Source organism: Odocoileus virginianus, chromosome 17 (assembly GCF_023699985.2).
Source record: "Odocoileus virginianus isolate 20LAN1187 ecotype Illinois chromosome 17, Ovbor_1.2, whole genome shotgun sequence".
NCBI classification, from domain to species: Eukaryota; Metazoa; Chordata; class Mammalia; order Artiodactyla; family Cervidae; genus Odocoileus; species Odocoileus virginianus.
Genome location: NC_069690.1, coordinates 43,758,874 through 43,997,744, shown reverse-complemented (window position 1 = coordinate 43,997,744; position 238,871 = coordinate 43,758,874). Strand labels below are relative to the sequence as shown.

At 43.4% G+C, this 238,871-nt stretch overlaps 2 protein-coding genes and 1 non-coding gene across 4 annotated transcripts; 1 reads left to right on the top strand and 2 right to left on the bottom strand.

Annotated features, from left to right (window-relative positions):
• The first annotated feature begins 25,592 nt into the window (after nucleotides 1–25,592).
• On the top strand, nucleotides 25,593–83,919 carry WNT3 (Wnt family member 3). The gene is made up of 5 exons (XM_020873479.2): nucleotides 25,593–25,840; nucleotides 67,737–67,978; nucleotides 71,748–72,013; nucleotides 72,598–73,085; nucleotides 76,930–83,919. The coding sequence occupies exons 1-4, from the start codon at nucleotides 25,761–25,763 to the stop codon at nucleotides 73,075–73,077; spliced, it is 1,068 nt and encodes a 355-aa protein (XP_020729138.1). The 5' UTR covers nucleotides 25,593–25,760; the 3' UTR covers nucleotides 73,078–73,085; nucleotides 76,930–83,919.
• On the bottom strand, nucleotides 46,852–46,924 carry TRNAW-CCA (transfer RNA tryptophan (anticodon CCA)). The gene has a single exon. It is a non-coding gene; the product is annotated as a tRNA-Trp (tRNA).
• On the bottom strand, nucleotides 82,310–231,105 carry NSF (N-ethylmaleimide sensitive factor, vesicle fusing ATPase). Of its 2 annotated transcripts, XM_020873383.2 has the most exons (22): nucleotides 230,998–231,105; nucleotides 212,409–212,494; nucleotides 210,351–210,450; nucleotides 207,748–207,787; nucleotides 199,616–199,782; nucleotides 196,380–196,487; nucleotides 195,983–196,058; nucleotides 193,352–193,507; nucleotides 158,616–158,815; nucleotides 139,850–140,015; nucleotides 138,776–138,850; nucleotides 138,402–138,589; nucleotides 130,864–130,959; nucleotides 123,851–124,007; nucleotides 120,526–120,659; nucleotides 109,248–109,314; nucleotides 107,176–107,255; nucleotides 88,795–88,929; nucleotides 87,647–87,760; nucleotides 84,421–84,476; nucleotides 84,159–84,258; nucleotides 82,310–83,961 (listed from the first exon to the last, which is right to left on the bottom strand). In XM_020873383.2, the coding sequence occupies exons 1-22, from the start codon at nucleotides 231,007–231,009 to the stop codon at nucleotides 83,959–83,961; spliced, it is 2,316 nt and encodes a 771-aa protein (XP_020729042.1). In that variant the 5' UTR covers nucleotides 231,010–231,105; the 3' UTR covers nucleotides 82,310–83,958. The 2 variants fall into 2 exon arrangements, with proteins under 2 accessions (XP_020729042.1, XP_020729043.1); XM_020873384.2 differs by lacking the exon at nucleotides 84,159–84,258.
• Between the last annotated feature and the right edge of the window lie 7,766 nt (nucleotides 231,106–238,871).

The window sequence follows — 238,871 nt, the reverse complement described above, 5'->3', positions numbered from 1 at the left end:
CCAAGGACATCAGTGACTGGATGCTGAGATACACATGGAAAATCCAGAAAGAAGTTCTCCCTTTTTAGAAAATGTTTTATTGAAGTATAGTTGATTTACAATGTTGTATTAATTTCAACTGCACAGCAAAGTAATTCAGTTCTAGATACATGTACATTCTTTTTCATATTCTTTCCATGATGGTTTGTCACAGAATATAGTTCCCTGTACTATACATGCATGCTAAGTCACTTCAGTCGTGTCTGATTCTTTGCAACCCTATGGACTGTAGACTGCCAGGCTCCTCTGTCCATGAGAGTCTCCAGGCAAGAATATTGGAGTGGGTTGCCATTTCCTTCTCCAAGGGATCTTCCCAACTCAGGGATCAAAACCAAGTCTCCTGTCTCCTGCATTGGCAGGTGAGTCCTTTACTCCTAGTGCCATCTGGGAAGCCCATCTGCACTAGTCAGTAGGGCCTTGTTTATCCATTCTGTATGTAACAGTTTGCATCTGCTAATTCCAGACTCAGAAGAAAGTTCTTGAGCCTCCACCAGTCAGTGCTTAGGATGCCATCCTTGGGCCTAGCACATGTGTCACTGAAGTCTCAGGCCTCCTGTGAGGTTAGTGAGCCATCACTATACCCATTGCACAGATGAGTTAACTGAGGCCCAGGAAACTTAAGTAGCTGGTGCATGTGACCCAGCTGTAAGTAGTGGAAACAAGAGTTAAGCCCAGCCTAGTGGGACTGTCGCACTGGTTGAGGCTCATGATTGGTCACGGCTGGCTTAGGGCCACCCAGGCACCCCGACTCACAGGGGCCTTGTCATAATTCATCCTTATAGAGTATTACAGGACTTAGTCTGGAGGAGGAGATGGCAGTGAAAACAGATCTTCTCCGCAGTTGGGATATTGTGGGAAGGACAATATCCTTCCTCTGAGGAAGGACACAAGGGGCAGCCCTCGGGACTTAGACCCTTGACCATAATGATCTGTTCCTCCCACCTCACCCTCTGCCCTGGGAGCTCCTCAAGGTAGGGGGCAGGTGGAGGCTCTGAGTTTTATTGCCTTCTATATCTCCAGGGCCTGGCACAGGGCCCAGCACATAGTAGGTGCTCAGGTAATACGTGTTGCTGCCAGCTTGTAACTCGGGTCTGTTGGTCTTTTTATGGGACTGCAGAGATAGAAATAAGAGATTGTGTTATTCTGACACAATGCATGTTCACAGACACACTCCTTCCCATAGCCAGACACATGCCCCATCACACACGCACATACCCCTTGACACTCTACAACTCAAGTCCAGGCATTCAGTGACATACAGACTCCCCCACACCTCCCCCATGGCTGTCTAAATTCCTAGGCAGACCCACAGCTGCTCCCGGACCTGCATGTTCACACAGGTAGGCAAGAGGAGCATTCTTAGACATCCACGTGCAGCTACCTGTCTCCATGAGCCAGCCCAAGGCAGCCACAGCTTAGGGATGCAGTTCTCCTGCCCCCCCTCCCCTGCCCCGCCCTGCACACACACGCACACATGCTCACACACTGTGGCGATCACAAATGAGTGATACAAACGACTTGCAGAGGCTGTATCCAATCCAGCTCCACATCTCTTCATCCTCCCCCCGAAACCTGCCCCCAGACCAGGCCATCCTGCCTGAAGCAAATCCCCAGGACTCATTCACCCTTGTCTGGCCCCAGGTCCCTAGGGTTCCCAAGTCAAGCCCAGGGCCCCAGGCAGAGGCCAGCACTCACACAATCCTCTGAGTTCACCATCTGGCTGTGAGCAAGTGGAAATGAGGAATTCCAGGCTGGCTATCTCCCTCTGATCACCCTCAGGGCTGCACTGGAAATGGACTCGACCCAACAGGAAGTGGGGCAGGTGATGCCCGGGGGCTCCAAGGGAAGGCACCTGTGCCCAGGTGGAGCCCAAGGCATGAGGCATGGCTGCTCAGGAGAGCTGGTCCCAGGGAGGACCCAACAGGACTGGTGTGGGAGTGCTCCCTTGTCCCTCTGCCTGGGCTCCCCCACTCCCCGTGACCCAGACTTCTTGGCTATGGTCTCACTGTAAATAGTTCTGTTCTGACCACTCCCATCCGTCCTATCCATGCTCTTCTGAACTGGCCTTAACTCTCATTTTCTCTCTGATTTGGCTCCAGGGTGTCGTAAGTTATCACATTGGGCATCACTGTCCCCACTCCACAGGAAGGACACTGAAGTTTAGACAGGTAGGTAATTTCCTCAACATCATGGAATTCACTGGTACTTGGTGGCATATACTTGACCTTTTCAGAGCGTCAGACCGAACTAGGACTGAAACTAACTGGGGACAGTGGGTCACAGAATCTCACACGGGGAGACTTATAGCTATGCGTGAAAACAAGAGAAAAGATGGGAGAGAAACATATCAAAATATGTATTAAAAAGTGAGTGCTTTGCAGGCTTCTCTGGTGGCTCAGTGGTAAAGAATTCGCCTGCCAATGCAGGAAATGTGGGTTCAATACTTGGTCCAAGAAGAGCCCACGTGCCGTGGAACAACTAAGTCTGTGCACCGCAACTGCTGAGCCTATGCTCTAGAGTCCAGGGACCTCAACTACTGAGTCCACGTGCCACAACTACTGAGGCCTGTGTGCCCTAAAACCCAGCTCCACAACAAGAGAAGCCACCACGTCGAGAAGGCTGCTGCAACTAGACAGTAGCCCCCACTGGCAGCAACGAGAGAAAAGCCCGTGCAGCAGTGAAGACCCAGCACAATCAAAAAGAAGAAGTGGGTGCCTTGGACCATTCCGTCCAAAATAAAGGTCATGATTATTATTTTAAAAAGTGAGTGCTTTGGAGGTTGTGAGGGTGTGTTAAAATGTTTTTATCTTCTTTGCATCTTCTAACTTAACATTTATAATGAAAAAATTTTTTTCTTCAAAGGGAGAGGCAACAAGGACACAAGAAAAAATCTCTAATAGTAAAACTTTAAGCCTTGGCAGGAAAGATATTTGGGAAAGAATGAGGGATGTATTCCTGGACATCTCCTATGTCATCCATCCACCTATAGGAAGGACTCGGGTCCTCTATGGGGAGCTCCCCCTATAGCTGGCAGGGCACACCCATCCATGACAATTCCAGTTCGAAACCGTCTTGTCTCTGTTCCTCCCTCCCTTTCTTGCCTTCTCTGCTCCAGAACAATGCTCTGGGTGGAGGCTGTGCTGTGCGGAAGGTGATATGATGCTTCCTTAGCCCTTGCCCACGTCAGGCCCTTCTCCAGCCCAAAGGTGTTTGACCTTTGAACAGAAAAGTGTTCCTGACAAGCCACAACTACTAGTACAGTTCAGAAGAAAGAAGACAAACAAGGAAGAGTAGAAGAAAGGCAAGAAGAATAACTTTCTTAGGAAATAGAAAAATCATCCAGAATTGACTATCAATAACATTCTAAAGATTGGATTCTGAACAGAGGCACACTTCACGTATTCTTGTTAGCATGTTTCCATCTGAGTAACTTCTTGCTTCAGAAAGTGAAGGGTAAGAGGAAAGGGTCCCCATTTTGAAGTGCAGAATATTCAGCCGGTGCCTGGAGGAATGCAGTCTCTTGCACAGTTATAGATGGTGCCCACTTCCTCCTGGTCACATTTGCACAATCATAGGCACAGGTAGGAAGTGCTCATTAACAAAGTCTTGACTAGGAGATAACTGGACCATAGAATGTTTTCCTGAAGTTGATATGTAGTTCAGTGGCCCAGAAAGATGTCTTTCCTTAAACTAGGGAGAGACTCAAATCTTAGTTTATGTATGGGAAATAGTAAGTTCAGGCTTAACTATACACACACACACACACACACACACACACACACAATGACTAATTCAATTTTACTACAAAATTTTCTTTTCATAAAAGCATGATTATATACTATTCAACTTAACAAACTTTGAGCATCTGGGAGTAAGAGATGATGAACTAGGTCCTGTCCCTGAGAAGCACAGTTTGTTGGGAAAGACATGTACATAAATACATATAACATTTTGACATTTCTATATAAGTATAAACTTGATATTGAGTACTTACTACATGCCAAGCATTGTTCTAAGTCCTAGAGGCATATTAGCTCAATTCATCTTCACATCATTTTATAGATGAAGAAATGGAGGCACAGAGAGGATAAGTAACTGCTCAGCTAGTAAACTTGGGATTAGAACCCAAGGAGTGAGTATGTGTTTCATCACTGAGCTGCAGTAAAGAGAAGAAAGTGCTGGGAATTTTCTAATTGTCCAGGTGTTAAGACTCTGTGATTTCACTGCTGAGAGCCTGGGTTCAATAACTGGTCAGGGAACTAAGATCCACATGACAGGACAATCCGTTCACTGTTCCAGGGAAGGTGTGTCTGGGGCAATACTGAGATGCAGTGATATTTGAGCTGGATTTTGCAGAGTGACTCTTTTCAATCCATCTTTTCATATTACCAAATGGCACAATTCATCCTAATTTACCACAGAAATGTTTGAGAAGGAATCAAGTGTTACCACCATTTGTTGGTATAATTAATTCTAACAGATGAGCCCATGGAGCATCCCTTTGCTATACGGAGGTCACCTTTGGAGTGAGAAGTAGTGTTGGGTACTTTAGAATAAGAAATGCTTTGAGACTTGCTGATCCTTGCTGTTTTATGTTATTGACTCTGGAATCTCATTTTTAGCCTCCAGCTCTGATGTAATGGTCTATCTCCACCTCTCCCTCTTGGATTTCGCACCCAGGTTGTGCATGCATTTCTCCTCTTGATCAGACTTTGTTGTCTACTTGGACTTGCATGTAATACCATGTGTCTCCAACAGGGGGTTGCTGACAGCAAAGGGATGGGACAACTGTAATTGAATGGAGAGATCCTTGGGTCCTAAATTAACCTTGCCTTTGGTTTCCTCTGTGACCTTGATTTCCTCACCCATAAAATAAATATACCACTTCCTGTCCATCTTCCTCACACTACAATGGTCAGAAATGTGAGGATGAAGATGAATATGGCAGAACAGGCAGTTCCTGTCACTTTCTCACAGCTCTTGTCTGTTGTTTAGTCACTAAGTCATGTCTGACTCTTTACAACCCCATGGACTGCAGCATGCCAGGCTTCCCTGTTCTTCACCATCTCCCAGAGTTTGCTCAGACTCATGTCCGTCAAGTCGATGATGCCATCCAACCATCTGCATCCTCTTCTCCTTCTGCCCCCTTCTCCTCCTGCCATCAATCTTTCCCAGCATTAGGGTCTTTTCTGATAAGTTGGCTCTTTGCATCAGGTGGCCAAAGTATTGGAGCTTCAGCTTCAGCATCAGTCTTTCCAGTGAATATTCAGGATTGATTTCCTTTACATTGACTGGTTTGATCTCCTTGCTGTCCAAGGGACTCTCAACAATCTTCTCCAGCACCACAGTTCAAAAGCTTCAGTTCTTCAGCACTCAGCCTTCTTTATCGTCCCACTCTTACACCCGTACATGACTACCAGAAAGACCCATAGCGCCTGTCTAGATGATTTCAAAACCCCAATCATTCCACAACTACCTGTCAAGCATCACTCATTGTGCCGGGCACCATACAGCACCCAGAAGTCATTTCTACCTTTGTACAAAAGGACTTTGAGTAAAAGTTTGAAGCAAAGTGTAACCCCGAAGGTGAGCAAGGAGGCGCTGGCTCTCCCTGGTGGGCAGTAAAAGCCGCATCCCCTGTCCTGGGAAAGATACAGGGTGTGAAATGGCAGGACTCATCCTGTACACCTAACTATGGCTGGAAACCTCTCCCACCCAGTAATTCATCTCTTCCTCACATAACCCGGAAAAAGGAGGCACAGAGAAGGGAAGTGGCCTGCCCCCAAATCTGGATTCCAGGAACCTCCTCCACCAGCTCATCCCAGAAAGTGGGGTGGGAAAGGGCAGTGCAGGAAAAGGAGTGACCGGAGCTGACTTGGAAGGACAGAGAAGGAAGGCCAGGCGGACGGGCCAGAGGACGGACGGCCGCGGCGGCCAGCCTTCTGCAGGAGCGCCCCCTGCTGGTCACCGGTGCCGCCGGCCGCGGAGGCTGCGGGTGCAAGAGGCCGCTCAGCTCTGGAGGGGCTGTTTTCTCTCCCCGGAGTAGAGCAGGGAGGGCCCGGGGAGTCGCCCCCACCTCCTCACTTAACACATGGCAAATGCAAAGCTCAGAGGAGAAGTGACTTGCTTAAGGGCTCTCAGCGAGCCAGCAGGACGCGGGTCTCTTAGACGGCCCGCCTGACACCGCAGACACGTCCACCTCCCCTCCCCTCCTGCTCCGCCTTCCTGAGCCCAGCGGGCCCCTTCTTCGATGCACTGCGCCTGGCCAGCCCCTATTCCTCTTCTCTAGTCCCTACTCGTTCCACAAGTCCATCTCCACCAGGAACCCTCCCGGACTGCAACCCCAGAGATCTCTCTTCGCCAAAGCCGTGTTATCTCCAGAATCGCGAGTTTAAATGACTTTCAATTCGGAGACGTGGCTTTGTCAGCCCATGGGAACCACAGATGAGGCTCCCTTGCTTCGGAATTCTCCACTCACCCACCCAGCCGCTCCCCACCCAGAGGTGCCTGGTGTAGGGCTCACCTCGCTGAGTGATGGATATTGGTTTTTTGTTTTTTTTTTTTTCTTCTTTCCACTGCAAAGCAGCCCAGCAGTGTCTGTGGCCCTAGACAGCCAGGATGTCTGTGTCCATATTGGAGCTCTCCTTCTGGGCCGGTGACCTTGGGCAGGTCACTTAAAATCTCTCAGAGCTCTCATTTTCCCAACTGTAAAATCAGTGATAAAGTTATTCTTCTGGCTGGATGCGAGGATTAAATGAGATAACATGTAAATTGTGCCTGGAACATTCTACGTGCTCAATAATTGGCGAGGTCGATTAGTCAGACTTCCAGGGAGCCTTTGGCTGGTCTCTCTGACCTCATCTTTCTATCGAGCACCCTCTTTCCCAGATGAGAACCTTCCAAGACCAAACCTCCCCACCACCCTCACTATGGAAGGAACACAGGAAAGGAGGATGCTGCTGGAAGACAGAAAAGGCTCAGTAATGAAGGCTAATCAAATCACACCGCCAGGCTGATGCTCTCAGGTACTGGGGTCTGCCTCTCTCACTCCCCTCTTTGTGCTGGCTTCCTCCCCCTGCACACTTTCCAGACAGGTCTTTCTGCTTCTATTAACTCCTGGTTCCTGCTTCTCTCAGAAGGTATAGCCTGCATGAGGCCCATCATGGCTGTCGTGACACCCTCATGGTGCCACAGCCGTTCAGCTCTGGGGCCCAGTGGCATCTGCTGTGTATCCTAACATGAGTCTGAGGGGGAAAAGGGGACCCCACACTGGCACTTCTGGGACCCGTCAAAGGCTGTGGCCAGTTGTGAACTGACTGCCCAAGGGTCAGGTAGCCATACCTGGTCTAACTAGCTGTGGTCAGAGGGACAGGGTATCTGCTACAAGCATGGCCACAAACATAGTTCCGTGTCTAATAGAATAAATATTCAATAAACACTGGTATTATTAATAATAACTACAATAGAAACTGAGGAAAATTCATTTGAAATTCATTATAAAGGGAACAACCGCTTGTGAGCTGTTCTGTGTGGTGGATAACCCCCTATACTGCACAGACCTCCTGACAAATCATCTGTCTTGCATGCCCAGATTTTTATGGACTGCATCAGCCTGAAGCTCGATATACTCATTTGCTTGTTATAGCAAATACTGCTCTAGGAAACTGCTCCAGGTTCCCCAAACTTGACTGAGGCTATTGAGAGAAGGACTTTCCCCTTTCCTGAATGACCTTTGATGTTATTTTAAAAATGAATTTATGATGTGGAGAAAAAAAAAAAAGACAGCTCCTGCTCTGTATCTTTCCTTCAGCTCACCCATGGAACTCCAGGCTCTCTCTCTCCTCTTCCTCCTTAGATCTCCTCCTCCTCCCCCCAGTTAGAGGTCCTGCCCCAGCAAAGAGAGCAAAAGCCTGAGCCTTTAGCCAGGGACCTTTGAGAGGAAACAGGAGGACAGGGGGACTGTGAAGGCTTTGCTCCCTGTTGCCCCTCTGATGGCTGCTGGGAGAAATGAGATGGGGCAGGAAATGCTCCTCCACTCTCAATCCCTGCTCACTCCCTTGGGTGGAGGTCTCAAGGAAGATGACGCAAATACATGTGGAAAAGGCTGGCAGGGCACTGCCTACCCACTATGAAGCCCCTCTGAACGATTTAAAAACAATTATCTCCTCCTCTAGGCATTTCACTTCTAACTGTCAGAAAACATGCAGATATGCCTGTGATGCAGATGGGTCCCTCCTAGGTCGGGGGCGGGAGGAGAGAGTAACCTTTTGCAGTGCACAACCTGAGCAGCTGTACATGGCGGTCCTAATGGTGTATACCCAGGCATCCTCCACTCTGTGAGTGCTAAACTGAGTCTTGCTGACCACTAGCTATCTATCCCCCCACCAAAATCTTCCTCTGTGTCCATTCCCAGTGGAGACACCACCACCTTTCCATGTACCCAACTCCAGCACTTTGGGGTTACCCCTCACTCCCTGGCTTCAGAGTGAGGTGAGCCTGGATGTACATCCCAGTTCCCACATTTACTACGACTGTGTCCCTGTGAAGTGAGAGCGGTGCCAGCTCTCATGCAGGGCTTTATTGAGGATTAGATGGGAAAGTAAATGAAACCCACCAAGACCAGGATCTGGCCTGCTGAGCCCCCAACATCAGTCCCATCCTCCCAATTTTCCCATTGGGAAATCCCAATTTATACTCCAAACTCTGCCTAAGGAAGGAACATCAGCCCCTAGCTACATGGGTAGGTTTTCTCTGTAGCCCCATCATCGCCAGTGGAGTCTGATTATCCAAGTTAAGGGGTGTAAGGATAAAACAGACAATATGTGAAATACTTGCAAGAGCCCTTGACTGGGTTCTTTCTGAAGTGAAGGGTTATTTTGCAAACTGAAATCCTTACCCCTGGATTTCTTTTTATTTCTTTATTATTTATTTTATTAATTTACTTTTGGCTTCATTGGATCTTCTGGGTCTTCGTTGCTGCGGGAGGGCCTTCTCTAGTTGCAGAGCATGGGGCTACTCTCTAATTGTGGTGCACAGGCTTCTTATTGCAGTGGCTTCTCTTGTTGCAGAGCATGGGCTCTAGGCACATGGGCTTCAGTGGTTGTAGCACGCGGGCTCAGTAGTTGTGACTTGCTGGCTCTAGGGTCTGCAGACTCAGTAGTTGCAATGCACAGCCTTAGTTGCTCTGAGGCATGTGGGATCTTCCCAGACCAAGGATCAAACCCATGTTTTCTGCATTGGCAGGCAGATTCTCATCCACTGAGAAATCCACCCTTGGATTTCTTTATTTGCATATGTGGCTTTTCATTTATTTGGAGGAAGTAACTGAGCCCTGTGCATTAGGAGGCAGGTCAGTGGAGGGCTACCAACCAAGACATCGCCCTGTGCCCTGGGTACCTCTGCATCCTTCCAGCCTGGCTCACCAAGGAGGCTGATGACCCTCCACTGTGGGTTTCCTTTTATCAAGGAATCGCCCTAACATATTGAGTGTTTATCAGGTGTCAGGCACTGTGCTAATTCATTTCACTATATTATTTATTCCTCCCAGTTTCTTCAGAAATTGACATTACAGTGATCACCTGGACTGTTTTTATTCACTGACACTGGCAGTATTACATACTTTTCTTCCTCTTATGGAGGCCACACAACATAGAAATGTTACAAGGCATGTCCTTGTTCTTTGCCCTTAAAACTCCATTCCACAGAGAAATGCAAAGAACAATCTCAGACTTCCTCCAGTTTCTTCCCTAGAAACCAGACTCTGAATGAAGTTCAAAAAATACCACGCGTTAGAGAAATACAGCTCATGTCCCCAGGAGCCCTAGGTGGAATTCCAATGGCCCCGTTGCTTGTGAATCTTCTTGTGCTTCATTCCTGCAAAGGAGATGAGGGTTTAACAATCTGAGGCTAATTTCAAGGCCTGCAGTGAGATGTTACTAATTGCCCTAAACCACCCCACCCTCCACCAACATTCATTGTCTGCGATTCCCCAGGTGCTGTTCCTAGAAACCCCAGCAGGTGTCACTGTGACCCTGACCATCCTCACAGGCCCCTGTCCTGGGTCCAAGTGCACAGAACACGTTTGTGGCCCGAAGGCTCTCAGAAGTGGGACCTCACCTCTAAGGAGTCCCACAAGGAGGGTCTTGTCCCAGACAGAAGGACCTTGTCTCTGCCTCGGTCTCTCCCAGGACCATTTTAGGGAAGGACTGTGGTTCAGTGAAGGTTCAACCTCATGGTCAAGGGGCTGGGGGTGCAGACCGTGGAGAGTGAAGGGAAACCGAGGGAATCTAGACCCTCCTCCCTTCCTTCCAACCCAGCTGGACTTCTTCTTCCATTGTATTAGTAGAGTGTCCCCGACCCCCACTCCCACTCTCTTTCAACCCACCTGACCTGAGCTTTGGGCACAAATCTTTATGGCTGCTGAGGGCCACTCAGGGTCAGGAATCACTACATTGATGAGGAGCCACGAGGCACAAAGAGGGCTGTAAGTCAGGGAGGCTTCCTGGAGGAGGTGAGGGTGCACCCACTCATTCATGGTTCTGCCCTACATTGAGAACAAGAAGGCCGAGGGGCCAATCTAGCGGCTTCAGTACTGTCTGTGCTGATGTGAGTTCATCAGTGACCATTTGGGGAGATGTTTCTGGGGTCAGGGTGGGCTTCCCTGGTGGCTCAGATGGTAAAGCGTCTGCCTACAATGCGGGAGACCTGGGTTCGATCCCTGGGTCTGGAAGATCTCCTGGAGAAGGAAAAGGCAACCCACTCTAGTACTCTTGCCCGGAAAATCCTACGGACAGAGGAGCCTGGTGGGCTACAGTCCATGCGGTCACAAAGAGTCGGACACAACTGAGCGACTTCACTTTCTGAGGTCAGGGTGGGCTTCCAGGGATTCTCCCCCAAGTCAAAGAAGCAGGAGCCACAGAGTAAGAGAGTGTGAGGGGATGGGAGGAGCTGGCCAGGAGTTGTAAGGGCAAAACAGCATGCCTGGTTGTGAAAGGGGAGAGGGAGACTTTCCTTCCAGGCTAAAAGTTGGGTCCTCTGAATGAGGGAGGGGTGTGACAGCCTGGGTCGGCGGGAGGCAGGACTAAACCTGTGCCCAGCCTTGAGAACAATGCTGCCACCAGGCGTGTCTGCTTCCTTGAGCCTTGGCCTTCCCTGGGATGGAAAGTCAATGACAAGCCATAGAGATGGACTTTTTTTATGAACAACCCTCAATACTTCCTACTGTAAAACCAAAACCAGGGGACTTCCCTGGTCGTCCAGTGGCTAAGGCTCCAAGCTCCCAATGCAGGGGGCCCCTGGGTTCAATCCCTGGTCAGGGGACTAGATCCCACATGCCACCGCTAAGAGTTAATGTGCTGCAGCTAAATATCCCAGATCCAGTGTGCCCCAACTAAAAAGACCTGGCACAGCCAAATAAATAGATGAGTATTTAAAACCAAAACAAAAAACCCCAAAAGACCTCTGGGGGCCTGGCAGAACTTTCCAGTTCCCTAACAGCCCAGCTCTCCACCTCTAACAGAGCCATGCTGCCTCCCTGCCCAGCCAGCCTGCCCTCCCCCAGAGGCCCTCAGGCAACCACCCACCCCTCCAGCCACTGTCCAGGACACCCCCACCCCCTACTCACACCCACACCTCATTCCCCTCCCTGAGCGTTGGCAAGTTTGCCCTTTTGGTTATCACTTCGTGGGGATTTGGCCCTTCTGGAAGCAAGTCTTGACCCCTGGGGTGGGGCCTGGCCTCAGATGGATGGGGCCAGGAAAGAATAGGACTAGCAGGACTTCCTTGGTGATCCAATGGTTAAGACTTCTCACTTCCAAGGCAGGAGTTTGATCCCTGATTGGGGATCTAAGATCTCACATGCCAAAAAAACTTTTTTAAAAAGAAGAAAAGCCAGAACTAGTTAAAACATATCCTTCAGCAGAAACAAGATGCAAAAGAAGTTTGAGGAAAAGCAAGCCTTCCCAACAGGAGCCCTGGACAGACAGCCTGCTTCCTCCAGGAGTCCTGTTTTCCCGGACACCAGCTTGCATGGAAAACATCTCAGTGCACACATGTATGCAGAGTGAGAGATTTCTTAGAAGATGCAATGACTTCTCCATTTTGTCCAGAAATGGCCTCTGCTGAGCTATTTCACTCCCTCTTTCACTCCCCAGGCCAGGTTTCCCTGGTAGCTCAGTCAGTAAAGAGTCTGCTGCAATACAGAAGACCTGGGTTAGATCCCTGGATCAGGAAGATCCTCTGGAGAAGGGAATGGCAACCCACTCCAATATTCTTGCCTGGAGAATCCCATGCACAGAGGAGCCTGGCTGTCTGCAGTCCATGGGATCACCAAGAGTCGGACACAACTGAGCAACTAAGGCCAGCCCGGGGTGGGGGCAGTAGGGATGCAGGTCACTCACTGCCCGGGACAGAAAACAGGTGTCTGAGCCCAGGGGAACCTTCAGCAGTGCCCCTGAAGTTCAAACAGAACTTCCCGGATGAAACTGGGTTGAGCTGGCTGGCTGCATCTTTCCAGCACTAACACTTTGAAGCTTTGAAGCAGGTTGGAAATGCTCGCAGGACTAGAACTCAGATCTTAAATGCTGTCTCTAATCTGACTGCTACATAAAACAACAGATGTGGCAGCCTGTTTTCAGTGGGTCAGAAGAACACAATGTTGAAGGAGCCCTTATCCCAAGGAGCTCACACTCAGGTCCAATAGGAGTGTTCAGAGCTCCAGCCCAGCTGCCCAGCACACCTGGCAGAGGACGCCCTGGTCTCCTTTACTGACAGCCCCTCCGCCGAGTGCACCCTGCACAACCCGCACGGCTGACATCCGTCTATTGACAGCCGGGGCCAAGGACACAGGAGTCCTTGCATTACCAAAATCCCTCACCTTCCATCTATCCCCGTGGCCGTGTGGCGGACTCCTCATTGAAATAGAGACAGTCACTGACTGACCAGGCTGCAAGGACACTGTCCCCAAGTACCAAGGCACAGCCCGCTGGTTTTGTTCATTCGCTAAGTCATGTCCAACTCTTTGGGACCCCATGAACTGTAGCCTGCCAGTCTCCTCTGCCTTCCACTATCTCCCGGAGTTTGCTCAGGTTCATGTCCATTGAGTCAGTGATGCCATCCAACCATCTCATCCTTCTAGAACAGCTGTTCCCACCACGGGACAGGGACTAGGGGCGCAGAGTGAAGGATGGGGGAGGTGTCAGCCCCCTACCGCCCCCCTTCTAAATCCTCTGTTGAGGTTTCCTAGACACCTGGACACTTCCAGGCACTGCTTGGCCCACCCTGAGCCAACAGAACACTATGACCTGCCTTGTTAGATTCCCCCAGCCTCCCCCACCCCAACCCTGCCGGCTCTGATAACTTCCTGGGGCCCCAGCTGGTGAGTTTCACCCCAGAGGTGGCTGCGGCATTTTGGTGGCCAGGGCCACGGCCTTCCCGAAACCTTTTCCATTGCTCTGTAGCCCAGTCCCGTTCATCCATAACCCTCAGGAGCGGGGGGCAGGGCTGGGGGCGAGAGGGGCTCTCTCCAGGCAGCGGCGGGGGCGGGGCTGGGGGGCTCCCCTAACTGCAGAGGCTAGCCTTACACACCCAGCAACACATGTCCCCCTTTATGGACAGGGCTTTCTCTCCTTGCTTAAAGGCAACTGTGAAAAGAGCAGGGCTGATTCTGGCTGCCTAGCCGTCTCCTGGCAACAGGCCTAGCAGGAGGTCTTTCTTTCTCCACCCCCCCACCTCCCTTCTCTCCTCCACCACCCCCCTCTTTCTTTCCCCCCTGTGTCTTGTGTTGTGTATCATTAAAACTTCCCTCCCAGCCACTTCGCAGCCAACAACTGGGCCCTTCTGGGGCCAGTTCCCTTGGGGCGGCTCAGCCGGCCGGCCCTGGGGGTGGGGGCTCTGAGGGGTCAAGCCCCCAGAGATGAGGCTTTGTGTTCTGGAACCAAGGCTTAAACTCAATTTGGCAACCTTCGGCATGTTCATGAGGGCAGCCACTAGGACCGCCCCCACCCAGGCACCTCTTCCTCCTCTCATCCCCTCCTCTCTCCCTCCTTCCCTCCTCCCTCCCAGGTCCCCATCTCTTCTATTAGCGCCTTAAGCCTGCCAACACCGCCACTGGGCACTGCCCAAAACTACCAGAGCCTCACCGGGCTGGACACCAGTGGCCCCTCACCTAGAAGAACAGCCCCAGCCATGAGCCTGCAGGCAGCTCTGGCTATTGTCCCGGTCTGCCCTGAAAGGGACAGGAACACAGAGTGGTGGTCACAAGGGTCCTGGGAGGTGGACCAGCCAATCTATGATGTCGGGAGTAGAAGGGCTCCTCACTTGGCCACTGTAACCTAGAGGGACACTGAGACCCAGAGAGGGTAAGCACCTTGCCAGGGACACACAGCCAGTTGGGAGAAAGCTGAGGCTGAAGCCCCAGTTTCTGGTCTCCCTCTTCTGCGGCTCTTCACACTCCTTACAGGAGGGAAACAGTTGGCTCTCCAAAGCCAACACACCTTCTGGGCCTTGTCCTACCTCCTCCATGCCTCTGCCTCTCCTGTGTCAGGCCTAGACCAGAAACTCAGCCCCTCTGGGCAACTGGGACACATTCAGCTTCCTCCTCCACCCCTTCCCCGGGCCTTCCCTGGTGGCTGAGCGGTAAAGAATCCTGCCAATGCAGGAGACATGGGTTCCCTCCCTTGGCGAAGGAAATGGCAGCTCACTCCAGCACTCTTGCCTGGGAAATCCCATGGACAGAGGAGCCTGGCGAGCTACAGTCCACGGGGTCACAGAGTCAGACACGACTTAGTGAGTAGACAACAGTAGCAACCACCACCCCACCCCCAGTAGGAGTATCTGGGTCACCGAGGCCTCGTGCTAGGCCACCTTGCCATCCAACACAGCACTAAGGCTGGATGACCGGCCTTAAGTCTCCTGTCTGGTACCTTAAGGCAGAAATGATGCTGGGGTGATTCCCAGCTCATGGCCGGGGTGACTGCCTGTTACAACCCCAGTGCCCTTCCATGCTGCCAGCTTCTGGAGCAAGGTCACCCCGGGGCCCTGGCCAACCAGCAGGTGCCCATTACTAAGGTGCCCTGGCCACGCAGTGGAACGTGAGGGCGCCCTGACTGCAAGGATTCAGCTCTGTTATCCGCACGATCCAGTGTTTTCCAGACCTCAGGCATCTCCATGTCACCTTCACGCCATAGGTGTTCTGCTATTTTCTTAACACTTTTCTTTACATTGATTTGCTTTCCTTTTAATAACTTCAACTACAAAGGAAACTTCATTTATTTTTGGCCACGCTGGGTCTTCATTGCTGTGCACGGGCTTTCTCTAGTTGCAGGGAGCTGCAGTCATAGTTGCAGGGAATTGGCTTCTCATTTCAGTGGCTCCTCCTGTTGCAGAGCATGGGCTGTAGATTCTCTGGTAGTTGTGGCACACAGGTAGCTGTTCTGCGGCACGGCATGTGGAATTTTCTCCAAGCGGGAATTGAACCCATGTCCATGCATTGGCAAGTGGAATCCCATCCACTGTGCCACCAGAGAAGTCCAATTACAAAGGAAACTGTAGATTACTATCATTTTCAACAACGTCTTTCTAACCAGATACTATGCCCCTCCAAAGGCTGGATGCGTGTGACCTTCTCTCTTTATCACAAAGGAATCTTAGGAAGTGTTGTATTAGCATCAAACAGACTTTCTCCTCCCTCGACAATACTCAGGAAGAGTGAAGGAAAACAGGATAGAACATATGAATAAATGAGCTTTCTCACACGTGACTCCACGTGATTTAACACCACACTTCATATCGTGGGGCATCCACGGTCCTCTCCAGCCTCTGAGAGGTATTACCATTAGTCACAGAAAGGCTCTTGAAACTATAACTTTTAGCCAAACTATACATCAGACTTTCTTAAATTCTGGAGCAGGAAAGAAAAAAAAAAAAGATAAAAGAAAGTTAAAGAAAAATACTTTGGCTATGCCACATTCTCTGATGTGGGTTTCAGAAAACGATTTCTCCTCTTAGCATTACCCTCGTAAATGTGTACAACAAAAGGCAGAGGGGACCTGGGAGGGTCAAGGTCAGGGTAGGTGAGGAGAAGGAGGGGAAGGTAAACTTTTGGGCCAGACAAAGCAGAAAAGCTGGGAACATCATCATGGTCACCACTGATCTTCAATCATGAGACAGTCTGGTCAAGGTTTTGCCATTTGTTTGGTCACAAGTTAATACGTCTTGGGGAACCAGCATTTATTGTCAACTACTGGGCTTCCCTGGTGTCTCAGACAGTAAAGAATCCACCTGCAATGTAGAAGACCTGGATTTGATCCCTGGGTTGGGAAGATCCCCTGGAGAAGGGAATGGCTACCCATTCCAGTATTCTTGCCTGGAGAATTCCGTGCACAGAGAATTCCATGCCTGGTAGGCTATAGTCCATGGGGTTGCAAAGAGTTGGACACGACTGAGTGACTAACATTTTCACTATATGCTCCAGGTCTTCAGGGTAAGTTATGCCATTTGCCCTGTGAGCTGTGGCATTAGTACATGTACCTATTTGCTAGATAAAGAAACAATCACATGGAAGTCTAAATAAATTGCCCAAAGTCGCAGCTAAGCACTGGAGCCAAGGTTGGAAATTGCCCTGTCGGATCACAGAGCCCGTGTGCCCCCACAGTATCATTCTGACACCCTTCCCCAACCTGAGGCAATCTGGCCAGTAGAGACAGGAGATCCTGGCTCCTCAGATAAAAGGGTGAGGTGGATGCACAGAGGCCTGAACACGGTGGATGGAAAGCGGAACTCACCCTCTGTCCCGAGATGGGCCTTCCTCCAGCCCCTCTGAGCAGCAGCCTCAGAAAGTGTTAGAGTGGGGAGCCTGAGGAGGCCAGTGACTGCAGGGCTAGGATCACAGGTGGAGGAGAGAGTGTGGAAGAAAGGCAGGTGAATTGCCACAGCTTGTTTTTCTGTTTTTAAAATCATGAAGATATAATTCACGTACCATGAAATTCACCATTTTATAGTGTACCACTGACTTTTGCTGCATTCAGTAAGTTGTGTAGGCAACACCATTATCTAACTCCAAAACCTTTCATCATCTCTAGAAGATACTCTATACTCATTAGTAGTCAAGCTGTAGTTGTTTAAGGAAAAAGCCATACCAAATGGAACTCTATTCTGGATTAACTTTGAGCTCCACCTCAACCCTACACCTCCCTTTTGTTAATTTCCTTCTTCCCCGAAACTGGGTCAGAGTGAGTCTCCCAGCTCCAGGCTCCAGTTGCAACCTCATTCTCAAACTAAAGCCCCCAAAGCCAAGAAAAAGAAAAGTGACCAACCTTTAAAGCAAGTCAACTTGTAAATCAACCAGTAACACTTTATCTAACTGCCCTATCCCAGGCAGGAGAATACAGAATTCAGTTAGGAGGGCTTTGGCTGAAAGTAACAGACTAAAGTAGCCTAAACAACAAGGAAACTGTATCATTTCATATAACAAGAATTTCCAAGGCAGGACTCCCCTGCGGTCTGCTAATATCTTAGCAGTGGTATCAGAGACCCAGTTTCTCTCTCTATTTTAGTTCTATTCTTCCTCTATAAGTCAGCCTCATCCTCAGGCAGCTTCCCTCATGGCACAGAATGGCTGCTGCTGCTCCAGGCATCACATTCAGATATAATAATGTCCAAAAGCAGGAAAAATCAATGTGTATAGTATCATTTTCAGTTCAGTTCAGTTCAGTCACTCAGTCATGTCCGACTCTTTGTGACCCCATGGACTGCAGCACGCCAGGCTTCCCTGTCCGTCACCAACTCCAGGAGCTTACTCAAACTCATGTTCATTGAGTCAGTGATGCCATCCAACCATCTCATCCTCTGTCGTCTCCTTCTCCTCCTGCCTTCAATCTTCCCAGCATCAGGGTCTTTTCAAATGGTTCCAAGTTCTTCACATCAGGTGGCCAAAGTATTGGAGCTTCAGCTTCAGCATCAGTCCTACCAGTGAATATTCAGGACTGATTTCCTTTAGGATGGACTGGTTGAATCTCCTTGCAGTCTGAGGAACTCTCAAGAGTCTTCTCCAACACCACAGTCCAAAAGCATCAACTCTTTTTTTATAGTCCAACTCTCACATCCATACATGACTACCAGAAAAACCATAGCTTTGACTAGATGGACCTTTGTTGGCAAAGTAATGTCTCCGGTTTTTAATATGTTGTCTGGGTTGGTCACAGCTTTTCTTCCAAGTAGCGTCTTTTAATTTCATGGCTGAAATCACCATCTGCAGTGATTTTGGATCCCCCAAAAATAAAGTCTGTCACTGTTTCCATTGTTTCTCCATCTATCTGCCATGAAGTGATGGGGATAGTATCATTTTAAGAGCTCCAAAAAAGCTTTTGGCAGAAAAGTTTTGTACCCTCCAGCAGAACTCCCTTCATGTCTCACTAGCCTAAACTGGATCCTATACCTATCCTTAAATGAAACCCAAGCAAGGGGAATGGGTTTCCATGACTGACTTAGACCAATCAGAATTTCTCTGAGTCAGGTGGGGGAGCCGGAACAAACTGGTGAAGAAAGAGGCCACCATCAGTGTGAGCTACACTACAACCTAAACAGAAGACTCTGCCATCCAGACAGATCAGCTAACTATCATAAACGAATGGAAGGGGCACTTAACAGGTGCATCATGTTCCAGGTGCCATTTCTGACACTGTAGAAATCACTCCAGTGAACAAGCAACAGCTTTTTGAAGCAGGTGTTATTACACCCATTTTGCAGATGAGGAAACGGGCCCAGAGAGTAGGTGATGTGCCCAGTATCACACAGGAAGAGGCAGCACTGGGATTCACTGGGGTTGGGGTGCTGGCATGAGATCTGGGCTCTAAGACAACCACTCAGACAGAGGGTCTCTCCAGCCAGACATATGAAACCCCATTCAGGCCTCACCTGGAACCCAAGGCAAATGGACAGAGGAGACGGGCTATGCCAGATGTGGGACAAGGCCAGACAGGTGCCTCTGGCCTGCACAAGGACTCATTGCACCTGTGCCAGCCACAGCCACCTGCTCCTGGATGCCTCGTGAGGCAACTCTCACCCTGTTGCTAGCTCACTGGGCACACATCGATGTGACCAGGCTCCCTGGACCCAGAGCCAATGCTTGGGCCCATGTGAGTTTCCAGCAATGACTGCTGCTGGCTGCACTGGTTTGTGGGCAGCATAATTAGCTGGCGGAACTCAGGAGAGTACAAACCAGGATTTGATCAGTGATTTCTATATCACCTCCAAGAATAATCTCTGGCTTGTTCTATCCTATCTCCTTAATGTGCTCCCACAAAAGTCTTCCCCCTCAAGATCTCTGGGATGAAAAGAACAGTCACAGCTCCTATCCTGGTATAAAGGAAACACTTATCTGATCATCTCTCAGATGACTGTCTCTCCCATAGATGGCAAGGCCAATACCAGGACAGTTTTTGTTCATTAATGTTCATCCTTCATCGTTTAGTTGCTAAGTCAAGTCCGACTCTTTGCAACTCCATGGACTGCAGCACGCCAGGCTTCCCTGTCCTTCATTACCTCGCTGAGTTTGCTCAAACTCATGTCCATTGTGTTGGTGATGCCATCCAACCATCTCATCCTCTGTCGTCCCCTTCTCCTCCTGCCCTCAATCTTTCCCAGCATCAGGGTCTTTCCCAATGAGTCAGTTCTTCCCATCAGGTGGCCAAAGTATTGGAGCTTCAGCTTCAGCATCAGTCCTTCCAATGAATATCTGTGCTCTATGAAAATGTGTTGAATGAATGGAGTCACCCCCTGACCCAGTGCACACAGAGCACCTCCTGTGCTCCTGGGGTCCTCTTGAGGATGGAGCCCCAGAGCTCAGCCCCAGGCTTTGCCCACAGCAGGCACAAAATACACGTTTGTGGGAGATGGGAAAAACAGAAACACTTTCCTGCCCGGGAGCCCAGGTGAAAGGGGGCCTCAGTTTGGCTGAGGTTGGAGACAGGAGAAAGCAGAGATGGCTCTTGGGTTGCATCCGGGCCTCCCCTTCTTGGTTATGTCCCACCCATCGGGGAGTAGAAGGAAAACTGGGAGCAGCAGTCCTGACCACGAGAAACCACACCAGCCACAGCCAGCCAGCCGGAGGTCTGACTCTACTTGCCCAGAGAAGGAGCACTTCCCTGGGCAGGAACTGACCTGGGGCTCAAGCCCCAGGGCCTCGCTCGGGCGGGCCAGTCACGGTGGGAGCTCAGGGCCCCGAGGCAAAGGCAGAATCAAGAAGGATGAAAAAAGACTGAAGGGTTGGAAGAAAAGGGAAAGTGAGGGAGGGAAAGAGGGGCAGAGAGCGGGTCTGGCAGCACAAGGCCCATCAAGCCTCTAGTGTCCTGGGTGGTGGCAACTTCTCGACAGCCAGCCAAGCCCTGATCTCAGCCCCCCTGGAACAGTACAGGTGTCATCTGGGCACGAGACAGGAGCCAAAACACAGAGTGGGGTAGCTAGGGTGGGTGGGGAATTCTCGATGCCAGGATCTACTCAAGATGGGAACCCCAGAAGGCCATAAGGATCTCAGACAATGGTCCCCTCATCTGGGGCCTCAACCTCTGCCTCCTCCCTTGCTCCCCCAACCAGTCATTAGCAATAAATAGAAGGGGCCTGCTCTGTCCAGGATCCTGCTCTGGGTGTTGGGGCTTCGGCAGAATTTAATTTTAAAATAGAGAATAGACAATGTTAAGTGGGCAATTTGACAGACACATTAGACATGGAATATATGGCATATAAGGTCAATGTTTAGGGCTGTGTAGAAAAATAAGGTGGAATAAGAGGCCCAGAGGGACAAGAAGGGGAGCAGCTAAGAGTTTGGGGGGGAGGGTCTCTCTGCAGAGGAGACGGTGAGGTAGGTCTCAAGTTAGGAGGTCAGACAAGATTTTCCTGGATAAATCCATCTGGAGGAGGCTCCTGGGCATCTGAGGAGCTGCTCAGCTGAGGCTGACAGGAGCAGGAGCAATCCAAGACAGCCGCTGCTTCCTTAGCCCCTAAGAGGAGAAGAAAGAAACCCAATATTTATTATTCACCATCCGCGGTTTGGCGTTCTGTCAGCACGGTTCTCATTTAACGCTGACAACTCCCTATGAGATACAAAGCATTACCCACCTGGATGGAAGAGAGGAGGCTCAGAGATGACAAGCAGCAGGCCAGGGGTGCCCCCTCGCCCCAATTTTTGGTAGCTCCCTCTCTTCTAAAGGACTTTGACCCCAAATCACTTTCCAAATGCCCTCGGGGAACTAGAGAGGACTAAGATAGGAGGGACAGGAAAACCTCTTATGGTCCCACAGGTGACACCCGTGATCTAGGGGTGCCAGTGGCTGGCCCAGGCCAGGAAGGACTCGGTGACATCACCCGGCTGTCTGCGGCCTCCCACAGCTCGACATAAGGTTGAGACAGCCATGCGGCCACCGCCTGTTGGTGCCCAGGAGTGGAAGCCCGGGGCATCACACCGGCCAGTCCGCGTCCTGCATCTTGGGGCGCGGCCCGCTCTCCCAAGGGAGCCACTTGGGTGGGGAGGAGAGGGGAGCCTAAAGCCACGCACACCTGATCCCTAGCTAAGCTCGGGGATTGCGAAGTAGATTAAAGGCATTCACTCACGAGGATGCCTACTTAACCGGGATCCCCAAAGATCCGGGCTGCTCACCAACAAAGACTTCGGCTTCCAGCCCGCGGGTGCGCGCGCGGGGCGGGGCGGGGCCACCTTCCTCGGCCACAGCCTTCCTGCCTTATTATCAGCACCGCCGCCAGGGGGCGCGCCGGGGCTGGGCGACAGAGAGTCCGGCTTCCGTAGGCGTTTGTTACTCATCTATGTGCTTACCCAGTGCAGGCTTCCGGCATTTCCAAGATGGTACCTCTTACTGGGCAGTCGAAAGAAATCTTGTTCGATTAAGTCCTGCACCCATCATTCACGCTAGGAACCACCTGCCACCAGGCTGCCCTCTCTGGTTGTCTAAGCTTTCCAGAGGCCTCCAAGGAGAACCTCGCTTGAAACTGTTCTTTAGAGAGACTCCTGTAGCTCTTGGTAGTAAAGTTCAAAGCCCCACACCATCCCTGAGCTCCCTCTGGGACAGAGCCCCCACGCGCTCTCTTCGTGCGGTTCCCTGCAAGAGTCGCGAGGTTGCAGGCCACGGGCACTTGCTGCATCTCGCCCCGCCCCGCCCCGCCCCGCAGCGGCTTTGCCCTCTCTCCCTTCATCTTCCCCAGACTGGTCCGGGCTCCCGGCTCCTGGGCCCCAGTGGCCTTCGAGCATGTTCCCAGCACAAGTGAAGCACAGAAGGCTGAATCGACGATGTCTTTCTCCCTCCCCGCGATAGACGGGTAGCCCCCGGCGGGCGGGCGGGCGGGCGCCGGGCCGCCCTGTCCTTTGTCTCGGCGGTGGCTCCGCAGGGAGCCGGGTCGAGCGGCGCTGGATACACACCGGCCGACGGCACGCCCCCGGGAAGCGCACGTCGAAGTGAACCTCTGGGCAGCTAGAGCGGTGGGGGTGGGACGGGAACGGGCAGTCACTCCCGACGTCCTCACACAACCCAGAGTGCTTCCCACGTGCCAGCCCTCAGCCCCTAGCCCGCTTTCAAGAGGCCACCTTACCACGCAGGCGGAGGCCTCGGGGGTCCAACACGGACGCCTCCTCCGCGCCCCCCCCCCCCCCGACCCCTACCCCACCCCGCCCCGGCTGGCCTTGGAGTGAATTTAACCCTTTCCCTATCGAGTGCGGTTCGGGTGCCCAAGAGACAGAGCGAGTTTCCGTTTGTGACACGTGGCTCGGGGGTGCCCTCCCCCTCCCGGGCAGGGACCATTCTTGCGTTCCCACCGGCAGCGTTGGGCCGGCGGGAGGAAGGAAATTAAGCCTGTGTTGAAGGAAGGACACCTGGCAGGGGAGGGAAAAGGGCTCAGGAATCCCCTCTTCTGGGGCGCTTTCAAGTGGGGGGAAATCCCCACACAGCTTCCATCCTCCAGGGCGCCTGTGCTGCGCCACCGGCAGGTTCCCACACCGCCTCTCCAGGGCTCTCCTTCCTTCCTTCCTCGGGCTGTGAGGCCAGCCCAAGTCCAGGATTCCACCCTACCGCCCACTTGTGACCCTGTCTCAGCTTCCATTCTCTTCCCCAGGCTCTTGCCCCGGGTCTCCCGGTGCTCCCGGTCTGCCTGGAGGAGGCATCAGGATACATGTGTCCCTTCAGGGAATGGCCAGGCTTGCCTGCTCAACCTGGGGTCACTGGCTGGGCAAGTCAACCCCCACCCCACCCTTCCCACAGCCTTCGGGATCTCCTGCCCCCACCTCCCAGGCTGGCACCTATGGAATCTTGGGACCCAGACATGACCCCAAAGAAGCCACCTAATCCTTCTTCCCCCTCATACCCCCCCACACCCCGTTCTGGCCACACTGCATCCACAGTGGTGTCTTGTTGGCCAGGGAAAGGCAGTCCTGTTCAGCTCTAATAAAGATGATTGTGGGGTTCCGGAGCCTCCCAAACTATCAGGCAGGATTGGAGTTCGAGCAGACAGAAAAACCATCAGAGAACACCCTGTTGGGGAAGGCAGAGCTCAAGGTAGAACTTAGCAGGCCAGGAAGGGTGTGTGCGGAGGGCTTTCTGCCCCCTAGAGTCAGGGCCCTGAGGTTCCAAGGGAAAATGGCAGATCCCCCGCAACCCACTTTCCAGGTGAATCAGGAATCAGCCTGCCACGGAGCCATCTCTTAAGGTCCCCATCCGCAGTCTCCAGCCCCATCCACTGTCCTGGGCAGGTTGGGGCTTTCTCTTCTTTCTCATCCTTCCCCATCTCTGCCTTTCCCTTCCGTTTCTTCCCCTTCTTTCTCTGCGGGGTCCCTCTGCTAGTCTCCCCTCGCTCTCCTCTCTCCCGCTCTTTCTCTCTCACCCTCACTGATGCGCTGTCTATTTTCACTACTCTGCCTTTCCCTATTCTCCCCTTTCCTCCCCTCCTCTCTTTCATCTCCAACCAGCACACCGCCCCCCCTCACCCCCCGCCCTCCAGTCGAGCACCGGGCTAGGAACGCGCCAGAAGCCGTGACAAGCCCAGGCGGCTCTCCCGACCCTTGATGCCCCCGGGCCAGTTTTCCAAGCTCCCCGCGCCCATCACAGCCTTGTGCGCTGAGGGCTCTCAGGATGGGCAGGGGCAGTGGGTTCAAGCTATAGGCATGGGTGGCCCAGATCAAAGGCCAGGAATGTCTGGCCCCCTGGCACAGACTTCCACCAGCCAAGCCCCCACCCGGTGAAGACTCTGCCATTCCCGGCCTCCCAGCGCTGGGGGTCGGCCTCCTGATGCAGTTCCGGGAGTCACTGTCCTCAACCCCTCTTATTGGCCTCACAGTCTTTGCCCCAGGCCCAGGGATGCTCCAGCCCCGCTCCTGCCCCCACCCAGAGTGCCCGTGGGGGCCTTGAGTGGCCTGCGAGCAGGGTTAGGGGGCAGGCGCCCAGGTGATAGGGGTCAAGGGCCCCCAAATCTGGCTTCAATCTCAGCACTGCTCAAGGCAGACCTAATTCCTTGACTCTGGGGAAGGAGAGAAGAGAAAGAACCCAGAGAGGCCTTGGAAAGACTTTTTTCTCATGGCCAGGGGTGGGGTATTTAGATACCTTTAGATACAGGGCAAGGGGGCATTATCACCAAGTCCCAGGCTGGAGCTGAGAGCCTCAGGCAGGAGAGGTGGGCAGGGCAGGGGATCTCTTGGCAGCAAGGTCCCCTGAGGACCCCAGCGGCTTCCCTGGGGGGCTACTGCGTTTCACGCGTGGCAAACGGTTCATCCAGAAGATTCAAATGGGACTGTGGGTGTCCTTCTGACCTGAGCTTGAGGCCAGGCCTGAACCCCTCAAGGAGGAGAAAGTGACACGGCTCTGCGCGCAGGAAATGCAACTGGCCGCTGGTGTCAGTTGCAGGAAATGCAAAGGCAGCAGGAGGTCCCGATACCGATCTGATCCCTGACAAAAGACTCAAATGACACTCGGCTCGGTCCCCCGGCGCCGCCCGCAGCCAGACCTGTGAGCCTCCGCGGACCTTTCCGCTCGCCTCTCGAAGACCGTGGAAGCCACCTCCCGCGGCCGGCTCGAGGGGCCCGGCCCGATCGCGGGCTCGGGAGGCTGGGAGGGGTAGCATTTCCCAACCCCCTCTGAGACCCTCGGATCCTGTCCTGCCCGAGCGAAGCTTCTGGAAACATCCTTGTGCTTTCTACTCTCGATTCCTCACGGGCCCAAGTCCCAGGAGGTCACGGTCTCCGGAGAGAAAAGGAGCCACCCGTCAATACCCACGCCGACCCGGCACCACGTGAACACCCCAGTCACAGCCCCGGCTCCCTCAACCTGGCTGGCGGGGGGCCGCGGCGGTTCCGGGCCAGCGGAGGGTCCGAGGTGCCGGGTCCCCCCTCAAGTTCCCACTGGGTCCGGGGCGCGGGCTTTGCCCAAGTTTGCTGGGCGATGCCCTTCCCCGAGCCAGACTCGTGGGCCGGGCGGGAGGGGCGCGTGATTGACAGGCTGAACTACAGACTCATCTCTTACCTTAGGCCGCGGGCTCTGATTGGCTGCTCGCTGACATCCTCAAACCCGGCTGCTCCGCGCTGGGCTCGGGAGGGGGGCAGCTGCGGGTGGAGGTGCGCTTCTGACAAGCCCGAAAGTCATTTCCAATCTCAAGTGGACTTTGTTCCAACTATTGGGGGCGTCGCTCCCCCTCTTCATGGTCGCGGGCAAACTTCCTCCTCGGCGCCGCTTCTAATGGAGCCCCACCTGCTCCGGCTGCTCCTCGGCCTCCTGCTCTGTGGCACCAGGGTCCTCGCCGGCTACCCAATTTGGTGGTAAGACTCGCCTCTTATCTGCCCGCGGCCCGATTTCTCCGCGGAGCCCCAGGGAGGTGGGGGGCGCCAGCTGGGGGTGGGCTGCGGCAGGGCTGGGGCTCCTTTCTTCTTACCTCCCTCCAGCTCCCCACTCGCCCACCGCCCCCCACCCCCCTGGATTTTCTGCTGGTGTCGCCTTTAGAATCCAACTCCTGGCTTCTCTGATAAGCACCATTTTCCTTGCTAGTCGCTGCAGAGGCTTGAGGACTTTGCCCATCTCAGAAGGTCTCTTATTCTTAGATCCTAACCCTCAACCTGTCCCAATCTGGGGGCCCCCTGAAGACCCTCCATTTGCTTGCAGTTGGGTTTCTGGAAATCCAGCGAGGTCCCTGGGGCGCAGCCACTCCTTTTCTCCATTTTGGGGTCTTCATGGGCAAAATCATCCTGTTCCTTCGTTGCCACCCCCATCTCCTCCAGCGCCTCCATCAAGAGATTTCCCCACAATAACCCCCCCTGTGCCTTCATATTTTAGACCCCAATGGCTTCAGGGATCCCCGGGGCAGGGTAATGGTGGGGGGTAGATTTCATCAGATTCTCCCCACTCTGCTCTAGATTAATCTTGAGCCTCAGAAGTGAATATGGTATGTGCTGATCCGAGATGCCATTGAATTCGGATTTAATTCATTTCTTGCTTGTCCATCCTGGCAAAAGCGGGGCTCCTTGAAAATATAGTTGTTTGGGAAGGGGATGGGTTTGTTCTTTGACCAAAAATGCAATTCTCCATGTCAAATTCGTTCCTTTTGGAAAAACCAAGGACCGAAGAGAAAGGGAGAGAGGGAGAGGAGGATTCAGTCCCTGAGAAATGCGGATACAAAAGACATTTTTAGTAAATAAGGCTGGGAAACCAGGCGCGGTGTTTTGGGGTGGGGGTTGTGCCTGTATGGGGGAACTGGCCATGGAATAAACAGCCCTTTGGGAGCCCCAGTTGCAGGGAGTCCCCTTGTTTTCCAAGCGGCCTCATCGCTACCCGGCAGGTCCCAGAGGCCAGAGGGGAAAGACACTGAAACCAGCTCTCTAAATTACACCCCGCCTCTCCTCAGTCTCCAGCCCCCTGCATTCCGGAAAACTTTAATTAAAGAATCTTCCCCTCCTGGATGTAGGAGAGCCTCGGCCGGGGGTGGGGGGGTGGGGTGGGGTGGAAGGTGAGGAGGAAGAATTTGGGATCTGTGAGTAAGCAGAGGGTCTGTGGCCCCGGGATGAAAGTCAGAGAGGCGTGCCACCTGCATGTCCCCTTTTCCCTTCTTAACCACCCCCTGCCCAGCCCAGGATAGGAGGAGCAGAGCCAGGAGATTTGGGGGTCATACCCCGAGCCTGTCTCCAGCTGTTTGAGGGTGGCAGCATTTGTGTCTGAGTGTTTGGGAGGGCAGGATGGGAGTAGGAGCAGGGCATGGCCAAGGGGCTTCATAGAGAGGGTGCTGAGAGTTGCTCCCAGGACAGACACCCAAGGGGAAGTCTTTCTTCTGCCCAGCCATTCCTTCCCATCTTGGTGGGCTGGCCCGAGGCCTCCTGGACATAAAGAAGTCCCCAGGGTGGCAGGGGCAGCCAGGAATTCCAGGTTGGGGGCTTTGCTGGTTGGGGGGAAGGCTGCTGCAGAAACCAGTCTTGCCTCACTGGCCCTTCCCGACCCTTTTCCCATCCTCTGGCCAAGGGGATGCTATTCTCTGCTTTCCCAGGGACCTCGGGGTGGGTGGGGAGGGTGGAAAGAGAAGGCTTGGAGACCGATAGGCTGCAGGATCCAAGGGGGAAAGACTGGGTTCCCCTCTCCTATGAGCTGGACAAGAGTACTTTTGGGGGGCAGTGCTGGTAGGGAGGGGTGGGGGTCTGCTGTGTAGTGGGGTATTGGGGATCATTCAGATAGGGACCACCCAATAGGAAGATGCTGGAAAAACCTGGAAAGCCAGGACATTGGCCCTAACATAATTGCTGGACACATGGCTTATTTGGGATTGGGGAGGGGGACAGAGATGTTGCTTTGTCTGGGCAGAGAGGTGTGTGTGTGTGTGTGTGTGTGTGTGTGTGTGTGTGAGTATGTGTGTTTAGGTCTATGACTCTAAGGAGTGTCATCTGTACACTAGCGTCCCTCCATGTGAAGGAGCATCCATGCCTGCAAATGGGAGACTGTGGATGTGAACTTGTGTGAAAGGTGCCTGGGGGAATCCATAGCCCAGGGTGTACTATGTCTCTGCATACAAGTGTTGGCAAGCGGCTGATTCTGTGATGTGTGTGTGTGCGACAGAGAAAGTCTAGAAGTATCTGTGCCCGTGTAGAGGTCAGCACCTGTGTCTGCTGATGACACTGCATGACTGTATTCATGACTGGGCATGTGAGTGTTGTGTGTGTGTGTTCATGTGTGTGCGCATGTGTGCACATGCCTTCATGACCGTATAAGGGGAAAGCTCCACAGATGTCTTTGTGCATGGATATCAGTGCTCATGGCCATGACCTGATTGTGAGTATGAGTGTGAGGGCTGTGTCGGGGTCTGCCTGTGACCCTGTCCTCAGGTGGCAGTGACCGTGGTTGGGCCCGTGACTATGGATAGGTTTGCAGGCGTGTGACCTGTAAGTGGCTGTGGATATGTTTGCAGTCATATGATCCGTAAGTGTGAATGACATTCTAAGCTTGGGGGCTTGGTGGGCATCCATGGTTCTGCAGGGATAGTCCAGCAGGAGACAAGGGTTTAAAGAAGAAGCTGAAAGGGGCTCAGGGACTTGGGATCTGGGGCTGGACAGCATGGGCAAGGGGAGGTGCAGAGCCTTGCTTGGCACAAGCTCATCCTGTCTGCCCGAGGACTATGTCACCAGCCCTCCCTTCTAATGCTGTTTGTCTTTGGTCTTGGAGCTAGGGCAGAGGGTGTCATGTTCTCAGGGCCAGAGCAGGGGGCCGAGGCTGGGACAGGGACAGTAGAGTAGACAGGCCTCAGATTCCTGTTTCTACTCTGCCCCCAGGGCAGCCAGATTCCAATTCTCTAGCCCATCACAGCCTGCCCTCTTCGGCCCACCCAGCTCACACATTCCCTAGGAGGTACTTTAAAGGGAAACTGTTCAGCTGGGATTTCTGTCTGTGCCACCCATCAAGGAGAGCACCCCACCTGCAGTGTTCCACACTGCTCAGGCCCAAGCCTCCAGAAGGTAGACCAGAAGGCCGAGTGACAAGGAGGGGCATCAGACAGAGGCTCATGGAAGGAAGAGATGTTCCAGGGCCTTGCAGCCAGGTAGTGGAAGAGTTAGGACAGGAAGCAGTAGCAGCGGCACTGATTTCTATAATTCTTCTTGTCAGTCCCAGTTAGCGCCTGGTGGAGGAACTTGTCTTTCTTCTCCTTCTCGGGGGGGTGGTGGTGGGGGAATGAACAGTCTTATTAGAGCCCAGCCTAGTGCCTGCTGCATTCCAGAGGCAGAGGCCCTGATGGAAGGGGCCTGTGCTGGGGGTTAGGAGCCACCTCTGTGGGACACAACCCTCTGGGCCTCTGTTTCCTCCCGCAGGAATCACTAGCCTACCTCTGCTTGCCAGCTTGGGCAAAACTGCTCAGCAGAAGTCGAGGGCAGAGATCTGGAAAATAAGAGCAGCTGAGCTCTCTCCACCATCCTAGGAGCCATTTCCCCCTTCGAGCACTTGCCCTAAGCCCTACCTCAGTTTCCCCATCTGTCAGATGTGGTGCTGCCTCTCCCACCCACTCCCACCTCCACCCGCCTTTCAGAGGCTTGAGAACATGTTCAGTCAAACCCTGTGGGGGTCAGTGGGCTGGGCTCGGAGAGGCACCTGGAGACTGCGGGGGAGGAAGGCCCCAGGCCAGGTGTTAACACTTGTAACAGGCAGGAATTACAGCTGGCTGGGGCTGGGGCTGGCGAGGAGCTGAGCTGGCTGGAGGCTGTTGATCCCACAGACAGACACACAGACAGACAGATGGGCAGATACCAGATCGGATGGCCAGGCTTTAACCGGGTGGTCTCCCTTCCAGGGCAGGCCTTACCCTGGGGGGAGGCGGTGGGAAATTAATCCAGTCTTTTGGAAGTGAGTTCACCACCCTCCTGCCCACCCCACCCCCACTATGGGCGGGGCCTGCTGTCCAAGGGGAGCAAAAGTGGCTGTTGATCTGTTTGTCTTCTGATGGGACCACATTTTGCTTGAAAAAAATAAAGAAAAAAGGCCAACAACCATCGAAACAGCAACAAGAGCAAAACCCAGGTCAAATATTATTATAATGCTGAAGTAGGAAATGGCAACCCACCACAGGATTCTCGCCTGGAAAATTCCATGGACAGAGGAGACTGGTGGGCTTCAGTCCATGGGGTTGCAAAGGGTCGGCCACGACTGAGCACCGTACTGCACAGACAGGAGAATGAAGCTGAGTTATGTTCTCCGAAGAACCTTTTTTAACACATGGGGGGAAGGCACGGGGGAGGGGGTAGCAGCCAGGGAAAGTTCTTCCAGAATTTCAGAGTATTTTGTCAACATCTCTGGGGCCAAGAGGTGAGTGATAGGTGCATCTGGGCCCTGAACATCACCCTCACCCCAGGTAATCTGAGGGCCTCTCATCTTGGAAAGATCTGGAACACTTGCCTGGTGAGAAGAACTTTGGATGGAGGTCAAAAGAGGCAGGAGCTGGACTGGGGTGCCAAGTTCTCTAGTGGGCATGCTCCCTCCCTCCCTGCAGCTTTCCCAGTGGCAAACCCAGCTAGAATCTGCCACCACTCACACTGTCTGGCTTCGGGGTGCTTGCTCAATCGCTGGTTTAGACACTGAGGTGGACAGCGAGGGCTGTAGGTCGAAATCCCCAAAGAACAGGCTCGGCCAAGCAAGCATCTCCCATCCTGCCCACTGCAGAACTTAATGCTAATAAACATGGGTGGTGCTCAGGCAGAGGTAGGATGGAGATGTTATGGAAGCGAGGTAGGGGAAGGGAGCTCTGACCTGGAGGTTCTCTCTAGACTCTGAATAGATCTCTCCTGGGTCTGGGCAGGAGACAAGGAGCCTGGGGTCGGGGCAGGAGAGGCAGCTCTTCTCAGAGGAGGCTATAGCTAACAGACCCTTCCAGGGAGCATGAGGGAAAAGGAAGACTTCTCTGGTCTCAGAATGTGGTCAGCCCAGAGGTTGAGGGGCATCTGGCCTTCTAGCCTTTTCCATTATCCTGCCATGAGCCACAGAACCCTTGTAAAACCACCAGGGAGGGAAAGGACATTCTCTACTCCCTATTCCTAATTAAGGAAGCAGGTGAGCCTCACCCCTTCCTCAAAGCTTCAGTACCACCCTGATGCTCCACCTACCTATTCACATTACTGTGATCTGGAAGCGGGCAGAGCTTGAGTGCACAGGCTGAGTCTGAGGGCGGAGTTTACCGCTGACAGGCTGTGTGACCTAGGACGAGTCCCTTTCCTTCTCTGTGCCTCCCTCTAGGCTTCATTTTTCTTAGGCAGCCTGAGGGATCTCTTCTGCCTCTTGGAGTCTGCAGGGCTATGACAGGGACCTGATTCACGTCTGTGAAGCAGGGAGCTCCGGGTGGCCCCAGTGCCACTCCCCCAGGAGCCTGCCTCCCCCACCCCTCCGGGCCACCCGTGCAGACAGAGCCTCCCTTAGGCAGCCCAGCCCTTTCGTTCTGCAGCCCCATCTGCCCTAACTCCCAAAGCCGCCAAGTCCACCTGCTTACATCTCCAAACCTCATTTCCCCCGAACACTCACGTTCCTCTTGGAGCCCGCCTGCCTGCATTCACATTCCTGTAGCAGGGAGTAACCTACAGCAAGCTCACCTCTCTGAGCCTCAGTTTCCCCATCTGTAAAATGAGAACAGTGACTGTTTCTACCTCGCAGGGTTGTTGTGAAGATTCAATAAGTGAATACAGGTAAAGCTCTCTGAATCATGCCTAGCATACTGGAAGTATTATATACATGTTAGTTTTACCCCTGTCTGCAAGCTATTTTGATTCCTTGAAGTTCTAGATCTAAACTTGCCTCTCCCAAGAAGTTCTCCCAGGTTGACCCTTCCTGTCTGTGTATGTGTGTCTTAGTCACTCATTCGTCTCCAGCTCTTTGTGACCCCATGGACTGCAGCCCTCCAGGCTCCTCTGTCCCTGGAATTCTTCAGGCAAGAATACTGGAGTGGGTTGCCATTCCCTTCTCCAGGGGATCTTCCCAGCCCAGGGATCGAACCCTGGGTCTCCCTCGTTGCGGGCAGATTCTTTACCATCTGAGCTTGTTTTCTCCTTATCCTCAGAGCCAGCTTGCCCCTTTAACTTGGTACTGGAGACCAGGAGCCTGAGACTCTATGCTTAACCTGAGGAAGCTGGGCTAGGCTAACCTAAGCTCTGCTGTTTGCCCAGGAAAGAGGGAGCAGAGAGGGCAGTGTGTTCTCCCCTGACCCTCCTCCTCCCGTCCCACAGTTTGCTGGACTCCTGAGCCCCTGCCACTTCCAGCTGCGGCCTGGAGCCACCTTGGGCTGGACCAGGGAGGGGTGGGGGAGCAGGTTCCCGGGGTGGTGAGGGTGGGTGGGGGGGAGCGGCACTGGGGCCGCCTGGAGCAGCCTGAGGAGAAGTTACTCCTCCAGGAGCTGAGAGATGATTCAGAAGGTGATTTATAGACGGAAGGCAGAAAGCTTGGCTCCTGGCTGAGGCCTGCCGCTTAATTACATTCTTTGGGGGGTGGAGGTACGAGTGGGGCAGCAGCCGGGGAGCGCCTCCCACCCCCTCCTTCTCCAGGTCTTGTCCCCGGAGCCGCCCCAACTCCAGGCCAGTCCCTGGGTCTCCTGTTGCTGGAGAGGGAGTTCCCTGCTCTCAGTGGGAGATTAAGACAGGAAGCAGGAAGGGTTCCTGGGAGAGAGGGGGTGGAGGAAAAGGGAAGAGTCCCATCTCCCAGGACCCCTGCAGGGGAGTCTGGGATGCAGAGGGGTCTGGGAAGTGTTACTGCCTCGGGAAGATCACTTGGTCTCCTCTTGGCTCCTGGGCAGCTGAATATAGCTAACCCATCTGGGCAGAGGGTTTCTAGAATCTTCTTGAGGGTGCAACCCCATCCTTTCCCTCCAGGGGCCTATCCTACGGCTGCTTCTGGGTTCTTCCTTCACCTGAACTCCTTTTCTGTTGCTTGACTGTCAGTGGGCCGTGGGCTGGGAAGCTGGGGACCTGGCTCGATGCTCAGAGGTTGGGACCCACTTCTTCGGTATCAGGCAACCTGTGGTATGTGGCACAGCGGTTGCCTTAGATCCAGAAGGTTCTCCAGGCCAGGTCAGCCTTGCCTTGGAGGGAGAGAAGCTTTCCTATCCTCACATTAAACTGATATCTTCGGGAGTCACTACAATTCAACTTGTCGTTGTTGTTCAGTCACTCCGTCGTGTCCGACTCTTTGCGACCCCATGGGCCACAGCACGCCAGGCTTCGCTATCCTTCACGATCTCCCGGAGTTTGCTCAAATAATTCAACTGCTAAAGTTAAAATCACTTCGGTGCTGTAACAAGCAGCCTCTCGTCCGGTCGGTTACTGGCGGTGGTGACGTCTGGACTCTTTCTATGAACGCTGACCCATGCGGCAACCGGTCCAACATCTCTCCACTGCTTCTTAATTCCCATGCAGCCTTCTTCACAGCTTCGAAGCCCCAAACTCCGCCTCTCATTCTTAAGGCAAGCGAGGTGTGTCGGGGCAGGGGGTAGGGAAGCACAGGCTGATGGACTCTGTTTATCTGTTTGCAGCTTGGCGTACACAGCCGGGAGGAGTTGGCAGGGGTCAGGATGGGGACACTAGACAGCTCTCTGGTTCCCCCTGAGGCGGACCTTCTCAAAATGGCCTCATTATGTGTGTGGAGTAAATTCCAGCAATGTCAGGCACACCCATACATCTAGGGGAAGTATGTTGGGAGACAAGATGGGGCAGTGTGGGGTGGTGGGAGGTTTCTGGGTAGGGAGTTAGGGGACCTGAGACCTGATTCTGCCACTGGTTGCGATGTGACATTACACAAATCCCTCCACTGTTCTGGGCCCCAGCTGGACATGCTGCTGGCCTTGGGCTGCTAGCTATTTGGACTATCTGTATCTGGTTGGGCGGGTGGTGTTATTGAGAGGTAACCTCAGGGCAGGGTGGGGAGTGTTGAGCATAAAACTTTACACTCAAACAGCTGTGAGATTGTGCATGCATGAGTCTCTAACCTCCCCCAGGCCTTGGTTTTCTCATCTGCAAAATGGGCGATGGTAAGGAGGATGTTTGCCCTGCCCACCTGCAGGGCTGTTAAGAGCTTCAGAAAGATTTTTATAAAAGTCCTTGAGAAGCATCAAATTCTTTCCAGAAAACCCCTCTATCATTGCTAGTCCTACCGGAGAAGAGGAATATGATACAGTCCCTGGCCAAAGAGTGCTGATGATGGACCCGCCAGGAGTCTCTGAGTCTTTGGGTTTAGAGATTTGGTATTTCCAGCAGAGGAGGAAGGAATGGAACCCAGACAGGGAGGTTCTCAGCCCTTTCTTGGGGTGGTCTTAAGATTCTATAGGGAGCACCTCGAGGAGGGAGCAGACGTTGGAGGTCAAGTGGCCACAGAGCATGCCCAGGTTCACCCGAACTAGTGCAGAAAAACAGGAAGGACCGTGTGTGTGTGTGTGTGTGTGTGTGTGTGTGTGTGTGTGTGGTGAGGGGGATGGGAGCAACAGGACCAAGCGTGTGTGTGTGTGTGTGTGTGTGTGTGGATGGTGAGGGGGATGGGAGCAACAGGACCAAGCGCCCTGCCCCTGGGCACAGAGTCCCACTTATCTGCCAGAGCCAGCTGGGCCAGCGAGGAAAGCCAATCTCCACGCAGGGCCCATTAGGAATGCAAATAGGGACTATGGCGGCGGGAGCGAGCCAGCCTCTCACATCCTGTCCAGCTCATCACTACGTATCTTCCTAACCTGGCTGTCTTTCTTTCTTTCTTTGGCTGCACCACGCAACACGTGAAATCCTAGTTCCCCGACCAGGGATCAAACCCGTGTCCTCTGCATAGGAAGATGGATTCTTAATCATTGGACCACGAGGGAAGTCCCCCTAACCTGGCTTTCTGAGGCTCTCTCTCCCCTGCTCTAAAACCTGCCATGTCTCTGCACTTCTTGTGGGCACAAAGGCACCACCACGTCAGGTGTAGCTTTTGTAAGCCCCCAGGAGTCCCTCTGTGTGTATTCATGGAAACACTTTGCTATCTCCTCTCTCCTCTCCCCACACTCAACTGCGCAAATTCCATTTTGCCTTTGAGTGCATGCTTGCTAAGTCAATTCAGTCATGTCTGACTCTTTGCAACCCCGATGGACTATAGCCCGTCAGGCTCCACTGTCTATTAGATTCTCCAGGCAAGAATACCGGAGTGGGTTGCCATTTCCTTCACCAGGGGATATTCCCAGCCCAGGGATCGAACCTGCGTTTCCTACATTGACAGGCGGGTTCTTTACCACTAGCGCCATTGAGACCCAGATCAAAATCCTCTCTCTCTCTGAGTCTGAGATTCCAGATCCCCTGTCCAGAGACTATGTTATCCCTCCCTTGTCTTCCCATCGACTCCCTAGGACAGCCATGCCCTATATTCCTAGCGCCCTCTCTCATGGGCCATGGGCATCTTCTGCTTCTACACTGGACTACACATGTGTTATTATATATTTATTTATTTGGATGTGCTAGGTCTTATTTGTGGCATGAGAAATCGTTAGTTGCAGAGGGAACTCTTAGTTGCGGCATGTGGGATCTAGTTCCCCGACCAGGGATTGAACCCAGGCCCCCTGCATTGGGAGCTCACGGTCTCAGCCACTAGACCACCAGAGAAGTCTCACACATGAGTTCTCGTCACCTTGTGCTGGCCTCCCCCAGTGCCGAACATATGATGGGGGTCAGTAAACAAAAACAGAACTCCGTGCTGTGTGTAATACACTCGGTAAAGGTATGTGGGCAGCAGGTTCCTAAGAGTGCCGGTTGTGCATGTGAATCATGACAGTGTCATGAGCAGACCTAAGGAGCAGAATGAATTAAAACCTCATCCCTGGGTGTGACCCATGGCTCTGGGCACATTGTTCTGCTGACTTTGAAAGGTAGCCGAACCTGGGTCCCGTCGCTCAGCTTAGGCCCCAAGTGGCTAACAGCTCCGAGTTTCAAAGGGCACCCAAGAGGATGCAGCCCCCGATCTGAGCAGGCCACCATCCCAGTGGCTGAAGTGAGCCTTGTCTCCATGGTCTCAGTTCCCCAGGGAATTTTTTCCATCCCCACTCCATTTGCAAATATTTCCTATTACTGTTCTGTTTCTCCTCAACAGCTCATATGATGCTTACGTGTCTGAGTCTTAGTTTTAAAATATTTGGCATGACTTGTTTCCCCATCAAGGAGCACGTCAGTATGTTTGGTAATGCTGTGTATATGCCGGTGTCTATATCATGAGTTAGAATGAAACTCTGTCCATTTTATAGATGAGGACTCAGGTCTTAAAGCCTGGGCTCTGAACTCATGCCCTGTTGGGGCCAGAGCTTTTCCCTTTCACTGCCATTCAGACACAGAAGTGAAGTTCTGCATTTACTACATGGAGCAAGGATTTACTTATTCGTATTCTAGCTTGGTCCTCAAAGGATGACTTTCAGTCAAGATTACATTTGACCTTCAACTTGAAAGCTGCTGCCTTGGGTTTGTTAATACTATTTCTGAACCTCTGGGAGTTTTCTTTTTTATTTTATTTATTTTTGGCTGCACTGGGTCTTCGTTGTTGAGTCTGGGCTTTCTCTAGCTTTAGCTAGTGGGGGCTACTCTCTAATTGCGGTGCACGGGCTTCGCATTGAGGTGGCTTCTCTTGTGGTGCACGGACTTAGTTGCCTGACACACATGGGATATTCCCAGACCAGGGATGGAACCCATGTCCCCTGCGTTAGCAGGTGGATTCTTAACTACTGAACCACCAGGGAAGTCCCTGGGAGGTTTCTTATTTGGGCACTTGTGCAAGTCACTGGCAAGCTTTCTACATATACGAAGCTGGCAGTAGTGGCCCTGTGACCATTTTGGTAGGGTGGAAGGAGGTGGCCTTGGGCAAGTCACTGCTTCCTGGGCCTCTGTTTTCTCACCTATGAAACTGGAAGGAGGTGGAGTCATGACCTCTCACCTCTCACATTACTTTCAACTGTAAGAGTTCTGATTCTTCTTAATCCCTTATGCTCCTTTGCATCCAGTCCCATCACACATACTAGAAAATAATCAGAATCTTCTTTCTTACCCAAACCAATTCTTATGTTCATGTTTCTGATACAGATGATTTTTTACTTGACTTTTACAAATCAGTATTCACCTAGAGTTCTCCCTGAGGAGCTAGTATGATTTCTCCTTGTTGTTAAAGTATGTTTCCCTTTAAGTCGTGACTGTTAGAAAACTCAAACGTGAACTCAGTCCTTGCACCTGCATTGACCTGTATTTGTCGTCTTCACTTTGATCCTGATTTTCTCTTTTCATTTTGTTATTCAATCCATGTGTTCCGTGTTACAAACTCTGTGAGGGCAGGCTCCGTCTCTCACATCACAGCCTTCTCTAGGCTGGGCAAGTTCATAGTAGATGCTCAATAAATATTTGTTGTAGTTAGAATGAATATTTGCTGTCAGGCAATTCAAATCCTGCTGGAGGGGCTTCCCTGGCATCCCAGTGGTTAGGACTCCATGTTTCCCCTGCAGGAGGCATGGGTTCAATGCTTGGTTGAAGGGAACAAAGACTCTTCGTGCCAAAAAACAAAAACAGAAGAACAAATCCTTCTGGAAAGGGGTAAGGCATACATAAATTTAAAAAAATCTTTCTATATCCTGGAGTTGGCCCTGACCAGATATTAATAGTTTTGGATTGCAAGAACTCTGATTAGTTTCTGTTTCTATATTATCAGAATTTCCCCCCAAGTCTACAAAAGCCTTGTCTTTGGGGAAGTCACCATCTATTCATTTCTGCAAGATCTGCTTCATTCTAAACTTGAAGTTGGTACATACTTTTTCTCTTCGGAAGCTCTTGTTTCTGGCCAACGATCATGCTTTCGTCTTTCCCTGGCTCCTTTCACACCTGGTTTCTCCCAGCTTCCCTTTCCGTCAAGTCAGCCAGTGCTCCTGTGGCCATTCTGCAGGTGACAGGGTACCCTGGTAGCATCCTCCCTGCCTCTCCAGCTGGCCTGCTTCCAACCCCCACCCCCAGCCATCACGAGAACCGCTGTCGCTGTGGGCACAGGTGGGAAGGAAGAGGGAGGCTGGCCAAATGAACATCACGCATGACAAACACCAGATCCCTTGCTGCCAGCCAGGCCCTTCCCAATAGCAAAGCCCTAGAGGGGCACTGGCTTGACCTGGGAAATGCCAAGCCCTCGTCCGAAGGATGGAACCTCAAGGAGGGACAGAGAATGGCTGGCGAGAGATGTCAAGCTGGCCTGACCCACCCGCCAGCAAGGTGTTCTCTCAGCCTCTCACCTCCTCTCTGCTTCTGCATCTCTAGAGACCACCCTCCTCAGCCCCTGGACTTCAGGAAGGAGAATGTGTAACCACAGGCGTGGTGGTCCTCCTTCTTAACTGAAGCTTCTGCAGGAGAAACTCTGGAGCCTTCCTCAGCTATCAGAAAGGATGGAGTCTGAAACCTTGACACTGTCCTTGAAGCTAAAAAGCCCCATGAGATTGGCATCTTCACCTCCACTTTGAAAACATTTTAAAATATTTTGTTATTTACTTGGCTGCACTGGGTCTCAGTTGCACGTGGCTCTTTGATCTTCATCACAGTGTGCGGAATCCTTAGTTGCAACATATGAACTGTTAGTTGTGGCAGATGAATTCTTAGTTGCAGCATGTGATATTTAGTTCCCTGACCGGGGATCAAACCCAGGTCCCCTGCTTTGGGAGTGTGGCGTCTTAGCCACTGGACCACCAGTGGGTCCCTTCATCCCCATTTTATCTGTGAGAAAACTGAGGCTCACAGAGCCCATGCAAGGAGCTGGGAAGCCAATGGGGGAGGCAAGATTTACCAGCCAGCTAAGGAAACATGCCACACACATGACTGCGTCCTTACAACAGCCTCAGGAGGCAGATACTTTTATTATCCCCATTCTACAGATGAGGAAACTGAGGCCCCGAAGAAGCCACTCCATTACCCAAGGCTCCACAGCTGGCCAAGCCCAGAGCTGCAGCCATGACACAGACTGCCTGAATCCAGGCTTTACAGTCGGTAACACCACATCTTGACAGCCAGGAACGTCCTCCTCAGGTCTGACTGCAGTCTTTCCTGACTTAGTCCAAGACCAGGTTCTCTCCTTTAGTTTTCTAGGGTCATGAGCATCATGGTAACTTCAGCCTGCACTCAAGGATGCCGGTGCATTGCTCAGTGAGCCTTCCCTCCCAGATGCCCCAGTCTCCTGCATACCTTTAACCATCTTGTTCTCCTGATCTCTCTGACTTCTCTACATCTTCTCGCAAGTGCTGTGACCCACAGCACTGTATTAGGCCAGGCCCTTCAGATTAGGGGGCTTCACTCTCGTGTCTTAAGGCTACACCCCTTCCTGCAGGGCCAGGCACCTGGGGTTCAAGGGGTTATACCCACAACACGTCAACCTTAGCCGTGCTCCTGGTACTCAGAAATATACCCAAGGCACCCAGAAGTGCCTAGTTCCATTGTCTATGAAGCTACTTCTGGGCTGGGCAGAACTCTGCCTGGGGTTTGTCCCATCAGGGCAGCCATGCTGATGGGTGGGTGTGCCCTTAGAAATGAGAGGTGGTCAATGGGAGGCCATTTGCAGGGCCTGTGGATGGAGCTTGGAGGTTCAGTCAGGGTGTCCAGTGTGGGTGGAGCAGGAATGAGCAAGTTGCTGGCTCTGGGCTGGGGACTGGCTTTCTCCATGTCACTTTCTTTTTTTTCTGTTTCCTTTTTAAAAATAATTAATTCATTTTTATTGGAGGATAATTGCTTATAGTACTGTGTTTGTTTCTGCCATGCATCAACATGAATCAGCCATAGGTATACACATGTCCCCTCCCTCCTGAACTCCACCCCCCAACCCCATCCCACCCTCTAGGTTGTCACAGAGCCCCGGGTTTGAGCTTCCGTGTCACTTTCTAGCTCAGAATGCCATGGAGAAGCTAGCCTTCCAAGTGGTGAGTAAGGTATTTTACCAAGATAAGATGATAGACTTTTTTTAGCTTATTATTGAAGTATATCTACCCAAAAGTACATGAATTGTAAGTGTACAACACACTGAGTGGATAGAATATATTTTTTATTGAATTATAATTAATTTACAGTGTTGTATTGGTTTCAAGTGTATAGCAAAGTGATTCAGTCGTACATACATATATATTCTTTTTCAGACTCTTTTCTATTATAGGTTATCACAAGGTATTGAGTATAATTCTCTGTGCTTTACAGTAGAACCTTGTAGTTTACCTGTTTCATATACAGAAAATATATTTTGTTTAACAGTGTGTTAACCTGACATGAATCTTTAAATATAGGGCACCTGGTAGATGAGACTTCATTTAGGACTCTCATCCCAGACCCTGTCAGTGTTCCAACCAGGCCTGGGGACTTGGACAGGAAATGGAGTTCCGCAGGGTGTGACCAGCACAGAATCTGGAAAAACCCTGCTCTGTCCATCTTTGCATCATCTGCTGTTCCTGACTTGGTGGGCTGACATCCTTCTACTGGGTTGGCCAAAAAGTTTGCTCAGGTTTTTCCATACCATCTTACAGAAAAACCCAAACAAACTTTTTGGCCAGTCCAATACATTGGAAGCACTTCTAGCTGCCTCACTATGTGTGGTCACCTCTTACCTTCAAGTCCCTTTTGTTTGACTGGAACCTTGTCTCACCCACTCTTGGCTTCAAAGGCTTTTCCTTCATATTTGGTTGGTTTTGTCTTTTTTTTTTTTTCTTTTTTAAAAAAAAATTTATTTTTAATTGATTGGTGATTGGTGTACAATATTGGTTTGATTTCTGTCATACATCAACATGAATTAACCAAGGTATACATATGTCCCCTCCCTCTTGAATCTTCCTCCCACCTCTCACCCCTTCCCACACCTCTAGGTTATTACAGAGCTTCAGTCTGAGTTCCCTGAATCCTACAGCAAATTCCCATTGGCTCCCTATTTACATATGTTAGTGAGGTTTTGTCATTTTAAATGGCCCAACGGAAGAGCATTCAGCCAGCAGCTCTGACTGATGTTCTACTCTCCTTTTTTAATTATATTTATTTATTTTTTTTTACCTCTTTAAACCTTTTTATTTTTCAAAAAATGTTTTTTGAAATATAGTTGTTTTTCAATGTTGTATTTGTTTCAGGTGGTTTTCTGCCCTCTCTAGTATGGCTTGTAAAATCCAGAATGATTTAGCCTCTTTCTGATTCTCCACCCTAACTCACCTCCCACCCAAACATTTTCACCCTATGACCTCCTTTCAGCTGCACAGGTAAGAGTGTGAACTTTGGGTGATACGGTCCTGGACTCTGGATGGTTCTGCCTTTAATATCTGGGTGACCTGAACCTGTATGAACCTTAGCTTTTTCTCTGCAAAACAAAAAGGATACAACATGTGAGAGATTTCGAGGTGTCCACGCTTTACCATCAGTTGGTATTGTTTCATTGTTTGGGCTGTTCTTACATGACCTTGCATTCCTGGCCTGTGCTCTTTCCCCACCTTCTTTGGAATGACTTCTGTGAACTCCTGTTCATTCATCAAAGCACAGTTCAGACACCACCTTCTCTCTGCTGCCTTCTTTCACACTCAGCCCGAGCTCAGCCCCTTCCAGGCGCATCCATTTCATTGATTAGACTGTGAGTGTCTTGCAGGCAGGACCGGGTCTCCATCACCTTTTTGCCCACATCACAAGGATAGCTCAGGGTACATATGTTATCCTTTAAGATTGGTTGTAGGATGAAGGGATACCACTGAGAGTCACCTGCCAGTCACAGGCTCAGTCTGCTAGACTAGATTCCCATCGCTTCTGCAAGGCCATCCCAGGACAAGAGCCCCTAGTTACCTTTTTCCAAGCATGTGTCTTGTCCTCCCAACTGGAGAGTCAGCCCCTCTGACAGAGGGCAGGACTCTGCTCTGTGCGGCCCCACACGTGATCCTGAATGTGGCCGGAGCCCAGCTGGTAGCGGTGATGGCTGGTTGGCTGACACGCTGAACTCCTTCTAAGCAAGCTCGCAGCTGGGCTCAGCTCGTTCCCACTCTCTGGGACAGCTTTTCCCCTCACTCTGCGATTTCCTAGAGAGCCCATCTCTGAGCTTCTAGCCTCTGTGCACAAAGGCAGCATGGTGCTTCAGAAAGAGGGGTCAAACCAGCCTTGGTGTGAATCTCAGTTCTACTTAAAAGTTGTCTATGCTGTTAAAAAAAAAAAAATCTCTGACTCTCAATTTATTCATCTGTAAAATGGGGGTAAAAACTACTATCTCAGGGCAGTTGTGAGGATAAAATGAAATAATACTCAAGAACCAACTTAAAGATGAAGAAGAATTGAAAAAATTAAGGATGTTCTGAAGGTCATTCTTAAGCAACAAAGGTCATAAAATATTTTATCCCAGACCAGGCTTCTTTGGAATAGAAAGATCTGAATTCCTTCCAATACAGGAAAGGCCATACTCAGGGAAAGCCATTTGCTTTATGTTGGTTTGTCCCAACTAATTAACCTGTTTGAAGAAAACAGTGGGGAAATTCCCTGGCAGTCCAGTGGTTAGGACTCCAGCTTTCACTGCCAAGGGCCTGAATTTGATCCCTGGTCGAGGAGCTAAGATCCCATAGGCTGCGTGGTGAGGCCAATAAATAAATAAATAATAAGATAAAAAAGTAAGAAGTTGGCGGTAAGAGTCCCCTGGTGGCCTGGTGGTTAGGATTCCATGGCTTCCACTTCTGTGGCCTGGGTTCAATTCCCAGTCAGGGAACTAAGACCCTAAAAGCTGTGTAGAAAAAAGAAGTGGGTGATGGTGTGTGGCAGAAGTCTGCGACTAGGTGGGGCCAGGGCAATGTGGACTCCAGTCTGACCTTGTGTTCTGGTGTCCTGTTCAGGCAATATACTTGCAAAGGCCTCCAGTTCTCAGGAAGTGAAGCGTCAATCAAAGGTGGTGACTGCTGGAGTGTTTTAGGGGGTTCCAAGGACTGGTCTTGGTAGGTGTAATATGGCTCTAGTTAACAGCTCAGCACTGGCCATTTCATCCCTGCGAAGCGCAGTGAGGAAGTTTGGTTGGGGTACCAGGTGGCCTGGGGTTGGATGCAGGCTGACCCAGGGATGGCACTCACTGTGGCCTCCCATCCTCCAGAGGAGAAGAGCCTGCTGGACCACAGGAAGGAAGGTGAGGAAACTGAGGCACAGAGGCCATGTAATGTTTTCTGTTCTTATAAATATTTTTGATTGCAGACTGATACAAAATATTTTTTATTATGTGATACTTGATGCATACAAGAGAGTAAACATACCATGCATGCATGCTAGGTCGATTCACTCGTGTCCTAGTATTTTGTGATCCCATGGACTATAGCCCTCCAGTCTCCCCTGCCCATGGGGATTCTCCAGGCTGAAGAATACTAGAGTGGGTTGCCATGCAACCCACATTTCCAGGGGATCTTCCCCATCTAGAGATTGAACCTGTGTTTCTAATGTTTCCTGCATTGGCAGATGGGTTCTTTACCACTAGCACCACCTGGAAAGCCCCAAATATGCCATAAATACAGGATATAATAACAAGATGAAAACCAGGGCCTGGCCACACCCCCAAAGAACCAGAATATCAAGGTCATTACATCTATCTGTGGTCTACTCCCCGTCCTACCCTTCTGTGTCCCTCCAGGCAGGATCACATCCTGAATTTTGTGTATTTATTCTATCATTTAATTATTTATTTATGTCGGTCATGCTGTGCTGGCTTGAGGGATCTTAGTTTCCCAACCAGGGACTGAACTCAAGTCATAGCAATGAAAGTGCCAAATCCTAACCAGTGAACCACCAAGGAATTCCCCATTCCATCACTTTAAAATAATAGTTTTCCCAGCTAGAAATGCCTAGACAATATACATATATATATATATATGTTTATTTTTATTATTTTATTAAAACCTTAAAAAATTGAAGTAGAGTTGATTTACAATATTGTGTTACTTTCAGGTTACAGTGAAATTATTTAGTGAACTATATATACAGATTCTTTTCTAGATTCTTTTCCATATAGTTTATCACAAAATACTGAGTTTTAGTTCCTTGCTCTATATAGTAAGTCCTTGTTGTGTAGCTATTTTATATATATGAATAGTAGTGTGTATGTGTTACTCCCAAATTCCTTTTTAAGAATTAATTTTCTTGCTGTGCTAGGCCTTCTTTGCTGCATGCAGGCTTCCTCTGGTTGCAATGAGCAGGGGCTACTCTCCAGCCGTGGTGCACAGGCTTCTCGTTGCGGTGGTTTCTGTTATTGTGGAGCATGGGCTCTAGGACATCCGGGCTTGGTAGTCGTGGTGCACAGGCTTAGTTACCGTGCCGAATGTGGACTCTTCCTGCACCAGGGATCAAACCCATGGCCCCTGCATTAGTAGGTGGATTCTTCACCACTGGACTACTAGGCAAGTCTGCAAATTACTAAGTCCCCTCACTAAAGTGAGGGAGTGAGTCCCTCCTCCCTCGCGTTTTGTTTATTTTTAAGCATTATAAAATAGTGTCACACTGTGTACCTTCTCTTCTGTGATTTAATGCTCCCCCAGCCCCACCGGAGCCAGGGCACACTTCCCTCCTGGCTCCCTCCCTGCCCTTCTGTCCCAGTGGACCACCTGCCTGAGTCACAGCAATAACATCTTTCAGGTGCCACTTCAGGGAAGACCAGAGGTGACTTCTTCCCCTGAGCCTTTATCCAAACTGCTGGGACTCCCTCCTTCTGAGAGAAAAGCCGTGAGCTCCTCAGCGCACATCAGAGACCAGGTGTGGCTGCCATCACCTGCTGGCATCTCTGTCCTCCCTGCGTGGTCCTTACTCATCCTCTCTTCCTGCCCGGGAGCAAAATTCTACTTCCTTGTGCTTGGCCACTCAGTTGTGTCCACTCTTTGCGACCCCGTGGACTGTAACCCGCCAGGCTCCTCTGTCCATGGGGATTCTCCAGGCAAGAATACTGGAGTGGGTTGCCATGCCCTCCTCCAGGGGATCTTCCCATCCCAGGGATTGAACCCGGGTCTCCTGCATTCCAGGCAGATTCTTTACCATCTGAGCCGCTAGGGAATCCCTCCTTTATAAAGATAAAGTGGTCTTAGGGTCCCTTTCCTGACCAAAAAACTCATTTCTATCACTCCTCCAACTGGCCATGACCTTCCTGGAATTTTCCAAAACTCCATTCAGAGCTGTCATCTTCCTGGAAGCTTCCCAGTCTAACTTCTACCCTCTCCCTCAGCATTTCTGCACACCTTTTTTATGTCACAGCAGGAAGTTGCAAACTGTGCTTCTTACACCAGTCCCACAGAATCCTGCTGAGAAGGGCTTTGGGGGTCAAATAAGTTTGGGAAGTGCCACCTGCTACTTCCAGCCTCTTGGTGTTTATGGTGCTCATTAGCATATTAGTATCTTCTCAGCATGTTGGCAACACAGAGAGGCTTGCAGGGATGATCCTTGCTTAGTTTGTTTTCCAAAAATATTTACTGTCTCAAGTAAAAACTTATTACATGTTTGGAAGATGTGATCTAGAAGGTTCTCCAGCCCCTTTCACATGTCAGCTTGTCCTTGTGATCTTATTCTTCTCAGCAACTGGACTGCAATTCCTCTGACTTTTAAAAATCATCCTTTGTGAACTAGTTTAGTCCAGAGCACCATCCCAGAGGGTCTTGAGTTGAATGAACGAATGAAGCCATCAGCTAATCAATTGGTCAACTTAGGTGAATCCTCTTTCCTGTAAGGCTGGCAGAAACCAGACACAGCTGCTCATTGTAGCCTGGGGACATGAGTGTCTCTGGCCAGTGCTAGACCTTTCCATGGTATTTCTACAAAGCCTAATTCCATCACCCCTGGTAGACTGCATCTCTTGCATTAGGCTTCCTGTAATTTTCTTTTTAGGCATCTGTCTCCCTGTGAGTCTGGGAGCCTCTGCAGGGCAAGGACCATGTCACACTCACCTCTCTGGGTTCTCGTAAGCGGGGGGACTGAACACCGAATAATGAACCTCTCCACCAGCTGCACCCAGAGAGCTGGTGGTTAAGACCACAGGCTCTGGAGCTAGACTGGATGAGCCCCCAAACTACCTGGGTAACCTTGGGCAAATTACGTAATCTCTATACTTCAATTTCCCCACCCTAATGAGGGTGATGATAGCAGTACCTTCCTTACAGGGTCTTTGGGAGGGTTAAATGAGTTAATACGTGTAAAGTATGTGAAACAATACCTGGTGTGGGGAATGGCTTTGGTGTTAGCACTTATAACAGCAACTACTGTCTATTATACCAGGGATTATGATAACGTCTTTACCTACCTCCTTTCAGTGACGCCTCCCTCTAGTCTCTGTAAAGTAAATGATGTTTGGGAATTCCCTGGCTGTCCAGTGATTAGGACTCTGGGCTTCCACTGCAGGGGACACGAGTTCCATCCCTGGTCAGGGAACTAAGATCCCCACATGCTGCAGGGCGGGGCCAAAAAATTTAGTAGGTGATGTTTACATTTTTTGGGTTAGGAAGCTAAGTCCTCCCAAGAGGACACGAAGTGGCAGCAACAATGGGACCAGGACTCAGGTCAGATAGATCAGCCTGTGGTAGGCGGTGCTGCTCACCACTCAGGGATGGGGCAGCTCTTCTACCCCTTGTCACCTATAATTACCCCCCAGTGAGAACCTGGTTTATCCCCTACCCTTCCCAAAGAGATGGAAATCCATGGCAGGGTTGGGTTCTAGGTATGCGCGTGTACATAATAGAGAGCGTATGTGAAGTTGCTCAGTCGTGTCTGACTCTTTGCAACACTGTGGACGGTAGCCTACCAGGCTCCTCCGTCCATGGGATTCTCCAGGCAAGAATACTGGAATGGGTTACCATTTCCTTCTCCAGGGGATCTTCCCAACCCGGGGATCGAACCCGGGTCTCCCGCATTGGAGGCAGACGCTTTAACCTCTGAGCCAACCAGGGAAGCACAGAGAGCATATACACATGCTCATAACGGAGCCCGCCTAAGCGAGCCCAAACTCAGGACAGGTTGCCAGCACCTTCGTGGTAGACCCAGAAAGACCAAGATATTAAGGCAGGACTTTGAGAATATACAGCAGAACAATCACCCGTGAGTCAGCAATGCTTCCAAACAGCCAGAGAGATCCTGGAATTGCTTGGTATCACTGCCCTCAGGACCTTGCCCGGATCCCTGTGTGAGCTGGGAAATGTTTGCAGGCAGGACACCTGTGATCGCTTTTAGCCAGGTAGGTTATCCGGTGAAAGAAAGAGTCCTGAGGTTAGCAGGCGAAGACTAGGTAGGGTTATAAGGGGCCCCCAGATTTGGGGGGAGGGGGCGCATCCCTGATTTCTGATCCCGACAAGTCCGCTGGCCTTCACACACCCCCGAGACTGACTCTATTCTGTTCCCGGAAGCCACGGGCTTAACTGTCTTCTTCCCTGGCCAGGGCTTTATTCTAGCACCTTCCTGGGTCTGGCCACACAAGAGAAGTGCAATGTGGGGGCCTTGGGAGAGGGGCCGAAGGTGCTGATGTGAACATAGGAGGTTTATGATGCCCAATCGGAGGCTGTTTCTCTTGGAGCAGAGAAGGTTGGGGTCTTCCTTCCAGGCAAGTGAGGGGCTGCTCCCTCAGCATCTGAGCACAGGTCCCTAGGCCCTACACAGCGGCCGGAGGGCTGGAGTGAATGGGGAGGGTCTCCCATCAGGTGTCACTAGGCAGAGGCACCCACAAGTGGAAGCAGCCGGTGAATCTGGCAGTTGGGGCGGGGGGTGGGTAGGGAAGCGGGAGGATGCTGAGGTCTTCCCGTCCTGGAAGGAGGAGGGAATGCCCAGGAATCAGCTGACTGACTGGGCTACGAATGTGGCATCAACTTTTAGACTTTAATCCTCTCCTTGCAGTGTGTTCTGTGAACAGAGGAGGGTCTGAATGCCTTAAAGACCTGGAAGCACCACTCCTCACCCCCCCGCCCCAGCTGATTTCTCTGGTCCCTCAGCCCCCAGGATCCTGCGTGAGACATCCCTCCCCCGCCCCGCCCCATTCCCGGGTCGTGGAACCTCCTGTGAGCTTTCTGGGTTTTGTGCCAGCTGACCCCCCTGCAGTGTTCCTTCCAGCTCTGAAGGGTTCCTTTGTTGGGGGGGGGGGCGGCCCTGTGTAGGCCCCAAGCTGGTCCCCACTTCACCGCCTGTGGGATCTAAATGCATCGGCTAGGACCTCAAGCCCTGGCCGCCTCCCTCTTTGCTCCTTGAGTTTTGGTGTTTTGAGTCAGATTTCTGTCCCGGAAGTGCCCTTCCTCTTCCTTTGTCTCATAAATATCCCCCCCAGAGCTGTGGGTCATCTGAGCCCACCCTGAGCTGTGTCTTCCTTCACTTGGTCTTCCCGCCTCCACCAGGATGGTCTATAAGCTGGCTGGTCCTCTCTGCCTATGCATGCGGCCTGCGCATTCCATTATACCGTCCTCCAGGTTAGACATGTGATACTGTTCTGTGCCCAGTTCCATGCGGAGCACACAGTGGGTGCTGAATAAACACATTAAAAAGCATATATATACATATATGTATGGCTGATAATAATAATATAAATGTATTGTTTATTTGGCTGTGCCAGGTCTTAGTTGCAACACGTGGGATCTTTGATCTTTGTTGCGGCATGTGGGATCGAGTTCCCTGACCAGGGATGGAACCTGAGCCCCAAGCATTAGGAGCTCAGAGTCTTAGCCACTGGACCACTCGGAAAGTCCCATGAAGAAACACATTCTGCTCAAATGAACTGGTTATCATCCGTGGGTGGGATTTAGACAGTAGAGCAAAATAGCACCAATGCAGGATTTGGAGTCAGACAGACGAGGGTCAAACCCCCCACCCCACCACCACTTACTGGCTTATGGGCCCCCTGTCTGAGCCTCAGTTTCCTCATCTGTAAAGAGACAGGATTTACTTCCCAGGCTGTTATGAGGATTCACTGAGATGCTGCTGAGGCTTCGCAAACTGGAAGGTGCTAGAAAGTGTGTCTTCCACCCTGACCCTTCTTGGAGGAGGGCCTCAGCTCATGCACCCTGGCTCACACGCAGATCCCTCCAGCCCTCACATGGAGGTCTCCTCCCCCCAGGGAGGCCTTGAGTGTGGTCTGACCTTGTCTGAGATGCAGAGTGTGGAAGATCCATGACAGCCTTCATGGATCAATAGGCAGGGGCCCCGGTACTTGAATTTACAGGTCTGTGAACCCGGAGAGCAGCCTGAGGAGCAGGCTGAGTATCCCCTCTCCCCATCAGCGCTCCACCAACAACTTCCGTACAGACCTTGTACTAGTAAATGTCTCACCTCATTGCTTTACTGGCTACCTCAGCGCCACCCTTTCCTAGCTATGTGACCCCAGACAAGTTACTTAGCCTCTCTGAACTCATGTCAGATGGGGTTAATAATACCCTCATAGGGTTCTGTGACAAATTAAAAGATATGTTCCATGTAAAGTGCTTTACATGGCTCTTGGCACTCAGTTCAGTTCAGTTGCTCAGTCGTGTCTGACTCTTTGCGACCCCATGGACTGCAGCACTCCAGGCCTCCTTGTCCACCACCAACTCCCAGCACTTACTCAAACTCATGTCCGTTGAGTCGGTGATGCCATCCAACCACCTCATCCTCTGCTGTCCCCTTCTTGGCGCTAGTCAGGGCTCAATAACTGTTAGCTATCATTCGTAATAATAATAACCGTTCTGAGTGTCCCAGTAAATTGGTCCCCGCATTACCCTATGCAGTTCAGTAAATTATTTCCTCATGACCTTGTTAACCACTCTCTAACCAAATAAATGCATTCACATTATCTTATGCACCCTGGGTGTGTGCCACAAAAACCTTCCCGTTTATTTCATTGACAGCCCTGTGTGTCCCCGTTATATCTTCCCCTGTGTTTTGTGGGCACCGTCTCCAGTCTGTGGTATTCGGGCCTTAGGTGATTTATGAAGGAGCCATAACTGGAGCTAATATGCTGACTTTTTGCCCCTCATGGTGAATACACATCCTGTTAGTGGAGAGGTTAGTAATTCATTTTTTTTTTAACTTTAAATGTTTGCTGTGTATGTATGTGAGTGTGTCTGTGGGAAAGAGCAGTGTTGATTTTATCTTTTCTGTCTAAAGTGTTTTTCCCCTGGAAGAAACACTTTTGTAAGAAATGTAACTGGAACACGGGACTGAAAACATGGCAGTTGCCTGTGGCCCCGGCACTCGTGTGGGGGTACAGCTAGTCCGGTGAGACGTTGGTATATGCAGTGAGGGAGCGGGAAGTGAGGCCAGACCGAGGGGAGGTGGGTGGACAGGAGGGCTCCACCAGGGACGTGTGGAAAGAAAGCATTTCTGGTGAGAGACAAGTAGCGAATTTGAAATCCCAGACACAAAGTAACTGTGGGCCAGGACCTAGAAAGATGGGGAAGAAAGGAGAAAGGCCTCAGTACCTTGAACCCCAAGAGCGTTTGGTGGCAGCCTGCATTTCTGTAGAGAGAATTTCCACTTAACAAACATGTACCCCCCCACTGCAAGTCTAAGTAAGCTGGAAATCAGGAAGAGGGGGAATGAGGAGCCAGAAAAACCAGAGGACACAGGACTGGAGGTTTGGGTGGCAGTGGGGAGGGTGTCATCAGATTAGACTGTAGGAGGAAATGATTTCTTTTGAAATATACTTTCTATCTTGTCTTTTCCTGTGCACGTTAGCCTGTGTTTTGTAACGTACCTAAAACGAGAACACGGTGGCTGGCTGGCTTGTGATTTAGACCTAAGTGTATGGAGATAGAGGGGCATGCCTGAACACTTTTTACTGATGCGTTGCTGGATCAAAAACATTTTGCTTCTGTTCCTGTAAAGACGGAGACTTGTTGCAAGGCCAGGAGAGAGCCGATGAGGGAGAGGAGAGCTACTTCATGAAATGACGTGGACAAAACCGTGGCTGGAAAGGATGGGCTGGTGCCGGGAGCCAGAGGGGGTGGGGCCCCTGGGGATGGATGACAGAAGGCTGAGGGGGTTCAGTGACCCGCCGCGTGACCATGGGCAGGTTCTTCTCTGTGACCCAGGACAGTGTTTCTCCACGCTGCCTTCTCCTCTTATAATGGAGGAAGGGAGGCCACCACGGAGAGGAGGGGGCACCCGGAGAAGTTAAATCCATTTCTCTGGGATGGGGCCCCAGCATGGATAGTTTCAAGCTCCCCTGGGGCCATGTGACAGGGTAGGCAAAGCTGAGCCAGGGACCCACGGCTCTGCGTGCTGGAGCGTTGAGAGGGCTCAAGAGTCGCGTCCCACTCTTTTGAGACCCCGTGGACTGTAGCCCACCAGGCTCCTCCGTCCATGTAATTTTCCAGGCAAGAATACTGGAATGGGTTGCCATTTCCTTCTCCAGGGCCTCTTCCTGACCCAGCGATCTAACAGGGGTTCTCTGCATTAGCAGGCAGATTTTTTACTACTGAGCCACCTGGGACGCCCCATCCACGTTGAGAAGATGCTGGCAAAACCAGGCGCCTGTGGCGAGGGGGCCCTCGAGAGAAAGGACAGGGAGAGCGAATGCAGAGACCCAGCAGACGAATGGGCGGCGGGACACCGGGACTGATGAATTTGGAGGGGCGCAGAGGAAGATGTTGAGGCTCGCTCAGGCAGCCTCGCCTGCGGATGGGGATGGGGCCGGGAGGAGGGGCAGCCGCCGCTTTGAACTTGCGTGGAGCCTCCTCAACAGAGAAGGGGGGCAAGTCCAGGTGCCGGGCAGGGCTGTCTTCACCTGCGCGTGCTCAGCGCCGTGGGGGGACGGGGCGCGCGGAAGCGCTCCGGGAATGTGGTGGAAATACCCGCCTTGAAAGGGGGGAGCAGACGGCGGCCTAAGCGCCCCGCGATTGCGCAGCGCCGCCCACCTCGGCTCCCGCCCCGCCGGACGCACCTGCAGCTGCCTGGCCCCCGCGGCCACTGCGGGTAGGAGACTCGGCCGCCCCGCGTGCTCGCGCGAGCGAGCGCGGGGTGTATCCACAAGGCCTCACGAGTTGGTTGGGCTTCTTATGTTCCTTCTAAGTTTTATTATGAACATTGTTCATCAGGAAAGCAGAGAAAACAATTCAAGGAGCACGCGTGGCCACACCACCTAGCGCAAGTGTTTCGCATTTTGCATAATTGCTCCCCTCCCGCTCCTCCCAACACCGCCCCCCAGCCCCGGCCCTCGCCCCAGCTACACAGTGGTTTGTCCTGACTCTTCACCCCCTGAGTTTCAAGATGTAAGGCTGACCCCTATGACCACATACCGTTATCCCTCTTAACAAAGCTATTGATTCCTAACGATTCAGGTTTCTCCAGTTATCCCCCAAATGACTTCATGACTAGGATCTTCAAACCGGTTTCTAATTATATGATTATGTCTCATAGGTTTGCGTGCGTGCGTGGTCGGTGAGTCGTGTCTGACTCTTTGCGACCCTATGGTCTGTAGCCTGCCAGAATCCTCTGTCCATGGGATTTCTCAGGCAAGAATACTGGGGTGGGTTGCTATTTCCTCCTCTAGGGTATCTTCTTGACCCAGGGATTGAACCCTCGTCTCTTGTGTCTCCTGCATTGCAGATGGATTCTTTACCCACTGAAACACCCCTCCACTGATTTTCCTGAACACATACACCACACACTATTTAAAAGTCACTTGGACTTTTGGAGAGTTCAGGCCTGCAGCTTTGTGAGTTTGTCTGGTTGCTTCCCCATAGTGTCATTTGGTTTGTTCCCCTATTCCTCGTGTTTCCTGACAGCTGAAAGTTACTTCTAAAGGCAGAGATTCAGGTTAAACATCTTGGGCCAAAGGACTTTCTAGGGTATGCTGGGCACTTCGTATTGCACCATCTTATATTGTGCTATTGTCATACTCTGGGAAGGTTTTTATGATCCAGTTTCCTGGACTCCTCCCTAGAGAGTCTGATTCAGCAAGGCTGGCTTTGGAGCCCAGCTGTCTGTATTTTTCAAAACCACCCCAAGTGAGCTGAGTGCCCTAGTGCTGTGGCCTGCATCCCTGAATAGCAGCCAGCTGGTAAAGTCACGTTCTTGGCTGTCCAAAAGGCAGGGTGTAAGAGAGTGGGCGGGATGGTGGAGGTAGGTGAAGTCCTTGTGGCCCAGCCCTGACCAGGGCAGGTGGTCACTGCTGCCTGGGTGTGAGGTGGGGGTTGGGCATCCCATCCCTTGTCAGGGAGGAGCTTGGGCTACCTGGGGCATCTCCCAGGCTCAGGTGGGACTTGTTGCAACACCAGAGGTGCCCCCATGAACCTCTTGGTGCTCCCAGGGCCCAGCGCGGGGCCATGTCTACCATGATGTGTGCTGAGTGGAAGACACGGCTTCCAGAGGAGCCCTGGGGAGCTGCTGCTAGAGTGAACTCCCAGCCCAGCAGCTCTTCTTTCCATGTTCCCTCCTGGTCTTCTTCCTAAGGCTCAAATAAAGGATTTCCAGCCTGTGGAAGCCGCAGCTGTGTGATAAGGCCCAGAGAACCAGTGGGGCCCTTAGCTTGTGGTGGGGGCAGCCTGTGGGGTCAGGGGAGGTGAGAATGATTGCGGTAACCAGGTGGAGTCGTTCAGTGCGGCAGGAGAGGCAGGTGTGCTGGGCCTCTTGGTGAACCAGGCACTCTGCCCAGTGTACAAAAATGAGAGAAGTGGTTCCTGCCCTCAAAAACAGTTTTGGAGGAAAAAGAGTCAATAGATAAGTCAATGAAACAGTGTTTCCCCCTGAGGTGTGTGTAAAAACTGGGAAATACCCAGAGGGAACAGTCTAAACTGGACACATTTAGAGGAGCTTTTAGGTTTATTTATTTTTATTTGTGCTGGGTCTTCGTTGCTGCCCAGGCTTTTCTCTAGCTGCAGCGAGGGGAGCTACTCTTCCTTGTGGTGCATGGACTTCTCATTGCAGTAGTTCCTCTTGTCGCAGAGCGCAGGCCCCAGAGCACAGGCCCAATAGTTGCGGTGCACGGGCTTCGTTGCTCTGTGGCATGTGGGATCTTCCCGGATGAGGGGTCAAAACTGTGTCTCTTGCATTCGTAGGTGGATTCTTTACCACTGAGCCACCAGGGGGGCCCAGAGGGGATTTTAAAATTGGACCCTAATGGATGACTAGGAACCCCAAATGAGTAAGATGGCTGGGTAGGCTATGTCTTGTCTTTTACCAGAACTGGGCTTGACCAGTAAAGCAGTCTAGGAGCCCAGCAAAATCCCAGTTTGGGAACCAGCAGACTTGCCTTCTTAGAACAAGCAAGTTAACCTTGTCAGGGCTTCATTTTTCCATCTGTAAAATGGGAAAGTAACCCCAGTTTTATATAACTTAGGGGCTGGAGGAGCTGGTCAGGGGAGAAAGTTATACAACTAAAATGAGCTAAAGATGCAGATGTGGTTTAGGAAAAGATTAGATCAGAATTCTTATTGGTGGAGGTGGAGGTGAAGAAAAATGGCAGAGGTCCAGGTGTAAAAGATGTCCAAGCTGAACTCACCTTCAAGGCCCTGCTCAAAGCTTGCCTCTTCCACCCTCCTCTTTTCAGTCTCCCTCCCTCCCCTCCCTCAGTGTCCACTGCCGAGTGAGATGGGATTTCTCACACTCTGCTACTGACCATGGTCACCTGCAGGAATATCTCTCAGGTACTAGGGTGGGGCATGCTGAGTTGGGGGGTGGTGGTGGAGGCTGTCTTTATACACACCAGGCAGGTGATGCACGTGTATTGAATGAAGCCTCAGTCCTCGAACTGGAGCCTTTGAGAAGGAGCTACGTGGTGGAAAGGAGGCAGAGTTGTGGCTGGTGGGGTCATAAGGTCTGGGTTACACTCCCCACAACCGTGGAGGCAACGTGGGCAAGTCTGGGCTTCAGCCCAGAGCTGGACTAAATAATAGCCAAGGTCCCAAGACTTGGACATTGTGTGGCCTGACACTATGATAGAATGGCTAAGGCTTGTGGCCATCCACAGAAGGCTTATGTCAAGTCCCTCCAGGTCATCTTGTCTCACTGCTCCCACCTCCCCACTCCCAACTAGCAAGAGACTGGAGGGGGAACCTTCTCAGGCTGACACTTCCATTCCCCAGGCTTTTATTAAGCATCTACCTTTGTACCCAGTGAGCACCCCAAAGACTCCTGGTCCCACCGTGGTTTTTAGAATGCTCAGCATCTCTCAGGGGCTTCCCAGGTGGCACTGTTGGTAAAGAACTCACCTGTCAATGAAGGAGACATGAGAGACCCAGGTTTAATCCCTGGGTGTGGAAGATTCCCTGGAGGAGGGCATGGCCAGCCACTCCAGTATTCTTGCCTGGAGAATCCCATCGACAGAGGAGCCTGGTGGGCTACAGTCCATAGGGTTACAGAGTCAAACACAACTGAAGCAACTTTAGCCTGCATGCATGCACACAGCATCTCTCAAGTTGATAAGATTGGACTCCTGGAGAGAACCCATTTGGCGGAGTATCATAAACCCCCAAGCCAGTCACTTAGCAGCTTCAGGCTCTAGTTGCCTCATCCGTGAATCGGTGTAACCACCCTGTGTGGGTCTGGAGGCAGAGGCTGGTTCGCAGCTTCTAGCTCTGAAGGGTCAGGACTCGACGGACCAAGGGTGACGTGGTGTGCAGGGCTCACCTGGGAGTTCCAAAGTGCTCAGAAAAGCCAGCGCACTTGGGAGCCTGTCCCCCTGTGGTCACTGGGACACCTTGTCCAGCTGGGGTCCTGGTGCCCCTCAGGAGACCCTCCGGATGTCTGAGGAGGAGGCCTTGGGCCTGCCTCCTTTCTTCTCAGGGACACCCCCTGGCTCAGGCCCAGTCTTCCTGGGCTCACACCTGTCTCAAGGAAGATGCCCAGAGCTCGTGTGTCCTCTGGGTCCTGAGGGGGGACACAGCCCTGAGGACCCAAGCTGGAGCCGCTGACAGGCCGAGAGGCAGGAGCCCCTCCCTTCCTCCCTCCCGCGGCCTCCTCCCCCTCCCCGCTTCTCCAAGGCCTCTGGTCTCCCTGCTTCCTCCCAGTTCTCACCCTCTTTTCCTCCCCCTTAGCTCTGACCATCCTGCTCTGTGCTCCCCCCGCCCCCCTCTTCGATTTGCCTGAAGGGGACAACCCCTCTCTCCTACTCCCTCCCCTTCTCCACTCCGATCACCTCCACTTTCCTATGAAATTGAGAAGGAGAAAAAAAAAAAAAAAAAAAACCCTCATGCTCACAACGCAGCAAAAAACAGGTTTCAACATTTTACAGGTTTCAACATTTTTCAGGCCGCCTTGTCACATCTTATCAGATCAGCCAGGAGCCTCAGGCCAGGCACTCTGGGAGCTGCTTTGGAGAACAGAAGCTGTAACATTCCAGCCTCGGCCCTGCCCCACCCTCCACACCCCTTGCCTGCCTCCCCTCCCTCCTCTTCCCAAAGCAACAGCCCACGGGGCTCCCCCCTCCCTCTACTGGTAACTCTGCGAGACCCTTGGCTTTGCATGTCCCCCCCACAACCATCACCTTCTCTCCCCCGCAGCAGCTGCCCAGAGCTGTGGTCCCTCTGGGCTCTCTGGGTCTGAGGTGCCCACTTGGCCCTGAAAGGTGGCTTCTAGAAGTTAGGGAGCCGAGGGAGTCATCAGAGGCACTCACAGAATGTCCAGAGGGCCATTTGGCTGGTAGAGCCCTGAGTGGTGTTTCGGGACGCTCAGAGTTTAGGGAGGGAGAGGGAGATGCAGAGATACACCCAAACCATCCTCAGCGGCTGCTGGAGCAGGAGGGAATAGCTTTTTACTTTGGTTCCATTTTTAGGGAGATGTGTGGGTCTCCTTGGGCTTCCCTGGCGGCTCAGACAGTAAAGAATCTGCCTGCAATGCCGGAGACCCGGGTCTTATCACCCATGGCAATGGGGACCATTGACCTGGAAAAACCCCTCTCTCTCTCTCACTTTCATACTAGGCCACCACCTTCTTGTTTCTGCCACACTTGTGGTGACCTTGTTCACACAGTACAGAGTGACAGATCCAGACAGGGCTGACCAAAGTCCAAAGGCCCAGATTTCAGCCAAGACCACCTGAAGGAGAGACCCAGATTGTGGGTTCCAGGGCGAGAGAGACAAGCTCCCAGGTGGGGGTCAGGCTGGGAAGTCCCACTGTGGGTGCAGAGAGGGACCGCCTCCTACCCATCCACCCACACACACACCCAGGAGGACACAGCTCTGGACTGGAGGCTTAGGATGCATCCGTGTGCTCATCCAGGGAGGAGGGTGGGAACAAAAGTGGCCTGGGGAAGGAGCAGAGGAAAGAAGGAAGGGAAGGGTGACTCACTCTGTCCAAGTCTACTGGCTTCGCATCTCCTCTCTCCTGATCAGGAAAGCAGGAAGCAAAGCAGACCCAGGCGCTCGGTGCCAACGTTGGCTGAGCCTAGCCCGACCCACCTGCCTCCGGCTGGTTTCCAGAAGGCCGTCCCCACCTCTTGGCCTGAAGTTCTAGCATCCCAGGAGTGAGGTCCCCGCCCCCATCCTCGTGCCCTTACTCCCTTGCTCGCGGCATCCAACGCCCCTACGATGAGGTTCCCCCACTGTCTCACCCTTTTTCCTGATGCCCCCTGGAGGAGGCGAGGCCTTAGCCATCTTTAGCTATAGGACGGAGTCCCCAGATCTGAACATCTAGTCTCCTTCTTTCTCTTGGGCTCAGCTCTGCTTCTCTGACACTGTCTGGACCAGGGAGCGTGCAGGTCTCACCAGTCCCACAAACTTCCTCTGTCTTTTCTCCCAAACTGCTTAACCTCTTACATTTCTTTTCTTGGTTGACTGCATCTCCATCTTTCTAATCATCTTGGCTCAAAATCTTGGTCATCCTTTCCTCCTTCCTGTTGTCTCCATGTGACCCATCTTTGCTCACTGCTTCCTCTTTGCTCCTAAAGCCACTGTCCAGAGACCCACAGCCACAGGCCCCACTAACCTAGATGGGAAGTGCTCGGGGTCCAGCTCAAATACGCTTACCCCAGACCCATGAAACCTGTTCCAGGGTTCAGTTCAGTTCGGTTGCTCAGTTGTGTCTGACTCTTTGTGACCCCTTGGACTGCAGCACGCCAGGCTTCCCTGCCCATCACCAACTCCTGGAGTTTGCTCAATGTCCCTCAAGTTGGTGATGCCATCCAACCATCTCACCTTCTGTCATCCCCTTCTCCTCCTGCCTTCAATCTTTCCCAGCATCAGGGTCTTTTCCAATGAGTCAGCTCTTCACATCAGGTGGCTTCAACTTCAATATCAGTCCTTCCAATGAATATTCAAGACTAATTTCCTTTAGGACTGACTGGTTTGACCTCCTTGCAGTCCAAGGGACTCTCAAGAGTCTTCTCCAACACCACAGTTCAAAAGCATCAATTCTTCGGTGCTCAGCTTTCTTTATAGTCCAACTCTCACATCCTTATATGACTACTGGAAAAACCATAGCTTTGACTAGATGGACCTTTGTCAGCAAAGTAATGTCTCTGCTTTTTAATATGCTATCTAGGTTGGTCATAGCTTTTCTTCCAAGGAGCAAGCATTTTTTAATTACATGACTGCAGTCATCATTTGCAGTGATTTTGGAGCCCAAGAAAATAAAGTCTGTCACTGTTTCCATTGTTTCCCCATCTATTCACCATGAAATGATGGGACCGGATACCATGTTCCAAGGGGTTCAGTCATAATGCACAGACAGGCCTGAGACTCTCCTTAGCATAAACTGTCCCCCCAGTCCCTTCCCCATTCCTTTCCCAGGCTTTGGTCTCTTGGTACCCTCCCCCAAGCCTCATTCTGCAGCTTGATGATGTCTATGCTTAGTCACTCAGTCTTGTCTGACTCTTGGCGACCCCCTGGACTGTAGCCCACCAGGCTCCTCTGTCCATGGGGTTCTCCAGGCAAGAATACTGGAGTGGGTTGCTGTTCCTTTCTCCAGATGATGTCTAACAGATTAACATTCCAAAGCCCAGCTCAGGAACCTTCAATGGCTGCACAGGTCCCCGGAGTAAAACTTGGCACTCAGGGCCCCCTTCCCCTCTTCTGCTCCTTTGTAAGGTCCCTGGACTCTGGCTGGGGTGGACCCACTGCTGTTCTGTCTCCCACCTCTTGTCTGGGGCTCTTGCCTGGCACCCCAGCACCACCACCCCCCCAAGGGAGCCCAGCCATCCTTCACTAATTCAGTGCCTGCTCCTTCATTGGGCCTTCCTGGTCACCACTCCTTGGGACCTGCTTCCTCTCTTGCAGGATGCCCCTGCTTTTACCATGTGCTCTCTGGCATGAGGGTTACTTGGGTGGTAAGCTGCAGGTGCCTGGGGACCCTCTGTCACTTGTTCATGACACACACGGCACCCAGACCTAATAGGTGCTGCAGAAATGCTTGTTGGTCTGTAATTGACAGGTGCCTCCTGGTCTGGGTGCCCCGAGGTTTGTGGCTCAGTTCATCTCCCTGTTTCCAGTGCTTGGCACTTTCCCCAGTTCAATCATCACTTAAACGTGTTTTGAGTGAACAGGCGGGAAGTGAATTTGTTTACCGAGGGAAGACTTTAACCTCCTTTCCTTAAGGGCAGGCACCTCAGTGCACTCCGCGTGTTTATTACTGCGGGGCTCCAGGCTGGATGGCTGGGGCTGAATCAAGACGGGAAACTAGCAGGAGGCCTGGGCCTCCCAGCTGCCCAGGCTCTTGCAGTTGCTTCTTTACTGATTCCTCTCTGGACCCTGGGTCCCAGCTCAATGTGTGGACCCTTTCTACCCTCACCTTTCCCTTCCTGTGTATAAATAAGGGTGGTCCTGAAGCCACCCAAATCCACTTCTGGTGAGAACCAGAGGACCCGTTCAGGCCTACTGAGCGAATGAACCAGCTGCTGATGGGCAAGGTCCAGGTAGATTGTGATGAAAGGCGACCACTGGGGTATCTAGCTCTGCTCTCTGGATCATGTGAGCCCCTTGGACTCTGAAGCAACTCCCTCTCCTTGACTCACCCTGAGATGTGTTCGGGGTTGGGTTGGGAGAGCGTAGAGCTGTGCTCAGCACCCATGCAGCTCAAGGGTGCTTAGGGAGGTTGAGTGGATGGGTGGAAAAAAGTGGTAGCTTGTGACTCTTGACCTAGGTCCCTCCTCTCACTTTGTCACGAGCTCCGTGCAAAAGCACCAGGGTAAGTGGCCCCCGCTACTGGTGTTTAAGCTCTTTGGAAGTTCCAGGAGTTGGGTGCATCTGGGCCTACTGGGCTCCATGCCCCTGCCCTGCCCACCCACAGGGTACTTGTGCCCCTGAGTTTGTCAGGCTCCCCTCGTGATGTCCGCCAGCCCTGAGTGCCCTCTTGAGCTAAGTAGAAAGGTAGTGGCCTTGAGTTCCAAGGCCAATGCCTGACTCTTTTCTTTCTGCCCATTTTCAAGACTTTCCTTCCCCTTCTGTAAGTTTCCACATTGCCCCAGGCCAGAGTTGGGCCCCTCCCGACCCAGGAACAAGAAGGGCATCTGTCCTGGAGCCAGCAGGTGGAGCACCAAGCTCTGGGCCATGGTAGGGTTACCAGAAACATGGAGAGAGAGGCAGAGCAAAGGACCACAAAGGAGGTGGTTCTGGCTCCTCCCTTGTTCCACCTCCCCATCCCTTCCTCCCAGAACCCCTGCCAGTCAGCTTAAGAGGCACTGATTCTTTGGGTCAGAATCTTAGGGTGCCCTATCTGGAGCTAGCAGAGACAGTTGGTCCTTGCCATTGAAAAAGCTGAGGGCAAGCGGACCATGATTCCAAGAAAGGCATGACTCCAGGAGACTTGGCTGTGGAGCTCACCCTGACACTGGAGTGCCTAGGCAGGGACCCTGGGTCCTTTTCCTGGGTGCACCCTTGGACCTGCCTTCCACAGCCCTGCCCATGTGTGGCTATGTGACCTCTCCCTGGGTCTCATTCTTCGCATCTAGAGAAGGGATTAGACGAGACCGGTGGTTCTCAGTTTGCATCCTGCAGAATGGTCATAGATGGGGAGTGAGGGGAAGGTGGAGGGGTGGGCCTCTGGGTCCCTCCCCCCCACTTTTTTTTTCAATTTAATCATTTTCAGTGTACAATTCAGTGGCATCAAGTTATGTTTGCCATATTGTCCAACCGTCACTGTTGTTTCTAAAACTTTTCATCATCTCAAACAGAAACTACCCTCGGTGAGCTGTGACTCCCCCTCCCAGCCCCCAGCTACCTCTAATCTACTTTTGGTTGCTATGAAATTGCTTATTCTCAGTACCTCATGTAAGTGGAATTGCACGGTATCTGTCTGTCTGTGTCTGGCTTATTTCACTTGGTATATTATTGGCAGGGTTCATGTGTGTTGTGGCATGTCTCAGAGTGTCTTTCCTTTCTGCGGCTGAATAATATTCCACTGTATGGATTTACCACGTTTTGTTATCCATTCATCTGCTGATGGACACTGGGTTGTTTTTGGCTGTTGTGAATAGTGCTGCCATGAACACTGGTAAACACGTATCCACTTGAATCCCTGCTTTCAGTTCACCTGGGTGTATACCTTTTCATACTGTTCATGGAGTTCTCAAAGAAAGAATACTGAAGTGGTTTGCCATTCCCTTCTCCAGTGGACCACGTTTTATCAGAACTCTCCGCTGTGACCCATCTGTCTTGGGTGGCCCTCCCTTGGAGTGGAATTGCCGGGTCATATGAGCTTCCCAGGTGAGTTCGATCCCCGGATCGGGAAGATTCCCTGGAGAAGGAAATGGTAACCCACTCCAATATTCTTGTCTGGAGAATCTCATGGACAGAGGAGCCTGGCGAGTTATAGTCCATGGGGTCACAAAGAGTTGGACATGACTGAGCACGCATGGATGATGATTCTACCTTTAGCTCTTGGAGGGACAGTCCCTCTTTTTATCTGTTTAGTGTGCTGGGGATGTATATTTGGGAAAAAAAAATAGCTAACAAAAAACACCCTAAGCTAGATTACCCCTGGGGCCCCTTTAATCTCTCAAATACTATGATGTTGGAAGGGTCTCAGGTCAAAAATGTAGGTAAATTTGAGTGCAAGGGAGGCCATCTGGTTGGGTGAGGGGCCCCAACCCACATGGCCCATTAAGGGAAGCAGGGTGGGGGACAGCATGGTGCGCCCCCACCTCACCATGGCATGTGGTCCCTGCAGGGCAGGGCAGTGCTGGGTGGACCACAGAGTCTGTGGGTCCACAGTGGCACCGTCACAGGCCTTTGGGGGCCTCACACTGTATGCCGTCCACCTCAGCTGGGTCAGCATTGGGCAGCCCTTTGCTCACCAGGCAGACCCACCTCCAGCTTCTGGAGACAGAGGTGTCGCGCGTTAGTGAATGGCTTGGTGGGGGTGGCAGTCTGATGAGACCATGCATGGCACTGAAGCCTGGCCGGTTTGGAAAAGGTCTTTCATCCTGAGAGTTCAACCCCAAGGCCTCAGGAGCCGCCTGTCGCCTGCTGGCACCTGCCACCCCCTCCGCCTGGCTGCATGTGTCTGTCCTCAGACCAGCTGGGCGGTGGGTGGTTGGGGTGGAGGGTGAGCTGTCTTTAGGGGAGGGTGGCAGGGCCCTAGGGCCGGGCCGGGCAGGAGCTGGTATAAATAGCCCTGCCCAGCTGGGAAGGCCTGGCAGGGCGCTCTGCCCTCCCCCTCACCAGCTGCCGGTGCCAGGCGGGTCCCCACCTCTCTTGGGAGCCCAGCCATCGTCTCAGGTCCTAAATGGAGGAACTTCCTCAGCGGCACCGAGGAGCCTTGTCCTGTGTGTAGGTGGCAGCTCCGGATGCTTGGAGGCTTGGGGAGGTGGGCCGAGGGGCTACAGAATGCAATAGGGGACCAGGCCCTTCGGGAAGGAGTTCTTTAATTCCTCCCCTGGAGAATCAGCGAGTGCTTGTCATGGGCCCAGCTGGGCCTTTCATAGGCCAAGTGTGCTTGCGTTCGTGTGTGCATGTGTTTGGGGTACGGTGGGAGAATGAGAGGAGGCGCAATCTCTGTCCTCAGGGAACTCACAGCAGCACAGCCGTGGAATTGGAAACACATCATTTCAGCACGTTGAGATAAGAAGGGCTGAGTAAGGTAGAGAGAAAACACGGAGGGAGGAGAGGTTACTTCTGTCTGGGAGCCCATGAGAGGCAACCTAGGAATCGGAGGTTGGAGGCTGGGTGAGATGCTTGCCGGGGCCTTGGGCAGTGGAGAGGTGCTTAGGGTGGGTGGCTGATAGACACATCCGCTTAAGGCCACTTGCACTTTGGCACGAAGAATGGCGATTGAGGCTCACTGTGTGACCTCCACCCGTGGAACATGCACTTCACTGATGGGGACAAGGAGCTGTGAGTCAATGCAAGTTAATGCACCTGTGGTGGGTGGAATCTCAGACATGAGCATGTGTGGGCAGGAGGCTTGGGCCGGGTGTCAAGGCGTGTTTGGGGGAGGGCAACCATCCTGTAGATCAGTCCCACGGCCAGCCTCGTTGGCCCCAGCGCCAGCCCATAGAACTAAAACCCCATCCCCAGAGGCCCTGGCTCATTACTGGCAGGATGTCCATTTCTGAGCTGAAATCCCTGAGTGGAGCGTCCTGGAAAGGTCCCTCTGCCCTTGCCCTTTGGGTTCCCTTTCATACTCAGCCAGATCACAGATGTCTGTTTGGCCACCCTGGTGAGCACTGAGCTGCCCGGAGAGGGGCCAGCTTTGCTCTGGCCCAAAGCATCCTTCCCAGTGATAGATGGGAAGGGGCTCTGGAAATTCTGGTGTGTTCTGTCAAGTCAGGAATGGGAGGGCTCAGGAATGAGGTTGATGACATACCAGGGGACAAAGTGCTGGGGACGCCCCTAAACACACAGTAACCACCACAGCCACCACGACTAGAGGGCTTCGTACATGCCAGGAGCTTTATGTCCTTCATCCTTCCTATCACGTGTATCTTCTAGATGAAGAAAGTGAGGCACGAGGGGTTAATAAAACACTTGAGATCAGCAGCTTGGGAACAGCAGAGCTGGGTTTGAATGCAGGCAGCCTGGCTCCAGATATACGGTTGGACATGGAAAGCAGAAAGGAGATAGGGTTTGGTGGGAGGAAGGGAAAGGACTCATATCTCTGAGGCTGGGTCTTGTTCTCTGAGGCCATCACTCCTGGAGTCAGACAAAATCTACGATTGCCCAACTTCTCTGCCTCAGCTTCCTCATCTGTAAAACCGAGATGACAGCAGCCACGTCACAGAGCTGATGCTGAGGATTAAGCGACATAGTAACTGTGAAGTGCCTGGCATATAAAATAAGTGATTGTCAGTGCTGCACATGACTGCAGGGGAAAGAGGAAGTCTGCTTCCTGGAGGGGAGATGGCAGCAGTCCAGGAGGAAGGATTCACAAGCAAGGGCAGGTGCCCCCAGCAGAGCACAGGGCACCACACCATGGCATCCCCTCCTGGGAGATGTTTGGGGGGCAGCTCTGGCTTTTGCAGCCAGCTAAGCCCTGCCAGGGCATGGGGCTCGGGCATGCTGCTGGGCTGGGCAGGCCTGCTGGGGACCCACAGGGGTGGGGGAGATTGGTGCAGTCAGGGAGCAGGGAGCCCCTCAGAATGCTGGGATGACGAGCAGCCTCACCAAGTGGAAATGAGCCAGCAGGGCTTCCCCACACCCTGGCGCCCTTCCCTGCAGTGCAGCCAGCCTCACCTGGCTTCGTGGGTCCAGCTTTGCCTTGGACAAGCCACTTCTCTCTGTGGGCCTCTGTTTTCTCATCTGTATAATGGGCTTTGTGGTCTCTAAAGGCACCTCTTATAGGTTCTCATTTTGAACCAGCTTAGCTTGAGGGTGTGCTGGCCTGTGGAAGTGCCAAGAGGTGTGAGAAGAGGATGAGAAAGGAGGCGAGGAATGGGGGGTGGAGGAGGGGTGAAGGAAGGGTCCTTGAGTGCCCTCGGGTCCTCCCTTCATTCCTCTGGGCAAAGGGAGGCTGCAGCCTTGGGGCCCTGGTGTGAGAAGACCAGTAAATGGGGGGGGGGGGCGACATGGGACAGAGCTCCCCGGTGCCAGAGGTGGTCGTGACACAGGCCTGCCCAGGTTGCAGGTTGCAGTGGGGCCAGCAGGCCAGGCTGAAGGACAGCATAATGTCCACAAGGTCAGTCCATCTTCCAGGGACAGGCATGGATGGAGGCGCCTGCGGTGGGAGACTGGGGAGGGCTCTGGCCAAAGGAAGGGACATGGAGGTTGGGCAGTGGGTACCAGGTCTCTCTCCCCGTGATGCTCTGGGACAGTCAGGGACCAGACCAGGGTATGAGGAGGGAGCAAAAAATCACCATATTCCTTTAGAGGGTCTGTCGTCGCCTGCTAAGGCAGCATATGCAGGTTTGATTCCTGGGTTGGGAAGATCCCCTGGAAAAGGGAATGGCTACCCACTCCAGTATTCTTGGCTGGGAAATCCCATGGACAGAGGAGCCTGGCAGGCTACAATCCATGGGGTTGCAAAAAGTCGGACATGACTGAACACTCAATATATATTGATTATCATTATTGTCACAATAACCAGTTTCCAACTGTAAATGGCAGGGGTAGGGAGAGTGACCCAGCAGATGCTGTGTGTATCCTGGTGCTCATCATGGGGCTCTGGGCTGACCCACCCTATCACCTGGGTTCAGTCTGGAGGCCCAGGGTGCAGACGGGCCAGGCCTGCAGCCGCTCCCAGCCTGCAGGACCCAGGCAGGCACTGCCCAGAGGAGGGTGGTACATGCCCCATGTGCTCTGGGGTCAGGTGAACAGGTTCCAGTGAGCCATCCCTTAGGAGCTCCATGGTCTGGGTTGGTTACTGTCAGGCTAAGCCATGGGAAACGAGCTGCTGTAACAACCCTCCTAGGTCCTAGGGTTGTTACAAGGGTTAAATGAGGCAAATCCAAGGAAGAGGCTTGGCCTGTGTGGGGCACAGAATAATTCTCTAATTAGTTAACCTCAGGGGAAAGTCAGGCTTGCAGCATACCCCTCCTCCTTGAAAGGGTTTGGCATTCAAATCTGGAAATTTCTCATAAATATTGCCATCCAGACTCCCAGACCTGGGTCCCCCATCCCTCCCCAACAGGAAAATGAGGGCCTGCCTGTGTCTCTGATAATGGAGCCCAGAGCCAGCTCCAGGTGGAGGGCACCATGCCTCTCCAGGGTGCCCATCACGAGCGCATGACAAGAACTGTTAAATGGCAGACATTTGGCTCATCCCTGTGTCTAGTCCAGAAAACTCTTGTGTGCTTTTCCCTGATCTGCCTCTTGGGTCTTCTGCACCTTCCTCCCAAGGCTTCATCTTCATTTCGTCCTGGGGACTTGACTGAGGCAACTGCCAGACCAGAGCCTTGGTCAGTGCTGTATACAGGGAGAGAGGAGGTGGGTTCTGATGCCTACCCTGTTCCAGCTCATGCTGGCCATGATCACAGACAGGGCTGATTGAAATTGGCCTTGGAGTCTACTGAGACCCACGGATCGTTTTCTCAGCTTCTCTCACAAAATGTCATTCCTTCGTTCTGTGCTGGGGAGGGGAGTGGAGGAGGAACACCTTGGTTTTCCAGTATTTTAATCTCTTGTTCCTCCTCCTCCTCCAGCTCCCACAAGACCTTTTCCCCCATTCACTCTTTTTTTCTTCTTCTTATTTTATATTTTGTCTTTCTTTTCTTCCCTTTTTTCCCTTTCCCCCTGTTCACTCTTTATAAAACCCAAGAGGTTGATAGACTATTGGTTGTAGAATGTTGGATATTAGAGGGATACGATTTAATCAAGGTTATTTGTGTCAGATTGGGGGGGGGGGGGGGGTATGATCCTAGGTCTTCTCCCTCCTCACCCTGAGCTAAACTTTCATGAAACAAAGCCAAGCTTCAGTCTCTGGTCAGAGAAGAGACAGAGCTCTGGAAACTTCTAGGGAGCTGCAAAGATGGTCACAGAGGCCCTGGGGAGAGATGCTGGGAGGCTCTGGGCTAGGTGAGCATCATCCTCAGAAGAGGCTGAGAAGCATGGCCATGGGTGGCACGTGTGTATGTGTGCGTGTGTGCCTGTATGTGTGCATTTGTGTATGTATGCATGTGTGTGTGTGTGTGTGTGTGTGTGTGCGTATGTGTGCGCACAAGCTCCCTGCTGGGACTGATGCTTCTCTACTTTTTGCTTTCTCTGGAATGTGATGGGGGTCAAGCCAGCTCCTGCCATCTTCCTTTTTGTAGATTTTGTTTCCTTCCCATGGATCACTGGTAATCTCCCATGTGGCCCTAGAAACCAAAACTCCCAACCTAACCCCTCCCTATCAGGGTAATTGGCCCAGAGCCTGGGAGGGACTTGACCTGGGCCCCTAATACCATCTTTCCATTCAGGGTATTTTTTATAGCATTGCACTGCCCGCTGGTGTCCCTGAAAGCTGGAAATGCCCACAGCAGAGGGCTGACTGCCTTAGATCAGTGCTCTGTGCTTCAAGGGACAGTGCACAGCTAAGGTCAAAGGCAGTGCATTCATTCATTCGTTTATTTTTATTTATTTGGCTGTGTTGGGTCTTGGTTGTGGCGCACAGGCTCCAGCATGTGTGGACTGTATAGTTTGCCACGTGTGGGTTCTCTAGTTGAGGCACACGGGCTCAGGAGTTGCAGTGAGTGGGCTTAGCTGCTCCTCGGCATGTGGGATCTTAGTTCCCCGACCAGGGATTGAACCCACGTGCCCTGCACTGGAAGGCAGATTCTTAGCCACTGACCAGCCAGGCAAGTCCCAAAGGCAGCGCATTCAGACACCAGGCCTCTCAGGACTAGGGTTCAGGCTCACGGCCCTCAGCGGCTCCACCTTCCCCGAGTGCGCACAAGGAGAAATGATGCCCACAGTGGATCATGTGCTTGGCGCCCACAGTGCCACTGCCCTCTGTCTGCTCACAGGTCTCTGGCACTGGGCCAGCAGTACACATCCCTGGGCTCGCAGCCCCTACTCTGCGGCTCCATCCCAGGCCTGGTCCCCAAGCAGCTGCGCTTCTGCCGCAATTACATCGAAATCATGCCCAGCGTGGCTGAGGGCGTGAAGCTGGGCATCCAGGAGTGCCAGCACCAGTTCCGGGGCCGCCGCTGGAACTGCACCACCATCGACGACAGCCTGGCCATCTTTGGGCCCGTCCTCGACAAAGGTACTGTCTCTGGGCAGGATAGGAGGTTGGGGGTGGGGGGGTGGCTCAGGACACAGGAGAACCACATCAGGGTGCCTCAGCTCTGAGCTCAGGGTCCCCAGGGGAGGACAGAAAGGCTGGTCACCTCCACACAAAGTGGGCCAGGTCCCTCTCTGGCCTGACCCAGGCTGTCACTGTGGCTGCCACACCTTCCCAGGTGCTTCTGGGTGTGCTGAGCAGCCTAGAGATCCTGAGATCCTAGGGCTGGCGAGGAGGCTGTGGGTGTCCTTCCCTCCTGGCTGGCACAGGGGAGGGCCCCAGGCTTTGATGTGGACTTCTGTGACGTTTTCCCAGTGCTGTGTTAAGTGCTATGCAAATCTAGCTTTAGGGTGAGATGAAAGCACCTCCAGCCCAAGGTCTCTCCTACACAGAAAATTCTGGAGCCGGGGAAGCTGCCTGGTGCTGGGGGCATTGCATGGCATCCTGTGAGTAGTTTCTGCTGGTCGCCGTGCCCCCAGCAGGCTGGCTGTGCCTGTGGACTGTGGTGGGGCTCCAAAACCTGCTGGCCTCTGGGCAACTTTCCAGCCATCATGGAGACCACAGGTTGTGTCTCAAATGAATGGGATTCACATAACTTGACTTTGAACAGGAAGGCTCTGGGAGAAAGGGATAAGGTGGGCGACGGGTCCCAAGAAGGAGACTTTGGGGCTGATGAGTTCTGGGCTGAAGATGGGCAACTCTTTGAGCAATTGCAGTGTCTAGGAATGCAGTGATCCCTGCTGCCCTCCCGGGAGCTACCATTTCTTTGCAGCAACTTGAAGCCTCTCAGCCACCACCAGGCTTTGGCACCCCAACCGATGAACCTGGCCTTCCCTCCGTTTAGAAGAGCTGCATTTACAGCCAGAAAGAAAAGGGACCCGAGAACCAGCTGGACCTGGGGAAGGGTTGGTGGGGGGAATGGCAGGGAATGAGTGCGGGAAGCCGATCCCCCATTTGGGAGTGCAGTCCCCGTTTACCTGCGCCTCTGGTGCGCCTTTTAAGTCCGACCTACAGGCTATTGTCACGGCACAGAAGGGCAATTAGCGAATCAATGGATGATGATTCTGTTTACGCTTCTATTACCAAAGCTAATTATTCCCTGTTTACATAAAAGGTTTGGCCTCTAATTGGGGCCAAGTGGCGGCGGTTTGCATTTCAAACCTGATCTTGCCGGCGTGTCAGTCTCACCGCCTTCCGGTGCCCCACCTCGGGCCAAGGTAGCGCTTAATCAAACAGCCTGGCGTCTAGACGCGCTCCCTAAAGCAAGACTCACCTTCTGATTGCTCTTCCCCGCGCGGGACGTGAAAACCAGGTCTCTGAGCTTATTATCCCTTCAAGTCTGTGTATAACGTTTTAAATCCCCGTTGTAGGTTCTAGGACTTACCCACATCTCGAAATTGCAGGAGGGCAGTTTTGTGATGGGGAGGCGTGGGTAGGATGTCAGAGAAAGGAACGTGAGGGGAGCTCAGGTTCCCAAGTCAGAGAAAGGGGAACTCAGCGGTCTGCGGGAGGAGGCGCCCTAACCCCGCGCCCGCACGCGCTCCCCAGCGCCCGGAGCCCGGCGTGAACGGGTTCGAACCCCGCTCTAGGCTCCACGCTCGCGCCCCGCCTCTGGCGAGCCCCCCACCCGCGCCGGGCTGCCGGCCAGGGTAGGACTCTGCCCCCGGCTTTGAGACCCAGGGTGGCAGGGAGGCGGTCTGTTCCGGGGCGCGCGCATCTTCCGCTGCCGCCGGGGACCGACTCCCCGGGGCCGGCGCGCCCGGAGCGGCGACAGGGGGCGCCGGGGTCGGCGGCCGGAAGGCGCGAGGCGGCGAAGGCGGGGTGCGGGCGGCCGGGGATCGCGGTCCCCGGGCGGGGGCGGGCGGCCCGGAGGGGCTTAGGCGGCTTGAAAGGGGCCCGAGCGGCGCCCCCCACCGCGCGGCCCGGCCCCGCGCCCGCTGCGGCCGCCGCGCCATTCACACGCCCTCTGGCCATTCGGCGCGGCGCGGGGGCGGGGGGCGCCGCTTCAATGGGGATTTCGCGGGCCGGCGCCGGGGCCGGGGGCGCGGCCCGGCCGCGGGAGCCGCCCGTTGCTACGCGGTGGCGGCCGGCCCGGCGGCCCGGACCCGGCGGCCGCATTATCCGGGTAATGCGGTGTGACACCGCGCGAACAAAGGCGGATTGAGCGGCCCAGCGGGCCCCGCCGGACGGGGACCGGCACAGCGGGGCTGTCAGCGCCGCTCCCAGGCTAATCCCCGCCCCGCCCCCGCCGCCCCCGCGTCCCCGGGGCTGGGAACCGAGCGCGGCCCGGGGCCCGGGCGCCGCCGCCGCCGCGAGAGGCCGCGGGCCGGCCGGAAGCGAGGCGCTCGCCCTCGGCGCCCCCCGGCTCCCGGGGCGCTGAGGGGTGGGCAGCCCGGGGCCGGGGTCGGAGCCGGGGCTCCGTGCCTCAGGCTTCGGCCGCCCCCGTGGCAATCGGCCCGGGCTGAGCGGGTCCAGTGCCCCGGCGGCCGCCCCCACTCCCCGCCAGCCTGCCCGCGAAGGGGGCGCGTCCTCCTTTCCCGGTGGTCCACGAGGGAGCCCCGGGGCCTCTACAGAGGCGGCAGTGGCCACGAGCGGGTACCGGGCTTCCTGGTACGCCGAGACCAGAGCCACAGCCCAGGAAAGGAGACATGCAGGCCAGCAGCCTGCAGGTCGGTTTCCGGTTCTCGGGGTCCTCACCAGTAAGGAGAGATGGTTGGACTGCAGGTCTCCAGGCCTTTGCCTCCCTAGTCGTCACTGTTTGTATCTGCAGAATGGGCCTATAAGAAGGCTTTCTTCCTTATAGGGTAAGAGGATTAAATGGGATAAAGCATATTAAGGGTAAAATCTGTTGAATACCCACCTCTCAAGGTGGTTATCATTATAACAAAGTTGCAGGAGCACCCTGAGAATCTTCTCTTTCCCTTTTCTGGATCCTGGGACAGAGGCAGGGAGCGTGCCCTGTGTCCCTCCATCCTCCTGGGAAGCGCTTGACCTCCTTAGACCAAAACCTTGGCTTTGTCTTGGGTAGAGGACAGGAAAATGGAAGGGGGAGGCTGAGATGCCAACCACTGTTCTCTTGGTCAGGAACTTTGGTGGCAGAGGGAAATTGTACCCATTTTACAAAAATGGTAACTGAGGCTCAGAAAAGGAAGGGGTCAGGACTTCCCTGGTGGTCCAGTGGTTTAGACTCCACACTCCCAGCACGGGGGGCAGAGGTTCTGTCCCTGGTAGGGACACTGGGATCCCACATGCCATATGGCGCTGGCAAAAAAAAAAAAAAAGAGGAGGAAAGCATCTGCCCATGTGTATCCAGGTAGGGAATGGGGGGACTTGGGCAGGTTTAGGCTGTTGGTTCCCAGGCCTCACTCCCCACAGACCTCAGGCTCTCTCAGGAATGGGAGGGCCCAGGCCTGTGCTGGATCTCCACTTTGGATAGGTAGAGGGTAGGGCGACCTGGGACCCGGACAGATCAAGGGCACCTTATCTCTTCAGCAACCTGCCAGAGCTGTCTTTCCACCCATTTCTAACAGGCTCCACTCTGCCAGTTAGTGACTCTGGGCCTCAGTTTGCTAATCTGTAAAGTGGGGATACCCACTAGGGGCTGGGCCAACCAAAGAGGGAATGGCATCTGGATTCCTTCCTTTCCATTGGGGCTGGTGAGCCCCCTTTCGCAACTGGGGAAGTCGGGTTGGCGGGGGCAGCCTGTCTCAGGACCCAGTCTGAGCAATGCCTCCCTGCGCCCTCCCTGCAGCCACCCGGGAATCGGCCTTTGTGCACGCCATCGCCTCAGCCGGTGTGGCCTTCGCCGTCACACGCTCCTGTGCGGAGGGCACCTCCACCATCTGTGGCTGTGACTCGCATCATAAGGGGCCGCCTGGCGAGGGCTGGAAATGGGGCGGCTGCAGCGAGGATGCTGACTTCGGGGTGCTTGTGTCCCGAGAGTTCGCAGATGCACGTGAGAACAGGCCAGACGCGCGCTCGGCCATGAACAAGCACAACAACGAGGCTGGCCGCACGGTGAGCCCCGGCCACCCTCCCACAGGCCTGCCCTAGACCCCTTCCGGGACCGGTCCCTGCCCCTCCCTGTGGCCCATGTGCATGCTGGGCTCCCTGCTTGCCTTCCTCCTGCTTTCTCCTTGGACTGTTCCCCAGCCCCCAGCTTACTCCGGCCCTGAGGATGTTGTCAGCCCACGAGTGTGGCAGTCCCAGGGAGCGGGTACCAAACAGCCCATCCTGGGCACTGTAGCTGCCTGTGTAGCTGTGAGACCCGTGGGCCTGGCTTTAAATTCAGCCTCCATCCTTTCCTAGGTTACTTGACTTAAGGCGAGTCCCTTAAATTCCCAGCCTCAGTTTCCCCATCTGTTAAACGGGGGTCACAGTCCTTACTTCCCAGGGCTTTGAGAGATTAATGTGATTTCTGCCAATACCGAGGTGTGAAGGGGAGGGAAGCAGGGAAGCGGTGGTCACCATTTTTAGGTCTGAGCCTCAATCCCCAGTCCATTCTCATCCTGGCATAGGGGAGGAATAGAGGAGGTTTCGCGATGGGGGTGGGAGGGCCTGGTGGGGTCAGTCTGGGGACCAGCTGCGGCTCCTCTTCCCAGACCATCCTGGATCACATGCATCTCAAGTGCAAGTGCCACGGGCTGTCAGGCAGCTGCGAGGTCAAGACCTGCTGGTGGGCCCAGCCCGACTTCCGTGCCATTGGCGACTTCCTCAAGGACAAGTACGACAGCGCCTCGGAGATGGTGGTGGAGAAGCACCGGGAGTCCCGCGGCTGGGTGGAGACCCTCCGCGCCAAGTACGCGCTCTTCAAGCCGCCCACCGAGAGGGACCTGGTCTACTACGAGAACTCGCCCAACTTTTGCGAGCCCAACCCCGAGACGGGCTCCTTCGGTACCAGGGACCGGACTTGCAATGTCACCTCCCACGGCATCGACGGCTGTGACCTGCTCTGCTGCGGCCGCGGCCACAACACAAGGACGGAGAAGCGGAAGGAGAAATGTCACTGCATCTTCCACTGGTGCTGCTACGTGAGCTGCCAGGAGTGTATCCGCATCTATGACGTGCACACCTGCAAGTAGGGAGCCAGGTAGGGTGGCTGGGTGGGGAGGCTGGGGGGCGGGGCCTTGGTGCAAGGTCCTGGGCTTGCCTGTCTTCTCTTCATGACGACCCCATTCCACTTCTGAGCGATCCAGGACACGTATGTTTCCACCGCCACAGTAGAAAAGCAGGATTTCCCGGGCTTCAGTGGGAATGGTCCTTGGGCAGTGTCTTGGATTACACAAAGCACAGATAATAACCAAGTGTGTGCACATGAGGCTCCAAGCAGTTGATTCAGTGCATGTACCAGTTAATAAATTATGAACCAGGCCACTTCACACAGCCACTAGCTGTCGTGATTGAGCATCCGTGGAGCCAGAGCCGGGGGGATTGTGGGATTGGAAGCTGGGCCCCCTGACTTTTGGTCTTGACTTGGCTCCTGACTTCCTGTTCTTTTCACTCCTCTGGGCCTCAGGTTTCTTACTGTCAAGTGAGGGGGTTAAAATACTTGGACTAGCAGGCCCCAAAGTCTCTTGTACCCCTGGGGCAGAGTCATTTTGCATCCACCTTGAACTTAGAAGGCAGGATTTTGCACAAGCATAACTCTTACTACCCTCAGGAGGTGGGTGGGGGGAAGCGGTGTGTAAGCCTGTATCCTGGCACATCTGAGGCTTGGGTGGAGTGGGGCGCACTCTCACCGCGTTTATGGCCGGTGATGGGGAGGAGGAAGGAGTCAAGTTCAGAGTGATGGTGGTGAGTAATCGAGGGATCAAAGACTGCTGGAGTATGTTCCCAAGCTTCCCAGAGGTGGCCTGCGTGGGAGACACTGTTGCCCGGCCCTGGGGTGCATAGGTCCCCAGGACAGGTCAAGGTTGGTGTGTGGTGGCCCTGTTCTTGGGACTGTTTCTGTATCCTGAGAAAGGGCCTGGTCCATAGGGTCTGAGGCCCAGTCCGGCTGCCACCACTTGCCAACCGTGTGACCCCAGCAAGACTGTCTCTTCCTCTGTCGCCCTCCCCGGAGCTGCTGTGAGGAACAGAGTGAAGGACACTGGGGACAGTGCTCGGCTCATTGAGGAGGACTCACCCGCCTGGGCCGTCGCTGCCAGGGGCTGTGTTGGCAAGGGCACCCCACTGGGCAATGTGGTTGGGAGGGGTCGGGCTTCTCTGTGACAGGGAGGGACCGCACGAGCAGGGGAGAGCTCTGATTGAGGGGTGACTGACTCAGCCCATCTGGGAAGTCCCTCTGTGTCGCTGAGGTTCCATCCTGGCAGGGACGGAGTCCAGAGAGACAGCAGGAGGCACCACTTCTCTTGGTGTCTGAATAAGAGCAGCGTGGGCAGTGGAAAGCGTGCACAGGTGGTTCCAGCCCCACCGCTTCCCAGCTGCAGCCCAGCTCCCTCACTTGCACGTAGTGGTGATGATGGGAGCCTGGCAGGATTTTTATGAGGTTCAAGCAAGCTGGCAGATATGAATGCTGGTCTGAATGTAGTGTGAACACAAAGTGATAAATGCCGTCAGAGCCGTGACACAAGGGCAGTCATCCTGCGAGAAATGGTGTCATCACTTGGGCAGTTACGTTTAACTGCTTTTCAGAATGATGGGAGAAAAATCAGTGAATAGGCGAGAACTCCCAGGCTCACTCTGCATGTCAGGAAAGTCTGAAAACTGCAATGCCTCCTTCCTCTGACGTCTACTCTGTCAAGCAGGACACAGCTCTGGCCGTTATAAGAAGCCTTCGGGGAAACCAGGCTTCTGGTTTGGGCACAAACCAGAGTGTGGAGTGGGCACAGGGGGCCATCTGTCTAGCCTGCCCATTGCACAGACGGGAATGCTGAGCCCAGGCCCCTGCCTCCAGAAAGCCCCGATCTGTGGGTTCTGCAGAGGCCACTCTGGCAGCAGCCCAGGCCCTGGCAGTGGCTCCAGGATGTCACAGCTCCGTTCCAGCTCCTCTCCTCCCTTCCCCTCTGAAAGCAGCTGAGCGAAGCCAAGCCATCTCCTGAGTGGAAAGGAGGTGTGCTGGGTGGGCCCTCAGTGTCCAGAAAAATCCCCCACCTGTTATCTGATACTGATCCTAAGAGTCAACATTCCCCGTTTCTGAAATGGAATGGCACTTCCCCCTGTGGAACATACGACATGGACGTAGTAGATGGTGCCCCTGGGCCTCTCATATATGGAGCCCTTGCTCTGGGACATGTGGATTCTTGTCTCTCCATGTGGTGCCCTTTTGACGAACAGTTTTTGTTGAGCGACTTGGGGCAAGTGGTTTTGCCTCTCTGAGCCCCGGTTTCCTCATCTGTGAACTGAGAGATAAGAACCACGACCCTCGCAGGCTTGTTGTGTGGATGAGAGCCCTGTGCACATGAAGAGCCCTGACACAGGGTCCAAGGAGGAGGGACCATCCCGAAGCCTGGCCTCCAGGAGCAGCTCCCCTCCAGCCTGCTGCTGGTTGGGAGCCACAGGCCGAGACCACTGCTACCCTCCTGTGCTTTCATCCACCGACGCAGGCAGGATGGGAACTTCCGAGACGGGCTGGCGCAGGTGGGCAAGGGCAGGGCGCCCCCGGGCAGGATGCGTGCCCTCCACACTCTCAGGAGGAGCTCGAGCCTTTCCCTTATAGGAGGGCCTTCCTTACGGAGAAAACCTCTGCACTGCTTGTCGACTGTGTTCGCTGTCTCAGGAGAACCTCCGATTTCCCACCTCCCGAAGACCAGTTTTGCGCCTTTGTCATCCTGATGCTGTGAGTGCAGCAAGCTAGAAAGGGCTCTGCACAAGAGGCAGGTGGCCTGGCAACCCCAAGTCCTGGCTCTGTCACCGAGTCGTTGCGAGACTTTGGACATGTCTTTGGAATCTCGCTGAGTCTGTTTCTCCTCTCATAAAAGTCTCCTACTGGCCAAGGAGTTCGGGGTTGATGGGGAACACCCATCAGAGCCCTTTGGGCTTCAAATCTTTTGTGACATGTAAATACATATCTGAGCACACACACACATCTTGAAATACATACACAAATGAAGAGAAGGTACGCATTGGTGCTCCCATGAGGAGGAATTTTTCATAATGCAATAGACTTTCTTCTGCGTGGACAGCATGATACAGAAACAGTGGACAGGAGTCTACAAAGTTGGCAATCGGGCCCTAGATCTGCAGGGTTTCTCCTAGTCTCTACGCAAGACAGGTTCCTCTATCAGGCGAGTTACCTAGACTGGGCTTCCTGTTGCCCCAGCCCCAGCTAGAAGGTTGTTGTTCAGTTGCTCAGTTGTGTCTGACTCTGTGACCCCATGGACTGCAGCAGCCGGGCTTCCCTGTCCATCACCATCTCCCGGAGTTTGTTCAAATTCATGTCCATTGAGTTGGTGACGGCATCCAACCATCTCATCCTCTGTTGTCCCCTTCTCCTCCTGCCTTCCCTCTTTCCCAGCATCAGGGTCTTTTCCACTGAGTCAGCTCTTTGCATCAGGTGGCCAAAGTATTGGAGCTTCAGCTTCAGCATCTGTCCTTCCAATGAATATTTGGGGTTAATTTCCTTTAGGATTGACTGGTTTGATCTCTTTGCTGTTCAAGGGACTCTCAAAAGAGTCTTCGAAAAGCAGTTCAAAAGCATCAATTCTTTGGCACTCAGCCTTTTTTATTGTCTGGCTAGAAGGTGGAAAGGCAGGATTTGGATCCCAGTGTATAGATGCTGATGCCCTACTGTAGCTCACACGCCCTTCCTCAGTGGTTTACCCCAGGGAGAGTAAGGAGCACGGGACAGCCACTTGAGTCCCCCCTGTTACCTCCCAGTTCAAGAGACATGCTGAGTGAGACGTTGAACCAACAGCCTCTGAGCTTTGCATCCTGTGGGTGGTCCCTCCAGGGAAACAACCATGTTCCTAATTCTTCCTCTTTGCTTCCCAAAGGGCACTGGGAACGGGTGAAGTGTGTGGCTGGGCAGATTCACTGAAGTCCTACAGGAAGCAGGACCCAGAGCTGGGCTCGGCCCTCAGCATCAGACAGCATGGAATCAGGACTCTTGCCAGACGCACGTGTGGTAAATGACCTGGACCCAACCCGCCGCTGCCTGGGGGGCCTCCCTCCCTCTCTCTCATCTTAAGTTTCTCACCTTACTCTGGATGGTGTGTGGTTTTTAAAGAAGGGGCTTTCTTTTTCAGTTCTCTAGGGTCTGATAGGGACAGACCCGAGGCTTATCTTTGCACATGTTAAAGAAAATAAAAATGGAAAAAGAAAACAAAAACCAACTTCTACTCCAACAGAACAGGCTGGGCTTAGGTGAGCTGCTCTGCCTGGTGGTAAAGACATCGACGTGGGCAACATTCTGTTTCCCGATGGCTTCTCCTGGTGACATTCCAAGATGCCTGTGAGGTGGGAGTTAGGAAGTAGGACAAAGCCCCGCAGTCTCTTTTTCTCTGTCTACTGCCATTCGAATCTGATAGACTTTCACATTCTGATAAAAGCCATAAGTTTAGCTGGGATCAAGTGGTAGGGAGGCCACAGCCATCGTTAGAGTCAGGTTTTGAGTTTGAAGAACCGGGAGTTCCGGGCGTTTGAAGAGCAGCTGTATGTTCTTCTCAGTCCCCTTTTCTCTGTAACCCTGTTCTGCACGAGAGGCTCTTGTGAACTGCAGTCAGATCTCAAAAATCTTTTTCTACCATTCTGCGGTTTCCACCATTAACGCAGTACTTTTTTTTTCTTTTTGTAGTGAACGTTGTAAATAGGTTATGTGTAGGGGGCAAGACTTCTCCAGCTTAGATGGCTTCCTGAAGAAAGTGGTGTCTTTAAAGGGGCCATTCTGCCCCTCCCAGCCCTGCTCACCTGCAGATTCTCCATACAAACTCCAGGTTGAGCAGTTGGACTGTAGGTCACCTGAGTATAAACGAGACAGAGGGTCAGAGGGAGAGTGGCCGTCTGTTCCTCAAGTTCCGATCTGACCAGATGGGGAGGATACACATGATTCCTTCCTTTGCTGTCCTCTGAGGACACGTTGTCCTGCATCCTTTTCTTCCTTTGGTCTGTGTGAGGAGCCAGAAATGCAGAGTTCCTTCACACAGGTCTTCCGGCCTCACCTGTGCGCCTGCACAGTCCTGCAGTCTGCATCAGTCTGCAGACTGATCAGTCCATGCAGCCTCTGAGGATCAGGATTAGGTGTTCGAAGTGGGGCAGGCCGTCACTTGCTCCCTGGGGTAGAGCATCTCACAGCTGAGTTCTCCTTGATGCATGCGGGTCCTCTGGAGGGTCTTAGGGGAAGTGAGCACGGTGGAGGCAAATGGCTCTGCCTTAAGGAGAATCAGAAAGAAGAGATGCAGTAGGGGCCTAGGTTAGAACAAGTGACTTCTTCCTTTTCCCCTTCTCTCTCTGGTCTGCCTAACACTGACCTAAGAAACCGGGTTAAGCCATCTTCCTACGTGCTCAGGCAGGTTCGCCCAAGACGATCGTCTAGAAGCCGTGCCTGCACACCCGAATCTGCTGGCATCGAGCCCTGCTCAAGATCCACATGCCACCCCCTCTAGAGAGTCTGAAATGCCCCTCCCCATCTCATCTCTTAAGACTGAAAAAGTTTTAAATCATGTCAACCAGATAATGCTTGCTTTATGTGAGAATTCTTTTGGCAGAATGGATACCAATTTTCACAACAGTCTTTTCCTATCTATGTATTCTATATTAAAAGTGATAAAGTCATGTTTCTGGGGCGTATTCAAGTAGCTGACAAGTAATTATTTAATAATAGTACATTGAGTGCACTGTAATTATTCTCGCCGTAGTCAGGTCATAGTATCCAACAGAAATTTCCTACCAACCTGCTGTATCCAAAGTTTTGTAAAAAGTTGTAGAAGTTGTTGATCTTTTTGATTTTATATTCAAAAAGTCTCTTTTTATAAATATTATTTATTATACAATGTATATACCTTTGAGTTAACTAAGATTATATATTATATAAATATATATATATTTGGAGAAAATATATTTCATCATGCAGTTTTTTTCTGTTAAGTCATTAAAGAGAAGGTAAACAAACTGAAAACGGATACATTGTACAATGTGTGGAGTCTCCAGATTCATGCTCAGGAGGTCCAGAATATCAGGTTCTAAATGTAGGAGCCTCCACTCTGAAATGAGGGGCCCAACTTAAGTTCACTTCCTCTGTTTTCTCAGCAAGATCACCTGAGATGTCATGGATAATAGGTCTGATCTACTCAAGGGCTTTCTCACAGGCTCTCTTTGTTCTAAGTCAGCTTCTAAAAGAATTTCGACTTTTAGACATGAGTGACTTGGGCAATAAGTCCTCTCATAGACTTCCAATGCACAAATTAATGTCACAGACACTCAAGATACGGCTCAAGGCTAACGGACCATGGGCTATGGACCAAGGCTAATGGCCACCAACTTAATCCCTTTCAAACCCATGTTTTCGACTCTATTTTGGGAAAATAGAATTTGCCCTCCTGAAAATGAACTTTGAGTGGAAATGGCCCTCCCCCACTAGCTCCACTCCAACCTTTGGGGTAGCTTGGTGGGAAGGAAGAAATGGTGTGCCCTGGGCTCTAGAATGGGTGTCACTGGAAGGGTTAGACTTATTTGGGCCAGAACAGACCCACCAGTGGGCATGCTCTAGGGAGGGCATGCTTTCCTTGGACAGTGGCTTCAAAAGGACTCACCCGAAGCTTACAGGTAACGCCTTTTCAACAACCAGATGCTGTAACTCAGTTTTATGACCACAGACAATCCTTTGGTCTTCAGGCCTGCCCATAAAATGTCACCTTCGGTTTATCTGGCACAGCAAAAAGGTTTTCTCTCCCTTTATTTACCTTTATTAGGAATTAAGTACATTCATCTCACTTCACAGAAGAAATAACAGGAAAACAGAAGAATCTGCCTTCTGTGGTGGAGGTGGGCTGCCTGTGCTGTAACCTCAGATGAGTGAGGGCTCCTAGAAGTCCATGAATTTTCTTGTGCCCATGACGTGTCTTTATTTAGTACCTGAAAGGCTGAATCCACAGAAATGGTTCATGTGTGCAGTGAATGGGACGTGGAAAGGACACAGATCTTCCTGTCTCATGGGCTGCTTGTCTCTGTGCTTCACTTTTCCATAAAGCTAATAATACTCATCGACCCCAGTATTTTGGGTACTTGTTTTTAACCTATAAAATTGCTAAATGTTCAAATGGTCCCTAGTCACACTCACCAAGCCCATTTGTAATCCTATGATTAATTATGTTCTATGATTAAAGAGAACACAGTTTATAGCAGTGCTTGAACATTTAGTTTCTCCAGAAGCATAAATACTATTAAACATCTAAAAACAAGAGGAAGATCCAAAAAAAAAAAAAGCCCCAAAGAAAAAAAGAAGATAATGTAATGAGTTTAGCATTATTATTTTTCAAACAGTGTTACTTTATGAAGGAAGAAGGGAAGTCTGTGAGACAGTTCAAGGGTGAGATACAAATAAAGGAGGAAGAAGCAGAGAGCGGGGAACGATGATGGTGCCATTATTCTAGGTGCGTTCGAGGATAGTGCGCTAATGTGCGAGGCTGATCTACACACACACACATATCAGTGAAGTTGTTGGTATTTCATCAAAATTATGGTTGCTATAGTGTCATCATTCCTCCTAGCTCAACAGAGAACTTGCTAGGAGGCAAAACATTATCTCCGCATTCATCTTATACTCCCAAAAATAGAGTGAGAGAGTCAGCTGTGTGGCGACCGTACGTTGGGAAAATTTCAAAGCCAAGTCCTCCTTGCAAACTGTCTCCACTCCTTGGGATTCCTGCCGATCGCAGGCGCCATCTCCTGCATCTTAATGCCACGGTGTCCACACAGCACACGCCCTCCATGGGCCCGGCTCCAGTCTCGGCACCGCTTGCCAAGCTGAAGAGAAACTTCGGGTCATTTTGCAATAACTTCTGAAATTTACATGCTTTTCTGAACTCTCATACACACCTTTCCCAGTCACTTCTCTGAAGAGGCTGATGGATCAAGTTGTCAGGCAAGGAAAATGAAATCTTTACCTTCTGTGTTTGGGCTGGGTTGGTTATTTATAGCTGACTCAGTGCTTCGACAAGTCTGTTTACCAGGATTTGATTATCAGACACACTTGAATCTACTTTAAGACTTGTTGCTGAAACTTAGGCTGTTCACTGTAATTTTTAGGATATGAAAGTGAAAGCTGCTCAGCTGTGTTTGACTTTTTACAACCCCATGGACTGCAACAGTCCATGGAATTTTCTAGGCCAGAATACTGGAGTGGGTAGCCTTTCCCGTCTCCAGGGGACCCTCCCAACCCAGAGATCGAACCCAGGTCTCCCACATTGAAGGTGGATTCTTTACCAGCTAAGCCACAAGGGAAACCCTTAGGATATGAAAAGGCAGTCTTAAAACACATTTCAGGTTTAACTACCATTATCCAGTTTTTCTGTGTTACACTAAAAAAAAAAAAAGTGTTTCAGTAAAGTTGTAAAACTTTAGGAAGGAAAAAATAACCCCCTTTTTTGAGGCTTCAATTACATCTTCTGACAAAAAGTAGCCTGTCAACTGTTCATCTGCAGAAGAAATTAAGGCAGCGGCCAGAGGCATCACCATCGCTTTATCACCAGGCTGTGCTATATACATGCTCTGCCTAGCATCAGCTCTGAAGAGTTCTGAAAAGGCTGAAGCTCTCCAATCCCAAGGTTTCCTAGGGACCAGGGAGATCCTCAGATGCCTCCACGCAGGAGGGTGTGGACAGCTCCCAGGGGTCTGACTCTGCAGTCAGAGAAGCTCTAAGGCTGACCTCTCCCCACAAGTATTGCTGGTTTTCTGGGTGGCTGTTAGTCCTACCCTGAGCCGCCTCTAAGCATCAGGGTTTAGGCTAAAAGACGTCAAAGCTCAGAAACATGCCAAATGGATGAAGGATACCAAAATGAACCATGTGAAGGAATCTCACATCTTTCAGTTTGTTATGTGTCACGGGAAGGACTAATTCTACTTGGAAAACAATTTTCCTTTCTGGTTTATTGCTAACCTGCTTAATGGCTTTGGTACACTTCAGTTTTTTAATAAGAGGAAATAAGTAAAGGGGGTATAAAGATTCTTCTTGTGTGCCAACTTTATATAAAACTGGCTATCGAACTGTATTTGTTAAATTAATTATATTTTCTAAATAATTAAAGCCAGAGATTTTAAAATAAAAATCATCATCTCCTTACACTAGTTATAACAAGGAGGGGCTTTTCTGAGCCCCTTCATATACTCTGGTCAGTTATGCATGTTGTCTTGTACAAAACATTGGTCTGTTACAGGATGTTTTTAAGTATATGTACTCTTTATTGCATTCCTTCATTTGCATTAAACAATATAATATTTATATTTCTTCAATATAGTTCTGGACAAAACACAAAGACATTAATCTTATTTAACAAGAGACATAAGTTAATACAATGTATGCTGCTTTCACGGGAAGAGAAAAAAGAGGCAAGATCTAAAACAGATAAGGGGATCCAGGATACTGGCCACCAGGAACCACAGAATTTTTACAATACAATCCACTTTTTTTTTTAAGCCACAAAATAAGCTAGAGATGAAAACCCAAAAGAAAGCAGATGCAACATATAAATCTACCAAAAATATACAGAGAGAAAGATCTGGAGATAATTTATCTTCTACCACAGGGACAGAGGAGAGAGCTGCACCGCGGACCACTTGGTGACACCCAAGTACCACCTGGTGCCAAGCCTCACGTTAAGTACCTCCAGGTGGCTCCTGTCCTCGGAGCCGAAGCTGCAGCAGCAGTGGGGGAGGGACGCGTGTTCCATGAGTCTTCTCACCAAACATGACGACCTGATCACATTTCTTCCAACTCAGAACTACTGTTCTCCTTCCCTTTGGAAGAAGCGTGCAGAGGGGGAAGGAGACGTCTTCAGTGTACTGGAATGGATGTTAAATGACTGAGGGGAGAGCGCTAGAAAGTGGTTTCTTTTTTTTCTGGAAAAGAGTGTTTTATTTAGATGCTAGGGAGTACAGATAATTTAAAATAAAGGAAGGACACATCCTAAGTAAGTCATTAAGCTAGGGACAAAAGAAAAGTGGTGATCTAAAGAAGCCTTTAGTATTATTGGCCCACTTAGACCTGGGCACTAATGAGTGCTGAGAGGGTTGTTACTTGAGTTGACACCTTTCTGTTTTGGGGTGTATGCTTTTACCATACACATCTCTCACAGGTTGTAACAACATCTACCGAGTAGTAATGACCAGCGTTATCTCTTACCACTGAGCACATCACTTGCATTAAAGGGATGGCACAGCCAACATGGTAATAATCTGACTTCCTATAAAGAAAGATCTCCTGATTGCAACCTAGAAACATCTCTGAAAATGATCGAGAACAGCATCTTAGAAATTCATAGCCCTGTTTCTTCAGGCAAAGATAACCAGCCTTCTGGGAGAAACTTGAACCAACTATCCAATGACCTGTAGTGTTAGCACAGGGAAGATATGAGAGAATCCCTTTGAACCCAGTACCTCTAGTCACGGCTCCTAGTTTACATGTGGAAAGCCTTCCTTCTACTAGGCCAACTGCTGTTTTGCAACATCAGTATGTTTATTGAGAGTTTTTGGGTGGTGGTGGTAGGGAGCTTAGAACGTGTAGTGTTCATAAGTACAGTATGTTTTCCACGTTTAAAATTGAGCAAGAAGGAATCAGCTTACACGGAGAGGTGAGCACAGGATTCTAAAGCGAGTTTACACCTTCCACAAGAGGGAGTATCTCAGTAAGCACAGGGAAGGGAGTTTCATTGCACTCGTCATGCAGTGTGAGCACGTGTCGAAGGCAGGGGACATTTCACTGTGTTCAGCATCTTGAGGAGGTCAAGTGACGATCCCAGGCCATCTTCACCTTGGTCACTCTGCTTGGTCACTTTGCATTTGAAAATATTTCATGGTCATAGTCGAGGGGGCTACTGAAAAAGAAATAACCAAAACACACACGAAAAACAGATGAAGGGTCTGCAGAAAGCCCTTCATCACAAAACCACACTAAAAGCTTCTTAGTGGTTTCTCTACATTTTTCACTATGCATTTGCCATTAGAAGAGCATTTCACAAAAGAAAATGTTTACACTCCATGCATTTAAAAGCAGGTTCCAATAAATATGTACCATCGTGCTTTTTCCTGCCTTGTGACAAGGAAGTTTTGCGAAGCAGGACAGGGAGAGCAAACCAACAGTACAACCCACTTCCTTGCTGGGTCTCCTAGACCTACAACACAGTGGAGAATTCTAATAAATGGAAACAAAGTTGTCCAAGAGAGGTTGAGAATTCAAATTCACAGGCACTGTATAGCACTCTTAGAACAGGCACACAGGGGTTTACAAGACCAGGGAGTCTGGCTGGCGGTCTCAAGTTGTCATATGTACTTACGCTCCTTCTTCTCTTAAGAGGGCCAAGAATTTTCTCACACGGTATTCAGGATCCATCTAAATACATCAGAAGGAATAAAGAAGATGGGTTAGTGGTGCCCTCTAACAACGATGCACTTACTTCATGCCAAGAAAATGATTGGTTTAATACTTTCTCAGGGCTTTGGTGAGCCACGGAAATGTGTTACCTGCTCCTTAACCAGGAGTCTGCTACAGAGCAAAGTGGACTATGTCACTCAAGGGAAGTGAGGAAGGATTTTGGAGCACAGAGAATCGATATGCATGAGGTCATCCATAGGCACCTTAGCCCAGCGCCCCCTTAGCTGGTGCTGGGTGAGGAGGTGGCCCTGAGAAGCACGTGTGAGAGCAGGGCTGGCCATTCATGGGGGTGCGAATGGCATCCAATTCATAGGGCTCATCCAAGGCATGAAAGTGGGACCAAAATGGAAGAAGCCAATTGATGCTGATTAAACAGTGAAAAAATAGCCTATTAACTCTGTATGAGTGATTCTTTAGCTTTTCTTAGTCTTGGTGTGCCTGGCATAGTTTTTTCTTCATAATTAACAATAACGGTTGCGTTGAAACTAAAAAAGAAAATCAGTGGGGCTGATTCCTCTGACATGCTCTCTGGATAATCCAGGTCTCCTGGGACTGAGAACAGCATTGTGAGTCTAAGAAAAGATGGGGGGCTCAGTTCTCGCTCAGGTTGTAGGGTCTGGGTTGCTATTATTAATTATCCCTATTCATTTTCATTTCATATTTCTTTAAAAAATTTTTCACTATATATCTTTTCTCTTTCTTTTTGATTTTATTTATTTATTTGTTTAGGCTGCACCAGGTCTTAGGTGAGGTATGTGGGATTTAGTTCCCTGACCAGGGATCGAATCTGGACCCCCTGCTTTGGGAGTATGGAGTCCTATCCACTGGACCACTAAGGAAGTTCCTCATATTCATATTTCTATGAATTTGCTTAATTTTTTTTTATTCTCACTGGTCTACCAGAGATGTGAAGTTGTCAAAAAAAAAATGATCATTAAAAACAGCTTTAATTCCTGAAGATGAATTTTTATTGTAAGAAACACACCTAACTTTGAAAAAATGTTCCAGGGCAAGAGTCTGTTCCCCAAGAGGGAACTCCCTGCCCTCCAGGAATAGCTTTCAAATGCTCGGCGCAGCTGTGGGTAAATGTGCAATTGGATTCCCCCCTCTAACCACTTTTTTTTTTTTTAAAGATTTCTTCTCTTCTATCCCCCCAAAAATCCAAGTTTCGAATGTATCAAAGTTAAGAGGTCAGACTACAAAGGACTAAGAAAAAGTGTGAATAGTTAACAAGAGCAACATTTTTCCTCTTTGGGAATAGAATTACATATGAATCAATTGTCAAGTTCTTTTTCAAAAAAAAAGGAACTGGCTGGAGCTCTGCTGTAGTCAGTACTTGCAGGTCTTTGCCCATTAAACATATTTAATATGTGTGAGCAACGACTTACTGACTTGCCTGTAGCTATGGAATTAAAAGTCAAGGGAAAGGGAGGAAAAAAGTAATCTAGATAAATGACTTTATTCCCTCAGGTGACATCCAGTCAGAGCAGATCCTCAGCACTGTGCAAGTTTTAACAGAATTGTGTATGGTGAACAGAGAGGTAACATGACTTATATTCGGCTAAACTACATGCCTCTTCACTGAGACTCGGTCTCTCTAAGGCAGATCTAAAGAGAATTCACTCAGCTGCACGAAATCCATTTGACGTGAAGGGGTTCAAACTCAGAGGCCTATGAAGTGTCAGTCGCTTAAGATTAGGTCTGAGTGCCCCACTCTCACTTTCCACCCCACAAACAGAGGAGGCATTAACTTGATCACTGACCTGCGGGCATCAAAGGAAGAGAGGAAGGGGTAGGGATTGGGGAGAAAAACCCACATAGTTTCTTCTATGCAATTATTGAAAAAAAGTTGTGCTGAAACTTAAAGAAATGAAGCACAGAGCTGACTGTATGACAGCTTTATTTCTTCCAAGGAAAGAGCCAATACAAATGTATGTGCACCTTTACCAAGAATAATCCTCAGCAAAGTGATTAGTCTGGAACTTTACTACTCATAAGGAAAAACAGAAATAAACTGGCTTAAAAATAGTCCAGCTGAAGGTTTCTGAAAGCCACAATTTTAAAATAAATTGAACAGCAAAGATTAAAAAAGCGTTCACTTTGTGATTGCAATCTGTTATTGGTCGAAGAGCCTATTTCAGCAGTAAATTAAATAAATTTCACCCCTGCCACCCACAGCCCATATTGTTGGAACAACAGGACTGAGCATTAATGCATGATGCTCAGAATGCAGCCATTCTGTCCACTGAGGACCCAGGAGAGATTCATTCAACAGAAATTGACTGAGGGCCTGACTATGCGTCTAGCTCTGTTCCAGGAGCTGTGGACTTAGTAGTGAGTGAGAGGCAAGATCCCTGAACTCAAACAACTTGGAAGCGACACATTTAGTATCTAACTAGTATGTCAGATACGGACAAGAAGACACAGGATGGGCACAGGTGGGGGGTGGGGGGTGGAGTTACAAAAAGAAGAAAGGTAAGGTGCCAGTAGCCGTGAGAAGGTCTCAAAGAAGTTTCATCTGTTTTTGCCCAGGCAATAGCCTGGGGCTTAGTTTTCTATGTGATCCTGGATGCTTCAACCCTATAGTAGTTTGCATGAAAATTCTAGGAGTCCTGCCAGGAGAGAATATATACAGCCTCTGTCTAATCTCTACAGTCAATCACCGTGTCCCTTGAAACAGTCTCCCAGGCCCGCTCTGGTGTCTGTGCATTGCTTCCTGACTTCTGATGGACAGTGCCAGGTCCTTCCACCTCCACCCTGTTAGACCACTAGCTGCGACCTTGGTTAACTCAGTGACAACTGGTGGGACTCTCAGGATCCTCACTTCTAAAATGAGGGGGCGGCAGAAATTGTTCTTTCAAGTCCTTTCTAACTGTAAAACCTAGTGACTCCATAAATTAAAATTTAATTTTATCATCATTTCTCCTATTTTTGAATTTTAAGTAGGAAAGAAAGTACCAATAAGTTGTTGTTGGATCTCAGAAACAGGTTACTAACACCAACTTGACTCTGGAAATAATATAGGAGACTTTCAACTTAAAACCTTAGTGAGAGAGAACGATAACACCTGTTGGGATAATATTGTGAACCTTCTGTGTCTGAACTACATGGAGAAGGAAGCATCTTACCTGTAGGGACATCTCAATCAACATTAGTAACTTCTTGATTCCTATCCAGACCTTCTTCCCTTTGACTTGCTGTGTAATTGTGGTGCGTTCTTCATCCTTGAAGTTGCCCAATAGCTACGAAAACAATAAAAGTAAGGAAAGCATTATATAAGGACATCAACAACATTAATTTCCACATTTACCCTTAAAAGAATAGTGATAAGAACTTCCTGACTGGTTCAAGCTGACAGAATTCTCTCATATTTTAAAATCCAACCTGACTTTTCTGAATCCATTAAGTGCAATTATGAAAATGAAAACTGGAATCTTAAACCCTATTTTCTTATGGACCTTCAGTATAATTTAGAGATATGTTTGCTGGGGGAAAAATAGCTCCAATCCATAATAAATATCAGTTAAAATTTTTAACATTCCATGCTAAGAATAATCTGTATATGTCAAAGCAGACTAAATTTAATTCTCTCACTCAACCTCGGCACAAAAACTGCTCAAACAGGTAAGCTGGAAACATTTATCATACAGCTTCTATTTTGTTGGGAATATGCCCAATTGTACAGGTCTTGAGGATTTTAAGAAGCCTTCCTGACTCTATCGCTGCTGACAAATAACTAAATAATCTTTCTTAACACTTCATCAAGTCATTTGTGAACACTAATATTAATCAAAAATTTAATAAAGGATATACATTTTTTTAAAAATTAAAGACTATGTCATCCTCAAAAAAGAAAATATTTCCATATTATGAACTTGTTAATAAAAAGGTTCCTTTAAGGCTTTAATTATTGCTCAAATTGATTAACTGCAAGTAAATGGATTGAATGCTACTATGAAGAACTGAATTTTCTATATATTGATTATTCTACTTCCCTCCCCCTACCCAAAGCTTCTGGTCCATGTAATCTATGCATTAGTCATGCTGGGCACAGAGTAATTCATTCCTGGCAGTCTGCATGCCGCTTCCACTGAGGAATGAAGAATTACTTCACTCTGACTTGTATTTCTCTTTTTCCTCTAATTCCTGAAAGTGACTGGAGGTGTATCCTGGGTTCCATGTTCCGTGTTAACAGACACTGAACAGCGGGTGCGGTGCCTGGGGCAGCCGCAGCTCCTTCCGTCGGGCAGTGAGCACTCCACTCCCTCATGCTCACCTCCAGAGCCTCCAGCAGCTGCTCCCCTGTGGCGATGTTGGGCACGTGGATGGTGGTGCTGAAGGCGTTAAGCATTTCCATCTCCTGAAGCACATCTTTGCGGCTCGTGGTCCCGATGATAAGAAGCTTGCGACCCTGATCAGAGGGAGAAAAGGTGTTAAAATACAAAGGGAAGAACTTGTTAGGAAACTAGACTAAGCCTGAACAACACTCATTTATTTAATTGCAGAAATGCAAATGCTTAGACAAAATAGAAGGAAAAAATTCAGAACTATCCTCTTGAAAATCTTCTTTTTGGCCACATCACACAGCGTGTGGGATCTTAAGTTTCCTGTCCTGCAATGGAAGTGGGGAATCTTAATCGCTGGACTGCTAGGGAAGTCTCTTGAAAAATCATTTTAAAAATGTTATCAACAACATGATTCGGAAAAAAGCAACACTTTCTTCAGCACGTGGTTCAGAAAGAAGCAACTGCTCTTTCTCCTCATCCACATCAGTAACATCCCGGGTCAGTAAATCAGGAAAATACACAAACCAAACAGAAAGATACTTTACTGTATGTCTGCAATTCATCTCCACAGCCAATATACACATATTTCAATATATGTATGGTTGAGGGGGGGAAAAAATGAATGAAAGTCCTTGCCACCCACTTAGCAAGACTTTATTAATGCTTTTTAGGAGAGGTCTTCGGGTAATAATAATTGTTTACATTTATGCAGCAGTGAAAGGCATGGTGCTATATTTTTCACATAACTGTCTCATTTAATGTTTTTAACTTCATTTTAATTTTTAGCCCCCTAATGTAACAAGGAATGTTTAAAAACTGTATCAGGCTTAGGCCACCATTCCTGATTCCCACAGTCCAGAAGCAACCATTTTCTACTCTCTGGGTTTTTCTTCTTGTATTTACTTTCTTATCTTTAAATAAAAATAGCACTCTCTTATTTTTAGATCTTTCTTTTCGGCTTTAAATATTATTTCCTGAATTCCTATTACGGAAGATGGAGATTTAATACTAATTTTGCACTAACCCCGCACCTCCAATATGTCCCTTTTCTCATCCTTCCAATATAATTATTTCACAATCTCTCGTTAAATCTATACTCAGTATTTATTATGATTATATAAATATGATTTATGGTTAAGCCATGTAGTATCTTTTCTTGGGCAACATTTTGCTCTTGTTAAGAGTTAATAATTAAAAAAAAAAGAGTTAATAATTGCCATTTTCCCCCTTTGCTTAGTTCATCAGGTACTTATCACAAGTTCATCCCCAAACAAATATAGCCACAAATATCATGCCAATATGTCCAGACATGTTAGGGAATTTTAAAGTTTTGGGTGTATTTTTAAAAATTTTATTTCTTTATTTTATTTATTTTGGCTGTGCTGGGCCCTCACTGCTCCATGAGGGCTTTTGCTCCAGCTGCAGGGAGCAAGGGCTGCTCTCTCGCCATGGTGCATGGGTTCCAAGCTTCTCTTGTCTCAGAGCACGGGTTCCAGGCACAAGCTCGACAGCCACGGTGCACAGGCTCAGCTGCCCTGTTGCATGTAGGATGTTCCCAGATCAGGGATTGAACCCGTGTCTACTGCATTGGCAGGCAGATTCTTTACCACTGAGCCATCAGAGAAACCCCTTGGGTGTTTTTTCTTGAAGGCATTCCCCTCGTGGAGTCCTCTGTTCTCAGAGCTCAATCTGAACCGACTGTTCTCTATGCTGGCTGCACAAGTTATAGCTATAGAACCTTCTTCTCTCCGAGATTCCATGTCTCCTAGTCCTCCTTTTTTTCCCCCCGTTTATTCCCTCTCTTCCATGGTACACAGACTTCAAAAGCTTCCTGAGGAAAAGTGTATAAGAGGTAAAAACTTTAAGACCTGGAAATGCCTTTATTCCATCATTAATATTGTACACTTCATACTTGATAGTATGGCTAGGTATAGACAATAAGGCTAGAAGTAATTTTCCCCTCAGTATTATCAAGTCATTGTTCTATTGTCTTTTAATTTTCAGTGCTGCTGACTAGAAGACTGATGCCATTTTGATTTTCTGACTTATTGCTTCTAACTTTTAAAAAACCTTTTCTTTATCTCTATATCCTATAAGTTATAAACCTTCAGGTAAGTCACTCTTTATTTCCTGACTGTTTCTTTTTTTATAACAATCACATGCTGTTATATTTCACGGATACTACCCTATTTTAGATCTCTGTGAATACTGCAAATTTTAAAAATGTTTTCTTATTTCCTCTGCTCTGTCTTTGTTTCCTCTGAGTTCCTTTTTTCCCTCCTTATTCGTTCATTGGTGGTTTTCTTCAAGGGCCTGGAGATTGTTGGATGACTATTCATATTTAAGAATTAAACTAATAACTGGAAGCTCTGAGTCTGAGGGTTTCACGATAGGATGGTAAGACTTGGCTGATTACTGGGGGTCCCTCAAAGGTCAGGATGTGTACATTTTCCCCAGAGAATCTTTCAGTCTCCTTCCTGAGGGCTACACAGCCTACTTTCCAACATATTTTGCGGGAATCGATGAGGGGAGGGGTTGGGTATCTCACCACTCAGGATGAAGATGCCCACTCACTCCTGTCTGCAGCACAGTGCCCTTTAGATCCCTCTCATTCAATGTCCATTGTGCTCCCAAGAATTAAGTAGCAGTATTATCTCTACTTTACTGTGGAAGCTATTAAGTCTTATAGATTTGACTAATCTGTTCAAGGTCCAATAACTAACAAATGATAGAACCAAGAATGGAAACCAAATCCAGAATCCAAAATTGTATACTGCCTTTTTTTCATGAAGAAAAACACATTTTAAAAATGTTTACTTGGAAAATGGAAGAAGAATGGACTTTAAACTATGTCACTAGATTTATGATACACACTCATTACACAGATAAAACTTTAATTCAATCATTCAACCTATTCTCAGACCTCAGAAACTCAGGGCGTTAAAATAAATGAGGGAATAAAAAAATTATTATGTGAAAATTAAAGATTTTAAGAAACTGAAGCTGCTGCTGCTGCTAAGTCACTTCAGTCGTGTCCGACTCTGTGCGACCCTATAAATGGCAGCCCACCAGGCTCCTCTATCCCTGAGATTCTCCAGGCATAATACTGGAGTGGATTGCCATTTCCTTCTCCAGTGCATGAAAGTGAAAAGTGACAGTGAAGTCGGTCAGTCGTGTCTGACTCTTAGCGACCCCATGGACTGTAGCTTACCAGGCTCCTCCATCCATGGGATTGTCCAGGCAAGAGTACTGGAGTGGGTTGCCATTTCCTTCTCCAAAGAAACTGAAGATCAGATACCAAAACAATTACACTTTGGGTTTTGTCAATATTAAACCACTATTGCTAATAAGGCATGCTAGCTTTTCTCAGTCTTAACTGATTGTTTTTGTCCATCTATTGTGACAAGAATAGATATCATAAGAACATAAACAACGGCCTATCAAAGAAACAAAGCTGAGGCTTTCTGGTATAAGCAGTAACTGGCATATCAAGTGCCTGTGCAAAGACTATGAGGGAGAAATATACCTATGAAGTATAGAGATTAAAGGGTAATCATTGTTATTATTCCAGAAATCAATTTGCTAAAAATCAAACACATTGTCAACAGACCCTTACCAAGCTTCTGGATGAATATGGAATAGACCTTACATATACAGAGAGGCAGATACAAAAGAGATCGTTAGAATACAACATGGAGAGGCAGAGGTAAAGGTACAGGATGTCATGTGAGAGAGAAGAAACGTGCGGCAGAGAAACATCTCCTTTTCCCCTGGAGGAGACAACATCTGAACTGTCTTAACAAGTGAGTGGGTTGACTTGGAGATGAAGGGGAAGGACATTCCAAGTCTGAAGGAGCAGAAACAGATAAATCCAAAGGCAAAATAACAAAAACTGAGATGTCGGGGGTAATTAAGAACACAGAAAGACACCGAAGGGGCTTCCTGGTGGCTCAGATGGTAAAGCATCTGCCTGCAATGCAGGCGACACAGGCTTGATCCCTGGTTTGGGAAGATCCTCTAGAGAAGGGAATGGCAACCCACTCCAGTATTCTTGCCTGGAGAATCCCATTAACAGAGGAGCCTGGTGGGCTACAGTCTATGGGGTCGCAAAGAGTCAGACACGACTGAGTGACTAACACTAACTAAAGACATATAAATTTCTACTATGTAACAGTAAAGTGGTGCTTTTTACATTCAAGCTATTTTTCAACGTTAAATTCTGAAAATTTGGGAACATATCTCAAAACCACATAGGCTGGTACATCTTCATTATAATTAAAGATAACTGCTGGGACTTCCCTGGTGGTCCAGTGGCTAACACTCCATACTCCCAATGCAGAGGGCTCAGGTTTGATCCCTGGTCAGGGAACTAGATCCCACATGCTGCAACTAAGACCTGGCACAGCCAAATAAATATTTTTAAAAAGAACAAAATTTTAAAAAAAAAGTAGTTACTTTGCTTTTTTTTCTTTAGGTTTTCAATGTTCCTAAGTCGCTAATTCAGGCTCCCTCATTTTGCTCCTCTCATACAGAAGACAACACTGGCCCTCGAAGAATGGCTTGCTAACCATTCTAAAAGCTGAATGGCCATTTTCCTAGTGAAACTCTGTCTTATATTACCAGTGACTATGTGCTTCAGAGTGTTGAAAGACTGGGAAATGTGGAGCAACTTATAATGGAGACGCTAATTTATGTTTTGCTTTTCTTCTTGTTTAACAAGACTGCAAACACTGCAGAGAGGTCATGACCCAGGCAAGTTCGGGCCTTGACTTGTAAGCATCATCTTCAAGAAAACACCGAAAAACATTACCAAATAATTAAATTGTGCTGGATCATTTTGTATATTAATTAGTGGTAGTACTCACGAGGCAGCTTTATCATGAAAAACCAGCTCTGAATATATTTAATATCCTAAATCACACTGGAGAACATTCTGGAGAAAAAGTTGCCAGCAGCATGAGGTGGGAAGGCCAACTTTAAAAACAGAAGTAGAACTCAACCCAGAAAGAGAAATCCAACTTGTTAATGTGTGGCTACCAGTCTGAATCTATAGTGCCAAAACATGCCCCTTGATGGGAAGAAAAGAGGCAGAGAGATAACTTAACTTGGGAAAAAACTGTTCCCAGAATACTCTTGCCTGAGATTTTCCAGTTCTGATGCAATAAAGAAAAGGCCTAAATAAAATGACTATCTGCCAATCGGATTATGATAAACATTGTTCCAAGGTTAAATAAGTATTAGTTAACTAATTCTTACTACTATAAGAAGCAACTCAGGTGAAAACATTACCATGAAAAAGGCAGGGCTCAGTCAGGTGTTGATCCTTCAAAAAAACACTTCTTTACATGATGAAGAATGAGCCAAGTACTAAGCAGTATCTAAGCCTTTTGCCACACAAAGGACTAACCAGATAATCCACACCCTTTCATAGGTCCTGCCCATTGATTGGCCCCAATAAACTGATTTGTAACAAAAGTTCATGTGGAAGAAAGCTCTTTTTTTCCCTCTCCCTTAAATAAAAATGCCACCAATGTAATACTGCAGTGAAATGGAAGGGCTGATTTTAACCTGCTAACAAAAGTAAAGTCAGTTATGGAGTAAAGAAAGGCCAATTCTTTCCGTATCATTCAGCGCTGAGCAAGGGCAATACACCCTGGGTGAGAAGAATGAACTGGGAACAATTGGAAACCCTGAAATGGATTAAGAAGTGAGTGTGTCGGGAGCCTTAAACTTTATTTTCTCGTTGTTAGAATTTGAAGCTTTTGTAAATAAAAGTGAAGGTTCTCTGAATTTGGAATTTATAAGCCCAGGAAGTAAAAGATAAAATAGATTAGCTGATCAGATCATGAACACGAATTGACTCTGTTCAAGTATGTATAGAATTATGAGATTAGGTTTGTGCCTCCAAAGTGAGTACGATCCAGCTGGGGAGAGTGAGTAAATATTCAGAGACCAAGGAACACACCATCACACACGGATGAGTAAAGGCACAGGGTCTTCTGGGAAGATTCCTGTAGCATCACAGAGACGCTGGTGAAGAGGAGGCCCTGGAGGAGAAGGAATGAGTCTCCTAATTCCCCCGTGGGTGGTGGAAGCAGCTGAGCTAGAGCACTAAGGGCTCAAAACAGAGGCTTCTTAGAGCAGAGGGGAGTAGGTAGCCAAAAAAAAGGGGAATACTCCAAATACTAAACTAAGGAAGGAAGTTTAGTATAAAAAGCAACAAGAAACTAAAGAAGGTGCTGGAGGAAGAAGAACTGTGATGAAGAGAAAGATGATCCTAGTAGTCTCATGCCGGGCGGTCCAGAGGCCTGAGGGGGCTGCTATAAGAAGGGCAACTCTGAAATAAGGTCTCAGAGCATGTGCGCCCAGGGAGCACCTGCATCTTTTCATCAGTGATGCACACACATGCCTCCCTTTTAAATGCAAGCCCAGGGTGGGCTGAAAGCAAGGGAGGAGAGGCAAGTTCCCTGACAGATAGGGGCTTGGTGCCACAAATACAGGCTCCGTCATTCACACCTGGGTGATGTGGGTTAGATTACTGAACTTCTCAGCATCTGTCTCCTCTTCAACCATAAAAATGGGATTAAAAATCCTATTTCTACCTGTCAGAGAAGAGCAGGAGGTGAGGATACTTGGGGGATGGGGACCTCTGCCATCACTGTCAGGGGAGGCAGGAAGGAAAGGAAGTGAGATGGTCTTGAGAGGAACCTGAAAAGCCATACTCTGCCTGGGATTGGGATGTCAGGAATCTGTGACCTCAGGTCAGGCGGATGAGCACTGGGCACCTGAGAATTCCTCTTTCTAACAAGACAGGCAGGGCACTGGCCTCAAAAGATGCTGAGAGAGCACACTCTTCCAGAGGGCCAAGATGCACTCTGTTCAGGGGAGATGAGTGCTCCAATCTTCAGCTTAGCTAGGGTGACAGCGAGGCCCAGACGAGGCCTACAGCTAAAGATCAAATACCCCTCAGAAGTAGCTGTGGCAGCGGGCAAGAGTGAGGCGCCTTGATGAGGCAGTGACTCCGAGGAGAAATCAGCTCAGGGCAGAGGCTTCGAAGCTTTCCTGATAAGAGGTGCTTCAGTTCATCCCATATACTAGTTTCCTTCTTGAAATGGGAGTAACAACTCATATTTTAATTTAGTTCAATGTAGATTAAAAGAAAAAAATTCTACTTACCATAGAGCTTGTACAACTTTACCACTACATTTATTTGCAAGCCTGAATCTTGTTTCTAGCCTGTCGACTCCTTGGGGGCAGGGCCATGCTTGATTCACCTCCGTCCTTGCGGTTCAGAGCACAGCACGCCTAGTGCACGAAAGACACTCCCATGTTCCCTCTGCTTAGAATGCTTTTCCCTGATACAGCCACGTGGTTCTCTGCCTCAGAGTCAGAGCTCTGTTTGAGTGTCACCTTTCCCATAAGGCCCACTTTTCCCATAAGGCCCTCTTTCATCTCCCTTTATCAGGCTCTATTTGCCTCCCCCAACAGTAGGGATCACCTTTTAACATACTATATACTTAACTCATTTATTCTACTTATTTCTGGTCTTCCCTTGTGAGGACAGGACTTGTGTCTGTCTGGTTTTATTGATGGGTCCAGGGCTAGCATAGCGCCTTGAACGTGGTGACCCATTAAATACACTTGTGTTGAATGAATGAATGGTGATCTCAGTGTAGGTGTCAAGGGCCACAGATCACTCCTCCACTTCTCTGTTACATTTTCTCTTCTGGTCCTGGAATAACACACACTATACTGGAATGTTCAACAGGAAAATAAGTACCTACAGTTACAGTGTCTGTATCTCTGATTCCCAAGTGTTGAATACTGTATCAACAAGTTCTAAAGAAAACAATCTAGAATGAATGGCATGTATGCTTCATTTACAATGTAAGCAGATGCAAAGGATGTCAGACCACTTTCTTTTAGCTAATCAATTGACAGTCAAAAGTTAAGCTGTAACTATTCATTAATACAGACTACTCTCACAGAGAAAAGACTCATTAGAAGCCATTACTTTAAGCTGGCAAGATAAGTATTGTCACGCATCTCCTACAGCTCTTGGTTTCCCCAAATCCAGGGGAAAATCTGACTACTATTAAAAACAACCAAGAGTCTGGACAGTGAAATGAGAGCAATGGGGCCTCTTTGCATATCCTGCATGTATTTGATTTCTCGATGCTCAAACGTCTGTAACTTTTTTTGGTAGTTAAATGTTTCAGTTGAATACCAAAGGAAGGATGTTTCAAATAAATCATGCTACAACAAGGCAGACAACTACACTTAAACTCTCCATTAGATTCTACCCTGAAGCAAATTCTTGGTCTGCTGGCTTCGTAGCCATCCTCCCGGTGCCGCCAGGAGGAAAGAGGTCAGCAGGGAGGGGAGTTCACGGAGCGCACTGACTATGGAACATGCAGCTTCACCCCAGACAATCTAAAACAATACTGAGGGCAAGAGCAGACCACTCTGAGATATTAAAGAGCATCTCAGTGCCAGTTTGTGCAAAAGACATGGAATCATGAGACTATCCTCAGAGCAGCTCTGAAAGCTTACCTAAGTTCCCTCCTTCCCTGTCTCCTCTCCTGGCTATTTTGTAGGTGAGAAACCGGGGTAAGCTTTAACATCCAGGGAGGGAGCTGCAACTAGAGTTCAGGCCTCATGGATATTCCCACTATGCTTTGGCATCCATTTTTATTTGTGTAATCTTGAAATTCTATCAGCAGTGGCTGATTTCTTAATGATGATTTAGATAGAAATCATCACCTAGAAATTATGAATGATGACCTCTGAGGAGAAAAGGTTAAATAAATTTAAGAAAATAAAGACATATGACCATGCCACAGTATTCTCAGTTTTGTAGGTGGTCTCATTAGAAACTTAACTAAAATGATCACTGATTCATCAGCGAATCCAGACTCCTTCGCCTGGCATCTGTAGTAGCCTTTCCCTCCCTTCCTCCCTCTGCTTTTACCTTAAGATGCCCTAAAATGTCCCCTGTGCTCTAATCAGGTCCCTTTTCCTCTTCTTTCTCATTTAATTTCTACCTCTGTGGTTTTTTTTCAGCTGTGCTGGGTCTTTATTGCTGCCTGGGCTTTTCTGTAGTTGCAGAGAGTGGAGGTTACTCTCTAGCTGTGGTGTGTGGACTTTTCATTGCTGCAGCTTCTCCTGTTGCAAAGCACGGGCTCCAGAGCACAGGCTCAGTAGCTGGGGCGCACAGGCTGAGTTGCTCCTCGGTATGCAGGACCTTTCGGAGTCGGAATTGAACCCATGTCTCCGTCATTGTCAGGTGGGATCCTTTACCACCGAGCCACCAGGGCAGCCCTGTGACTTTTGCTTGTTTCAGAATTCATTAGTAATTTATTATATTTTTTAAAGCTTTACCAATAATTAATACTAAAAGAATGTCAAGTCAAAGAAAAAGGTGGACATTAAGGGATAAACTGATTTAATAAATGTCGTAAGGCTTTATTATCTGTAGAGATGACATTTGCCAGTAGAACTTATACATCAGGAGAAAATTTAATTTTAAAGTCATTTGACTTAAAAGTCATTTGACTTTTTTAACTTCTTATTTTGTATTGGGGTATAGCCAGTTAACAAAAATGTTATGATAGTTTCAGGTGAATAGGGAAGAGACTCAGCCATACATATCAGTTCACTTGCTCAGTCGTGTCCGACTCTGTTACTGTTAGTCAAGCAGCAAATTAATTCCAAAGGACTGGAACTTTGATAGTTATATTGTTGAGTTAAAAGTGAATACAACTGTATACACATTAAGTTTTTCTTTTTCCTGATTATAAAGTAATAAATGCTTACTGTAGAAAATGTATAAAATACAAGAAATAATAAAGCAGAAAAACCCACCCATAATCTACCATCTAAGATAAGAACAGTTATCTTTAAGACAGAGAAACAGAACTTACTTTTATTTTTGCTTTTCATTTCACTCTTTAAAAAAATTATTTTGTGCATTTTAATATGAACATCAATTAAAGAATAATAAATGCATTAAAATATTGGGAGGCTGAGCGCAAACTTTTCTTTCAAAAAGTTTGGTGGCTGTAGATATAAAGACAATCGCAGAAAACAAATCTGGCATATTCCCTCCAGCCCTTTTTCCTTTACAGCTGAAATCACACCTAGAGAATAACTGAGGATTGAGTGGAAAGTGATCTGATAGTTAGGCAGGCAGTTTCTGACACTGGCCCAGTTTATAAAGATACTGGGGGGTCACTAGCAGACAGCCACCCAGCTTCTCATCTCCCTGCTCTGGATGGTGTTTCTCCCTGTCCTCCCTCCCCATGATTACTCCTTTCTCAGGGAACCGGCACCCTCTTCCACTTGCTCCAGGGCCGGCCCTGGCAGGGTCTGTGAGAGCATGATGGCTGGCAGGTAGAGGCCAAGGAAGGTGTCGTTCCTGTTGATGTGTCTACAGGGCTGGCTTCTGGCTATCTGGAGCCTACCTCCTTTGATATGGATTAGTTACTCTGTTGGTTTTATATATTTTTGTGTGTGAGGAAAGACAAGAGTCAGAGTTTTCTTTAAAGTGAATACTAAACTGAGTTGTGATTTGTAGTTTACAAAGAAAGTTGTGATTTGTAGTTTACAAAGAATTATAATCAACATTTACTTTATTTAATTCTTATGACTGTTCCCAATTTACAGTGAGAAAATTGAGGCTCAGAAATTAAGTGACTGGATTCAAACTCAAGCTTTCTAACTCCTGAGCTCTCATTTACACTGCCAATGCCAGTTCTATTAATACATGTAGTTAAGACCCACCAGCTTCAAGATGTCCATTCGACAAATAGTATTATTTATATAGCCTAAATAGGACTGGAAAGAGAGAGAAGAGAGGAAGGAAAGGAGAGAGGGCGGGAGGAAGGGAAAGAGGAAGGGTGGGTCCACACAGATTGTCTGGAGCTTTCCCTGTGAAAAGCACTCTTGCCATATTCCCCAGTGTGAGAGATAGGCAGGACTGTCAAGATGAAAAATGGTTACAGACCAAGTTGTGACTTAAAAAGATCAAGGCCTTGCTCCACCTATATTCTCGTAACTATCAGGAATATTGACAGACCTTTGTAAGGTCCTCCTTACCCAACAGTTGTTATGCCATAACAGTATAAACCCCCAGGAATCTCCAAAGGCCTGTATATTTGCTTTGGGGACAGGAAAGTAGGAGAGAAGCTGTGAAACGCTACTCTGTTCCACTTGGATTAGAAGGAAAAAAGGGAGTGGGGGGCAGTCCTTGGAGGCCTGTGTAATGGGCAGTGTCCTTAGGACCCCACAATCCACCAGAAGCCCTGACCCTCTCTCTACTCCTCATGCTGCTGAACTCTGAAATTCCTATTTCTACTTCATTCTCCCTTTTATAATAGGGATCTCCAATCCCCAGACCAAGGTATTTGTCTTAGGACTCCAGAAGCTTCTGAATTTCAGCGAATGGGAGATGGGGAAGTAGAGTGTTTCTATTTCTTTTGCCAGTATTGCTAGGGAAGGAATTTGAACCTGGGCATTCCAACTTGGAACGCAGAACTCACTTTCCATGGAAATGTGCTATATACAGCCGTTACACTCTATTTTTCCTAACTTACATGCTAAAAAGGTTCTGTGGACTATCTAAAGGCACCTCTCTTCTTGAAACAACTGGGAGATATATTTCCAGTTCTATACAATAGCCTTAATAAAATACTAATCCTCTAAGAACTTTAAAACAGTAAGAAAACAGGAAGAAACAGAATCTTAGATGTCAACCCTTGGCTCCAAGCAATGGGAACATTCAAATCACTCAAGAGAAACATTGACCATTTTTTAAGAATAAGATTCTTTACAAATGACATTCTTTGTGGACAACACTATACTCCGACTTCTCAGTAACTCTGTGCTTTTCACAATAAGGCATTAATACCTTATGTCTGTGCAGCCCACAGGTTTATACAGAACTTACACTATGTTCACTGGCCATCCATGGGGTGGGTAAGGAGGAATCATCACCATTTTACAGATGAAGAAATAGACACAAAGATGTTAAGGGGCTAGTTGAAGACTATAAGGCCAGATGTCTGTGCTAAGACTCAAACTCAGGTTTTCTGACTCCAAGTCCAATACAATGAGTAAGCTGTGCAGAGAGTACACTCATAACTAGATTCATGGCCTCATGGAACACTAGGATGGTAGAATCAACACTTCTCTGATAAATGCTGATGTCATGTCACAATAATATATCAACATTTAAGGCAATGAGAACTATGGTGTTGGATAAGACTCTTGAGAGTCCCTTGGACTGCAAGGAGATCCAACCAGTCCATCCTAAAGGAGATCAGTCCTGGGTGTTCATTGGAAGGACTGATGCTGAAGCTGAAACTCCAGTACTTTGGCCACCTCATGCAAAGAGTTGACTCACTGGAAAAGACCCTGATGCTGGGACGGATTGGGGGAAGGAGGAGAAGGGCACAACAGAGGATAAGATGGTTGGATGGCATCACCAACTCGATGGACATGGGTTTGAGTAAACTCCGGGAGTTGGTGATGGACAGGGAGGCCTGGCGTGCTGCGATTCATGGGGTCGCGAAGAGTCAGACACGGCTGAGTGACTGAACTGACTGACTGAACTGACTGAAGGCAATGAGAAGATATTTTGTCTCAACAACATTAGCATTCCTCTATGATTAAGATATAGAGATTGAATTCTGAGATACCTATAAATGGTGCGTGTGTATGTATATATCTAGCTTATAATTTTTGTATTTAATTAATATGTATTATAGATGTGCTCTACTGAAAAACAAAACAAAAACTCTATTTAGAAAACATGGTTTTACTGTGGCTGATTCATGTCAATGTATGGCAAAAATCACCACAATATTGTAAAGTAACTAGCCTCCAATTAAAATAAATAAACTAATTTAAAAAATAAAATATAAAATAAAAGAAAACATGGTTTTATTTAGCAGATATTTGTAGCAATGTTTTATAAAAGGACTCACCAAATTTCTTTCACTGATTTTGATGAACTTAAAACCGTTCTATACACACACACACGTGTGTGTGTATATATATATATTTTCAACTTACACAGAACTTTCTGAGATAATCTACTAAGCGAAGTATACTTTTAGAGAATTTATTTATAAACTGTAGTAGCCATCTAATATCACTGACTTAACAAATGGGAAAACTGGGCTACTAAACTGTCAATCATCACCCAGATTTTTTTCAATAAAGAAGTCTAATGCAAAAGTCACCACATCAGTGATTACAATTAATGTGTCTGGCAAAATGACTAAACCTCTTTCCTAAAGTGGTTATATATCTTATTGAGTCATATTATAGTCATTAGCCCGAGTTAATTTTGAACAGATAGACAGAGAGATATTCGTGTTTAGGCCTGCATGATTTGGAGTCTCTTCCATTATTTGCTTATTTCGCTAAAGCAACCCAAAGCCTGAGGAGTTGCTTAATATCACCAAGACTTCCTAATAATATATCTGAAGTAAGACTGCACTGAGATATCACATAAGGATTACAGGAAAAGCAATCTTGTCTAGAGATCTGTGACCTTAAATGAAACCCATGGAGAAACAAACATGTCTGCCTGAATTCCCATCAGGAATTTACTAACAGTCTTATTGGTTCACACATTACACCCTTCCCAGCTCTAAGCCCTACTTCTTTCTTCTCAGGTTAATATTCCTAAGTGCCAGAGCAGTGAGGAAGGAATTTTTCTCAACAACTTTATTTTTTAGCTAAAAGTCTTAACAACCGTGAGGTCTTTTGAGGTCTACTTCAGTAATATTGCTATTAATTTGGAGCGGTCTTCTTTTGTAAAAGTCCACAGTTTCCAAAGATTTTGCCAGCTGGAATGTTGTGAATAAATTATAAATGCTCTATGGTATCAATACTATTCAGCCCTTGGGAAGGGGGTTGGCACCTGGTGGGGCTGCACCTCTGGCCAGCTGTGACTGGCCTCATTCACTTACCCAACTATATCATTAGATGTTATTATTTTCTATATGCCGTGATATGAAAAAGGCTGGGAAGCACTGAAGTAAAAAGGCTGTGGTTCTCTGTAAGTTACAAGGTTACTCTGGTACAGATGGATGAGGTCTTCCAAACTGATTTGCAAAAACTGTCAGGTAAACATTAAGGCAGTCGGGTTAATGGGCTTAACTGCTCTCACACTTGTTGAGGAAACTAGGAAGTCATGTCATTTCACAGCTGAGGAGTTCCTTTTCAGGCACTTTGTCTCCCGGAAGGAAAAAAAAAAGAAGGTGCCAGAAGAGATCTAGGAGGAAAATAACAAAGCTGTTCGTGTTACAGTTTGCAAGAAGGTTTACCTGGCCTTACTGCCTTACTACTGCCTCTTTCTTGACGGGAAGAGACTAAGGCTTTCATCCTCCCGATCCTGAAAAGCACATTCCCCTCGACTTCCATAAATCTGCAAAACTTGAAAAGAGCCCCAGTGTCATCGAGCAAAAGAGCCGGCTTTAGGAATCTCACTGGAAGGAGGGGTGTCTTCGAGCCTCTCACTGCTAAGCCGGACATTTCCTAACACTGGATAAATTGTACATCCAGCTCAGGGAGGGTGAACTGCAGTGGTCTTTTACCCTCCAAGCCAATTGTTAGCTTTTCACAGGAATCAGCAGGGAAGCACATGTGAAACCTCTGTGGTGATGGTGAGCACCCCCATGCCTTGTGTGACTCTGCATGTAGATGAAGCAGGCTGGGAGCTTTCTTAGCTACTGCTGCTGAGTTCTCAGAGCAGCCCTTTTCTCCAGCGTGGCTCCCTGCTGGGACAGCCCTTTTCAATTTTTCTATCCCCCCTCGATCTCTTCTCCTGCAGAACACAGGGAAACTTGATTGAAATAAAGACCTCGGGAACATGTTTTATTTTCTCCTGTTCAATCCATTTTAGAAAAGCTTTTAATTGGTTTTAAAAAGATGCTAAACAAAATGTGATGATGTTTTTCAGTCTTCATGAACTACAGATACCACTTTTTATACTTTCAAAGGGCTAATAAATCAATCATGAAATTAACTCTCCAGCTAAATTGAAAGCAAATCCACTGAATACCAGGTTCATTAAAAATCTATGCATTTACTTAGAAAAATTTAAAATTCAAAGAAAATTATCCTAGTAACTGAAATCTGACTTGAATTTTTAGTCCTACACTGAAAATCCAAGACCAAAGCAATCACAAAGGAAAAAAGGAGGGCTTGTGAACCAGTTTTAATAAAGCCAATTTACAACGAAGGAGGGGAGGTGGGGGATGGGGAGAAGCAGCAAAGAGAATATCCTGATCCATGACAACATAGTGCCCCTGAAAGGATCCTTTTATTTCAGCATGTGCACACATGCACACACAGGTTTTCTATGTGAAAGCTGAATTACAACAAATGCAAAATGAAAGGTTCTGTGACTGTAATGATCATTGTACTGTATGCATGTACAGTTCCTCTTTTTAAAGAAAAATGCCTACAACTTTTCTGTTTCCTTGACAGTGATAAAATAATAGCTTTCTACTAAAAGTCTACGCATCCCTACAACATTGGGATTCATACACTTTAATATTTAACTGCAAACAGCTGAAAAGCCTACACGATAATGCTTTGGCAAAGTGAAGGCTTCTACTTCAGAATGACAAAGTCTTGACACTGGATCACCTTGAAAAATTCTCCCTTATTTTCTTCAGAGGATACAAACTAATTTAAAAAGTAAGATGGTACAGAGAAACCACATTTTTATTTTGTTAAATATATGCCAACTAGAAATATCTTAAGCATTCATTTCTTCTGCCACTGATTCTCTTACACAGCAGGTCATCTAGCAGTCCAGCTCAGAGACACCCAATTCTGATTAAGGACAGGCTGGTATTTTATCAGAATCCCCGCCACTTCCGATCACTAAGGCAACCAGATCTGCCTTTTACTTCTTAATGTTCCTATATTCTTCCTTTCCAATCCTTAAGAGAAATTCGTTCCACATCCCTTTCTAATGATCCAACTCCTGTTCCAAAGATCTCTCCCAAGCTGGGTCATGTACGCTTACTCCTTACATTCAGCTCTTCATAGAATCCTCCTTTCTCCATTTAAGCTTCTGAAACTATCTATTATAACCATTTTATTAAGGCGTAACTCCTATTAACACAAAGTTCACTGACTTAAAGTGTACAGTTCAATGGTTGTTAGTAGATTGTGCAGACATATGCAACTACCACTGGACTCAGTTTTAGAACATATTCATCATGCCCCAAAGAAACCCAGTATCCACCAGCAGTCACCTCTCATTCTCCTTACCCACTCCTCCAGTCTCAGGCAACCACTGATCTGGTTTCTGTCTCTATAGACTTGCCAATTCTAGGTATTTCACATAAATGGAATCACACAATATGTAGTCTTTTGTGACTGGCTTCTTCTGCTTAGCATGTTTTCAAGGTTCATTCATGTTATAGCAAGTACTCAGCATTTTTTTAAAATGCCGAATAATACTCCATTATATGTATATACATTTATTTTATTTGATGAACATTTGGGTTGTTTCCACTTTTTGGCTATTATGAATAATGCGTCTATGAACATTCATGTACAACTTCTTGTGTGGATATATATTTTCATTTCTGCATGTTATATACCTAGAAATAGAATTGCTAGGGCACGTGGAAACCCTATCTTTAAGCTTTTGAGTGCTAGACTGTTTTCCAAAGTTTGGACAGTTTACCTATTCCCACCAGCAGTGTATAAGGATCCAATTTCTCCATCTGCATGCCAACACTTGTTATTGACTTTTTTTCCTTGGCCATGCCACATGGCTTGTGGGATTTTTTTTTTTTTTTTTTTTTAGTTCCCTGACCAAGGGTTGAATGGTACAGTGAGAGACCAGAGTCCTAACCACTGTACATCCAGGGAATTCCCCTGACTTTTTAATTATGGTAATAAGATAATGTTCCTTTCCTCAAAGGTCTTACAATTATTTTTATAAAACAGAAACAGTTATTCCTAGGTCTTTATTCAAGATTTTGGAAGTCATTTGTTAATATGTTCTATTTATTTCTAAAAACACTCACTTCTCTATTTTCAGCTTTAATATAACCTAAAACTTCAACTATTGGGAGTAACAGTTTACAGGAAAAATGATGTAAAAAATCCTTCACAGTGCAAATATACAGTAAGTTTTCAAGATTGTTGTAGGTTATATTTCTTTTCACTAATCTAAGAAAAAAAATAAACCCTAGAAAATCAAGACAAGTCCTCTACCTTTAGGTCTAACACATACACACATACAGTTTTAACTGTTAACTTAAATATCAGATTCACCAGCTTAACATTAAATATTTTCCATACAACTTGATTTATGTCTCTAACTTCAAATATGGAATTTCCATACAGTTTTTTAAGTTAGTACATCACCCCTTTGTATCTGCCTTTGGTTGGCATTTCTTCAAGGTTACAACATGCAGAATCAACCAAGAGAATTCATGTCTTGTGTCATAGCCAAACATGCTCTGGCAGCCTCTCCATAATTAACATATTTAACCAACCTTCATAGGTCAGTTTAAATGTGTTAAGCTATCAAAATCACCAGTCTCCAACAGCCACATCAGTAAAAATGGAACCAGGGGAACCAAGATCCTGGCTATAAACTCACTCTTCAAAAGTGCCACATGACATGAGAAAAATTCAAACTCATCTGTAAAAACTAAAAACAAAACAAAACTCCCTGCAGGACATAAATTTCCCCAAATAAAAATTCTTAGAAAAAATCTACAAGTGCTCGGGCCTGGTGCACTGGGAAGACCCAGAGGGATCGGGTGGAGAGGGAGGTGGGAGGGGGGACTGGGATGGTGAGTACATGTAAATCCATGGCTAATTCATATCAATGTATAACAAAAACTACTGTAATGATGTAAAGTAATTAGCCTCCAACTAATAAAAATTAAAAAAAAAAAAAAAAAAAGAAAGTCTAGGCTGGCAAAAAAAAGAAAAAAAAAGAAAAAGTCTATGAAAGATGGAACAAATGGGAACATGTATTTAATCACTTCTACATTAATATCATGTATTAATATCACTCATGGGAGAAGGGGTGGAAAGGGATGTGCAATATGGTGGTGAATTTATAAAGGAACAAAACAGAATACTAACTGAAACTGGAATTTTGAGATTTTCAGAAAAAAATTGAAAACTTCTCTGATTCAGAGAAGTGATTAAGAAAATTATTTACCTTAAGACAGAAAGAAGGCCAGATTGGATGACCCTGAAAAATCCCTTCAACAAGATAATTTTACAAGTTTTTGATAATCTGCTTATTTAGAGAGTGCACCATTGTATAATTTACTGGAACAACTCTGTGAAAATGTTCCTTATATTATTTTTACCTGCGGAGGCGCCTTTTTCAGTAACACAAGAAGAGCCTGTAGTACCAGATTAGAAAATCGAGGGCCAATAGGGACATAATCTGGAAGAGAAACATTGCTGTGTTTAGGGATTTGATATACATATGCACATATTCCAACATACAGATTTTTCTGCATCAAGAGTAAAAACAGTCCTAAATAAAAGTCATGTAACAAATGAGAACAAGAAAAAAGCTTCTAAATATCCATTTTGTGCTTGTGTAGACATCTTTGTCTGATATTCAGAGACAGTTTTTTTAAAAGGGGAAAAAAAGTTTCCCAGGTCTAATGACTAAACATTTCCAAGAAGTTACTGTAAACCTTGGCAAATACAGGTGAGTACAAGGCAACAAAACAAGATACTAGAAAATGGATAGAAGGGGAAGTAACAAGTAGTAATAATGGAAGTAAGGTACTTTGACATAAGTGAAATGATGGTAAAGCCGTGAAGATTGGCCCACAGATGGTGAAGAACAGTGAATTTCTCAAAGAACTTTCTATCTGTCAAGCTCCTACTCATCCTTCAAGATTCGGCACAAATGTCACACCCTCTGCTTTTTCTGTGTACCGCGTGTGCACCCTCGCCCTGTGCTTTCAGCTGCCTTCCAGCAGCAGCCCTCTGAAATCAAAAGTGATCTTCCCTTTTCTGAATGCCCAGAACACACGGCACGTTCTACTTTAATTTTTGCTGATGTATGTCATAATGACAGCATCTTACTACTTATTTTTCTGAAGCCCTAATGATTCTAGCCCAGTGGTAAGGGCTCAGCAAATACTTACCAAATAAATGAACCAACATGAACAGATAATAACTATTCATACAAGTGAAAATATACTCGGAGGGCAAACATTCCTGACACAGTACTGTTGCTATGACCACACATCTCAATTGTGTTTAGGTAAAGGAATTTAGGCAGAGCTATGAGTATGTGCCTAAATGCTTTTAAAGAAATAATCCCAGAAACTGAGATGAACTGTATCAAAAAATAGCAGATCCAAAACCCAGGTCACCAGATAAAACTAACTATTTAAGAAGACCTCCTACGTATACCTACTTTGTTTTATAACAAACACTACCTTAGGAAACAGGAAAATAGATCATAGAGGACATAAAATAAGTCTCAAAATCATAGGGGAAATGTAGTTAAGAACAGTTAATAAGAAATCATTACTACACCATTATACACCCCTTAAGGAAGAAGGGGGTTAGTTAACCAGGCATTGGTAGTATTTTCAGATATTTATTAAGTTACCAGGTGGGATCAACTTCAATCAATTTTGTTACAGCATCCTGAGCCACTGTTATAATGAATTTATCCCAGATTTATCTAGTTTGTGTGAAGAAATAAAATATAAGAGTAACAGCACTGTTTTGGCATTTATTTGTGGAATACACCTTATGAGCTGAGTACAGGGACTGTTTTATTTATCTTTGTATTCTATAGGCATGCACTTAAACACAGGAGATGTTTAATAGGTATTTTAAAAACTTACTTTAGAGGACTTGTAACTTTCAGAATGTTTTTAACTTTCACAACATTATCTCACTTCTGTCTTTACATTTACTCTGTGGGATAACTAAGGAAGAGAATACAGTCTGTGCTTCATCTGAATGGAAACTGAGACAGAGCTAACAACTTCTGCCCCAAGTGTTACTGCTAACTTGTAGATTTCACTCCAGCCCTAAGCTCTTTTTCTTTCCTTAGTTCTGACCCAGTTAGCAAATGGAACCTCTGAGCTACAGGCAGCTCTGAGACAGAATACAGCAAATATATCCATCAATGAAAATCACTAATCATTTATTATGGTCAAGGAACTTTGTGGAAGATACAAAATACGAGACATGGACCCTTATAAAGTTATGGTCATAAGGCATATTTACCACCGACACCACTGTTGACTTCAGATATAAGAGAAGTTATATTTCTTTATTAGATAAAGAAAGCTATTTCTATTGCCCCATGGATTATAAACACCTGTATTTTCTCTTGTAATTTGTGAGACATTAGCTGTAATGTGGCAAGGATAGTACAATGGCAGAAGGGATGACTCACCAAGCAGTCTCTCAATGTCATCCACAACCACACAACTGAGCTGGGATTTATATGCATCATCAAAGATCTAGAAGAAAACAAAAACCATGGATTATCTCACTGCCCTCAAAAATTACAAGAATTTCCAAGAAGATAAAATTTAGCTAATTCTTGACCAATGCCCCCCGCATCCCAAAACACAGTAAAACACCCAATATTTCTATTCTTTTAAAAAAAGTTTTACTTATTTATGGCTGCACTGGGTTTTTGTTGCTTTGTGAGGGCTTTCTCTAGCTGCAGCGAGAGGGGATGGGTGGTGGACAGGCTTCAGCAGTTGCAGCATGCGGGCTTAGCAGTTGTGGCAAAGGGGCTTAACTGCTCCGTGGCATGTGGAGTCTTCCCAGACTAGGGGACTGAATCCTTGTGACCTGCACTGGCAGGTGGATTCTTAACCACTGTGCCACCAGGGAAGTCCCACCCAATATTTCTGACTACACAAAATTAGACTTTAGCAGATAATAGGACTTTAGAAATTCAAGAGTTCTTACAAATTCACAAGTGAGGAAATGGAGGCCCGAAGCAGCTAACTGACTTGCCCAGGACATCACAGCTGGATCACAGCTGATCACAGGGTGGGTAAGGCTACTTTCAGCTCCGAGGGCTGGACGCGTCACACTGGGGCGTGCTCAGGAAAAACTGAATTTATCAACTGACAAATCCATCAAGTTTATCACAATGGTTTCTCCTCCCTCTGTCAGGGGCATGACTTCAGTTCTGTGACTCAAGGGCTAAACAGAGCCACAGGAATGTGCAGGGTAAAACTGAATGTCATTTTATTAGTGTAGGAACTGTGGCCCTGTCAAACAGGAATAACGTTGAAAGCAGAGAATTCTGTCAGCCCAAATAAGAGTGTAACAGCCAAAGTGTCTACAAAAGAATTAAAGTTAAGTATAAAATATCAGATAGAGGCATCGTTAGAACTAGACAAAAGATGACAGTACATTATTTTAAGATAGCCAAATAAATGGAAATTAAGCAAGCACTGAAGGAGGTTGTTATATCCTGGCAAGGAAGTAGCAATCTCAAGCCAGATAGAAGAATTAATTCTTTTTTAGTTGAATATAAGTGCTCAAAGTCTTGAGACCAGCATTTTTGTAAATGTTGGCGGTTCCTATTCCAGTGCTCAGTGTAGCCCACCGGTTTCATTTCTAAGAATTAATCCCTGCATTCCACTTCAATCTGACTGATGAGTAACCTCAATGTGCCAAGATGGTAACCACCACTCTCCTGATTTTGCTTGGTAGTAGCATGATATTCCTTACTGGGTACCTTTTAACTATAGAAGATAAAGAATTAGGTATAGGAATAAAGTAAATTAAACCTACAATATTAATCTTTTTCATATTATGTTTAAAGACAACCTGTGAATATGTGGTCTTTAAAGCATTTGTGACAATTAAGAAAATTTACTACGTTAGATTAATAGATTAGCCTTGCTAGTTCAATTTAAAACATGCAGTTGACTAATTAATTTTGATAAACTTTAATGCTGGAAGGTGAAATATAACTTTAATAGCCTTGCAAATAGTAACCTGAGATTCACCATAATTATATTATTGTGTGTGTGTGTGTGTGTGTGTGTGTGTGTGTGTGTGTGTGCGCACGCTCAGTCACGTCTGACTATTTGCTACTGCATGGACTGTAGCCTGCCAGGTTCCTCTGTCCTTGATTCCATGGACAAGATTTCCAGGCAAGAATACTGGAGCAGGTTGCCATTTCCTACTTCAGGGGATCTTCCCAACCCAGATACTGAACCAATGTCTCTAGCTTCTCCTGCACTTGCAGGCAGATTCTTTACCACTATGCCACCATAGTGTTAATTTATTAAATAAATGTAATGACAGATTTACTTTGAAACTTAGAATGTTTTGCTTGTTAAACAGCTGAAGTACTTCAAAGAGAAAATAAAAACATTTTAAATGTCTAAGTACAGTTAAAAATATTTAAAGAAATTGAAGTTGTAAAAATCTCTTTTTAAGCTACCCTTTACTTGGCTTATAAAAAGAATAAAATAAGTGGATTTTTTTTAAAGTTTAAGTTTTCTTTTGTGTTGAAAACCTAGATTTTAAATTATATAATTTTAATATGTTGAATTTTAATTTTTTAAAAATTCTAACTAGCTACACATGGTCTTTTCTATGCTCAAAAAGTCACTCTCAAAGATGCAAAAATAAATAAATAACCCCCAAAAAACTCATCAACAAAAATAAACCCAAAAGCAAAATGTCACCTCACGTGACAATCTACATGGTAAGTTCCTCCCTAACACACTGTATATTCTTTAAGGTAGGAACTGTCTTCCTTGGCATTATGTCTTCAGGGTCTGATGCTTCACTGGTGCCTAATAAACATCTGCTGCATACATGTGGGAAAGAATGCCTCTGCTGCTTTCCTTTGCACCATCCCCTGTACCCGTCAGTCATCTACCCTTTCATCCTGAGCCTTCTGTCTCCTCATTGGATTGTGAGGTGGATAAAACCTTTATTCATGTTACCCCCCTGTACCCAGCACAGAAGAGTATTTTCTGCTCAATGGATTCAATGGTTGAAACAATACAAAGTTTTAATTTCATCCTGTCACAAGTTACTTGCCTCTCTTTTCCTTCGGTATAGCATTTTGTACTGTGTATATATTACAGATTCATAGTATTCTTCCCTATATTACACCAGATTGCTAGCTCTTTGAAGGCAAGTACTGTTGTATTTCTCTCTGTATCCATGTCACTTAATATGATGCCTTATCAGAAAGTGATCAATAAACCCTTATTGAAGGAATACACTGAAATATATGCATTAAAGTCAAGTAGACATACAGGGCAGTAGTTGGAGATGCATGACTGAAGTCAGAGTATGGACATCTCATTCAGGGCAGTGAATGCTGAAACCATGAGAGGGAAGAAATCTTCAAGGAGCAAAGGTAGAAGTAGAAGAATAAAGGGCCGAGGATTGAATCTTGGAGCGTTGTTCTGTTAACTCATTTAACAAATATTTTTGAATTCATATCATGTGTCAAGCACTATGAAGGCAATGGAGAGAGTAATAGCTAAGGTCACTTGTAACTATGATGAAGCACAGCATGATGAGGTTAGAGGAGACACAAGAGGATGTGGTGGCGCACAGCCCAGGAGCTGTGGGAGTCTGGGGTGACGCCACGCACATCCTAGTGCTCTTTCTGGCACGTGGTCAGACTGCACTTTCCCAACCCCTCTTGAGTCAGGGATGGTTATGGGGTTTGCGTTGGGAGTGGGAGTGGAGTATTTCACTTTCTGAAAGGAGCTTTGAGAGCCATGGCTTGGTTCACTGTGCTTTCTTTCTCCTGGCTTGGCTATCGTGGAATCACACGTGCGATGGAACCACTATTACCTAGTAACGTGAGTCTCTCGGAAGCTGCAGCAGAGCCTCCTCTCTGAGTTACGGTGGACATGTAGTGTGAACAGAAATAAACTCTGTAGTGTTCAGCCCCTGAGATTCTGGGGGCTATTCATTATCACAGCATAATTTAGCCTATTGTGACTGATATAAAAGCTTATGAAATCGATGATGTTCTAAATTCAGGAAGTGACATTTAAGCTGAGAACTGAAGGATAAACCATTCACTAGGAAAGAGGGGAGAAAGTGATCTAAGCGGAGCATATCAATCATAAGGAGGCACAGAGAAAATCCAGGAGCACTGCAGGAACTAACACGTCAGTAAGAACTAGAAGGAAGAGGGGTCAGCATCTGCGCTGTGTGCATGGGGTGTGGTGGGTGAGAGATGAAACAGAAGAGAAACAGAGAGACAATGGAAACATTTAGACGCTGTTCCACTGCAGTTCTTTGCTCTTTTTTGAAGACTGGACTAACAGCAGCCAGTGTGGCAAACTCGGGTGATTTCTAGAAGTCATTAAAAATAATGCTTGGCTCTTTTAAAACATTTGCTCAGAATTCTATTGATATGAAGGGCTTTGATGCGAGCATATCATTCTGTCTGAGAGACTGCAATATCGTGGAGTTGAGTCACAGGGGCCCAGGACATTGTGGAGGGGCTACTGCAGTAGTTCTACACTTTCTCTGAATCAGCCTTTCTTCCGGCTCAAAGCTTATAGAGTTTACAAACATTACTCAGGACAGTGCTGGGGTCTGAACTAATGATAAATGTTCACCAATTTATCTCAGATACTGTGATTCACAAAGCATTTCAAATCATTTCACAGCTGACTGCATGGGCTACCTCTAACATCTTAGAAGAAGATACCTCCAGCCTTTAATGTAGTCTGTTTTGTTTTTGCTTTTTTACAGACAGTTCTTAATGTACTAATTACCACCATGGGGGAGGAGTACTTGCAGCTACCTCCCTTAACAACACACCAACCATGACAAAGGCTGTGCAGTTCCAGTTGTAACTTGACCAGTTTCAGTTGCCTCTGCTTTAATTTACATACACACACATCTCTCACTTCTCTCACACACATTCTTTCCCATAGGTAGTCACAAGTGTAAGATAAGGTCACCACTACTCTCCTGAATCCACGTTTCTGCCTAGTTGCCTCAGCCTCTTCATTCTTGGCTTCCTGGCCCCATGCTACCCGGACTCCACTGGCAAGTATATGCAATTAGCTGCCAGACTAAAGTCTGAGATATTTACATACTGAGTGGGGAAGTTCTACGATGACTGCAGACAGATAAACCCCCAAAGGAGAAGAGGTACTAGAAGGAGAGATGCAGAAAAAGAAAAACTGTACAAACTGCCTCAGCTCAGACACAACAACTGAAGTGCTGAACTTGCCATCAGTAATAGCACCCAGTGAATACACAGTGCCTTCTCCAGACCAAAAGCCAAAACAACATTTAGCCAGGTGGCCTGAAGCTGGGGCTACTGGTGGTATCTTACAGACTCTTTAAAAAATTAACTTAAATTCTGATCCTTTCATGTAGTAAGATGAAAGTACGATGCTCAAGTTTTTCTTGCTGGAGAGGTTATCAGTAGGGGATCACAGAAGTTATCATGCAAAGTAGAACACTTGAAAGAGGGGAGCTGTTAATAATCCTGCTAGAAAAACAGGTAAAAACCATGACTGCACACAGCAAACTGGAAGATATGGTCTTCCCAGCTCTATCAGGGAGTTTCCTAGAGCATGTAAACTTATCAGAATATATGTATCCTGAGAGTTAGGTGAGAAGTCTGAAAAAGAAGGCTGAAGAAAAGAATGGGGAGAATGAAAGAAAGAAAAAAAGTGTGGAGAAGAGTGACAACAGTCAACAGGGCAAAAATGAGAGGTCTACTCTAGAAGATGAAGACTCTAGAAAACACAAAAACCCATAGTCTACTTAGCTGTGGACATAAGGAGACTGTCAGCATGAACCTCTTTGGTGCCTCCTCTCTTGTGTGCAAAGGCAGGCTGTGGGTCATGAGAGACGACCTAAAACGTGGGGAGCCTGGGCCTGTGGCAGGAGCATGCTGGATACACTGTGAAAGGAGGTATGGAGCTCCTGTTGCCGAGGGCTTGGGGGCAGGTTTGGTCATGGGCCTTGAGGGCGCCGAGAGCTCTCAAGGCACTGAGCCCACTCCTGGAATCTTCACATGAGCTGGGAACCACCTGTGTATAGGGGGTGGGCAGCAGCTGCAGCCTCTGGAGTCTATATGAATGCAAATGGGAACATGCCAGCATTAGCTCCACGTTAATCCCAGCCTTTTAGAATCACAAACCCCAGCAAAGCGTACTCCAAGTAGAGTCTGTCCTCCATTTTCTAGAACCTCTTTAGGGCTCTGAGGTAAGTGAAGCCAAATTCTCTGGTTCTTTCAGGGCTGAAAGAGTTCACCTCAATTCAGAAGTGGTTGGCATGAAGTACCGAGTGAGTAGGAATCTGTTGACAGTAGGAATTTGATACTTAGAAAATCCCCAATGTAGTAAATCTGTCAGCAATTAGTTGAAAGCATACTCTAATCATATTTGGTAGCACATAAAAATGTAAGTGAGCAAATTCAAATCGGTGCTATCAGTAATAATCTCTCATTTCTAAAAATAACTTGGGAGTAGACCAAGCAAACATCAGCTGTCTTCTATGAAACTGACTCAGCAAGTGGACCTATACTTTTGGCAAAGTGCTCAAGCTTCCTGGAAATGACCTCAAATTCCCTTATTTGTTCTCTCTGCTTTTCAGGAAAAATTCTTACATTTTCACAAAACATGAGAGACAGACTGGGATATCTTTAATAACATAAGAAGTCACAAGGTCTGAAAGTTAAGTTCTACTGAAGAGCTGCACAATCCTCTTTGGCGTGCCAGACAGATACAACCATCAGAAGACAAAGTATATTAAACAAAAAGAACAAGTGCTTGCCCCCCGCCCCCCACACCAGTACAGGGACCTGTGGTCACTTACAGGGTGTCCACTTGTCAGTTACTGCAAGCACAATCTCCAACAAATCAGCTACACGATATATTAGGATGTTAACCAAAAACATCCAAATTCTGTTGCTTAGTAACTGCTGTCAAAAGATCCAATTTCCAGCTCCGCTCTTTGTATGGACAAAACCATGAAAAGAGGAGGATTAGGCACCATGATTCTGTTCTGTGCAGACTACAATTTGCAGTGGGATTTACAGGAGGATATTCAAAGAAGATTATTTCTTTCTTGCAAAGCTAGTGGAAAGGAAAATGTCTTCCATTAATTTTCCGTCCTTTTAAAAACAAGACTATATGACCTTACTAATGGGTATAGTTTTAGAAATCACAATTTTTTTACTCAATTTTGTTCAAACAATGTAATCACATCAGATTGTCCTATGTCATCTCTGTACTGACTGTATACTCAGAAAGCATACTAGTTAAAATCAAGATCTACTGCATTGTTATTTTTTTCATTTAATGCCATTAACAGAACTAGCAAATAGGTTTTTTCTTTTCTTAAAGTATAGATGCAGAAATGGATAAAGGAATTAAAATTTCTAAACAGAATAATGTTGGGGAAACAAAACCAAAATAAGGGAGAAGAAAAAGATACGTAAATACTTCAGCTACCTTAAGGGAACACACAGTGTCTCCTCCCCAACAGAATGTGAGAATAATACCTCACACAGAGTTTGCGACTATTGAGGAGTTTATCTACACAGAGGAAGGATTTATTAAGCAAATTAAGAAGTAGAACTGAATCGAGTATAAACTACTTTCACATATTTTAGCACCAGAATCTGTATGTGAATAAGAAGTAATAGCTTAATTGCAATTAATGGTCTGAAAGTTAAGTATCTTAATCTTAGATACTCATTAAAGCAAGCCTAATGGCCCTCTCCACTAACAAAAACTCTTGGTTTAAGTAACAAAACCAAGCAGTAAAATGATATATAAAGATATTATGGGCAAGAGTCCAAGGAAACTGATATTCTTATATGATGGGGTTGCGAGTGTAAATTGAAACAACTTTCTTAAGAAGTAGGTTTTATAAACATTAATATTTTTACAAAAGTTTTAATAGCAACATTTATCATAAATTTACACCCATTAATATTTTTACCTTAGCAATCTCAGCTGTGAGAATTCATCCTAAGGAAATAATCAGAAATGTATGTGCAATAATAGTAATAAGAATAACCACTATACTTTATTGAGCACATATTACATCCCAAGGCACTGTATGATACAGCACAAAAATCACTATCTCATTTAATTCTCATAACAATCCCTGCTGCTAAGTCGCTTCAGTCGTGTCTGACTCCATAGACGGAGTGTGAGACCATGTGAGACCCCATAGATGGCAGCCCACCAGGCTCCCCCATCCCTGGGATTCTCCAGGCAAGAACACTGGAGTGGGTTGCCATTTCCTTCTCCAATGCATGAAAGTGAAAAGTGAAAATGAAGTCGCTCAGTCGTGTCCGACTCTTAGCGACCCCATGGGCTGCAGCCCACCAGGCTTTTCCATCCATGGGATTTTCCAGGCAGGAGGACTGGAGTGGGGTGCCATTGCCTTCTCCGAACAATCCTATGAGGCACTTATTAATATTATCCTCATTTTGTAGATGAGAAAATAGAGGTTTACAGGTTAAGTGACTATAAGAGCTGGTAAGTGCAGTGGAGCTGGGATTCAAATTCAGGTCTATTAGAAACCTAAGCCCAAATTCTCAGCCAGTAAATTTTGATGCTACTCTCAGAAAAATGTAATAGGAAAATGGGGGCAGTCACTGGAAGTTCTAAAGAAGAACTCACTCCAGCACTCTTGACTGGAAAATCCCATGACAGAGGAGCCTGGTGGGCAACAGAACATGGGGCTGCAAAGGAGTCGGACACGACTGAGCGACTAAACAGCCACAAGTGAGAGTGCTACAGAATACTGTTTATAATCGTGAAAAGACTTGGAAACAACCTAACTTTTCAGGGGAAAAAAAAAGGAAACAACCTAAATGTTAAATAAAAAAGGAATGTTTAAATGGACATTACACAGCTACTAATTTAACATAATATTGGGATAAATTTTAATGACAATGAAAAAATTTTATAGTAAGTGGAAAAAAAAAAACAAGTATGTCCAATGTGATCACCAATACATAATACGTTGTGTGTATGTGTGTCTGAGAAGAAGATGGAAGAACAAATATGGACTTTATTTTCTTCTGTGTTCTTTTCTGCATTTTCTAAATTAGTTTTGAAATTGGGAAAAGCTATATTTTGGGAGTGGGAAGGATGTACCTAAAAGGAAAGAACTGTCTTCTCCAGAATGACAAAAAATTATAAATTATTTGTGTTTTGGGGGAAAAAAAGACACCGTCTTTCTATTTTCACACTAAAAACAAAACAAAACAAAAAATGAAGGCAAGAGAACAATGGTGGGAGGTAGACTAGAACGTTTAAAGAATGGCATTTATATTTCATTTTCAAAAGCAAACTGGAAGACTGAGCACCTTTAGATGGGTCCGAGCCCTCAGGCTTTTGTCAAGCTATCATTAGGCAACAATGTGAAAACTATTTGCAGGGAAAGATTCTGCAGTATCTCTAATAAATTTCTAAGACACCTCTGCTTCATTCTTTTCTCCATTCTGTTCTTTAGTCACAGAGAATAATATTTTTCTACAAGGGAACCCAAAAAGTCTCAATATGAATTTACTATACTGCTGAAGCAGAAATATTTTTTGCAACTTTAAGAGTATACAGCTGATCCAGACAGTGAATCATGAATCCAAGGGATTTTAAGTAAGCTGGTATAGACACATTTTTATACTCCTTGGCCTTCCACTCAACTGAAACCTTACCTTGAAAGGCTGCAACAATTTAAAGATTAAATCATAAGTTATTAAGTCATTAATTTAACCATTTAAGCCTCTAAAATCAGCACATATTACCTTCCCCCCTCAAGTCAATTTGCAAGAGATTGAAATAATAAAAATGATAATATCTCACACTGACAAAGCTGCTTTGATGTGCAGGAGCCTAAAATACTTTTAAAAAAACTTTATAGAAAAGACTAGGACCATCCACCCACATGTCAGAGTACATCTGAGGTAGAACCTGGCAGCTGGTGAAAAGCAATGGAGTAAATTACCATCTGCACAGAAGACTACTTTTAGACAAGTATAAGAGATAGACGGAGTTAGGAAAATACAAACAGAATCAGCTGCTCAATTAAATGGGAAGTTCAGTGGCTATGGAGTCCAAGAGCTGTTGAAATTTTCACCAAAAGAAATGGTTTAAGGGTTCCCTTTAGAGGGAAACATTGTAAAAATTAAAAAAAAACAAACAAAAAGAACAGCAACCCCATCTACATGAGGGAGGAGTTCCTGGTCCTAGAGATTCTGTCCAGGTCTTCCCAGGAATGATAGATACTACTGGTTTCATCTCAAGACACCAGTAGTGTGTCTTACGATATTTAAGTTCTTTTTGTGTCAGGCAACATTTCCCTCACTTTCACACTCAATTTTAACGACCTTGTGCAGAATATTTATCTCGACGATTCAGTGTGCAGAGCTGGAATCCTGCTCCAAGCTCTGCCTCCTTCATCCATTCAAGCAGTCTACACAAATGATTTTCTGCTGCCTGCACAAACATGAGACTAACTTCTCAAACTTACATTTTTTGGGAGTCTGCTTTTGAAAAAATATATTTTCCTCTTCAATCTCCTCCCTAAAGAAACACTTAGGTAATTCTATCCTACACCTTTATAAAGTGAGGGCCTAGGAAGGAAGTAACAGCACACCGGAGCTGTCTTTACTGGGTAGCAGTCCCATTCTCAAGATTCTTTTCCCTTACTCTGGCAGGCAGATTCTTTTACCAGCTGAGCTACCAGGGAAGACCCCTGACTTTCTCACATCTCTTTTAACTTGTAACTTACAGCCAGCTCTTATCTATAAAGAAATCAAGCATGAAGAAAAAAAGAGTTTAAGTAAAAGAAATACTTCAACTAGATATGTAAAAACTAAACTTTCTTCAGTCTGGGAGTATGCAAAATCAGAATATCAATGAAAACCAAGTAAGGTGAAACAGCATGAAGAGTGTTCAGCACTGATTTTTGTTGTTTTTGTTTTTAATGAGCACACACCTACTATCCTAGATGCCTGACACGTACTTGCTTGAATGTGACAGCAATGAACCAGATGATCTGAGAGGCCTTTCAGCGCTAGGATCCTGTTCTATGTTGCTGTAACTTTCACTGGTGGCTCAAAGCAGCCATGCTAAGAAGGTGACAAATGGTACTCGGAGAAACACAGAGAGACGAGGACCACCTGCCCTAGGTCTGCCAAGCAGACGCTGATTATTATCTAAGACATCACTATCTTTCTGTAGGGGTTTTGAGAATATCTTTCCAATGATATAACTTTGTTCTTTCCCAAACAATATAGTCAACTTAACTGACCCCAGTCTGATTTTGCAGACTGACGAGAGAACTTAAAAAATCCTAAATGAATTTGCTCCACTCTACTCAAACACGCTTAAGTCAGACCTTTCAGTTGATACAAATTTAAGAAATGAAAAATAATCCTAATTACATACTAAGCAAAGCATAATCTGGAAGATAAAGGTACTCTAATAAAAATACATTACAAAGTTAAATACTATATCTAAAATAGTCACTGTTTCCCTCCCCCCTAATTCTGCTGATAATTTCACTTGAGAAGAACATAACTGTTATGGCTTATATATATATACATATGTGTGTGTGTGTCTATGTATATACATGTGCAAAGATAAATGTATATGTACATGTGTATGTATACACACACACATGTACATCTAAAAGGTAGGAAGTCAAAATGAAAGTAAAAATCTCGATACCTTCTTCATGGCCTGACACTTGGCTGTCTCAGAAAAGCCAATCATCTTATCAGGAGAACAGATCTTGATGAAGGGGAAGTTGGATTCCTCTGCAATCCTAGCAGCTAAAGCTGTCTTCCCACTGTGAGGAGGGCCTGCATAACGACAGGAGCAAGTCAGGGGAAAAAAGCCAACCTAAGCAAAGGAGAACCAAACAAGTTTAAACTTTTATCCACAAAGTACCGAGGCCTCAACCAGCTGCTCATTAACATTTCCCGACACAATTTCGTGGCAGACATGTTTTCTCTTATTAGCAGCTAAACAAACTGATTAGCATTTCTCAAAAGTATGATGAAATATATTCCTTCTTTCTTTGTGACATAACCTTAATCTTTCAGGCTTCTGGCTAAATATACAAAATGCAAGGGTTTTGCTTCTTTAAAAAAAAAAAGAGAGAGAGAATGCATTCAAATGCATATCAATACTTATTAGTTCTATGAAATCATTTGTCTGACAAAAAAAAATACAATCTTCCTAGGAGATATTAAGGGCAGGGAAAATTGCCCCTGCTCCGTTGCTTCAGTCGTGTCCGACTCTTTGCGATCCTATGAACTGAATTCTGCCAAGCTCCACTGTCCATGGGATTCTCCAGGCAAAAATAATGGAGTGGGTTGTCATGCCCTTCTCCAAGGCCTCTTCCCCACCCAGGGATCAAACCCAGGTCTCCTGCATCTTCTGCATTGCAGGCAGATTCTTTATTGCTGAGCCACCAGGCTAGAAAACTAAAGACTCAGGTCTTCTCATGAAGGCAACCAAATCTACAAACTCACCTGTATTTAGACAATTCCTCCTTCCCTTCTGTGTAATAAAAAATGTGCCCCTCTCCCACCCATAAACCGACCAATCATTCTTTCCCATTTTCTCAGGAATCTGACATTATCAACTGAACCCTCTCCCCAATATGTTTCACCTCTCCCTCTTCCCTGGAGCCTTTCCAACAGCATTTAAACATGCTCTAGTCTACTGACAGTTTAATAAAAAAGCCTCCTTTTTGACTTCACTACTATCAACACTACTCTGCCTTGTCCCTTCAAAATGGAACCTCCCTAAACAATCATCTACTCCAGCTGCCTTCACTCACCTTCCAACCATCCTCAAACCAACCCCATGGCTTCCATTCCCATTACATGGCACAGGCTCCCATCAGGGCCACCAATGACCTCGATCTCACCAAATCCAACACTGTAATCTGTTGGCGTCTTAGGAGTACTTGATACAACTGACAGCTCTCTTCTTTCTTTAAATACCTTTCTTGGTTTCTGTGACAGCACGTTCTCTTTTCCCTCTCTTAACTCTCTGGTTATTCTTGCTCAACCTCCTTTGTCAACTCTTCCTGCTTTACTTAGTCCTTCAACATTGACATACCTCAGCGATCAGTCCCAGAGCCCTCTTCCTTCTCAAACCTTCCCTTTCTCTAAGTGACTTCATCCACTCCCATTGATTGAACCATAGTCTACACACTGACAACTCATGAATGTACACTGCTAGCTAGACTCGTCTTCTGAGCATCTGCATATCCAATGGGCTACTCAACATTTTCCATTCAATTATCCCATAGAATAGAACTGATTCAGTGAGTTTAAGGAATATGTTTGTTGTTTAGTCGCTAAGTCATGTCCAAACCTTTTGCGACCCCATGGGCTGTAGCCTGCCAGGCTCCTCTGTCTACGGGATTTCCCAGGCAAAAATACTGGAGTGGGTTGCCATTTCCTTCTCCAGGGGATCTTCCTGACAAAGGAACTGAATCCATGTCTCCTGCACTGCAGATGGAGTCTTTACTGTTGAGCCACCAGAGAAGCCCAATCATCCTATAGGAACCTTGAACTTCCGTGTCTAGAAATGAACTCGAGATCTTTGTTTCTGAAATGAACTTCTCTACTAGAGACCCCACTCTTAGTAAACAACATCACTCACCAGCCCTGAATAACAGAAACCTGGGGATCATGTTTGATACCTCTCTCCATATTCAATCTAGCTACTATTTCTGAGCTTCAGCTTTCTCATCTACAAAATAACAGATACAGCAGCATCTACCCTTGCAGGACTGAAGTGAGGTTTAAATGAGAAGATATGGGTAAAGTGCTAGCAGAGTGACTGGCAAACAGTTAAGAGTTCAAAGAATGTTAGCTTCATTATGTTTAATAATTAATCAATAATTATTATAAAATCTCTATTATTCTACCTCCTAAATATTCCTCAAAATAGTCTACACAACTCCATTTCTCCTACTACTATGTAGCTTCAAACCATAATCAGCTCTCATTAAGACTACTGCAACCACTTCTCACCACTGGTCTTTCCTGTATATTAATATTTTCGCCATTCCAATCCAATCTCTATCACAAAGTGGTCATGATGTTTTGAAAATACAAACCTGATCATGTCACTTCAGTGCTAAAAACCCTACAAATGGCTCCTTGTTGCCCCTCAGATAAGAGTCTAAATCATTAACGTGGTCTACTAGGCTTTGCACGAACTGGCTCCTGTCTACTTCTTCAGTCTCATGTCTTAGCCAGTCTCCCTTTCTGTTTCAGTCTCTTGCCAGCACTGGGCTTTTTCATACACTGGTTGCCGTGCTTAGAACACTGTCCCCAGTTACTCTGCCTAACCAGCTTCTCCTCATCCTTCAGATCTTGGTTTAATGTGTTTCTCAGGGAGCCCTCACCCTCAGACCTTTGGAAAGAGCTAGATTCCGTTGTCATGTGGACTCAATGAGTTTTTCTGTTGTTCTACTAATAACTATAAAAAATAATTGGTGAATAGAATATTCTTCCTTTTTTGTCTACTTGGTAAAATCCTCACTCATCCTTCAAAGTCTATACTGAACAGTTTCTTTGACCACTTCTGGGCAAGATGACTTGCATTCATACACCCTTACACACAAACATGGTAGTTAGGCCTTTTTCATGACCAAACTGATTTCTGTGAATGTCTTTGTGTCTCCCACAACCAATTCAACACCTGAAACACAGTAAGTACTCAGTGAATATTTATTTAACTGAATTGAGTACTATGTTGTATTATAAGAGTCTATTAAGTAACACAGAAATTTAGATACAGTCCTATAAGAAAACTAGTTGCTATCAATCATCAGTAACATTCTATTCCAAGAAAATTTAAATTTGTGCACAATATTGGAACACAGAATGGACTGCTATTTTCAGATCATGAACAAGCTTAGAACTGAAAATTCAGTTTTCTGCAATGTGCTAAATGGTTTTGTGTAAGTGCTTTTAAAAAAACAACAACAAAAAACTTTTGATGCCATCTCATCACTTCTTCTCACCTTCCAAGAGGACGCTGACCAATGGTGTGCGGTCACTGTTTTTAGTCTGTTGAACCAGAAGTTCCCCATCTTCTAGAACTCGAGTAACTGGATCACCCCATTTGATGATACCATTCATAATGTAACTTGCATAATCCTCTTGGTTTGTGCCAAATGCCTATGAAGGAAAAGGACAGTTTAATGCATTTCCAGCTTTAGTATTAAAAATTAAATATTTAAAGGTATAAAGGATGAGTAATAATTCCTACATGCTAGTGCTGTAACAATACCCCATATTAATATAAAAACCATGAAAATAAAAAAAATTGTTTTATAATTTCTCACTTAACTTTTTACCCAATTAGGGGAAAAAACTGCTTTTACATCAGTTAATGGAATAATAGATTCTAGGATCAGATTCTATGAGAGTCCAAGCCCTCTCAATCTCTGAGATAGGGTATGTTCCAACATGCTTGTTTTTGTAAGGAAGACATGGGCTGTTTCTGTTCTGTTAAGAACAAAGAGAAAAAGGGAGAATATGGATTTAGAAAATGAAAATGGTTGACTCAGCACACAGAGATACTACCCTAACACCAACTGTAGGTGTCAAGGATTAAAATGGAAATATGAAATTGCACTGGGGCTCTGTGATGACCTAGATGGGTGGGATGGAGGGAGTGGGTGTGAGGGGGGGCTCCAAGAGGGAGGAGATTTAAGTACATACATAGATGATTCTTGTCTAACTTGATGAAACTATGAGCCATGCCATGTAGGGCCACCCAAAACAGATGGGTCATGATGGAGAGTTCTGACAAAATGTGGTCCACTAGAGATGGGAATGGCAAACCACTTCAGTGTTCTTTCCTTGAGAATCCCATGAACAGTATGAGAAGGCAAAAAGACAGGACACTGAAAGATGAACTCCTCAGATCGGTAGGTGCCCAATATGCTACTGGAGATCAGTGGAGACATAACTTCATAAAGACTGAAGAGACAGAGTCAAAGCAAAAACAACATCCAGCTGTGGATGTGACTGATGATGGAAGCAAAGCCTGATGCTGTAAAGAGCAACACTGCAGAGGAACTGGAACGTTAGGTCCATGAATCAAGGCAAACTGGAAGTGGTCAAACAGGAGATGACAAGAGTGAATGTCAACATTTTAGGAATCAGCGAACTAATATGGACTGGAATGGGTGAATTTAACTCAGATGACCATTATATCTACTACTATAGGCAGGAATCCCTTAGAAGAAATGGAGTAGCCATCACAGTCCACAAAAGAGTCTGAAATGCAGTACTGGGATGCAATCTCAAAAATGACAGAATGATCTCTGTTCATTCCCAAGGCAAACCATTCAGTATCACAGGTCTATGTCCTGACCAATAATGCTGAAGAAGCTGAAGCTGAACAGTTCTATGAAGACCTACAAGACCTCCTAGAACTAACACCCCAAAAAGATGTCCTTTTCACTATAGGGGACTGGAATGCAAAAGTAGGAAGTCAAGAGATACCTGAAGTAACAGGCAAATTTGGCCTTGGAGTACAGAATGAAGCAGGGCAAGGCTAATAGAGTTCTGCCAAGAGAACACACTGGTCATAGCAAACACCTTCTTCCAACAACACAAGAGAAGACTCTACACATGGATGTCACCAGACTGCCAACACTGAAATCAGACTGATTATATTCTTTGCAGCCAAAGATGGAGAAGTTCTATACAGTCAGCAAAAACAAGATTGGAAGCTGACTGTGGCTCAGATCATGAACTCCTTACTGCCAAATTCAGACTTAAATTGAAGAAAGTAGGGAAAACCACTAGACCATTCAGGTATGACCTAAATCAAATCCCTTACGATTATACAATGGAAGTGACAAACAGATTCAAGGGATTAGATCTGATAGAGTACCTGAAGAACTATGGATGGAGGTTCATGACACTGTACAGGATCAAGACCATCCCCAAGAGAAAGAAATGCAAAAAGGCAAAATGGTTGTGTGAGGAGGCCTTACAAACAGCTGTGAAAAGAAAAGAAGAGAAGCGAAAGGCAAAGGAGAAAAGGAAAGATATACCCATTTGAGTGCAGAGTTCCAAAGAATAGCAAGGAGAGATAAGAAAGCCTTCCTCAGTGATCAATGCAAAGAAATAGAGGAAAACAATAGAATGGAAAAGACTAGAGATCTCTTCAAGAAACTTAAGAAGTACCAAGGGAACATTTCATGCACAGATGGGCACAATAAAGGACAGAAATGGTATGGACCTAACAGAAGCAGAAGCTATTAAGAAGAGGTGGCAAGAATACACAGAACTGTACAAAAAAGATCTTCATGATCCAGATAATCACAATGGTGTGATCACTCACCTAGAGCCAGACATCCTGGAATGTGAAGCCAAGTGGGCCTTAGAAAGCATCACTACAAAGCTAGTGGAGGTGATGGAATTCCAGTTGAGCTATTTCAAATCTTAAAAGACGATGCTGTGAAAGTGCTGCACTCACCAGCAAATTTGGAAAACTCAGCAGTGGCCACAGGACTGGAAAAGGTCAGTTTTCATTCCGATCCCAAAGAAAGGCAATGCCAAAGAATGCTCAAAATACCACACAACTGCACTCATCTCACATGCTAGTAAAGTAATGTTCAAAATTCTCCAAGCCAGGCTTCAACAGTACGTGAACTGTGAACTTTCAGATGTTCAAGCTGGATTTAGAAAAGGCAGAGGAACCAGAGATCAAATTGCCAACATCCGTTGGATCACTGAAAAAGAGAGCTCCAGAAAAACATCTATTTCTGCTTTATTGACTATGCCAAAGCCTTTGACTATGTGGATCACAATAAACTGTGGAAAATTCTAAAACAGATGGGAATACCAGACCACCGGACCTGCCTCTTGAGAAGTCTGTATGCAGGTCGGGAAGCAACAGTTAGAACTGGACATGGAACAACAGACTGGTTCCAAATAGGGAAAGGAGTACGTCAAGGCTATACATTGTCACCCTGCTTATTTAACTTATATGCAGAGTACATCGTGAGAAACGCTGGGCTGGATGAAGCACAAGCTGGAATCAAGATTGCCGGAATAACCTCAGATATGCAGATGACACCACCCTTATGGCAGAAAGTGAAGAAGAACTACAGAGTCTCTTGATGAAAGTGAAAGAGAGTGAAAAAGTTGGCTTAAAGCTTAACATTCAGAAAACTAAGATCATGGCATCTGGTCCTATCACTTCATGGCAAATAGATGGGCAAAGAGTGGAAACAGTGACAGATTTTATTTTGGGGGGCCCCAAAATCACTGCAGATGGTGACTGCAGCCATGAAATTAAAAGATACTTTCTCCTTGAAAGAGAAGTTATGACCAACCTAGACAGCTTATTAAAAAGCAGAGACATTACTTTGCCAACAAAGGTCAGTCTAGTCAAAGCTATGATTTTCCAGTACTCATGTATGAATATGAGAGTTGGACTATAAAGAAACCTGAGCACTGAAGAATTGATGCTTTTGAACTGTGGTGTTGGAGAAGACTCTGAGAGTCCCTTAGACAGAAAGGAGATCCAACCAGTTCACCCTAAAGGAAATCAGTCCTGGGTGTTCACTGGAAGGACTGATGCTGAAGCTGAAACTCCAATACTTTGGCCACCTGATGTGAATAATTGACTCATTTTGAAAAGACCCCCATGTTGGGAAAGACTGAAGGCAGGGGGAGAAGGGGATGACAGAGGATGAGATGGTTGGATGGCATCACCAACTCAAAAGACATGAGTTTGGGTAAACTCCAGGAGTTGGTGATGGACAGGGAGGCCTGACGTGCTGCAGTCCACGGGGTCACAAAGAGTCAGACATGACTGAGCGACTGAACTGAACTTGATAGCTGATTCACCTCATTGTACAGGAGAAACACAACACTGTAAGGGAATTATAGTCCAATAAAAAGTAATAAATAAAAATAAAATTTTAAAAAAGTATGAAGTGGTAATGAGGAGATCCTGTCCACATAAGTCTGGTGGTAGAGGACATAAGTCAAATTTCACCAAGGTAAGTGTGTATATAAATGTACGATTTAGCAAGAGGTAGAAATGAGCAAGGTAATGAAAGATTGAAGGGTAAGGAAAGGAAAGTGATTGCTATACATTATAACTTTATTTGCACTACATATTGGGGCTTAAATCACATCCCTCTTTATTTTCAGCTTCTAATCTCAAATTGCAACTCCCATCAAACCCACTGCCAAAAGCAGTTTAAAACTTTAGTAGCTATTTACTTAACTGAATAGCATTTCCATAAGGTTAGGAGAAGAAATGAGTAGGAAAATAAAACCCAGTGTAATGTAAAAGTCATATACCTTGAGAATTTTGAATTGAAAAAAATGATCACAACCCTCAAGTTAATTTTTCATTCCCCAATTATGGAAAAATCTTAACAGTTCTTTAGAACATGCTCCTCACAGAAAGTCATCCTTTGCAATAGTGTCTCTAACCAGTATACAGTGGTCTCATCCCTCGATCACCTTGCTACCAAATCATCCTTCAGACTACTATTTGGTCTCTTCATATACTAGTGCTTTGATTCCTGAGTACTCCCTGTTCTGGATATGGTAAATTCAATGGCCCTAAAAAGTTACAAAGGAAGAGCCTAATAAATACTGACCAGAAGGCTGTTGTAGGAAATATGTAGATTGGCTGGTTTTTAATTACCCCAGATATATACTCCCAAGCCTCATAGCAGTGTTAAGATACCTGAACCAGAAAACAGTGACCCTCTTAAACTACTACATAACATATATAGTCATCCTTACTCATCCTGTCATTCATTTTATCCCCCAGACTCCTGGAATAAATAAAAGTAAGTTACTGCTTACTTAACTAAGTTGTCATAATTGCCTCTTCCTTATAGCCAAATTACGTGCTTTAAAAAATTTTAAGATAGTTTGATTATGCTGGGCTCTAATATTTTTGGTAATTATTATGAATAACAACAGCAAATATGAAACCATTTCCACTGCTGAAAGTTTTTTATATTTAAAAGTCACAACAGTCATTAAAAAAAAGCAGACTGGGCTAAAACAAGCTAATTTCTGTCTTTAAAGGAGGTAAGTTCAACAATTATTGTCAAGAGTATATAAAGAATTTATACAAATCAAATAAAAACAAACAACAGAAAAATAGGCAAAAGACATGAATGGCATATCATAGAAGATTCTCATATGGCTGACAAACATATGAAGAAATAATTATTCATAGGTAACCAGTGAAATCCAAATTAAGACAAAAATCAGATCCTATTTTTATATCTAGAAAGAATAGTGAAAGTGAAAGTGAAGTCGCTCAGTTGTGTCCAACTCTTCGACCCCATGAAATGTAGCTCCTCCATCCATGGGATTTTCCAGGCAAGAATACTGCAGTGCGTTGCCATTTCCTTCTCCAATTTTTACATCTAACTGAATGGCAAAAATTCAGTCTGACAATACCAACTGCTGTACAGGATGTAGAGAACAGGATCTCTTTTGCATTATTGGGGGCTTCCCTTGTGACTCAGCTGGTAAAGAATTAGCACGCAATGGTAGGAGACCTGAGTTCGATCCCTGGGTTGGGAAGATCCCTGGAGAAGGGAAAGGCTAACCACTCCAGTATTCTTGCCTGGAGAATTCCATGGACTGTATAGTTCATGGGGTCCCAAAGAGTCAGACACAACTGAGCAACTTTCACTTTTCTTTACATTATTGGACGAAGTGTTTATTGGTTTGACCACTAGGAAAACATTTTGAACTAGTTCAAGGTTGGACATTCATATTCCCAGCAACCCAGCAATTTTATTGCTAAATATATATATCTAGGAGAAACTCACTCAAGGATGCCTTAGCAGCACCTGTTTGTAATAACAAAAAACTGGTAATATTTCAACTGTCCATTGACAGGAAAACAGACAAACTATGGCAGTCGCACAATGCAATGTTATTCAGCAATGAAAATAAATGAGGTATGGCACAGAAAATCATACAGATGACTCCTCATAATAAAATATGTAACAAAACAAAGTCTCAGAAAATTAATATATACTACATTTTATTTTATACACTGTAGACTAATGACTGTATGTCATCAATTAAAGATTAAGAAGCATCCAATTCCGTGCACCCACGGTCCATTTAAGAAAGAAAAAAGCACACACACCTTTTTAAGAGCCCTTTCTACAATTTATTTTTGTACTAATATAGTTACTCAAACATGAGTGGTTGTTTTACAGGAAACAGGCTGATGTACCTCATAATATATGCTAAAACTCCAACTATGACTATTGAGTTTTAAGTATATTTTAAGAAAATTGACCTTTTTTAAAAAGGGCACGGAGCATAATTGAAAGTTTCAGAAATGAGAGTAGTGAGAGGAACTAGAGATGTTGAGCAAGAGAAAGGAATGCCCTGGAAGAGGTTGGGGAAAGGTAGAAAAGAGATGAGAGGTAATTTTAAATGTCAGTCTGTATATGAAGGATGGATGAATTAGGATGAATTTAGGTTTCTGTAGCTTCAGACATATAAAGAACCAATGAGAAAACTAGTTGAAAGCAATTTAAGAACTGTTAGAAAGTCTCAAAATTGAATGGCCTGCCTTACAGGATGGTGAGTTCCCTATCATGAGAAATATTTCAGTAAGTCTTGGCTTCCCTGGTGGCTCAGAGGGTAAAAAATCCGCCTGTAATGTGGGAGACCTGGGTTCGATCTCTGGGTTGGGAAGATCCCCTAGAGGAGGGCATGGCAACCCACTCCAGTATTCTTGCCTGGAGAATCCCCATGGACCGAGTAGCCTGGCGGGCTACAGTCCATGGGTTCATGGGTTACAAAGAGTCAGACACGACTGAGCAACACAGCACAGCACAGAGTTATTGAACAGATATTTCTTATGCTGGACACTTACACTACTGAGATTTTATGTTTTTTAAAAAACTACACATGATATAATCTTCCAAAATACAGGGTAAAACGGCACTTATTTTTCTCCTGATTTGTTTTTTTGACTTATGCATCACTTGATATTTGCACTCACTGGTTTGATATCATTCTCCAAAGAAGCGAGGAAGTCTCCTCTTGTCACCTGCAGGCTCTCTGCTTTCTCCATGTCCACTTCCACTTTAGTACTGGCCTAATGAGAAATGAAAACACAATGTAAAGGACTTCCAAGATTAAAGAATATTTTCAGCTAAGAATATAACACCTGAGGATTTAAAAGGCCTATTTCCACAGAATAAAAAACATAAAAAACAAATTCACAAATATATATACGTCCTTCGCCTGAACGATTCCACTTGTAGGTGTTTATCCCATGAATATATTCACAAATGTGCACAAAGTTGTATGCACCAGGAGATCTATTATAGCAATCTCTAAGAGCAAAAGACAGAGTACATTAAAAGTCCACGGAAAGGGTACCAGTTAAGTGAATTATAACACATCTATATCAAAGAGCATTAGAGAGCCATTTCCCCCCTCAAAATGAGGCACAAAGAGAAGAAAATATAAAGAGGGGGGTCTCTCAGAAGGTGGTTCTCATTCTTGGCTGCCTATCAGAATGATACACACACACACAAACACACACACACACACACACACACACACACACACGTGCCCAGTTCAAACCTGTAGGATTTTGACTTAACAGGCCCAGGAGAGGGTACAGGAATTCATATTTTTATAAAGTGCACAGGTGGTTCTGGAGCTCAACCAGGTTTGTGAACCATTATCTTAGGAGACCAAGGACCTATGACTTTGATTTTTACTCATACTTTGTGCTCACGACCCAGTGTGCCAGCTCCAAATACTCTGCTCATTGCACCTGGAGCTCCTACATAGAAGAGACATCTGGAGAAGCATCAAGGCCTTTATCAGCACTTGGAGCTGCCTGCACCTGATGAGTGACTGAGATACCAACACACTTTTTAATGTGACTGGGCTCACTCCCAATAGCACAAGGCAAGTGAGTCTGATTTTTAAAATGGTACTATGGGTTTTTGTTTTTGTTTTTTTAAAAAAACCTATCTTCATAAAACCTGACTATAAAACCAAACTATGTTAAGCAATATCAATCTTCTAAAGATGATTATAAAATATGAGTCATGTCCCTTACAAACTGACTGCTGAGACAAATAAAATGACAGACATTTTATAAAATCTCAGCCTGATGGGATAAAAAGAACTGTCAGAAAACTGGAACAAGACGGCAAACCAGATACACTTATTTATCTCCCTTCCTGCCCCAAATCCCATGAATCACAGAAAGTGAGAGAGAAAGGTTCAAAAGCAGGGAACATGAATCTGGAAGTTTTTAACTTCCTAATCTAAGACAAGTCTCAGAGGAAGGAGAGAAGAGAAAGAATGAGAGAGAAAAAAACAATAAAACAAGAAAAAAATTTCCCTAGCTGAAGAAAGGTGTATCTTTGCAGTTTAAAGGTTTCAATGAGTAATCGGGGTAAACATGAAGAAACTTATACCTGTCTAGACACACTACTGTAAGCTATCAGAGCACCAAAGGTGAAGAGAAATTTCTAGACCCTTTCTGAGAGACAAAAACAGTTCACCTGTAAAAGGAATTGAAATAAAGACTAGAAACTAGGAGACAATGTAACCATGTCTTCAAAAATCTACCGGGTTATCATTACCCCAGAAAATTATTCTCATGTGTACACAGGGAGGCATGGGCAAGTGTTTTCATAACAGTGTTATGAAATACTATTATGATTTCCTCTTAGAGTGAACCTGCATTCAAATGACAGAAACATATAGCAATATGAAAGGAAAATCTTGTCTATCTTTTGGCATTTGCTGAAAAATATGAGAGATTCTAGGACTGCAACAAGTGTGAAACTCGTATTTTTACTATTAAGAAAGGACTCACTCAATGAATTAAGGTGAATTAAGATGGTTTTCCAGTGGTCATGTATGGGTGTGAGAGTTGGACTATAAAGAAAGCTGAGAGCCGAAGAATTGATGCTTTTGAACTGTGGTGTTGGAGAAGACTCTTGACAGTCCCTTGGACTGCAAGGAGATCCAACCAGTCCATCCTAAAGGAGATCAGTCCTGGGTGTTCATTGGAAGGACTGATGCTGAAGCTGAAACTCCAATACTTCGAACACCTGATGCGAAGAGCTGACTCATCTGAAAAGACTCTGATGCTGAGAAAAATTGAGGGCAGGAGGAGAAGGGGACGACAGAGGATGAGATGGTTGGATGGCATCACCGACTCAATGGACACGAGTTTGAGTAAACTCCGGGAGTTGGTGATGGACAGGGAGGCCTGGCGTGCTGCAGTTCACAGGGTCGCAAAGAGTCGGACACGACTGAGACTGAACTGAACTGAACTGAAGATGGTTGAGGGACAGTTATTTTAGAACAGGTTGTTTTCAGGCCTCCGTGAATTTTATAAGTTACCTAATCGTAAGTAAGCAATACTACAGTTATAAACTTTTTCTACCTATTCATTAAAATAAGTTTCTTAAAGACTTCTCTTGGTTAACTTTTACGATTTTTTCAAAAATTTAAAAATTAAAAAAAATCTACAATTCTGAATTTTTATTCATTCAGAAAAACTTTTCTCACTTGTCTGAATTAGATCGATTTTTTTTCTCTGCATTTTATTTATAACAGCTAATCAATATAGAAGAGGCAACATCTTTCAGCTTATACCTGCAGAAACTAATAAACTTGTATTTCAACACTAGCAAATATCCAGTGGTCACCCTTAAATTTAATAACCTTTTAAATCTGACCTTTCAAAGTTCTTATCATTCCTCTTAAATTAAGGGTGGAATTACCTTAATCAATCAAAATTCTACAGAAAATAAAAAATAATTTTATTGAAATTCTATAAACACAAATCAGCTTTGATTCCCTTATAAAGTGCATGTGTGTCCTGCATTTATTTCCTTATAACAGATTAGCACAGAAGAAATTTAGGTTATGAATCTTCTCTACCTGAAGCAGAAATTCCTTTCAGCTAAAAACAATCAAATGTCACATGAATTTTAGTTGACCACAAACATGGATCTAAGTATAAATGACATGAACATCAGGCGTTTGTGACTGGATCTTCCACTTGTTTCAGAAAATCTGAGAAAAACAGGTTAACAGGGAAGACTTGTTTAGTTTATTCCATCTGACTTTGTCAAGTCTAATTATTTTGAAAAAGCAGCAAAACAACACAAGTAATGGCTTTATTTATTTATTTATTTGGCCACGCCATGCAATTAACAGGATCTTAGTTCCCCAACTAGGGACTGAACCCAGGCCCTGGCAGTGAAGGTGCTGAGTCCTAACCAACTGGATTGCCAGGAAATTCTCAGTGGCTTTTTATAATACAAAGGAAGAACGTCATAATAAACAGACGAATGCTGTGCATAAGTTCTACACCAACTGTAAGTCATTAACTTTCAAATTATATACTTACTCATCAATTATCACTAATAAAGTTCTGAATATATACAGCAATGAGAATACTAAAACCGTGTGCTTTTTGCTCAACTGAGGAAGAGTCCTGCTGGGAAAACAATGTTTAAAGACCTTGGCAGTGCAGATTTTTTTTTTTAATGCAAAAAAGAGAGCAAATAGTACTCTTTCTTTTCTGAGGTTAGTGTCTTACACATCTCTCTTTTTCCTGAGGTACCTATGAAGTCCTTTGCATTGGCTATTCCACAGATACTCAAAAAAATTCAAAAGCTGTTTGGTACAAAAAGTGTTGGTCACAAGGCTATATGCATTACCTAAGTTTAAAGATAATTTAACCACATGGAAAAAGTGAGGGAAATAATGTCCACTATTTGTACTACTTCTTACTTGCAAATCTAAAGGATAATATATTCTGTACAGTGGTGGTTAAACATTTTACCTTTAAATTAGAAATATTATAACTGCAAATAGTTAACAAAAATTTTAAAAAACTCACATATGGAAATGGATATTTACAGTACCTTCTCAAATTAGCAATAATAACAAAAATGGAAATAACAACAAACATTTATATAGTTTGTAAGGCACTTTTACAAACAGTATTTGATTTTATTTTCACAAAAACTTGATGAAATAGGTAGTTATTTCCTCTTGACAAACCAGAAACAAAGAAGTAGAAAGAACTGTAACACATAACCACACCTTCTGACTACAAAACCTGTCACCATTCCACCATTCCTCATTGTCTTGGGTGTAAATAAATCCAATACATGCTGGAAGAAAGCACATTTCTTAAGAACGGCTTCAGAGCCATTTGGGGATAAGGTTATTGTGATAAAAATGACAAATGACTAAATAAGATAAAAATCCAGTAGCTAATGCATATGAAAAATCTGATAACTAATAAACTAGTAATTGTGGATTATAGTATCAAGAAGCACTGATGGTGGACTGAGGTGAAAGATCAGAACAGTGGGGAGCAGTTTCCACAACATTTATATAATTTCTCTTGAAGTCACCACCACTTTATCACTTTTCCTAAGACATTTCTTACAGCAAGGAGGAAGAATGGATGAATGAAATGAGCAGATCCACCTATAAAGGCTCTAGCACTTATTTCCCACACTATTCAGTCCTTTGGCATTCTTGGGGGTCTTTTGTTTTGTTTTTTAAAGCAGTAGTACTACTATCCTCCTCACCACAGGGTCTCCAGTATTTTAAAGACATTTAACACCTTGTCTAAAGTGGCCTCTTCCATTATGGCAGTCGTCCCCAACCTTTTTGGCACCAGGGACTGCTTTTGTAGAAGACAATTTTTCCACAAATCGGGGAGGGTTCAGGTGGTAATGTGAGCGACAGGGAATGACAGATGAAGCTTCGCTCCCTTGACCACCTCCTGCTCTGTGGTCCAGTTCCTAATAGACCATGAACTGGTACCAGTCCCTGGCCCAGGGGGTTGAGGACCCTTGCATTATGGCATTCTTGAGCGAGAACAAAGTCAATTACGCAAGGGAATTAATTATGACTTATAGATAAGAGTTTGATTCAGAATACACATTTACTAATTTAAAAAATATTTACTAAGCAGCTACCATATTCTCAGTATCAAGACCTAGATACTATGAGAGATCAGAAATAAATAAGACAAGGACTTCAAGTCTAGAACAAGGGTTGACAAACTTTTTCCATGAAGGGCTAGACAGTAAATATTTTAGGCTTTGTGAGCCACGTAGTTTCTGTTGCAGATACTGATTCTGCCATTTCAGCATGAAAGCAGCTACAGAAAACACATAAACAAACAGGTGGGTCCCAAAAACTTTATTTCTAAAAACTGACAGTTGGCCGGATATGGCCTGTGGACCATAGTTTACCAACCCCTGGTTTAAAGCAATTGCTAGGGTATACCCAAACAAAACATACTCAACCTGTTAGGCTTTTATTATTTCCTGCGTGAATTGTTACACAAGTTCCCCTCTCTTGTCTCATGTTGCCAACTTCACTCCCCTAAATACTCCACTCAACACATCTGCCAGAGTGAGCTTATGTTTTTAACACTATACCACTGCTATTCTTAAAACTCTTCAGTGACTTAGCACACTCACAGAAAAGGCGTCCGTACTTCTGAGCACAATATAAAAGGCTCTTTGTGCTCCATCCCCTGCGTTAGCCTCCCGACTCATCCCCCACCACGTCTCTACTCCCCTTCCCTACCTTTTATGCTGAAGCAATACTGAATTATCCTTAACACACCATGCTATTGTGTGTCTCTGTTCCTTTGCATATGTTGTTCTTTCTGCCTAAAATGCCTGACCCCACAAGGAAGCATGTTCACCCAGAAATTCCTCTGTGAAAGCTCCTCTCACTTGATAAGCTGACCACACCTGACACCTTTTCACTTTCTTACCTTGCATGTACTTTCTATTACTGTATGTGGAGGATTAGACTGTGAGCTGCTCAAGGTAAGGAAATGGGAGCATTAACCCTTAGCACTGTGTCTGGCATACAGTAGGCTAAATAAATCCATTGACTGAAAGTCAACAGAAGGTATTATAAGTGATACATTACTATATTTTCTTTCTTTTTTTTGGCCATGCCATGGGGCTTACTGAATCTCAGCTCTCCAACCAGGGACTGAACCTGGGCCATGGCAGTAAAAGTACCAAGTCCTAATCACTGGACCACCAGGGAATTCCTGATACATTACTAGTTCAAGAAGGAAGAGAACACATCATTCTTGAAAGGGAGAAGCAGAAAATTTTTTGAAGAAAGTGGTGGTACATGAGTCAGGTATCAAAAAGATAAGCAGGGACTTCCCTGGCAGTCCAGTGGTTAAGACTGTGCTTCCAATGCAGGGGGTGTGGGTTCAATTTCTGGTCAGGGAACTAAGATTCCATATGCTTTGTGGCACAGCCAAAAAAACAAAGAAAGAAAAGATAAGCAACATAGAGGGTAAAGATTCTCAGTAAAGCATAAAAAAAAAAAAAAAGCAACATCAGAAAAGTAGTAAAATACATTAATATCTGATGATTGGTAAATATTTCAGCTTAGCTGAAGTGTATGAAGAATAACTGAGAACACATCAAGAAGGGCCAATTTAAGGTCATGTCTAAAAGGACCTTAAAGACCAGGCTAAGACATCTGTTCTTTGTTCTGTAGATCATGGTTAGCCACTGAAAGGTTCTGAAGAGTAGAATGCTATGAAACAGGAAGATTAATCAAACAGAAGATCAGTAGTGCAATGAGATCTGAAAGATACTGTCAAGATAGAACAGACAAAATCTGGCAAATAAATTGAGGTAGGACACAGTAGAGTGGTAGAAATCAAAGATAATCTTGGATTTTTAAGCCTAGGAAATTGGGATAAATAGGGAAGTAGGAGCAGGAAGGAAAGTAGTAAAAAAAAAAAAAAGTGAATTTGGTTTTGGAATATTAAATCTGAGACCTGATAAAACATCCAGGTATAAAACGGAAAGTCAGAGAAATATACTTTTAAAAGATGAGACATAAATCTGGGAGTCATCAAACTATAGGTGATAAGTAAAACCTGAAGAGAAGGGATAAAAAAGGATCAAATGCACTTTATCAAGCTTTATTTACCAAAATAAAAGTGTCTTTTGTATGTATTTCTCTTAAAGCATCAATAACATTACTGTATTAATTTGCAAACACATCCATTTCCCTGACCGTCTATTCTTTGTGGGAAGAGATTGTGCTTCATTACCTTTGTGTCTCCAGCTTAATACTTTGAAAACAGCAAGCAGGTATTTAATATGTTGACTTAATGAAGCAGCCCCCAAAATTCTAGCATGTAGGACATCCAACTTCCTATGACATGTTACAAGTCAACACAGCACAAATTTCTAAACAATTCTTCAAAATCACCATCTTCACATACCTGCATCAAATGGGGGCAACCCAAGTTAAATGGGTCAGTAGTTTCCACGGGGCAGATGCTACCATTATCTTTTTTCCAACTACTCTGAAGACGTAGCAGTTGACAATTAATTAATACCTTTCATCATGTCTGTTCTCCATCAAAAGTTAGTATTAGTCTAGCCCTTGGAATGCTTGAAAGACAAGGGGAAGAACACTAGTGCAGGACTTACAGGGCTGCAGACTCCTAACCTGGCAGTTGACTTTACTGACCTTTATGTGTCTGTTCATAGCAGTGGACTGTGCTGCTCGCACCAGACCCTCCAGTTCAGCGCCGCTGAAGTTCTTGGTCTCTACGGCCAGTTCTTTAATGTCTACGTCAGCAGAGAGTAACTGATGCCCTCTCATCCTTGCTGTGTGGATGTGAAGGATCTGCAATCGGCCCTTCTCATCTGGTAAGCCTGATAACATTGGAAATCAAATAGATAATTATAATCCTAATGTTCTTCTTATAGCCACGCAAGTGTATAAATATCTGCTTTTCATGATATACGACTTTTCTAACAAATATTAAGGTATATGACTTTGCTCCTGCTAATGAACTCTAATTACAACCCCCTACCCCAATCAGTGACAGAGATATTTACCTATCTCCATTTTAACTTCCAGTCTTCCAGGTCGAAGGAGAGCCTCATCGATCAAATCTGGTCTGTTGGTCATTCCTGAGCACAGGTGTTAAAAGAATACACAAATGATCAGAATTCAAAAATAAGATAAAATACCCTTTTAGCATATGCAAGAATAGTTGCAAGAATTTCCCTGACAAGCTAAGAGGACAATTTTATAAAAGTCAAATAGAAAAGCAATGATTTTCAAAAATATCATTTGTTCTTAACCTAAGGAAAATATCTGGGGACTTTGCCTTAGTATTTCACTACTGTACACACCAGTGGAATATAAATGTAATGAAAGCATCAAATATTTAAAAAGAAAACTTTAGGTTCAAACGGGTAGATAAGCTGTCAAAGTGAGAGAGGGGCAATGTGAACATCTATCTGACCTCAAGATCTCTTTTTTGTAGGTGAAAGGTTTTCAACCTTCATAAATAGCATAATTTGTGTTTTGTTTTCAAAGTCATCTTAAGAAGAACTTCAGTACATAGGCAGTTAATAATAAGTTATAATAGGGATGCATGATCTGCCCTGGCCTGCACAGAACCTGAAGAACCTCTGAGGACCCTTGGAGGCCTACAGAAACCAATGTGAAAGCCACCACTTACACAGTGCTGCCTTTTTCATCTGTTAACTACAGGTTTAAAGCCATGAGTCACAAGAACTCATCTTTCATTTGTGACTTGTTTGTTGTTATCGTTCAGTTGCTAAGCTCCGTCCGACTCTTTATGACCCCACATGCTGCATCACACCAGGTTTCTCTGTCCCTCACTATCTTTGCCCAAGTTTGCCTAGAGTTTGCCCAGAGTTTGTTTACTGTGGCTAGACATTAAAACAATGAAATTCTTCAACATCACTTGATTCTAATTTGGCAACATTGGCCAAAATGTTTGTATAAAATTGCATATAAATTTTATATGTAATTACATATAAAAATTACACTCAAAAATTACATATAAAATTACAAGCTACACAAATCTGAATTTGGAACCCGCATATTTAACATTTTTGAAATCACAGTACTTTGTTTTTTTAATCAAGCAAACATACCAATGACCAAGATGTTGTTCAGTTGCTCTACGCCATCAATTTTGGACAGCAGCTGGTTGACAACAGTGTCATGAACCCCTGTGCTACCCGCCATGCTCCCTCTCTGCTTGCAGATGGCATCAATTTCATCAAAGATGATGATGTGCAAACCACTGTTAGCACCAAGCTAGGAAGGAAAGAAATTACGTTAAAGGTCATAACTTGAATATATTATTAAACAAGGTAATCAAGAAAGCAGAATGAAGCTTTCACTCCATTTGACTAATAAATATAGCAAGTATAATCATGGCTGCTGCCCTCTCAAAGTTGGAACTGCAGTCTAAGAATTCTGCAAAATGAAAAGGCATTCCAGACCTCATATTTAACAGAAATAAAATGAAAACATACACTATATACTGATAAAAGTGAATACCCATCATATCTATTCATTCACACACATTTCTTACCTCATTCTTTGAGAGAACTCTCAAACATTTCTTAATTCCATGAATTCCAATTCCTTCCCATTTTCCCTGAGTTTTGGCGAGAGGATAGCCTCCAAAGTAGTAGGTTTAATGTTTACCATAGTATATAGCTAAAGAGGAACTCCACTCAGAGGTGGACTGGAAATTGGACAAACGGGAGAAGGTACTGAACTTGATTCATACTCAGTTATACCACATGAAAACAGACTGCTTCTTCTGAACAGTAAAGTGAGAAAAGCGACACAATTTATCAAAAGAACATAATCAAGCAGGTGCTGTTTCCTCTACATAGTGATTTCTGTTTTATTTTGTTGGATATAGAGTCATAATGAAAAACAAATCGGTTTATATATTTTGAACTTCTAATAGATGCAGATACTTTTAAATGCCAACAGTGATTAGGTTAAGTTATCACGAACTTTCCAGCAATTTATATTTAAGTAATTAAGTCTCTTTTCAGGAACCAAAGGCAGAAGTGCATTGTAGAGACTTTTTTTAAGAAAAACCATTAGGTATTAGTAAAACAAAACAGGTGAAAATAAACATAACCTAAATATAACAACACATGGACAAAGTCAATGACGCCCACAACGAGATTCAAGATTAGATATGACTGGTATTCACTAAACCTCTAGTAAGGATATCATTTTTTTTAATAGACAAAGTTTTGATTATGAAAATATCAGATGTTAACTGAACAAACTGGACTGAGCAAAAGTTATTAAACAAATAGAAATAAGTTAAAAATAAATTATCAATATATCACTTAAAGACAAAAGCTGTTAACATTCTTTAGATTTGTTTTAAATTTATCTTAATTAAAATATTGGAAACTCATTACATCTTTCATTTGCTTGAACATTAACTGTTTCTTTTTTAAAAATCTAAATTTATTGTTTTTGGTTCTAATTGCAAAATACATTATCACTATAAAAACTTGGAAAACTACCAAAAAATGTAAAGAAATCACAATCATCCAAAATCAACTAGCAAGAAATAACTGATATTAATTTGGTACTATGTAAAAGTTTGCATTCCTTTTTTCAGTTCAGATATCAGTATTTTAAGCTCTTTCCCACACCTATAAGCATACATTATAATTTTTATATTACAATGTATACAGCTATACATTACAATTTTTAATGCCCCCATAATATTTCATCATATGATTGGTTTCATAATTTAATTCCTCTATTCCACATTAATTCTTTACTGTCACAGACTTAGTAATTTCTAAGTTTTTAGTATTATAAAGCTGTTGCAATGAACATTTTTATACTGAAATCTTTGACAATACTTCATGAAGGCAAATTGTTAAAAGGTGTGTTGAGTATTTTAATGCTCTTGAAATAGGCTTTCAAATCTTTTCCAGAGAGGTTTTATCATTTTATAATAATCCTACCACAGTACATAACACTGCCTATCTTGATATATCCCCACAAGTAAAAAGCAGTTCCCAAATTGATAGATGAATAATGGTATTTTTCAATCATTTTTAATTGGCACTTGTCTAATTATTGACAAGGTTGGTACTTTTTAAAATCATATATTTTTTTTTACCAGTGTCAATTTTTCTCTTACTACTCGTTCATGTCCTCTGTACATTTTTCTATTGGGATTTAATGATTTTTATCAATTTATAAAAATTCTTTATACAGTAAGGGTACTATTGTATTTGTTATACATATTTTATCCCAATTTGCCATTTGGCTTTTAATTTTACTTATGGTATATTTTGGCTTCCCTGATAGCTCAGTTGGTAAAGAATCCACATGCAATGCAGGAGACTCTGGTTCGATTCCTGGGTCAGGAAGATCCCCTGGAGAAGGGAAAGACCACCCACTCCAGTATTCTGGCCTAGAGAATTCCATGGACTGTATAGTCCATGGGGCAGCAAAGACTTGGACATGACTGAATGACTTTCACTCAAGGTATATTTTTAGTAAGTGGAAGGGTTTTTTAAAATGTATTTTTACTATTTAAGCAGCCAACATTATCAATTTTTATTTTTATGATGTTTTCTGTTACTTTTATCTTTAAAATCTTCCCCTATTACAGACACTGGTAGTCACCTACATTTTATTCTCTTGTAAATTTTTACTTTACGTACAATTCTTTAATCTATCTGAAGTTTAATTTTTATATATGATACAAACCAGGTGGTTTAGTGGTGAAGAATCTGCCCTCCAATGCAAGAGATGCAGGTTCGATCCCTGGGTTGGGAAGATTCCCTGGAGAAGGACATGGCAACCCACTCCAATGTTCTCGTCTGGAAAATCCCATGGACAGCAGAGCCTGGTGGGCCACAGTCCATGGAGTCACAAGAGTTGCACACGACTTAGTGACTGAGCGCACATACACAAGGAAGAATCCAAGTAATTCTTCAAATATTTAGCTGATCCAAAATTGTTGACTCAATAATCCTTTCTTCACTGAGACACTATTTCTATCAGGCTTTATATTTTTATATATGATAGGTATTTTCAGCCTATACTATGGACAGTAGCAGCTGGGGCAAGCTCTTTCTCTCCATACCTTTTTCTTCTTTATTGTAACTGTCTTGGTTACTTTCAACCATGTTTGCTGCCCCATGATTATTAGAATCCTTCTACTAGAGTAAAAATACGTTCTCCAATTAAAAACAAACAGAAAAGCCAAGTTTTGACTGAAACTGGATCTAATCTCTAAATTAGTTTAGGAAGTACTGACATCTTTATTCAGTTCTTAATATATCTCTCCAACAATTTAAGTCTTTTACATCTCCCAATAAAATTTTGTACTTTTTGTCATATAAATTTCTTCTTAAAGATTCCTAACTATTCATGGTTTTTGGTTACAATCATGAATGGGATTTCACATTATATTTCAGAAACAGTATATATGTAGAAATGATAATAATTTTTTGTATTTATTTTACATCTGACTACTTTACTCTCTTATTTATGCTTGTTTGATTTTTTTGAATGTTTTATATAGGCAATCATATTATCTACAAGTGCAACTTTGTGCCCTCCTACATAACAGGTATTCTTGTTGTGGGGTATGAGAAATTATTCCTGAACAAAGGCAAATAGAAGGAGAAAGAGAGGAACAAACAGATAAGAGTTCAGATGCATGTAGGGCCACTTGAGCAGAAGGCTAAGGGGACAATCCAGGCCCTATAAAGGGGATAATAAAATTTACCTAACATGAGAAACAATAGTTACAGTACTATCACAATAGGGACTAAAATCCAGAAACAGGCCTTTCTAATGAAACAAAGATCAAACACACACACACACACACACACATACAGTTGCAAAAGTAGAATGTTCTTTATACAAGATGATTTTAATCCTGACTTTAGGATGGAAAAGGAGAAATACACAGTTGGAAGGTCAGCAAGAAACACTGGCACGTAAATGAGGTGAAAAGACTCTTCAACAGACTTTTGGTGACAGGAGTAGTGATGACTAAAAAACAAAAGTCCTAGGTTTGGTTACTGCCTGCAACTGGAAAGGGGAAGTAACAACAAACATAATAAATTACCTGTGATTATGATAAGAAAGTTTCAGAAGGGAAAAGATGGAAGGGAAAAAAATGTTTAAGTTTCTACGATGAGAAGACTGAAGCGTTAAGAGGACATCTAATCCTCCAGATAACAAATGTCCTCCAGATAACAAGATATAAACTGAACAAAAGAGGATAGAAAGATAGATGTGAAAGTCATCTACAAATGGCAGAGTATAGCTGCAAACGAGATTCTGTAAGGAGATGAATCATATAATTAAGCTGGAGAAATATAAAAGCCAGACAGATTCTGGGCTACAGTACCAAAAGATGATTCCAATAAAGTCAACCCAAAGAAAACAGGATCAAGAAAACACGACAAAGATGAAAGATGAAATGCTGTATCAGAAGTAGGAAGAAAAAAAGAAGTAGGTTCTAAAAATGACCTGAAGGAAACTGGAAAGGATCTAAAACACACCTGAATATATACTTAAAAAAAATAAAAACCAGATAAAACACAGTATGATCAAGCAATTCCACTCCTTGGTTTACAGTAGCTCTGCTCGTAACTGCCCCAAACTAGAATCAACCCAAATGCCCTCTAGTGGGTGAGTGGATAAACAAACTATGGTACATCCATATGATGAAATATTACTCAAGAGTATAAAAGGATGTTTGATACATGTGACAACTAGGATGAAAGCTCAAAGGTAATATGCTGAGTGAAAGAAGCCATCCTCAGAAGGTTACATACTATAGTCCCATTTATCTGACAAAAAGACAAAACTCAAAGAGACAAAAGTATAGGGATAGACAACAGATCAGTAGTTACCAAGAGTTATAAGCAAAGGGACAGAACAGGCGAATTCTGTGAGGTGATGTAAATGTTCTGCATCTAGATTTTGATGACTGTTACATGAAACTATACACATGTCAAAATTCATAAAAGGGTACAAGTTAAAATTCATAAAACTCAGAAAAGTTAGTTTTAATTCATAATAATAAATAAAAAATATAACATCTTATCACACATTCTAGTATTCATTACTTGGAATACTGTTCATTCTTTAATGCATTCTTATGCAAGATGACAGTCATGTGTTCATCAAGGTTTTCAAAATTTAACTAAGCTTCATTATATTTTTTTTCCTGAATATAACTTACAAATTGTTCTCCTTCCACAATGTTTTAAAACTAAAGTCTGAAAATTTTACTTAATTTCTCAATTATTGCCATATTTACTGAACAGATATCTAAAGATAAACGATAGCTTGTTGCTTAAAAAACCTTCAACACCAAAACCTATTCACTTTTCTATCTGTAGAGAAGGTAGAGAATGAAGAATTAGAACTACAATCTTAGCTTTGCCAAAAAATTCTAGACAGTACAGTATTAATTCTTGCTGTCTTCAATAAAACACAAGGACACTCCTGTCTGTGACTGAAAAGCTGTAAGATTTTATGCTATTTTTTTTAAAGACACCTTTATTCAAGGTTGTCTGTCAATACAGCATAAAACAAAAAGCTGTTATAATGTATGAATTTTGCTGTCAATGTGCCTTATGTTACCACTGGAATCATGACTTCCTTCTCAGTCCAACCTCAAAAATCATCTGTATGGAAGGGAAGCCAGAGACAATAAGAACACTGTGCTTGATTTAATGATCACAGGAGCAATCTTCCCTAAACATAATTCAGTACAATTCTGACCTTTTCAGAACCTTGCTAATCTTGAGACTTGTCATCAGGTCCCTTCCCCCAACTTAGGGAGTACAATAACATCAATTTCTACAGGTGCATTATTTAAATAAAGGCAAGTTCTTATTGTAATAAATTAGGAATTGGGTTAGGAAGATGTCGAGATTAATGTTCACAGATTAATATAGCTTAATCATCAATAAACCCTTTACCAAAAAGTTTAAAGCTCCATAATGCAATCCTCTTCAATTCACTGACTTCTAGCTCTATGCTTATCTGCAAACTCTTCCCCCACAGAAACACAGCTGATGCCATTGAGCCCCTGGCAACAGCCTTGGAAAATGGCTGTTCTATATTTAGCCAGTTTGACCTATATGCAAGTGTTCGTCTTTGTCAGCCTGGACGGTCCAGAATCACAGAGGTGATGCTTTTCTTTATTATGTAACACATATATACTCTCCATGGGGTCATTAGCTGAATACACCAAGCCATTTCTGGGTGTAAGAATTGAGAAAAGTATATCAGAAAAACCTGGCTATGATTAATACCTACCTAGAAATTCCTTGCCAACTCAGTTTTATTATTAAGTGTCATATTTAAACTGTCTGCAAGTTTCAAAACAGCACCAAAGATACCTACACAGCCATGTAGAAACTATCACAACAGATTTTATAAAATGCTTCTCACCTGCACCTGATGTTTAATCCTCAGTATACCATTAGGGTCCATTAGAAACACAATTTTGGTTTTTAATTTTCTTTGTTAAGCAGTATTAATATTTATAAAAATTGATATCACATGACTTTTTTCCCCTAGAAGTCTGCTACAGGAATAAAAAGGGGGCAAAATTTTTTTTGGCTATGACCCATGGCATGTAGAATCTTAGTTCTCCAACGAGGAATTGAACCTGTACCCCATGCTCTGGAAGTACAGAGGCTTAACCACTGGACCACCACAGAAGTTTCAGAAAATATGTTTTTTAAAAAATAGAACTCATTCTGGGAACTCCCTGGTGGTCCAGCGATTGGGATTCTGCACTTTCAAAGCCGGACCCAGGTGAGATCCCTGGAAAGGCGACCTAGGATCCCACAAGCTATGCAGCACAGACAAAATAAAATAAAATTAAATTCATTCTATCTTGCAATTACTGTATGGGTCCATTGGATCTTTTTATAAATCTAAGATATACTATGCTATTTCAACATTCTAGAAATTATGTCATCATTACTCACCAATTAGTCCTAACTATGCTAAAAAAGGGGAACTTCCCTGGTGGCGCAGAGGTTAAAGCATCTGCCTGCAATGCGGGAGACCCGGGTTCGACCCCTGGGTCGGGAAGATCCCCTGAAGAAGGAAATGGCAACACACTCCAGTATTCTTGCCTGGAGAATCCCATGGACGGAGGAGCCTGGTAGGCTACAGTCCACAGGGTCACAAAGAGTTGGACACGACTGAGCAACTTAAAAAAAAAAAATGCTAAAAAAAGATTAAAATAATAAAAAAAATGATGGTATTTCTCTGAAGGATGATGCAATAGTAAAATAAATATCGTATGACATCAACTTTCAGCATTTTTACTGTGTTGCCCAAAGTATTATATCTGCTCTCAAAAAGGTATAAAAGAAGTCTAGACACCATCCACTATCTAACAAAGATATCAGGCAACAAGCCTGATTTTAGCTTTAACTGAATACAGTTCAGATTTTTTTATTCTATGGCCGTAATGGCAAAGAAAAGAAAATCAACAGAGGAAAACATTCTGCAATTATTGGATGAATCTAAAGATGAATGCAAAGACTGAGATAGTAGCACCTGAGATACTAATGAAGATGATGAAATGGATCACTCTAAGTAAAATCTCAGACTATGTGCCTTCAGATGATGGTATCCTAACAGACTGTCTCAAACTCAAGGATGAATAAGACAACAGATGCTGAAGGCAGGTATTACAAAATAACAAGAAGAAATAGATGATGTAGACTTTAAAAAATTAAACTGGCCATTAAAAAGCTGTATACAAACCTAAAAATAAAAATATTTTGCAATTATAGAATGTCTGATGGCCATCCTATTTTCAACAAAATTATAAGCCAAATTTAAAAAAATTTTTCAAGTATTGTCTTGATGACATAAGAAGAAGAACCAGAAGTAATGATAAACTACAATCTATGAGCGATGTCATTTGAAATTTACAATCAGTGTACAAGTTCATGCATGACAACTGATGAACAGTTAGTTACATTCAGAGGCTCCTGCCCATTTTGGATATATATTAGTATCTATTGATCAGTCAATAGATGTCTTCAAAATCAAGAAAATATATGGGATAAAAATTTGGTTTTCTCTATTTAAGCTCTTATTAAATAGTTTAATAGTCTCTGCTTCCCTTTATTTTTATGTTTGTAAATGACCTGTAAATCAACTTACAAGTAGTTTTTAAAAAGGAATTCTTTCAATCCAGATAGTAAATGGTAATGACTATTTTTCTTGGTATTCGGAGCTGTACAAAGATATTTGAAGCAAAAAATATTGTAGTATTAGGGATGAAATCCCTCATGGCTCAGATGGTAAAGAATCTGAATGCAATGTGGGAGACCCGGGTTCGATCCCTGGGTAAGGAAGATCCCCTGGAGAAGGCCATGGCAACCCATTCGAGTATTCTTGTCTGGAGAACTCCATGGACAGAGGAGCCTGGTGGGCTACGGTCCACGGGGTCGCAGAGAGTCAGACACGACTGAGCAACTGACACAAGGACACAAGGGATGAATGTAAAACTGAATTGGCTCTGGGACTGTCTGAAGAGTTGAGATCAGTTATTAGACTTGCAGTAATATACTAGGACCCAATGCAGCTAAGACAGCTACAGACCTGAATATGAACAAGAACTTGTTGGAATGCAGGGGAGAAAACCACCTTGGGTAAAACTGAAATGAGTAAGCACCCAATAAGTAGATTTTAAGCAGTAGAAGGGCTGTTATAAAGGCAATGTTTAAAACGTATTTTTACCACCAACAAAAATTTTAAAAGTAGAAAATGACAGGGTTTAATAGAACTTAATAGATTTTAAAAATTGATGTTTCTGGTATTATTCATATTGATCCACGTACATCTGTTATTTTAGTGTCTAAGATGATATTCTACTTCCTACTGGGAAGAATCAAGATGTTTCTACTTGTCCCCCAACTGCATACAGTACAACAACCAACATTCTGATACATGTCATTTTGTGCGTAAGTGCAAGAGTATTTCTCTAGGGTAGCTGTCTTGAAGTAGAGCACTCATGGGTCATGGGGTTTGTGCATCTTCATTGTTGTAAGATGCTGTCAAATTAATCTACAAGCTATTACCCACTGTATATCTAATTTATACTATGACTAGTAATGTATATGAAGTCCTGTTTCTCTACAACCTCATCAACTTTTGGCATTATTAGCCATTGTAAATTTTATCAGATTGTTAATAAGGTGATTTTTCTTTAATTATGCTCTTTTCTGAGCATTGTTTCATTTCCTTATCTTCAGTTGTGTTCTTCCTCTGAGAAATTGCCATTTCATATCCTCTGCCAGTTTTTTAAATTGTGGTGTTTGTCTTTTTCTTACTTCTTACATAGGAGTTATTACAGAGAATTCATCATAGAAGATGCCAATTCTTTGTGGATTATATGGACTTTAAATATCTTCTCTAAGAACCAAATCAACAAAATTAGAAATGAAAATGGAGAGATCACAACAGACAACACTGAAATACAAAGGATCATAAGAGACTACTACCAGCAGCTCTATGCCAATAAAATGGACAACTTGGAAGAAATGGACAAGTTCTTAGAGAAGTATAACTTTCCAAAACTGAACCAGGAAGAAATAGAAGATCTTAACAAAACCATCACAACAAGCAAGGAAATAGAAACTGTAACCAGAAATCTTCCAGCAAACAAAAGCCCAGGACCAGATGGCTTCACAGCTGAATTCTACCAAAAATTTAGAGAAGAGCTAACACCTATCTTACTCAAACTCTTCCAGAAAATTGCAGAAGAAGGTAAACTTCCAAACTCATTCTATGAGGCCACCATCACCCTAATTCCAAAACCAGACAAAGATGCCACAAAAAAAGAAAACTACAGGCCAATATCACTGATGAACATAGATGCAAAAATCCTGAACAAAATTCTAGCAAACAGAATTCAACAATATATTAAAAAAATCATACATCATGACCAAGTGTGCTTTATCCCAGGAATGCAAGGATTCTTTAATATCCGCAAATCAATCAATGTAATACACCACATTAACAAATTGAAAGATAAAAACCATATGATTATCTCAATAGATGCAGAAAAAGCCTTTGACAAAATTCAACATCCATTTATGATTAAAACTCTCCAGAAAGCAGGAATAGAAGGAACATACCTCAACATAATAAAAGCTATATATGACAAACCCACAGCAAGCATCAGCCTCAATGGTGAAAAATTGAAAGCATTTCCCCTGAAATCAGGAACAAGACAAGGGTGCCCACTCTCACCACTACTATTCAACATAGTTTTGGAAGTTTTGGCCACAGCAATCAGGGCAGAAAAAGAAGTAAAAGGAATCCAGATAGGAAAAGAAGAAGTGAAACTCTCGCTGTTTGCAGATGACATGATCCTCTACACAGAAAACCCTAAAGACTCTACCAGAAAATTACTAGAGCTAATCAATGAATACAGTAAAGTTGCAGGATATAAAATTAACACACAGAAATCTCTTGCATTCCTATACACTAACAATGAGAAAACAGAAAGAGAAATTAAGGAAACAATACCATTCACCACTGCAACAAAAAGAATAAAATACTTAGGAGTATATCTACCTAAAGAAACAAAAGACCTATACATAGAAAACTATAAAACACTGATGAAAGAAATCAAAGAGGACACAAACAGATGGAGAAATATACCGTGTTCATGGATTGGAAGAATCAATAGTGTCAAAATGGCTATACTACCCAAAGCAATCTATAGATTCAATGCAATCCCTATCAAACTACCAACGGTATTTTTCACAGAACTAGAACAAATAATTTCACAATTTGTATGGAAATACAAAAAACCTCGAATAGCCAAAGTAATCCTGAGAAAGAAGAATCGAACTGGAGGAATCAATCTGCCTGACTTCAGACTATACTACAAAGCCACAGTCATCAAGACAGTATGGCACTGGCACAAAGACAGAAATATAGATCAATGGAACAGAATAGAAAGCCCAGAGATAAATCCACGAATCTATGGTCACCTTATCTTCGATAAAGGAGGCAAGGATATACAATGGAAAAAAGACAACCTCTTTAACAAGTGGTGCTGGGAAAACTGGTCAACCACCTGTAAAAGAATGAAACTAGAACACTTTCTAACACCATACACAAAAATAAACTCAAAATGGATTAAAGATCTAAATGTAAGACCAGAAACTATAAAACTCCTAGAGGAGAACATAGGCAAAATACTCTCTGACATAAATCACAGCAGGATCCTCTATGACCCACATCCCAGAATTTTAGAAATAAAAGCAAAAATAAACAAATGGGACCTAATGAAACTTAAAAGCTTTTGCACAACAAAGGAAACTATAAGCAAGGTGAAAAGACAGCCCTCAGATTGGGAGAAAATAATAGCAAACGAAGCAACAGACAAAGGATTAATCTCAAAAATATACAAGCAACTCCTCCAGCTCAACTCCACAAAAATAAATGACCCAATCAAAAAATGGGCCAAAGAACTCAACAGACATTTCTCCAAGGAAGACATACAGATGGCTAACAAACACATGAAAAGATGCTCAACATCACTCATTATCAGAGAAATGCAAATCAAAACCACAATGAGGTACCATTATACACCAGTCAGGATGGCTGCTATCCAAAAGTCTACGAGCAATAAATGCTGGAGAGGGTGTGGAGAAAAGGGAACCCTCTTACACTGTTGGTGGGAATGCAAATTAGTACAGCCACTATGGAAAACAGTGTGGAGATTTCTTAAAAAGCTGGAAATAGAACTGCCATATGACCCAGCAATCCCACTTCTGGGCATACACACCAAGGAAACCAGATCTGAAAGAGACACGTGCACCCCAATGTTCATCGCAGCACTGTTTATAATAGCCAGGACATGGAAGCAACCCAGATGCCAATCAGCAGACGAATGGATGAGGAAGCTGTGGTACATATACACCATGGAATATTACTCAGCCATTAAAAAGAATTCATTTGAATCAGTTCTAATGAGATGGATGAAACTGGAGCCCATTATACAGAGTGAAGTAAGCCAGAAAGATAAAGACCATTACAGTATACTAACACATATATATGGAATTTAGAAAGATGGTAACGATAACCCTATATGCAAAACAGAAAAAGAGACTCAGATGTATAGAACAGACTTGTGGACTCTGGGAGAAGGCGAGGGTGGGATGTTTCAAGAGAACAGCATTGAAACATGTATATTATCTAGGGTGAAACAGATCACCAGCCCAGGCTGGGTGCATGAGACAAGTGCTCGGGCCTGGTGCACTGGGAAGACCCAGAGGGATCGGGTGGAGGGGGAGGTGGGAGGGGGGACCGGGATGGGGAATACATGTAAATCCATGGCTAACTCATTTCAATGTATGACAAAAACTACTGCAATGATGTAATTAGCCTCCAACTAATAAAAATAAATGGAAAAAAAAAATAAATATCTTCTCTAGTTTGAGACATTTGTATTTAGTGTAATTTGACAAGGAATTTTCTTTATATTAATGTAACCAAATTAACATTTTTCCTATGTCTTTGATTTCTCTGTATTAAAGAAATTCATTCCTAGTCTCAATTCCTAGAGCTTTTCCCTATTTTTGTTCTAAAACTTTTCTTTTGAAAGCTTTGTTTTTTGCAAATCCATTTTGTAATTTTGTATGAAGTGAGATAAGGACTACACTTTATCTTTTTCCAGAAAGACAATGATCTCAGTCCCATTTATGGAACAGTATATTATTTCCCCTCTGATTTGTATTGCCACTTTTCACATAATAAGTTCCTCCTATGTTCCTCAGTTTCTTTGGTCTGTTTTTACATGCACATATAAAACTGTTTCAATTACTGGGCTTCCCTGGTGGCTCAGTGGTAAAGAATCTGCCTGTCAATGCAGGATACACGGTTCAATCTCTGGTCCAGGAAGATCCCACATGCTGTGGAGGAACTAAGCCTGTGCATCACAACTACTGAGTCCGTGCTCGAGGGCCCAGGAATCGCAACTACTGAAGCCCACAGGCCTAGAGCCTGTGCTCCACAACTAGAGAAGCCACTGCAATGAGAGGCCCGTGCACTGCAACTAGAGTAGCCCCAGATCACTGCAACTAGACAAAAGCCTTCGAAGCAACGAAGACCCAGCATGGCCCTCCCGCAAAAGAAAAATGTAGGAAAAAAAAAATGGGTTGAATTACTACAGTTTTCCAGTAAGTTCTGATACCTGAATAAGTAAGTTTTCATTATTCTTCAAAATTTCCATGACACTTCAAGCATCCAAATAAAAAAGTTATTAAATTCCAAAAAATTCATGTTACACTTGATTGGAAAAGCACTAAACTTACAGATTAATATGGGCAGAACTGTCATTTTTATGATAATGTTAGGATTCCCATATGAACATGTTCTATCTTACCATTTATTAGCTCTGGAAAATTCAAAACTGCTTATAATTTTCTCCTTTATTTTTCCTGTTAAGATTTAATCCATTCTGACTGCTGTTGTAAGTTAAATCTTTTTTTAAAGTTACGTTTTCAGTGTCTTCACACTTTGAGTCATGTTATTCCCTTCCTGCTTGTAAAGTATTTGAGTTTTATTTATTCCTTCCTCAGCTCCCCCTCATGCCTTGAAAAGCTTGATAACTATATACAACTTTCACATAAACATATGACTTAAGTTTTATGTTAATTAACATTAGCATCTTCTTCCCAAATAATACAAAGATCTTATATGAATTCAACCTACTTACCACATGGTTTGTTCTGCATTTTAGTTCTACCCTTAAAATATGTATGTACTAATCATCATTATCATTTTGTACAGTGAAAGCTTATTAAATTTACCTCTTTTAAACCTTTTTATTATGAAATAAGGCATACCCAGAGTGAAAGTTTCCCAAACGTGTATGTATGTCTGAAGGAATTGTCACAAAATGAGCAGCCATTAAACTTAACAGGAACTAGAATAGCGCCAGCGTCCTGGCAGAGTCTCCTTACCACCATTCCCCAACACCCCTCACCCATCACGCCTCAAAGGCACCACAATCTGATTTTTATGCTAACTATTTCTTTCCTTTATAGTTTTACCAACTAAGGAACATGTATAACTAAACATTGTACTTTAGTGTAGCTTTATATAAATGAAATCATACAGCACAGACGATCCTTTCTTGTCTGGTTTCTTTTGCTCAACATTCATTTGTGAGATCTACAAATATGAATAGCTATGTGTACAGCCAGGCTTCCCTGGTAGCTCAGTTGGTAAAGAATCTGCCTGCAAAGCAGGAGACCCTGGTTCGATTCCTGGGTTAGGAAGATCCACTGGAAAAGGGACAGGCTACCCACTCCAGCATTCTTGGGTCTCCCTGGTTGGCCAGCTGGTAAAGAATCTGCAATGCGGGAGACCTGGGATTGATCTCTGGATTGAGAAGATACATGGAAAAGGGAATGGCTATACCCACTCCAGTATTCTGGCCTGGAGAATTCCATGGACTATATAGTCCATAGGTTGCCATAGTCTGTTTACTTTTATTATAATACAGTAATTTATTGTATATTTATATGACTGTGAATTCTAGGTTGACAAGTTACTCTCTTAAATAAAGGCATTTAACTGAATTCTGATTTTCATCGTTTCTGTTGAGAAGACAAAGTGTGAAAGTGAAAGTCACTCAGACATGTTCGACTCTTTGCAATCCCGTGGACTATACAGTCCATGGAATTCTCCAGGCCAGAAGACTGCAATGATAGCCATTCTCCAGGGGATTGTCCCAACCCAGGAATGGAACCCAGGTCTCCTGCACTGCAGGCAGGTTCTTTACCAGCTAAGTCACTGAGACGACAAACTGCCAACTACTTGTGCGTATTGAAAATTCACTTTTTTCCTCTAGCTGCTTTTAAGATTTCTCTTTTTTTTTTCAGCTGTTTAATAATGATCATCTATACATGCAGAATTCTTTGGTATTTCTCTTGCTTGAGGTTCATATTACTTCTGGAATCCATGGACTGATGTTCTTCATCAGTTTTAGAAAATTCTAAACCTCTTTTTCTTCAAATACTGCTTTTGCCCTATTCTCTTTCTCCTGACTTTTTGGAAATTTAAATATGTGCACTAGACCTTCTCATGGTTTTATCTCTATTGCCTTTCATCCTTTGTTTCTGGTTATTTTTGTTTAACATCTTTCAGTTCACTAATTCTCTCTTTGGATGTGTCTAATCTGTTGCTTCAATGTGAGTTAATTTACTGACTTTCTCATTCCCAGAATTTCCACTTGATTTTTTTTTAACATTTTCCAATGCTCTGCCAAAATTTTCAATCTTTTTTCTCTCTGAACATGATAAGTATACTTATTTTAAAATACTATATCTGAGAATTCCAATATCTGGAGGCCCAATTTCTATCATCTTTTGTTTTTCTTTGTGTGTGTTTATGTCTTTGTGTATCTGACTCCTTTTGATTATAAGCCAGGCACTGCATTTGCAAACTACAGAAGCAGTTTATGACCTTGCATGACACTATCTTCCTCCAGGAGGGATGTACAATTCTGCCAAATGCCGGGGTCACTAGTGGTTCAGGAACCCTCAGCCTAGTTTTAGAGAATGACACAATTCAAAGCTTATCTGTAGCCTCTATAAGAACATGTCTACTTCTGGTTAACATCTGCTACTAGCCTTTCATGGTCCCAACTCAAAAGTGAGCAGGTTCATCAGGAGTCCCCTCTTTGTGGGCCATGGGCTCTAATCTCTTTCCCCCTTACATTCACTCACTAGCAAGTCAAAAGGGTTACAGAGCTGTTTAGCAGCTCTCTCCAGAAATGGCTAATTTCTCCAGAGGAACAGTGACCCCATACACTGGGACCTTTCCCCCCTGGGCCCCCATTCTCCCCATAGATCTTGTAAGCTCTTGATGCCTCCAAGCAAAAAAATAAATAAAACTTTTCATTGAGCCTTTCTGGTAGTCTTCAGTGGCAGGCACAATTTAAATTACCTAATCTACAACTACTAGAAGTTAAAGTTCCAAATTTTATCTACATTTTCACCAATTTCATTGCTCACCATTGTTTCTAGTACCCAATCCACTCCTTCTGGGTTCAATATTCTTCAATCTCAAGTACATCCTGCTTCACATTCTTCCAACAAGCTTCTGTGACTTGCTGGAAGCTTCTAATAGTTAATTCTATTAAACTTTATATGAAAAAATACTTTCATTTTATCTTACTCCTGAATGAGAATTAAGCTGGGTATAAAATTTTAAGTTGACAGTTATTTTCATTTAGCTCTGTGAAGGTATCTTTCCACTGTTTTCTGATCTCTCTTGCTATTGTTAAAAACTTTACTGTCAACATAATGGATATCTCTTTGGATGTCATCATCATTTCTTCATTGCTAATACTAAGACATCTCTCTTTTTTCTTTGGCATTCTCCAGTTTCACCACAATGCATCTACATATAAGTTAATTTTTACTTACCCCATTTGAACTCATGGTGCTACATGAATCTAAGTATTTATAAATCTAAGTTTTAAAAAATCAATTCTAGAACATTTTCAGCGATTCTATTTTTTAATATTGCCTCTATACTATTGAATTTGGGTTTCTTATTTTAATTCTGTTATCTCAATTTCTCTTTCATACTTTCCATCTCTGTATCTCTCTGTGCCACATTCTGGGTGATAAAATGGCGACCCTCTCCAGTACTCTTGCCTGGAAAATCCCATGGATGGAGAAGCATGGTAGGCTACAGTCCATGGGGTTGCAAAGAGTCGGACACGACTAAACGACTTCACTTCACTTCATTCTTCTGTTTATCACTTCTCTCTTCAGCTGAAGCTACTGTTTATGCTGAACCTAATTGCTGAGTTTTAAATTTTGATGATGATGTTTCTATTTATTGGAGATATTTTAGCTTCCCCTGTGAGAAGCTCCTGTGGCCTGGGTTTAGTGGAGGACCCTTTGGGGTGTTCTTTTATCTAACAACTCTATGTGGAATCATTAATCCAGGATTCATTTTAAAATTAACTTCCTAATTTGGGGACCTCAAAGTACATTGGTAGCGTGCATGTGTGTATCTTTTCCCCCCAACTCCTAAGCATGAGCCAAAGACCCATGGTTTAGAATTGCCATGTGAGATTCCTTAATTTCCACTCTAGAACCCAGGCAAAGAGTTGAACAATTCTGTCATTTCTCTGTGTTGGCAGGGAAATAATTTCTAGTTATTTTTCTTCACTGATGATATAGTCACTTTGGAGGTTCCAGTTCCTAGTTCACATCTTAAGTAAGTTCAAGGGCTCATTTTATGCCCCCTTGTTTTCAGTCTCCCATTCATGTGTAACTCTTTGCAACCCATGAACTGCAGCATATCAGGCCTCACTGTCCTTCACCATCTCCCAAAGTTTGCCCAAGTTCATGTCCAATGCACCAGTGATGCCATCCAACCATTTCATCCTCTGACACCCTCATCTTCTGCCTTCAATATTTTCCAGCGTCAGGGACTTTTCCAGTGAGTCAGTTAGTGGATGCTAAAACCCAAAGGCACACATTACCAGAACCAAAAAAGGAAGCTCATTATCTTTAGCACTTTAATTTTCAGTTTTCTTTTAATTTCTGAAGACATTTCTATCCTGAGAACTCAATTGTTCTTCTGAAAATATTTTACCCAGCATTTGAAGATTTTTGTGTTTTCATGCTTCCTAGTCTACTGTATTTCCAGAACCAGAAATCTCATGACATTGTTTTTAAACTTTTCTTTAATGAAACAAATATGCAAATACTAGCATATTAGTCAAGGTTTTCCAGAAAAACAGAATCAATAGATCTAGAGACGTGTTCTATCTATTCTACTGGTACTTTAAAAAAACATATTTATTCTAGACCTAGATTGAGATCTTTTTACCTATCTAGAGATTAATTATAAGGAACCTGTTAACAGAATCATGGGAACTGACAAGTCTTCCTATCTGTCCTGGGTGAGCTGGAGACACAAGAGAGCCAACGGTGTGGCCCTCTCATCCAAAGGCCTTCAAGCTCGAGAGCCAGGAAGAGTGGGCGTTTCAGTTTGAGTCTGAAGGCAGAAAAAAACTGATGTCCCAGCACAGGGCAGTCAGGCAGAAGGAAATTCCCTCTTACTCAAGTGAGGATAAGCCTTTTTGTTCTTTTCAGGTCTTCAACTGATGGCATATTAGCAAGGACAACTGCTTTACTCAGTCTACAAATTCAAACGGTAAACACAACCCAGCCAAAACAACGTTTAACTGATGTCTGGCACCCGAGGGCCCAGAAAACTAACACAAAATTAGCCATCCCAATTAGTAAACTCTGTTTTGATTTTTAGTTAATTTTATTTTTTTTTCTAAGACCCAAATCAAATTTTCCTTTGTGAAATCAAATCACAAATTCACGTTTGTGAATCAAATTTTCCTTTTCTAACAGCTTATACCAGTCACTCTACAGCTGGGTTGGGTCAGTGGTAACTAAACTAGCTTTCTGCACATGAACCTTACACATACATAATTCTATAAATCTCTTTATAGACTTAACTCCTCTCTTTTATGATAAATGAGTTCAAGACTCTAGAAGTAATGTGGAAGAAAAGTGTCACTTAAAAAGATATTCATGATACATTTTTATAAAACTTTTGGCTTATATCACCATCCATCTTTGTATTCTGAATATGTGGATACTGACATCTGCTCACAACATGTAAATCTCCCATAATCCCAGTTCAGTGACATAACACAGTTCTAAATAAATTTTACTTGCAATTTTTTCAAACTATAAATTATGGCAGCACATTTTCCACCAGAACTTTGGGTTTCAGTCGTCATATAAATGACAACAAACTTTTACTAAATTATATTAGCATTACCCTCCTTTGCTCCTCTTCAGCATCAGCAAAGAGTTTACGAATGTTAGCCTCTGACTCTCCCACATATTTGTTGAGAATTTCTGGCCCGTTGACCACTTTAGGCTCTCTTGCATTCAACATCTTGCCAATCTGTCGAGCCAACAGTGTCTTACCGCAACCTGGAGGCCCATATAACAGGATGCCTTTAACATGTTTGCAGCCTAAAAGGAAAAGAGAAGAGTCTTACATCAACTAAGTAAGACATCAAAATTTCCTTTCTTCATATGCATGTTAGGAAAAATACAGCAATCGCATTAACATATATTAATATCCAGGTGCTATAAACAGAACAAGAATGAACTGAAGCTCTTTTTAAAATAGAATATTCCACAAACAATTCCTACACCAGTACCAATAGTTGAGGGGGAAAGCTGCCAATTAAAGGTCTTTGGAAAAGTATATTTGAACTATGATTTAGTTTAGAACAAATACTTTTAACTGTGAAAACGTCTCTTTGACTTAAATACCTAAATAGGAACTATTACTTCTTTTTCATTATCCTTTACTTTAAAGCTAGCAGGGGAAAAGAGAGATCTGTTTTCAGGGAAACTTAACTCAACACAAATCTATTATGATACAATAGCTATGGAAACTATATCTTAGTCATAGAAATTACAGGTCTACCTGTCAATACAAGTACTGGAAGAAAGGGCAGACATGTCTGAGTTGGGTGGGGACTAAGCAATCCACAGGATCCAGATGGATGTTACAGACTTTGTGCATAAAGCTGAATGCCCTATTTCACAGGACTATGCCAAGTGAGAAACCTGCTTTCTCAGAGCGACCAAGAAGAAAATGAAGCTTCCAAAGAACAGTATTCAATTCTTTTCGAGGCAACCATTGCTAAATGTCTTAAAGGTATCATTAACAACAAAAAATAGCAAGACTGAATGACTTAAGACTCCCTAGGATTTCTTGCGCTCACTCTATGCAAGCATTTACTCCATTTCTGAAGATTAAAAGGACCTTTGGTTTCTGTTTATTCACTCTAGGAATTCTCACCTATCTTGCAGTTTCACACTTAAGATACTTGACTCATTTCTTATGAGTTTCTTTATACTACACCAAAAAAGCACTCTGTGAAATAATAAATTCTTAGATTTCAAGTGTTACACTCAAAACTACAGGTAAACAGGAAATTTTCTGGAAATGGAATATAGTAAGTTTTTATGGAAAATGCCCTCATTTGGAATGAAACCTTAAAAAATTATATCTTTAAAAAAATTATGACAATACATTTAATGACTCACATAAAGAAAACCACAAGATTCAACCAACTCTAACTAGAAATTTTAGATTCTAAGGAGGAAGATACTTGGTGTTGCCTGTATGGCCATTATCTTTATTTCAAAAAGACTCCCTTTTAACCTTGAAAGTGATGAGATCTATGCTTATGGTTAGACTTGTAGAGACAAGGGGAACTTGGTGGAAACTTATGAAGGCTTAGATTCTTAACCTTCTCATCAAGAATAAGTTCATGTTCCAAGAACTATAGCCTATAAAATGTCTTTGCCCTTGTCCCACCCTTGGGGGCATAAGGGGTAAGAAGATAAGGGGATAAACCTTGAGCTTCTCTTAGAGGCCAACACCACCAGGCACCTTCAGGATCCAATCTACTGGGACACATCTGAAGTGAACTCTGGAAGTTCAGTTCAGTCCAGTCGCTCAGTCATGTCTAACTCTTTGCGACCCCATGGACTGCATCATGCCAGGCCTCCCTGTCCATCACCAACTCCCAGAATTTACTCAAACTCACGTCCACTGAGTCGGTGTTGCCATCCAACCATCTCATCCTCTGTTGTCCCCTTCTCCCACCTTCAATCTTTCCCAGCATCAGGGACTTTTCAAATGAGTCAGTTCTTCGCATCAGGTGGCCAAATTATTGGAGTTTCAGCTTCAGCATCAGTCCTTCCAATGAATATTCAGGACTGATTTCCTTTAGGATGGACTGGTTGGATCTCCTTGCAGTTCAAGGGATCCTCAAGAGTCTTCTCCAACACCACAGTTCAAAAGCATCAATTCTTCAGCTTCTTCTTTCCCCCAGGTGCTCAGCTTTCTTTACAGTCCAACTCTCACATCCATACATGAATACTGGAAAAACCATAGCCTTGACTAGGCTGACCTTTGCTGGCAAAGTAATGTCTCTGCTTTTTAATAAGCTGTCTAGGTTGGTCATAACTTTTCTTCCAAGGAGCAAGCATCTTTTAATTTCATGGCTGCAGTCACCATCTGCAGTGATTTTGGAGCCCCAAAAAATAAAGTCTATCATTGGTTCCACTGTTTTCCCATCTATTTTCCATAAAGTTGATAGGACCAGATGCCATGATCTTAGTTTTCTGAACGTTGAGCTTTAAGCCAACTTTTTCACTCTCCCCATTCACTTTCATCAAGAGGCTCTGTAGTTCTTTGCTTTCTGCCATAAGGGTGGTGACATCTGCATATCTGAGGTTATTGACATTTCTGCCAACAATCTTGATTCCAGCTTGTGCTTCATCCAGCCCAGTGTTTCTCATGATGTACTCTGCATATAAGTTAAATAAGCAGGGTGACAATATACAGCTTGATGTACTCCTTTCCCTATTTGGAACCAGTCTGTTGTTCCATGTCCAGTTCTAACTGTTGCTTCCTGACCTGCATACAGATTTCTCAGGAGGCAAGTCAGGTGGTCTGGTATTCCCATCTCTTTCAGAATTTCCCACAGTTTGTGGTGATCCAGTCAAAGGCTTTGGCATAGTCAATAAAGCAGAAATAGATGTTTTTCTGGAACTCTCTTGCTTTTTCAATAATCCAATAGATGTTGGCAATCTGATCTCTGGTTCCTCTGCCTTTTCTAAATCCAGGTTGAACATGTGGAAGTTCACGGGTCACATGCTGTTGAAGCCTGGCTTGGAGAATTTTGAGCATTACTTTACTAGCGTGTGAGATGAGTGCAACTGTGTGGTAGTTTGAGCATTCTTTGGCATTGTCTTTCTTTGGGAACTCTGGAAACTGGCTCATAATCTTCCACTCCAAGCCAACCGCTACTGTTTGACTTAAAACTGTTTGTAAGAAACCATAGCAGAGGAAAGTGGAGGTGGTGGGAATGAAACAGGCACAAGGGGAGAAGAGCCAGAAAGGAGAAAATGAAGACATGCTTAACACCTACAAAGTACCAAACCTTAGCCCCAACTCCAGTCTCTTAACCTTCTCCAAGTTTCTCAACTTCCTCCTAACCACACTTCCTTCCAGTTAAGCCATACACTCTTTCAAGGACTCTTGCCTCCTCGGCATTCTTGTATTTCTGTTATACCTGCCCCAGGAGCCCTGAACACAATATGACTTTACACCTAAACATTGGCCACAGAGCAAGACCGGAGAAAATCACACCACTGTGCTGACTGATGTCCTAAGAGCTTCGTGCTATCTGATCTCAGCTCTACTCTCCCTGCTTCCTCAGTACTGCATGCTACCCCTCACTCGCTTCTGTTCATCTCCCTTTCTCCTTAGGAATTACCCAGATGGTCACTGCTCTCTTCTCAAGTGCTACCCACGTCATTAATTCCCAGAGATGATTTAGATTTCTACTTTGCATATTAAAAAAAAAACCTATCAAGTATGAATTCTGCTTAGCTCCCTGCTTCCTCTTCTTTTTTTTTTAACACTGCAAATTTATTATCTAACAGTTCTTTAAGTCAGAAGTTTGAGTGGGTTTGGGTAGCTAAGATCAATTTTTCATAAGACTGAAATCAAGGTGTGAGTCAGTGGGGTTTTGGGTAGAATCATTTTCCAAGTATATGCAGGATGTTGACAGAATCCATTTTCTTGGGACTGTAAGACTGCGATTCCTGTTTCTTTGCAGGGTGTGAGCTGGGGGTTCATCTTTTCTCCCAGACGCTGCCTATTTTCTTTTGATACTTTCCATGTGGTCTCCCTCCAGTAAGTGACTGAGTTTCTCTTACGCTTCAGATCTCTTGAGTTTCTTTTTCTGACACATTTCTCTCTTCTGCCTTCCTCTTCTGCTTTAAGTACCTTCTGTGATTATGTTAGGCCCACCCAGATAATTCAGGTTAATCTCCCTATCTTTTGACAAGGTTATTAGTAACCTTAATTACATATCCAGACTCTCTTTGCATCCCTGCTTCTTTATCTACAGATTTATCTGCAGACATCTCCATTCTCTACTTCAGCAACTGTTCTCAGAGGAGGAGTTTCCTCTTCTCCAAGGTTTAAATTGCAATTATTTGTCTTTATACTTTCTTCTCTACTAGACTGTGAACTACTCAAGGCAGGTGCTGTCTCATTAATTCTGAATTGCAAACACTCAGCATTAATATCTAGCACAATAATATATACTCAATAAATAGCTGAACAAGTAAATTGTTGACATCTTTCCTACAAAACTCAGAGAAAATGGGGGCAGGAAGATGATTTTTTAAAAAAATTATTTGAAAGTATTTATTTTGTATTTGAAGCTCTCCATAAAAGTATTTACTTTCATGGCTAAGATATTTTAAATGCCTTAAAAAATGCCTTTGGAAACACTGGGACTTTACAAATTTGGCCAAACTACATAATATCTAAGTACTAGATTTTTAACTCTGTAACTCTGTTTTTGTATGTGGGAAACGCTCAATTTAATATGTTTTGAATTAAATTAACTCATGTTATAAAACAAATAACCCACAAAATATTACCATGAAATCTGAAAGAAAGAGATAAAACCCACATCCATGGAACTTATATATAATCTATAATACAGATATGTGAAATTACAGAATCTGTTCGATATAACATCAATAGGAATGTCATAAAAGCTCTAATCTGCATTAGAACCATCATTCTTTTAGGATGCCAAGAAAATACATTAAAAAATATACACTTATATGTGAAGATTTTAAAAAATTCACTTCCACAAAGGAAGCAGTTACTTGAATAAGCAGTGGAAATGGGACTTTGTTATTACTATTATTATCATAGCCTTTTCGACTTATTAAATAAGCATTGGTCTCTAATTTTAAATGAGTCATAAAAACTCTTCATAAGTAATCCCATTCAACAAAAGTGTATTAAGCTCCTGTTTGGACTAGGCACGAAACGAGGTGTTTGGGATACTCAAACATGAAAAAGGCAGTCCATGCCTGCAGGGCATTTCTGACTTAGTAGGAAAGACAGAAATAAAAATAAGTTATCTACAATATAATATGACACTATCAGAGATGTGCATGAAATGTTTTTGGAACCTAGCCAAGAGAGACCGATCTTGCCAGGGTGATGGCAGAAAATTAGGGATGGACACGGGGGAAGGGATAAGACACAGTCTGGGCATTGGAGGATGGCTTGAGGTCCCTAGTTGGGCAAAGGAAGGGAAATGGAAGCCTAAAGACAGAGATCAGCATCAGATTAGGCACGGTGGCCTAGACCTAGAAGCTGTCCTCTCAAGACAGCCAGTCATCCCTTCCGTGGCTGGGAGCCTTGGAGCGGAGTGCCTGAGTACCGGGCTGACAGGTTCCCAACTAAGACAGGCCTCAACACCATGCCAGGAGTTTTTGTTTTGCAAAAACCCAGAGGTTTCTAATCAGGGAGCCTATATAATAAGATGTGCATTTAAAAACTAACTCTGGTGGTAGAGTAGAGGAAGGACTGGAGAACAAAGATCAGAGGATAGGAGTCTAGTTGGAGGAATGTTCTTAACCTTTTTCTGGGGACACTGCCTCACTGTCTGGCTTTGGGTTTTTGCCAATTAAGCCTTTCTATCCCTCCAAGTCCTTTGGAAGCACATGAACAATTGGGTCGAGAGGCCTCAGAAGGCTGCCTCCCTACTGATGCCCCAGCTTTCCCCCGAGCTTCACCAGAACATGAAGGCCTAGCACTGATGCTGGGAGCCTCTGATCTCTGACCGCTAGACTGTCTGACTGCCAAGCTATACTGATTGCTCTTACTTTTTTTTCCCTTTATGTCTTACATGCCCCCTCACTACTCAGAGATCAGTTTCCTGAGTTAGGAAACTACATAGCAAAGGGCAGGCACAGAGGAAGGAGAAATCAGTGGAACTGACTTGTTTAAAATGTCATGTTCTCTCATTCTATCCCTTACCTTTTTCCCCATGGAATAGACTAGTGGACCTCCCTAGAAAAATGCCCATGTACAAAAATTTGTATGCAGTTTTGAGAAGATTCTTAGATCCTCTGAGGTCCAGGCATGGAATTCAAATTAAAAATCCCTGAGTACTACTGAAGTTAATCCAGACAAGAGACCAGAAATGGAAAGAGGCAATAATTGTAAGAAATAGTAGTAGGAAAAGAACAGAAGATAGGGGAGGTATTCATCAGAACTCAAGAGACCAACTGAAAATAAAAGAGGAGGAGTCAAGGATGACCCGAAGGCATCTAGCCTGGGCACATAAGAAAAATGATCATTATCTCAGAAAATAACCAAGAAGTTAGCAGTAGGAAATTATAACTTAGTTTTGGGCTATAAGGCATTTGAGATTCAGGCAGTAATGCCCATTAAAAAAAGACTTGTTGAAAGCTTAGAAAAGATATCAGAACTCCTGGTTCAGTATTTTTGAATGTTTGCTCTGGGCACATGAAAAGCCTCCAAAAGCTTTAAGCAGAGGAATGTGACAGAGGGACAAACGCTCCGGAGACAAGAGGATGAGGCCTGGAAAGAGAACATGTGATGTAAAAATCAGGAGGTTCATGCTGATCTAGGTCAGATCATTTGGGGTTGAGGTAGAAGGAAGCCAAGTAGTGTAGGCAGGAACAGACAAGAGATAACACTTTCCGGAACTCTGGCAACCTAGAGGGGGGATTTAAGGAGAGGTGCAAGGAAACTTCTTCTGAGACTAGTGAAGTAAAGAGAAGAGGAAGTGAGCTGAGGTTATGCCTGCTGGGTTTTGTTTATCACCTGAAGTAGGGGCTGAGGTCATCTAAAGAATGCAGGATGAGGAGATGACACTGGTAAACATGTGAAAAGTTTGGAAAGAACGTGAGGAACTGAGGAAATGTGTGACGAAGTGGGCTTGAGCAGACAGATGCCACTGGGTAAGTGAACTCAGCATAGGAAATTCAGGTCACTTAGGAATTCTCCTCTTCGTTGCAATTATATAAGCAACTTACAGTGTGAGGTAAGGTATAGGTTCTTACTCAATTCTGTAAATATAAATTTTATTAAAGCTGGTATAAGAATCTTGACTTTTTGGGTTTTAATCACTGTTTTTTCCAAAACTGACTCTTAAACGTCAGCACTGCAGGGTAAATAAAACTACCACAAAAAAAACAAAACTACCCCCAAATCCAAAACTACCACATGGCCTGTTCTCACCATTCTCCCTCTATTTTCCACAAAGTTTGAAGCTTTAATTTTCATTTCTAAGTCATTTGCATCTTTTCTCCTTCCTCCATAATTTATGGACTAATAGTATAATCAAAAATAGTGCCAAAGCATTTCTTCTCTTCATTTCCTGAGTTGTTAATTAACTGCTTATTTTAATAACTGCTTCTGTTAATCTCTTCCTAAAAACACCTAATTTTTATCTGGATGAGGCACAAGCATAACACTCCTGGTTACAGTAACATAAAGGAAGGTGGTAGTAAACACCATAATTCAAAATGGCCAAAACTGGCTTTATATATTTGGTTTTGGAATTTAAGTTGCTAATTACACCTGAATATAGGAGTAAATGAAGTTTTGGGATCACGTTCTTTGAGTCATTCAACAAGTGTTACATTAAGATGAGGTTGTTCTCTTCTGATTATTTCTCTTTCCTCAGTGAAATCAGCTGCTGGTGAGGATGGAATGAGGCAAGAGGTAATGTTGGATGTTTGAGGAGAATGGAGACGAACTAGTCCTCTCAGAGAGGCAGGAAGGAAACTGACATGACTAAGGAAATACATCCCTTCTAGGCCTCTTAGCTAAGATCAGGTGTAGACTAAGGGGATATAGAAGCAACGCTAGGAAACACTGATTCCAAGATATGCTGATGCTTGCTTGATATTTGGTTCTTAAATTTAAAGTGAGGTCAAACATCATGGTTTTGTGTTTTTCTGAAGCCATATTCAAGTCTGGGTACTGGTCCAGAGTAAGCAGGCAGCTGAGAAACACCCGACACACAGAACATGAGAACAGGGCTGCTGAGGGTGGGCCGCAGGCGGGTAAAGGGCTTCTGCCATGGCTCAGCAGGTAGAGTCCACCTGCAAATGCAGGAGACACAGGAGATGTGGGTTCAATCCCTGGGTCAGGAAGATTCCCTGGGGAAGGAGATGGCAACCCACTCCAGTATTGTTGCCTGGAAAATCCCACAGACAGAGGAACCTGGCGGGCTACGGTCCACGGGATCGCAGAGTTGGCTGCGACTGAGCACACACAGAGGAGGGTAAAGGCGGTAGCCCATGGAATCTAAGCTGGGTAAAGATGACAAAAGGCTGGGAAGTGACAGAGTCAATCAACTGGAAGGTCCCATGGGACTGAAACTCCTGGAGTAGGGGTGAGACGTAGGCTAAAAGAAAGCAAGGAGAAAATGGGAGGTGGCTAGACAGCAAGAGGCTTAAAACTGAGATCCTCAAAGTCGTGGTCATTAGTCATGGTGCAGGCTTGGGTATGACCGAAGTGAGTGAGATGGAGTCAAAGAAAAGTTAAACGGAAATGAGGACTCTGAAGAACTGTGAAGATAGACTGTCAGACAAATCACCAACAAGGATACTGAAGTCACCAGTGACACATAGATAAATAAAACAATCAAGATTACAGTTAGAGGAGCAAGTAAGCCAGACAACTTCTTTATCTGGCCCCCCATTCATTCTCCTGTAGCAGGGCTATTCCTGTTCTCTTCCATTTTGTTCTCCATATATTAGGGACAATGAAAAGTATTAATGCCTATTACTGTAAAATTAATGTCTATTACTATTATTTTACATCATTATGTAAAAGCTATTAATAAAGGTGCAAATAATGTTAAATGCCAATGAAATAAATACAGCAAATGGTAATGCCATTGTTTACTAAGGATCTAAGCAAACATGACATTGGAAACTCACTATAAGACTATATTCTGTAAATAATTTAGTGTAACGATTGTTTGTATCTCATTCTAGAGCTCTTGTCATAAGGAATTTTTAATGATTTGTTAGAATATGAACCACAAAGCTGAATTTCAATTATATTTCACAATGGATATCTGTCAAATGGATGAAAGTACAGCTTGTGGTCAGGCACCAGAGAGGTGAGGAATGATTTATTTAAGTGCATTAGGAAATAAATCATGTGAAAAATCTCTACAGAACATTAAAAATTACTCAGAGCCCCATTTTTCTGACCATTGATTCTCAGACTTAGATTTCTAAAGCTATTATAGCTAAACAACTTCTTTAAAAACAACAACAACTGGAGATTAGTGCTGTCATTGGGTTGCTTAGCTTTTATTTTGCAAGGTAAAGATTTCTTAAGCAAACAAAAATATCAAACCTGACATCTTCTATCACCACCATTTAATCTAAGAAAATATATTATACTATCAAAAGGTAGGATGGACATAATCTCAGAATAAAGAACAGTTTTTTGTATAAAATGAAGTCAAGAGTGAGGGCTCTGGAGTCAGCTTGTCTGGGTTCAAGTCCTGGTTCTTCCACTTACAACTGGAAATAATAATAGCAACTACCTCAGAATATTATTATGAAGATTAAGGCACTTAAAAGAGCTCATGCTGCTGCTGTTGCAGCTAAGTCGCTTCAGTCGTGTCCGACTCTGTGTGACCCCACAGACAGCAGCCCCAGGCTCCTCCGTCCCTGGGATTCTCCAAGCAAGAACACTGAAGAGGGTTGCCATTTCCTTCTCCAAGAAAGAGCTCATAAATTGGCTTAATTAATATTAGCTCATTTTTTTTTTATCAACTTGCTGTGCAGGAGTTATATGAGATGCAACCAGACTGCCAAGTGTTAGGTGAGAATTAAATCACTGTTAGGTGACTGTAAAGCCTGAAAATAAATGAAGATCTTGCTTGTGAAATTCTTTCTGAGACTAACTACTGTGACCATCTGGCCCCTTAAACACTTTATCTAAAACACAATTGTCACTGGGACATTGCAAATTACAGGACTCATTCCACTGATGAACCTCAAAATCCAAATTAACAGTGTAGTAAATGAGTTGAAACAGTAGTTTCACAAAGATTTTGCTAGTGTTCAGTAGGGCGGGATTCTCTGTAGCTTTAGCCTCTCTTTCCAGGTGGATTACTATCAGAGTCAATCCTCCCTGCTCCTCTTATGCCTTAAGCAAGATTCAATTCATACCAACCTCTCAAGCCTTCCAACCTCATTAAGGGTCAATATGTAGCTCCATCCATAAAAACCGAGCTACCATGACTATCACTTTCACATGTATACACCTTTCTAACATCTCTCTCCCCAACCTGTTCTATTATAAGAATGTTTCTTCTTTAAAGTTCCCCTTATCACACCAATTGCACCGATTTTCATAGTCCTTAACTATCGGATATTAGAAAGCTGCCACTCCTCTTAGGGTAGCACACACCTCACTCTGTGGCACTCATCTGGGATGATCTGGTTCTATTAAGAGGCACTGGGGCTATTTCTGGGTATTTCACCCAAAAGGACATTTGCGATGCTAGATAACCACTGCCCATCCTTTGTCTCTTAGTTTGAGGTAGCTTAGTATGATATACACTTCTGATTCTAACTTTCACTCTTTTAGTTAAATTAGCAATTCTCCAACCATGTACAAATGTGTAACACTGTTTGAGCCCCAGGTATTGTTATTCAGTGATTACAATCATACAAACTTTGGTGGGGAGAACTTTAAGAGGCTTTAAAGTGCGTGTTACAATTAGCATGGATGACTTTTGATCTAAAAGTCTAAATAGAGTAAGACCGTATCCATTATAATAGAGCTTATGTAGCCCCTCTGATGAAAATAATGCATGAAAATATGTGTAAGATATCTAATGTACTAATTATAATCTCTTTTCTTAAGACAGTTCAATGAAAAATAGCTTGTTTCTACAATTAATAAACAGTAACATTTGCTATTTATAATCTCTGAAATATTACCCATAAAAGTAAAAAAAATCTGCATTTGTTAATCTCTTCAATTTTAAAAAGCAGTGAATTTTCTTTGTTTTCCTGAGATTGTAGCAGAAGCAAGCTGCACTGAGGAAAAATTGTCAGTCAACTTTTAGGTAACCAAAAGAAGAAAAAAAATTAGGGCAAACACTAATTTTACACAAGAGTAAGCAGAATAAGAATAAATTAGGACTGATCTCTGTCAAATTAGCATCAGGATAAAGAGTGTTTATTTCATGGGGAAACATGATCCACAGAGAGAGAGAGACAGAAAGAAGTGTGAAGTCGGTTTGGTAATGTTTAGAGGGGAATCCCACATAACTTCCAGTTCAAATGCAGAGAGATTTGCCATGTTTGCCAAAACAGGGAGGCTATCAACAGGATAGCGGCAAGTCAGGACATATTCACAAGTCTTGCAAGCCGCTCTCTGCAGTTATGCAAACCAGATTTGAATGCTTATTTTTAAATCGTGCATGCACTTGCAGAAAACACAATCACAAATTAACGCTAATATTTAGTCTTTTATTTTAAAGTTTGCGCAATTCCAACTTCTCCTAGAATTATGAGTATTTTCTTAGTTCTGTTTAACTTATCCTTTCAGTATTACAATATGATTATTTATACTAAGAAACAGTTTTCAATTTTCCATCCACACAATGAGGACTTGGAGCATAACTTCCATCAATTCATAATATAGGAGGGCTTTTTGTGTGTTTCAAAGACTGTCAATCAGCCTCTAAAACAAGTCATCTACACTTGCTTAGCTGGGCACTTACCAAATCTTTAAGAAAAGGAAATAGTTAAGAATGGAAACATAACTTGGACCCCATTTAAGCAGTGAGGTCTTTGATCATCCATTCTCTGGCTATCATTGTGTCTAGTAGAGACCCACTTTTGCCCCCAACAGTTTAAAAATGCTGAGAGCACTTTGAGTTCCGTTATGATTAAGTGAAACGGGTCTGTGCCTTGAGCCCCAAGCAGTGCAGGATGCCTGACTGGTCTATATCCAAATTAGTCACCTGAGATTCAATACAGATCTTCTCACTAGATAGCCCACACTAAAGATGGGGTGTGTGTAGCAACCCTCCAAACTAATCTCTGCTGACACCCCCACCCTTTTATACTCCCTCAGAGGGAGTGGCCTGGTATTTCACAAATTCTTGATGACAAAGATCATGCTTCTACTATATAGCAGGTCCTGCCTTGCTGCCATTTGGCAGCATGTATCTTTATTAGTTTCAGAATTTTACAGCTTCTCCTGTCTTTTTTTTCCCTCTGTCCCTCTGTTTTAAACCCATTCTACTTGCTGTTCTATAAGGCCTCTGCTTCTGACTAGCAATTACCTTGTTTTCTCTAGCAGACAACTTATTCTTTCTTCACTTTTACCTGGACCTTCTACTGTATCAGTTCATGTTCTTCTGCTTCTCAGAAGTCACCTCCTTAATGCAGGCCACCTGACTCTGATCACATCTAAGGCTGTTAACACTACTAAGCTCTGACCACATCTTTGGGCTCTATTCCTTAATACTTACAATGGTAGCAGCTGTCAAACTTTGACATGCACCAACCTCCTATGCATCTAAAAACGCAGATTTCCAAGCACTAATCCTAGAAATTTGAATTCATTAAGTCTGGAGTGGAGCTGGGGAAGTTATTTAACAAGCACTCTCTAGGTGATTTTAATGTGGGCCACAGGACACTTTGAGAAACATCATTCATAGTTATAACTGACACTACATTAAGCTGCTTTCTAAGAGCTCTTAGGTTTTTATTTAGTGTAAATGTCCTAAAGCTTCAATTAAATCATAAGCTAATAAGAATACTTTTTTTCTAAATTCCTTGACAAGTTGCAGCTATATAAGAGCAAAGAGCTACTCTAACAAGATAAAAGTTATCAAGAATAAATTTAAGGGACTTCCCTGGTGGTCCAGTGGTTAAGACTCCGTGTTCCCACTGCAGCAGGCCTGGGTTCAGTTCTTGGTCAGGGAACTAGGTCCCAAATGTGATGTGGCTTGGCCAAAAATTAAAAATAAAAAAGAATAAATGTAAGATTTCTATACTTGAGTACAGTAGGCTTATGGGAGATGACACGGTGGGAGGGACTTACTTAAAAGTAAATTTGGTATTAACCAAGATAGAATGTGGATGTCAAAAATGTTAACCCAATTTCAGCCTGCATTAAAAGACTGATGCTTTGAACAAAGGACGAATGGTTCTTGTCTACTGTCTAACAGGGACCACACCTGCAATACTCCAAGTATTCCACTGATTTCTGAGTTTCACAACTTAAGGCAAATATAAACAGATATTAAAGTTCAGAGAAATGAGAACAGAATGGTAGAGGGCTAAAAATCAGGTTATAAATGGATTTTCTAGAAGAACGAATCAAGCTGGAAGTTTTAGCTTAGGGAAAACATAAATGTGAGGAGAGTTTATATCTGGACAGAACAGCTTTCTTCACACACCTAAAGGCTTTCAGGGTGAAGCAGGGAACCTTTTTCTGTATAGTCTTAGGGGGCAAACTAGAGCTGGCAGCAGAAGCTACAAGAACCTACGTTTCACCTTAAGTTAGGGAGGACTCAATCAACGGTTATCCAAAAAATGGAAGGCAGTGTTCAGAGAGACTGAGCTTCCTGTCATTGAAGGAATTCAAGCTTAACTTAAGGAACTTGGCAGAAGTTACTCAGCAGAAATAGACAGAAAATGTAAACAAATACAAGTATGTAAATTAAATGACTTTTAAGACCCCTTGCAATGCTGAGATTCTGTAATTCCTTTGATATTCTATGGTAGAACCAGCTAGTTCTGCAAAGACAATAACATTTGAAATAAATGTTCCAGAATGGGAACAAAGAAGGAGACGAAAGCTAGGAAGATGATAAAGAGGCTACTGCTGTAATTCATGTGTAATTTACTGAAAGTATGAAAAAGATAAGAGAAATGATCCACTCTCCTCCCCCCTAAAAAACAAAGCAGAAACAAAATTAAGAGTAGTCAATAATGGATTTGAGAAAATGCATGCACACATGAATACAGCCAACTGATCTCTGACAAAAATCAAAGGCAATACAGTGGAGCAAAAACAGTCTTTTCAAAAAATGGTGCCAGAACACCTAGACATCAACATGCAAAAAAAATAAAACCAACAAACTGGATCTAGACACAGACTTTACACCCTTCACAAAAATTAATGCAAAATCAATTACAGACCTAAATGTAAAATGCAAAACTGTAAAACTCCTAGAAAATAACACAGGAAAAAACCTACATGACCTTGGGTATGGCAGTTAATTTTTAGATATAATACCAAAGACATGATCCATGAGAGAAAGAATTGATAAGCTGGACTTCATGAAAATTAAAAACTTCTGCTCTGTTAAAGACAATGTCAAGAGGATGATAACAAAAGCTACAAAATGGGAGAAAATATTTGCAAACGAACATATCTGATAAAGCATTATTATCCAAAATACACAAAGAACTCAAACCTCAACAATAAGAAAACAACCCAATTAAAAAATGGGCCACAGACCTTAACAGACATTTTACCAAATAAGATAAACAGATGGCAAATAAGCATATGAAAAGATGCTCTACATAATATGTCACCAGAGAAATGCAAATTAGAACAGTGAGATATCACTACATAGATATTAGAATGGCCAAAGCTCAGAAGACTGACAACGCCAAATACTGGTAAGGATGTGGAGCACTGGAATTCTCATTCGTTGTTGGTGGGAATGCAAATAGTTCGGGCACTTTGGAAAACAGTATGGTGGCTTCTTACAAACCTACTCTTTCCATCTGATCCAGCAATCACACTCCTTGGTATTTACCCAAAGGTGTTGAAAACTTATGTCTAAACTAAAACATACACGTGGATGTTTATAGGAGCTTTATTCATAACTGAAAAACTTGGAACCAACCACAATGTCCTTCAGTAGGTGAACACACAAACTGTGGAACATCCACCCAATGGAATATTATTTAGGACAAAAAAGAAATGAGGTATATCAAGTGACAGAAAGACATGGAGAAAGCATAAATGCATATTACTAATCAGAAAAGGCTACTATATGACAGTCTGAAAAAGACAAATCTATGCAGTCAGTGGAAAGATCAGTAGTTGCCAGGGAAGGGGGTGGCAGAGTATTTTTAGGGCAGTGAAAATAGTCTGTATGATACCATAATGATGGATACACATCACTATATCAATACATTTGTTGAGACTCAGAGAACATACAACACCAAGAGTAAAATGCAACGTGAACTCAGGACCTGTGTGATAATGATGTGTCAAAGTAGGTTCATTAACTGTAACAATGGTACTCTGATAGTGGGGAAGCCTGTGCATGTGTGGGAACAGGGAGTACACAGGATATCTCTGTGCCTTCCCCTCAATTTTCCTATGAGCCTAAAACAGCTCTAAAAAAAAATCAATTAAAAAATGCATGCAAAGTACAAATGAGGGATTAATATCTAACATATATAGTCCCAGGTGGTGCTTGTGGTAAAGAACCCGCCTACCAAAGCAGGAGACACAGCAGACACAGGTTTGATCCTTGGGTCAGGAAGATCCTCTGGAGGAAGGCATGGCAACCCACTACAGTATTTTTGCCTGGAGAATCCCATGGACAGAGGAGCCTGATGGGCTACAGTCCACGGGGTCGCAGAGTCAGACACAACTGAGTGACTAAACACACATCCAACATATACAAACAGCTTATACAACTCAACATTAAGAAAAACAAACAACCCAGTTGAAAAATGGGCAGAAGAACTGAATAGACATTTTTCCAAAGAGGAAATGTAGATGGCCAACAGGCACACGAAAAGATGCTCAACGATGCTAATCATCAGGGAAATACATATCAGAACCACAAACAGATATCACCTCACACCTATCAGAACAACTATCATCAAAAAGAGCACAAATAACATGTTGGCAAAGATGTGAAGAAAAGGGAACACTTGAACACTGTTAACAGTATGGTGGTTTCTCAAAAAAACTAAAAATAGAACTACCATATGACCTGACAACAACTCCACTCCTGGGTATATATCTGGGAAAAAAAAAAAAATGAAAACACTAATTTGAAAAGATACACATTCACAACAGAATGCTCCTCAGCCATAAAAAAGAACAAAATCCTGCCATTTGCAGCAACATGAATGGACTTGGAGGGCATCATGCTAAGTGAAATCAGACTGAGAAAGACAAATACTGTATGACATCACTTACAGATGGAACCTAAAAACTACAACTAGTGAATTTAACAAAAAGCAGCAGATTCATAAATACAGAGGACAAACTAGTTGTTACCAAGGGGGGGGGGGGGGTGGGAAACGCAGGAATGGGGGGTGGGAGACACTAACTGCTGGGCGTGAGACAGGCTCAAGAGTGCATTCTACAACATGGGGAATATAGTCCATATTTTGGAGTAACTGTAAATGCAAAGTGACCTTTAAAAATTGTATTTAAAAAGTAGAAAAAGTAAAAATAATAAAAAGTATTGGGTTAGCCAGAAAGTTCCTCAGGGTTTTTCTGTACTATCTTATGGAAAGACTCAAATGAACTTTTTGGCTAATTGATAAAAAAAAAAAAAAATTAAAAACCAAGCAAAGCAAAGGAAAAATGGAAGAAAACATGACCCTAAGGACCTAGAAAATAAAGGTAACTGGAAGAAAGAACCATTTGCGGGGTGGGGGAAAAAAATGTTTAAAAATGTAAGAAAGTTTTGAACACTTCAAGAACTTATTTCAGCAAAAATTTTAATGAGAGATGGTGAAAGTATATGGAGATACAGTCATATACTACATCCAGTAAAGGTGGTCTAGATGCTTTGATAGAAGGAAACCAGTCTTCAGAAGCTTATTCTAGTGAATGGCGAGTGTGGCTTCACATTCAAGTTGTGAAATAAAGAACAAAAAAACCCAATAATAAACCAACTTATTTAAAATGCTGAGTCAAGAGGCCTAAAGAGCACCAGCCTGGGAGCAGGCAACCTACATCCTCGCCCCTTCTGTGATTCTATTAAATAAACTATTTACCTTCCTGGGGCCCCAGTGTCCTCATCTATGAAATGAGAATGACATGAGCTTTTAAAAAAGCTTTTCTCAAACTTGTGTTCCTTGAAACATTAACAGTACATCTTTATGTAAGTATGTTTGTTAAGTAAGTTAGGTAAACTTGAGAAAAGTCAGACTAGATAATTACTATGGCTTCCTACTCTAACATGGTCTAATTCTGATTCAAAATATAGCTACCTTAACGTTTTAAAATCTAATATATCTACAGATATACTATCTTCTTTTAATTATCTGATAGAGAGAAGTATTAAACAATGCAAAATGGGTTACAATCCTTTCAAGAAAATTTCATACCTTGACAGTGGCAACTGAGAGCAGAAAGCAAAGGGTCTAAGAGCAAGAGGGGTAGAAACTGAGAAAGGACTGAATAATTCAAGTAAGGCATGTAAATAATGTCTTTCATTCTGTTTGTCTATCCTAAATGATCTTTTCCTTCAAATTCTTAGACAAGTTGCTAAAAACAGAATCACTCAAGTTCAAACAGTTTGACTTTTTAAAAATTCATTTTTAAACAAAATGGAGAAAAGGATCCAATCTTTTGACTGTGGCAATAAATTATCATCTTTCTTTATGTTACAGTGTCTCACCTGGAGCCACTACTGCATATAACATGAATACGAACTTTGAAGAGCTAAGTTCTATGTCATTTAGTATGACATATGGTCAGCCTTCCATAGCCAGATAAAGAAGGATCAGATTACAGAGAACTTATAACATTATAAAGTGGTCTTCCTTTCTCCCTTTTTCTAAGCTCTTCACAGCCTCAGTTGGTTGCCTAAATAAACAGTTAAGAGAAGAAGTCAAAGTAACCAAGTAGCATACAGAAAAGCAAGAAGAACCAATAAAGAGAACTTTTGTAGAAAGAGAAGTGCAGGAACACAAGAGAAGTGTCAGGCAAAAAAAATAGTAGTTGTGGGTCACCATGGAAATGTCTTTGGAATGCATTAATAATCTGCAATTTGGGTAATTCTACGTATATGTGAGATGTGACTGAATATATCTAATGTGTGTGGATTAGCAGCATACTAATTATAGGTTTATCCTCTAGTAACCATTCATTATCAAAAGACTCGTAAGTCTTGCTAAGTTTTCTCCCTCATTACAGGATTCTAGGTAGATTTTTAAAAATCAAAGTACTTCTAAAAAACTGTATCATTGTGGGTAAATCTGAGTAAACATATGTATAAATAATTCAGAAGTTTAAGCTACAGATGTGTGTACCTTTATATATCAGCTTTCAGTCACTCTGGAATAAGAATAGAACTCAAACTATTACTTGCTCAGAGAAAAGATACTGTATTAAGACCAGAGGTATCAGTGAAGAATTCAAAGTTACAAATAAATCTCTGAGTAAAAGATTCATTAAATACAATGACTTTCAATGTCAAGTTTTAATACTATTAGTAAAATGGTACATGGAAGGGATTTACTGTTGTAATTTCTTTAAGAAACCTGAAAGAACACTATGTTAATTATTTAAAAAGTAAATGTAAAACCCTAGTTGCCAGCAGGTTTTTTTTTTCTTAATTATGAACATAATATCAAAGGTAGATTACTCAAGATAACAAATCATCTGGAACTCAGGGAAAAGTCTTGTTTGAATCATGGTAGAAGTATCAAGGCTCTTCCTCTCCTAAACAGCAATGTGTTATGTTCTGGGCAGTTTTTTGCTAACATTATAGTTAATTCTTTCTTCCACTTCCCTTCCTTCAACATCCTATTCTCTATAGTGTCTTTCAAGATGGTTGTTGTTTTTCTAAGTCAATATACCACATATAAGAAGAAACTGACAAGATTTATAGAAGGAAGTGAGAGAACATTTATCAGCGCTTTTCTGATGGAATGTGATAAAAAGTAAATAGAGATCAGCCAAAGTATGAGTTCATAAACAAAGAAAACATATTTCCAGGTGTCCCTTGACTACCTTATCAACAAACACTGCTCAAAATGTATAATTACAAAGTATCAAGAGGATAATCTCAGGCATAAACTGTTTTGAACAGCAACAAAAGTTTAAGATAAGGAGATATACCTAAACATTTGATTAAAGGGAATAGATTAAAGATTTTCCTCTTTTATAATAGCACTTTTTGGCAATATAATCATACCAACCACCATTTACGTAATGTTTCACAGTGAGCAAGGTACTATGTTAGGAAATTTTTACACATTAATGCTCTACTGACAATAAACTTACAAAGTAAGTAATTTTGCAGGTGAGGATACCAAACCTCAGAAAGTTCAGGGCCCAGGGCCCTGAAGTACTAAGATGCCCTAGGAGATATAAATGAAAAGTGGTGATATCAAAGGCAGCCCTGCTGGTGTGCCTAAAAGCCTTCTTACTGCTGAGGAAGAGATGCTAATTTACCAGTACAAGCTTATCTTGATACAATTTTGCTAATATGATTTATATTTTTTTTTAAAAAGTGTTCTTTCTTGGGATGATGCATTTTTTTTTTTTTAATGAAAGTACCCTTTAACTGTGGAAAATTCTGAAAGAGACAGAAATACCAGACCACCTGACCTGCCTCTTGAGAAATCTGTATGCAGGTCAGAAAGCAGCAGTTAGAACTGGACATGGAACAACAGACTGGCTCCAAATAGGGAAAGGAGTATGTCAAGGCTGTATATTGTCACCCTGCTTATTTAACTTATATGCAGAGTACATCATGAGAAATGGAGAAATGCTGGGCTGGAGGAAGCACAAGCTGGAATCAAGATTGCCGGGAGAAATGTCAATAACTTCAGATATGCAGATGACACCACCCTTATGGCAGAAAGTGAAGAACTAAAGAGCCTCCTGATGAAAGTTAAAGAGGAGACTAAAAAAGTTGGCCTAAAGTTCAACATTCAGAAAACAAAGATCATGGCATCTGGTCCCATCATTTCATGGCAAATAGATGGGGAACAGTAGACACAGTGAGAGACTTTATTTTGGGGGGCTCCAAAATCACTGCAGATGGTGTCTGCAGTCATGAAATAAAAAGATGCTTACTCCTTGGAAGAGAAGTTATGACCAACCTAGACAGCATATTAAAAAGCAGAGACATCACTTTGCCAACAAAGGTCTATCTAGTCAAGGCTATGGTTTTTCCAGTATTCATGTATGGATGTGAGAGTTGGACTAGAAAGAAAGCTGAGCACCGAAGAATTGATGCTTTTGAACTGTGGTGTTGGAGAAAACTCTTGAGAGTCCCTTGGACAGAAAGGAGATCCAACCAGTCCATCCTAAAGGAAATCAGTTCTGAATGTTCACTGGAAGGACTGATGCTGAAGCTGAAACTCCAATACTTCAGCCACCTAATGCAAAGAGCTAACTCATAGGGAAAGACCCTGATGCTGGGAAAGATTGAAGGAGAGAGGAGAAGGGGACAACAGAGGATGAGATGGTTGGATGGCATCACTGACTCAATGGACGTGAATTTGAGTAAACTCTGGGAGTTGGTGATGGACAGAAAGGCCTGGGGTGCTGCAGTCCATGGGGTTGCAAAGAGTCAGACACGACTGAGTGACTGAACTGAACCCTTTGTTTTTTGGAGGATAATTACAATATTGTGTGGATTTTGCCATACATTGACATGAATCAGGCACAGGTGCACATGTGTCCCCCCATCCTGAACTCCCCCTTCACATTCCTCCCCACCCCATCCCTCTGGGCTGTCCCAGAGCACCAGTTTTGAGTGCCCTGCTTCATGCATCAAACTTATACTGGTCATCTATTTTACATATGATAATATATACATGTTTCAATGCTATTCTCTCAAATCATCCCACCCTTGCCTTCTCCCACATAGTCCAAAAGTCTGTTCGATACACTCTTTAATAAAGAAAAAGGTCACAGTATGACCATATGACACTGATCACAATGACCAGTATATGATTCTATTTAACAGAAAAACAAGTCTATACATGGGAGCTCTGGCTCTCTATACAGTAGAGCCAGTCAAAAATACATACGTGTATAAATACCTAAGTAAAATACCTTCCCCCTTCTTTCTGTAGTCCAGTTCCATTTAGGAACAACACAAGAGGTCTTTCCTAGATTAAGAAGGAATCTAAAAGGATCAACAAAGATTTAGTAACATTTTAAAGACAAGGCTCAAGTCTTCATTCATCAGGGCATCTGCTGCTTCCTCATATTGCCTACTTTGCTAATTTGGTTCACAATGTACCTTATACTTTACACAATGCTGCTCTGGGTATGCTGTGTTAGTCCCACATACAACATAAGCATCTTGAGGGCAGGAGTTGGATCTAACTCAAGTATTCTACAACTGAGTTAATCAAGTTCTTGGTGTTTATTCATTTCCTAAAAACTTACCCTGTGAGCCAGGCACCAGCACAGGGGCAGAACATACATGAGTAACCAAATACACAAGGCCTCTTCCTTCCTGAATTTATCTTATGCTCATGGGGGGTAGGGGCATGGCAGGGCCTACCTGCCAGTGGGTAACAAGCAACTATGCTACAAGGTAATAATGCACAGAAGAACATGGAATTACTAGAACACCTCAGAGGAGCACTAAAGTCAAAGCATTCTGTAAAAAGTGAGATCAAAGCTGAGGCCTGGAGGATGAACAGGAGGTTGGATTAAAAGATGGTGAAAAAGTACCCTTGGATATTGAGGTAAGAGACAGTAGCATGGCAAATTAGTGGAGCCTAAAATAGCACAAGTTGGCTGGAACCCAGAGCATGGGGGAGGGGGTGCAGGCTGAGAGAGGAGGTGGGAAAGTTTGGCAGGGGCCAGACCACATCAGGCTTGTAAGCCACGGAAGGAGTTAAGGAGAGCTACTAAAGAGTTTTAACCAGTGAAGTGACAGGATCAGACTTGCCTTTTTATAAAAATCGCTCCAGTTACAGTGTGGAGAATGGATTAGAGAAGGGCAAGGCTGAAGGCTTAGGGAGTAATTCAGGCAAGAGATAATGGTGGCCTGAAGGAAGGCAGTGGCAGGGAGATGGAGAGAAGTGGACAGATTTGAGATTCAAAGGAGAAGGCAGTACTGACAGGAAATGGGAGGGGAGGGAAAGAGAGAAGTTAAAGAGGGTGCCTAGATTCTCTGCCAGAGCATCGCCTGTGCTATAAAACAGAAGTATGTTTAGGGGAGAGGATGGAGGGGGCAGACGAATGAGTCTGATTGTGCATTTACTGTATATCCATGAGATAGCCAAGAGGTTATGATGCTAGAAGTCCAGAGCTCTAATTTCAGACTGTGATGGAATACGCATATTTGAGAGTTAGTGGCATAAAGACACTACTTGAACCTATGGAAATGGATGTGACCAATTTGGAGAACAATTTAAGAGTGAGGAAAGGAGCTCTAAGCCAGACTCCAGGGGAACCCTATTGCAAAGGACACGAAGGAGGCTGAGAATGGACAGTCAGAGGGATAAAAAGAAGATAAATCCTTGGAGGGAGAGAAACCAAGTTAAGAGGTTATTTCAAAAAAGACTGGTCCATGGTGTGTTTCGTAAATGTGCACAGAGTGACTGAAGCTTGACCTCAATAAATAAATGCATCAGCAATTCTTTTTCTCTATTCTCAATGGACTGAAATTACATTCATTTAGCAAATATTTATGCAGAGCAATGCTTCTCAAACTATCTATGCTAAGACCTAGGGGTTTTTTTTTGTTTTTTTTTTTTCTTCTAAGTTTTCAATCCATTGCACCTGGCTTCCCAGGTGGCGCTAGTGGTAAAGAACCTGCCTGCTAATGCAGGAGACATAAGAAGATGCAGGTTCGATCCCTGGAGGGAATCAACACAGGGAACATCTCCTGGAGGAAGGCATGGCAACCCACTCCAGTATTCTTACCTGGAGAATTCCATGGACAGCAAGCTTGCCAGGCTACAGTCCACAGGGTCGCAAAGAGTTGGACCCAACTGAAGTGACTTAGCACGCATACATCCTCAATTCAGCTTCCAGGGTTTTTTTTCATGGTGATGAATATATGTGCAGTGATTATTCTCCACTCCCCCGAGGTCCTCCTGATTTTCTTATTTCTAACATTTTCTCACAGAGACCCAAGTCTCACCTCTAGTTCTGTCACCACAGTAACTAATGACCAAATTCTGCCAATTTCATCTTTGTAATTGTTTTCACATCTTTTCTTCCCTTTCCATTCCCACTGTCATCACCTTAACCCAGGTTTCTAGTACCACACAACTGGACAATTATGATCTACTGGTCTCTTACTATCTCAGATATCACCTACTCTCGAGAGCAATGCTTTTCATACAGCATAATTACATTAATTATCTAAGACACTAACTTTAATTGCTTTGTTCCCCTGCTGAAAATTCCCCCAATGACTTCCCATTATGATTGTTTATTCAAAAATTACATTCATTTGGCAAATATTTATGTAGGGCAATGCTTCTCAAACTATGTTAAGACCTAGTTTTTTTTCTTCTAGGTTTTCAATCCATTGCAGACCAATGTTTTTGTAAAACTACAATAAAAAAAAGTGCTAATTTTAAATTACTAAAAAAAGTTTCTAAATTCTTATTATCAGTTTTGATATTTTTCTCATGATGGACTGGTAACAATGGTTCATGGCTCAGCAATGATCTGTAGACTGTATTCCAAACTGCCTGGGTGTTGCTAATACATGGATAAAAAGACATTACAGTTGCACCCACAATGCAGGGTGATTCTGCCATTCAGGGGAGACATTTTTGACTATCACACAGCAGGAAGGAGGAACTGCTGGCACTGAGTGAACAGAGGCCAGAGATGCTCTTAAACAACCTAAATGAAGAGCACAGCCCCCGCCCCCGACAAAGAATGATCCAGCCTAAAACGTCAAAAATGCCAAGGCTGAGAGACTCTGCTTTACAAGTGTAATGCAAATGAATAATTAAAAGAAACTAAGAACAGAGCTCTATTCGAAGTATATATACAAAATGCAGGGGACACATAAGCACCTGAGTCTGCCTGCAAGGTTAAATGGACAGTACTTACCAAAGAAAGTCCTTATCTCCTGACTCATAGCTTTCCAGAATCCAACCACGGCCTAACTTTCCAACAACAGCGCTGCTAGCCTGGTCAAAGTTGTGAATTCTATACCTTGTTTACTGTCAACTTCCAAGGATACAAACAACCATCCCTTCTCCCCCCCACCCAAATCACACAGCATTTAAGGCCTCACTCAAGGGCTGACTACTCCATGAAGTCTTCTGTGGTCCTTTCTTTCAAAATTCCTAAGAATTTGCCATCTATACCACTCATTTAGCATTCTATCACATACTGGCTTTTGATACTATTGACATTTCTTAGGTTATATTGTTTAACTGCTAAATAATTATTTGATTTTTACATTCATGTCATCTCTAAGCTGATAGCTCACTAAAAGAGAGCTTCTGACACAATCTCAGCAACCACCCATTTCCTGTAGTATGCTACAAAGAGGGCCAAAAGCACATGAAGCAAGTGGACTAGAGTTATTAGGTAGCAGACACTACAGTCCTACCACCAGTTCTTCACGTCTTGAGCTCATGACAATTTGAATATATGGGGTTACTACAAAAGTAATTTATCTACAAACTTTAGTATCTTAGAAAGTTTACTGATTCATAGATTGAGTGCCTATACTTATTACTCCAGGTCAAGGTAAGTCCACAGGTTTTTGCCACATTCAAGTTCCAGAAAATCTACTAGAAATAAGAAAATTAAGGAATCCCAATTGAGACAGTTTCTCCAAATTTTAAAACCCAAACAGTTCTTTATGCTTTCAGTCAAGACACTCACTGCCCAGACAACAATCTGAGGTTTTAGAAAATATCTCTACTCTTAAAAACAAAAAAGGTTAAAAGAAGGTGGGGAGAAGGGGAAGGAGTAGAAGCGGGGAAAAAGAGGAGGAGGAGGAGATGAAAAGGAATATGATGACGAGGAAGTAGGAGGTGGTAGTTTAACTCTTTAGCAGAGGAAGAGAGGGCAAAAAGCTTAAGCAGTTGTCTGATATATAAATGAAAAGGTCAGACTTCCATAGTTATCAACCAGCTCTATATATTCTTAATATGCAGAATTCTACCAAATCACTAAAGTACTGGGTAATTTCCAAATGTGAAGACTGTCATTTAAAGTGTGTACAAGAAACGGTAGTGGGTGAGGCCAGACCTATAGACCTGCAGTGCTTTAATAATTCCTCCCTCCCTTTTCACCCCCCAAATCTATTATGTCTAAGCTCTTACAACCTTATATATATGGAAAGGTTTGTAAATTTCCTTGAGAATTAATTCAGGAAGAAAGGCAAACGTGAAAGTTATATACTCATCATAGGATATTATCTGACATAAAATTCAAGGCTTTATTGACTACTTGACTCTTAGCTTCATCTTCTCAATATTCGGAGAGGCAACTCAGAATACAGACTCTGAAGCCAGGCATCCTGATTCCCAGTCGCAACACTGCCAGTTACTAGTTGTATGAACTCAGTGAGTCATTTGCTTTCCTCTTTCTTCCCCCCTGGTTCCTGGACCAGAGACCCAAGTTCTAGTACTAGTTCCACCAGTGACCTGGTTAGTGACCTTGGGCCGAAATTTCTGCACCTGTAAGGAGAAGGAGCCAGGAGATGTACTAGATCAGTGGTACTCAACCAAGGGTGATTTTGCCCCCAGGGGACATTTGACAATGTCGTGAGATATTTTCAGTTATCACCACTAGGTTTCAGAGGGAGTGCTACTTGGCTTCTAGCCGGTAGAAGCCAGAGATGCTGCTGAACATCCTACAATTCACAGGACAGCCAGCACCTCAGGACAAATAATTACCTCAGAGGTCCCCTAGAAGTGAGGCTGAAAAGCCCATTTTAATAGTTTTATATTATGGGCTTTCATGAGAAAAGAACAACATAAGAGTTAATGACATGCACTCTCAGGCCAGATTCAGTCATTTCAGTTCAGTCGCTCAGTCGTGTCCGACTCTTTGCAACCCCATGGACTGCAGCACCCCAGGCTTCCCTAACCATCACCAACCCCCAGAGCTTGCTCAAAGTCATGTCCATTGAGTCAGTGATGCCATCCAACCTCATCCTCTATTGTCCCCTTCTCCTCCTGCCTTCAATCTTTCCCAGCATCAGGGTCTTTCCCTATGAGTCAGTTCTTCACATCAGGTGGCCAAAGTATTGGAGTTTCAGCTTCAGCATCAGTCCTTCCAATGAATATTCAGGACTGATTTCCTTTAGGATGGACTGGTTGGATCTCCTTGCTGTCCAAGGGACTCTCAAGAGTCTTCTCCAACACCACAGTTCAAGAGCATCAATTTTTTGGCGCTCAGCTTTCTTTCTAGTCCAACTCTCACATCCATACATGAATACTGGAAAAACCATAGCCTTGACTAGATAAGACTTTTGCTGGCAAAGTAATGTCTCTGCTTTTTAACACGCTGTCTAGGTTGGTCATAGCTTTTCCTCTAAGGAGCAAGCATCTTTTAATTTCATGGCTGCAGTCACCATCTGCAGTGATTTTGGAGCCCCAAAAATAAAGTCTCTGTTTCCACTGTTTCCCCATCTATTTGCCATGAAGTGATGGGACCAGATGCCATGATCTTTGTTTTCTGAATGTTGAGCTTTAAGCCAATTTTTTCACTCTTTCACTTTCTTCAAGAGGCTGTTTAGTTCTTCGATTTCTGCCATAAGGGTGGTGACATCTGCATATCTGAGGTTATTGACATTTCTCCCAGCAATCTTGATTCTAGCTTGTGCTTCATCCAGCCTGGCATTTCTCATGATGTACTCTGCATATAAGTTAAATAAGCAGGGTGACAATATACAGCCTTGACATACTCCTTTCCCTATTTGGAACCAGTCTGTTGTTTCATGTCCAGTTCTAACTGTTGCTTCTTGACCTGCATACAGATTTCTCAGGAGACGGGTCAGGTGGTCTGGTATTCCCATCTCTTGAAGAATTTTCCACAGTTTGCTGTGATCCACAGTCAAAGGCTTTGGTGTAGTCAATAAAGCAGAAATAGATGTTTTTCTGGAACTCTCTTGCTTTTTCGATGCTCCAACAGATGTTGGCAATTTGATCTCTGGCTCCTCTGCCTTTTCTAAAACCAGGTTGAACATCTGGAAGTTCGCCATTCATGTATTGCTGAAGCCTGGCTTGGAGAATTTTGCTAGTGTGACAGATGAGTACAATTGTGCGGTAGCGTGAACATTCTTTGGGATTGCCTTTCTTTGGGATTGGAATGAAAACTGACCTTTTCCAGTCCTGTGGCCACTGCTGAATTTTCCAAATTTGCTGGCATATTGAGTGCAGCACTTTCACAGCATCATCTTTTAGGATTTAAAATAGTTCAACTGGAATTCCATCAACTCCACTAGTTTTGTTTGTAGTGATGCTTCCTAAGGCCCACTTGACTTCACATTCCAGGATGTCGGGCTCTAGGTAAGTGATCAAACCATTGTGGATATCTAGGTTATGAAGATCTTTTCTATATAGTTCTTCTGTGTATTCTTGCCACCTCTTCTTAACATCTTCTGCTTCTGTTAGGTCCATACCATTTCTGTCCTTTATTGTGCCCATCTTTGCATGAAATGTTCCCTTGGTATCTCTAATTTTCTTGAAGAGATCTCTAGTCTTTCCCATTCTATTGTCTTCCTCTATTTCTTTGCATTGATCACTGAGAAAGGCCAGACTGTCTGAGTTCAAATCCACCACTTAATAGCTATATATCTTGGACCAGTTACTCAACCTTTAGAGACTCAGTTACCTTTTCCATTATATGAGAACAATAGAGTATCTACATCATAATGTTGTTGTGAGGGTTAAATAAGTTAACAGAAGTAAAGCATTTAGAACAGTGCCTGGCCCTATATAATTATCAGCTAACATCACCATTACCACCTGAATACAGAAGGAAAATTGAAAAAAGAAAAAAACAGCAACCATTTTACTTTAGGAGTCACATGAATTAGGAGTGGAAAGGTTTTTAAGACCAAATGGATTCAAGCATAGCTCCTCACATGGCAGACACTCTGCTCTCCCCCAATCCCTTCTCCCACTCCTTCCTGGCTAATGCTTCCGCAGCTGCTTAAAGTCTCTAAAGTCTCGGGTGCAAATGTTCTCATGGCTGGGAGAGAATACAAGCTACTTGCTTTCCATTCTACAATACAAAAAGTATATCCATTGTATAATGCGAAAATTAACTGGAGGAAGTAGTCTGTTACACATTAAGAAACTGTTTTTGTCTTTCAGTAGAAAAGGATAGGTGTGTCTGCCTATGCTCAGTAAGAGGCTGCCATCAGAGCTCTCGGGATCTAGGTCTGTCTCTGAGCTTTCTTTCTCCACAGAAACCTCACCAGGGAGAGGGACATTCCTGTCCCCCTGCTCCCTTGATGTGCTGTCAGGGGAGCTGCCATGAGACAGAAAGAGCCTATGTGGTTATCTTTTTGTTTTTTAATTACACAAGCAGAAATATCATAGTTAAACATTCAGAGAAGAGGTACACAGAGTGAAAGAACAAAAATCTCTATGTCTCATCCTCAATTCCCTTTCATGGAAGCAAGCAATTTTTTTTTTTTCAATTTAATGTGAGTGCATATTGACTTTTCTAATAGCATTTACTTTAGTATGTTTAATTATTAAAACATATCTGTACATTTAGAGCTGTATCATTTTAAGATTTGTTTCACTGTATTCCACAGTAGGTTGGGAAGGATGCAGTCTAATTTATTTAATCATTTCCTCACTGGCGGACATTTAGGTAAAAACTTCAGACTTCAACTTCATAGTGATCCAACTGTTGATTTGTAAGTAACTCAATTGTAGTTGCCAGCAAATAAAATCCACTGGTGATTCTATAGATAGTTCTGCCTCCCTCAAAGAAAGCATTCTAAAAGTCTATTTATAAATTTAAAATGCCAACTGAATTTACATATAATTTGACTCTGAGATATAAGCATAACTATAACATTTATATTCATATGTAAATAAGTTTAACTTAAAAAATTAAAACCAATGAAAATTTAATTTTAGGTTAAAATTTTCAGCATATAAAAAGGCGCCCATAATATTTTCTTAGGGTGTCTGTTTTATCTTTATATCCTGCTCTACAGTTTCTGAAAATCACACGGTCATAAGGTCATTTTCTTCTTCTAATTAAAAAAATAAAAGATAAATTCCCCAACCTGAAGTTAGAATTAGTAAATTAGTAAATGACCACATTCTTCATGTTCAAGTGTCATCTATAAGTACTCCATGGAGAAGCAGAAGGGGTAAGTTCTGCGTCTCTAACTAGTGAGCAATTGCTTTCTTTTCCTTTTTCCTAATAAATTACAGGCAGACTTGAACAGATGTCAGGTTGGCATTCAAAACCTAAAATATAGCTGAAAAGCAAGTTATGACTAATACAAGGAAAAAAGATGAATGTCAGAAAGCTTCATTTTTTTTTTTTTTTTTTTTCAAATTTCAGATAAGCTCTTTAGCCTTAGGGTTCCTTTTACAGAGCCCTAGAGTTCGGCAAGATGTCTTAACCCCCATTTAAATTGCAATCTCTCCTCATGTGTGGGGGTGTGAAAATGCATTTTAAGAGTGTCAGTGTTTATGTTAATCTCAGCAAAAACTCCCTCTCTCCCAAATATGGCATCGACAAAACCTCAGTGCCCTTTCTTCCACTGTATTTTATTTGCACTGTTTTTAGCATGTGAAAGATGTCTGCATGTGATTGAAAGGCTCCTTATCTTCTTGGCAGCTGACTTGGTAGAGTAACTGCAGTTTCACTGGTGATATCAGAAAAAAGTTGCTTTCCTCTAAAATTTCAAAAGAGGCCTTAAAAATACAGATTGAAAATGGGCTTAGAGATGGAGGCAGAGAAAGAGGACAAAAAGAACACAGTGTCAGTTTCAACGAAAGGGGGTACAAGATGCTAACTATTGGCTTTACTGCCCACGTGGTGGCCTGCATTTCTATCACATAGTGCTGGTTCTCAGCTGTGTCCAACTCTGTGAGCACATGCCCTGTAGTCCACCAGGCTCCTCTGTCCATGGGATTTTCCAGGCAAGAATAGTGGAGTGGGTTGCCATTTTCTATTCCAGGGGCTCTTCCCGACCCAGGGATCCACCCTGTGTCTCCACGGTCTCCTGCACTGGCAGGCGGATTCTTTTACCACTGAGCCACTTGGGAAGCCCAATTATAAGGTACAGGTCCACCCAAGGACAGGATGAGGCTTGAGGCCTCTAAGTCACTACACTCTTTTCCTTCCAGCTCTGAAACAGATAACTTCTGCCAAAGCCACTTTGCTTGATGCATGTGAACTTAGTCCTGAAATTATATTAAGAGACAGTAATTCTTTAAAAATTATTTCACTGTTCTTTGAAAAAAAGTTGTTTTTGCTCTGACATTTATGGTATAGAGGTAACTGCAAGGGATGCCAAAAAAGGAGTTTCTTTGTACAAACTATCTTTTCCAACCAAAGAGCTACAATGAAAATGGAGGTGACCCTGTGCCCAGAGCACTCTCCACACAACTGCACACCGGGCAGTGAGCATGGTGAAGGGCTGAACAGGAGCACAAGGGCATTCCACTGAAATCTCGGTGGACGCAGGGCTGTGCGTTTATTCACCCTCACTTACTGAGGCTGGTTTCTATCCTGGGCCCCAAAAGGTACTTCTATTATCCCACAGAGTAAGGAATTAAGGTCTTTCCTAACTAAACAGCTATCACTGTAGGTGCTGGAGAACATTCTAACTAAGAGGCTGTTGGGTACCTGCTAAGTGCAAACTTTAGCCCTAGTTTTCCTTGCTAATGCTTTCATGTGCTTTCTAGGAAGAGCAGCCCCATGTGGGTTTTGGGGTGAGTCCAACTGCTCCAGACAAGGAAAAAGTAAACAGAGTGATTGAAACAAGAACAACAGAAGTCAAAGTACATTTCCTCAAAGTAACTCCTTTTCCTAATTCTACAAATGACCTTTCTTCCACTCTCTGTGGGGCTGGTTGTATGTGACCTCTTTTCCCCTTAAAGACCTTCCTTGACTTTAATTCTACATTAAAAAAAAAATATTTTAACAGGGGCTTCCCTGGTGGTTCAGCAGTAAAGAATCCACCTGCAAATGCAGGAGACATGAATTGGATCCCTGATTCGGGAAGCTCCCACATGCCTTGAAACAACTAAGGCCATGCGCCGCAACTATTAAGCCCGCACCCTAGAGCAGAGGAGCTGCAACTACTGAAGCCTGAAGCCCTCGAGCCCGTGCTAAGCAACCAGAGAAGCCCCTGCAACGAGGCCCACGCACCGCAACTTGAGAGTGGCCCCCACTCACCACAAGAGAAAAGCCCAGGAAGATTCAGCAGAGCCAAAAAGGAAGAAGTAAAAATGTTAAAAGATTCTCTCTTAAAATACTATAGCAAAAACAGGAGGGTATATACTCCAAACTTGAAAGTATTTTGAGAAAAACTAATATATGGGAAACTCTGGGACACTTATTTCATGTCTATTACATTATTTGATCCCTATTTTTTCTGCATAATTGTGTGCCTCTGGTTAATTCTTTAGTTTCTCTGTATCTCATCAGCAAAATTCTGTATGTATCTAAACTATATATGCAATTTTGAAAAGCAACATGAAGTTTTACAGGCAAGAGGAAAGAACTATATTACCTAGAAGCATAACTATCAGTCTCATAAACACAATGACAGAAGAGAATTCTAAATTTATCACTTTGTGAACTTGAAACCTTGATATATAGGCAAGAAGATCCATTTAGTTAAGATTCCTGTTTACAAAGTAGACTTAACTCTAGATTCCATGGTAAAGACAATGATTTGGTCTCAAGCCAAAATAAAAATGTTCCCTGTTTAAATAAAACAAAACAGTCTCAACCTACATTAATTATTCTTTTCTAATCCCTATTTTTTTCATTTGAACTGATTTAACCAGTCATATCCATGTCCAGTGAGATCCCACACAGGTTGACTATTTAGTTAACAAAGAATGAAGGAAAAAAATCAGCCAATTCTGTTCCCACTTGGCAGGGTAAAAGAACACAGTGTATACATAAAAAAGATGCATGTAATCTTAAATTAAATGTAGCAATTTGTACTTTTTATATGCCTTTATCAAAGCCTAATGAGAACTTTCTAACCACATTGTACTCAGAAGGCAATGAAATTTTTCTACTATTAATTCCTCCAAAATTCAAATGCGAAAAGAAGCCTCCAAAGGAAAATAAGGAATAATACATGCACAGCAAGAGATTTCCTTCTCAGCCATTTCACCACTAAAAAGGCAGCACAAGGACACGGAGAGTCTTCACTCAGACAAAGGAGAAAGTCTCTCAGTTCAGCTCAAACACCAAGGTACCTTAAGACTTACTGCCTCCCCCCACCCCATTTTTTTTATTTTTTAAATGGAACATAATTGCTTTACAATGTTGTTAGTTTCTGCTATATAACAATGTAAATTAGCCCTATATATACATATATCCCCTCCCTCCTGAGCCTCCCTCCCACCCCAATTTATTATCTTTTAAGTCAAATTGACAACACATGCTTCTTGATGACAAAAAGCCAGAAAGATAAAAAAAAGTATTACTTTTTTAAGAGAACTCATGTATGCCTAAGTAAATCAGTAAAAATATTAGAAAAATAAATCCATAAAAAAGGTAATGGGTAGTAGTACTAACAAACAAAACTGAAATTCAAGGTCCTTGGTCAAAAAGCACGTTAACAACAAAAAGCATACTGTACAATTCAACTGATTTCAATATGGACTGCAGAAACAGACTAAAGTCACTCAGAAATTCCAAATCTGTTTTGATTTAATTTCAAACTCTTCAAGAGCTGACAGAGTCACAAACCAACAGAAATGGGTTTACTTCTTTATAGGTTGTTCTCTTAACCTCAGAGAGAGGCCCTAATGAGCAAGGTTTGGACAATGCACAAACAGGAAACTAGTATCTGAATCCTCGTAAGCATTTAAACCATGAGAAAATATTTTAATATAGTTAAAGTATATAACTTATAGAAGCGGCTCTTTTTCTACTTGTCGGCTGTAGAGGGGTGGTGGTTTACTCGCTAAGTCGTATCTGACTCTTGGGACCCCATGGACTGTAGCCCTCCAGGCTCTGTCCATAGACTTTCCCAGGCATGAATACTGGAGTGGGTTGCCATTCCTTTCTCCAGGGGATCGTCCCAACCCAGGAACCGAACCCACATCTGCTGCATGGCAGGCAGATTCTTCACCGCTGAGACACCAGGGGGAGTTTAAATGTTCAAAGACACAATCATCATACTCTCTGTATGGTGCTCGGGCTTGAAAATGAGTAAAGAGATATTGCACAAGAATAACTTAGAACATTTGGAATCACCCTTAAATCTCTGCTTATACCTCAAACATACTTAAGCAATATTTCCATGTCTTTATTTTAAAGTTTTATGGATTTATTGTGCCTCAAAATACACATTACCAAGGTAGCAAACCATCACATTTTTAACTATTTTCCAAATTAAAATTCTGTTTTTTTATGGACTTGGCCTTTGTGTCTTTCAGATAAAAAAAGTATGTTATTGCCATTTCAAGGTGTATAAAACTCAGGTGATGAGGGTCTCTGTCATTTTCTCTTAATCCAATTTCAAACTCGACCTTTAGCCAGTGAACAGGTGTGTGCTGTGTGTAACTTATCGGAGCGAGCGACCAGGCAGAAAGGCTACCAACAATAGGAGGCTGACAGAACCAAGCACTTACTGCCTAGAAAGTAGTGCTCAGCCCCACCATGATGAATATACTCTTATCTCCCAGTAGCAATTTAAAGATAAAGAATGATGGAGGTGAAGGGAGTAATATAGTTGTATTCCTTCAGTTTTTTTGGATACAGTTTTTAACACGAATAATCTGCCAGAAGCTGTTATGGTATAAATTCCTTCCTCAGATATTCTGTAGCTAACATTCCAATCCAACATATGATATGCATATGAAAACAGTCAGGACAGCATTCCCACCAGGGCAAATAAAGCCATTTCACACACAGATAAATTAAATAAACCTTCAAGAAAAAAGTGATAAATGACTAGTGCATTTCTTTGCAAGCAATGTGGAAATTCCTATGTATATGCTGCATTTGTCCTTTTGCATTAATTAAAAACATGCCAAGTATCCATTTACCAGGTATGAAGATGTATTAACTGGGTAATACAATTTAAAAAAAAGCAACAGCTAATATTAGAACAGTATTCATAGTCTGATAGATAATGACTATTCGGCAAGGTAAATCTGACCTTTAATGAATCTTTAGGGTCAGATGACATTTCTAAATAGGCCCCATTGTAAAAATTCATAAATATATAATGAAATTTCTAAATATGTCCTATAGAGAAACATACTTGAATAAATTAAATTAAGCAACCACAATTATTTTTATGATTTTCCCATAAAATTAAAATGTAGTTTTAAAAATCTTAAAACTTTAAAAGATTTTTTAAGTTTTAAAAGAGGAAGAAAAAGTTTGAAACAGTTTGTCAGGCCTGAAAAATAATTTCAAAACATTACTGAAAACAGATTTTATCACATCCAATTTTTTAAAACAGTATAAGATTTTATCCAATTTTTCTTTTTAAAACTCACCCATTTGCTCCACAATCTCTGGAGGAAATACTCTGGAAGCAAATGCTCGTCGAAAAATATCTGAAAACTCCTTATCCAGACCTCCTATTCCCATTTTTTCAAAGTTCCAGTCAGGATTGATGATAGACTGGCGATTTTCCTTGGTTTTAGCTTTGCCTATTTCAAACAAAGATAATCAAATGTGAGAAAGAACTTCACCACTAAGTGTAAAAAGAAAGTCAGAACTCCCTGGGCATCCTCAGTGAATCAAGAAAAGCTATCAAACATGAAAACACCTTCGCTGATTTTTTAAGAAGGATGAGTTTTGTTATATTTGCTAGTTTGCCTGGTCCTCATTTAGGGTCAGCAAAACACTTTCAAAATGACTGGCTCAACTATGCTGTAGTCAATCCATGGAGCTTAGTCTTCTTGACCTCTAACTCCTAACCAACTTAACTAACTTGGTTGATTAGAAGAAACACCGTGTGCATATCTGATGAAGAAAACACTAGTTGCCAGAAATGCAACTGAAATCTAGCAGTCCCTCAAGGCTCCTAAAGTAATATTTAAAAATACATATACTTATCTAAATTAAGTATATAATCAGGAATTTAACTCTTCAGCTTGAAAAGGTGTATGAAGTTTAAAGTCTTATTTGCTTTTTCTTCATTTGCACAATAATCTAAAATTATCCTAAAGTCTTGGATGATTTCAAAATTCATGTTTTCAAATTCTTTCACAAAGAAGAAAATTATCTAACTTAAATGTCATAGTGCCCCCTAAAGTAACTCAAGAGAACCACACTCTCTCTCAAACACAAAGAATAAAAGTGCCTTAGTACAGTCCACATAAACAAAAAAAACAAAGAACTATAGTTTTCTTTTAATTAGGGAATAACAGGTCACATTAGAAAAAGTTTACCCTAGATGCTAATTGTATGGTTAGGGTTTTGTGGACTTAACACTTCCTTTATGAAGTAACCAAAAATACTTTTCTTACACTCTACTGCCCTCTTGTGGCCAAATTATATAATTTTACTTTCAAATGGGAAAAACTATTAATCACCCTTAGAAATTACCTCCATTGTATGAAAGTGATGCAACTCTTGGGATAATATACCATATAATATACAACGAAATCACTCCAGAAACATACTGGGCCAACAACAGTAGATTATGATATATCCTAATTATGATCGAACCTGAGTCTCCTACTTGGTAGGTGGATTCTTTAGCCACCAGGGAAGCCATAAAATAATATATTAGTCATTAAAAACAATACTGTAGAAGTATATTTATAAGATGTTTGAAATATGTTAAGCAAAAAGAACTATAAAACAGTATGAAGATATAATCAAATATTTTAAATTTTAGAGTGAGCTGTTTTTGAGTGCTTATTCATATTTCACGAAATAAATATTTTACAGTTGAGAAACAATAAAAGAGGAATGATAATTTATGGCTCTGGAGAAAAGGACACGCATTCAAACTTAAATGACTTTGGATATAATAGTGTGTAACCACTGAAAATCCTCTACCTTATACTACGATAGACATCAACATAGGTAAATACAGTTAATGGCATCATTATGCTGATGAGTTACTATTTTTAGAGCCCAATCCGCATTATTTTAATATAATAAAAGTGGGGTTTATGTACAAGAGTAGGACTGAACTATGAATCTGCTGGAAAGACTTTTTTTTACCTGTACATTGATCATTTAACTCAGTCACTAATGGAAATAATGCTAGTATCACATTTAACACACAACTAGCTGAGGGACATTCTACAAAATACATGACCAGCTCTCATGGTCATGAAAAGACAGTGAAAGTCTGAGGAACTGTCAGAGACTGGAGAAGACTATGGAGACTAAACCACTAAATGCAACGTGGAATTCCACGTTAGATCCTGGAACAGAAAAAGGACATAATGAAAAAACTGATGAAATCCAAATAAAGTCTCTAGTTTAGTTAGCAGCAATGGAAACATGTTAATCTAGTTTTGGAAAAGTGTACTATGGTTACTTAAGAGGTACCATCACAGGAAGCTGGTTAAGGGTATACAGGAACTTTCTGAATATTTTTTATGAATCTTCTGTCAGCCTACACATATTGATTAAAAGTTTAAAAATTAATTTTTATCTGTATCTTTTCCCTTATTTTTAGTGAGGTTACTAGGAAATTTAAAATGACATACATGGCTCACATTATATTTCTATTGGACAAAATTGATCTAGTGAGGGTTTTAAATTTTTTCTACATCAGTATATCTGAAAGATATGAAATACTCCATGATTCTGTGATAAGCCTTTTCAAGGCAAGTATCTCTATTCTCTCTCCCTGTTTAATCACTGTAGTTGAGTCATGTATTGTTAACAGATGTGCTGTGTTTAGTCGCTCAGTCATGTCCAACTCTCTGCGACCCCATGGACTGTAGCCCACCAGGCTCCTCTGTCCATGGGGATTCTCCAGGCAAGACTACTACAGTGGGTTGTCATGCCCTCCTCCAGGGGATCTTCCCGACCCAGGGATCAAATCCTGGTCTCCCGCATTGCAGGTGGATTCTTTACTGTCTGAGCCACCAGGAAAGCCCATTATTAACAGATGGCCCCACTTTATTCAGAATCTTCTGAAAAACTGTAAATCTTACCAATAAGATTGAGTGATGAATTTTCTGCTTTTTCAAATGCAACCTGGCTGTTTCCAACAACCAGCCCTATTTCAATCTATAAAGAAAGACAATAATTAGCAGTCTTATAGCAGATTTCTGGACTTCTCAAAGCAAGGTGAAAAACAAAAGAGAAATGAAGTCTCCATGAGCAAAGCAAATTTTTCAAACTATCAGCTATTTCAAATTACTATTAGATCTTCACATAAGTCTGTTTTATACTATATTTTAATAACTATGCTGGCTTTAAAGGCAATTTTCCCCAACTATCTTAAAAGAGTACATAATATAAAAGAAATCACTGAGGTAGAGAATGGCTAGGAAAGTTATACTAATTTGCACAGTGCACATCACACAGATGATCAGAAATGAAACATACCTTCTGTCTTTTCCCAGTTGCAGGCTCTCCCTTGAGGATACTAGGATCCATGGCTTCAATGTCCTTGACCAGTAAGCCAAAAAGCTTTTCATTGAAGCTAAACACAAGCTATGTAGAAAAGACAGGGGGAAAAAAATCACTTCGTGATATAATGATTTGATTTTCACATCATCGCCAATGTTTTTCAAACACAGGCAAGCAGCTTTCTCAGCTCACTCTTCTCCACAAGGCAAACTACCCACAGAGCAAAGGAACTAACACTTACTGAGTATCTGCTGTGTGCCAAACAAACATTACAGGATGTTCCGTAATTAATACTCACTAACTCTTCTGCAAAACATCAGTCCTATTTTATCAGTAAGGATGCTGAGATTCAGAGAGGAGTTAAATGGGACCTAGAGTCACAGCAAGTGACAATGCCAGGATGCAAGCCTTGGTTGGGTGCCTCTAACATCATGCTTTTCTACAATCAATACAAAGTGCCTTCCATTCAAGTGCAGAGACAGCTTCTGAATGCTCATTCACTCACCAATTATTGATTAAGTGCCTTCTACAAGCTCGGCCCTCTTCGGGATACCAGGGTATAACAAAAATACAATGAACAAGGCTGACTGTCAATCCTGCCACCACTAATTACCAAGAATGGGAATAAATACTAAGAAGAATGATTTAAGATATTTATTCTTTCTCTGTATTATAGAGGATTTTCTTTCGTGGGTTTGTAGACGTTTGCATGTCACTGGGTTTTAAATTATTACAAATACCAAGGCATTTTCTATTAAAATACAAAAGCTAAAGGAGAAGGTAAAAACAATGAAATTTTAGTTAGGCAATTTGAGCGCAACTATCAGAAAGTTTAGGAATCCAGAAGGACTATGGTGAAGCCCAAAAAGCAATGGGCAGGTAAGTCAACAAATTATCAGCTACCTATCATCCTGGGGAGCCTCCTCAATCCATCTAATTCCAAGTAGCAGCCCAGCGGATCTCTAGTGCATCATCCCATTTGACTGACATTAACAGGATATGGCATTTCTTTCTTCTTTTCTGTCTTTCCCAACTAGAAAGGAAGCTCTACAAAGGTAGGAAATGTGTCTGTTTTATTCACCAAAAATCTACAGAGCCTAAAATAGTATTTACTGAACTCATACTAAGTGTTCAATAAGTATTTGTTAATGAACGGATCAACTAACTAGCAGGTTCTTGTCTCAGCCACACAGGGCAGCTCACAGATCGTCTCTGGACCTAAATAAAATTCCTCATGTGCAAAATGAGGAGGTTAGACAAGATTACCTCTGAGGTTCATTTCAATTCCAGTACTCTTAAAAACAATAATAGGTGTTCTGTGTCCTTTTCCTGTCTATCAGTAACTCAAGTTTCCAATTGTGAAAATCTGATATTATGATATATGGGTTAACCAAATCCTTAAGAGTCTCGTCTTTCCAGGTAATGACACTACCCTCATTTCCACAGGTCCCTCCTCCTGCCATTTCTCCCATTTTACAGGCCTTCCCACAGGAGAGACACAAGGACAGTCTATCTAACTCATAAGAGATCAGAACACTATGAAGTTGGAATTTTCAAACTTTTGGCCTCAGAATCCTTTTACATTCCTAAACCCCCAAATTTTGTTTATATGGATTGCAATCTGTTGATATTCACTATTTCAGAAATTAGAACAAGAAATTTTATTAATTAAAAAAAAATAAAGTACATTATATATTAACACAAATAACATATTTATAATTTATTTGAAAGTATTTCCATTTCCCAAGGTATAAAACATAAGTGGGAAGAGTGGCACTGTGACATTTCTGCAAATCTCTCATTTCTTGCTTAATGGAAGACCACTGGGCATTCATGTTTGCTTCAGCAGGCAGTGTAACTATGCTAGTACCCATCATGTGGCCTGCACAACTCCACTTGTGAGAGAATAAGAGGAAATGGGCACATAACATCCTTTATAAAAAATGTTTTGATATTAGATTTGACCTCACAAACCCCCTGAAAGGGCCTCAAGGCCATAGTTTGAGAACAGCTGCTATGGAGCTATGGTAGGAGGAAGGAGTTAATGATTCAGAAGTCACAGAAAAAGAGACAAATGGAATGGTAAGGTCAAAAGAGCAGAGATTGTTTATGTAGAAAAACAAATAATAATTTATGAACTCACACATTTTTTAGGTAAAATTAAAAAACACACACACACACAGAATTTCTTAGGAGACCAAACAATGTACTAACTGAAGTCCAAAGAAGGGAGCAATATAAACAGGATCATCTTTTTCTTTTATTCTATTGGACTACAGTTGACTTACCCTGTTGCGTTAGCTGCAGGTGTACAGCCAAGTGATTCAATTATACACATATTCATTCTATTTTAGATTCTTTTCTCATATTGGTTACTACAAAATATCGGGTAGAGTTCCCTGTGCTATACAGTAGGTCTCTGTTGGTTATCTATTTTATATATAGTAGTTTGTGTGTGTGTGTATGTGTGTGTGTGTGTGTGTGTTCACCCCAAGCTTCTGATTTATCCCTCCCCCAGTGTTTCCCTTTAGGTAATCGTAAGTTTGTTTTCAATAACTGTAAGTCACTTCTGTTTTGTATATAAGTTCACTTCTTTTTTAAGATTAAATTCCATATATGAGTGACATCACGTTTTTCTCTACCTGATTCACTTCATTCAGTCAGTATGATAATCTCCAGGTTCATCCATGTTGCTACAAATGGCATTATTTCACTTTTTAATGGCTCAGTAATATTCCATTGTATATATGACCCTCATCTTCTTTATAAGCAATATTATTTTTAAGAAAAGAAAATCTGGGCTTCAAAAGCTCCATAAAAAACTGAATATATATTTACATGTAATTTTCTTAAGATTCTCAAAGCAGCTCATAAAGTTAAGAATTACTTTTCTATAGAAATACATCAGGAAAACAGAAAGACAGCCCCAGACAAATGTCCCATGGCAAGAAAAGAAATTTGATACACATGTCTATAGTGCTCCCAAATTTACAGAAAGAAAAGCTGCTGTCATATATGACACCGTAAGCTAACTTTATAATTTTTCTAAACAGTCTGCTAGAGGTTCAGCAAATCTATTTCCCTCACTTTTTATCACTCACCTTAGATATAGCTGCTCATATGCAAAGCTCCTCTCAGCTTTTAAAAAACAATTAATTTTGGACAAGTACAGAGATAAAAATGTCTCTAAATGAAAGAAAGTTTAAAACTACCTGTTGACCCACTGAGAATGCCTGGTTGTTGAACTGCTGAATAAACTCTGCGGCCATCTTGTCAGTATCGTATGGGTTGGAGTCGATACTTTTTTTCTGCAGAAAATCAATCTCGATGGTCATCGTGCCGATGCACTGCTTGGCTTTGTCAAAGGTATACAAGGACACTGGGGAGGAAAAAAGGAGCATTTTTAAGTCACAAAGACACGAAATCCTTGCTGTGCTTCAAGTAACTAAAAGTTTCACATAAATGAATTAGAACTTGACCAAAGGGGGATTTTTCATGACCTTCATTGGAGGGATATATAAGGCACAGATATTTTTTAAACATAATAATAACTACTAGAGATGTTCTTCCCCCTGACTTAATTGGAACATACTGAACAGCAATCTCCTGTATATTTACCCCTCACCTAACTGCTCTGGGGAAATTACAGCTGCCCCCATAAGCCTCTCCATCTTCCTCCTCATTAAGCAGAGGATGGAGTGACAGAATGGGAAGTCCTAGTGGAGATGGCATACCATGCTGTTTTCAAACAAGACTTCTGCTTGACACAAGAAAGAGCTAAGGTAAGAGGTGTGGACTCTTGCTTTAGCAAATTAAGAGTGTAGGACAAAAACCGAAACAAAACCAAAAAAACCCTTGAGAAAAAAATGTTTTCTAGAGGGATTTCCTCCAGAGCAACTTAAGACTTTGACATTTCTTTTTTTAATAGTACAAAAATATTTACTGAGCATCTATGATTTCAGGGGAACCACCGTAAGTCCTACAAGCATAACAGGACAAAGACCAGACCTTTAGCTCACTTGTGTATTAACAGCACCTAATAGTGTCTGTGGGCTTCCCAGGTGACTCAGTGGTAAAGAATCCACCTGCCAATGCAGGAGATGCCAGAGATGCAGGCTCAATCCCTGGGTCGGGAAAACCCCAAGGAAGAGAAAATGGCAACCCACTCCAGTATTTCTGCCTGGGAAATTTCAAGGACAGAGAAGCCTGGTGGGCTACAGTCCATGGGGTCGCAAAGAGTCGGACATGACTGAGCACAGCAAACAAACAACAGTGTCGGCAGGATGCTTAATATATTCATGAACTGTTTAAATGAAACAACAGGAGCAAAACACCTAAACTTTCCATGCTACTAACAAAGGGACTCTGGAAACCATGTGTTTCAATCTATTAGTAAATGGACGAATCTATAAATCACCTAACTTTCTGTGCCTTGATTTGTCACACCTATAAAATAAGACTGGGCTAGATAAATCTTTATGGCCCTTTCATGCTCAATTTCTGTTCTCAACTTATTTCTTACAGATTAGCTAAGTCTAGTCTTGAGTTAAGTACAAGGATTTTTTGTAAGTTCTTTGAATGAAATTGCTTAATTAATCATATTTTTGTATTTTGGTCGGCCATCATAAAGGGGACACACATACTTGATATATGTTTTCAAAAGCAAAATAACAAAGAAAGCCAGGATGGAGGGTTGGAAAATTTGCTGAAGATCAAAGATAAGCTCAAATCTCAGCTGAGAGTTTCAGAATACTCTCTGGCCTCCACTTCTGCATGTTGTGTTCTTTTTGTGTACTTCCTAGGAAGTACATATTACATTCTGAGTGATTTTCATAAGACAGGTTAGTTGTTTCTCCATACAACGAAATATTTATAGGATGAATTATTAATGGAAAATAAACAAGTCGATTGACAATCTCATTTCCAGGGGTCTGTCCCCAGAAGACTCTTGAACTAGAAAGTTACAGGGAGGTTCATTGCAGCATATTTCTAATAGTCAAACATTTAGAAAATGCTTATCAGTCAGGAAATTATGAATAAAATGTGGCATAGTCATAATGTAGAATAATGTGTAGCACTTAAAATTAAAATCTGATATATATTTAATAAAGATGAATGGTCCATTAAAACATAATATTGAGTGAAAAAAGTATAATTCAGAAAGGGTTGCACAGTATGACACAATTTTGTGCATTAAAGACTCCAAAACAATTTCATAGCATCATCATGTGTGTGTATATGCATATGTATACATATATGCATGGATATATACACGTGTGTGAACCATTCTTATACCAAGAAATTTGAATATGTTATTAAAATATCATCAATACTGACTATAGTTTTCAAATGCATCTTAATTTAAAGGTCAGTGTTCCTAAATAGAAAAGACCAAGTTGTTACAATTTCAAATGCTACGGCAGTACCATGGACAGTTTCACAGGCAGCACCATGGTCAGCGCCATCATCAGCCCCCAAAGGGACAGATGCCCCTAAGGTTTCAACAAGGAACAAAGGGCCAAAAGGTTAAGAATGTTTCTTATTTTATGACCAATGGCAATTTAACATCAAAGATTAATTTATAAACAAAAACATATAGCCAATGCTTTGAACAGGTATTACAAAGACAGGTTCAAAAAAACATGTGTTAACTGAACATCAGTCTGCAATACTTAAAACATGGTACTTACAGACAGAGGGAAAACTAAACGATTCTTCTAAAAGATTTAGTCTGAGAACTAAAATCACTGACCTGACTAAAAAATTCTCCTAACAGACAGAACTCCTGTTTCAGAATCTTTGAATAAGCACTCCCCTTCATACCAAACTTCCTATTCTCTCTCTGCCTACACCTCTACTTACACTGAAAAAGTTTTGTACCTTTATGCTACATTAAGACAACAATCAGGCCCCCAAACCCTTCCTTACCTCAAACTTACTTCATCTTAGTCCCGTCTGAACACTTAAGTTTTATAATTCTGCCAATTAGGTCTGTTTGATTTGCCTTTTTAAAGAACTGATTTTACATTCAAGATAAGCATTTCTGGTAGCAGGAGAATGCTTTAAACACAATTTAAGGCCAAAAAACACATTCTTTTCATTTCATCTTGAATTTTCTTTTTCACAACAGAATTTATCTGCATTAAAAGTTAAGAACACTCATATTTAGAAAAGTAAGTTTACAGAAATTAGAAACCTAAGCTCCATACACATCGGTCTTGTCATTAGATTTAACAAGTGTTCATTTTTATCTCTGACAGTGTCTACAAACAGGGAACCCTGGCTTCACGCACTGACCTACTTCCCTTTGGTGCTGAACTCCTCCACTGTCTCAGCTCATGCTATGCTTTCAGGTGAGAAGGACACAGTTAAGGGAATCACTTATGTCAATATTCCCAAAAATGTGACTGATAACAACTACTTAAGGGTGGTTGTTAAAAACACAGATTCATGAATCAGACTCCCCAAGGGAGGGGCCTGAGAATCCTTTTTTTTTTTTTCTAAAGATCCCCTCTGCCCTGCCCCCCAGCTCTCCCCCTCCCTTCAGACTTCCCGGGGCACAAGAGAGGGACCAGGGCTACAGAGATAATACCAGCAGGTCGGGTACCACAGGCTCCAAGGGCAGAGAAATTCACTAGCTGGAGCTATGAACCTGGCCTTGGAGGTCCCTCCCTTCTATTTCCAACCCCCTCCCCTTCCCTGATTAGGCCCAGAGACTGATATAAACTCAAGAGACCAATGCACAGAGACATATGAAAGTGAGAGTTAAGTTGCTCAGTCATGTCCGACTCTTTGCGGACTTCATGGACTGTAGCCTACCAGACTTCTCCATCCATGGGATTTTCCAAGCAAGAATACTGGAGTGGGTTGCCATTTCCTTCTCCAAAAACAAAAACAAAAAAAAAACAAAAAAACAAAAACAGAATTCCCCAGGTATTTCTGTGAGGCAAGTTTGGATTGGATTGATTGAAGTCGCTTAGTCGTGTCCGACTCTTTGCGACCCCATGGACTGAGGAGCCTGGTAGGCTACAGTCCATGGGATTTTCCAGGCAAGAATACTGGAGTGGGTTGCAAGTTTAGAAAGCACTAATTCTCCAACATTCACTACCAGTTATCTGTATCTAATTTCCTTTATTTTCACCCCCAGGCAAAAAATTTTATCTTTAATCCTACTTCCACAAAGAAAAGACCAAATAAAGATAATCCCAATATTTAAGTTCCTTCTGATTCAGGAAAAAACAAACAAACAATAAGTTGCCAAGTTCCTAAATGAGAAAGAGGATAACTCTCTCCTTCCACTTTACCAACTTCTCTTCTCAGGCATCTTGAGCCTACAGACTAGGCTCATAATGTGTTCCAGGCAACTGCTTTAAGTAATTGCTTTCTTTCAACCAGTTTAAAGTTAATATATCTTTGAATATGTTCAAAAGCTTGGATTCAGAGGATGTGAATGTGAATCTGAACATTCCCACACATCCTCCTAAAACTCTGTGGGAACAGCAAGGAGAACAAATAATGCTACGCACAGTCCACACCGTCAGCATTACTAAGACACAGAGGATACCATAAAACTCAAACTACTTGAAAATAGAGAAATATGTAACAAGATTAGACAGAGCTCCCACTGTGGAAAAAAAGAAGGGAAAGCAGTACATAGGGAAAATACAAACAAAAATCACCCCTCAAAAGAGAAAGTCTAACATCAGCCAAAACACTATACACAGGTTTGGGACTTGGTAGTCCAAGACGCTAGGTACCCAAAAAGGACCTGAAAGTGAGTGGAACTGAAGTAGTAACATCAAAGAATCACTGGAAAGAATCAGGTAACTAGAGAAAGGGTGGTGCCTTTCAAGACATGGCAATAAAGGAAAGAAGACAGAGAGGAAAATTAGGGATCACACAGAAACCAAAGACAAATAAGCTATGCCAACCAACCTTTCTATCTACCCCCTCACCATTATTAAAGAAACTACCCTTCTCTACACTAACAGAAAAGAATGCTCTTGCACTAATAATTTTGCCTACAAAATCATGTGAAACAGAAAAAAAATAATTCCACAAAGTTACTGTAAAGAAAACAGTATTGCAGTACTGCAGTATTGCAGCATTTTAGCTGTCTTCTCTAAAAAGATCAACTATGAAATAGAAAATATACATAACATTTTAAACTAAATTAAATATCCTCAAACAAGTACTTAGACATATAACAAAACACCTGAAGTCAGAAGATTAAAAACTAAGAACAGAAACAAATATTAATAAAAGAAATGCAATGAATTTATCAAACACAGCAAAGAAATCAAGGAAAAATAAAACTACTCAGAAGCAAATAATAAATTACAAAGTGTCCATGGAAGAATAGATTCAAGTTAGTATTTAATAAGAGGCAGTGAATGAAGACAAGAAAACTACCAAGATAACAAAAATAAAGAATCTACCAAGAATAGAGAGAAAGCAGCTGAGATGTAAGACAGATAAGGCCTAAAATACATGTATAATTAGAACCCTGGAGAAGAAAATCAAAACAGTTCAGTCAGAACTAATATTTAAAACCAAAACCTAAGAAAATCTTCTGGAAATAGACAAAATTTAAATCTACATACTGAAATAAAGTATTGTATAGCTGAGTTGTTGACCCAGAATGGCCAATTCCAAGCAATATCCTAACAAGGATATTAGAATTTAAAGACAGAAAACCCCTCAGGGCTCCCAGGCAAAAAAATCAAATTACTTATAAAGGTAAGAAAACAAGACTGGCATCAGGGTTCTCAACAGTTCAGTACAAAATAAGGCAATGTGATACAGTATTTTCAAGAAATTCAAGGAAAGAAAAGCCAAGAATTTTATATCCAGCCAAGCTGCCCTTACGGGCATCAAAGATATAAAAGAAAAAAGTCTGAATATCCAAGAACTTAGGAAACACTGTACACATATATACTTCCTGGAGGAATCTACTAGAGGATAGGTTTTATCCAACCAAGTAGAAACTGGCAAAAGGACCGATCATGATCATTTAAGAGATTTATTGGAGAGCTGAGACTAAAACAAATATGAGGTCATTTGTGGAAGAACAGCATGTAAATCCTGGAGGAGGGCATGGCAACCCACTCCAGTATTCTTGCCTAGTGAATCCCCATGGACAGAGGAGCCTGGTGGGCTACAGTCCATGAGGTCGCAAAGAGCTGAACACGACAGAAGCAACTAAACACAGCACAGCACAGCATGTAAATACTGTAGAAAGAAATGAACTAACGTGTACACCATGGTGACTGTAGTGAGTAAAACTGTATTGCACACTTGAATGTTGCTAATAGAGTAGACCTTACAAGTCACTACCACAAGAAAAAAAATCTTGTGACAGATGTTAACTAGATTTATTGTGGTAAGCATTTCACAAGCTATGTAAATATCAAACCATTATGTCAGGTGGTTCAGTTCAGTCACTCAGTCGTGTCCGACTCTTTGTAACCTCATGGACTGCAGCATGCCAGGCTTCTCTGCCCTTCACCAACTCCTACAGCTTGCTCAAACTCATGTCCATCGTGTCGGTGATGCCATCCAACCATCTCATCCTCTGTCGTCCCCTTCTCCTGCCTTTAATCTTTCACAGCATCAGGGTGGTGCTAGTGGTAAAGAACCTGATTGCCAAAGCAGGAGACACAAGAGACGAGGATTTGATCCCTGGGTCTGGAAGATCCCCTAGAGGGGGGCAGGGCAACCCACTCCAGTATTCTTGCCTGGAGAATCCCCATGGACAGAGGAGCCTGGCAGGCTACAGTCCATAGGGTTGCACGGACTTGGACATGACTAAAGTGACTTAGCATGCATGCATACCTGAAACTAACATAATGTAATATGTCAATTATATCTCAACTTTTAAAAAGTTGCTTCTTCCACTAAAAAACAAAAAAAAAGACTTAAAACTTGAAAAAAAAGGGAAGCAGTTAATTACAAAATGAGAGGAGAAACAGGAAGGCAGAATATAAAGATTAACTATTGTATAGATGAGAGTCAAATGGTATCTTTTAGAAGATATCTCTGTATTGTTTTTGTAACCTTTCCATAATATGAATTTTTAGTAGTTTATTAATAAACTAATCAATAATTTTTATTAGTTTACTAGTTTATTAATTTTTCCTGCTAGTCTTAAAAGCTAGCAGGAAAAAAGGTGACTTAATTACACTTGGATTTTCTTTTCTTGCCCTACTGAATCCATGAAGTTAACATAAAATTACCTGACAAAACGACTCACACTTCATTTCCCCAACTTTGCCACAATGACTAAGAAACAATGCCAGTGTTCACTTATTAGCTCTTTGGTTTATAAACCACAAGTGGCTTAGTCTTTTTTTTTCCCTTAAGTCATAAATTGCTTTCCACATCCTTCCCTAATGAACTATGATGACTTTATGACACATTTTATTTTTAAAAGTCCATAGTTTTCTTAAGTACTGCCACCCTTTCTTCTCCTTACCCTAAACCTGATTTATCTTTTTAAACAAAGACATAAGAAAATACATCTCAGTATACAGTAAAATGGAATCACCATGTCATACCGATTATTCCTCTTTAACACAACTTCAACTTTTAAAAAATTTTTCCATAGCCATCATTCACAAAGTCCTATTCAGCTTAATTCCAGGCAAGTCAAATAACCTCCCAGCAATTGTCCTTCACTCCTGAATTCTTCCCACTCCTTGCTATACTCCACAATGACATTAGAACTCTTTTCTAAAGGTAGGATTTTGATGGGCTTATTCAGAACTTCTAAGTGTGTTTGTGTAAAATCCAAAAATTTCAGTATGTATTTCCAGGCTGCCTACTAACTGCATACTCCACCTCTCATCACTTAATACAACCCATTCAGGCAAAACCTTTCAATCAAACATATTTATGAGCGATGCCTATAATTTGCTTGCTCCCATCCCAGTGCCTTTTATTTGTTTTATTTCTCATCTAAAGAGCCTTTGCTCCTCGTCACTATCATGTCATGCTTTTCTCCTACTTCATAATCATGCTCAAAACTCCAGTGCTGGTAAGATTTCTCTGGCTAATTATCCAGTCTCTAATCAATTCCTCCACCCCTGTTCTATATCAGCATTTTTACACAGTGCTCTTAAAGGTAATTTGTGCAAAAATTTACCTTGCACTTTTTCTGTAAGCTATGAATATGTGGATGTTTCTTTCCCAGGAATACTCACGACATATAACAAGTAGACAAAGTAACTACTTACTTTTCATTCTCATACACCTAACTGTAACATGGATGAACAGAAAACTGTTCAGATCTCTATGAGAAAATCATACAGAAAATCTACCTCAGATAGCTAAAAAATATACCTACCTTCTATTTCTTGCCCAATAGAAAGTCCAGCCCATTTTCGCTGTAAAACAAAAGGGGGGGGGGGAGACAATAGCACATGAAAATTAGAGAAACGAGGAAAACAGGATTTCTGTGAATTTCATGTACACATTCCAAGACTAAAACATGGCTGTTAAGTGTTGAACCATGCCCCACAAAAAAAGATACATTAAAGCCTTAGCTCCCAGCTCCAATGAATGTAACAGCATTTGGAAACGGTCTCTGCAGATGATATCAAGGAAAGATGAGGTCACAATGAATTAAGATAGACTCTAAGCCAACATGGCTTCCTTAGAAGAGAGACACAGTCAAATGGGGAAAAAGTCATGTGACAGTAAAGGCAGGGACTGAAGTGATATATCCACAGTCAATGAACATCAAAGACTGTCTACAACACCAGAAGCTAAGCATGGAACAGATTTTTCCCTAGGGCCTTCAGAGAGAACACAGCCCTGCTGACACCTTGATTTCAGACTTCTGCCTCCAGAACTGTGGGAGAATAAATTTCTGTTATTTTAAGCCACCTAATTTGTGGTACTTTGTTACAGCCGCCCTAGCAAACATATGCTATAGTTTATTTATACCTGAATATCTGGCCTCAAAACATAGAAAGCTTGCCTTTTTACAGCAAAGCCGGCACCACTGAGTAGGATGTTCCTTTGCATAATATTTTAATGCTCCTGAAGGCCTCTGTAGTATCAGACATTTCAGATTCTAAATGCACTGTGGATAGTTACACTGTTTGATACAGTAGCACAAAAAGAAAGATGTTCAATTCATGAAAAATAAATCAGAACTCATCAGATAGGCTATGATGAAACCAGGCAGGGATTCAAATCATTAGATGGTCACGACTACTCTGTGTACTAGCCAAAGAAGTGTCAGGCATTTGTGACAAGGCTTTTAGCTTCTCCCTAGGTACCGACTGGTTACAACAGCAAGAATATATGGAGGCAGGACAGACTGAATTCAGGCAGGAATTCAGGACTGGCTTGATATAGATTCAAAGTAAGTACTTACTGACAACACTTCAAAGAACAGTGAGAAAAATAATCCTTGACTGAAAAACAAGTTTGTATACTCATCTGAACTTCGTGAACTTTGCGGTGGTGAGGGGGTAAGAAGATGCTGCGTTTTGAATACATGCAACAAGCGCTCTCCCCGCCAGCTTTCTCACCTCCTCTCCACCCTTCACTTCTCTTTTCTGTCATACTCCATCCCACTTCCCGGCCAACCAGAGATGCAGAGGCACACTGGTTAAGCCCAGATTTGGGGTCACAGAGCAGCCACATTTAGGTTCTACACCCAGAGATAGCCTCAAGGATGATGATAATAGTATCCATCATTTGGGGTTGTTGAGAGAATTAAATGAGGGAACACATGCAAAAGCACTTAAGAGTAGCACTTGGTCTATAGTAAATGCTGGGGAAATTTTTTTTTTTAAAGCAGAGAGACAAGGAAAAATGGTTAGAAATCCCATTTCTGGCCAGCTGAGTCCCAAATTTAGCTCTGAGAAAGCTGGTAAGCCCCAGAATATTCCAAACCTTTGATCTATATAAACAAATGCAAAAAGCAGTCCTGATACTACAGAGGCATCCAAAAGGGGAAAGGGAATAGCAAATGAAGATTTCCCATAACATGTGAGGGATTCAGGAGATCTTTAACAGTTCCTTAAGGAGTTAACTCTCCTTTTGATCTCTTTCCCTAAACTTCCAGGGGTGGGAGGGCCGCAATCAACTGGCATAGTACAGGAGTAAGGGCTGCATCTGCCCTGTTCAGGACTAGGGATCAGCAGCCTGAGTAAGATGACAAGGGAGGAAAGGACACAGACTAGTACTTGCAATGCTCCTGTATTATATATTATGTGCCTGCAAGAGTGGTAGGCAATTTCCCCTCCACAGGATCTACCAACAGCTATAAATCTAATCATAATCCTTCCACTTATTATGGAAGCCCAGCAAGTCAGGCTGTAATTTGAAATAACAACTGTGCTTAGTCACTCAGGCATGTTCGACTCTTTGTGACTGTTTGGAATGTAGCCGGTTAGGCTCTTCTGTCCATGGGATTCTCCAGGCAAGAATAGTGGTGTGGGTTCCCATTTCCTTCTCCAGGGGATCTTCCTGACTCAGGGATTGAACCCACATGCTCCTGTGTCTCCTGCACTGAAGGCAGATTCTTTATCACTGAGCCATCGGGGAAGCCCTACTCATATCATGTTCTTTAGTCTAACATCATTGTATTTTAAAAACGCTATTATTAGATGTCAATTTTAGATATAAGTGCTATTTTTATATATTCTCTATTACCCTGAGAGCTAACATTAAAATAACTTGACACTGTCTGATAGCTAACTGAAATCACTGCAGAATTACTTTTTTTTAATTGGGGGAAAAATCAAGGCAATAAAAGACAGATACGGTAGAAACTGGCAATTAAGAATTTATCTTTAAATTCCTTATATAACACCTAGATGGTTTTCTTCAATATGAATCAATATCATTACAGGGTGATACAGCTTGCTTTAAGTGAATTGATTCTTTTACGACTTTCAAGATCAGAGGAGAATAAATTCACATCCTAGTTACCTGAGGTAAGCTGAATGCAATGCTCCCTGGAACCACAGATGGGTGGGTCCTCAGTGTAAATGTATACCTGTGGTTGGGGGAGGTCCTCACAAGTACATGCCTATAAGACAGAAACACAGTCAACACTCCATGTCAAGGGAAATAAAGAACATCAACTCTAATAAGCTCATTTCCAACAGATGATGCTTGATGAGGACCAAGTGAAAACATGGCATTATACGTCCTGAAGAAATAGGACCACAAATTTCATTTCCACAAATTGTCAGCAATTCACAATGTGCTCTAGGCATAAGGACCACCTTGGGCCAAACAGACATCAAGCAGAATCAAGACCAAGTTCAAGAGAGTACATGCCATCTGAAACATCAACCCCATTACATTTCCAGTTTACATAAAATTGAAGGCACTGATGTACCTGAGACTAAGTAAAAATCAGATGAATTTCCTCTCCTGAGAACTATTTCACATACTAACTAGACTAAAGGAAATAGAAGAGCCATGGCTATGGCAGTCCAAAAAAAGTTAGCTTTTAGGACTATTCCTTAAATCTCTTTGCAGATTTCCACAACAGGTTGAAATAATAACAGCCTATAAAATTTAAAAGCTGGTAAAAATGAAAAATTTTCATGAAATATATCAGCTTTCATATAGATATCAATATTTACTATTTCAAAGCATTTTGTTCTAATTCACCCTGCTCAGAAGTAAACACAACAAGTAAATAGGTGAAATATAGTTATCTCATGATAAATCTCCTATACCAAGAAACTCACAAGACTGTGTAGGAGACAGAAGCTTCAAACTCTTGTTACAGCAACACTATCTTTTTAAAAATTATCTTTTAGAATATTATAATTTAAAAAAATATTAATGGCTAACATTTCCATACATACCATTTTGTCAGTAGGACACAAGTTCCTTATATCCACTATATTTTAAGTAACCCCATCATGTGTACAGTGAACACTTGACATGTAAAAGAATTCCATTAGCAAATTCTCACACTGATTATATATAATATATAGTCCAGTTTATATGTAGAAAGTTTTGTGTCACAGAATTTTTAGGACTGGAAAGAATGGTAATACGATCATGTAACGTAGCCCTCTACTCTTGAGGACAAAAACCACAGTTAGCAATTCTATCTCTGTGAAACTCATGTATTTCGAAGATAGTTTTAAAAACAGAAAAAGGCTCAGCTAAAATCCCACTTCCTTCCTCATTTCCCTAGCCTGCCTTCTGGTACTGACCCTTCATGTCCTTATTTCTACCAACCTTAGAAGCACACGGATGGCACTGAACTTGATAGCATGGTATCTAGAAGTTCAGGCAGTGGGTGATGTGAACAAATTGAAATAAATGACAATGAGTCATGCTGTATGACAGAAAATAACAAAATTCTGTAAAGCAATTAACCTTCAATTAAAAAATAAATAATTTTTTAAAAAATGACAATGAAAAATGCTTATTAAGATTCTACAGTTGTTCATCTTCCAATTGTCTCTGGGGTTGTCAGAGTAACAATGATTAAACAGCTAATATTTGCTAAGGACCTACTAATGTGGTAGGCACTGTTCTAAGTGATTTATTTGTGTAACTCAATATTCACAAATACCCTGAAGAAGATGGTATCATCATCCCCATTTTACAGATCAACACACTGAGGCACAGTCAGGGTAAATAACTTACCCACAGTCACCCAGTTTGTAATAGGCAGAACCAGGATCAAAATGCAGACCATCTGACTCCAGAGCCAAAAACCTAATGACTACGCTATATAATGAGTCATATAACCAGTATGCTTAGCTCTGCTAAGAAAACCAATGAAAAAATAAAGTTACATATAAAAAACTATGCATGACTTAGAAAACACTGTATTTATCAAAATTTGATGCAGTACACAACTCTTTTTCATCTCTTCCATTTTCCAATTCAGCAAGAGGAATTGAAAAACTTACACTCCAATGTTCCCCCCACCCCCCCCAAAAAACAACGACTCTTGACAAGTTTCTAAAATACCACTTTGCGGGTAAGAAGAAAATGAAGTCAGATACTCACTGGCCAGACTGGAAATCCTTTTCATTCACAACTGCACAGTTAGTTAAAGATAATTCATCTGTAGGACATCTTGCAGCTTGCATACTCTATAAGAATCAATGATTAGGAAAACAAAATTAAGTCACCTTTTATATCCTTAAAGAATATGTTATGCCTTCCTGTTCTCTATCTCCCATTACTTGTAATAAATACAATGTTTTTGACTCCTTCCTCTGTGGTAATAGCAAACCCTGCCTTTCGGAAACTGTTCCTTTCCCATTCCGTGTGCTCCTGAGGGCCTGCCAATCACAGCACACAGGCTATCATCAGAATTCTAATCCATCCATGGGATTTTACACAGACAGGTGCTAGAAGACAGGCACTCTCCCTTGCATCACCACCACATGAAGAAGGACTTTCTGCCCTGAAAGAATAAAACTACCACAAAGAAAGCAAAGGCGAGGAAGACAGACACCTTGAAACTCAGACCTGACAAAGAAGTTAAAGCCCTGGAGACCAGTTTTGAAAGCTGGCTGAGTCAATAAATTCCCTTTTCCTCAAGCTTACTTGAGTTGGGTTTTCCATTTCTTCAAAAAAATAAAAGATCCCGACTGATAAAAATGCAATGAGATAAATTTGATAAAGTGTATCATGAAAAAGCATTTCTTCATAAGAGATCCCAAGTAGTATGAATCATATCTCCCGTAGACTAATAAAAACTATCTTCCAAATATCTCCCAACAAAAATAATTAAAGGTATATTTAAGATAAAATGGCAATTAACTGTCCTTTTGGCCAACAGCTATGAGAAAAACATTTCTTCATATAATGAATGTAACCAATAATCTTTCCTCCAACCTTTAGGGTTTCCTAATTAGTGAATATGACAATCATAATCCATTTATGACTAAAGTGCTCATTCTTCAAACATCAACCCAAAGCTGATTCCCAGTAAATTTGTCTTCCAAATACAAATTTATAAGGGAAAATAAATCACTCTGCTTTGCTTTGGTTTGAAACTAAAAGGCTAGTTTCAACATAGCCATCCCAGCCGTTCAGAGCACTGGACTCTAAAGCAGGGCATGTGCACCTAAAGAGTTTGCAGGATAATCCTTTGGGGTATAATTTAGAACATGACACAAATAAGGTTTAGGTCACAAGTCTGCTTTCCGAATGAGACAGTATTTCTGCCCATAGTCACAGTCTGACCAGCCACCTGACCAAAATGTGCAGACCTTGTTTCCCACTCACCCTGGAGTCTCTCTCACCTACAAAAGCTTTTTTCTCTTACATTCTCCTCTCTTCCCTAACTCTGAGCCCCGTGCCTAGTCAACTCCTACTTGTCCCACAATTTCTCAGCTCAGGAATTACATCTTTTAGAAGACCTTCCTAAACACCTTCCCCTTCTGGAAAGACAAATGTCAAATGGAAGAATTTAAAATTTTTACTGTCTGTTTATACTGCATGAAAGACAGAAGATTCTCAAGGACTGAGACTGTACCCTGTTCGTGTCTATGGTTCCCAAGGCTGAGACAGGGCCTGGATACAGTCAGTGCTCATCAAACATTTGTTGAACAGATGAACTTATGGATCAATACAATCTACCTCAACTGCAGAATAAACAATTCAAAGAACATGGATGGAAAGGATATTTCAAGGTTATTTAGGAAGTGATACAATTAACACAGAATTGATACACCCAAAGTTATTTAAAAATTTACAAAATGCTAATTTAACCTTTTCCTTTGTGAACTTGCTTTCTTGTCAAAGATCTGGTGTCCTTTAAAAAAGAGTGAAAAAGTCTGTAGAAATCATCTGGCCCCCTGGGTAACTGAAACAGATGCTATGAGCAAAAGGCCTCCCTACTGGAATCTAGAAGCATCTGTGTTTTTATGGCAAGCCAAGCAGGATATCTCATTTTCTCACCAGAATATAAGTCCCTATAAATAGTAGCTGTTTACTTATCACAATAATGCCAAAGGAAAATTCCAGTTTTTCTAATACTGACCTTGCCTCTAGGAAACAATGACAAAAGCACAGCCACAATGTCCATATAACTACTGTGAAATGAACATATTGAAACTGACAGGAAATTTTAGTTATAAGTTTAACTATTTGACTTACCAGTTAACTATTTAACTGTCTGAAGACTATATAATATTTTCCTTAATAACCTTGAAATGTAAAAAATTATTAATTCATTGCTTCTCAAAAGTATGAAAATCTCAACAAACATTTAAAGGAAACTTGAGCCGAAGTAATTATATCATTGAGTTTCCCTGATCTGCCTGCAATGCATGGGACCCGGGTTTGATCCCTGGGTCAGGAAGATCCTCTAGAGAAGGGCATGGCAACTCACTCCAATACTCTTGCCTGGAAAATTCCATGGACAGAGGAGCCTGGAGGGCTACAGTCCATCAGGTCGCAAAGAGTCGGACACAACTGAGCGACTAACAACAAATTACATCATTACTTATGTGAGAGCCTTTAAAGTACAGGAAGAGAATGGGCTTCTTCTCATCCAAAAAAAAAAGAAAATGGAGGAGGGGTGTAACCAGGACTCCTCTGGACAACACTGCAGTTTTTCAAATTTAAATAACATACTTTTTGTCCAAAGTTTCACTTTAAAAATTAGATTTTTAAGTATATGCTTTATTTTTTACTGAAGAATTAGTAGGGCAAAATTAAAAAGGAAAAAAACAAAGCGTGCAGTACCTGATTAAAAGTACCTCATTACAAATAACTGCAACACTCATGAATCCACTGGTCTTCTCTGTGGTGCTTCAGGCCTAGGTTACATGTCTCCAGAGACACAAATTCCTCCACAGGAAAGGGAAGTAGGACAAACTATATGAACCTGCTCCAGAGCCAGCTCAACTAACAAGTCTCACTCAACTATGTGCTTCCTGAAAAATAACATTTTAGAAATGTACTGTGCAATAAAATAACCACTAGACACGTTATTAAAATTAAAACTAATTAAAATTTTAAAATTCAGTTCTTCAGGTGCACTAGTCACATTTCAAAAGCCACACACGGCTATTAGGGATCACTGCACACAGTTTCATTGGACGTTGCTAGTCTAAAGCACTGTGAGAAAGGCCATCAGTAATACCTGTCTTCAGGCCTATGGAATCACTCTGCTATGACTCCTGAAATAATAATTTCCATTAAAATTCTGAAGTTCTGCGGGCCTAGAAGTGATAGGCAGACATAAGTCAAACTTGTATGTCCTATAGTAATCTTGCAGAGAGCCTGTTAAGAATACCCTCCACATTATCCATCTCAGACTAGTAACTATTCACATAGATTAACCTCCTGACATCCCATAGGGCCTTACAATTCCTTTACAAAATTACATTGGAAAAAAAAAAAGAGTTCCCGTTTTGGTATTCGAAAGAAACACACACACACACACACACACACAAAGGAAAATGTAAAAAGCTGACAGCACTAAATACTGGCAAAGATATGATGCAGTTTCTTGATAGATCAATGTGCCCCAGCAGATCTATCCCTAGGTTTTAAGTCAAGAGAAATGAAAACAATGACTTGTACACAAATGTCCACAGCAACTTTATTCATAAATCAAAAATGGAAACAACACAACGATCTACCAGCAGTTGAATGGATGAACAAATTGTGGCACAGGCATACAATGGATACTACCCAGCAATTAAAAGGAAACTACCTCCTGATACATAACAACATGCATAAACCTCAAAACATAATGCTGAGTAAAGCCAGATGCTTAAAAGAGTTCATCCTATGTTATATAAGCCTCATCTTATAATCAGAAGAAATCTTAGAAGAGACAAAATTAATCTAGAATAACCATATACACACAAAATCAGTGATTGACTGGGATGGGGGTGAAATGGACAGCAAAAATGCAAGAAGTAATTTTTTGAGATAGTTCTATGTCTTCATCATATTTTATTGTGCAGAGGTTATACCTCAAGGAAGTTGAGAAATGACAGTCTGATTTTTTTTTTAATGGTTGGGCAATCTCCAATAATTCCCATTGCAAAGATGGTATAAATGTTCAAATTACAAAATATAGTTTGGATACAAGATACCTACACTCATGCAACAAAGACCTAATCAAGAGACCCAATCTCTTGCCTACTGAAAAAGAGAGAGCTAGGTTTCCAGAACAGACAGTTCCCTTTCCAACCAGGTCTCATCTCAACTGCAGAAATAATAAACTAGAAGAATGGCCAGATCTACCTCTAAAAGGCCAGTCTAAGGTTACTGATCGTATTGGCCTGCCAGTCCTGGGCACAGGATATAAAAAGAGGTAGTATAAAACCTACACTCCTGTGTGTGTCTCATACTAAGACTGGCAATTCTTCCTTCCGAGAAGAGTTAAGACCTTTTTTTCCCCTGTAATAATTCTTCTTTAAGAGGCAAGGGAATTTGATCTAAAGTTCTACTCTCCCTCTGGACAGGAACAGAAACATGAGGACATGGGAAAAAATACACACCTACCCAAACATACACAAGAGGATTAAAGGAGATACTATGACTTACCTGGTACAGAGTAAATACTCAATATATCTCAGCTACTATTATTATGACTGTCATAGAGATATGCAATAGAAAAAAAATTCACAACCTAAAGCTAAATAAATGCCATGAACAGCACCATGGTTAAAAGCATTACAAGTATGCAGCTATTTAAAAGGTCAAGGTACCTCTGTATGTACTGACAAGGGGAATATCCACAACATAGTGCTAAGTTTTAAAAAAGGTGTAAAACAGTATTATAAAATAGTATGTAGAGTATGGTTTTTAATTTAAAAAAAGACAGTAAATTGTTAACAGTAGTTATCATTGAGGTGAAACAAGAAGGTGTAAGTGAAACATCTTCACTTTTCAGAGTTCTGAATGGTTGGAACTATTTTTACAATAAATAACGCTTATCTTAGAAAAAAAATTTTAAATACAGAGAACTTTTATGTACAAAGTCATCCTCTATGGCATTACTTTACAGTGATGAATTAGAAGCAAATTAAAAGTCCTATTTCAAAATGATAGCTATGTAAACTAAAACTTGTCTACTTCATATCAGTTCACTTCAGTTCAGTCACTCAGTCGTGTCCGACTCTTCGAGACCCCATGAACCACAGCACACCAGGCCTCCCTGTCCATCACCAACTCCCGGAGTCCACCCAAACCCATGTCCATTGAATCCGTGATGCCATCCAACCACTTTATCCTCTGTCGTCCCCTTCTCGTCCTGCCCTCAATCTTTCCCAGCATCAGGGGCTTTTCAAATGAGTCAGCTCTTCACATCAGGTGGCCAAAGTATTGAAGTTTCAGCTTCAGCATCAGTCCTTCCAATGAACACCCAGGACTGATCTCCTTTAGGATGGACTGGTTGGATCTCCTTGCAGTCCAAGGGACTCTCAAGAGTCTTCTCCAACACCACAGTTCAAAAGCATCAATTCTTCGGCACTCAGCTTTCTTCACAGTCCAACTCTCGCATCCAAACATGACCAACGAAAAAACCATAGCCTTGACTAGATGGACCTTTGTAGGCAAAGTAATGTCTCTGCTCTTTAATATGCTGTCTAGGTTGGTCATAATTTTCCTTCCAAGGAGTAAGTGTCTTTTAATTTCATGGCTGCAGTCACCATCTGCAGTGATTTTAGAGCCCCAAAAAATAAAGTCAGCCTCTGTTTCCCCATCTATTTGCCATGAAGTGATGGGACCGGATGCCATGATCTTAGTTTTCTGAATGTCGAGCTTTAAGCCAAATTTTTCACTCTTCCTCTTTCACTTTCATCAAGAGGCTCTTTAGTTCTTCACTTTCTGCCATAAGGGTGGTGTCATCTACTTCATATATCCTCAATCACAGAACAGTATACATATATGTGTGTATACATATATTTTACTTTACAGTTTTATATTTTTAAGTATAGCAAAGCAATTAAATAAAAACACATCAAAATGTAAAAAACAACTGTGACTGGAAAATGGGACTACGAGTGATTAATTTTCCTCTTTTCTGCACTTCCCAACTTAAAAAATAAATAGGTGTTACTTTACTAGCCAAATTAAAAGTTTTGTATTAAAGTTAACTGATGGTATATTTCATTTCAGATCTTTGTTTCTACACAGACAGTGATGACCTCACACATTAGGAAAATAACTGTAAGGATGCTGTCATTATTCATGAAAATATAAGACAAGGTCTCATAATTTACTTCTTGTGTTTTTTCTTCTTAATTAAACCATGTTGGTTAAATCTAGTTTTCTTTGACTACAGTGTGACAAGGACTTTTGTTCATAAATTAAGAAAACATACTTTTTATTAATAAGCTCAGTAAGAAATTACAAAATATGCTCTGAAAGACAGAATCTCTTGATAAATATACGAAGAGTCAAAATTTTATTTATACTGAGCAGATTAACCAATGATTCAGCATTAAAATGAACACCAAATCATAAACTAGTTAACTGAGTCCTTGGCTTTGTGAATAATTTCCTCTCCATGACTGCATTAATTTGTGAAAGTTCATTAACACGTCAAAACACATTACTTTAAAATTTGGAGAAGTACCTGTAACAAAGTAACAGGCACTCAATAAATATTTGTGGAATTTTAAAAAAATGTTTGAGAAATATATCTAGAAAGTTAATCAATATAAGATCCATATGAAGAAAACCAACAGAAGCACATACTGTAAGGATATCATCAACTCCAAATTAACCTATATATGTAATGTAATTATAAGAAAATCCCAATGGAACTTTAGCAAATTCAATCTACACTGTAACGGGCAAAGTAATAGTAAGTAGTAGGCAAAATGAGAGGGAAACAAAATTTTTTCTAATTTGTGAAAGCTGCCAAGCAAAATTTCAGAAAGAATGAGACTGGCCCTACTAGACACACCATACACAGGAACTAAAACGATGCAGTGGAATTCCCTGGCGGTCCAGTGGTTAGGATTCTGTGCTTTCACTGAGAGCTTGGGTTCCTGGTTAGGAAACTAAGATCCCACAAGCTGGCTGGTACAGTTCAAAAAAACCACAAAAAAATACCTAGTACTAGTATAGAAACAGTTCAGTGAAGTAGAAAAAGCAATCCAGAAACAGAACCAGGCAAGAACTTAATAGGTAAAATTCTGAAACAGTAGAGGAAAACTGAATTATTCAATAAAAGGCATTGAGACAACTGATTATACACTTGGTGGCTGGGGGGGGGGGGCAGTGTCAATAATAATAATAGCTAATGTGTTTTGAGAGCTTATTACATGTGAGGCACTGTTTTAAAAGCTTTACACACCTGCAAACACCCTAGCTCACAATTCTCTTTCCTGCTGCCAAAATCTAAAGAACATTATTTGCCTCACTCTAGCTAACATTTTTGTTTTCTCATAACACAAGAATATTACTTCTCTCTAAATGACTTTTTAAACATGACTCATTCTGAATTTTGTAGACTTAGAAAAGGAAAAAAAAAAGTCTAATTTTAGGTGAATAAACTAAAAGATTGTGTTTTAATCCCACAGCTACCTCTAATTTGACTCAAGTCCATAATGGAGCTCCACTTGGTCCCATTCAAGGATCATAGCATCCTCTTCTTAACCTTACAGAAGCATCTTAAGACACACATCTCACATGTGCAGGGAGGTGGAAAGCTTCACTTCAGTGGGTTTAGTATATCTGCCATGCCGTGTAATGATCACCACTCTCTAATTCCAGGACACTTCCAGCCCTCCAAAAAGACACCCTGTACCCATCAGCAGTTAGTCTGAACGCTCGCCTCCCTCATCCCTTGGCAACCACTAATCTATTTTCTATCTCTATGGACGTGCCTATTCTGAACATTTCATATAAATAGCATCATACAATCTGTCATCTTTGTGACTGGCTTCTTTCACTCAGCATAATGTTCTCAAGATCATCAATGCGGTTGCACATAATGGCACACCATTCCTTTCCAGGGCTGGATCTCATTTCATTGTATGAATAACCCACATTTATCTATATTAGCTGATGGATAATTTCCACTTTTTGGCTACTATGAATAATGCTGCTATGAACATTCATGTACAAGTTTATCTATGAACATACATTTTCAATCACTTGCTGGACTTGCGGGATCATTCTATGTTTAACTTTTTGAAGAACTGCCAAACTGTTTCCCACAATGGTTGCACCATTTCACATTCGCACCAGCAGTATATAAGGGTCCCAAATTCTCTACATCATCACCTTTTTTAAACCATAGCCATCCTAGTGGGTGTGAGGTAGTGTTTCACTCTGGCTTTGATTTTTATTTCTCTAATGACTATGATGGTGACCATGTATCTTTCATGTGCTTATTGGTTATTTTCACATATTATTTGGAGAAATAGCTATTCAAATCCTCTGCCCATTTAAAAATTGGGTTTCTTTTTATTGTTGAATTGTAACAGTTTTTTATACATTCTGGATACTAGACTTTTATCAGACATATGATTATTAAATATTTTCTCACATTTTGTGGGCTCTCCATGTCTCGATAGTGTCCCTTGATATATGAAAATGTTAAATTTTGATGAAGTTCAATTTATCTAAAAAAATCACTCTCTTGTTTCTACCACCAGAGATAGAAATCAAACAGATGAGTTTAGCCTGCTGAAAATTTTATATAAATGGAATCACTTCAGTATTCGTGCCTGGAGTATCCCATGGACAAAAGAGCCTGGTGGGCTATGGTCCATAGGGTCGCAGAGTTAGACACGACTGAAGCAACTTAGCATACCATGTATTATTCCATGTCTGACTTCTACCCTTCAATATTATGATTACAAGACTTATCTAAGTTTTGGCATGCAGCAATAGCTCATTTTCCTTGTTTTTTATAGTGTATAATTATATGAATATGCCACTACTATTTATCCATGAGTTGTTTCCAGTTCTTAATCATGAATACTGTTGCTAACAATATGTTCATACATGTCTTTCGAATAACATGCCTATGCATTTCTATTGGATATCTATACTATACACACACACACACACACACGTGTATACACACATATATACATGTACACACACACACTCCCCTACCCCTACCCTCTCCAGTAGAACAGCTGGATCACAGGCATACAGGCACATGTTCAGCTTTATGGGAATTTTGCCTAAGGTATACAATATGGTGTTCTGATACAAGTATACCTTGCATAATGATTACGGTAACAAGCTAATTAACAGACCCATCAACTCACAGAGTTACCACTTTGTGTGTGTGGTAAGAACACTTAAGATTTATTGTCTTAGCAAATCTCAAGAATACAATATTTTTAAAATTAACTGTAGTTACTATGCTATCTAGTATTTCAAGGCCAGTCAGGGTACCTGATTCTTGAATCAGGAAATAACTTGTGTTTTCTTAAATGTCTGAAAATTGGATATAGGTGAAGGTATTAAAGGAAAGACAATTCAATAACCCTGAAATCCAGAAATAACAAGGTTGAGTATACATTTGGAAGGAGATCTGGGGGGGAATCATCAACAATTTGTAAGAAATTGAATCCAAGAGCTTACTTACAATCCTAAATCAAAGGCCCTCAACTTAAGCACTCTCCAGAATTACCTACAGAACTCTTAAGGGATTGCAGGGGCCCCACCCCCAGAGTTTCTAATTTAATCAAGGTGAGGGGGAGAATCTGTACTTCTAACAAGTTCTCAGGTGATGCTCATTAGCTGGTCTACAGATTCTACTTTGAGAATCAATGCACTAAGAGAAGCAAACTTTAAAAAAAAAAAAAAGGTTCATTTCCTTCTACAATAGAAGAGAATATACGAAAGAAGGCTTCAATAATGTTCTTTGTCCATTTCATCCTTTACCTTGATAAAAGTTTATAATTAAGTTTACTATGATGCTTGATAAGTAGTAAACTGATTCAAAGTCTATATAAACAAAAAACTTAGACTTCATAAATGAAGATCCAAAAAAGGACTTTATTGAAGGTCAGCAGCTCTTTAAAATTAGATCTGTGCTATATTACTAATGACTTGGATAACAGAATAAATAAGAGTATTCAGCAGCTTGGCAGAGAACATAACATTAAAATACAACTACACAACTTGTCCAAAATTATAATTTACTAGGTTAATCAGAAACAGTCATTCATCCATTCAACAATCATTCCATGCCAGGCTCTGTTCTAAACAGTGGGATCTAAGTTTGCTACCATCTCACAAAATTCTGTCAGTACTATTCTCCAGGAGAAAAGTAACTAGGATAACTGTTTTAATCTCCCAAAAACTGATATTTTTGGGAAGACTCAGAATTAGTGATAATTTCTAGTTTCATTGTCTAATTAAGAAAATGTTTGTTCATAAGCATGTAACACTAAAAAACACTTTACACTAAAAAAAAACCCACCAGTGATGGGAATTCCCTGGCTGGTCAATGATAAGGGCTCACCACTTTCACTGCTCAGGGCACAGGTTCACTTTCTGATGGGGGAACAAAGACCCCGCAAGTTGCTTGGCCAAAAAGTAACAATAATAATTTTTTTAAAAAGTGAACGTTGGATTTCAAAAATGACAGCATATTAGCTACTTTAATAATTTTCCCATTTTCTCTTACCAAAGATCTACATAGCTAGCGCAAAATACATCAGAACTTAACACTTCATTCCGAATTTAGCAAAGGATCAAAACACTCTGCATTACTCATAAACAGCTGATGCTAATTCACTTGATTTCAAATCTATAGAGCACAAAGTTGCAATAAATTATTAGCCCTTTTTGGCTTCATGGTTTTAAAAAAGGAAGGAAAGAGGAAGAGAGGGAGGAAAGAAATCAGCTTATCAGCTTCTTAGAGTAAGTCAGCTCAGTTTTACTGAAATGATCTTTACACCTGCCACTGTGGAACGTAAGGAAAAAATATAAGCCAAAATCAATGGCAATAAACTTAAACAGAAAAAAATTTAAAGGACTGGGTTGCTCCTAAAATTCATATGGAAAAGGGCCAAGAAATGCCAAATGAAGAAAAATGTGCAGCTAACCCTACCAGATAGCAAGAATAATTTTAAAGCTATGGCAATTAAGACACTGGTAGTGGTGCACATACAGACAAAGAGAACAATTAAACAGAAAAGAGTTCGGACTTAGAGTGGATATAAAACAGAGGTAGCATTACAGATCAGTGGGAGAAAGGATGGACTCAATACATGACACTGAGACAACTGGTTATATATATGGAAAAGATAAAATTAGCTTAATTCACACCAAACACAAAAATAAATTCCAGATGAATCAAACACCAAAATATGAAAAACAAACCATTAAACCTTTTCAAAGCAAATCTTTCTGACTTCAAAATGGGAAAAGATATAAGCATATATAATACACATATAAGCACACTTAAAACATATAAGCACACTAATGCACAGAAGTTAAAAATGGGTAGTTTTAACTACAATAAAATTTAAATCTAAAACTCGACATACATGAAAAGATCATTACTAAACAGCCCAACAACAAAAAATGGGCAAAGGATATGCAAAGGTAATTCACAGAAGAGGAAACTCCAATGATCAACATGAAAAATGCTCAATCTCACTAGTAATTAGGGAAAATTGCAAATTTAAACAACAGTATTATTTTATACCTATCATACTGTACAAATTAAAATATCTCAATATTAAGTGCTGGAGAGGACATGAGGAATAGGTAATCATATACTGTTGGTAAGAACACAAACTTGTATAACTAGGTAAAGATAAAGGTAACTGATTACCCAGCAATTCTATGTAGTAATTCTACAAACAGGGTATAGATCCATGTCTCTAGACATATTCTAAAGAAATTCAACATACATATGCAAGGAGATATAGACAAAAAATATGTATTTCTGTATGTATGAGTATTTGTACCAGAAGAAATAAAATTTGAAAACCACCTAAATTGTCCTCTAAGAAAACAGATAATTGTGGTATATTTACAAAATAGACTACTACACAATAAACATAATTAGCTAACTCTACATAATTCCAACATGACAATCTCAAATGAAAAAATTCAGCTTGCAGAAAGAGATATATGATATAACACCATTATATACATTTTTAAAACACACAAAACAATATATTGGTTAGGGACACAAACCTACATTGACGTGAACAGAAACGATTTATATCAGCTTTAGCCTAGTGGCTATTTCTGGGGGATTAAAAGATATCAAGCAAATATCACAATATGTAAAAACTTTTACAATCTGGGCAGTGAGTGCATGGATATAGGTATATATTATTTGCTGTACTTTTCAGCATACTTGAAATCTCTTAAGATATATATGACTTATTCTTGTTTAAAATGCACAGAGCTAGAAATAGTTACAGTCATGCAAGGACTATCTAGTTTGCATCATAAAAAAATTAAGCAGGAAATCATGCCTTTGAATCACTAGGAAACTGAAGGCAATGTAAGGTGGGTCTCAGAGCCCATTCAAGGGCATTAACACTGAAGTATGATCAAGGACTTCATTAAGAGATTTTCCCCTAATACACCATAACCAGAGTATGGACCCTTCAGAATAGCATTACAGCAAGCACCTAGTGCATTGCCAACACAGCTGCTTCCAAGAGTTCACTGTTCCACCAATTCAAGAATTTCCAGCAGTAAAATAATACACTTTCACCTTACACCTTTGCACTCTGACTTAAATACTTATAAAGAACATACCCACCTTAATTATCAATTCCTCTGGGTTTCAGAAAGAAGCTATCTGATAGTGCTGTAAAGAGTTCAATTTTGTTTTCTAAAATGTACTGCTTTTGAAGATCTTAATAAAATCACAAAAGTGACACACAAGAACAGTAACTATTGCATACAAGGTTGCAAAAAGATGATATGCTTTGGAAACTCTGACTTAGAAATGGAACTATGAGACATTTTAAATTATTTGTTTTGACTTGTGGTACTGCCCATGAACTGTCCCTAATTTACCACTGTGTTCCAATCTGAAGGTTGGTTTTTGGTAAAGATATCATTCACCCATAAAAACGTTATAAATGGTTAGGTTTCTGGACTAGACTACAAGAGCTTTTTCAATATGCTAGCCTGATCCAGACCAACAGCCAGATGAGGTAAATTTCACTTCTAACGTCTTTCTAAACCCTTTTCAACACCTAAGAGTGTTCTCTCCCTTAGATTCCTAGTTAACATTGTCTTGCTCCTATTTCTTAAAACAAATTACCTCCACTAGATGTAAGGGATTTATGAAGAAAACAATCCATTGGTTTTATTCTCCCTAATGCATATATATTTTCAGAAAGGGACTGCTAAATCTCCAATATGTGAGATGTCTAGTAATTTTAAAAGATAAAGAGTACAAGGGGACTTCCCTGGTGGTCCAAGGTCTGAGACTTGGTGCTCCCAAAGCAGGGGGCCAGAGTTTGATCCCCAGCCAGGGAACTAGATCCCACAAGTTGCAACTAAAAGCTCCTCCATGCCACAACTAAAACTCGGTTCAGCTAAATAAATAAATAAAATCTAAAAAGAAAGAAAAAGTACAAAAAAGTTCAGGAGTGGTTTGAGTGGTAGTTTAAGGGACCTGGCACGCAACACCAGAGGAACTTCGCTAAGGAGCCTCTCCCTACCTAGAGTCAGCTCTCCTTAGCTATAAAGGCTATGTTTCAGATTCTTTTCTCTGCTTCTCATTCCATGATTCCAGAGCAGTTGCAGCATAAGAGTTCTGAAAATCAGTGTGGGGGCCGGAGGCAGTGGCAGCCATCTGTCCATGGAGGTCATTTATAAATAAGAGTCTACAGTCAATGTCAGTAATAAGAATTACAATGTTAGCATCTTGATTTATTAGGAGCAAAAATTTAAAAGAGCTGAGAAAATCTATTACCTAATTGAATCTTTCAAAAAGCCAAAAGGAACCAGATATGTTTAAATTGATCATATTATAAAATGTATCCAACTTGTCATTCCATATTTTTCCCATATAACAAATACACTAAAACAATAAAGACAAAAATTATTTTCTTTCAGGTTCTTTACTTTTAATATTAGGGACTTCAAAGTAATTTAGGGATTAACCAAGTTCTGATGACCTTGGAGCTATATACTGAATAACATCACACAGCTTATTTTTCAGTTTCCCAGATGGACTAAATATGATGCTTTCTTTTTTGGATAGCAAAAGCAAAGGAAAAGAAATACAGATTACTAATGCTATCATCAGCAACAGTGATACAACAAATCTTCAGTTATAGAGCGAACATAAATACCGTTTACAAGATGATGTCAGAATGCCAAAATTAACTAAACCAACCCAAAGCAGTAACTCAAGATAGCTTTTCTCCCACAAAGAGGAAATACAGAACCCATTTTAAGAGAATTACAAGGCTCACCCTATTTGTTAAACATGGATAGGTAGTTGTTAGTTATGGCTACAGGAAGAGAAGACAAGAGAAGACAATCTGAGATGGGCCAAAGGGGTTTAGATTTTCCAAAAGGTAGAAGGTAGTTTTTAAAAATTAAACTTTGACAGAGGCTCTAAAATGTTTTAGGTAAGAAGGTAAATCTACTCTTTATACCCTGTCAACTAAATTGGGGAACTGACTTGAGTTCAAATCCTAACTCTGCTTCTTGCTGGCTGTGAACCCGCAAATTACTAAGCCCCTCTCTCAGAGTAAAACAAAGTTAATACTATTTACTTTGCAGGGAGGTTTTGTCCGGATTAAATGAGATACATTTGTAGTTAAGCAATGGTACCTGAAGTGTACTGATATGTGCCAGGCGAGAAGAGAGTCTCTAGCAGCATGCTCAAGGCCTGCTTCTGACCCTATCATATACTACCTTTTATCAATGACTAGAATGGAGACACAGAAGGCAGGGTTATTAAACCTATGGATCTACGGATGAAACAACTGCAAAAGAGCACTACTATGTTGCATAAAATGAAAGAATCAAAGAAACCTTCAACAGATAGCATAAATGGACCCCCAAAAAGTGAAATGTAAAAGGGACAAATGTAAGGTCTCAAACTTAGGTTCAATAAAACAGCTGCACAATACCCTAGAATCTAGGGGTATGGTGGGGGGGGTGGGTTGCTGATTTTAAAAGAAAACTGGAGCTGTGATTGATTGTAAGTTCAGTAATGGGTGGGCCAGGCTTCCCAGGTGGCTCAATGGTAAAGAATCTGCCTGCCAATGCAGGAGATGTGGGTTCAGTTCCTAGGTAGGGAAGATCCCCTGGAGGAGGAAATAACAATCCACTCCAGTATTCTTGCCTGAAAAATCCCACGTACAGATGAGCCTGGTGGGTTACAGTCCATAGAGTTGCAAAGAGTCAGACACGACTGAGCACTGAGCACTCAGTATGGGCCAAGAGCGTGCTTTACTGCAGAAAAAAGCAAATACAATTTTAGCCTGTATTAGTAATGGTATTGTCTAGCATCAGAGAATAATAGTTCAAGAAGATTCTTCACTGATCACCGTGTTAGACTCTTGAGCACATTTTATCAATAGAAGAAACACTGACAAAAGAGAACATTTCCAAAGGAAAGTCACCTAAATGATGAAGGATTTGGAATATAGGATATTTGAGAAATTGGGGATGTTTAACTTGCAAAAGAGAAAAATCTGAGGGAATATGTAGCCTGTTTTCAAACAGCGAGGGAGCTATCACATGAAAAAGGAATCATTTAGTTCTACAATTTCAAACAGAAGAAATAATATGTATAAAAATTAGCTGGAACCCCATACAAAAAAGACTTTCTAATATGACACTAAAATGGCCTAGCTTTATGGTGTAGCACCCTCTATCACTTAAGTATTAAGACAGAGATTAGATTCATTTCCAACAAAAATGTACTGAGCATCTTTGTCCCAGGCAGGTACAAAGCATTGATAACAGTAAATACAAAACTAATAAGGTCTCTGCTTTCGTGGAGAGTAAAGTCTAACAGTGGAGGCAAATAATCACACTAAAAAGTTTTAAATGACAGAAAAATCTCTAAGGAAAGGAATACAGTTCTTCAAGAACATATGGAGAGTGGAGTTTGGGCGAGAATGGATACATGTATATGTATGGCTGAGTCCCTTTGCTGTCCACCTGAAACTATCACAACATTGTTAACAGGCTATACTCCAATATAAAATAAAAAGTTTAAAAAGAGAGAGAAGAGCATATTAACACAGGATCTGACTTGGTGTGGGACCAGAACAGGCCTCCCTTGAGAGGCTGAGTGATCCGTGAGTAGGAGGTAAACGGGTGGGAGCAGAACATCATAAAGAAAGGGAACAGCACACGCAAAGTCCTTGTGATAAGAGGTTAAAGGATTGGAAAGGCTTATATAACCCGAGCAGAGGGAGTAAGACGGTGAGTGGAGATGCAGGAGCAGAACTACAAAGGGCCTTAAAGGCCCAGTTAAGGATTTGGTCTTCTCCCAAAAGTAATTAGATGGTATTAAAGCGGGGGATTAAGTAGCAATGTGCACGGAAGAGAATAATCAATGTGGTGAATGGCATAAGGAGACTACTTGGGAGCTTCCTGCAGTAGTCCGGGCCGGAAATGATAGTGGTTTGGGAAAAACAGGTGGAAATGAAGATGTAAAGAGGTGGATGGATAGATTGGAGAGAATTTTAGGACATTAAAATGACAAAACCCATGTAACTAGTCCAGTGGGTGTTTGGATACGGTTTAAAGCAGCAATTTTAAAGCAGCAATGCCCAAGCCAGATTCTTTGGCTCTAATAATTAATTCCCTTTTTGGGGGAGGGTTGGGTGGGGAGAGAACTCAGTGATGAATTTTACTTGGTGAGGGAGAAATATAAGGAATGACCCACTCCCCATCCGCCAGGCTTCTAACCTATATAGGTGGGTGGATTGTGATGCCATTCACTGATATAGCAAACTGTAAAAATATTAGGTGGGATAAGACCATGGGTTCATTTGAACAAGATGAGTGTGAGGTGTCTTGGTTTTAAACAGTTTGGCATACTGACCTTGAATTTAAAGAACAGGTCTGGACTGGGAGTAAAATACTGAATATCGTTGACATATAGACAGTAGTTGAAACTGGGCTTAGAAGAGATTGCCCGGGGAGAAAGCACTCAGTGAGGACACAGCCCTGAGGAACATCTGCATTGAATAACAGAAGAGAGGAGGGTGAGTCTGCAAAAGAGTGGTCTGCCTAAAAACTGGAGGGAGGCTGAAGCCAAGAGCGTTTTCCGTGAAGGAGGCAATGGTCAACAATGTCAAACGCTGCTGAGACATCCAGCAAGACAAGGAATGAAAAACATCAATTAAGTTTAGAGGCATGCTTCACTGGGATGATGGGACCAGAAATCAGATTGCAGTGGGTTGAGGAATGAGTGGGAGGAAGGCAAATGGGAGACAAATACATGAGACAATTCTTATCAAGATTCCTGGCTGTAAAGTGGGGAGAGAAAAGGTGACAGCTGTGGGGGTGGAGGGAGGGTTTGTTTCAAGATGGAAAAAGCCTGAGTTTGCTGTTAAAAGGGAGCAGGTGAATACACAGGAATGGGGTTCCTTAGAAGATGCGGAGAGACAGACTCTGAAGCACAGGTGGAGGGAGTTGTGGATAAAACTGCAGATAAAAGATAAGGCTGTGGAGAAAAGAAGAGAAAGAGGCCTAATTAAATGACCTTTAAGGTCTCCTCTCACTCTAGAATCTCCTGACTTACAACTGTGTTCAGGGAGTCTATTTGCATGTATGCATAATCTATGCAAACTTATTCAAATATTCCAGTAGAAATAAATCAGTCAAGCACATCCTTATCCCCTAATGACGCAGTTAACGTCCCCAGGTTTATGACCAGTAATCTCTAGGCAGGATCCATCCCTCAGAGAGGTTCCTGCCCAACGCAGACTGCAGTAAAGCACAGAACCAGTCCTATCTCCCCTGGCCAAACCCATACTACACCGCGATCTCAGAGGCTAAAGGAGGAAGTTAAATTTAAAACCCCGAAACTACAACATACCCTGCTGCATTCAAAACCACTGTCATTCATAAAAGCAAAACGCGACACCTACAATCCATCCCCACTCCAAGCTCAAGGCATTTCTGCCTGAGCCGGCAGTGACACGTCCCCCTGATGGCCGAGGGTTAACACCCAAAGTCATTTGCACCCCCCTCCTCCTTTCCCGAGACCTCTGATTGTGAACAACCAGAAATGGGGTTCCTAATGGTCCCTGTCACAGCCCTTGACCCAATGGAGCGGACAGATGCCCCGCAGTTGTTCCAGAGAAGGCACCTAACAAGCCCTCCTCTTAAGAGGAAACCCCTCGAGCCCTCCGACCCGGGCTGGGACGGCCACGAGCCTGCGGCTACCCTGAGAAGCTAGGGGGACAAGCCCCAAGGGATGGAATGGGACAATTAAAGGAGACCCAGGAGACCTGGGTTGCGAGGGGGTCTCCTCCCCTCGAGCTTCCTAAGGGGGAAGGAGTTTCTGAGGAGGGTTAATCCCCTGCCACCACTCCTCACTTCCCACCTTCTCTGGCCTGCCGCCCCCTCCAACACCCCATTTGCTCAGACTCACTCCCCTCCCCGAAGGCCGTCTGGACCTCCCGTTGCCCGCGAGCCTGGAACCCCCGCCGCGAGCCGCGGCTCCCGGGCCGGCACTCACCCGGCCCGCCATCTTCACGGACACGTCCGGCTCCGCCGCTGCAGCTCCGCGTTAGGCAGAGCCCGCCCCCGCCGCGCGCGCCCGCTGCCCGCCCTCGCGCAGGCGCGCTGCCGCCTTGACGCCCGCGCGCGCCCGGCCGCGTCCCCGGCGCCGGCGCCCCCGCTCCGCCGGACGCGCGCGGGTTCCGCGGCCGTCCGGGGCGGACGGGGCGCCATCTTGAACTCCAGCTGCCTGGGGCGGTGGGGGCCAGTGACTGTCCATCTAGCACGTGTCTGCTGGTGACTTTCTGCAGGGCTGCTTTTGCGAATGTCATCACAGCTGGCTGTTTGCCCTGGGCTGTGTAGCAAGGATTTTGATACTTTTAACCATTGAGCTCCTGCTTATCTCTGCCCTTTAGTGGCCTTTTAACTTTATGCTTCCAGATTCACTTGGGTGAAATGTACAGAAGAGCCCCCAGTGCAGGTACTGGGCTTCCCCCTGGGAAGATCAGTGATGTGGAGCGGGTTCTGAGTTCAAGTTCTCTGTGAATTCAGGCTTTTCATTGTAGGCGGACTTGTTTCCTAGCACCTGGAAATGATCGACCTTGGTGTTTACATTTAGTTTGTTCTGCCTGGAAAGCTCAGATTTAAGATTTCATTCAAATGTATAAGTGAATTGTGATTGTTTCTATGTCTTTATATAATTTTATTAAGTATGTTTATGTATAAAGGGAAGTTTATCTCTTAACAACCTTTCGTCATTTACCAGTGTTCATTTTAGACAGTATATATATATGGAATTTGAATGAATTGTGCCTTAAATTTGGTCTTTTTTTTTTTTTACCTTGAACGTCTGCTGTCTACCACAACATTTCCTCAGAATAGGTAATGATAACAGCGCTCTGTAAGAAGAGAGGTTCTCCCAAATAGGGTCTCTGACACTTTTATTGTCTCCACTATCTTATATTTCTCTTCATATTTACACAAGACAATAAGAAATGATGTCTTAGCTTTTCCACAGTTAATTAGACCACTCTGCCCCGCTACCTCCCTTCATAGTTAGTTAGAAGAAATAGTTTTTTCCAACTTGAGGAAAGGAAAGAATTAGAAGAGCTGGCCATGCTTTAGCGACTTAAAACGCAGAACCAGTAACAATAAGTGACCTGAAGATTGGGGGGTTGGGAGGGCAGAAGAAAAAAATCAGGTGAGTGTCATAAACTTTCACACTGCACCTGAGAACCAGACTGTGCTCTTGGACAAATCAGATGTTAACTAATCATCGGCAGATCAGAGAGTTCATCAGGAAACCCAGGGAACTAGTTGAACTCTGATCTATTAACTTGAAAAAAACTATAAAAATAGTTAGAATAGACTGGAGAGTCAGAAGTCTTAGATTCTCGTCCTTTTCCTTGCTCTGCTACTCTCTCCCCATCTCTGAGCCCCATGTTCCTTATTTAGGAAGGGAGAGGTATAATTCAATGAGCCTAACAGGTTGTTTTGCATTTTTTGATACTTTGAATGTATAAATAAAAGACATTTTGCCGAAATGATTACCAGATCCAAAAGATGACACTGGCTGTCAGTACACTGATCTGATGTTATTTCAAGGCCGGAGAATAAGCAACTGTATATATATATGCCTCTGCTGTGTTGCCTTGTTTTGCTGGGTAAGCTAGATTGCAAGTGAGAATGTCTTCAGTCTCTCTGACAAGGAGCAGTGTTTCTCATCTAGGAAAGACAGTCTTGCTGGATGCTTGGAAAGGTTCCTCTGAGTCAGCTTACAAGCATTTCTACACATAATAGGGGGTTCTTTGTATCCAATCACAAAGAGTATCAATTCACTGGACTCATGTGCAAGGCTCTCTGCCTTGCACATCAAAGAAATAACAGGCAGACATGAGCTCCTGCCCTTGAGGTGCTTAGCCTCCACGGGGGGGGGGGGAGGGGGGGGGGGTGGGGGAGGGTTCTGAGATATCACTCCAGGTTGTCACACGTCTGTGCATCCCATCTGTGCCTTGCTCTAATATTCCAAGGTCATCCTAGAAACAGTGGGACTGCTGGTGATTCTGCATCACCTTCTGAGCAATCTTCACAGTCAGGGTTGATAGGCAGCACACATTTTTGCTGCCCCAAATCCATTCCCCCTTTTTTCTGGTCACAGATACCTGGGTTCATGTAGTCTCAAAAGCATTGTCAGACAAGGTACCCAGCACTCCCCTGACCTGGGAAGGATCACAAAACCCAGACTCAGTCAGTCAGATGCTCTCTCTCCCAAGCAACTACATCCTTGACCATCCTGAGGAAGAAAAACAGAAAAAAAGCAAGAGCTGATTTACCCCAATAGTGATATCCTGAAAAGGCCATCTGCTTGGTTATCTAGCCCCCTGGAATTTACCTGATTTTTTTTCTTTTTCAATAAATACCAGTCTCTTGTTTTATGTTTTAATTTATTTTTATTTTTGGCTGTGCTAGGTCATTGTTGCTGCGAGCAGGCTTTTTCTAGTTGCAGCAAGTGGAGGCTACTCTTCATTGCAGCGCTCTGGCTTCTCATTGCGATGGCTTCTCTTATGAAGAATGGGCTCTAGGTGCTCGGGCTTCAGTAATTGCTCCGTGGCATGTGGGATCTTCTCCGACCAGGGATCGAACATGTGTACTCTGCACTGGCAGGCAAATTCTTAATCATGTGACCACCAGTGACATCCCACCTAATTTCTGTCCTTGGTAAAATCTGTTTCTCTCTCTTTGTCTTGATTTCTGTGACTTAATCAGTCTTTCCTTTCCTCAAAAACAAAAAACAAACAAAAGCTCCCTCAGCTTGTCATTGATCCCTGAAACTCTTTTAATTTGCTTTCCTTTCAATGAAGAACTGGGTATGACAGCTTGCTCCTACTGCTAAGTCGCTTCAGTCGTGTCCGACTCTGTGCGACCCCATAGAAGGCAACCCACCAGGCTCCCCCATCCCTGGGATTCTCCAGGCAAGAACACTGGAGTGGGTTGCCATTTCCTTCTCCATTGAATGAAAGTGAAAAGTGAAAGTGAAGTCGCTCAATCGTGTCCGACTCAGCGACCCCATGGGCTGCAGCCCACCAGGCTCCTCCATCCATGGGATTCTGCAGGCAAGAGTACTGGAGTGGAGTGCCATTGCCTTCTCCAAATGACAGCTTACAATAATTTAAATTTAACCTACAATGTAAATGACTAAGGTCAGTTTCTAAGGTCTAGGGGGACTGTTTCAGGTGAGAGGAGGTGGGAGAGGGGACTAGGGATAGGCTCAGAGAGGAAAGGGGGAGCAAGTACCTGAAGGGTGAGAAGAGAAGATGACTTGCTGAAGTGGAGGCAGCAATACCCAAGATAGAGAACAGTGAGGTAAGTGGGGAGAAGGTCAGCTCTTGCTGATAAGCTACTCTCTGACCCACCGTGATGGTTAATTTTACACATTAACTTGGCTGGGCCATGGTGCCCAGATACTTGACCAAACGTTATTCTAAATGTTTCCGTGAGGGTATTTGGTGATGAGATCTACATTTCAATCAGTGGACTTTGAGTAAGATAGCTCTCCACACTGCGGATGGACCTCATCTAATCAACTGAAAGCCTGAATAGAACAAAAGGCTCACATCCACTTAAAAAGAGAATTCTCCAGTGGAATGACTTTGGACTTGAATGGCAGCTCTTTCCTGAATCTCCAGCTTTCTAGTGTCTCCCATCAGATTTTTGGACTTGCCAAGCCTCCAGCATCACATGAGTCAATTTCTTAAAATAAATCTCCCTATATATACACAGCCTGTTGGTTCTGTTTCTCTGGAGAAGCCTGACTAATACACCATGTTTCCTGCTGGTGACGAGGAAGTGATTCCAAACTTTTCCGCTGTGAACTTGGTATCACCCGTTGCTCCCTGATAGGTAACCAGCAGTTAGAGGTGGAGGCCTGATTCAATGTTTTGGGGACTCCATGAATATATATATATATATTTTTAAATTTAATGTTTTGGATTTTGAGGGGGGCGCTGTGCTGGGTCTTCATTATTGCGTGGGCTTTTCTCTAGTTGTGGAGATGGGTGCTACTCTCTAGTTGTGGTGTGAGGGTTTCTCGCTGGCACAGGCTCTAGGGTGCTCAGGCTTCAGTAGTTGCAGCACTTGGGCTCAATAATTGAGGTTCCCAAGCTCTAGAGCATATGGGCATCATTGCTCCATGGCATGTGGGATCCTCCCGGACCAGTGATCGAACCCGTGTCTCCTGCATTGGTAGGTGGAATTTACCACTGAGCCACCAGGGAAGCCCCTCCATGGATATAATTCTATGTTCAAATTATGTCCGGTTAAACATCACTTAATAATCGCTTCCTTAGAATGGGACTGAGTAACTTTCGGACATTCTGGTTGTAGCAGTGATGCTAACAACTTAACTAGGGGGAAATAAACTTTTTCTGTGTTTTGAGAAATGAGAGCAATAGTGAGCTACATAAAGTGAACTGATGCTCTGTTGTCCAGTTTATTTAACAAAGAATGTGCTGTTTTGCTGATTTCCATGTTATTTAAGGGAAAATGAACTTTAGTCTGGAATCCCGGGGCTAAACAAATGACATTGCGGACAGAAAGGAGGTTTTAGTCACATCAAGGTGTGGGTTTCAGAGATCTTCCAACAGGGCTGCATGCAGGTGTTTCAGGGAACAGCGCTCTGCAATGTGACAGAAGCTATCTTCAGGGTGTGTGTGTGTGTGTGTGTGTGTGTGTGTGTGTGTGACAGAAAGAAGGACCTACACTGCCCCCTTGCACAAGAAAAAGATCCTTGTGAAGCAGACAAAGGTGATCTTCATAAAACCTTTGATACCCTTCCCTCTACAGCCCCTCCTTTCTTTCCCAAGTACTTTCAGTATTAGTAACATAATACATTCCTCTTTTCAGGACTGTATGCAATTTAAGAGAATATTGCCAGGAAAGCAATAAAGAAACAAATCTCTAAGAGCAAAATTTCGGACACTGTAACATCTTCATGTGGATAGCGATCCTTATTCTTGCCCCTCCAATCATAGCCCATCGGTCAGCCCCCTATGCCCTCAGTCCAGGCTTTCAGGAAGCCTTCCTGAAACTTCCTATTATGGCCCCATCATAGCCAATTTTAGGAAGACGAAGTCGCCATCTGTTTGTTTTCTGTCAGAGAAACCTACTTCTCAAAATGATGGATAAGGCTAGAGAACAGAACAAAATGGAGAGAGGATACAGAGTTTTCGGAGAAAGGAAGACCAGCTGATGCAATGCAGCATTTTAACTGCAGTCAGGCGTTTTTATTGCTGTTGGGTTTTTTTTTTTTTTTTTTATGAATAAGTCTTCTCTCTTTGGAGGATCAAGGACAAACACCTAGAGTCACAAAAAATCAATTCATTCTGGAAAGTCTGAGTGGGCAGGAGACATGACAGGATCCTCCTTGGAAAGGGATGAACGTTGCTATGGAAACCAGCCATCCTTCATTGCAAGCCCTAGTGCACTTGCCAGGCTGCCTAACCCTGCATAATAACAACATGGGTCCAGAGAGGTGCCTGCATCTCTTGGAAAAGGAATCCTTCAGATACTGGGGTCCGATGAGTTTTTATGCATCTTGAAGAAAAGGAAGTTACAGTCTCCTGGGAGGAGCTGAGTTGCCTAGAACCTTAAGACACCAGAGACCAAAGACCCACAAACCATACTGTTGTTGTTTAGCACTCAGCAGTACTAAACAAAAGTACTCAGCAGTACTATTTTGACCCCATAGACTGTAGCCCTCCAGGCTCCTCTGTTTATTGGATTTTTCTAGGCAAGAATACTGGAGTGGATTGCCATTTCCTTCTCCAGGGATCTTCCTGACCCAGGGATCGAACCCAAGTTTCCTGTATTGCAGGTGGGTTCTTTACCGCTGAGCCACTGGGGAAACCCCACAAATTACACTGGGGATGACTGTATTATCTCCAGAGGACTGCTGAGAAAAACTGAAGGTGTGTCTTAAGATTTTGTCTAAGGGCAAGTTTCTGGAGAGGTTTGTTTCCAGGGTAAGGAATATGCATGGCAGGGTTTTTCAAGGGAGGGAGAAGACATCTCTTGAGCAGGATCATGACCAGAACAGAGGGATAAGTTTAGTGATACTGGGGGAAGGTGATCCAAGAATACTGTGTTACATTTAAACTCTCTAAACTGAAACTTTTTCATGTGAGAATTAAATGAGATAACTATCACATAGTACCTAATACATTCAAACACCTGACCCAGCAGTTATAAGGCAGATACTAACTATAACTACCAAGAGTGCTGTAACTAATACTAATAACAGTATTAACCAATTTTAAAGTCTAATGGGGGTGGAGTGGGGAGCTATCTCCAAATAAGATACTTCTCTGGGTGAAATTATCCCTCTGCTTCTCCCAAGAGCACTTTGTACTTTTCCATGCTGTACAAATAACATTGAAGACAGAAATGTATTTTATTAAGGAAAAAAACCCCACTCAACCATTACTGTCATAAGCAATTTATGGAGTTGCCACAGTTTGTGCTTGTTAAATTTCCCTGCACAGCAATCATGATTTCTATTATACTTCCTTCCTAATTGTCAAATTTTGTATTTTTTTTAAAAAGTAAGTTGAGTTTTGCATCATCAAGTTAGTACAACATTTTCTCTCAATCACTTAAAACTTCACAACCTCAACTCGTGAATACAGTCACTAGTAAGTTAGGGCTCTTTCCCTTCTAGTCTCTTCCCATACATTTTCTCGCAGGATTTCATTTCCCCAACCAGAGATTGAACCCAACCAGGCTATGGCAGTGAAAGTGCTGAATCTTAACCACTAGACCACTGGGACTTGCCCCATACGTATTCTTATTAAATATATATATATATATATATATATATATATATATATATAGCTCTTCCTTGACTAACAATGGGGTTGGTTATATGCCAATAAATTCATCATACATTGAAAATATCGTAAGTTTAAAATGGATTTATTAGTAATATGCCTTGCCTACTCTAAATTAAAGTGAAGTTGCTCAGTTGTGTCCGACCCTTTGTGACCCCATGGACTGTCTGTAGCCTACCAGGCTCCTCGGTCCATGGGATTTACCAGGCAAGAGTACTGGAGGGGGTTGCCGTTTCCTTCTCCAGAGGATCTTCCCGACCCAGGGATTGAACCCCGGTCTCCCGCATTGTAAGCAGATGCTTTACTGTCTGAGCCACCAGGGAAGTCCTCTTTAAATTAAAAAATGCTTTTAATTTGAAAAGATGCTTTTAATGAAATCAAAAGACACTTGCTTCTTGGAATAAAAGCTATGACAAACCTAGACAAGGTATTAAAAGGCAGATACATCACTTTGCTGACAAAAGCCCATATTGTCAAAGCTATGGTTTTTCCAGTAGTCATGTATGGACATGAGAACTGGACCATAAAGAAGGCTGAGAGGCGAAGAACAGATGTTTTCGAATTGTGCTGCTGGAGAAGACTGTTGAGTCCCTCGGGCAGCAAGGAGATCCAACCAATCAATCCTAAAGGAAATCAACCCTGAATATTCACTGGAAGCACCGGTGCTGAAATTGAAGCTCCAATACTTTGGCCGCCTGATACAAAATGCCAACTCACTGGAAAAGATCCTGATGCTGGGAAAGATTGAGGGCAGGAGGAGAAGGGGACAACAGAGGATGAGATGGTTGGATGGCATCACTGACTCAGTGGACATGAGTTTGAACAAACTCTGTGAGGTACTGAAGGATAGGGAAGCCCGGCGTGCTGCAGTCCATGAGGTCAAAGAATTGGACATGACTGAGCGACTGAACAACAGCTTACTTTGAACATGCTCAGAATACTTACATTAGCCTACATTTGGGCAAAAACATGTAACACAAAACCTGTTTTGAAATAAGGTGTTGACTAT

Excerpts from the sequence above, each read along its gene's own strand:
- NSF (XM_020873383.2), bottom strand. Across the intron at positions 196,059-196,379 it reads CAACTGGGAAAAGACAGAAG|ATTGAAATAGGGCTGGTTGT; the intron begins GTATGTTTCATT and ends CTTTCTTTATAG. Across the intron at positions 120,660-123,850 it reads GGTCAGCGTCCTCTTGGAAG|GCCCTCCTCACAGTGGGAAG; the intron begins GTGAGAAGAAGT and ends GTCGTTATGCAG.
- WNT3 (XM_020873479.2), top strand. The coding sequence starts at position 25,761 with ATGGAGCCCCACCTGCTCCGGCTGCTCCTCGGCCTCCTGCTCTGTGGC. Across the intron at positions 67,979-71,747 it reads TGGGCCCGTCCTCGACAAAG|CCACCCGGGAATCGGCCTTT; the intron begins GTACTGTCTCTG and ends CCCTCCCTGCAG. Across the intron at positions 72,014-72,597 it reads ACAACGAGGCTGGCCGCACG|ACCATCCTGGATCACATGCA; the intron begins GTGAGCCCCGGC and ends TCCTCTTCCCAG.